At 36.9% G+C, this 243,925-nt stretch overlaps 23 protein-coding genes across 28 annotated transcripts; 12 read left to right on the top strand and 11 right to left on the bottom strand.

Moving 5' to 3' along the window:
• Window positions 1-5,092: 5,092 nt before the first annotated feature.
• On the top strand, window positions 5,093-11,981 carry LOC133849378 (dihydropyrimidine dehydrogenase [NADP(+)]). Its single transcript, XM_062285420.1, has 6 exons — window positions 5,093-5,274; window positions 7,639-7,770; window positions 8,635-9,390; window positions 9,456-11,513; window positions 11,592-11,749; window positions 11,816-11,981. The coding sequence occupies exons 2-6, from the start codon at window positions 7,726-7,728 to the stop codon at window positions 11,904-11,906; spliced, it is 3,108 nt and encodes a 1,035-aa protein (XP_062141404.1). The 5' UTR covers window positions 5,093-5,274; window positions 7,639-7,725; the 3' UTR covers window positions 11,907-11,981.
• Window positions 11,982-12,411: 430 nt separating this feature from the next.
• LOC133849384 (COMM domain-containing protein 3) lies at window positions 12,412-13,361 on the top strand. Its single transcript, XM_062285428.1, has 2 exons — window positions 12,412-12,693; window positions 12,750-13,361. Exons 1-2 carry the CDS (start codon window positions 12,516-12,518, stop codon window positions 13,211-13,213), a joined length of 642 nt encoding a protein of 213 aa, XP_062141412.1. The 5' UTR covers window positions 12,412-12,515; the 3' UTR covers window positions 13,214-13,361.
• On the bottom strand, window positions 13,306-14,900 carry LOC133849381 (cobalamin trafficking protein CblD). Its single transcript, XM_062285424.1, has 4 exons — window positions 14,681-14,900; window positions 14,359-14,594; window positions 13,969-14,297; window positions 13,306-13,897 (listed from the first exon to the last, which is right to left on the bottom strand). The coding sequence occupies exons 2-4, from the start codon at window positions 14,570-14,572 to the stop codon at window positions 13,580-13,582; spliced, it is 861 nt and encodes a 286-aa protein (XP_062141408.1). The 5' UTR covers window positions 14,573-14,594; window positions 14,681-14,900; the 3' UTR covers window positions 13,306-13,579.
• Window positions 14,901-15,226: 326 nt separating this feature from the next.
• Window positions 15,227-16,191, bottom strand: LOC133849382 (neuferricin homolog). Its single transcript, XM_062285426.1, has one exon. The coding sequence runs from the start codon at window positions 16,129-16,131 to the stop codon at window positions 15,307-15,309; it is 825 nt and encodes a 274-aa protein (XP_062141410.1). The 5' UTR covers window positions 16,132-16,191; the 3' UTR covers window positions 15,227-15,306.
• Window positions 16,192-16,471: 280 nt separating this feature from the next.
• On the top strand, window positions 16,472-17,439 carry LOC133849383 (RING finger protein vilya). Its single transcript, XM_062285427.1, has 3 exons — window positions 16,472-16,941; window positions 16,992-17,158; window positions 17,229-17,439. The coding sequence occupies exons 1-3, from the start codon at window positions 16,576-16,578 to the stop codon at window positions 17,413-17,415; spliced, it is 720 nt and encodes a 239-aa protein (XP_062141411.1). The 5' UTR covers window positions 16,472-16,575; the 3' UTR covers window positions 17,416-17,439.
• A 350-nt stretch (window positions 17,440-17,789) lies between these two features.
• On the top strand, window positions 17,790-20,259 carry LOC133849379 (zinc finger protein 19). Its single transcript, XM_062285422.1, has 2 exons — window positions 17,790-18,896; window positions 18,952-20,259. The coding sequence occupies exons 1-2, from the start codon at window positions 18,012-18,014 to the stop codon at window positions 19,945-19,947; spliced, it is 1,881 nt and encodes a 626-aa protein (XP_062141406.1). The 5' UTR covers window positions 17,790-18,011; the 3' UTR covers window positions 19,948-20,259.
• A 575-nt stretch (window positions 20,260-20,834) lies between these two features.
• Window positions 20,835-22,105, bottom strand: LOC133848149 (zinc finger protein draculin). Its single transcript, XM_062283575.1, has 2 exons — window positions 21,357-22,105; window positions 20,835-21,295 (listed from the first exon to the last, which is right to left on the bottom strand). The coding sequence occupies exons 1-2, from the start codon at window positions 21,984-21,986 to the stop codon at window positions 20,855-20,857; spliced, it is 1,071 nt and encodes a 356-aa protein (XP_062139559.1). The 5' UTR covers window positions 21,987-22,105; the 3' UTR covers window positions 20,835-20,854.
• A 218-nt stretch (window positions 22,106-22,323) lies between these two features.
• Window positions 22,324-24,504, top strand: LOC133848148 (mitochondrial import inner membrane translocase subunit TIM50-C). Its single transcript, XM_062283574.1, has 5 exons — window positions 22,324-22,697; window positions 22,769-22,934; window positions 22,999-23,527; window positions 23,587-23,710; window positions 23,774-24,504. The coding sequence occupies exons 1-5, from the start codon at window positions 22,457-22,459 to the stop codon at window positions 23,962-23,964; spliced, it is 1,251 nt and encodes a 416-aa protein (XP_062139558.1). The 5' UTR covers window positions 22,324-22,456; the 3' UTR covers window positions 23,965-24,504.
• Window positions 24,505-24,809: 305 nt separating this feature from the next.
• LOC133849003 (uncharacterized) lies at window positions 24,810-27,395 on the bottom strand. 2 transcript variants are annotated; one of them, XM_062284805.1, is made up of 3 exons: window positions 27,279-27,395; window positions 26,613-27,222; window positions 24,810-25,778 (listed from the first exon to the last, which is right to left on the bottom strand). In XM_062284805.1, the coding sequence occupies exons 2-3, from the start codon at window positions 27,204-27,206 to the stop codon at window positions 24,933-24,935; spliced, it is 1,440 nt and encodes a 479-aa protein (XP_062140789.1). In that variant the 5' UTR covers window positions 27,207-27,222; window positions 27,279-27,395; the 3' UTR covers window positions 24,810-24,932. The 2 variants fall into 2 exon arrangements, with proteins under 2 accessions (XP_062140789.1, XP_062140788.1); XM_062284804.1 differs by having other exon boundaries at window positions 26,613-27,217; window positions 27,276-27,364.
• Window positions 27,396-27,744: 349 nt separating this feature from the next.
• On the top strand, window positions 27,745-29,506 carry LOC133848250 (BLOC-1-related complex subunit 5). The gene has a single exon (XM_062283743.1). It carries the CDS (start codon window positions 28,030-28,032, stop codon window positions 29,104-29,106), a length of 1,077 nt encoding a protein of 358 aa, XP_062139727.1. The 5' UTR covers window positions 27,745-28,029; the 3' UTR covers window positions 29,107-29,506.
• An 876-nt stretch (window positions 29,507-30,382) lies between these two features.
• On the bottom strand, window positions 30,383-32,808 carry LOC133848096 (AH receptor-interacting protein). The gene is made up of 3 exons (XM_062283487.1): window positions 32,217-32,808; window positions 31,903-32,079; window positions 30,383-31,843 (listed from the first exon to the last, which is right to left on the bottom strand). The coding sequence occupies exons 1-3, from the start codon at window positions 32,337-32,339 to the stop codon at window positions 31,151-31,153; spliced, it is 993 nt and encodes a 330-aa protein (XP_062139471.1). The 5' UTR covers window positions 32,340-32,808; the 3' UTR covers window positions 30,383-31,150.
• Window positions 32,809-33,657: 849 nt separating this feature from the next.
• Window positions 33,658-79,028, top strand: LOC133847493 (integrin alpha-PS2). 4 transcript variants are annotated; one of them, XM_062282591.1, is made up of 13 exons: window positions 33,658-33,809; window positions 37,280-37,664; window positions 53,045-53,169; window positions 56,802-56,899; window positions 64,334-64,460; window positions 68,993-69,054; window positions 69,993-70,041; window positions 71,953-72,027; window positions 73,863-74,257; window positions 74,674-75,557; window positions 75,623-75,866; window positions 75,941-77,611; window positions 77,689-79,028. In XM_062282591.1, the coding sequence occupies exons 2-13, from the start codon at window positions 37,489-37,491 to the stop codon at window positions 77,776-77,778; spliced, it is 3,996 nt and encodes a 1,331-aa protein (XP_062138575.1). In that variant the 5' UTR covers window positions 33,658-33,809; window positions 37,280-37,488; the 3' UTR covers window positions 77,779-79,028. The 4 variants fall into 4 exon arrangements, with proteins under 4 accessions (XP_062138575.1, XP_062138573.1, XP_062138574.1 ...); XM_062282589.1 differs by having other exon boundaries at window positions 33,658-33,835; XM_062282590.1 differs by having other exon boundaries at window positions 33,658-33,842.
• A 712-nt stretch (window positions 79,029-79,740) lies between these two features.
• On the top strand, window positions 79,741-115,715 carry LOC133847927 (protein gone early). 2 transcript variants are annotated; one of them, XM_062283228.1, is made up of 11 exons: window positions 79,741-80,182; window positions 88,909-89,324; window positions 90,498-90,833; window positions 90,906-91,070; window positions 112,126-112,389; window positions 112,447-112,598; window positions 113,475-113,602; window positions 113,662-114,234; window positions 114,298-114,420; window positions 114,481-114,984; window positions 115,058-115,715. In XM_062283228.1, exons 2-11 carry the CDS (start codon window positions 89,009-89,011, stop codon window positions 115,143-115,145), a joined length of 2,649 nt encoding a protein of 882 aa, XP_062139212.1. In that variant the 5' UTR covers window positions 79,741-80,182; window positions 88,909-89,008; the 3' UTR covers window positions 115,146-115,715. The 2 variants fall into 2 exon arrangements, with proteins under 2 accessions (XP_062139212.1, XP_062139211.1); XM_062283227.1 differs by having other exon boundaries at window positions 79,742-80,182; window positions 90,483-90,833.
• On the bottom strand, window positions 91,801-93,286 carry LOC133848599 (loricrin). Its single transcript, XM_062284233.1, has 3 exons — window positions 93,202-93,286; window positions 92,273-93,122; window positions 91,801-92,199 (listed from the first exon to the last, which is right to left on the bottom strand). The coding sequence occupies exons 1-3, from the start codon at window positions 93,214-93,216 to the stop codon at window positions 91,886-91,888; spliced, it is 1,179 nt and encodes a 392-aa protein (XP_062140217.1). The 5' UTR covers window positions 93,217-93,286; the 3' UTR covers window positions 91,801-91,885.
• On the bottom strand, window positions 98,192-98,855 carry LOC133847591 (uncharacterized). Its single transcript, XM_062282750.1, has one exon. The coding sequence runs from the start codon at window positions 98,853-98,855 to the stop codon at window positions 98,208-98,210; it is 648 nt and encodes a 215-aa protein (XP_062138734.1). The 3' UTR covers window positions 98,192-98,207.
• LOC133848681 (uncharacterized) lies at window positions 101,917-102,920 on the bottom strand. Its single transcript, XM_062284337.1, is given in 3 exon segments — window positions 101,917-102,551; window positions 102,553-102,610; window positions 102,612-102,920. Coding segments are annotated over 3 exon segments (762 nt in total). The 5' UTR covers window positions 102,773-102,920; the 3' UTR covers window positions 101,917-102,008.
• On the bottom strand, window positions 108,762-110,404 carry LOC133849010 (uncharacterized). The gene is made up of 3 exons (XM_062284812.1): window positions 110,300-110,404; window positions 109,394-110,234; window positions 108,762-109,321 (listed from the first exon to the last, which is right to left on the bottom strand). The coding sequence occupies exons 1-3, from the start codon at window positions 110,312-110,314 to the stop codon at window positions 108,993-108,995; spliced, it is 1,185 nt and encodes a 394-aa protein (XP_062140796.1). The 5' UTR covers window positions 110,315-110,404; the 3' UTR covers window positions 108,762-108,992.
• A 1,237-nt stretch (window positions 115,716-116,952) lies between the features above and the next one.
• Window positions 116,953-125,272, bottom strand: LOC133847471 (uncharacterized). The gene is made up of 3 exons (XM_062282545.1): window positions 124,375-125,272; window positions 117,356-117,979; window positions 116,953-117,289 (listed from the first exon to the last, which is right to left on the bottom strand). The coding sequence occupies exons 1-3, from the start codon at window positions 125,022-125,024 to the stop codon at window positions 117,163-117,165; spliced, it is 1,401 nt and encodes a 466-aa protein (XP_062138529.1). The 5' UTR covers window positions 125,025-125,272; the 3' UTR covers window positions 116,953-117,162.
• A 31-nt stretch (window positions 125,273-125,303) lies between these two features.
• Window positions 125,304-137,611, top strand: LOC133847472 (transforming growth factor beta-1-induced transcript 1 protein). Its single transcript, XM_062282546.1, has 5 exons — window positions 125,304-125,379; window positions 126,489-126,600; window positions 132,935-133,159; window positions 135,830-136,063; window positions 136,851-137,611. The coding sequence occupies exons 2-5, from the start codon at window positions 126,598-126,600 to the stop codon at window positions 136,926-136,928; spliced, it is 540 nt and encodes a 179-aa protein (XP_062138530.1). The 5' UTR covers window positions 125,304-125,379; window positions 126,489-126,597; the 3' UTR covers window positions 136,929-137,611.
• A 986-nt stretch (window positions 137,612-138,597) lies between these two features.
• Window positions 138,598-141,597, bottom strand: LOC133847470 (uncharacterized). Its single transcript, XM_062282544.1, has 2 exons — window positions 141,351-141,597; window positions 138,598-141,277 (listed from the first exon to the last, which is right to left on the bottom strand). The coding sequence occupies exons 1-2, from the start codon at window positions 141,399-141,401 to the stop codon at window positions 138,761-138,763; spliced, it is 2,568 nt and encodes an 855-aa protein (XP_062138528.1). The 5' UTR covers window positions 141,402-141,597; the 3' UTR covers window positions 138,598-138,760.
• A 277-nt stretch (window positions 141,598-141,874) lies between these two features.
• LOC133847923 (dihydroorotate dehydrogenase (quinone), mitochondrial-like) lies at window positions 141,875-143,369 on the top strand. The gene is made up of 2 exons (XM_062283222.1): window positions 141,875-142,089; window positions 142,148-143,369. The coding sequence occupies exons 1-2, from the start codon at window positions 142,066-142,068 to the stop codon at window positions 143,327-143,329; spliced, it is 1,206 nt and encodes a 401-aa protein (XP_062139206.1). The 5' UTR covers window positions 141,875-142,065; the 3' UTR covers window positions 143,330-143,369.
• A 474-nt stretch (window positions 143,370-143,843) lies between these two features.
• LOC133847924 (protein ILRUN) lies at window positions 143,844-146,077 on the top strand. Its single transcript, XM_062283223.1, has 4 exons — window positions 143,844-144,056; window positions 144,208-144,742; window positions 144,825-145,120; window positions 145,181-146,077. Exons 2-4 carry the CDS (start codon window positions 144,276-144,278, stop codon window positions 145,318-145,320), a joined length of 903 nt encoding a protein of 300 aa, XP_062139207.1. The 5' UTR covers window positions 143,844-144,056; window positions 144,208-144,275; the 3' UTR covers window positions 145,321-146,077.
• A 16,676-nt stretch (window positions 146,078-162,753) lies between these two features.
• LOC133848858 (homeobox protein B-H2-like) lies at window positions 162,754-178,169 on the top strand. The gene is made up of 5 exons (XM_062284569.1): window positions 162,754-163,674; window positions 163,822-163,826; window positions 165,880-166,204; window positions 173,847-174,093; window positions 177,425-178,169. The coding sequence occupies exons 1-5, from the start codon at window positions 163,137-163,139 to the stop codon at window positions 178,062-178,064; spliced, it is 1,755 nt and encodes a 584-aa protein (XP_062140553.1). The 5' UTR covers window positions 162,754-163,136; the 3' UTR covers window positions 178,065-178,169.
• Window positions 178,170-243,925: the final 65,756 nt, after the last annotated feature.

Raw genomic sequence — 243,925 nt, 5'->3', positions numbered from 1 at the left:
GTAAATTAAAGACAGAAAAATAAGCACTTAACTAAACAAGAGTTAAGGTTTAAAATACTACTATCGATATTTTGGAAAAGTCAGTTTAAATAAATATACAAATCGTAGCAATGTTTAAATTATTAGTTGTTTTCCATATTTGTTGTTTAACGATAAAAATAGCGTTATTTCTTGAGTTTCCTTTTCAGAGTCAGTAAATGCTTTCAATTTCCACTTTAGTATTCAGATTTTAAAATATTTCTCATTTCTGAATATGAAGAGATTTCATCTTGCGCTATATATGTGCTGATATTCTCATGAGAACATATCAATTGCAGGGCATTTTCTCGTCGATAGTTCGTGAAAAGCGCAGTGTTTTTGCGAAAAAAAATGAGAAATTTTCAAGTTTTCTGAAATTCATTTCTCGCATTTAGATTTTCATTTGATTTGTTAACATTTGTTTTATTTGCCATAAAAAGTTGCAGGCCGTTAAAAAGTTGGCGGCCGCATCTATTTTCGGGTCGCCAGCGACGAGACGCCTGCGGCCAAAGAAGTCGACATCAACGACGACAACGACGACGACGGTGGCGGCCCCCGTTTATAATGCGGTATACTGTACTACTATACTATATTTATAACCCTGTGCATCATACACAATCTGCGGCTAAGCCAACCGACGACAACAACAACAATAATAACACACACGCACACCCACACAAAATACTACACACACACACAGAGTACACTTTGGTTGCAACGTGTAATAAATATTTGTTACGCTGCCTTAAATATTATTTTTGTTTTTAGTTCATCTTGCTCGACTAAATTGCCCATTAAAATGAAATTTCTTTTTGGCGAGAATTAAAATATGGGAATTACACGATTATTTTATGCTAAATCTGGCAGCTTTATGGCTAAATTACTTCGTAATCACATTAAGATCACACACAATATCCTTGAAGAAGATGCAATGATTAAAAGTTCAATAATGGAATGGGATTTCTGAAACGATTAAGATTAATATTGAAACAATAATACATTTAAGTATTACACCACACAAGCACTATAAATAATTAAACACTTTCGTACTTTAATTTTATAAGTTCTTCTTTAGATCACAATATCATGTATTGTGCCGACTTTCTTAACTTTAAAGTCGATAACAGTTCCGATATAACATTAATCAATATTTATATATTAAATGCTTATTACATTAAGGAATTTCCAAAATTAAGATTAAGCAATCAATCGAGTCATAAATTTAAATATAAAGAAGAATGGAACACAGTTTGTGCAGCGATACAAATTGGAATTTTAAAATAATTGAAACAATTAATAAAATTCCTTATTCCTTATTCTTATTGAATCGATGATTGAATGGAATTTTAAATGATGTTTAAGAAGAAAACTCGAAATGTTTAATTGTCTACAATATTGAATTGCAAAAACATTCCAAAGATAAGAGGTAGATAGTACATAAAACACACTATCACACATATAGAAGCGATTATATTTATAGCTCTCTCTTGTTGAACACGACTATTTACAGCCCATTGTAATAGATTTCGCCCTACATTACGCAGTGATAAAATGATAATGTTCGTACTTGAGCTGTCATATCAAAGCTCGTTGTGGATTAGTCTAGGTTAAGCGATGGCTTCTCATTAATCAACTGGCCGAAGAGCAATGTGAACCAATTTGCTCGGCCTTCCCCCTCAACACATTTGCTGTTTAGGCTAAAAGCAATTTGTGATTAGGCAGCATGTGCGACAATGTTGGCGGGCAGAAAACGGAGGACAGAGGACTGAGGACAGACATGCCTTAGAAGATGACGATGATGATCAGAATGTCGGTTGAGTTGTTGGTTGATGATCAAAAAGATTGGCGCGATGCGTGTACTACACACGTTGATAGATATTGTATCTATGAAGAGATCTAGATACATATAGTAATATAGATAGATAGATAGATAGATACACGCACACAATTCTAGATTGTGCAGATCGTCATTCTATATGTGGCATAATTTATTGCAATTTTTATTATAGTTTTATTTACGATTTCGAAGCTCTCAAATTTGTTTGGCGGCTGCTCTGATTTTCGTCCTGTTGTTGTTGATGTTATTGCTTTTGTTATAGCAAATATTTATGGCAGTTTATTGTTTTTTGGTGCCTGCGCAGATTTTGATGTGATTATAAGGCATATATCTCTTCGCATATTTTAATTGCCCACGGCAATATATTATAGTACTTCAAGAACTGTTGACACAATCTTTTCGTTTTTTTTTTTCTCGTTTTTTTTATGCATATTTGAGTCGCCTTTTTATGTGCTCGACTCATCGGCAATCGTATTTTGATTTTCAGCATGTATTTATTTATAAATATACCTACAGATTATAAAGGAACATTCCAATCCCCATCTCGAGACTAATGAAGCAACACAAATTTAGCACAAAATATTACAAATTGCAATGCCACTTTTTGTAAAAAAAAAAACAAAAACTGAGAAGTCTTTAAATTTGTGTACCCGTTACCCATTGGCTAGAAGGGTATTATAACTTTGTGCCTCCAGGAAACAGGCAAAAGGAGTTATCTCCAACACTGTAAAATATATATATTCTTGATCACCGTCCGTCTGACCGTCTGTCTGTCCGTTCGCATGAACAGCCAGATCTCAGAGACTATAGAATATAGAGCTATAATTTTTTTCGACAGCACTTTTTATGCTTGCACGTAAATAAAGTTTGTTTCATACTTTGCCACGCCCACCTTCGCTTGCGCAAATTGCTAAAATCGAGTAACAAGCGTAATTTTGAAGCTTGGAATTTAAGTACATATAATAATAGCTATAGTCCTTATGATTCCTGACAATTGGGTTGTGACCAGATACAAATTGTAGAAGTTAGTTAAGAAATACGCCTACCTACTACGGGCTTTATTGTGGTATATTGTGGACTCTATGATATATTTTGAACACTACGTCAATATACCAAATGCATATGATATATTTTAAGTATTTTTGGGGCATTTCCATTTCAGGTATATTTTTCACTTTATGGTATATTTTAATGTTTAAGTATACCAAAATACCAAGCATAGCTTATGATATATTTTCAGTATTTTTTTAAATTATTATAGTATCTCACAGTCGAGCACACTCGATTGTAGCTTTTTTTTAAACAGGTAATTTAAATAAACTTTTTTTTTTTTAATTAATTAATTTGCACGTCTTCAATCGGTAAACTTAACTGCCGACTACAATTTTAATTTAATAATAATAAATTGCTTGCTTATTTGGACAACGCCTTCCTCGTGAGCCAAAAGTAATGGCATACTTTGACAGCTAATAACGAGAAACAGATGGCGCCACTGAGCAGGTTATATGCTTTATTTAATTATGTGCTAAGCAATTAAAGCACAAATGATAATTAATGTGATGGTCTGCATTGTATAATTGCTGTGACATAGCGATCGATCGATCGATCGATCGACCGGCAAAAGGGGAAACGGAAATCATTGTTGAAATATTCATGAAGCGAAACATTTTGTTTATTATTGTTTGAATTTCTGTTGTAATTTATTTTCGACACGGTTGCATGCTAACTAATCGCAAGCGTTAAGTACGCGTACATATGTACATACATATGTATAATAATGAAATGCGCATTTTACGGTTTGATTTACTTCTCATGGCCGAACCGCATGTAATTTATGCCTTCTTAATGAACATGGCCAATACCAATACCAATACCACCGAGAAAGTGCCCATAAATTTTTGGCATTAGCTGCTGTTGCTGTTGCTGCTGCTGTTGTCGGTGGGTGGGCCACAATTTCACATTCCAGTGCAGTGTACTTAAAAACTGCAACGATCTCTGCATGATCTACATTAAATATGTATGTGTGCATACACATACATACATACATACATTGTTTGTCCTCTAAATTGACATTTGAAATGGGCAATTTTTCACATTAAGCTTTCAGTAGTGCTTCCTTCCGCTGGCATTCGAATTTTGGGTAATTCCGTAAATTATATTGCAAGTACAATTTGATTTTGAAAACGCATCAATAATCGGATTTATCTCAGCCACATTGTAAATGTAATAAAAACAAACTGTTCTTAGAATTTTGTCAAATGCATAATTTACGTTTTCTTTCTTGAAGAATTTGTAAGACTTGATCGTAAAAATTATTTTCTTGTGAAACAAAGTTGTTATGGCTACAATTTCTATAAAGTCACATATACACAATAGTTTTATAATATTTCACTCTCTACTCTGCGATTCTCCAATTGTTAATTTAACGAATTCAATTGAAATTTACTTTTTTTTTTGCTTATTAACAGCTTTAACTGAACAATTTAAATTAACTAGTGAATTGACAGCTCTCTTCTCGGAGATTCTCAAATTGTTGAAGTAAATAAATGACAGATCATTATGGCTGCTGCATTTCAAAATAACAAATGCACATGATATAATTTTCTAATACAATAACAAGTTGAAGACCTTTGCAGCCAGTTCTTTAGTAATAGTGTCAGTCTTAATTTTAAGAATAGCTAACCTTTATAAATAAATAAGACTTTGACTCAAAATATAAATAACTTGCGATCGTTATTGAATCAAATTAAATTTTGATTTGAATTAAACTTTAAATTAAAATCAATGTAAATTCAACAATCTGGTCACACTACTTTTGCAATTAAACGCTGCCAGACCAGCAGAGAATTTCTTCGTTAAATAGAAACAACTTGACGAATCTTTTCAAAATGATCTCTACGCTATTTGAACGAAAGATTGGCGCGCACTGCAAGCTCAAGCAAATGCATAGCAAAAGCTTTGAAGCATTGCAAAGCTTTGCGGCAATATCGATATTGCGATCATTTACGATCACAAATACAAATACTAAGAGTAGAGCAAATATTTTGCTCCGTATTTGTTTGCCTAGGGCTGGCTATGTGTATCTAATGTATGTGCGTGTGTGTGTGTGTGTGTGCATGTGTGCGTAGATAACCGTATATTAAATGCCGACGTCGACGTTGACGACGACGCCCAATCAACATCAACGTTTCCATAGTTTTCAACAAAGCGTTTCTAACGCAAAAATCATTTGGAATTGTGCGTTTCCAGTGTGAAGACCGATTTCTGTTTTCCGTTTGAATTCGTGCAAAATAATCGTAATCAAAACAACGCCACAAAACTAGTTTTTTTCTGTTACAACTACTTTGGATTTTTTTTTTTGGATATTCCGAGTGCACAAGTGCAAACAATTGCTAAAAAAAATCGAATCTAGCATAAAGGTTTGTTCTTTCAACTAATCAATTAAAATTGACCGCAACCCAGAAAAATAAAACGAAATTGTTCAATCAATTAACATGAATCTATTTTATGTTCGTTAAGTGTTCGACCAGAATTGTTGAACATTGTTCAACCGGTGGCCGCAAAAAATAAAAATAAAACGAATATGAATATGAATTTTGAATTCATAATCGTATTATTATCATATTAGCATACTAGTCTGTGATACTTTGTGTGAGGTACGAGAGACTCTCGATGTCGCAACACAACAATCGCATCGCAATCGAGAACTAGCAACGAAAACGAAAATGAAACTTGAAATTCGAATATATATTGATAGAGCTGATGCTGATAATGGGCGTCTTTGCTAAAAGTTTAAATGTTCAGCTGATGTTGATAATGATGCTGCTGCTGCTGTTGTTTTCAATTACAGTGAAGCATTGCGAAAGAGTACACGAAGCTTAAAGCTTGCAAACTATTAAGTGCATAATTTAGTGTCAAAAGCTCTTCTATCGTAAAGCATTCTTTTGAATTAATCCTATCGAAACTTTCGCGATGTTGCCAATCTTCAGTATGTATCAGTTATCTTTTTATTATATTAAATCTAGTATTTAATACTACATTTAATAGAAAAGAGAGTACTGGCTGCTGGGGCCTTCGACTCAATTGTGTATCAGTTGCTGATAAAAGCTCCTCTAAATTAATCCTATTGACACTTTCGCATTGTTGCCACACTTCACTGTAGTTAGTGATGTGAAATGACGTCGCACTAAAGCGCACCTCCGCAATCCCCTTTAATCTATCTATCTAGTCGTAACAAACAAATATGTTTTGATTCATGAGCTACTAAGTCTCTTAATTTATTTATTTTTTTTATTTATGGGGTTGCACGTGGAGCATTACGATTACAAAATCAACAATGAAAGCAAGCAAGTGTCTGTTAATATTCTGATGTGATAATATTCCTGGTACTTGCATTATACACTTCAAATTGCATTCTACTTAAGTGGAAAGGTATCGCACACAAGTCGTCTGTCCATCCACTTAGTGTGTCTTATCAATTGAGGAAGTTTTACTTTTCATGACCTATCCAAAAAGAGAGCACCCATCATATAAAGAAAACAAAGAAAATTCTAAAAGAAATAATAAATGATTCATGCAAACATAAGCAACATTTAGGGGTAAACATCATTAATTGATCTTTATAGAAAACGAGTTATCTATATTCGAAGCTAGATTAAAAAGAGTTTGCAAAACAGTTCTCAGAATAAGAAAGTAATTAAAGATAAGCGCAAATATTTAAATTTTGATAAAGTGTATCACAGTAGCATATAAATTGCTAATGCTTTACTGTTGAGTTTAATGAAATGCTACAAACAAATTGAAGAATCTTAAATAAAGATCATAAGTCAAGGTAAGATATTTAGTTTGGAGTAGAGAAAACAAATAAGAAGTTAATAGATGCATATTTGAAGGAGTTTGATTAAATATAAAATAAGGGAAAAACAGTGAGTTGGAAAATTATATATTAGCAAAACAATAAGAATAAACAAAATAAGGCAAAGTTGTAAAATAATAAGAATAGAAGAAATAAAGTAAACTAACAAAGCAATACGATTAAAATAACCAAAGTAAAAAAGCAAAACAATAAGAACAAAATAAATAAAGTAAAGTAACAGAAAAATAATAATTAAAGAAATAAAATAAATTGGGAAAAGGATAAGAAAAAAAGAATTAAATTTAAATAGCAAAAGTATTTGCGATAAGAGAAGAGTATTCGCAGTTCGTTACGAAGGCAATTGCAGGTGGCGCTATTATTTATGGGGGGTTTGGTGGACACACACATACAGTAGAAGGAGGCATAAAAAGTTTATTAAAAGACGTGGCACACACACACACAGAAAACACACAATCTTTATTAACCTTGACAGTTAAATGATAAGACGACGCTTCAAAAACATATGGGCACAACTAACATATGCGTATGCCTTACCCTCAACCCAAAAAATGAGAAAAAAAAAACAAACTATATACGCAATAAATACATACACACATATTTAGTCTCGTAAACTTATATGTATTAAGTATTTCTGGTGTCTATATATGCACATAGATACAACAAATAATTGGTTGGCAAGCGCCGCCACAGGGCGAACTCTTGAAATGCGTTAATCTTTCAAGTGTTCCGAGCATCGGACCACGCCAGTTCGATGATAACACAACTGAATACATACTGTAAGACCCCTGGCCGCGATTAGATCTGCTCCATATACACATTATATACTACATCGCACATCAGAAACTGTGACGACCAACCAACTATCAGTCGCATTTAATAATCTAAATCTCTTAATACTCGTCAACAGATCGCATTCAAGAAAATAAAATAAGGAAGCCAAGTCCAGTCAATCACCCCAAACAATCCCAAAACAGCCTGAAGTCAATTTTGCAAGATGAGTCCACCGGCCTTGCTGAGCAAAGACACGCCCGACATTGAGGTAGGTCCAATTGCCATTAACTACACTGCGCAAAATGAATGCTATACAAGAACAAACAACATTTTAAAATAAATATAAGAACCGAACTAAACTGACAGAAGAGAATGAAAGATTATTGAAAGTTGTAAATAACTTTGAAGTGGAAACTTTGCTCTATTACCTGACATCCAAATACCAATTACCATTAACTACACTGCGCAAAATGAATGCTATACAAGAACAGACATTTTAAAATAAATATAAGAACCGAACTAAACTGACAGAAAAGAATGAAAGATTATTGAAAGTTGTAAATAACTTCAAAATGGAAATTTTGCTCTATTAGCTGACAATACTTTTTGATTATTATCCAAATACCAATCGCCATACACTGCGCAAAATTAATGTTATACAAGATCAGATATTTAAAAAAAAATATAAAAACTGAACTAAACTGACAGACATGAACTTGATTATTGAAAGTAGCAAATATCATAAAACTACTTTTTGATTACTATGAAAACCCAAACTATATCTAAATATTTACACATATGTTTAGATATTAATACCTCTTAATATTAAATACCTGCACAATTATGAAATACAAGTAATTAGCAGCTGTTTAAACGATCAACTTTTCATGTAATGAATTCTGTAAACATCAAAATAGTTCTACAAACTCCGATTGTGAATTTCTATGAAATATAGTAAACCGATCTCGCTAGAATTCACATATATATCAGCTACATCGAAAAGCGACATCGTCGCAAAGTTTTGCAAATGTAGCTTTAAAATTGAGGAAATATTTGCGAGTGCAATAAGCGGACAGACGGAACGACGGAATTAAATGAATGCAAATTTACCTTTTCGTCTTTCCTTGTGCAGGATCTGTTGGCACTGAATCCGCGCGTGAAGACGCATTGCAGCGTGGTGCCCACGAAGCAGACGAAGGAGAACAAGAAGCACTGGAAGCGCAATGCGGATCATATGGCTGCCCCCTGCACCACGTTGGCCAACAACTTTGAGGACATTAAGCACACAACGTTGTCGGAACGTGGCGCTCTCGAGGAGGCGTCCCGTTGCCTCAAGTGCGCGGACGCACCGTGCCAGAAATCGTGTCCCACGCAGCTGGACATTAAGCACTTCATTTCGTGCATTGCCAACAAGAATTTCTATGGCGCCGCCAAAGCGATCTTCTCGGACAATCCGCTCGGTTTGACCTGCGGCATGGTTTGTCCCACCTCCGATCTGTGCGTGGGCGGATGCAATTTGCAGGCATCCGAGGCGGGACCGATTAATATCGGGGGACTGCAGCAATTTGCCACCGATGTGTTCAAGCAGATGGGCGTCCATCAACGGCGTTCGCCTCATCAGCCAAAGCTCGCGCAGCCCAACAAGAAGATTGCCCTGCTGGGCGGCGGCCCGGCATCGTTGTCCTGCGCCACATTCCTGGCGCGTTTGGGCTACGAGGACATCACGATCTATGAGCGACGCAGCTATTTGGGTGGCCTCAGCGCCGCTGAAATTCCGCAGTATCGTCTGCCCATCGATGTGGTCAACTTTGAGATTGATCTCGTCAAGGATTTGGGTGTGAAGTTCGAACTGAATCGTGCACTCAGCACCAAAGATTTGACCATCAATGTGAGTGACAATCGCGCCACATATTACAAATCGTTTTCTTATAATCAATCATATTCCGTCTTTAGGGTTTACTGTCGTCGGGACATGATGCTGTCTATGTGGGCATTGGTCTGCCCGAACCCAAGCTGGAGCCCATGTTCAATGGCCTAGACATTGCCGCGGGCTTCTACAGCTCCAAGAACTTTTTGCCGCTGGTCTCCGATGGCTCGAAGCCTGGACTTTGCGCCTGCAAGTCCGGCCAGGCTCTGCCCAAGCTCTATGGCAATGTGATTGTCCTGGGTGCCGGTGACACCGCCTTCGATTGCGCCACCTCAGCGCTGCGTTGCGGCGCTCGACGCGTCTTTGTCGTCTTCCGCAAGGGCACAACAGGGGTGCGTGCCGTGCCCGAGGAGGTGGATTTGGCACGCGAAGAACGCTGCGAGCTGATGCCTTACTTGAGTCCGCGCAAGGTGATTGTCAAGGACGGTCAGATAACGGCCATGGAGTTCTGTCGCACCGAGCAGAACGATCAGGACGAATGGGTGGAGGATGAGGAGCAAACGGTGCGCTTGAAGGCCAACTTTGTCATCTCTGCCTTCGGTTCGGGACTGCAGGATATCGAGGTGCGTGATGCCTTGGCTCCTTTGCAATTCCGTTCCGGTTTGCCGGTCGTCGATCGCCAGACCATGCAGAGCAGTGTGCCACAAGTGTTCCTGGGCGGCGATTTGGCTGGCGTAGCCAATACGACCGTCGAGTCGGTGAACGATGGCAAGGTGGCTGCCTGGAGCATTCACTGTCAGCTGCAGGGTTTGCCCCTCGATACGCCAGCGGCTTTGCCCCTGTTCTACACGGACATTGATGCCGTCGATATTTCCGTGGAGATGTGCGGCCTGAAATTCGAGAACCCCTTCGGCTTGGCCTCTGCACCGCCCACCACAAGTGCGGCTATGATTAGACGCGCCTTTGAGCAGGGCTGGGGATTTGTGGTCACCAAGACATTTGGTCTCGACAAGGATCTGGTGACGAATGTCTCGCCGCGTATTGTGCGCGGCACCACGTCCGGTTATCGTTATGGACCACAGCAGGGCTGCTTCCTCAACATTGAGCTCATTTCGGAGAAACGTGCTGAGTACTGGTTGCGTTCCATTGGCGAGCTGAAGCGTGACTTTCCCGAGAAGATCATCATTGCCAGCATCATGTGCAGCTACAACGAGGCTGACTGGACAGAGTTGGCCACCGCAGCGGAGAAATCCGGTGCCGATGCACTCGAGCTGAATTTATCGTGTCCTCATGGCATGGGTGAGAGTGGCATGGGATTGGCTTGCGGCCAGGAGCCGAAGCTTGTCGAGGACATTTCGCGCTGGGTGCGCCGGGCGGTCAAGGTGCCGTTCTTTATCAAACTCACGCCCAACATCACAGACATCACCTCGATTGCGGCGGCCGCTCAACGCGGTGGCGCCGATGGCGGTTCCGCGATCAATACGGTGCAGGGTCTGATGAGTCTGAAGGCAGATGCCACCGCTTGGCCAGCCATTGGCAAGGAGCAACGCACCACATATGGCGGCGTCTCGGGCAACGCCACGCGTCCCATTGGCTTGCGTGCCGTCTCTGAGATCGCGCGCAAGTTGCCAGGATTCGCAATTCTGGGCATTGGCGGCATCGATTCCGGTGAGGTGGCATTGCAATTTTTGCAGGCGGGCGCCACAGTGCTGCAGATCTGTTCGTCGGTGCAGAATCAAGATTTCACCGTCATCGATGACTATTGCAGCAGCCTGCGGGCGCTGCTCTACCTTAAGGCGAATCCGGCACCAGTGAATGGCGCCTTCTGGGATGGCCAATCGCCACCAACACCAGTGCATCAGAAGGGCAAGCCGGTGGTGCATTTGACTGGCGAGGGCAGCAACAAGACATTGGGCTTCTTTGGTCCATATCAGAAGCAGCGCGACATCAAATTGTCGGACTTGCGCAAGAAGCAGGGCGCCTTCTGGGATGCCGAGCAGGCAGCTCAAACAAATGGCGACATCGCTGACAAGCCCAGCAAGGCGGCGCCCAAGGTGGCGGACGTTGTGGGCGCTGCACTGCCACGCATTGGCGCCTATAAGAGTTTGGACAATAAGCAACAGAAAGTGGCGCTCATTAATGACGTGAGTATAGTTGTTGTCTCTTTCTTGTACTCGCTCTTTTAATTCGTGCAACTGTTGTTGTTCTCTTTTCATATGCAGGACATGTGCATCAACTGCGGCAAGTGCTATATGACGTGCGCTGATTCCGGCTATCAGGCCATTGAGTTCGACAAGGACACACATTTGCCACACGTCAACGACGACTGCACCGGCTGCACACTGTGCGTCTCTGTCTGTCCCATCATCGATTGCATACGGTAAAGCAACTTGAAATTGTACCGTTACGTTTTGTTAATGAAAAAAAACATTTTTTTCTTTTGTAGTATGGAGCCCAAGCAAATTCCTCATGTCATCAAGCGCGGATTGGAGCAGAAGACCACATACTACACACATGCCCTTAGCCCAAGTCAATAGATATTGTTGTTTGTACACGTAAAAGCACTCCGAGGTTAATAACTAATAAACAATTTTTAGAAGCATTACAAAATACACATATGCTATTCTTTCTTTCTTGGGTTGATGTTTTTTAAATCACTTTAAACGTCCTCGATTTGATATACGTGAAAAATCAATATTTATGCTGGCAAATAATGAATTTATATAATTTAAAGTACAAATTAATGAATCACTTTTCTTTAACGCGTTTTTCCCGAACGAACTTTTTTAAACTAACTGTTTTTTCTAGCCAGGTGTGACCAAAAACGCTTTATCGCCGATAATATATACTAGCCCCATTGTATGCTGAAATCCAGATCTCATCTAAAACATTTTTTTGTCAATTCAACTATTATGCTCCCATTGATTAAATTTCCATGAAAAAGTAAAAAATTGCGATATTTTACACCATAACTCGAGTGAACCGGTGATTATAATTTTCAAACTATATTTGCCGATAACTTATCGAATCGCACTACTATGTTGATGTGCTTGCGTGCACTGCGAATGACAAATAATCAGCTGTTTGTTATTATTATTTGGAATATTTTCATTTACCGCGGCTGCAAAATTTTGTAATTTGTTCATATGGCTACCGCAACGCAGTCTTCCACATCTAACGCAAACTCAGAAGATGCCAACAACAGTGGCCTGCTCTCCGCCACAGTTGTGGCCGGTCTACAGAATTTGGGCACCACACTAAACGCAGCCATCAGCAAAACACTTATTGCCAATTCAATGAAATTGACACTCCATCCAGATGCAAGTAAGCAACATATACACCCGCTCTGAAACAATGATTGTAATATCTGCTGCTCGTAGTTATTGCACCAGTGCCAGAAATATATGCAACGAACGCTGCCAGCGCCAAACAGAGTGAATATGCTGTAGTTACGCTCTATGCGGTAGCCACCAAACATGGATGGGACAGTGGAACGCTGCGCCAGCAGCTTGAAGCTCATGGGCTACATGCCAGCGCACTGGATGAGCTGACGCGCGTCTATGAGGACAATCGCAAGGAGCTGGTGCTGCGTCAACTGCAGTTGGGTCACAATTTTCCACACATCACCGATGTGCAGTGGCGCATCGTTTGCGATGTGAAATCCTCGACTTCCGGCAGTAGCAGTGGTGCCCCGCATTTCCACATCAATCTGGGGCAGTATCGCCAGAGTAGCGGCGAGCGTGTCACCATTGTGGAGTTCATGTGCAATGCCGAGGAGCTACATTCGCTGATTAATCGGCTAAAGGACATTGAAAGACACTGCAATCAGGTGGCCATCACTTAAATCTCAAATTGACTTGAATAGATCACAAAATTGCATGTTTATATATACAATATTATACATACATACAGATATATATATATATAGTACTACTGTTTACTAGATTAGATCATGTATTATGCATACGCAAAATGTTTCAATTTTAATGTTGTGTGTACACAGTCCAAAAGAAAACAAATAACTTGACAATTAACACAGTTGTCAATCACTAAACGGCTACGGCTACGTCAACGTTTTCGTCTTTCAATTAGTTTATCGTCTCTTGCTGATCATGCTGCTGTTGATTGATGATAATTCTCACTAGGTGTGTTGAATTTGAAATTATACTACTAAAAACTATGTAGTCGCCTTGCTTGTTGCAGTGTCGTGTCATTCGGGATCGGGTGCCACACGCATTTGAAACTCTGTGGGCGCTAGCAGCTCCACCAGCATGGGATAATTGTTGGGCGCTGTGCAAAAGATGGTGCCCGAGAAACATGTCTTGTCATTCTCCTCGGGTGCAATAAGAACGCAGTCATTATAATTGGATAATCGCATATTGACGCCACGAAAGCGTGAGTCTTGTTTGTACAATATGGAGGCATCTCGTGGCAGAAAATATGGTCGTCCGCTGAACGGATTCAAAAAGTCCGACCAGTAGCCCAATGACATTAAGCGATCACTTATTTCTCTAGCGGCCAGCACAAACTGTTAAAACATTAAGAAAGAGGCGTTAATGAGCGAGATAAATAAGCGGGTAAAGATAGTTTTAAATTTGCCTTGGCTGCGCCTTGTTCAATATCGCCCTCGTAGCTGAGTGTGAGCAGTGTGATGGCATAATCGCGCTGTCCAATTGCACGCACTGGAAACAGCTCAAAGATTGAGTCGCGTATCAATGTTGGACACTGACAGCACGAGAACTCTAGGCGTGATCGATCCACATTGTCGTCCTTGAAGAAATTGACTAGTTGGGCTAGTGGCTCCATCAAACCGACGGTCGATGTGTCGCCCTGCCAGGCAGGTCCAATGGCATTTGGTAAATAAAAGCGATTGTGACGCTTCGATGTCAGCTCCCAATTAGGTTCGCCCTCCAAGATGTTCGTGTCATCTGCGTGCCAAATTTGATAGTGTATTACGTCTAACATATATGTAGATACTTGTTTGCCTACCATTATCGACTCTGCGCGACTTAGTGACAGTTTTAAATGACTCGCCCGCATCGGACGGCGGACCGTTGCGCTTTGAGTAGAAGACGATGGAGGAGCAGGCGATTTGTATTGGCTTCACGCTGAGCACGGTGCGCATCGTGTTATCCTGCAGGGGCTTCGCATGTGCATTGCTTATTAAACAGCGTCCAAATAAACGACTCAGTGTACGCGACATTATATCACACAAGGCTTCTCTTCTGTTGGGTAAACGCGCAATAATTTGCATTAGATTGACCTCGGCGCTCTCTGGTCACACTTTGCGTCGTATGTTATCAATACTCACTGTTATTGTTATTGTTGGTTGTTTGTTTTTGGTGCTGGCATCCAAATCAGTCGAATTGTGAGCAGAAGAAGAGAAGAGCGAAAATCTGTATATTACTTTTTACGTTCAATTTTGTTTGCTTGATTTGAAATTCCTTTTGGTTAAGTGTCGAAAATTAAATAATTTGTTTTGGTTTTTGCTCTCGCTCTAGCCTTCAGTCTTTATTGTCGTGTATTTGTTGTTGTTCTGTTAATTGGCAGCGTGACCACAGGTGCGAGTCTTAAATATATCGAAAAATGTGACAAATATACTACTTTCAAATTAATTGCCTGATATATGTACCCTAATATATTTAGCAATTTTTATTCGTTTTTTAACGAATTCCACAATTAAATTTTTAATTAAAAATGAGAATTTGTTATTAAACTAAATTTGCTATTAAGAAAAAGCACTTCTTATCATCATTCCCAGTATTAATATACCAATAAGCTTATTTTCGATTTTAAGTTAGTTAACGTTGCCAGATATTTCAATCACTATTTAAAGCCAAAATATAAATGAATGAGATATTTTTAACTTAATTTTATTGGTCATCATTTACAAAAAAAAAACCTACACTACTACTTTACAATTATTAAGTTAAGGCATTACACACGATAAAAGCATTCGTCAGCATTAGGATCACAGTTGTCGTACGATTTGAACATGGGGTCATCTAACTCCGCTTCAGGGACGCAAGCGCAGTGGAAATTCTTATTGTCGCGGTTATATAGTTTCCTTGGGAATCCGCTCCACTCCCTTGGCTTGCCATCGCCACTCGTTGGTGTGCACCAGACGCGGGTGCCCTTCGCTTCCGACCATTCGATATTACAGCCAGGATATTTGTTGCGCAGCTCATCGATTTCGGCCTTTGCCCGTTCAGCTTGATCCAAGAGTGCCAGATACTTTTGATGATATGTTGTTTTCTTGCCATTCTTGTCATAGAAACGTCCAATCAGCTTGCCCTTGTACTCATAATCCTTCTCATAGAACTGCTGCCATTTTGCCAGCTCAAGAAGACTGCTTCCCTTCAAGCTGAGCACATCATCCGCCGTTTCGGGATCATAATTCTCGAATTCGCCAGTTACAAACGATACGGATGCATCGCGACCAACGAAGAAATTATAGCTACAGCCGGGTCCATAGTGCTTAATGCCGCGTGACACATCAAAGACGGCGCCGAGCAGTGCCAAATAGATGGGACGACCTTGCTCCCCGTTATACGTGGCCAACTCTTCGGGTGTTAGGAGGAGAACGGAGCCGCGTGTTTCTGTAAACTCAACTGCGACACTTTCGCCATCCTTTGTGGTGGCGTAGTCTAAATACCGCGCAGCTGCAATTTCAAATATCTCGACAATTTGTCGCTGGTAAACTTTCGCCAGCACAGCCACAATTATTAATATTAAAGCTAATCGATAACTTAAACCAAACATTTTACTGCAAAAGGCTATTTACAAATGTATACGTCTCTAATACATACTTTACGAACATTAACTGTGCCAAGGCTAGTACGCTGTTCAATTAATGAGCAAGCAAACCACATTTTTTGTGTTAAGCAATTTAAGTTAAATATTGTAAATATATTTTTGGTCATCTATTGTAGTTAAACTTTTATGTTTGTAATTAGATTTAAATAAACCTACTGACTTAATATATGAACAGCATACCAAAAAAAAACTATTTTATGGAGTTATAGGTTGCCACACCGCGTAAAACATGGAATTTGTTTTGTTGTGGGTGACAGACATACCAGCTGTTCTGCAGCAATCGTTACCTTATATCAAAATTGTGAATGGCACTTAAGAACCGTTATGAAGATGGCGGATCTTGGAAAAATACGTTTGTAAACTGATGAAATTGGAAACATAAATGTTAATATGGATAAGGATAAGGAAAATAAACCAGTTGATATGCATAGGGCAATGCGCATGTGGATACACTGCAATTGTTGTTTTGTGCACTTCGTGGATCGCGAGAATATATTATTTTTATTGGCTTGCAATCATTTCATCTGTAATAAATGTGTAACCGCGAAATTGGGACGCACTCCCGCAGATGCTGCTACATACACTTGCCCCATCTGTAAAAGATTGGTGCGAGCACGCGTGGTGAACAATGCGTTGCCTAGAAATATCAAGGACTTATTGCATCCTTCACCATGGAACGATGGGCTGCAGCATGAAGAAATTGATAATTTTCAGAAAGCACATCAAAAAAGTCTCGAACAGCAAATAGCGAGAAAGGTAAAGAAAATATGTGGATTTGTATTATCATTACAACAACCTTTTTGCAGGAAAGGGAAGTTATTAAATTGGATAAGGATTTGGAGTTGGCGCAGAAAATCATTCGTAAGCATTACTTTGATCACCAGCAGCTGCGTATGGAACGCAAGCAGCTCGAGTTCCAGGTACAAAAAGTGCAACGTCAGGCTCAACTTCGCAAAGAAGAGGCAAAGCAGCGGTTCGTTTATCGCCCACATTAATCTATATTTAAATATATATATAATAAAAGTAAATGCTCTTTTTTTTAGCATAATACGTCAAAGAACGACTTCGCCAAATGATAGGTTGGCGGCATCCAGAAGAACAACAACAACAATCAACAGTATGCAGCAAATAAAGCGAAAACGATCAGAATCTGTTGAGCCGCAAAAACATCAAGAATCAAACGGCATTACCAGTTTTGTACATTATAATAATCATTCATTCGAATTGTAATTCTTTATAATACCAATACTATTGCAATTAAGTGTTTGTTAGGTGGTAACTTAAAACACAAAAAAAAAAATTGTTAATTTATGTGGTTTACATTCGCAAATGTTACTGTTGTGCAACACTGTTATTTGGTGCTGCTGTTGCTGTTTATTGGACTCCGCCAAGTGAATCAAAAAAGTGTACTGCTCCATAATTATTTTTGATTGTTTTCAAATTTTTAATTACAATACTCAAATTGTAAATACAGTATAATTTCGAAAGTATTATTTTTGCGTGGGTCACATTTGAAAATATTGCGGTTATGCAACACTGTATGTCATGTGCTGTTGCTGCTTCTTCTTCTTGGTCGCTTGCGACGCCATTTTGAAGCGAGCGCAAGCGACGAGTGTGTGTGACTGACTGTTTTAATACTGCTATACAATTTTGGTGTGTGTGTTTTCAATTTACTCACACAGCACACGTGAATGGCAAATAGCAAAGAAGTTGCGCATTAAAATCGGCGCTTTGGCACAAATTGCACTTGTTATTTTTTGTAAACAAACTTCAAAATCCAAACAAACTTCAAAACCCAAACAAACTTCAAAACATATGCAATCAAGATGAGCGGCAACAAAGCGGGCGTGGTGTTAAATTGCCGCACATGCACCCGGGCATGTAAAGAATACAAATCGCTGCAGGATGAGATCGAGATTGGGCCCGAGGGCAGCACAACGCTGGCGAATATGCTAAACTATTGCTCCAGCTTGTCCTTTGAGCCGCAAGATGGCGCCGCAATGCCACAGCACATTTGCATGCATTGTTTGCAATTGTTGGAGCAAGCGTTCAATTTCAAGCGCATGGTCATCGATTCGGACGAACTTTTGCGTTTGGGCCTCGAGGAGGTGGACAACAACAATGCCAACAGCAGCCACAACTATAATAACAGTAACAGTGCTGCCGCTGCCGCTGCCAATCAAGAATATGTTGTGATCGAGCTGCTGGGCGGCAACGGCGCCAATGAGGCTGAAGCGGTGGCCTCAGCGAAAGGCAGCAACTCGGGTCCACATCATGTGACCGCTCTTATGGAGGCATACAACCAACAGCCGGAGCCGGGACAGAAATACGTGGTCGAGGAGGTCACCGAGACGGAGGTGGATGAGTTGGACACAGAAACCGATGATCCCATTGAGTCTTTGGGAGACTTTCAGCCTGCTGACATTGAGTATGTGACCATTAAAAGTGAATACGATTCTCAGGTGGAGGAGGAAGAGATCGAGGCCGAGGCCGAACCTGAGCAGGACGAAGACGAGCTACTGGAGGCCGAGGAGGACGATGACATTGAGGTAATGGATGAGGCGCCACAGCTAGAAATGGTCAGCGAGCAAATGCAGCTGCAGATGCTCGACGATCAAATGGTCATCATATCGGGCGAAGAACAAATAGATGAGGTAATTGGCGAAGTTGATGCCGATGACATCCTGGACATTGAGCGCGAAGAGCACTTGGTAAGTAAGAACTACTGCCCGCCAATTGAAATTGCTAATAGGTTGCGCTTTTTAGTTGACTGGCGATAGCGAGGAGGGTGAAGATTACCTTGACGGTTGCATGGACGAAACGACCGGCAATGTCGTTGTCTCCGCCTCCCAGCAGCAGCAGGCAACAACTGGTAATGCTGGCGGCGAAGTACTGCCCCATGTGTGTCATGTGTGCAACAAAGCCTTCCGCCAACAGTGTCGCCTCAATCAGCACCTGCGCTCCCACGTCGACGAGAAGCTTTACACGTGTGAAGTGTGCGGCAAGAAGCTCAAACATCTGCGCAACTATAAGGAGCACATGATGACGCACACAAATGTGAAGCCCCATCAGTGCCCCGTCTGTGAACGCTTCTATCGGACCACCTCCAGCCTGGCGGCGCACATGCGCACCCATGCCGAGGACAAGCCGTATAAATGCGATCAATGCGGACGCAGCTATGCGGCCTTCGATCATCTGCGTCGTCACAAACTGACGCACACCGGAGAGCGGCCGTATGCGTGTGATTTGTGCGACAAGGCGTACTACGATTCATCCTCGTTGCGGCAACATAAAATCAGTCATACGGGCGAGAAGGCGTTCACCTGTGAGATCTGCGGCGTTGGCCTATCCCAGAAGTCTGGCTACAAGAAGCACATGCTTGTGCATTCCGGCGAAAAGCCGCACAAATGTCCGATCTGTGGACGCGCCTTTACCTTCACCAGCAATCTGAATGCCCATGTGCGATTGCATTCGGGCGAAAAGCCCTTCAAGTGTGACAAATGCATGAAGGCATTCCCAACAAAGAAGCGCCTCAATAGCCATATGCGTGTCCACAACAAGGAGGCGCCCGTCACTGCCACCATCAGCAGCAGCGTCGGCGATGGCGGCGGCGGCACAACCAATAGCACAGCACAGTCGCAGCAACAGCAGTCGGAACGGGTAACAACGGTCGCTGGACGTCGCACGGTGATGAGCGCAAGCGCAATGCCTGATGTCAGTGATCAGCAGGTGTCCACATCCAAGGTTGTTGTAGTCCTCTAAACACACTCACACACAACACACTCTCCTAGTCACTAAGATTAGTTTTAGAATAAAAAAATACAGACAACAGAAGCGCACACATAACAACATTCTTTTTTGGCAGCAGACAGACAAATAAACATCAAGGTTTCAATTAGATTTGAAATCGTACAAATTACTGCTGACCAATTTCCTTTTTTTTTTTTAATTTCCTCTTGTAATATTGATATTAAAACGGCAATATGCAAGTAAATAGTTTTTTGCTTTTTTTTTAGTATGTTTCAAATTTTAGTATGTATAATTAAACAAAATCAAAGGGCTGTAATTAGTTGTACAATGTAAAAACGCAATAAAAACAACATGTGAAATTCAAAGGCAACATTTTAATTAATCGTTCAATCTTCGGGGTAAGAGTAGAGATAAATTTCAATAATTTACATAAACATTTGGAATATTTATAAATATTCAGGGTGAATTTAAATGTAGCGGAAATAAATGAAATTCTAAGGGAGCTTTTCAATTAAAAAATTATAAATATATTGAAATACTCTTAGAATAATTAACAAGATTTATATTAGTAGCAAATGTCAATTAAAGTACAACTCTTGCAAAATAAAAAGATACGATAATTTCAACAATAATAAGTGAAATTACAAGGAAAACTTTCGCTGCCGAATTGCTATATTTAAAAAATATTAAAGTGTATCTTACTTATTCTATGTTAATATTAAGTTTGCCGCAGGGCATGAATATCCAGACTGGAAATTGCGGTGCCAGCCGAACTTTTAATCTTAATCTCTTAGAACTAAACTTAACAGCAACTTGCCGATCGATGTTTGTTGATTCTTGTACATAAGGTTTTCATAAGGTGGAAGTGTTTTGGCTTCTTGGTGGCTTCTTCTATATGTATATAGTCGTATGTATAGCATTATTCGAGCTGCGCCTTTTGTTGATCGACGGCACTAACTTTGCGGGAATGCGAACGTTTGTGGGCAATCAAATTGCTGGAGTAGCGAAAGCTGCGTCCACAGCTGTCGCAGGTGTGAGGCTTCTCGCCGGTGTGCGTCAGCATGTGCTTTTTGTAGCCGGACTTTTGAGTTAAACCCTTGCCGCATATGTCGCAGGTGAAGGGCTTGACGCCGGTGTGGCTCAAGAGATGGGAACGCAGCGAGGAGGCCTGACGATACGTTTTGCCGCACGTTCGGCATTTGTTGGGATTGTTGGGATTATGGAGCGTTGCATGGCCATCGTAGGCGTTGCGTGTCTTGAATGAATCGCCACAAATGTTACACACATAGGGACGATCCTCGCCATGCAATTGCATGTGATACTTAAAGGAGTTACTCGTGCTCAGCTGCTTGCTGCACATCTAAAAAAAAAAACGAAATTTGAGTTAGATTTACATACAAAAATTGAGCTTAAAGTCTAACCGGACATTGTAGAGCGGGATTATAGGATTTACGTCGATGCTGGGAGCGTTGTTTGATATTGCTTTCCTCTGTCTTCACTGTAGCTATTGAAGTTTCTTCCTCCTCTTGTTCGTGCTGTTCCTCTACATACTTCTCTTCCGGCTCGAAGTCAACCTCAAACAGTTCCACTTTGGGCGACGAGGTATCGAGACGCTGCTCGGACACTATGCTGTCGACCGTCTCTTCCAGCACATACACATATTCATCCGCAGTGGCAGCCGCATCCTCCTCTATTTGCTGCTCTGCCAAACACTTGGACAACTGCGACGCATTCACTTTTCTCTGGGTATGCGCATGACGTTTGCGTAGCTTGAAATCTGTGCGCAATACCATGCGTTGGAAGTCGCAGAACTGCAGTAGTAGCTCCACACATTGCTCGCACATGTGCCTGGGCAGAAAGCGCTCCGATTGTAAAATCTCCAGGTTGGCGCAGTTGCTCAGCAGCGCTGCTAGCGTTGTCAGTTCGCCGGCGTGCGTGTAGGGCTCGTATAGCGATAAGTAGCGGGTGGTTAATACATTGCAGGTTCGACAATTGCGTGGATCCGGTTCGTCGTCATTTATAATGTCCTGATGTGACAAAGTTGTTGACATTGTTTGCAGCAAACCAAATTTTGTCTTGTGTTTACAGACACAGCTCTAAGTGGCAGCGTTGCCATACGATGGCTTTATTAGCGTTGGTCAGCTGACAGCTGATTTGTGATAGCGCTGCCTGACCGCTACACTTGACAGCTGAGACTGTGAATGGCAATGTAGACAGTAAAGCCATAAAGCCATAATGCATTTAGCGTTTATAACAACATCAATTGCACAATTTTAATAGCTTTAGTCAGCTGCTATGTGATAGTGCTGCCAGACCTCTCATAAAAAGCTTGGGTCAGCTGATGACAATTGCAGGGCAGACAGTGTGACCATATTGGCGTAGGTATATTCACAGAATTTTCGCTGCCATGCCGGTTGGATGTTCTTCGAACTGGCAAAGAAAATAGGACGTTTTTTTTTGTTGGAGATTGTTGTGTTTTTTTCAGTGAAAAAGCAAAGGAATTTGTGCAACGGCCGCAAAGATGAGCATGGCGCCAGCAAAGCCAGTGATACAGCTAATGCGTTTAAATGCTCCACGTGCTTCCCTTCACACATTCGCCAACCGCTTTCGGCGCACATTCGCATTGAATAATCAGTCGTCGTCGTCGTTGCCGTCGCCTTCGCCGTTGTTGTTGTCGCAGTCAACGTCTGGCGCAATACACACATACAAGGCGAAGCAGTCCAACAGCTGGTTGAACAGCAGCCGTGCCTACAGCAAGGCAAGTAAGTATAAACACCTCAACTCCTCACTTAACCCCCAATTCGATTACTCAACACACTTTTCGCTTACGCAGAGGATCAAGCTGCAACACCAGAGACCGGAGCAGCGGCACCATTGCTCTCGAAGCTTTTCCCACAAACGGCACCCGATGCAGACGGTGGTGCAGAGCAGGAGCGCAAGAAGCGCGAGGAGGATGAGGCTAAGGAAAATGAACGTGCCTGGAAGCGCATGAAATTGGGGTAAAATTGTGAAATTTAAACAACTCCCGTTATTTAATAATCAGTCTCTCGCTTTTGTTTGTAGTTTTGCCATTTTTGGAGGCGGCGGCTTTGCGGCCGCACTGTGGGGCATCTATGAGTTTGGCAAACCGGAGGTGGATGCAGAGGGCCAGACGATTGAGGATGAGTTCACAAATAAGCCGCTGGTGCAGCAATATTTGCAGCGTATGTGGAAATCATTGCATTACTATCAGAAAATGATACAGGAGCCGTCGCGTGAAAAGCTCTTGCCCGATCCCCTCAAGCATCCGTATGTGCAGCCACGCTACACATTGGTGCTGGAGATGAAGGATGTGCTGGTGCATCCGGATTGGACATACCAGACTGGCTGGCGTTTCAAGAAGCGTCCGGGCGTCGATCACTTTTTGCAGGAGTGTGCCAAAGATTTTGAAATTGTTGTCTTTACCGCCGAACAGGGCATGACCGTGTTTCCCATATTGGATGCCCTCGATCCCAATGGTTTCATCATGTATCGTCTGGTGCGAGATGCAACGCATTTCGTTGATGGACATCACGTCAAGAATTTGGACAACTTGAATCGTGATTTGCGTCGTGTAAGTGAACAAGAATTACAATTCTATAAATGAATTAACGAATTCCTTTTGTCGAAAAGGTTATTGTTGTGGATTGGGATAACAATGCCACCAAGATGCATCCGGATAACACATTCGGCATTGCACGCTGGCATGGCAATGACGACGATGCCCAGCTGCTCGACTTGATTGCCTTCTTAAAGAGTGAGTTTGGATTTTTATGAATGAATTTATGCGACATACTTCAATAATTGCAATGTGTTGCAGTCATTGCCCAAAACGATGTGGATGATGTGCGTGAGGTTCTGCACTATTATCGTCAGTTCGAGGATCCCATCAGTCAGTTCCGGGAGAATCAACGCAAGCTCGCCGAGCAAATGCAGGAGGCTGAGCGCATCGAGCAGACGAAAACCAAGCCGATGGTTAAACAATGGTCACGCAACATCATGGGACGCTGAACGTCGCTAACCAAGCTAATCCCACACACACACAAAAGCCATAGTCTTATAAATATATTATATATACACACACACACACATGCATATATCGACAGTAGACGTCGTAGCCAGTTGTAAACTGCGAAATGCGAAAACTGTCACCTCGCTCCCTCCTCCGATAAGCATTTCATTTAGGAGGGCAAAATGCGTTACGCATCAAAAGGAAAATCAAATACAAAATTCATTCAACTCCGCCACGTACAAAATGATATAACTGATGATAAAAATGATGTAATGAGAATGATTATGATAATGAAATGTTGTTGTGCAAGTACTTGGAAGCAAAGCACGCTTTTCTTTTCTTTTCCTCCTGTTTCTTTTTTTTAAATAGAAGACAATAGACTACGCTTTTCGCAAGCACTCTTCTTTTCGTTTTTCTACACTTTTCTCAAAAGCCAGTTTTGCTTGTTTGTTTCTATCTTCTTTTTTTCTTGTATCTTGGAAATGTAATTATTCTAACGCTTATTGATTAAATAAAAACAAATCAAAACCAAAACAATAGTTGCTGCGTATTTATTTATTTTTGAAAAAACAATGTTATAAAAAATTGTGTTTTTTTTTTATAAGTAATACATGTTTCTTTTTAAGTTTCTCATATTTTTGAAAAAAAAAATGCAAAATGTTATCAAAGATGTTGCTTTTATAGTTTCTCAGTTCATCGAAAACAAAATGTTTTCAAAAATGTTTCTTTGTTTTTTTGGTTTCTCATTTTATCGAAAACTTTTGCATACAAGTTAATCAATCAGACATTGTCTTTAAACAATGTTTAATTGTATACAACATTTATAACGATTTCAAGAGATAATTATATAGTATTGTATTGTTTGGTCTTTTTTATGTTTTGATTTTCGTGTTCTGGGTTTCTTCCTTTCGAAGTATGATTTATAGGCCTGAGTTTGGGTTTTGTTTCATTTTGAAGCTTTATAGTTTTATATAGAAGCTTTGGCTGGCGCTGGAGTTGAAGTTGACTTCACATTCCCTTCTGAACGATTCGGGATGAAGAGCAGCGGCCACTCGCCTTGCTCCTGCTCCGGCAGTCCATTGTTCGGATTGACCTCAGCAGCTGGTGGCATCTTCTCTTCGACTGGCTTGCCATCGAACAAGGACATCACATCGTTGACAGCCTGGTTATTGTTGTTGCTGCGATTGCCCGAGTTGTTGGGTAAAACGGGCGCCACAATGCCAAAGGATTGGGTTAGGCCGCGGCAGCGATTGCGTCTCTGGCGACGTGAACGTGCCGCAGCAGCATTGTTGCCTGGAAACTGCATTGCCTCAAATGCAGCTGTTGTCGCATCCAGCTCCAGTTCATCTAGTTGATTCTGATTCTTCGCTTCTTGCTGCTGCTGCTGGCGCTCTTCTTCCAATCCATTGATGTGCCATTGCTCCTCTGACTCGGTCCAGGGAGTCATGGAGGGACCATGACCATTGACATCGTTGGCATTGATCAAACGATGCAGCGATGGCAGCTGCCAGTGCGATGGCGATGGCGATAGCGATGGCGAAGGGAAGTGCGGCAATCCCGAGGGCGAAGGGAACTGCGGCAATCCCGAGGGCGAAGGGAACTGCGGCAATCCCGAGGGCGAAGGGAACTGCGGCAATCCCGAGGGCGAAGGGAACTGCGGCAATCCTTGGGCCAGTGCTCCCGATGGCGATGGCTTGGTGTACGGCACCGGGCTCGGATGATGTTGGCGATGGTGCCTCGGCTTCTTCGGTATCTTGGGTTCAGTGCTATAGAACGGATTGTGGAAGCACACGCCCTCGATCGGTGGAGTGGTCTGTTATTGGAGGGATTCGAGCAAAGAAATTGATTTCGATTCAAAAATTAGAAACATATCATTCCAAAGAAATATCAATTTTCTTTATAATAAATAAAATTAAACATATCCAAAAGTTGCCAAGGGTTTTTTAGCATTTCAAATATTTATACATATTTAAGAAAAATCAATTTTCTATATACATATAAACATATTTAGAAGTTTCTACATTTTTTAGTTTTAAAATATTTATATTTAAGGAAAATAATAGAAATGAAATGAAAATGTTTACATACATAAAAATATTCAAATTATTTTTTTTATAAAATATATTAAATTCGAATTTTAATTTCGAAAAAAAACTGTAAGCATAAGTTAAGGTTTCTAAAGTTTTTTTTTTTAACTTTTAAGAAAAATAAATAAAATATAAAATAAAATAAATATATCTAAAAGTTTCTAAAGTTTTTTTTTTAGATTTTTAAATTAGTTATATTAAAGAAAAATAAATACAGAAAAAAAAAATATTAACATTTACATAAATTAAAACTTTGCATTACTATTATGTATATTTTTGATATATGTATATTTACTTATATGAACTATGTATATAATAATAAGGTTTAGCGGTTAATACGTATATTTTGAAATATTTTAGTATCAAGATTTGAAATATGTATTTCGCAAATTTTGAAGTAGAAAAAAACTTATTGTAAAAATGTTAACCGATTTGAAATTTACGTAATAATGTAAGAATTTTGAAATATTTCAATATCAGTTTTAAAATTAAGTTTATCAATTCTTAATTGACGTAATTTGAAGTGCCTTAAGAAATAGAACTCAGATTGCTTTACTTACGTCTCGCATATGATCATAATCATCATACCAGTTGTCTGCCATCAGGTAATTGTTGGCCTCCAATTGTGCAGCGTCCAGGAATTCGGGATCATAAAGCAAACCCTCGACGGACTTATTTTTCGGTACCACACAATTCGCAGTTAGCTCCAAGACCAAGTTTCGCTTTGCCTTTGGCGTCGGCATCGGCATCGGCTCTGGCTTTTTCGGTTCCGGCTTCATCTTTGGCATTGACTGCTCAGGCGGCGACGTGGTTGCCTCGTTCTGAAGTCGCAAGTTCATCTGAGCAGCGCTTGGGGCATTATTATTGTGATGAACATGATTGCCGTTGTTGTATGGGAACGAATAGTGGGGCATGTTTTGCATTGCTGGTGGTTGCAGTGGCAGTGGCACCATCACATGTGGCATCAGTACAGGTTGTGGGGCCATGACTATGGCCATATTGGGTGGGATCGGCATGGCCAGCGGTTGGATGAATTGTGGATACGGTGGATGTGGATGCATATTTGCCGGCATCGGTTGATACATATTATACCCGGGATTTAATCCCATTTGCTGTTGCGCATGCGGTGGCATTGGTTGCTGTTCATAACTCATTTTTTTTTTAACTGGCCTAGATTGTGTAAACTTATTAAGAATAGTGTGTGATATTTGCCTAAACTTTACCACTTTACCTTTCTTTTCAATATGGAAGAAGTAATTTTTTACATGAAAGAAAATGTTCAACTGCGTCTTGACACATGCAACGTGCAAAGACTTAAAAGAATAAAAGAAAACAAAATGTCTTGTAACGCTTCCTAAATGTGACATTAGAGAATTTTTGAATCGAAAAGTAATCGAAATCAATGCAACACTGCAATGAATTGCATTCAAAATACTAATATAAAATACTAAATTGAACATTTCAATCAAATAACGGTCTATGTAATAACTAAATCTATAATACGAGTTGGCGTGGCGTATGTTGTAAATTAAGAATATTACAATTACAAAGTGATCACAAAAATAAAAATACTTTCAAATTAACAGCCATTTTGGAAAGCTTTGCGTATAAAATACTAGTTTTCGTTTACAAGCGAATGACACATGCAGTGACGAGAGACCAATTGAAAAATACCAGCTATTTAGCGTTGCCAGTTTTTTATGCGCAGGAACTGTTTTTGTGGCAGCCCCGTTTTTTTTTATCGGTCTATCGATTTAACTGCTATCGTTGAAGAAATATCAAAACAACAATAACAAAAAAAATAACAAAAGCCAGCAGAAAAGCTTAAATTACAGCGAAAGGAAGTGTCGATAAATATACAAGTTAATAGCAACATCCAAAGAGGCAGTGAAGACGCAGCACTGCCGCTGTAGCAGCAACAGCAGCAGTAGCAGAAACGGCTGCTGCAGGCACAAACAAATTAATCAATAATTAATAATGGGCGCCGAGCATTCGCAGCAACGCATCGAGGCTGATGGCCATGAGATCTTCGAGCGTCGTGATGGCGCGCTCGGCGGAGGCGGCAGCAGCACATCGCAAGCAACTGGGATGCATCTCAGCGATGGCAGCGCCATGGCATTAACAGCAGCTGCCGCAGCGGCCACAAACAAACGTCGTGGCGGTGGCATGCAACATCAGCAGCAGCAGCAGCAGCGACAACAGCAGCAACAGCTGGCCAACGGACCCGCCAGCATTGTGATTGCCAGCAAACAAATCATCTCGGAGACAGCATCGCCCACCAGCTCCGAACTAAGTCGCCCCCCATCGCCGCCATTGAGTGTTTGCTCCGATCTGCCGTATGTTTCCTACACGGATCGCCCGATTGGGGATTCACCGAAAATACGCAATCGTCCCGCTCATATGCTGCAACAGAGCAGCGCCAGTCGTGCAGCAGCCCGTAAATCGCACCCAGGCGGCATAACCACAACGATCAAGCCAAAGCGTCCGCAATCGACGGCCTCCAGTCACAACATTGTGATCGTTAAGCCTGGGGCGCGGGATACACACGACGATATCGATCCGGATTTGGCCCGTCTGCGAAATATTCCACAATTTCTGCCCGTGCTTAGGGAATCGATCAGTTCGGCGACCTATACGCGAGATGCCGAGATCTTGGAGCGTTTGCATTCGCAGCATTTGCTCAACATTTGCGGACGCATGCAGACGCATTTGAATCTGTGCGCCAATCATGTGGCCAGCGAACAGAATCATTTGGTGGAGCGCACGAAGGTTGTGAGCAATTCGATCACGACGCTCTTTGCCAAGTTCGTCGACATGCAGAAGACGTATGCTTCGTATGCGGAGCAATTTGCCAAGATTCGCAGCGTCTCGCAGCAGCTGAGTCGCTGCAATTCGCTGTTGCATGAGAATATCGCCAGCTTGGAGGCGATCAACAACTTTCTGGACGATGAGGATCGCCTGGAGCCCTTCGTCTGGCGCACCGATGACAATAAGCTGCGTGGAGAGGCCGAGGGAGCTGCCGGTGGCAATAGCAATCGCTTGTGGCGTCTCTAATGCTGTTAAATCATTCTAATTATTGTATTTATTGTGTATATTAACTTATATCTTATCTATATATATATATACGTATCTGTATAATAATCTTAGCTAAAATTGAGTGTTGAAATTCTGCTGAATGTTGTAGCTAGGAATTGTCCGAGTGATTTTGTTTAATAAATATTTAATGGCTAAGCAGGAATTTGCTATCTGTTAAGTCTCTAGCAGAGATGGCAAATATTTACATAACATTTTTAAGCATCAACTTTATTAACATTAAGTTTTAATGCTTGCAAAGACTTTTGCCGATGAGTTATGCAGAAATCTCACTTAACGGCCTCAACTGGTTATCAAATTAAAGGTCGTCACGCGAAATTTAATATTCGTCAAGTTATTGGCAATTCACACGCATATTCCACTTAGCTTGAAAACACAATTAGTTACAGTCAAATCTCACTTAACGGCCACAGCTGACATTTACATTAAGCAAAATTGAACCAAATTATCATGTTTTCTGTTGATTTACGCAAGCTACTCGCAGGCAAAATATGCCGTTAAGTGAATCTTAGTAATAATGTGCATTATACACTTGTGCCATTAAGTGCAAGTTCAGAAAAAACAGCGACCGTTAAGTGTGTGCTAGGTTGATTTTGAAAATCAAGTGCGGTCATATTTTCGATACGATTTTCAGCCCTTTTGTAAGTTACAGCGAAATCTCACTTAGCGGCCTCAGCTGACATTTAAATTATAGGGTGCTAAGCAAAAATCAACCAAATTGAGTAAAATATGCCGTTAAGTGAATCTTAGTATTAATGAGCTAAATAACCAAAAGTGTTTTTGAAACCTGTTATACTCGAATTTTCAACAATTTGTGTGCAAATACACAGCTAATGCCATGTTAATCTTAACTGCAACAACACACTTAAGATATTCTAAATGTTTCATTAAGATTGGTTAATAAATAGCTATGATAAACAAGGTTAAGCTATCGACTTTGTTGTGACTATTTTCAGTTTCTTTAGGGGATATTTTAATGCTGACTTGAATTCATTTTAATTGCCATAATGCTGCTAAAGCGAAACCTCGATGAATAATGAAAATACTCGTTGGATTTGTTTGTTGCAATATTAAAACCATTTTAATGAACAATTTGCAATGACCCAGATAATTAATATGCTATAAACAGAGAGTTAAATCATACATGCCACAATGTGAGTATAATATATAATAGATGTTCCAGTTTTTGTCTTTTTATTGGATATTGTGTGAATGTTCTTAGCATTATTTCAGCAAATTTTGTTATTGACGACTGAAGAGTTTTGCGACAATAAAACAAAGCACATTAATGCTGGACACAATTCGCTAGAGTCTTACGATTCTACATGCTATATATCTTGATAAATATATATCATCTGTATAGGTAGGTATATGTTGTATATATATGTATATATATATAGTACAATTTGACAAAAACATTTACGATCGATTAATGGAGGAGCTACAAATTGATTACATCTAATATACACATATCTATATAGTATACTATATAAAGGGTGGGAATATACAATACATACATACATTTATCTGACTACACAAAGAAAGAGAGGGAGAGAGAGAGAAGAGTGTTGTGGAAACCGTGAGTGAGAGAGATAGAGATAGGTGGAGGGAGGCTCTTGCTCTAATGCTGTTTTCTTTTACGCCATGTGGCACGTACTCTGCTCCTGCCACGCTGTTGTGGTTGCTGATGATGCTGGTGCTGCTGCTGATGATGTTGCTGATGATGCTGCTGCTGATGTCGCTGCCGCTGGCGTTGCGCCTCAATGATGTGGATGAGCAGACGCTGGCGTTTCGCCACCAACAGCGTCTTGTAGAGCGTCCAGCAGCAGAGGACCTGATTCAAGAGCAAACAGATCATGATGAACACCTTGGAACAGTGGGTGGCCATCGAATAGGCGACGTTATCCTTTAGCCAATAGAGCAGAGCGTTGGTTAACTGCTAACGCTGCGCATAGCTGGTCCAATAGACCAGCAGCATGAGCAACACGTTCGCACAACTTATGTTCTAGAACAGCTTCTGCATGTGGATGCGATCCTGCACGTTGCGCTCATGTTGCTGCTCCTCGATCGCCTTCAATTCCCTGGCCACCGTCGCCCGCAATGTGCTGTCCAAGCCGAGGGCTTCAATGAAATCGCGTCGTGCCTGTGCCGGATTCCAGGCGCCAGCATGCGCCCGAGCACGTCTAAAGAGCGCCTTCACATTGCATGGATCGAGGGTGAGCACTTCGCTGCAATGCTCAATGACCGCATAATAATCGCCAGCAATCAGACGGCACTGGGCATAGTTAAGCAGCAGCGGTGCCTTCACATTCGCCAGCTCCTGCCACTCGGGATCGTGGGGTTTCTCCTTCAGCATTAGCTGCTCAATCATTCCAACTGCCTCGCGATAGCAAACCTCCGCCTGATCGTATTCCTGGGCCTTGTAATGACGATTGCCACGTTCGCGTAACGTGTGCGTGGCCAGCATTTTCTCATCGTCGCTCATTTGCCAGCGCTCCTTTTCGTATTGCTCGGGCAACTCGATGGAGATCAGCTCAATGATGAACTCCAGATCGAGCGGATGTTGGAGCAGCTCATCGAGATCCTCGTAGCCCATGCCTTCGTTCTGTAGCGTCATGCCGCAGCAATGGCGACGTTCCTCGGGCTTTTTGCCAATGTCGCGCAGTGTCTTCGATATGAACGGATATTGTGCGCAAAGCTGGCGAGGATTTGGCATTAATATTGTATAAATGATGGATATATTTCGTAATAACTTACCGATTTGTGGACCGTGAATTTGGCGACCTCGTTAAGCGACATTTGCTGCACAATCAGCTCCCAGACCTCCAGTTTGAATTTCTTGCCCAGCACCAGTTCCATGGGTTTATCCATTTTCCTGCTGTCGTCCACAATTCGCACATCGTTGGCACGTCGTGTTTGGAAATGGAATTTCACCTACACACACACACACACACACACACAACAGGCGCATACATCGTACATACATCAATATTGTCCTTGGCCTAGTTTAGTTTTAGGGGCAACAGCAGCTGCACAACTGTTGCCCACTTTTATATCGCATTTCAACTTACTCTGGTGCCTGGCTTGAGCTCAATGTATTTGTTGCCTGGATTGAGAATCTCTTTGCGTATTGGTTTCACATTGTTATCTGCTGTTGCTTCTGCTGCTGCTGCTGCTGCTATTTGTTCCATCATGTGTGTGTATGTTGAGTTTTTTCTTTATTTGTTTGCTTGCTGCACGAAAAGGACTACAAAATGAATGTATGTGCGTTTATCTGTGTTTATGAGTACTTTAAACAAACGTCTTGGAACAACTGACTAGCGAAAACAGCTGAGTGCTGAATAACACTCACACACACACACACACACAGGCACACACAAACCGACGACAGCAATTAACAGTCTGTCAATTAACAGACAAGAACATTTCTTCTGCTGGAAATGCCTAGAACTTTTTGAAATTTTTTAGTTCAACGCACAATTCAATTTTGGTACTTTTTCTTATTTATTTTGTGTTATCTTAGTTTTGTGCAGTATGAATTTGACACTTGATGATAGCGAAAAATCCAACTGGATTCGAATTCGAATTAAACAGCGGCTAGCATTTAACAGCACCAAACGAGCTTAACAGCATGCGCGAACTGAATCGCAATGAACACGAACAACAACAATGGCGCATGTGTTAATGAAAATTTAAATTAAAACACATATTCAAAAAACGATATTTTCGTCATAAGCAACTAGCACGAGATTTTGTTAGACAAACATTGATGTGTTTTCGAAGCTAAATAATAATTCTAAATTTATTATTTATTGTCGCTGGATGTGACGATAATTAACATTTCTAGTGAAATATAGTTTTGTGCCGAAGGAATATACCAAAATATAAAACGTCCAAGGAATGCAATCTGGTTACACTTGCGTAAAAGTTGCACAAATTTGCCAAAACGTTAGTAGCGTCTTCCGCGGTTTTTACTCAGCTTGTTGTTATCATCGTGTTTTAGGCAAACGTGAAGTGGTGTTAAACAATTTTTTGATATTGTTGAAGTGACTTCCGCGCATTGGTTAAAAGGTTTTCATCAAAAACATTTACGCAAAAAATGAGCAGTCGACAAAAAGAAGTAACGGCACTTTTGCTCAAACGAATGGAGAAAAAGCAAAGATTGGTAAGTGGTAGCAGTTTTATGTTTGAAAAATACCAAAAAGTCCCTTACGGAGCATTTTACATAAAGAAGTATATTCATAATTAGCTGTGATATTTAAATTGTTTTATTTGTATTTGTAAAAAAAAAACGTGAAATTAATTCCGTTGATCGCTGGTCCGTTATCAAGTGGGCAAGTGTGGCAACGCTTGGACGTAGTCTTATCGATTATTTGCTCTAAGTGGCAACGGAGCTGGTGGTGCTGCCAGACCAGTAGATTGTATTGGTGCTGCCGTATGTACGAAATGCAGTGAAATGACAAGCCTGCCAGCTGACCGCGCCAACTATGAACTCAGTCACTTCAGTCAGTTGCCCCTTATTCGGTCGCGTCAAGCGAAACCTAACAGTTGTGTGCGCGCGCTCTGGTTTTTTTTGTTTGTGCTGCGGCGACCGTTCAGCTTCCACTTAACCACATTGACCGTTACGAACAGTTTTTCAAGTTTGTTTTTGAAAAATTCGAAAAGTGTTTTTTGCACAATTGTTTCAATTGTTAGTGGTAATGAAAATGAAGAAAAGCAAATATATATTGTTTTATTTTTTGTTCAGTGTGCGTGTTATGTGTTAAGAATATTATAGATGTTGATAATAAATAACAACAGCGACAGCGAAGGAATAGTGCATCTAAATTACAATCTCAACGACCGCATTACAATCAATTACACATTACATGCAACAGCTGCCGCAAATTTTCATCTACATATTTCTATTATTTTTGCTTTGCAAATTGAACTGTCCAGCGCGAGCCCGTTTGTAGTTAATAAAGATCGCCGATCCAGCCGATTATGCACATTAAAAACATATCGCATTCCTACGCTCCGTTGTGCTATCTCTTTCTCTCTGACTGTCTCTCGCTCTCGCTCTCGATGTCTATGTAAACTATTTGCGAGTGTTTAGAATTGAAGCTGAAGCTGAAGAAGAAGCTGATCGTTTGAATACATTTGAGCTGCACAACGCGACGTATACATAATATTTCAAATTGTTCAATGTAAACTGAACTTGAAATAGAATTCTCAGCGATTTCACCTGAGAAACTGCCTCTCGTTCAACGTCGTGGGCGTTGTTTGCTCTGCTCTATATACACAGAAAAAACCAAAAACGAATATATATAGCTTATATAGGTTGATTCTGCATAATTTTCGACAGCTATGACACATCAAGCAAAGCTAAAGGAAATCAAAACTTTTGCTAACGTAAATTACATACAAATATGTTGGCTGCCTACTCACAGCAACAAACTTATATGCAACCCACACAGATCAAAACCAAAACCAAAACACAACAGCAACAACAACAACAACAATCTACCAATCGGCTAGTTAATAAAATTTTGGCTCTTGCTATCAATGCTGTTTTGCTGTTAGCTTAGAGCTTTCAATACCCGACCTAAATGGCCTTAAGAGGGTAACATGGTTGAAAGTTATTTTAAATTCCATATTTGTGCTTAGTTTTAGTACTTTACAATGTTATAAATGTATATATTTATACATTTGTTATATTTATGCAATTTTCGCATACAAATTTTTCCGTCTTTCTGTCTGTCCGTCGATTCAAGCACATTGATCTCAGAGACTATCAATTCTGAAGTTGTGAAATTTGCTAGACTCTCTTCTCAGTGCTTAATATATGTGAAAAAGTTGTTAGAACTTGGCCAAGTCTGCTAGAGTTTTCTTAATTATTGAATAATTAAAAGTGAATTTCATATTTAATGCTAAACATTGTCTGCAATTGTCTAACGGGTATCTTCAAGTCAAGCACAGTTCGATTGCAGCTTTGCTGCTTGTGTTTTTTCTTCTATCTGTGTTGTGTTTAATTTTGTTTTTTTTTTTCGAGATCGTTTGCTCTCTCAGCGTTTTGTGAGTAGGCGACGACGACGACGACGACGCTGGCAGCGTGAGCGTTCTACAGGTACGAAGTACGGCAAAAAGAAAACTACAGCATTGGCAATACAGCTAGAGATACATAACATCGATAGAGAGATACAGATACATTGAGACGTATCTAATAGATACAATACGATTCGTACTCAAGTTTTCGTGTGTTCACATTTTGTTGCCAAACGAATAACAAATTAACAAAAAAAAAACAAATTAATCAAAATATTAAAAACTATTATAAAAATAAACTAAATTAAACGCAGAACGCGGCGCGCAACATTTTAATTTTTTCTTTTTTTTTTGACGTAACTGCTCTCATTATAGTTTTTTTTTAAAATTATTTTCAATTTAATGAAAATAAAAAAATTGAACAATTTGTGTGAAAAGTGACGTAAAAAATTGCATGAGCGGAAAAATTTGATTAATTGAACAATAAAACATTGACTGAAAATAAAGTTGCTGTCAAGCTTTAACCTTCACACACACACACACATATGTACACACATACACATACATGTAGAGCTGTTAATTATGAGCACGTCGTTGTTGTCTCAGCTGTTCGTTTTGTTGTTGGCTGCTTTTTTGGGGGCTGCTGCACAGCTTGCAATTTTTCTTGCGTTGGCAGCCCAAAGGAAGATGCTGATTTTTTTGTTGTGTTTGTTTTAGTATTTTTTGTCTACTTCTTTTATTTGGTGTGTGTTTTAAAATAGTCTCGCTGACTAATGCATACACACATACACACATACAGAGTGATTTGTATATCTATGGAATATCTTTGGGATCAGCGCGCTTCTAGCATCTGGCATCGACACGAGAGCATACATATGCATGTATTGCACATACGTGTGTGTGTGTATGTGTATGTGTGTGTGTGCTCTCTCGCAGTCACATTTATTTTTAGACAAACGATCGCGTGTATTAACTCTCTCTCCCTACACATGTGTGTGTGTGTGTGTGTGTGTGTTTGTCTACTCTGACTGCTGCACAGTCTTCTTCGTTCGGTTTTCGGCAAAAAGAAAGAACAAGAAGAAAAAGCAGAGGGCAGAATGTACTTGCAATTCTAGCACAGTCGCCAAACCTTCTTCGCATATTAATGTCGCCCACACAAACACACAAACACACACACACACACACACATATGTATATATTAACATGCTCAATTGTATATCGTTTGGCCATATGGCGCATTCACCGCAATTTCATTTTTTTTTTTCACGAAAACTTGTCGCTATTATGACTGTGCACCACGCTCAATGAATGGCAGCCATCAATGAGCTCGTATTTGTAGCGCCCACACACACACACACATTCATACACACATGCAAAATGTGCATGCTGCCCACTTGTCAAATGTTACCTGCACGTAAAAGTTAAAAGTCAACGTCAGCAGCGACGTCGACGCCGACGTCGACGCCTACAATCGATAAGCATGCAATTTCGATCGCTGCTGCTGCTGCAGCTTTGACGGTTCCTGTCTCGGCTAAAGGGCGCGCACATGTCAAAAATGTTTGATTTAGATTTTGGCAACCTGTTTGTGTGTGTGTGTGTGTGTGTGTTGACGTTACGTCAGCACGAAAGAATCGAAATAAAAAACGTACAAAAAAAGAAATCAACAAAATGCTAAGCACTGAAATAAACAAGAAAAAACAGCGACAACCAACAAAATGCCAAAACAAAAAAAACAAATGTCCAAAAAAAAAAACTTGATTTTCATATCTCGCGAGAGTGTCTGTCATGCGTGTGTGTGTGTGTGTGTGCGCATTAGTTCTTGGCGGCTGCTGCTTTTTAATTTCGCTTAGCTGAGCGGTTTTCTCAAAAAATGTGTTGTTGCTTTTTTTCGTTTCGTCGTTTCATTTGTTTTGAAGTCATTTCGGCCAAGGTTGCAGACAGCGACAACTTGAGATCATAAAATAAATAAAAACTTGCCTATTGTGTGTACATGTGAATGCGAGCGAGTGTGTGTGTGTGGGTGTGCGTAAATGTGTGTGTGTGGGTGTCTACTATGTATATTGACCATATGCGAGATTTGCAACGTTTAATCCTCAATCAATTGCAACAGTTTTAATCAAATTCAACGCCAACAATCACAACACCAACGAAAATGCAATAAAAAATAAAAGTGCCAAAGAAACGCAGCAAACAAAATCAAAAGCAAACGACAACAACAACAACAACAGCATTAACAGTTAAACGGCTGTAAAAGAAGCAGCAGCACCAACAACAACAACATCGACGACGAGAGGAAAAGTGACAGCAACAATAACAACAATGAACAGCAGATGGCGCTTTGCGCCACTGGCGCTGCTCCTGATGCTGCTGCAGGTCACGCACGCCTACAACATCGATCTGCCGAGCTACGTGCGCCATCGTCACCCGAGCAACTCGATGTTCGGCTTCAGCATTGCACTGCATACGCAACGAGGCAGCTACGCCAACTTCAATTCGTAAGTTCACCACCCACTTACAAACATACATACATACAAACATACATATACATACATATCCCACCCCATAAACTTCACCTCAGCTCACTTCGTGTGAGCACACACACACACACACACACACATACAATCGAAGGTGGCTACTTATCTATGCACATATTTGTCTATGCGCACTGAGCTTACACTTTAACAGTTGCTATGTTATGTAGTACAGTCTGACTTGGCTATAGCGCCAATGATTACTTTTTTTTATTGAGGAGCTCAATTACAAATTCTTTTCATTCTCTTTTTGTTTTTGTATAGCTTTATTGTCTTATCAAGTTCTCTGTTTTTTCTGTATGCTATTTTTATATGCCAGCATTTCATTTAAATCTTTTTTATATTTTTCATTCATAAATATGCCACTTATCTCAGTTTTGTGCCAATCGTAATATTTCATTCTTATTTTCATCATTTACAAAATGTTTCCTTAAATTTTGTCGCTATTCATTTTGTTTATTTGCTGAATATTGTTTTGTTCATTCGCTAATATTATTTTGACAATCCAGAATGTTGCTTACTTTTTACATAAAATGCTCTATACCGCTTTATATTTCTTGCGAAACATTTGTTTCCTTTAAATAAGAATTTTAATCACAGTTTTGCATTTCTCAAGGTCTCCTCCATTAAAAATGTGCGAATTTCGCGCATTACCAACGAAAGTCTTATCACCTTTGTTTTCAAATTTTCAAACTTGTTGAATTTGAGTTATTTTTGTGACAAAGCGATAGCAAAATTCTTGGGTTGTCAGCAGCCAGTTATCACTGTAGAAAGGCGAAAAAGAGAAAAAAAGAAACGAAACGAAACAAAAGTACTTATGTAAATGAAGCAAACGACCTTCTGACACCCGATACAGACAGCGCCAACGACAGACAGTGACATATGCACACCGACACACACCGACACACACACACACATATACATACGTATATGTACATATATGTATATGTAATGTAGGTATGTTTCAAAGGCAAGTTTCAATGCCACAATGCGCATGCGCGCCGGAAACAATGAGCCATGAAATAAAAAACTATCTTCAAGATGCAGTGAACAAGAACATTTCGAAACCATTTTCCTTCAATATTTTTTTTGGGCTGCGCGAAAGAGAGCGAGCGATTGTGGGGGAGAGAGAGAGAGAGACACAGATAGAGGGAGGGAGGAAGGGAGGTAGAGAGAAAAGAGTCTGCGCCTTGTGATAACAACACTGCAGATGAGTGCTTAAGCGACATTGTGTTTTTATCACTGACTGAGCTAATGATGTGCTGCAAGTGTGGCAGTAACAAAACACACACTCAAACACACACACACGCACACTCACACACAGAAGCTCAGCCGAATCTTGGACTGATAACTGGTCTCCGAAGTTGAATATGGGTTCATGGAGATGGAAAAATAAAGAGCTACAGGCTTAAGTGCATGCCATAAGTTGATATATACATACATATGTTATTATAACTAAATACCACCAATCAGCACAACATTCATTTCAAATATTTATATCAAGAGTTGATGACTACTTCAATGGTTCGGCAGTGACGTTAATTTTGTTTATGCGATGGTTAATATGATTGTGAATGTCATTAAAAATTCGACAGGAACTGAAATTTCAGAACAGTCATGGGATATGAATAACGAAATTAAAGCAGAAAGATGATAATATGTAAAAATACATTTATTTAAATAATGTATAATAAGCTTCAACACATAATGCTGAAGATGAATGAAATAATAATATAAATTAAATTCACTTAGGGAATACATTATTAAAATAATGTCATATAATTTTGAGAAGGAATGGAATAATAATATAACTCAAATTCACTTAAATTCAAATCACATAAGAAAAATGATTTTTTGGTTAATAATCAGTTTAAATTTTAAAGAAAGGGAATTCCATTATTTTAAGAAACAAGAACAAAATTATTTTCTCTTTTTAAGATCGAAAAAATCTTAAATCAAGATTTGCAATCTACTTTTCAATCTAGATTTCTTTCTCAAAACAATTTCTTTTTGTTTTAAGTTTAATTTATTTCTTTTGATATTTTTTATCACGAAAACTTTTATTTCATTCAGTATTTATATTGAGTGTTAAGTATATTCGAATAGTTTAGAACAATCTTTATATAATATTTTCAACTCTCAACTTTCTGCTCGATTATATTTTTGTTAAGAAGCGTTGATGGCATCGATATAAAAATATATATACCATACGATCAAATGTAATTATAAAGTGTTCTAGAGGGGCAACCCTAACAAAGTGATCTAGTTTTACGATTAGAATGCAGTCCGTCCCCCTGTTTTGTACTATATCTGATATTTGTGTATTTGTATGGACTTGTGTGAATGAATGCCATGTTGTTCCATTTAAAGCCATAACTGTCTGGTGTCTTGTGTCAACACCATAAAAACTCCTAAATGCCATTAATTTCAATCAGAGCAGCGACCAATTTCGATTTCCAAGGCAAAAGCAAAACAGAAGACACAAGACTGAAGAGAGAAGAGATCGACTGAGATCGAATGCGAATGCGAGGTGAGGCGCGTGGGGAAGATGCAAAGCCCAATCAAAATTTATGGTCGACAGCGTGTCCTATTGCACTAAATGAACATAAATATGTGTGCATATGAATACACTGAGAGAAAAGAAGGCGAAAGCTTACGCTGAGAGTTTATTTTGATTGCTTGATTATAGAAGAAAATATGATTCATTGTAAAATGTGTAAATTTATAAAATTGCATTTTAAGGGATCTACAAATGTAATTCTCAATAATTATAGAAAAATAGAAAAAGATGGAATAAAATAATATAAAATATAGAAATATAAAATAAAAAATAAAATAAAATATAACATAAAATAAAATATTATAAAATAAAAAAAAACAACATAAAATACAATATAAATAATATAAAAATAAAATAATATAACAGATAAAAGAAAAAAATTAATTAAAATAAAAGCAACTGTCAATATGAAACATTAAATTTAAAGAAACAACACTGAATAAAATATAACAGAAAATAAAATAAAATATAAATAACATAAAATAAATTCAAAATACAAAATAAATAAAAAAAATAAAAATTAATATAAAATTATATAACAGATTGTAAAATTAAATAAGATAAAAGAAAAAATTTATTAAAATAAAAACAAAACAAAATTTCGGACAATATGAAATAAAAGAAATAACACTGAATATATTATAACAGAAAATAAAATAAAATGAAAGAACAAAATAAAATAAAAGTAAAACAAGCTTTGAGACAATATGAAATATTAAATAAGAAATAAAGAAATTACACTGTATATAAAGAATACTATTAAAATCGAATTTATGTGGAATATTTATAAAAAGTGAGAAAATAAGTAAAGTTCTGTGTTTTATGTTGACACTAAAATCCAGTATAATGATTTAAAGTTGTCGCTAGGTGGTTGAAATAAGCTGTGATCCACTGTTTATTAATGATCTGAACTGCAAATTATAAGTGTATTTTTTTCGCTCAGTGTTTTTGCATTTGCTCAATGTGGCGTTGTGTTAAATGTTCCATTTCGAGATTGAACCGCAACCATTATTAGCCGAATGCAGTTGACCCATGGCAAATGGGCTCTGAGATTGAAGACTCCCTCTCCCTCTCCCTCTCTCTGTCTCTGTCTCTGTCTCCTTCTCCACTTCCCTTCTCCACACTTTAGCCCTCTCTCTTTCGCTCTCTGTTTAGCGTAGTTTCGTTACGTTTCCTCTACAAAATTCGCATGCTTCATGCATGTGGCCGATAGCCTATTGAACTTTGAAAGTTCGTCAACGGGAACCATTCGCTTGGACTGAGCGTGTTAATCAGCCACACACTCACACACTCACACACACACTCATACACTCGAGAGTGTTCATAGTTGCATGCAGCATCCAGATGGTAAGATGACTATGCCAGACATTTGACTTTTCGCACGTTCACTCGCCGAAGAATGAAGACCGAGAGCGAGAGATACGAACCATTGATAGAATTGCCGGAGAAGCGTGAGAGAAAATGTGAAAGAGCGTGTGTGAAAGAGATGGAGAAAGACAGTAAAAGAAAGAGAGAGAGAGAGAGAGAGAGAGAGAGAGCGTGTTAGTAGATAGACAGACATTGAGATTGGTAAAGCTGGAGTTATCATCACATTGAACGTGTCTGTGTCTTAAGTCAAGTTTTCTTTATATACCCTATAAACCAGACAAAGAGAGAGGGAGTTTTAAATGCTTGTCAAGTTTTCTTTATATACCCTATAAACCAGAGAAAGAGAGAGAGTCTTAAATGTTAGTCAAGTATTCTTTATATACCCTTTTAAATGTTAGCTTTTATTTCCTTTTATACCCTATAAACCAGAGAAAGAGAGAGAAGAAGAGTTTTAAATGCTCAGCTGTCCGTTATAACAAGCATTTACTGTAGCCAAATCATTTCCTCACCTATGCCTCATTTGCTGCTTTTTTATATTTTTTATCACGTCAGCCTTGAGTCTAAAAATAAAACAAATCGAATTGAAATTTCGCAATGTTCACCCACAAAAAAGCAAAAAAAAAAAATGAAAAAATCAAAATCCCAAGTAAACAATTTTAAAACATTTCTGTTATCGTCTTAAATGTTGACCCAAAAATTGTATTTTGAGAAAGTTTGCAAATAAAATAATGCTAATTGAAGATGCTTTTGTATTGGGAGGTTTAATTTGCTAAAGTTTTCTTCTTTGCTTAAGGTTTCTTTAAATATGATATTATATATGTTTGATTTATTGCAATCTTAAAATAGAATTTCATAATAAAAGATTATAAAAGTGATTCATGTGCGTGTCGAAAGACTTTCATTATAAATCACTGGGTATCTGTGGATGAGCTTAAGTTTACTTTACTTTACGCTGTTTGTGGCTCATTTTATGCTCGTAATTCATGTGCATTTTAGCCGATCGTCTGTGACTTTAAAGTGCACTTAAATGCTACCAATGCTTTCACACCAACAACAACAATAACAACATCGAGAAGAGGAACATTATTTAAATGCAGCGTTAAAATGTTTACAATTCAATAAACAGACGCTGATAAACAGAGAGCACAAAATGCGCATTGCGTGCGTGAACTGCCGAGACCTCCAAGTCTTAAGATGCAGATGCAGATACGGCTACAACAGATACAGATACAATAGTATCTGAGTATCTGGAATCACTGGCCAGCATATACCCTGTAAAGTTACAGCCAGTTACAGCCTTTGATTCCAATGACGAACTGCGGTTTCACATTAAAATATCGCGATTATAACTTTCCTCAACTTGTTCGCTTCATTATAAGCTTTGTTAGAAAATAATCAGTTATTTGTTATTATTTATATATTTGTTTCAGGGTTAATTTATATAAATAATGCTGGTTAACGACATTGTACACACATTTAGCTGTAACAGATTTTTTAAATAATAAGAGAGCATTCTTTCGCAGTTTCTATGAAAGCAAACCATTGCGGTATTATTTTGAAAATATACTGAAAATATGCCATGTACTATATTTATATATATATGCAATAAAAATGCATTCTGCCCTATTTATGTATGTTTGAATCAAGTTTAAATCATATAAATCTCAACTATTATAAAAAAAAACTTTCTCAGTATAAAATATACTGAATAAACACTAAAATATACCAAGAGTTATATTTGGTATATCGATATGTGATAGAAATGCATTCTACCCGATTTATATATGTTTGTTTCATGGCTATAAATATTTTATTTTTGATTTACATAATTAATCTTAAAATATACTAAAATATACCATGAGCTATATTTGGTATACCGATGTGTAATAGAATTCCATTCTACCCTATGGACAGCGAGTAGAAAAAAAATACAGAAACTATGTTATAACAAGAATTGTTCTCTGGAGGCTTTTGGGTTTGTCTTCTAATTAACACATGTGTGTTTGCTTGAGCTTAAGTCTCGGTTTGTTGAGTGATATTCCCCACTTGAGTGCGAGTTTGCTGCCCCCGCAGCAGGCGGCATTAAAGTCAGCCACTAAAAGCCTGAAAATTACCTGTGCTGGATGCTGCTAAAGATGACTGCGAAGTGAGCAAGAAGAATAAGTGAGGCGGCATCATCTTGTGGTTATTGTCTGTGTAACTAGTTGTGGTTATTGTCAATAAGGCAAGCAAGCCATTGACCAATGTGGTTTGCCCTGAAGCAATTAATAAAGATACAAATGTGTATCTGTAGCTCCACAAGTATCTGCGCTGTGACATAGTTAATGCTACGACTTCGACTTCGACTTCAATTGCGACTCCGATTGCGATTGCTGGCGTGTGCTATTTACGGTCAAGTGTTTGGCACAAGGTTGGTCCGCTTCACCCAATTGGCCAAATAAGTCATGAAGCCCGTTAGAGAAGCCCGCTGAATTGCTGCTGCAGGTGGCTACCAGACAGTCAGACTCTCTGACCGATCATCGGACTGCTTCAGGTTTCCTTATAGAAGACACACACGCACACAGCATCAGGTTGATCGTCTGCTCATTAGCCTGGCCTCGTTCACATTGCTGAGCCAAATCTGGGTTATGCTCGCCATGCATATAGGGTCGATCATCCACAATCCACACGGATCACGACTCACAGATCCGTTTTCTCTGAGAAGTGCTTTTAACAGTGATTTACTTTTCACAGTTAAGTTGCAGTCAATTGCAAATAATTAAAAGTGAAACCTTAATAGCATTTAACATTTGGAATTAAACACTTTTAAAATGTTTTTCCAAAGGGAAACAAGTACTTATTTTGAATAAAAGAAAAACAGTGTGGTATTAAGCTTAAAATAGCAATTATTAATAAAAGCAAAATAGTGCGGAAGTATTCTTAAATTACTAAATATACCTCAAAATACTAAAAATATACCATATGCTCTATTTGTTATATCGTCGAAGTACTACATTCAAAATATGTATATTTTTAAATACCAAACAATATACTATAAAAATACTGAAATATAGTAAAGGCCATATTTGGTATATTGCTATAGTTCTACTCAATTTTATTAAAAATCAAAATATTTGCGGAACTATTCTTAAAATACTAAATATACCAAAGACTAAATATACCAAAGACTATATTTGGTATATCGTTAAAGTAAAACATTCGAAATAAAAATAAAATAAATAACATTCACTTCATATATTCAGCTATTTCTATTTTGTTTGAAAGTGTTATTTGACATTCAAATTCAAACATTACTTTTTGCAATTCATATTTTAGCATTTGATGTATAATTTTTATTTAAAATTAAAATTCACTTTATATATTCAGCTATTTCTCTTTTCAATTATTTCAATTATTGTCTAAATTGATTAAAAGTGTTATTTTGACATTAAAATTAAAACAGAACTTTTTGCAGTCCATAAAATGTTAATGATACTTTGGCAAACAGAATTTGAAATGCTATAGAATAGACGAAGTTGATTTGGCAATCAATTTTGAAGTGGGTCAGTTATGCGAGTGGCATACAAAAACGTTTTGATCACTTGAGGAACTGCACAAATTTCCTATCCGCCTGCCCGTCTGTCTGTCCGTCCGTCCGTCTGTCTGTCTGTCTGTCCGTCTGCCCATTAACCTCATTCTCCACGTTGGGCTGTCTGTCCTATAAATGGATGCCCGGTTCCAGCTGCTGCTGGCAAATGATCAATCGATCTCTTCGGTCGGTCGTTTGTCTTTGTTGTGGTTATGAAATTGCAAACAGCAGCAGCAGCAGCAGCAGCAGCAGCAGCAGCAGCAGCAGCAGCAGCAGCAGCAGCAGCAGCAGCAGCAGCAGCAACCGAAGTCGCAGTCGCAGTCGCAGTTGTTGTAGACAATGAAATGTAATTGATTTCAAATATTTACTGTACTTTTCTATACACTTTGGCATTTGGCTGGCTGGCAACTAAAACCTCCCCAGTCTCTCTCTCTCTCTCTTCGCTTTATTTAATTGCCGCTTGATTGCGGAGTCGAGTGGCGGCGATAAAGATAAAGATCGCTTGGGATCAGGCTTAGGCGATCAGATGTGGGCAGGAGAGAGTATTTAATGTTGTTGCTACTTCTACGACTCGACCGCATATCCTGTCTACGGAAGTGTCAATGTGTAAAAAAGGTGTTGGAAAAACACACACACACACACACGCACACAAATGTCTTTCTTTTTTGGGTAAATGACTCAATGAATGGTCGAAAGAAACAATAAAGCCCACGGGGCACGTTGCATGTGGCACGTTGAGCGCCGGCGCAGCGCATCGCATCGCAGCGCAGCGTCACGTGTGAACAGTTAGTTTTTGTTTCCCAGACCCAGACCCGACTCGAAGTTAGAGGCGCACTCACACACACACTCACACACACACACACATGTTTAGCGCCCCGAAAAACGCCCTCGACAGCAGGGATAAACCCACTGTGCCTCATTCCACAAATAAGCGAAAGCAAACACTGTGGACCCTCGAGTAATGACTTTGCGATTTCATTGCTACACAATACCCCTTTTACAGTGCGTGCTAAAAGTCTAGCTAGATAAACAGCAGATGCTGTTTGATAAGCAGATTGCGTGACATTTGTGTATTGCCACATCTTCGTATCTATCTAAAGACAAAGCGATATCTTAACGTTACGTTATTCCACTTACAATCTGCTAAAAATTTCAAGAATTTACGCTACTGATGAATTATGGCTTTAGATAACTAAAAAATGTAAATATTTAATGAACTACTAAATGGTAACTTGCACTTAAATATGCAATGTATTCATTACTAATTGTTTAATTTGATGAAATGAAAAGTTTGCTATGCGAAATACGCTGATAAAAATAGTTCTAAAATTAGTAATCTTTAATGTTGAAATTAAAAGTTTGCTATGTAATGAGAATTAAATTGATAAAAGTTTTTCTAAAATTGGTAATCTTGAATCTTAATGTTTGATTGTTGACACTCTGAAAGAGATAAGTTATAAAATCAAGATTTTGGTCTTAGTACTAAATTTTGGTTTAAAAAAGCGTCAAGAACATGAAAATCTTAAAGTTATAAAACACATTTTGATTTTAAGAACATTTGATACAAGACCAAATTTTAATTAATATACTATTTTAGATCTTATTTTGAGAACTTGGCTTTCTTTAAATTAATTTATAATTTTAGCTGAATTTGAATAATTTGATCTTAAAGTGGTCTTAGATTTTCAAGATGAATATTCATGATGTTAGGAAATCATATTTTGTTTAGTATATCGTAAAGTTAGGTTACTTTCTTATTTTATTTATTTCTTTTTATTATAATACTACGAATAATATTTCTTATTACAATCTTTTTTTTACTATACTTAATAGTTAACATTATTTTGTATTTTATTGTTCTCTTTATTGTAATACAAAGAATAGTTTCTCTATTTTCTAAGTTAAAATCATAAATTTGACGGATTATCTTTAAATGAAATTCTTTCTACAATTCCCATCGAGTGTCTCCAATCAATTTCCTAAGTACTTCCTTTGAATTTATTGCGTTCTATAAAAGATATTGCATTTCTCGAGTCCTTAGAGATCAACAGATGGTGACTTTATTTTTAAATTTCTTCATCATTTCTCTCACTCCCATTCCCACTCTCTCTCTCACTTTCTCTGTATTTATCTCACTTTTAAGTCAATTTCGATTGACAGCTGGTTTGACTGGGGGGTGAGCATACATTTCGTACCCACTGTGCACGTGGTTTTCATTCACAGTTGCATTTGCATGACAAGCAGACGAAATGCCTGACTGACTGACTGACTGTTTGGCTGACTGAGGGCAAAGAGTCAGGCAGGCAGGAAGCATGCGCAGCTTCACACACGCACACACATGCACCCACATAACAACACACACACACATACACGCACACATACAGAGACCCGTGCTATCCTGCGGAACGGATGTTGTGCATGTGTTGCGCACAGTCGAAAGGTAGAAACAGCGAGAGGAAAGACACAGAAAGAGAGATAGAAAGGGAGAGAGAGAGAGAGAGACGACAACAACAACTTGGTTTATTTTTAACATAATTTTTATTGCGGCTGCTGCACGCGACGCACAACAACAACAACAACAACTTCGATTTGGAATTCAATGCGCGATGCGGCAAAAGAAAAAAAAAAGGTACGAGGAGCGTATTGAGGAGTCGTTGTCTTCTGTTTTCGGTCTTCGGTCTCCTTTTGCCCAGTTCCAGTTAAATTGCTTTTCCTTATGGCTTCGCCTTAAATACTTTTCCCCCTCACCCCAAAAAGAATTCTTCAATTTGAAATGCATTGCGAGTTTCGCTTTTCACTTGCGACGGCCTTGCTGAGCATTTTTTTCATTCGTGTTGCTTTTTTTTTTTGTGTGTGCTGGCCATTTGTTAATGTAATTGAGACATTGCCCAAAACGTACAATTGAAACAATTTTCCAATTTCCCATTTTCACGGCGCGCCAGACACGCGCATCTTTCCATCTCTCTCACACCTCTCTTACTGTCTCCTTCTCTAGCTGTCTCTTGTTTTTTTTTGTTATTTGGCGCCTTTCATGATGTTCCGCCATTCATCACGTTGCTTTATTCTAATCAATGCTCGGTGCACATTACAGGGTAAATAACATCATTTATTAGTGAAGAAACTAACTATTTGCTATCTCTAAATATTTTCATCTAACTTCGAAAACAGTTGTAGACGAGTTTAAGCATAAATTCTAAAAACAGTTAAAGCCAAGTTCGTTCTGCAAAGTGTTTAATATATTTCTAAAATATATATTCAACACTTTTTATCAATAATATTGTATCACTGCCTAAAAATTAGTTTCGTATAATTTTACGTTTTACAAACATATTATATTTTACAAATCAATTCCATTCTTTAATTAAAAAAATCACAAATTTGTAAAAATTTTCTTTTGTTTTGGGTATTTTTCACTTTGTAAATATTTTATTTTTATAAGGTTTTAAATATATGTTTCAATACTTATTTTTGTATTTTATAATATTTTCGACACTTTATATTTCATAATATTTTCGATAACAATATTGCAGAATCTTTTCAATTCAATTTGTTTCACAAATTAATTTTACCATTATTCCAAAAGTGTTTTTTGTATTTTTTTGCTAAGTAGATATTTTGTTTTGATAATATTTTAAATATTTGTTTCTATACTTTTTTTGCATTTAATAATATTTTCGACACTTTATATTTCATAATATTTTCTTTGAGATTATTGGAGAATCTTTTCAAAGCGTTTTATTTGTTTCACAAATTTATTTTGCCATTATCCCAAAAATGTTTTTTGCACTTTTTTGCTAATATTTTAAATATTTTTGCTAATATTTTAAATATTTTTGATAATATTTTAAATATTCCTTTCAATACTTATTTAATAATATTTTCGATTATTATTTATTATTAGGTAAACATCAGTTTAGAGCAGAGTTTTTTAACCTAGCTAAATTACAGGGTATTTTGAATGCGTTCACTTTGAAATGCAGCTTTGGTTGGTTTTTCTTTTCTTTTGTTTATGTTTCGTGTGTTGCCCATTTTTAATTGAAGCGCATTGATTTTGATTGCTTGTTGTGCATTCAGCTCTATAATGCTCATTGTGCGTGTGTGTGTGTGTGTGTGTTCTTGTTGTTGTGGCTCTGGTTCAGTGCACACACACACAAACACACACACATACACAACTGACGCGTGCTGCTTTATTTGAAAATTACGCCAGCCTCAGGCGATCTTGTGGCCCCCTAGACGATCTCATTGAAAGTGTTTAACGAGTGCCGAGAATTAAACGAACTGCAATTTTTAGCAACAATTTTGTGCGCTTGTTTAACAAACTATTTAAATATTCTCAGAGCAGTTTGTTGTTAAGCGAATCTGAGTAAATCAACAAAATCAGTTTGAGAATATGAGAACAAAGCTTGTTATTTCTATTCCAACAAAACAGTTTCATTCTTCCTTCCATATTTTGAATATATTTCTTTTCCTAAAAGTTCTTTACAACTCATTTCGCAACTGTGAAAATAGGCTTTTAAAAGCAGCCAATATTCCAGATGGTCTTTTGTAATACACTTTTTGGGGAATTATTCATAAATTTTGTGTATTCAGTTCGCTGTTCGCTGTGTGTTATTGATCACATATTAACGGAATGCCAAAATGATTTGCATGATTAATAAATCAATTGAATCAACTTTCTTTGCAAGTCAAGTGACGCATGCTTTGTTTTTATTTTTTGACACGATAAATTGTCGAATATATATATAAAGTACGATCTATAGAATATATAGATTTCTCTCTCTAGCTCTCTTTCTCAGTCTCTCTCGCCTCATCTCGATGATATGCAAATGAGTTTCGAAATCTGCTTGAGGCATGCAATTGAATTTGTGCTTGTTTCGACCTCAAATTTAAAGGGAAGCGTAGACAGAGAGTGAGAGAGAGAGAGAGAGAGAGATTGAGGAAGGGAGAGGAGAAGTAGTTGAATGGGTGTTGCTTTGGGGTGGGGGAACCTGTTGCGTTCTCTCTGCTCTCTGTGTGTATTCACAAATTGCTATTAATTATATTCGGCGAGAATGATCAAATGGTGATTCAATGGTTTGCCATGATGTCAGCAATAGATCGAAGAGCAAACGAGAGCGACAGAGAGCGAATTATAGAACGAGAGAGAGAGAGAAAGATAAAACAGATACTTGCGTGATAAGAGCTTGTTTTTGTATAATAATTAACCAACTATTTGTTGAGGCTAACATTGAAAATTTGAACTGGTTTTCCTTACCGTTTGTATTAGTTAACAAGCTGCCAAAGCGAGAAACATAAAAAGGGTTTTCAACTCTGAAATTTGGCTAATTTCAAAAAAGTTTACACAGTTGTTGAGCAAAGCTGTAAATATATTTCAGATGATATCATTCAGAGAGGGGAAGAAAATAAAATCAAATATTTTAAGTGTAAATTCTTTTGGACAACACTCAATTAAATATGAAGTATTACAAATAATTTGAAATGAAATGTGCAGGAATCAAAAATTAATGCGAATTGCATTAGAAAATACATTTTTTAGTATTTTAAATACTTTACTATATTATTTGCCAGTTGGAATAGTTCTTCATTATATTAATATTATTATTATATATGAATGTTATTTATAAAACATTTGGAAAGCTTTTTTCAATGTAAGCAAAATCATGCGAATGCGGTATTACCTTTGAAATATACCACAAAATACAAAAATATACCAAAAATGATACTTTGTATGTAAACTTTATCATTTAAAGCAACACTCAAGATATTGTTATGTCATTCCGAGAGTATGTAAGATTGTTTTACTCTATTTTAGATACATTTCTGAAGCATTAATTGAGGTTTTATAATATACAAATGTTCTTTCGAAATAGGTAATACCTTTCAAATATACCACAAAATATGAAAATATACCAAACGTAATACTTAGTATATTTGTATATAAATTTAAACACTTAAAACAAATAGCCAAGATGTTATTATGTCATTCTGAGCGAATTAAAATTGTTCCACTCAATTTGAGTTACATTTCTGAAGTAGAAATTGTGCTCTTTATTATTTTGAAGAGGCCAGCTGAAGCGCAGCAAAAGGTGCCTTAAAATATAGTTGATTGTTTTCAAGGGCTTAATTCAATTTGGAAAAGTGAAGAGTGATCCTTTTACGACTCTGTGGCTTCTTAATATGATATATGCTGGCAGCAGACATGAAGGTGGTTGCCCATGTTGGCCATGGACAATAGAAGCACCCTCGACTATGCAGATGGGGAGAGGAGGAGAGGGAGAGGGGGAGAGGGAGAAAGAGATCTGCCCGTAAGTTGTGAGTACCGAATACCGAATACCGAGTACCGAATACCGAATAGTAGTACATCATGGCACGCACATTGACAGCTGTCATTAGCATTCATTGCGGAAGCGCGGCAAAAACTCATTGAAGGGCCGCTGCCTGGACGGAGACTGCGATAGAGGAGAGGTTGAGACTGGGACTGGGACTGAGACTGAGACTGGGGTGCAGTAAATGGGCCTTCATTAAAATTGAAAATAATAAAACTGAACTCTCTAAATAAATATACGACGCGAGTTGAGTTGAGTTGTGTTCAGTTGGCAACGGCAACGGCAACGGCAAATCAAACACTTGAGAGTTGATTAAAAACGGCCCTCGGCAAAAAGGGTCTGCCCCCAATGCTTGCCGCATGCCACACAGCCGCACTCTACCCACATGCAACAATTTGACGTTTGACTAAAGCGCAGAAAGCATAAGAGAGCGCGAAAAGAGATGAGCCAAAATCCGCACAGATGCGTGCAACAAGCACAAAAGTATTCAATTTCTAAGCGCACATGAATGAATGAATGAATGAGTGAATGAAAGAATGATGTTGCACTCAATCAAAGTGAATGCAAAGTGAATAAAGTCTTGTTAATGGGCATCGAATGGTTCAGCACTTGGTGACTTGGGTTACAAAAGCATTTAGCTATCGACTGTTGTATTTTCAACTAAGGTTTAGAAAACTTTACTTAAAGAGGTTGAGGTAGAGGGGGAGACTATATTGATATTATATGTTAATATTTTTGCAATGAAGCTGTATTTCTATGCTTAAAAATGTACTACTATTTTATTTGCATTTTTGGCCTTACTCATATTTGCATAACTTAGTATTAAAATGTTTAAGAATACTGAATTTCCTTCACATATTTCTATTTGCAACAGCATCTACATATATGTATTTGAAAGTGGTTTTAACTATTAAGACATTGAGAATATATTGATTACTGAAATTAACTTAAATAAACAATAGCTTCACTTAAAGTTTAAGCAATTCAGTATATTTTTAATACTAAATCTAATACTTTTTATGCTATATTTTCTATATTTCATGATTACTGCAATTAACTAAAATACAATCTTGTTGAATTTAACATTTAAACAATTCAGTATATATAAATTCAGTATATATAAATACATATTCAATATATATTATATTTTTCATTTGTTTAATGTTTTATTTACTTTATTTGGTTTATTTTTGTCTTAATAATTCTGCATTTGAAACTTCATAAAATACTTAAATTTCAAATTGAAGGAATTACATAACGAGCTGCATATATTTAGCACATAATTATGTTTAAAAATACCATATATTAGTTTTATTTAGTATTTCATTTAATTTGAAAATACTAAATAAAATACATTTAAAATTTCCAGTACTTTGTTGAAGTAATTGTGTGTAGAAATACTTTTGTCTTATTTAGTATTTCATTTGCTTTCTATGCCTTATATATGTAGTTATATCAATCATATCGTTTTATTGACATTCGGACATGTATCTCATGCACTTTTTCATTTGTATCTTTGCAGCTTGATCGTGGGTGCACCAAAGTACGATACATCGACGTATCAGGAGCATGTGAAGGAGGCTGGCGCCGTCTTCAAGTGCACGATGCAGGACGATGATTGCCAGCTGGTCGCATTCGATTCGAAAGGTGCGTATTTACTTTTGTTTTTTAATGCCTGTGAAGTTAAGAGAATGTAGAAGAAGAAGAAGAACGGGGAGGAACGGGAAACTGGCGCCAGTTTAGGGCGAGTTCTCAATGAACTTTTGCGCTTCAGTCAGTCGACGGCGGCTTTCGCTTTTGGCGCCAGTGACAACAGCAGCGTAAAATGCAATTAGTTATTTATGGCTCACACGCATGCGCAGCGTTTTTTAGTTTTAGTTTTAGTATGCAAAATGCGAAAATGCAAAATAGCATTAAGGAAACAGAGTGCGAAATATAAAGAGATGGAGAGGTAGGAAGGGAGGAAGGGAGGGGAGTTTTGTGCTTGGCTGCCGTTTATGAGTATTATTTTTATTATTTTTAGACGTAGTGTTGCATATTGCCATATTGCCATTTCTTTGGCATCGCAACTTCCTTAAGCGCAAACGGAAATGATAAACAGGCGGCCTCGAAAATAAACAGACGCCCATTTTCAAGGTTCACCCGTCTGGCACCTTCATTAACAAACTCTTCTCGCCTTGCCACCAACTTGTTCCATCCTTTACTCCTTCTCTCTTTCTCTTTAATATGCTGCCTCCCTCTCTCTCACTCTTCTTTGTACACTTCCTCTTTCGCTCCTCCTCTCGACAATTTGCTGCAACGGATGCGCAAATAAAAATTATTCGCTTTGTCGACAATGACGATGACGATGACGATGATGTTGATGTTGATGGCGTTGCAGAGTACAGAGAGTGCTGTGTGCTCTGCTGTGCTGTGCTGTGGTGTGGCATGCTACATTCTGTGCTGTGGCATGTGCTGTGCTCGACTGCACTTCCACTTATGTTACAATGCCAGAGACTGTGATACCCAGCAAAGAGTTGTGCAACAAACTTAGCTTTTGCATTATTTGACTTCACTTGAATTGATTTCTTCTGCATTTCTAGAAATTATTCTATATTTCCATCTATGAAAAATGAAAATATATTTCTCAATTCATAAATATTCTAATATTTCTTAACTTTGTTTTCTTTTGAGTAAAGTTATAATAAATCCTTCAAGTTTTATTATATATTTCGATCCATGAAAAATGAAAATATAGTTGGTAAAGCGAATCCTAATATTCTACAATTTTATTTTCGATAATATTCTCGAATACTCTCAATTTTATTTCCATTTGAATAAAGTTATTATATTAAACTCTTCAATACTCTTAAAAATAGTTTTCTGTTGATTTGCAATAGAAGAAAGTTTTTGAAATTATTATATATTTCGATCTTTGAAAAATGAAAACATTTTTATCAAGCATTTTTCTTGGATGTTTTAATAAATTTTTAAATACTCTTCATCTTTGTTACCATTCGATTTGCGATAGAGAAAAGTTATTCTAATAAATTTTTTAATATTCTTCAAATTTCCATTTGAGTATAGTTATTATAATTAGTTCTCCAATACTTTAAATATACTTTTCTTTTAATTTTCCATATAGAAAAGTAAATTTGTAATCTATTCACAATTATGTTGCCCAACTCTCTCTTAGCATATTATCATAAAATTCTCAGAGTTTCATGAAAATTATTGCTACAATATAATAGTTATGTCACCATTAGTTGAATTCGTTCTTTTCTCAAACAATATGAAAGCTTGAAAGATTATTTAACTTCAAATTTGCTGCTCAGCTTCTGACTTTTTCATTACACTCCCTAAAAATAGTTGTATGCTATCCATAATTCTATTTATTCGCCATGCTATTTATTAAATTCCACAAAATTAAATGTATCTACAATTCCCTTTCTTTGTTATGCTAGTGACTTTTCTCATTCTTCATTTAAAATTGCATTTTACAAGCTAAGAACTTGCTGCTCTGCTCAGCTCGAGTTGAAGCTGTAAATTTGATATTCTGAATATTTCATGAGGCAGTATTTAAAGGATATCTAGCAAGTCCAGCAACGAATGTTGTATAGGGCGCCTTTTTTGCATATGGTTGACTGGCTTGTAACCTGCATCTGAACCAGTCATAAATATGCAATTTCATTTTGTGGCTGCTGCTGTCGTTGCTGTTGTTGTTGCTGTGACTGGCGGCTGAGCTGCCAACACCTCAAAAACTCAAATTGCTGACGCGTGCCGAATGCGGGGTTAGCTGGGGCGAAAGGGGCAGGACAATGATGATGATGATGATGATGATGACGACGATGGTGATGGTGATGGTGATGGGGGCAAGCCCAAAGTGAGATGCATAAATTATGATCGGGGTTCTAAGTGTTTGCTTAGTAATATTACCTTTTAAGCCTTCTCTCTCTCTCTCTTATCAACAATCAAATGTTTCTATCGTATGCTTGCTAAAAACACCACACTTAAATCTTACAATATATATCACACACAAAAGGAGTCAACAGGTGCTTCATTCAGCTCGCAGGTTGGTTCATCATTTAACCCAAAAAAAAAAAACAACGAAAAGATACACTAATCGTTTTGCTAGAATTAGTCAAGCGTATATGCAAATGATCTCAGCACTGATTCATCGCAAATGTATTGATTAGTCATGCGAATTTTTAAATATGAGTGTATTCATCTATTCATTCACATTCACAAATGCACAACTTGAACTCTCACCCACCAGCAACAAAAAAAAAATAAACATCATTCATTCATCAATTCGCTTGAATTCAGTCTTTAATCATTTTGCAGATTTGCAAGATGAACGCAACTCATTCAATCGCAAGATATCTTTTGCAAGTTCTCGGAAATTGTTTATCAATCTGGAGAAGTTTAGTAACTTTTTCTCGGTATTATCTTTGCTAAAAATCATTTCAATTTTATATTATCTTTATTACATTTCAAATATTTTCATAATTGTTGGCAAATTAAGCATAATTTTCGTTTTTAAAATGTGACAATAATTTAAGCAGCAATCGTTGTTTAATTATTGCTGTCCCTCAGCTTTCAATCAATGTCAATCAAAGTATTCAATTAGTGTTTCGTCTGCTTTGCAAATTGTTTTCGCATTTAAAAACCTATTCATAAATGTCCATCTCTAAGTACTCTTCAGTTATTGCAATTCGTTTCATAATATTTTTCTCATATCCATCATATCTCATTAAAAACTCATTTGATCATCCCTTAATCTTACGCGACATTCAATCAAATGCTGTAAGCACTTCAATCAACACCTCACCCTGTACATAGGCAAGTCCACTTATAGCACAGCACTACCCCTAGCATAAATATAGCTGTATATAGCATATACTCGTATATAGTCTCGTCATAAATCATTGCCAAACATGAACGGAAGTGGCCATTATGCCATTATTTGCCCAAGTGCCTTGTTTCTCGACCAACTTAATTAGTTTGCTTTTTATTATTTTTCACATATTATTTTCTTCGCTCTTCGCTCTTCGTTTGTCGTTTTTTCTTATACCCCTCTCTTGGTTTTGACCTCTCCTCCACTTTAGAATAACATATTAATTTCAGCAAAATTTTCATTTCCGTCCAATTTCGTGTTGGTTACTTTGCGTGCGACGCTTTCGAATTTAAAGTCCACATTTCGTTTATATGTGTGCTTCTCTTACTTTTTGTCTTCTGTCTTTTGATAAATGTCATTTGAATTTCTTATACTAATTGCTGTGCTTTCCTTTCCACCATAGGCAACAATCGCAATACCAAAGGCGAAATCATCGATCGCAAGTCATATCAATGGCTTGGCGCAACAGTTTCTACAGGCAGACACAGTGATTTGGTTGTGGTAAGTACTCAAATTAAAACTAGTTTTAAAAATGTGAACAAAAGGTGTAAAATGCTCCGATAGATATAATAATAGTTGACCTGGTTCCGTCATTATATTCATAACATTACTTTTATTGAAGGGTTTAAGTAAAACTCAGAGTTTAGATCAGGTTTTGTTTTACATTTCTTTAAAATTACTTTGGGAAGCGTTAAAAATCTTAGGAGTTAGTCAGAAACAATTTTATACGGCATATTTTGGTATATTTTAAATGAAGTAATATATCAATATACCAAATGTACATTTCAGTATATTCAATATTTGTTCGGTATATAAATTCGGTATATTTGAACGATAATAGCGATATATGGCAATAAAAAGCTGCTGCTTTGACTGCGAAATCGGTATATTTTGAATGTAGGATTATATCAATATACTAAATACACATATCAGTATATATAGTATTTTTCGATATATTTTAACGATAATACTGATATATGACAATAAAAATCGGCTGCTTTGGTTGAGAATTTAGTATATTTTGAATGTGGGAATATATTATTATACTAAATATCAACTTTGGTACATAAGAGGCTGCTGCTTTGGTCGAGAACTTGGTATATTTTTAATGTAGTAGTATATCAATATACCAAATATACATTTCGGTATATTATTTTGATATATTTTCGCGACACTACCACACTGTTTAACTCTTAGGACACACTGAAAATATCTTTTTGTAATATTGTTCTACTTTTTACATATTTGACCCAGTTTACAGCTCTAATATATACCATACCTATAACAAGCCAGCGGGCAGACAAATTAACACATCAATATCTGCTTAGATAAATCGCTTTAGTTCAACACCTACAAGAATTATTTAAAATACCTCAAGATAAGATGTGCCCGCTTAAAGCATACTAAGTAATACGCTCTCTCTCTTTCCCTCACTCTGTCTATCTCCCTCTCTCTTTAGTTAGTCTAGTTTGTTGTGGCATGTCGTTTAGCTTTGAACTAGTTGCGCAGCATACATTGTTAGGAAATTACGACCACAAAGGCAAAAGCCGCAAAATATCCCAATTGAATGGTTACTTTATCGCTGTCCATGTTAATGTGATACCATAATGAGACTCTCGCTTTCAACGACCGCCCAGTCAGCTGACCCACTGACTGACTGACTGCCTAACTGACTGACTGACTGCACCTCCTTTACCTACAGTTTTGTCCAACTTGATTGTTTGATTTTTAATGCTCATTCGATGGCATCATCGAAGAACGCAACGATACCAGAGCTCGTTAAATGACATCGTCTGAGGTTCTCTTTCGCGCTCCCCTGGGATTGAAAGTGCAAGCAGCCAGACAACAGATTGGGAGAGCTGTGTGGGGCAACTGTGAAATGAGAGATGGGAAATGGGGAAATGGGAAATGGGGCTCTGGAGCTCTGGAGCTCACAATACCAAACAGGTGGGCGATGGCGCATAAAAGCTGAAACTGAAAATGAAACTTGGAAAAGAAACACAAATCCGAAATGACATTTTGTTTCTTTTTTTTTATGACAATGTCGTACGCAAGTCTTTTTAGTCTTTTTTTTCTTCTTCTACTGCTCGGTTTTTTTTTCTTCTTTTTTGTGTCAGCTGCGGTGGGTGTGCAATGCCGTTACATGTGTCTGTGCATGTCGTTGTACACGTTGATACCCTGTAATGGAATATAATAAGAAACAGTTGGTATGAATTTGTTTCTTTTTAAAATACGAAGTCTATAGACAATTTCAGTAAACCTCTCAAAAAATGCAATTCTAATGTTAAAGCTTTACAACTTGTTTAATATGTATATTAAAATTTTTCATCAATATTCTGAAAATTTCAACACTATATAAAAGCTCTTAAAATATGCACTTCGGTAGCTAAAGTTTTACAACTTGGCTTACTTAAAGATAACAATTTTAACTAAATATTCTGAAAATTTCAATAGATATCAACGTCATAGACAATTTTTATGAACCTCTCAAAAAGTGCAAACGTTAAGCTAAAGCTTTAATAATTGTTTTAATGGTATCACACAAATTGTACTAAAAATACTGAAAATCTCAACAGATATCAACGTCATAGCTAATTTTTATAAAACTCTTAAAAAGTGCAATTCGGTAGCTACAATTTTACAACTTGGTTCACTTAAAAATAACAAATTTAATTAAATATTCTGAAAATTTGAGCAGCTTCCATAGCAATGAATATAAGTTGTAATGGTTCATAGTTAATTTTCAGCTGTTTCAGGTTTCTAGGGTATTTGCTAGTCACACTTGTTGCTCACACTCAGAGTTCAGCTGTGTTTTGTTGCTGTCTTAGGTTGATTTGTTGTTTGGTGCTGGGCGACAACGAAATATTCTGAATGCGTTTTGATTTTGTTGTCATCTTTTGTGGTCGCATTAAACGTGGTCGTTTCTTTCGATTGCGTCAAGTAAACCACACACACACACAGCGAGTGTATGTGTGTGTGCTCTGTTTAAGGTGCGCCACAGTCGCAACTTTGGTTAATTGCGTTGGCGTCGGTGGCCAAGCCAAAAGCCACAAACCATCAACCCACAGACGAAAGAGAGAGAGCGAGAGGAGCATTTGATTTTCACTTTAGTTCTCAATTAACTTTGATTTGGCCCATTTGATTTGGCAAAAGCACATAGGAAAACCGTTAACATTGATAGCCCAAACAACAACAGCAACAACAGCGACGTCCTTTTGTTGATACCTTCCTTCTTTTCATTTTTTTTTTTTTTTTTGTTGCTTTGTTGACCATCGATGTCCAGGTCACTTCCGCCACGTGCGGCACCCACTGCTGACCTGATCCGCTTCGCTCTGCTCCGTTCCGTTCCACTCTGGTCTAGTCTCCTCTCGCTTGGCCTTCAAATGCCCATTAAGAGGCCATCGATTAATGTGTGCACCAAGTGCGCCCAATTGCCGACTCGAACTACATCATCCACAGCTAACAATGGCAACACAACATGAGCAGTTCTCACAATTATGAAATGGTATAGAGTGCGTTAGAAGTTTCGCTGTTGCTTAAAGCTACACATGCTTATGCTTGTGCTGATATAAAATATGATAAATGGGATCTAATTTGATAAGTTCTAAAACTTTTATTTCTAAAAAGTAGCTAATTTCTAACTTAATTCATAAATTAACTCTTCGCAAAACAGTTTATCTAATCAATAGATATTTTCTTTAAATTGGAAAACAATTTCTCATCAACTTAATAAATAGTAAAGCTTTAGATTCAATTATAAAATATATATATATATGGTACACAGAATGAATTTCGTGCTAAAATCTAGAATAAAATGTTGAATCAATATTGTTTAATGCCAAAATGAAACCAAGAAGGTTTATTCTTAGATCGAAATTCTACATACATACAATTCTAGATTGCCCAATCTTAAAATTCCAGATTACAATCTTGTTTTAAGAATATAAAACTCTCAAAATTGAATCAAGAAGGCAATATCTGAAATCAAATTAATCGACAATGATTTGCGGCATCTCTACTTCTCTACTTACTGGGCAAAAACACCAAACATTCTGTAATTGTAATTTGAAAGGAATTCCAACATTTTAATAATCAAGAAATATTTTTTTAAGATCAAAAAGTTTTGAAATCTAGAATTGCAATATTCTTTTTATTCAATTACTTTGTAATCTATATATTTTTCTATACCAAAGCAGATGTTTATTATTTAAATACAATTTATATTTATATATTTGTTTTATTATTTAGTTACGTAGCTATTTCGAGCTCAGCATCAATAAGATGAACAATCTATAGCAATTTAGTCTTCAAAGCCTTCACACTCTCTTCGAAGGGGAATGCTGGCAAAGTTTTGCTATTTGTAGATTAATTTATTAGATTTTTCTTTAAATGGAAACCATGCGAATGATGAACAAATTAACAGCATTTTTGTTGTGTTTGCTCTGTATTTGTTGCGAACTGAACTAAATGCGAACTGCGATGCCAAGGTGACATCACTTTGAACCCGAGATCGACAATTGCCAATTGTCGGTTTGGTTTGGTGATTGGATTGGATTGTGGTTGGTGCTATTGCTATTCTTATTGCCATTGGTATTGGTATTGGTATTGGTATTGGTATTGGGAGTGGTGCATTCGGACGTTGCCTTGGGCAGCCGTGTTGCAGCTTTGCTGTTGGGGCATGTGCCGCATGTCGTGCGGTCTCGTTTCGCGTTTTGTTTGTTGTTGTTGCTGTTGTTGCTGTTGCTTTTTGCTGCGATTGCGACATGATCATCGACACGATCTCTGTAAAATTGCCAAAGCGCTATTGAACTCAAATATGGACAGGCAGCAACACAACGAAAATAAAAGGCGGAGGGTCCGTTCGCATCCTTGCGCAGAACTTTTAACTTTGCATTCGCAATGGTAACGTCTGCATGTCGGCCATGTCAAGCGTGTTGACTTTTGACTTTTTGCCAGTTTGTTGTTGCTGCAGCGCAACAACAGCGCTACGTTCTCCCCGAAAGTGCAGTTTAATGTCTCAAAAATTTATCGCTGGCATTTCGGTATGCACTCTGCTTGCCCAACATGGGCAATAAACCAACAAACCGCAGAACCAACGAAAAAAAGATACTCATACAAAAATAGGGGGAAAAAAATGAAAAACGATTGAAAATATGTTTGCAAGCACCGTTAATGCCCCTTTGAGAGATCAAACAAGCCAAGTAATAGGCTTTCAAATTGCAGTTTAGCGCATTAATTGAGTGAGTTTCGCTTCAAGGCGCCCAACGTAGGACGACCCTACGGCAAAGCTTCAAAGCACAATTTTATATACATGTACATGTAAGCTAACAAGATGACTTGTGGGTGGCCTAAGCTATGAGTTATGAGTTCATCTATTAGAATTGTGGCTCACACACAAAGAGAGCATTATGTAAATGCGGTAAAGTCAAACTCTGCGTATTCAATGTTGATCTAACCCAGTCTCTAATGAAGATGAAGTTATGGCATGATCTTCACTAACTGGAGTAGCTAATCCAAGCATACAGACTCACATATGCAGTTATGGCTAAAGTTATGAGGAACTGGAAATGGCCAAATGGCGCTCAACGTGGGGCAGCTGGGCACTTCACGGCGACTGCCCGGCCATTTGCATATCTAACTATCTTTACCGCGAACAGCGAAGCAAAAGCAAACAACTTGCAGTCTTTTGGGTCTCTCTACACTCCTCGGACTGATAATAAAGTTTTTAATAGGAAAATGCTATTAACTTATTGGCCGCGCTCGGTGGGCCAAGACCAAGCTGCTGCTGCTGCTGCTGCGGGTCGTTGCTGGACTTGGACCAAAGAAAGATACGACGCTGAAGTCGCATTATGAATTCAATTGAATTGTTCAATGGGTCCCAAACGTGAAGAGACTGGAGGACGGAGACTGCAGACTAAGGACTTCTTTGCCTGCGGCGAACTGATTGTCTTTATTTTGATTTTATGGGTGCATTGAGTGCACCTGAGACGACAGCGATATGAATGCAGACTATGCAGATCTTGAGGCCAGCAGCCAGGGCTGCAATAAATATTTAACAGTCAACAGCGATGAGCAATTTGATTGCTTCACTCCCTGGACGTTGCTGTGATTTGGCAGCGACTTGCCTTGCATAATGCGACTGCATAGATTCATGCCTGATTCAATGGGGGCAGCATTTGAATGAGCTGGGCGTAGCCCAGAGAGAAAAACAGAAAGAGAAATAGAGGGAGAGAGAGAGAGAGAGAGAGAGAGACATCGTCTTGGCAATGTGATGTGATCAGCATGCATTTTTGGCGATAGCGCGTCATTTTGGAGTTTATGTCAGCGACACAGTCACAACACAGGTAGAGGCGGTAAAGCTGGAGAGGCTCAAGATTGCTGGCAAGTCAATAGAGCTGCTGCTGCGACTGCTGTTGGGCTGGCTTTGCAATCCTGCCACTGGCGAATGCCATAAATGGCACAATATGTATAAATTTGTAAAAGTAATTGCAGGCATATGTGCCACAGAGCGGGCATCAAACAATGCCACTACGATTCCGATCCGCAGCCGGACCGAAGCTGCTGTAGCTGCGAGCTTCGAGCTGTAGCTGTAGCTGCATGCCAGCCATATTTGGCATGGGCCATAGGCCCAAGTATTGCGTCCGTCGTTGTCGCTGAGCGTGCGTGTTTTATGTCCAACTGCCAGCCATTTATACATTATAAAACTATATATATATATATATTTGTATATACAGACAAGCGGTAGAGACCGGGAGGCTGAGGGACAAACGGTGAGACGCAACGACAGCTAGGCAGACAGAAGAACAGAGAGACAGGCAAACAGAGAGTCAGTCAGACAGACAGGCGAGCGAACAAGACAGACAAGGCACAGTTGTAGCTGAAGCTTGGAGTTGAAGATGGAGATGGAGGCTCCAGGGTCGCCTCGCCTCGCCTTGCAACGTAGCGTAGCGTACCATAACGTACCTCAGCTTACCTCATCGCACACAGCTCGGCTTACCTCATCTCAACTCAACTCAACTCAACTCGACTTAATTCACCTCCTCCTCCTCGTCTTTGTCTGCTCTTCTCGCCTCGCTTCGTGTCGACTCGGTCCTCATCTTGTAATTCGCCTTGGCCATTTTAGGCTCTGCAGCATTTTCATGATCTGTTTGATGCCATTGTTTCACATTTTCACAACTTCACAACGTGGCATTTGCTGACCGCAAAGCTAAATAATTCTCATGTTGTTTATGTATACCCTGTAAACAATATGCCAAGTGAGTATAATCGATGATCTTGGAATACCTTTGTGCTAAGTTTATGAGTATACGGAAACTTCTTATGTTAAATTTAATTTTATGATTTAGTAGAATTTTTTATAAAGAAAATATAATACTAAATATTAATAAATACCCTATAATTATATTCATATTTTGAAGAAAAGTTAAACCTAAATTAGAATCTAAATTTTTAATCTTAATGAAAAGTCTCTTAAATTCAAAATAAATACTCTATACTTGTATTCATATTTAAAAATTGAATCTTAAAGAACTCGGCTACTACTAAAGCTAGAGCTATCAAATTTGATGCGTGTCAAGTATGCCACATATTCATAATAATTATTGCTAGATTAATAGAATTTGAAATGTGTGCCATATCATATTTGGAGTTATAAGCAATTCTGTTTATCCTTTAAGGGCTGTTCCCAGATGAACGAAATCTTAATTTCCGTGCCAAATTTAGGCACATAAAGGTTGACAAAAACGGTCACTCTAAAATTTGTGGAACTTGCGAAAGCTTTTCGCAGGTTTTTTGTTCATCTGGGAACAGCGCTTGAACTCTAAAACTTTACGACAAATCAAGAAAAGATCACGCTTACTGCAGAGTATCTTTGCTACCAGTTTCCACAGATGTTTTCATTTATAAACTGTATTTGTATTTGTTTTGTTTTTGCAGGCTTGCGCACCGCGCTATGTCTTCCACACGATGACGCCATCGAGGGCGCTGCGCTATGATCCGGTCGGCACCTGCTTCACCTCGCACAACTTCAAGCAGTTCCATGAGATATCGCCGTGTCGCACAAGTAAGTAGGTCGCCCCGAATTAGATCCACGCACCACTCGAAATCAAAGACAGACAGAAACGCAGACTGCATAAACCAAAACGAAACGAAAGGAACGAAAAACGAAACATATTCAACTGCAACTCATGTGATTTGCACTCTATACGTAATTTGAGCTCAGTACGAGCAGGGAATCCCTTTAAACGCAAATTACACAACCAGCAAGCAGCTAAAAAAAAAAATACTTTAAAAATATCCGAGGGAAGCGCAAAAATTGTATTATAAAGCCAAGGCCAGGACTTGAGGCGGAGGTGTCGAAAAGAGAACCACAGACAGAAAGAACCACAGTCAGGCCGTGTGAACTTCAAGTATCAAGTGTCTGTAAGCCATAAGCTGCGGCTAATATTTTGCATTAATCGATAGTACTGAACAATTTGAGAGCCATTTTATTTTTTATTAGCGGGTGTGCTTTTTTAGCCTGGCCTTATCAATAGTACTGGAGTAGTAAATTTATAATTGACAATTATATTTTGAAGGCTTGCAACATTTTATTTACCCTATCTAAACTTGGATTTATCGATAGTATTGATTTTAGGCAATGAAATTGTGCTCCATACTTTTTTGGTTGTACAAAGAGCAAATTATGAATCATTAATAATATTTTGTAGGGCTTCGATTATAAAATATTACTTTTATTAACCCTCGTTTCTAAAGCTGCCTTAATCGATAGTATCAATAGTATTGAGATAATAAATTGTTGTCTACTCTACTTACTCGTAGTTATATAAAGAAATCATTTCTAATTGAATGTTTTAAGGCTTCGATTCTTTGATCACACTTTTATTCAATCTCCTTTCGAACGCTGCCTTTATCGATAGTATTGATCGATATTTGAAATAATTTTCAAAGAGTTTAAGTATTTAATCTTATTTTTTGCATTTCAGTAATATGTTAAGATGAAGGGAAGAATAATTAGCTGTTATACGATTTATTTGTTTGTTAGAAAACTTGATCGATGCTCTGCATGAATTTAAGGCGAGTTATTTATTACTATCGATAGTAACGCTCGATCGATTGAAACGCTGCTCAGCGTTGTTATTCTCCAGCATTTTATAATATGCCTGACAGTTCCTTTTGCTTCCGAAGATAGATTTATAGCACTCAACGGACCGTGACTTGCGACAAATATGCTATTCACACATACGTATATGTATACTAGATGCTCTATTAATGTTGTTTCGTGTCGTGAAAGTAGCAACATAAAATAATATTCTATATAGATATCAGAGAGATATCATTTTGTGCTGCATTAGGGATGATATTTTTGGTTAATGCCCAACTCACTGCCAATTTGTTTGCTTAGTCATCACATTAGATGTGGCTGCTATATACGCATGTTGTATATACACACATATATTTATATATATATATGTATATGTATGTATATATAGTCGCTATATCTCTGTATGTGCTGGACATGAAGACACACATGTGGCACGGTCGCTGGCGTTGTTGCTGCTCTTGATTATTTTTAGCATCGACAGCAGATGCAGAGCATATAGAGACACACATCGTCTTGATTATACACACGATTACGCGTATATATATACAATATAGTATCTCTGCACCTAGCAGACCTCTACTCTCTCCACTTTCCACTCTTCATTTCTAATCTGCCAACCGCTTTATCAGCTGACTTTATTTTATAATTTGCAAGATGATCTCCTCATTTAGTGAACCATTTCTTCTTGACACTGAAAAAGATAATCCCAAATGAAAGTGATTTGGAATTTGGCATTGAGCAGAGACGGAAGTTTTTTATTTTTAAGTTTAAATTTTATTGAGCAATTGGAATTATTGTAGAAGTTATTTATGAATTTTGTTGTATGGCAAAAAACGTCCACTGAAATCGGGTCTTGGTTGCTTTGGTTGACAATCTGGTATATTTTAGTACTCTATGGTATATTTTGAACGTAGTATAATAGCAATATACCAAATATAGGTTTTGGTATATTTTAGTATATAATTTCGGCATATTTTAAGAATAATATTGCAGTGTTTTGCTCTTATTCAAAAAGGACTGAAGCTTTCTTACTTGTTTTACTTATTTATATCAATTCCTTAATTCCTTAAATCTCCCATCGATTATTTGCTTATTTAAATATGTATTTAATACTGAAAAAAGGCAATCAAAATTCGCAGAACTAGTTTAACACTCGCGCAGCGATTGCTCAATTGACTGCAATCGAAGCCCAATTCGAATTCCCATTCTTCGATTGAGGGCCAATTTAATGATTCTAAACGCATTTTCCAGACGCTGCTCGACTCAATGTCCACAATACTCAATACCCAGTGGTGTTGTTGCGTTATTAATGTTGTCGTGTTGTCGCTGTCGATGTCGATGTTGTTGTTGTGAAATGATTAGCAGCGACAACAGCAGCAACAACAGCAGCTACTCATCACATGACAGTTGGGCCAGCACATTCCGACATTACTGAAAGCAATAAATACCAACTTAACGCACAAAATACCAAACTAATAGTTAAGGCGAATAACATACACACACATACAAAAAAAGAAAACAATATAAATAAAATGAAAAGAGCAGAAATCAGAATTAAAGAATGGAGAAAAAAGGGTTAAGAAGAGGGAGCAACAAAAAAAAATAGTAAGAAAGGGACAGTCGAGTGTGCTTGACTGTGAGATACCCGCTAATCATTATAAAAATATACCAAATATTATACCACAAAAATACTAAAAGGTCATATTTGGTATATAGATGAAATAAATTCAAAATATACCAGATTGTCGCATAATACTACAATATACCAAAGGCTATATTTGGTATATTGTTAAAGTTGCACGTTCGAAATAAGCATTGCGGTATTATTCTAAAAATATACCAAATGATATATCGCAAAATACTAAAATATACTGAAGTCCATATTTGGTATATCGTTGAAGTAGTACATTTGAAATATAGCATAAAGGGCAAAATATACCAGATTGTCATATACCGCAAAAATACTAAAATACACCAAAGGTCTTATTTGGTATGTCTAATATACCATAGAGGTCAACCAAAGTAGCTAAGACCAAATTATAGCCATATTTCTTCAAGTTTGTGAGATCTACGAGTTCATACGGACAGACAGGCAGACGGATGGATAGACATGGTTATGTGGTCTCGGCTGATCAAGAACATATATACTTTATAGGAGGTACAAAGTTATAATACCCTTTTACCCTTTGGGTAGCGGGTATAAAATGAAGAAAAACAAAAAAAAAGCTGCCCAAGAGAGCGACAATCGTTGAGAAGGAACCGCCGCCAAGTGGCGCGTCGCTTTAGAGTCTTGTTCAGTCTTGTGGAGTCTCTTCAGTCTTCTTCAGTTCAAGTCCGATTCCGCAGTTGTCCAACTGCTGTTGCTGTCGCTGTCGCTATTGCTGCCCTTGCTAAGACTAATTGTAATTCAAGACGGGGGCGATTTTATTATGGGAATTACTACAACTGCACACACACAACGCACAATGCGCTGTTGTCCGGTGTGTGAGAGAGAGACTCAATGTTGTTGTTGTTGTTGTTGTTGCTTAAAAGTTGACTTATGGCGAGAAGGCAGCCAGCAACAACACGCCAGCAACATGTTGTTGTTGCTGTTGCAACGTTGTTGAACGTTCAAATTGAAACACTTCGGAGACAAATTGTTATCGTTTAATTTGATCAAACGCACGATCTGCCTGTTGATTTTCTGCCCGAGGCAAAAAAGCTGGAAAAAAAAGCGCGACATGTTGCTGCTGCCAGTTGCTGCTGCCAGTGGTTGCTGCTGCCGCAAGCATTGCGTGATTTTTATTTGGTAGCAAAGGCAAACAGCAGGCACAAAAAAGGCACAGCGACAAAAGGATGTGGAGGCTTGCTTTTGTGGTCAACAGTTTTGGATGCGGACGCCAACTCAATGAATGTGGTTGCTGCTGTTGCTGTTGTTGTTGTTGTTGTTGCTGTTGCTGCTGCTAATGTTGTTGCTGCTTGTTGGCCTTTGGGGCTGGGCCTGTCTGCAGCCTTTTGTTCTGGCAATCTGCCGCTGTAGTTTATTGTATTTTCATTTCAATGTCCATTCTCTGGCTGTTCGAAGTTCGCAGTTCTGTTCAATGTTGCTGTTGTGCACATTGTTGTTGCCTTGAGGATCATACTCTCAGACTCTCAAAAGCCAGGCGTGCGCGCTCTCTAATCCTTTTATGTTGTTCGTGTGGTTGTTCTTTTTTGGTTTTTTTGTTCTTCATTTTGCATTGCCTGACAAATCACTGGCTCAATTTATTGCATTGCTCTGGTAATTATTTGCAATTTATTGCCGCTTTCCCTTCGCTTCGTCTTTTAACAACTGCATTTGCTCTTGACGAAATTACAATACAAAAGTAAACAGACACACACACACACATAGAAGATAATAAGCATTTGCTGTAATCTCAATTCGGAAATTGTAACTGACATCCTATCTTCATCGTTTCCTCTTCTCTCTTCTCTCTTTATCATCATTCTCTCTTCTTTTTTTTTTTTTGCAGACCTCTGGGGATATCATCGACAGGGCTCGTGTCAAGCTGGCTTCAGTGCGGCTGTCAACAGTGTAAGTACACATTATAAGCAGGCGAGTCCATCAGTTATGAGTGTCACTTTGGCATTATCTAGAAATATTGAAATTAATTCAAATTATTTAAAAATTCTGTCGAGCTATTTGCATATTTTTTCATTTCTCATTAATAGTGATTTGATATTTCAAAACAGTACTAGAAAATATATGAAAATGGGTTGAAGATATTTCATCACTATAAGTGAAGTTTTCGAAAATTATTGAGTGGGCTTAAATTATTGAAATGAATTTAGAGTATTTTATTTCACTAAAAAATTATTGAGTCTAGAGGCATTTTTTGATGTATGATAGCATAAACGTTTCATCATAAATTATATTTACGAGAAGTAATAACATATATTCAAATATTTAAATTAAATTATTCAAATACATTTAAAATTAGGAGTTTTTAACAAAATATTAAAATACATTTTTGTAGAAGTTATAGAAAACATATATATTTCTAAGAAATCATATAGAAGAAAATAATTCGAAAATGTATTTTCAAATTATAGATCCACAAAAAGAAGAAAAGATGATAATATAAAAAAAAATAATAGTTATCCACCAAAAATGTAGAGTATCTATCAGTCTGGCATGCCGTGCATTTCGTTGGCTTCTTTGAATACTTTCCAGTTATTATGTGCATGCCATTGCCATTGGGGATAGGTTTTGGGCTTGAATTCTTTGGGTTTGGGGAGTTTCTTTGATTTTTGTTTTTTTTTTTTGGGGATTGGTTGCAAGTGTGTTGCATTAGGTGTAAAGCGTGAGGCGTGAGGCATGCGGCATGTGGCGTGGGCACGTTTAGTTGGCACCTTGTTGCAATCGTGGCATAGCATTTGCATAAGCAATCACAATCGCAATCGAAATCAGCATCGAAAAGTGAAAAAGATTTACAAGAGATTCTCTTATTCGTTGGATCTTTTTTTTTGCAGAATGGTTCACGTTTGTTCATTGGCGCACCCGGCAGTTGGTACTGGCAAGGTAAGTGCACGACGTGCTAAATACCCGATAGTTACGCTCTAGTATGAATTAAGCATAGCGAAAAAGAAAAGAAGCAGCTGTCAAGTTGAACATAAATCAAGATTACCTTTGTACTTTGTATGTATTTTGTATTATTTGATATTCGATACTTTCGATATTTGTTGTATTTGTACTATCGTATCGATACCTTCTAAGTACAACGGCTACTGTATCCATTGTATCTAGTTATATAGTTTTTTTTCTAGAACTTTAAGCATCATTACCAACTCAATCCCCCCAACCCAAGCCCAGCTACGAAACCTTTTTTTGAGCCCCTTTCCTATAGATATACACACAAACACACAAATAAACACAGACAAAGTGCCGTAGTCCCGTAGTTTCTGGTTTGATATACACATTTTTATACTTTCCCCCCTTTAAAAGGAACAACTTTCTTTAATTTGTCTTGTTATTTTTGCATTCGAACTTTATGTCCCTCAATTTTCCACTGATTTCCAAGTTAAATTTACGTTTTTTGAACTTTGTGTTAATTTTAGTTTTCAGTTGTGTTTAATTTTTTGAACCCCCAGCATCTTTAGAATTTAGAACGTCCCTAACCTCACAAACACACACACAATACACACTGGGATAATTGCAATTGTTAATGATGAAACTATCGAGTTGACCTATCGATTACCCGATGTATGTCTCTAACCTAGAAATTTAGATTTATTTTCCTCTTTTCCCAAATATTTCCCCCACACACATATCGAATAGTGTAAGATGCCCATTTTTAGTTTAGTTTGTAGTCCTAATTGCGATGCGTTGTCTCGTGCATGTTTGGCTAGAGGAACACAACCTTGGCCAGCTGGACGATAGTATCGTTACTATCGTTTACTATCGCCTGACTGCCACTTAAGTTTGTCATAATGAGTTTTTAAGTGTTGTCGAGTGTTGTTGTCGTCATCCAAAGTTCATTACACAATTGGGCTTAATGTGCGTTCAATGTCGTCGCCGCTAAAAAAAAAAACAGTACAAAGAAATGAAACCTATTTGAAAAAACAACAACAAAAAAAAAAAAAAAAAAAAAAAACGCAGATTAAATAAGCAAAAACCACATTCATAATGCATTTGTGCAGCTCGACAACGCTCGACGCGCCGAGGAACTAACCACATATTAAGTTTATCGTGTAGTCAGCTCCATAAAATTAATGATAATTTGTTAAATTGACTTATTGACTATTGTAATTGTATCGTAACTTAACCCCAAATCGAGTTATAGCTGCATTTCCTTTGACAATGTATACATCTCTCAATCGCTCTCGAATATAATATATATAAATATATATACTGTATATCGATATTATCGTAAATTGTAATCGTATTTTGTAATCGTAATTGTAAACTGTAATCGTAACTTTATAACTTTATAACGATAACTGTAATTGTACGCGTCATGTTTTCTCCTAATTGATGACGTTTTTTTACCTTGTTTTTTTTTTTTGTCTCCATTTGATTAATATTGTATTATGTATTCTCTCTTTTTCTCTCTCTCTCTCTCCTCTCTATTTATATTTCTGTATTTGCTCCTCTATTCACACTCTGTCTGCCTGTCGGCGCAAAATGCATGCACTACAACAACAAAATTTTTCAAATGTTTCGAACAAACCCAAATACGAAATTGAAATGAACTGAAAAATGTGATCATCCTCCTAATCGACCAAATCGATCTAATCGTATGCATTCTGTACCGAACGCCATGACCTGTGTCTGTTGTTCAACCCAACCAACCAACCAAAAACCAATCACCAAACAAAAATAAACCAAAAACCGTATCAAAACTTCTGCTATATTAAAACCAAATAAATCCAACAATATAAAACCCTAAATCTATATCAAATATTAAACCACAAAAACCAAACAAAAAAAAAGGACAAACCTACTCAATACCGCCCGATGCCGAGTTTCCATTTAAGCCGCCTTTTTATCAGCCCTTCGGCACTGGAGGTAATAATAAATAATAAACGCAAATTACGCTTCTCTCACCGCAAAAAGAAATACCTTATGTAGAACATTTATTATTGATCGATCAACATTAACCACACCACACTATGAAATCGATAAAGTGCCTAAACAAACAAAAAAACAAAACAAAACCAAACAAACAATTTAAATAATTCAAATTGTAAAAAAGAAAATATATAAATAATAATTGATGAATGGCCTTAAACCCTTTGCCCGCTTCCCTGCTCCTTCCCTCCCCCTACTACCCCCACATAAACAATGGTGTGTGATAATATTATAATCAAATTCGAATTCGAACTCGAATTCGAACTCGAACTCGAACTCATCATCTATCTCTGCGAGGGGCTGTCAAGTCGGTGCAGAAAACTATCGTTACGAGTGGTCATTCCCCTGTCCACGATTTGACAGCGATCGCTAAATTCGCCTACGCCACGCCCCCACGCTCCACGCCCACTCATCGAACGCTTCGCTAACCCACCAACGAAACGAGTGCGGCAAAGCTCGATAAAGCATCCAAGCACCACACGAGGAATACGCAAAAAAACGCGCCAAAATGTCATGTCTGCCTGTCTCTCGTCTCGTCTCGTCTAGGTGCACATCAACTGCAGCTCTGGTTGTTGTCTCCACTAAGCATCGCTCACACATACATATTTAGTACACCTACACACACACACACACACACATCCATACGTATTACGTATACGTATCATACCATTTAGTATATAATATCAGAGTCTTAATCTGCGCACGCCGCTCAAGCTAGATTTAAGGGCTGCCCACTTGCTACTCTGGTGCTGCCACTTAGTAAGGTATTTAAATTCCTTACAATCTGTTGTGTTCATGTTAACTTTCAGTGTAGCTTATTGGAAAAAGCTGATAAAATATGCTTTTTTTAATTGTAAAAACTTGAATAATCAAAAACAAATTTTCAATATAGTATATAAATAATTTTTTTTTTATTTATTTACAATCTATCTATCTAAAGATAATAAGTAAATTCTATGTATATAAATAATAAAACAAATAAAATATTGAATTTAAGAAAAGTTTCTCATACTATATTTTAAAGACGTAACGTAGAATCTAGTAATTCTCAACCTCGCACTTAGTGCTGCCCACTTGCTAAGAAATTGTCAATTTTCGTTGAATACAATGTTGCACACGAATTTGACACACATTACAACGCAAAAATAAAGTCTCAATTAACGTGATAGTTGACATGAACATGAACCTTATTTGTCTACAATTAAACTATTTAATTGAGAGCAAGCAATATTCGCACTCTCTCGCTTGAGCCGCGTACGTCATTAAGTATACTAAGAAAATAAGTTGTAAGCGAACTTTAAGCTCCTTTAAGCTGTGCGCATGAGCTTTCGTTATGGGTTCGGGTCTTGGCTATTAAGTTGTGTTACTAACCGCGGTCGAGGATCGTAGCGTAATGTGATCCTCAGGGTGTTTTGTTGCATGTATCACCTAGCGCATGCCTCATTTTGGGTCTAAAGACTAATAATATCTTCAATTCGTAGTACAACAAATTGTAGCTCGTAGTTTGTATCGTAGAACTTGTAGTACAATTATTTAGAACTATTGATTGACTTATTTACAATTACTATTGTTGCTGTTGTTGTTGTTATTGTTATTGTTGTCGTTGATATTGTTGATGTTGTTGTTATCATCCAGCATGCCGCAATAATCGTAGCTAAACACAATGGAAACACAAACACATCTCACACCAATAAAACAATCAAAAAACAACAATGTGAATAAATCGCACAACATTTTGGAGCCACTTAATCATTGTACCACAATATTCACAGGTCAAGCGTATTCACAGGATGTGACCAAGCCGGAGAATCAAGTATTCTCTACCGCTGAGTCGACATCGGCTAACGATGATTCGTATTTGGGTTACTCGATGATCACCGGTGATTTTGATGCCGATCGCAGCGAAGATGTTGCCATTGGCATGCCACGTGGTGCCAATTTGTTGGGCAAGATCGTTGTCAATCGCTGGAACATGGCGAACATCTTTAACATCACCGGTCGCCAGATTGGCGAGTACTTTGGTTATGCCTTGGCCACCAGCGATGTGGATGGCGATGGTCTCGACGATCTGATCATTGGTGCACCGATGTACACCGAACCGGGCAACGTTGAGGGCAAGTACGATGTGGGACGTGTCTACATTCTGCTGCAAGGCGGCAACACACCGGTAAGTCTTGCGGAATTATCTAATTTAATTTGAAGTTCTTGAGGAACTTCCCTGTCGTACTGAAAATATTCCTAAATTACTTACTGAGGTACTGAAGAGGATCATTACATATTGTAAAGTCAGTTTTCCAAAAGTCCTCTTTTCCTTGAAACGTACCTTTACTTTCGCTTAAATCTTTATGTGTTTCCTAAATTATTTTTAAGTCCTAGAAGCTGTTTGCCCTTTTGGAAAGTTATTTAACCGCTTTAAGTGTTTCCCAAGTTATTTTTAAATACAAGCCCTGTGGGATTTGTTGATGTTCCCTAAAGCTCTACAGGGATTTCTGGTGACCCTCTGAAGGCCAAAGCGATTTCCTAATATTCCTTCGGGGTTCTCTTAATATCCCCAAACTTATTTAACCGCTTTACACCTTGCAGGCCGAACACTGGACTAGGGAACACATTCGCGATGGCTTCCATACCAAGGGTCGCTTTGGTCTGGCGCTCTCCACGTTGGGTGATGTGAATGGCGATGGCTACGGTGACTTTGCTGTGGGCGCACCCTATGACGGTCCCGAGGGTCGCGGTGTCGTGTACATCTATCATGGTTCAGAGACGGGTCCGCTGGCGAAACCTTCGCAAATCATCCGGGCCGAACAGCTGGTGGAGTCCGCTCCCTATCCGCATACCTTTGGCTTTTCGCTGTCCGGCGGCGTTGACATGGACAACAACACATACCCCGATCTAGCTGTTGGCGCTTATGCCTCCGATCAGGTTTATATCTTCAGGTCGCGTCCCGTGGCCGCTGTCAATGCTGAGACGCTGTTCTCGAGCACCACGAAATTGATCAGTTTGGATGAGCGCACGTGTCAATTGCAACGCGATCACAAGTGGGTGCCCTGCATGCCGCTCAGCACCTGTTGGAGCTATACCGGACGTTATCTGCCCATGCAATTGGACTTTGATGTGTCCTGGCTGCTCGATGCGAAGAAGACACGCAATCCCCGTATGTTCTTCCTCCGCGACGAAGGCAAAAACATACGTAATCAGACCATTCGCCTTAACTATGGCCAGCGGTATTGCCTCAACGAGACCGTCTATCTCATGGATGGTGTGCAGGACAAACTGACGCCATTGGAAGTCGAAGCACGCTACAATCTGCGCAGCAATCGTCCCGCTGAATCGCTGGTGCGACGTCGTCGCGATGTTCTTGAGCCGGTCATCGATCAGAATCGTGAGATTGTGCTACGCGATGCGATCAACATTCAGAAGAATTGCGGTGACGACAACATTTGTGAGCCCGATCTGCATGTGGATGTCAAGTGAGTGCAAGGGATGTCAACTATAGTGTTAAATGCTAATTTGTGTTCCTCTCTAACCCTAACAGAACTATCGACAAATACTACTTTGGCTCACCGGAGCCTTTGACCCTCGAGGTCTTGATCAAGAACAAGTATGAGGATGCCTTCGAAGCGGCCTTCTACATGATGACGCCACGCGATCTGCAGTTCACTAAGCTGCAACAGTTGGGCGACAAAATCGACATGCCCATCACCTGTTCGGCTCCCGATGGCAACAACAACTTTACCATCAAATGCGACATCGGAAATCCGCTGCCAGGCGACCATGTGGTAAGTGCTTGCATTGTGTTTTCCCTATTTTTCATTTCATTCACTTCTAAACTTATTGCTTGAACTTTGCACAGACACACTTTGCCATTAGCTTTGTGCCCGCCGAGAAACACACAAAGGCCAACAGCTACAACTTCTACTGGGAGGCCAACTCCACGAATCCCGACAGGGAAAACTCCAAGCTGGATAACTATGGCAGCAAGAGCATTGTGATCGATGTGAGGACCGATTTAACCATCAAGGGTACATCGTTGCCCGACTATCAGGTGTACAAGGCCGCTGACTACAAGACACCGGAGAATGCCACCACCGAGGAGGATCTCGGACCGCAAGTTGTGCACATCTATGAGCTGCGCAACAATCAGAGTTCGTTCATCAAAGGCGCCGTTGTTGAGATTTATTACCCATACAAGACGCTCGCCGGCGATCATCTGATGTACGTACTCGATCAGCCCGAAACGGGGGGCAAAATCCATTGCGATCACATCGATGCCAACGAACTGAACCTCAAGCTCAACGAGAAACAACGCAGCAAATCGTATCTGCATGCCCAAGGTGCCATCAGTAATTCAGTGACACAGGAGAGTGAAACAAGCGGAGGACATCTGGAGATCTCGCATGGTGTGCAAACCGGCAGCAATGTGGGCGTCGCCGTGGGCAACGAGATACAGCGCAGTCTCACCGACAGACAGAAGGAGGTGCTGGAGCGTGAGGATGCCCAGGATGCGGCCGGCGATGCTTCGTATGTGCACTTGGATCGCGCCAATCAAGCGGACGTCGAACAGGACGCAAACAACAACATTAATCGCACAAGTGCCACTTTCACCCACACAAGCTTCGGTGGTGGTGCACCCAGCGCTGAGTTGATGGGACACAGCACACATGGACACATTCAGATGGCTTCGCCACAAGTGTACACCAGCTCTAGGTCGAGCAGTTCCAGTTCCAACTACCAGATGCCTCCACAGCAGCAGCAGCAACAGCAGCAGCAGAAGATCTACTTGGCTGGCGGTGGCGGAGGTTATGGCGGTGCGTTGGACAAATCCATTTATGGCGGACGCAATGGCAACTTCCGTACAGGCGGACTCGATATGGGCATCAATAGGGGCAACGTGGACAACGAGCTGCACAACAGCCACAACGTGCAGTACGCTCAACAGCAGCAACAGCAACAGCAACAACAGCCGGTGGTGCATCATCGTGTCACCTACAGCTCGAGTGGCAACAGACCGTATTTCGGACGTGAGAACGAGGGCATTTACGATGGCAACAATCAGCAGCAGAATGCTCAGGACTGGAGCACGAGCTCAAGCTCAAGTTCGAGTTCGTCGCATCGCTTTAGACGCGAACTTCCAACGCCAGAGGAACTGCGTCTGGATGAATCGAACAATACGGCACCGTGTCAGGGCATCAATTGTCGTGTACTGCGTTGTTATGTGGAGAATCTCGGCTATGAGGATGCGGATGCTGCTTTTGTGGCCATTCGCGCTCGTATGGTGGCCAAGACCATGGAGAAGGTGGCCTTCAATGCGCCACTGAATGTGTCCACACAGGCCATTGCCAAGGTCACGCAATTGCCGTTCATCGGTCAGCCCAAGCTGGAGATTAAGAAGTCCCACGAGATCTTCTACAAGGCGCAACCGGAACCGTTGCAGGTGCCGGATGTGGTGCCACTTTGGGCTGTCGTATTGTCCGCCTGTGCGGGCGCACTCATCTTCCTGCTGCTCGTGCTGCTACTCTACAAAGTGAGTTAAGCTTTGGCACATCACAAAGTTCTCTGAATTGACATTAACATTTTCATTTAACATTTTGTGTTTTTCAGTGCGGCTTCTTCAAGCGCAATCGGCCCACGGATCATTCGCAGGAGCGTCAACCGTTGCGCAACGGTTACCATGGCGATGAGCATCTGTAAAGCGCTTACGTTACGTAACGGCTGACATGCCCGAGTTACGTAGCGGCCAACACCCGCCTAACATGAATACGAACAATTCTAACATCGCACTAAAAACAATGTACTAAAAAACATGAAACGGTTCTAAAACAATTTCACCTACTAAACAAACCCAATCAACCAACGAACGCTTAGCCAAGTTTCAAACCCATGCGCGCGCGCCTTTTCAAAAAGCGCGCTACGACAAGCTAAACAAAGAATTATTTGAATGAATGAAAAAAAAAGAGAAATCAAAAACAATAGGAATCGATGTTGCGATGAGTTTTTTAGTTTTTTTTTTTTTTTACAAAGAAAGAAAAACACGTAAAACTTGCCTAGTCACGAAATTAAGAACTTTCGAAAGCGAAAAGGTTTATTTCATTTTTGTTTATGTTCTTTTATATAATTATGATTACAATTTTTGTTCGATGGAACTTGCAAATTTGATTGAGCAGTTACAAGTGCTATATTAATCTGTACTAAAGAAGTTAACTATGCTAAGTTGTTGTGAATGCGAGTGCAAATGAGTGTGTGTGAATGATTGAATGCATGAATCGAATGCCTGCTTGTGTGTTAGTTAATATACATACATATATAATTGAAAACGAGAGACCACAAAACAAACAAAATAATTATGAAATGAAATGATGATAATAATAGAAATCAATTATTATTTTTAAACACGAATCTATGCTGCCCGCAGAGAAGCTTTCAATGGAGGTGTCGTCTTTACTGCCACGCCCATGGGCGCCAGCGGCCCAAAGGTAGCATACAAATATATAGCATAAAGCAAATAATAGGTGCTACTTTAGGATGTTTTTTTTTCTATATCATTAATAACTTACCTAATTATTATGATTATTGAGCATGTTCGATTTTTTTTCTTTTTAATTTTGTTTATTATTTTTGATTTCTTTGAAATTGTTTGACAAACTCAAAGTTTGCCAAGTTGCAACGCCAAAATGTGTTAATGCAAAACTATTAATTAATACAATGTGTAATTTTTTTTCGTAATTGTAAAACTATTTGTGTATATACTAAAAAAAAACAAACCAACAAAAAAACATATATAAAAACAATTAAGGCGTTTATTACAATTAATATGCATTTATTTCCAAACTACACCGCAAGAAGCGCAGACCGACTTCTTTTGGTGTACTCTCGAAATAAATTATGGGTAGAAAATGTAGCCATGAACCCATTGTCGTCTCTACCTATTATTTAAACACAACTCGCTATTGTTTAATTTATTAACTGTACTTATAAATGCGTGTGTTTTACTTTTTCGCTAATTTTGTATTAAATTTAATTTTCTTATTATAAAAACTACAAATAAAATGACGGTCGAATTGTAAAAAATAAACGAAGCATACTTTCCTTATTCAAATTCAAGCAGTTGACGCTGCAAGCAGTGCATCTGCATCGACGATGCGCTTACAGCGGTTTGTGTACTGACTAGCAGTGTGACCAACAATATTTCGATTTTCCACTGCACATGTAAATTGCAAGGGGTTTCGAAAATACTCGCACTATTACATTTGCAGTGTAACCAAGCAGGCAATGGGCTCTGGTGTATTTGGTATATACTTCTATATTAAATAGTATTTTTTGGAAATTCCATATGCGGTCACACACTCTTGAGTGCGCGCGCCCACAAACAAACAACAACAACGACAATTTGTAATTCGAAAGTTGTTTTAATTGTTATTTCCATGGTTAAATCGGTGTTTTTAAACTGATAAACTAATTGTAACGTTGACGGTAACATTTTCGGTGTACCCACGCACACATTGGTCGCCTGTGGGCGACGTCAGCAGCGCGTAAACTGCATTCGAAACTGGAATACGACGGCGACGACGACAACGACGTCACACATAGAACGGTAATTGTCGCGTTCAGTTGAGTTGTTGTGTTCTACTTTTCTCTTTCTTTCTCGTTTAGTAGTCATTGAGAAAGCAACGTTGCGCGACGTCGACGATGCCAACGTGTGTTGCGTAGTTTTCATTCGGACGTCGTTTTTGTTGTTGTACGCGTAAAACTGCAATTGTTTTTCTTGTTTGTTTGAAACAAACAAATATTAAAATTGAAAAAATTTGTAATTAATGATTTATTTTTTTTTGCTGTGAGTGTGTTTTTGTTTCATAGAAAGTGCATGAGCCGCAAGTGAGGCTAAAGAGCGAAGAGCTCAGATACAAAAAAAAAGGTGTGCGAAAATTTAACGACGCAACAATAAAAACGAATTTTTAGCGTGTATTTAAGTGCGTTGTCGCGTTAATATGTTAATTAAATGTTGCTAAGTGATCGCTGATATCTTTTTTATAACAATAAATACGATTAAGCAGAGTGCGAGGGAGAGAGAGCAGCAACCAACAACCACGGCAAATAGGTAAAAAGCAAACATTTGTTTAAGCTGCGCTTTCAGGTGCCCGCTTGTGTGTGTGTGTGTGTGTGTGTGTTATGTATGGTGCGAGTGAGACTGTGTGTGTAATGGAATGCAAGACAGACAGCAAGAGCAAGAGATCTCTAAATGTGGAGCGAGTTGAGTACATTGGGAGAGCGAGCGCACTTTAAAGCCGTAGTTAAAAACTTAAAAGTGTCGCAGTATGTGTGTGAGTGTGTGATTTTTTGTGAGAAATGCCGGCACAACCGGTTCGGCAAGTCACCAAACCAAGACAAGCAACAACAATAAGCAGGAGAGGGCGATGGAGAAGAGGAAGAAGAAGCAACAGCAGAGTAAGCGAGAGCCAATGTCAATGCTATGCTGCGCTGTTCTGTTGTTAGGGCAGCAACGTTGTTTTTTTTTTTATTACTTTGCAGAGGATGCTGTGATTTCTGTATTACGCTTTTTCTTCCTTCATTATCGTTCTGTTTTGTTGTTATTCACACCCACAACCACATTTAGTGCACACACATGTGTGTTGTTTCCGAAAAAGAAATTCCCATAATTAATGCACTGCGTCGCAGCTGGCAGCGATGCCAGCGATCAGGGATGAACAATAACCATAAAATTGATATGCGCGCACACACATTCAAAGAGCCGCTATGCGTGCGTGTGTTTGTGTGTGTGTGAGTGCTTTGCACGACATCATCAGTTAGTTTGGCGCATCTCTAACAACGTTTTCGTTTCTTTCGCTCTGCTGCTGGGGCTGCTTTTGCTGCCTTTTGCTTTTGAGCATGTGCAAGTGGTGTTTTGCCTTTTTTGCTTTTGCTGTTGTTCTTGTCTTTTCCGCCTTGCTTTTACTTTTGCATTTGCAATTGCGCATTGTGGCGCTCACGCACGACTTGAACTCGCCGACTCCACGTTTCCCCCGCTTTAGATTTCTCCACCCCCTTCCCTATCACTTTCAATGCAGACACTGTTACCGAGCACTCAGCAACATTTTATTGCCTTACCTTTTTGCCCGCATCATCGCATCACATTGCATTGCATCCTCCGTCCGCTATCGAACTATGTCTCTTTTATTTTTTGTCGTACGCGCATCGATACTTACAAAGGAATTGATGGAAGGGTATAACAAATTTAGTGGCAGGGTCTCATAAGTGTCTCATATTTTAGCTTTTTTATGTCTTTGTTAGATCTCCGTGGCTAGTAAAGATTAGATTTCCAAATTTAATTAATCGCTTTGAAGAACTTAGACAATATGTCTAAGAAAATTTAATAATATTGAGATTAAACATGGAAGTAAAAGACTAAATAAATATGTAGAGCATTTCGTTGTCGAGTTGCCTTTTCGACTTTGGCATTTTTCATGTTATATTTTTTGCCATTGTTCTAAAACGAGCTTCATACGGGGATTAATGCCAGTGTGTGCACACACCCATCAACAACACAAATAAGTGTGTACACACATGTAAAAGCATTATTATTATACAAGGTAACCGCACCTTTTCCGTTAAACGCTTGAACTTCTGATTTACGCTTGAGCTAACAGCGAAAACGCTGTCAACACTGAGTCGCGACTCTCAGCTTACCAAATATATGTATTTGTGTGTGTGTGTGTGTGTGTGTGTGAGAGTGTATATATGGCTAAATCGATTTTGCAGATCAAGAACTTTTATTGAACTTCGGAAATTGACACAGAATTGGCGTAATGCGAATCCAACTGAATCGGTTCATTGGCTGCTTAAATTGGGGGAAATGCAATGCGCAATTTGTAAAGAAGATCAATTTACAAGAGTTTACGTGAGGCAGTTACATTTTGAACTTTGTTGAGTGAAGAAAAAAAGATTTTAGCTTTCTCAAAAGAAAGAAGAAACGTTGGAAATTAGTGTAAGTAAGGAACAATTAACAAATAGTATTTAACATTGTCTGGTTCATCAGAGGCGACACGCACTGTAGTTTATTTCTATGCAGTGTTCAAATTGTGTTTTAAAACAATTTTCGTTGCGCTTCCATTCTTATCACTTTGTGCCGATCAAACATTATTTGCATTGCCTTGTGCACAGCTGAGCGTAAACAGCGCCGCAGTCGCTGTCGCTGTCGCAGTCGCAGTTGACGTCGCTGCTTAGTAACTACAACTAGGCTGACAAATTGTTGACACATTTACTTCAACAACTGCAACAACAACAACAGTGTTTGCTGCCATTGTTGTTAGTGTTTTGGGTTGTGCAAGCACAAGCACCTAGTTGAGACAAGGTTATCAGAGATAGAGAGAGAGCTCTGCCCAATACGATCGATGATACCCTGTAAGCAGTCGATCGCAGTGATCGAAGTTCAGTGTCAAAGCGAATTGTAACAAGGTTAAGGTAAAGGACAAATCTTGTATACAAAATACTTAGGAGATGTGTCAACAAATACATATATACTATATACTTTACAATATTAATGAATTTTACTTTTTATCATTATTATTTGACGGTATTTCTTATGTTAGCATACAGATGAAGTTTGTTTTAAATTTTTGCCCACTTTCGTCTTCGCAAATCGACAAAAGTCGAAGAACAAGCGTAATAACAATCGCTGAGAATCTGGAATATTTGGTTCTCTATGGTATATTTAGAATGTAGTACTAAAAATAGTATTTGGTATATTTTTAGTATTTTGCAGTATATTAATTCGGTACCATATCCATATATGTATTAAACTAAAAATAGTATTTGATATACTTTTAGTATTTTGCGGTATACGAATTTGGTATATTTTAAAATAAATACCACACTTTTTTGCTGTTATTCACAATGGCTAGCAAGTATCTTAAAGTCGAGTACACTCGACTCTTACTTGGGTTTCTATACCCTATAATCAGTTCATATCAATATATGTATTATACTAAAAATAGCATTTGATATACTTTTAGTATTTTGCGGTATACGAATTTGGTATATTTTAAAATAAATACAACACTTTTTTGCTGTTATTCACAATGGCTAGCAAGTATCTCAAAGTCGAGTAAACTCGACTCTTACTTGTGTTTATATACCATATAATCAGTTCAACATATTATTTATATACCCAATAATCTAGATGACTCGCCTTTGCAATTATTGTTAATACTATCATTGAGTGTAAGTGTAGGGTATCTAGTTATCGTCTACTTTTGTTGCTGCAATTTTAGTGCCTGATGCTTGAAGTATCTGGCGACAATTTCTGATAATGGACAACGATGTTTTGGTGCGCCACTAAAGCAAATTAAAAGTCAATAGTACAACACTAACAATAACAATTAGCGGAACAAGCTAATAGTAGAGCAACAAATGAAATGTATATGAAAAAAAAAGCGGAAAATAAAATGTGAGCTCGTCAATTTGTCAATTCGACAGCAGTTTGACAGGTGCGCAAATCCAACAGTTAATTACGCATGCCGTCAAATTGAATTTCCATGCGTTAAATTATTTGAATGTTTACTTTTGAAATTGTTGTTTGTTAATCAATGCGTAGGCAGCAGTATTATTAACTTTAATGTGTGTCAAATTTGGCGTCTCTTTTGACGGTTTATTTTCATTTTTACGATTGTTATGGTGTTTCTCCTTTTGTTTTTTATTGTTGTATTTCATTTTGGTAGTTTGACATAATTAAATGAATTGTGCTCGGTTGCGTATACGTCGTAATCCCATTTTTGGTCTGCAGGCCGCTCGCCTGAGTTCTTCACGAATGTGCGTGAGTCGACGCCATGAAGAAGGTGTTGAAGTTTTTGCCGGGAAATCATATCTAATATTCAGCATGATTAACAAATAAACACGTTCTCTTTAGCAGGTGAAATTGCGCCAGGCCATGAAAAGCTTAAACATGTCATGATTATGATTATTATTTAGTAAACTAACGTGGAATAATTCTTTACTCTATCTAAAAAGTAAAAGATTAAAAATACCAATATACTATTCCATTTATTTTATTTGGCTTTTTACTTATCTCTACTTGATACATTTATGTTTACTTTTTAATTTAAAGAAATTTTGAAAACATTCTCTATATAAAACACATAATTACTTTTTATACTGAGAAAAAGTTCTAAAATCAAGATTTTGTTGTTAGTTCTAATTTTTGTTTAAAAAGTGTGCCAAGAACATGAAAATCATGATGTTAGAAAACTCTGCTTGATTTGAGGAACAGTTTATTTATGAGACAAGTTTTAGTAAGTGGAACAAATATAAAATCTTAAATCTAGATACAAACTTTAAAGGAATTTCGATGGATTGCAAATTGTTGTATCTTAAATCTAGTGTTTTTGGTTTTATTTTGAGAATTTAACATTGTTTAGACCACTTCAAGCACAAATTCTTAAAACTAATAACATTAGGTTTCAATAATAAATTCTTAAAGTTAAGATTAGTCTTAGTTTTAAGAATTTGTTCTTCTTTTAAGAACACAATTTTTAAGACGAGTGTTCCTGATTTTACAAATATTTTATATGAAAGATAATATACTATTTAATTTATTTTATTTAGCTTTTTTAATTATCTTCACTTGATGTATTTATGTTTACGTTTTAATTTGAAATTTTTTTTAAAAACTTTCCCTGAATAAAATTATGCTTTATTCATTCTTTTATTTCATTTAGTTTACTTATCTTCACTTGATATGTTTATTTTTTTTTTAAGAAATATTGAAAACATTCTTTAAATAGATCACGTCATCATCATACTTTTTGCCAATTTTATTTTTAATGTTTAATTTATACAGTTATAAAGATTTCAAACTATTTTTATGAAATTACAACTTATTTTATTAAATGAAAAATTCAAGAATATTCTCAATTGACATGTGCACAACGAAGGTATCGCTTTTTCCCATATGATAGGAATCAATAAATACGAAATGCCAAATCTTGTTTATTAAATTGCAGCATCAAGTCAAACAAACAAAATAGAATCGCTGTAAACAACGTAATTTTTGCTGCATTCAAAAAATCTCCCAACTCAAATTGCGTCTTACAGCAATATTTGTTGTTGTGGCAAGTGTCATCATCATCATCATCAGCTCATCATCATCTCATTCCACTAATCTCAGTTCCACCCTCGTGCAATATGCGCAGCAGCAGCTGAGCTGAAAGTGTGGCAAGTGTGGCCATAAGCGTAACAGGAAATTCGTCTTTGTCTTCGTCTTCGTTGTTGCCCCCTCCCAGTTCCTACGACTATTCCAAATTGGGGGTCTAACCCGTTTGCATAATGCGAATTAAGCGTTTTTGATGAAATGCTTTTTGGTCAGTTTATCATTCCGAGACTTCGATACAAGCCATAAACAATAATGCAGTGGCTTCTTCTCTATTTCCTCATAAACACATGTGCACATATGCATGTGTGTGTGAGTGTGTGTGTGTATTTGTTGTGCGTGTGTGCACTCGTATTGAAGCGTGTGCTCATTTTAAAAAGTGCCGCCGCGGCACAAAGGCTTTGATGAACGACACCGCGTCTCATCGTCATCGTCATCGCCGAACGACCTATTAAAAATCATCTGACATTTGCATTTTTCCTCTTTTATTTTCATTCCATTTCATTTCATTTCATTTCATTTCATTTATATACATTTTTTTCGGTCATACAATAAATGCAAATTTTTTGCCGAAATTTTGCAGTATTTCAAATGAGTTATGATAATTTGTCAGTGATTTGTCAGGCGAGAAGAATTGTAATTAGAAATGATTTATGCAGCGTTGTTTTGTATAGAATTGGTTGCAGTTTTATAGCACATTACTTTTGTGGGTCAGCTGATAAATTATTGCGAATGCGAATACAGAATATAGTTGATAAATATAGGCAAACAAATGGTGTTAAAGATTTGTGTTTTTTTTGTGTTTGCTTTAAGCTGAATTTATGTGAAATAAATCAATAACTTTATTAGCAATCATAATCTATAGCGAATATGCTGATCAAGTTGATTTATAGCATTCAGCTACAATATGCACAGTTTCATAGCAATAAACTGCGTTTCGTAGCAAGCATCTGCACTTCGTAGCAAGCAGCTGAGTTTCGTAGCAGGCAGCTGGAAATCTCAACGTCTCACAATGACTGATAACAAGTGACACATGAGGAAGATCTAACAGTCGACGAAGATGATGATGATCTCATATCCAAAAGGCGAATGTGTGTCTGTGATTTATCTCCATACAGATATGGACATTTGCGTGTGTGTGTGTGTGTGTGTGTGCGTGTTTTTTGATATGCATATTTACTTTAGACTTTTGACTCGAAACTCGAGTTATCTGATTATTGCTCAAGTGCCTCGCGTCTTTCAGGCCAGGGCTCTTGAAGTGGCCCTTGGATCGAGAAATACAGATTGTCAGGGTAGTTTCTGTTTGTTGTCTTTATTGTACTAAATAAATTGCTGAAAAATCGTACGTATGCAATATTTTTAATTAAATAAATACAATAGGCTTAGAAATACCAACTACAAATTTAGCAATCGACTTCTTGTTGTGCACGGTTTAAAGAATTTTTTTTTTTTTCATTTATTTGGCTAGTCCCAAAAAACAAAAAGCAAAGAAGTTATCTCAAATTGTTGCCACACACACATCATATACAATGCTGAGATAGGAGACATTCTTTATTGCTTAGTGCCAATGACTAAAAAGTGGACGTGAATAAGGCAATAATCGCGCTATGCCGATAAGATACGACGACGACGAGCAGCGTTTAAAGCGTTTCCCTTAGGTTATCATTTAAGTAACCTGGGCTAAATTGCCTGTCCCCGTTGCTTGCTTGCCTTCTTGCCTTCTGCATCGCTGGCCTGGCCAGGGACAGTCCGTAATCTGGCCAAACTGACCAACGCATATCATAATCCCGCAGGCTTTCGATGATGTTTTTCTTTTTAAACCTACGATAAATCATCCGAGTCGGTGACAGTCTCAAAGTCATATACAGTCATAGGTCATTTGTAGTCTAAATAGATATGTCCGGCATGTGTAACTATATTGACAGGGGCGTAGGTAAAGATTTTTAGATGGGAACATTTATTTTGGAGTTGCATAAATTTTAAAGATTGTGGAATATAGTTTTATAGTTTTAAATATAGAAAAAAGTACTCGAATCTATAATTTGCGCTCTTATCTTTATAAGCATTTGCTTTAGTTGGCGATAGTCTTTTTTTCGAAAGCTTTGGTGTCGGTATTTCGGTATATTGCAGTTTATATTTAGTATTTTTACCGATTAGATTTTGTATATTTAAATGACGATAGTTTTTTCTTCTTAAGCTTTGTTATCGGTATTTTGGTATATTTAAATATATTTTCGGTATATTAATTTGGTATATTTTCTTCTAAAGCTTTGTTGTCGGTGTTTTGGTATATTTTAATATATTTTCGGTATAGAAATTTGGTATATCTAAATGACGATTAACTTTTTCCTAAATCTTTGTTTATTGTATTTTTGGTGTAATAATTTGGTATATTTAAATAGAGATCGATTTTTTCCTAAAGCTTTATTTTTAGTATTTCGGTATATTAATTTGGTATATTTAACTTTCGATTGTTTTTTCTTCTAAATATATATTTTTTTCGGTATATTAATTTGGTATATTTAAATTGCGAAAGTTTTTTCCCAAAACTATGTTGTTTTTTTTGTATATTTCAATATATTTTCGGTATATTCATTTGGAATATTTAAGTGCTACCGCACTATTTTCTTTTATTGAGAAAGTGTATTCCATAGTCGAGTACTCTTGACTGTAACTTTCTTATGTCTATATTTATGGAACTCTTTCTAGCTGCAAACTATGCAGTTAATGAACTTTTATGGTCTTTTCCACTTAATTAAGCAAATCCTTAGAGCTGCTTAAGAATTTTTCAGCTTATCCGGAAGATTATAAGAATATGTGAAGCTGGCAATAAACTTGCTAATTGCAAAGGCAACGCAACGATGCGTAAGCAAGGAACATGAAGTTGATTAGACATTTGATCAATCAATCAAGCGATCAAGCGAAAGATAGATGAACAAATGATGGAGTCAATCGACTTTGTCGCCAGAGTTGCGTGCACTTTTAATTAGTTGCACTTTAGCATTATCTTTGGCTAATTTCGTCAATTAAAATTTATGCACAATTTGCCACCGAATCGACGATAGATCTTCAGCTCTATATACAGAACATAAGCTGTATACAGACAGACAGTCAGCAAGCATATCAAATTGCAGTTGTGCTGTGGAGACGTTCTTTGCGAGTGGGAATCTCGTCGTGAGTTGGCTTCGCAAATTGGCAGCAATTGTTGTCAATTTAAAATTGAAAAGAAGTCAAATGTTGACAGGAATGCACACACGCTATAGCTACTGTACAAGTTATATATATATGTATATATTTTTAGTGTAGATCTTTATAGCTCATACATTGTGTATACTTATATAGGAGAGCTATCGTTGTGGTGTGTTATCTCGACGCGATTTCAACTTATCTGTGATGCTCCATATACCAAGAAGAGTCTATTGCGCAAGTGTTGTGTTGTGTTGTGTGTGTGTGTGACGACTGACTGTGGGTGACTGTGTCTCAATCGTATATCATGTCTCAAGGTAATCTTTTGTGATAATCAGCACGTTACGTTAGAGCTTCCAACTCATGACTATCAATTGCCTTGTAGTATTCACCCAAGACATTCATGAATTGGCCAGTTTGGCCAATTGACATGCCCGGCTGTGATTTCAAATGATTTATTACCCCGAATTTCCCTTTTTCACTTTTTTTTTTTGCAGTTACGCGACTTAAAATGCGCTTAAATTAGCACACAATCAAGAGGAACATACACACACACACTGTCTCAGGCGAGATCTTTTGATTTAGACAGCAGCAAGCATGGCCCTGAATCAGGGCAAATATAAGCCAACAATTTGTGCCATCGATGAGGTGGACGATCGCAGCTATAAACTGCACACGGGCCAGGATGATGAGCGCATCGGTCACGTGAATAGCAAGCAACAGATCGAGGGAAGCGAAACGGCGCCGTTGACCACAAATCAACAGAAGTTGCACATCGATGATGCGGGTCTCACGCCCAAGGAGTTGGAGGCTGCTCGCAAGGAGGCGCTCAGTGAGGCTCGAGCTGTGGGCGGGGTGACGCCCACTGCAAATACGCCCAACTCGACGCATGCCTCTGCAAATGGACTGAGAGGTAAGCAGGAGGAGGAGGAGGAGGAGGAGAAGTCATTTCGTTATCACTTCAGCCCACATTCATAAAATAGCTACCAACTTGATAGATTATCGTAGAGTATTTCGAGTGTGAATTTCTGTGATAAATTTAGTTCAGACACAAACCATTGCTTGTGTATTTCAACTAGAACATAGCGAAGATACGAACCAATTTAGAGCAGAAACCACATATAATAGCTAATTACACTTTGATTTCATTTTAGAATATTTAATTTCGTAAAATTCAAATTTTATTCGCAACTCCAATATAAGCGGCTACCTTAATCGGTTTTTCCTTAATGTAATTTCTTTGAGAAGTTTAGTTCTAATACTTAGCCAAGACACTAAGCAATTATAAGCGATAACCATTTTACGTTTATTTAATTTCATGTGCATAAGTTCGTTAAAGTTTAAATTTCATTCGTTATTCTAATACAAGCAAGCATTGAGTTTAGTTAGTCGCTAATTTTATTTTCATTCAATCTAATTTCTTTCATAATTTTAGTTGAAATGCATTCCTCAGCTTGTATTTCAAGCAATGCTTAGCAAGGACACTAACTAATTGCAAGTAGTAACCACTTTTTAAGCAACTATAGAAATTGTACATCAATTTAATTTCAGAAAGCACAGATATTTATTAATATTATTAAATAAAATTCATATTTAATTGTATGCACTTAATTGTCGCTAAGTATTAAACTGATAAATATTAAACCACGATAACTTATAAAGTGATAGTAGAACTATTTAATTCACAGTCATAAAGTTTAGTTAGTTAGCAACTTGAGCGAAATATGAATTTCTTCGATAAGTTTAATTGAGATATAAACCACAGCTTGTATTTCAACCAGTGCTTAGCGAAGACATTAACCAATTTAAGCGACTATCACTTATTGACCGATTAAAGCACATTTCTACTTTGATTTGATGTCGTTTATTATTAAATTGAATTGATATTATTATGCAACACTAAACTGTGATAATTGATAAATAGGTAGTTGAAAGTTTTGATTTGTAGTTTTAATATTAAGATAACTGCAAGTTCGCTAATCCATTATCTCATAATCACGCTTTCATTTCATGTTCATCTGTTCATTTCTTGTGATTGTTGCCGTGCTTTGCTGTGTGATGTGTACTATAGCCTTGCTGCTTCCAGGACGTCGCTCGTTCGATGCTTTGATGAGTCTGTCGCGAAAACGTCGCATCCTCTATGTGGCCACCGCCTGCCTGTGCGCCTTGCTGTTGGTGATCATCATCCTGCTGCTGGCTTTTTGGCCCGAGGTGCCCTTCTACATGCGTGCCCCACTCTGCTTGGAACGCGAGTGCGTCGAGAGCAGTCGTCAACTGCTGCTGTGGGCCAACACATCGAAGAGTCCGTGCAAGGAGACTTACGAGTGGGCGTGCGGCAAATTTGCTCGCGAATATGCCGATGGCGATTACTTTGTGATCAAGCGCGGCGAATGGAACTACAAGACTTACAATGAGTATCAGGGTAAGTTTTTCTGAGTGACTTTACCTATTTGCTTGGCATTTATTCATATTCATTATAAATTATTGCTTGCAGAGCTCAATGAACTGAATCGCTTCATATCCATGCTGCCCAATTCCGCCGAAGGCTCGTTTCCCGTTGAGTCCACAATAAGCAGTCTTTATCGCAATTGCCGCGACATCGATGCGCTCGACAAAAGCCAATCGGATTTGTTACTCAGACAGGCCATCAAACCCGTGGGTAAGTGAGCCATTCAAGGCATTTATTTGGGTTTAATAATGGATATAAGATTACTGGGATTGTGTTTAGGAAGAGCGATTTTCATAGGGTGCATTTCTTCGATAAGTTTAGTTGAGTTGTAGTTGAGCTATAAACAATATTGTGTACTTCAACCAGTGCTTAGTGAAGACACTAACTAAGTATCAAGCATCAACGATTTATTGATCGATTATAGCACATTTCCAATTCGTTTTGATGTCGCTTCACATTAAATATAATTGATATTAATATTCAACACTAAACAGTGATAACTGTGTTGTTGAAAATTGTATTTTTTGCAAAGACTTGTTTTAACTTTATAGCTGCACATTTCAACTTTACATTTTTTGTGTCTTTGAACTATTGACTTCAATTTGTTTTAATGTTTTGCTTTTAAATGAAAGCATAGCTGTAGTCTTTTAACAAATTGTAGCATATGTCTTTCAACAAATTGACAAAATTTCTTGATGTAAGAAATGTCTTTTCATTTTGAAAGTGACTTCTCTTTGCTCGAGATTCCTTACTTGCAACTTGCATTCTTCACTGTACAATGTTTTCTCACTTTAACTTTAACAAAAACTGAAAAAAATTGTCGAATTTCATTTGAATTTCCGCATTTCGCAACACTTGTTTCACAGTTTGTGTTTTATTATTCCCGCCGCATTAAGAACAGCATAGTTATATTCGATTTTTAGTCATTTTATTGGGGAGCAATTTGAGTTAGGAGCACACAAAAAAAAATTGGGAATATTGGAGAGAAAAGGTTGTTGTTTGGCTGCTGCTGCAATGCGGCGCATTTACTTGCTGGGAGGCAAGTAAGTGGCGCTCTGAGCAGCGCTGTGACTGCCACCGGAGCTGGTGATGATGTGGCTGCCCGAGCTGCCGCTGCTGCCACCACCGCTAACGATGTTGCCACCGATGCCGCCACCGATGCTGCCACCTGAGGTGCTGATGATGCCGCTGCCAGTGCTGGCCGAGCTGATGATGCCGCCAGCGGAGCCGCTGCTGCTGCCGCTGCTGTGGCCAGCATCCAGAATGCCAACAACAGACTGAGCCGGAGCCACACCGCCATCGGTGTGCTCTGAGGTGCCCTCAATGCGATCGTATTCAGCTGAAGAAAGGAGAGAGAGAGAGAGAGAGAGGATTAGAGAATGGTTTGATTGCTTGCCAGTGACTGGACTCACCCTGAATCTGCTGCTGGGCGTGGCTGGCCTCCGCATCGGTCTTGTACTTGATGAAGAAGACCTCGGGCTTGCTGGGAATAGTTGGTGCGGGCGTTGCAATATCGTTGACCTCCAGCGACGAATCCTTCTTGCTGAGCACATAGATGACGGTCTTCTCCTCCTTGGGGGCATACTCAGCGGACAGCTTGACGTTGGCGCTGCTCGACGATGGCGCCTTGATGAACACCACGCGGTAGTTCTTCTGCGGACGTCCAATCACCAAATGCTTCACACGCTCCAGATTCTCATGCTCATCGGGTGCGGCCACCGTGAAGAATTGCTTGTGCACAATCGCCGACTCGAAGGCAGCGCGTTGCTCCTCCTGCTGCTGTTGCTGATAGGTGGGTGCCTGATAGCCGGCGAGGCCGCCGAAGCCAATGTTGGGCGAGGGACCGAAGCCGGCGAAGCCAGCGCTGCCTGAGTTGCCAAAGTTGCTGCTCGAAGAGGAGGAAGAGGAACCGCTGCTGTAGCTGGGAGCGCTGCTGTAGCTGGGTCCGCTGCTGTAGGTGCTGCCACCTCCTTGGGTGTAGGTGCTGCCGCCGCCCTGAGTGTAGGTGCTGCCTCCTCCCTGAGAGTAGGTGCTGCCACCATGTCCAGAGCCGGAACCGGAACCAGAGCTCAGCAGCGAGCCAACGCTGGCACCTTGGAAGGCGCCCAATGGGCCATAGGTGGCCACGCCCTGCGAGTTGCTTGGCGCAGCAATGAAGGAGGAGCTGCTGCCGCCGCCGCCGGTCAAGGTGCCTGAGACACCGCTGCCATAGTTGTAGCCCTGTGGCTTGGCTTGGGCCAAGACCAGAAGTGAGCACAGAGTCTGTGTGGGGGAGAATTGCAATTGAGAATTGAAGCTGTGTAATCCTTGTTGTTAATCCTTTAGATCCATTGATGCTTACCACAAAGAGACGCATGTTTGATAGGATTTAGGGGAAGTGGAGTTGATTTCAGTTGCCGTTGAACTGTTGCTGCTCCTCGATTGGGTTTGGGCTTTTATAGTCGGATATTTGGGCCCCAGAGCGATCCGGCGATCCATCCTCACAAAAATATATTCACTCAATATTCATATTTGTTTTTTCTCTTCTATAATGTCGTGTTTAATTAATTGCTCAATTATTTGGCTACGCGAAACCTCTGACATTTGACTCGATCGTCATCTCTCTCACTCACTCGCCCTCTCTTGATCACTTTCGATCTCTGTCGCTCGTGTCGAACTCGTAATTCGCATGTTTGGATTTCCTTTTAATGTGACCTGTTGTTTGATTGCTGTTGGCCATAAATCATGCCTTCAAGTGATCACTTTGCAAGTCTTCACCGCTCAGCGATCAACGGTCAAGCGATCAAACGATCAACAGTCAGCGATCAGCATTGACAACGCATGCCGGCAAATCAACAGCAGCGGCGGCGGCAACGGCGGCGGCATTCATTCAATATCAATAACTATTCGATTAGTTTCCGTTGCAACTTCTGAGTTCATTATTCGGCGTTGGCTAATTTGCATTTTTGCAGCTAAATGCAGATACCTTGAGACCGCCAAAAGTGATCGATTGATCAATTAATTTATCTACAAATCGCCGCACTCCAAAGCTGCTGTCGATTCTCGCACAAAAGCGGTGACAATGCTATTAAGGAATGCCACAAAAGAATCGCATTTTTCACACCATTCTGGCAGCTGTCCCGGAGAATCTGCATTTTGAGACTTCTCTATTAAGTGTAACTGTTATTGTCACTGTTAATGCGACGAGTAAAATATGAATTCAAATTTAGCTTTTCAAGTTTGGTACACACAATAATAGTCCTGCAACTGTGGAAGTTGTTGAAGTAATAATTCTTTGTTGTTTTTGAGTTGTTTTTTTTCTGGTATATTATGCGCTCTGTTTTATATCGATATACCAAGAATTGCTTTCGGTATATTTTCGTATTTTTATCGGTATATTAATTGAGTACAAGTTAAGAATAAAAAAACACAATTTTGATTTTATTGCAAATGTCCAGCGGGTATCTCACTGTCGAGCATACTCGACTGAAGCTTTATTATTTGCATTTATGAAGCTACAATCGTATTGTATTTAGAATCAAGTTCTTTTTTAAGAGATCCGTTAATTTAGTGTGCGATCTAGTCTTGTGCTTCTTGTGAATTAAAAATTCTGCTCTCTTTTTTAGTTACATCATTACAAGAATTAAGCATAAAGAAATTCGGCTCTCTTAATTCATTTTTTCTTGGCTTCATTTTTTCTCACTGCTCTTTATCGTTCCCAACTCTCTTCGGAGATTATGTTCTTAAAATATTCATTTGTTTAATTCTTGTTTTCTAATGGATTTTTATTAATGGACACAATTTGTCTGCTGTCTGGCTGCGCTATCAACTTTATCTTTGGATCGCCTCCTCCTGAAAACGTTTCGCGATACTTCCGCAATGGGATTTTTGTTTGACGTATTCTATTGCCATTATTTAATTATGTGTGTGTAAGCCAACGAACGAGAGTTTAACTAATTCTTTTTTGGGATTGATTTTAGCTTGTTTCTTGCCTGTTGGCGCCAAAAATACAATTTTAATGACAATGCCGAGCTCTGATGTAGATAAAGTTGAAATGACTTGAGGTAGTTAGGCATGCGATTTGATTTGAGGCGAATGCTTAGTTGGTTATTAGAAATTAAGGTTCTAAATTGAGAAGACTGCTGAAAATGTTGAGAAATAATGTTATACGACAAAAAACAACTGCTGCAGGTGGTTCTTAGAATATTGATATACATTTAGATATATATATTTTTTTAGCATTTATTTGGTATATAAATTTGAGCATATGTTTAATAAATGCAAAAATTTTAGTATTTTTTCGGTATATAATTTTGGCATTATTATTATTAAGAATAGTTCGATATTTCATATTTATAAAATTAATACTTTTAAGTATTTTTCGGTATATATGTAAATTAAAAATATTTTTTTAAATTGTAGTATTATTTGGTATATTTTACAATACGAGTAGTATTATTTCAAAAATATACCAAATGATACCACACCATTCTTAAATATACCAAATTTGTATACCATTAGTGCGGTATTATTTGGTATATTTTACAGTGGTATTATTCTTAAAGTACATATAAGTAAAGTAAAATAGAATTATAATACTATTCATAAAATATATCACATTTGTATACTGAAAATACTTAAAAGCTGCATTTATTAAAGTTCTATGTAAATTGATATACTAAAAATGTTTGATTTATTAAACGTGGATGGTGTTTAGCTCACTTTCCTTGGTTAAAAGACATGCGTGACAAAGCCTAAATTGTAATAAATGAAAAAATAATTAACAAAATAAAATGAGTAATAACCAGGAGAAACTTGAATCTTGTCAAAGAATCAGTTTACGTTACTTCTTCCACATTTATAGCAAAAGATAATATAGAACTCTTTGCACAACAAACATGTATTCCAATTGAGTCTAGTCCACAGATTAAGTGTCAACTTGTGAGTTGCCTCACTGCAGACACTTGTCGCCAGACTTAAGTCGGATATTACTAAATTCCGCAGGTGGCAACAATTCATAGGCTCTTCTCTCTGATTGTCTTGTCTGTCTATAAATTAAAGCATTTCCATTTGATAAGCGAGATGCTTTGAGTTAAAGTCTTAGTCTCAGACTCAGACTCAGTCTCAGTCGGCATCTAAACAAAAAGATGACTCGATTATGTTGTGTCATTTGTATTTTTGGATAGCGGCTAAAAGCAAAAATTCCACGCCGTGTTGTTTTCTTAATATTTATTTTGTATTTATTTATTTGATATTGTGTGTATTTGAAAAATTTCATTATAATTGGCATAATTTGAATGCGCTTTGGGGCGAGCTTTGTCGGTGGTTCAATTTGTGTGTGGTGTAGGCAGCAGCCGCAGTCGCCGTCGCAGTTAGGTTAAGGTTCAGCCTCCGTTTCGATTTCAGTTTCAGTTTTAGTTTCAGTTTCGGGCCTCTCTTAAGACCACATTTTATTTGGCCGAAAATGTTATGATTTATGCGCACCTTGAAATAAGCCGATTGTAGATTGAAAACCAAGCCAAAAAAAAAATACAAAAAAAAATGTGTGTATATAAAATAAATACTTTGGGAAGTCAGTTCGTAATTTAAATACTTGCTCCAATCGTATCAATCGAATATCGTTGTGGGTCAAGTGCAGGTGCGGACGAATGACTTAGAACACAAACTTGATTGCATCTTTTTGCTAGCCTTGTATTTAGCATCGCGCTTGCAAAACTTCTTTTCCTCTTTTGTGTTTTGCGTTTATTTTTTTTTTCGATTTGGTTTTTGCTTATTGCGAAGATTAATAGCTGCCAAATTGTGTGGTTTGGCTGCCAATCACAAAAAGGTCGCCCAGTTGATATGTCCAGATATGGCTGCTGCTGCTTCCAAATCCCATTAATTAAATGCAAATGAAAATAAATCTACACGAGCTCAAGCCAACAATATATATAAATATATATAAACATACTATAACACTAACAAACATTGGCAAAACAAGATGCATTGCCGTCGCGTTTTGGTTTTCTTTTAGTTGTTTTATTTTTGTTTTTTTGTCAATCCTCATCTTTCTGTGTTTTAACTATTTGCAAAATTTATGTAAATTAAACTAAAGTCGTTTTCGCACAAATCATAGACGAACTGCAAAGCCTCTGAAAATTCAGATTGGCAAATTTTGTTTAATATTTTGTTTTACTTCGGCTGGTTTTAAGAATACAAATTTGTAAATTTTGAAAATGAAAAATTTTGAAATTCGCGCTCAATTTTTAAATAAATTTGTAAAATCGATTTAAAACAAAACAAAAATTTTCATTAAAAGACTTATTTGTAGACAATTGAAAATCGGGCAAATATTATCAAAATAAAATAAAAATACTATATATAATATATAATATTTAAAAGACTAAATTATTTGCTTACATTTTTCGTTCAAAGTGTGGATTTATATTGTAAAAGTTGTAGAACTTTTATATTTTGTTTTTTATTTTGCTATTATTACTGAAAACATTTTAAAATTTAATTTGTAATAAAAATTTGAAGTTATTAAGTAAAAAAAAAAGTTTTTAGCTTGACACTTAATTAATGAAAGAATAGTTCTTGAAAATTTCTTTAAGTTTTACAAATGATCAAGACAAAATATTTAGTTTTTATGTCGTTGTAACAATAATAGGAATTTATTTATATAAAAACAAAGTAAATTTGACAAAACTTAACACTTAAATGATGATAAAATAATGAAGGAATAGCTTGCGAAGTTTTCTATAAATGATTTCGATTTATTCTGCAAAATTTTCTGTATTTTTTTTCTGAATATTGTGTACTTTTTCTATGCTAAACTATGAAATTTTCATTCAGCTAATGTTGCAGTTATTTGCTAATCCCATGCAAAGCTTACTTCTTATCCTTTGCTCTCTTGATTGCGCATATGCTCGCCGTGTTTAGTTTTGTCGTAGTTAATCCGCCTCTCGTTTGGCACAGGGTCAAAGCACTTTGCAAAAAAAAAGGCAGCAACAACATTTTGTTAAATAATAAAAATTGAAATAAAATACATAAAACACAAAACTTTGCAACAAGAAAAAAAATACAAAAAAAATAATGATGAGGAGGTAAAAAAAAACACTGCGCGACGAAGTTTTTTATTTACGCGTTCGCTATCTTTTATGACGACGTTATTGTTGTTACTCTGCTTGCTGTGGATGATGATGATCGTTGGGGGTTTTATTTTTCTACTTTTTTTTTTTTTTTTGGTTATCTACTTGCGTTATCTATATTGTATTCTTCTTGAACGCTTATCAGTTTGTATGCAAATACAGCTACCCGGCAATGTTAATTAGCTGAATGCGCGTGGGTCGAAGATCGTCGATCGTCGATCGTTAAATTGACACACCATTAAAATGGGCGTGCCAACGGTCGCTGATAATCGTAGCCCTCATTCGCTGGCAATGGAGGCGGCATCAATGCTTGCCCCGCTGGTGTTGCATCGAGGGCGCCCACCACCGATTGCACGGGTGCCACAAAGGGTGCCGCATGCTCGGTGTTGCCACCAAGCTCGTCGTATTGCGTCTGAATCTCACGTTGTGCGGCCGCCGCCTCTTCGTTTGTTTTGTAGCGTATGAAGAAGATCTCGGGCTTTGCCGCTTGCTGTGATTGCTGCTTCGCTGGCTGTATGTCCTCTGCCTGCAATTCCTGCGGCTTGCGACTCAGCACATAGATGACGGTGCGTTCCTCTTGTGGCGCCAATTCGGCAGTGTATTTGATCGCATCGCTTTGTGCACTCGGTGCACGAATGAAGATCACTCGATAGTTTCGCGTGGCGCGGCCAATCAGCAAATGTTTGCTGCGCGGCTGTGCGTCCTGTGCATCCTCGGCTGCTGACACGCTGAAGAATTGCTTTGTGATGAGTGGAGGAGGTGGCGTGATGCTTTCTTCGCTTGCCACCGGTGGCAAATAGTAACGCGACGGCGACGAGGCAAACTGAGCCTGAACCGTACCGAGGAGTGCGAAAAGTGCGACAGCGACTGCGACTGAGTTCAACATGTTGTGGATGCCACCGATTGAGTGATGCAGCTACAAATTTGTTTTCCCTTTTTTATATGAACTTTCGAGTGAGAACAGCTCTCTTTTGCACACCCAATTAGTGTGCAAAAACAAAAGACTTAGGCAACGAACTTGCCACAAATTAATTGTGCGTTTAAACGGAAACGCAAAACACAACGCAACTAAGTTACAACATCGCTTTATCGCTTCGCAGATCTTGAGATTAAACATTTTTGTGTCATCAGCAAAGTTCGCGATAAAGCACTTTAATCATTGTTTGTTATACTCGCTAGCTATAAGGTAGAATGGTATTATGAGAGGCAGAAGGAATTTAGTAGAATTTGGATATACCAAGCGTAGGCGATGGTATATTTCAGTAGCTTTGCAGTATATTTTATGTATATTTTTAGTATATAGTTTTATTGCAAATGGGTCTGTACTCTATAGTAATTTAGTACAATATCAATATACCAAATATAAGCTATAGTATATTTTTGGTATGTTTTTAGTTTGTACTCTATATGCTATATTTTGAATGAAATACCAAGTATATGTTTTGGCATATTTTAGTAGTTTTGCAGTATATTTTTGGTATGTCTTTAGAAAATATTTTGTTTGTACTCTATACAGTATATTTTGAATTTAAGACAATATCGATATATCAAGTATATGTTTTGGTATATTTCAGTATTTTTGCAGTATATTTTTGGTATGTTGTTAGAATACGGTTTCGTCTTCTGATAATTTGATAGATTTGTCGCTTCATTAATTACGCATTACTTATGCAACATTTTTCTATATTTGCTGTAATTTTATAGCTGCATTTTATTATGCATCAAATCTCATTAGCTGCGCCACAGAACGAACACCATTATTCGCATTCGTTAATTAGATCTCGTTATGGGCTGAGGCTCATTTTAGTAGGCTCATTTATCATTTATCGCCGTCGTCCACATCTTTTGTCTACATCATTCAACGCCCGCGCTTGGTTTTTAGTATATTTGTTTCTTATTGTTTGCTTCTCTGCTCTTTTTTTTTCTCTTTTTTTTTTTTTTGACTAATGAGTTGCGCTTAACTCTGATCTAATCTGCGCCTTTTGCATTGAATAATGTTTTTTTTTGGCTCTTCAACTTCCATTGTGGCTGGGAGTTGCGTTGCGCAGCCTCGTGGCTGATTAGTAGATTAATTCGTTTAGCTTGGCTTGGCTGCTGCGATGTTGTCAACAAGTCGGCAGACAATTAAAATATCAAGCTCAAGCCAACCAATATCTATTTTTTTTCTTCGTTTTTTTTGTTGAGAATTCAACAGCATCAACATCAGCTTGACATCAATTTTGATTTGGATTTAGATTCGGATTTGGATTTGGATTTCAGGTCGATTCAGGTCTCGCATGCGCGCATCGATTAGCATAAATTGACGCGTAATTCCCACACTTTCATGTCGCATTTGCTCAAAATGGTGCAGCTAATTTGATTTATGTTCACTTTTATTAAGAAAAATTGCTTCCATCGATTGCCCTATGAAGATGTTTGCTCGCTCACAGCGATCGCTCTGCGAAGGTTGCTCGACAGCCGATTTCAGTTGCAGAGTTCACTTCTTCTTCTTTTTTTGTTTGTATATTTTGCTCTACATCACTTTTTTTTTTTTTTTTTATTATAGCTTATTATTTGCTGATTCTGTAATTTACCCTTCGTTTGCTTTTTTATTATTTTGGCATTACTTCTTTCCATTGCAAATAATTTATATTTTACTCCTTTATTATAATTGTATTTTTCTTTATTCTCTATTTTTTAATTAATTTAAATTCGAGCTATTTCGTTTTTATTATTATATACTTTTAATATTATATTATTTTCAGTTTTTTAGACTACATATTTATTTGTTTTTTTTAATTTAACTTTGCCCTCACATAACTCGAATTCATCAAATAATTTATATATTTTCGTTTTTATTACTATTTATTTTTTCTTATTTTTTCATTTTTATATTATTTTAAATTATTATTATTCTTTTCAATTCTCTGTTTTATGTAATATTATTATTTACAATGTGCGTATTCTTTTCAATATTTTTTAAATTTAAATTTGTTCCTCAAACATTTCGAATGTTTTAAATAATTTATGTAAATTTGTATTATATTAAATTTTTGTTTATTCTCTTTAGATTTTTTATTTATTTAGTTATTTAAATTTAAATTTGCTCTTTAAATAATTGATATTTTTCCGTTTGTTATTATTATTTTTTTGTGTATTTTTAATTCTTTAATATTATATATGTTATTTCAATTTTTACTCAACATTTTTTTTTTTCATCTTTTAGTTCCTTATAATCAACCTCCTCAGATTTTTCTCTTCAAATTAATTTTGTATTGAAACCTTAAATTTTGTAGTATTTTTAGTAAAGTCTTAAATCTTGTATTTGAATTCATTATTTATCAGCGCTAATGAATTTCCCAAATCATCTCAATAAATACATAATTATGTATCTCTTCTCTCTATGTGTGTGTTTTTTTATGGTTCCTCCTTTTTGGCTCTTGGTTTTTTGGCATCTCTCTCTCTCTCTTTCTCTCGCTCTTTGGTTCATATTTTGTCATGCAGCGTCAGTTTAACGATCGGCCGAAGAAAAGATGCGCTGTTTGATTCAATTATAATTAAATTTGATGAGCTTATTTTGATTTCTCACTTCATTTAAGCTAATTTTGAGCTATTTCAGGCGCCGGACGCTTTGTTGAGTGTCGAATTTTTGGACACATTTGAATTGATTTGAATTTTAGTATAAGGTTTCTTCTTCGTATGTATGTGTGTAGACCTTTTTTTCTCGTAGTTTGAGTTTTGCTCGCTCTTCTTTATTGGGTTTTCGCTTGATTTGAGCAACATTTCAATTTATTTATGGCATTTTTATTAATTTTTTAAATGGCATTTTATGGCGCGGAAACTACGCGACCTTATAGCCAGAGCCAGAGCCAGAGCCCCCCCAAAAAAAGACGTTGCGTACTTTTTAAATATACAATTTATTTATTAACACAAACAAAAAAAAAAATTCCAAAAAATATATACTTAAAACTAAACAACACAACAAAGTGAGGGGGGGGAGGAAAGGAATGGATTGGTATGGACTGGTATGCAGGAGTTGAAGGGAGAGTCGCGAGGATTTCTAATGCTTGAGTCCACTGGGCAGATACTGAGCACTGGGATGTCCGTTATTGCCGGGACGATTGATCTGACGATAGTTGTAGCTGCCATCGGGATTGAGGCCATCGAGACTGCCAATGACCGAAGTGATGGGAGCATTGTTATCCTCCTGATACTCATTTGTGCCACCGAGCTTATCGTATTGTCCCTGGATCTCCTTCTGTGCCTGATTCGCCTCATCGTCGGTCTTGTACTTGATGAAGAAGACCTCCGGCTTGCTGGGCTGTGTGGGCGCTGGCGTCGCAATATCACCGGCATCGAGATCGTTATCCTTCTTGCTCAGCACATAGATCACGGTCTTCTCCTCTTGCGGGGCAAATTCAGCCGAATACTTCACATTGGCATTATCGCCAGCTGGGGCCTTGATGAAGACGACACGATAGTTCTTTTGCGGCCTGCCCAACACCAGATGCTTCACTTTGCCATCGTTGCTGTGATCCTCGGGTGCTGAGACCAAATAGAATTTCTTATTGATGATCGGTGCCTGGGTGGTGCTTGCTGGGGGGCAGATATTTATCGCCACCGCGATGTGACGACGACAACGATGACGAGGGCAAAAAACTGTAGACCACCGGGATTGCCGCCGCCGCCGCCGAGTCCAACGCCTCCGAGCAGCAAATCGCTGGCCTGCGGCTGCTCGTAGCCATATTGAGGACGTGCCTGGATCATCGTGACCAGCAGCACAGAAGCCATGACGATGGCGAGCAAAAACTGTTGACACTTCATCACGTTAGTTATGTGTTCGATTTTTGTGTTATCCTGAATGCCGATACGAATGTTGCTGCGTCGCGTTTGTCGTTTGTCGAGTGAAGTTGGATTGAATCGCTTTGGGGTAATGGTTGCATTTCTTGTCGCTCCACTTGACTTATATGCGAGATGTTTCCCTCGCGGAGCGCAGTCGACGTCGCAGTTGCCACTCGATTTGTTGTTGTAACTTTATGTAAATCGCATCTGCGAACTCTCAGCTACTATATCTAAAGCTCTTCTCTTCGCGTCGCGCTCTCTTCTTCAACTTTGGACCAACAAAACAAAATCAAACCAAACCAAACCAAACCAAACCAAAAAAGCATTCAACTTTCAAAGATTCAAGATGTTTGAACATTCATGAATCAACACATTCGAGACACAAAGATTCATAGGCGCGCGAGTTCGTCGCGGAGCGCTCAATGTGACCTAAAATTTATTCAAATCTTCGAATGCACAAATGTATCTCGATGCTGCGATGCGTCAACTGATGGGCACTGGACTGCTCTGCATACCCGCTAACAAAATTGGGTGAAAGGGTATAATGAGCTAGTGAGAATGTAGGAAAGATACATTTTCAATAAAGTTAAAAAAGCGATGTATTATGATTAAAATGTACCAAATTAATATACCAAAATTACTAAAATATACCGACGACTATATTCGGTATATTTATATACTACTACAAACGAAATATACCAAATATAAAATGCACCAAACTAATATTCCAAAAATTACTAAAATACACCAACGCCTTTATTTGATATATTGATATACTAATGCATTCAAAATCTACCATAGAATACAAAATAAACCAATGTAACCAAAAATGGTATATTTTCAATGTAATACTATATTGATATGTCAAATATAGACATATTTTAGTATTTTTTGGTCGAGTCGTAGTTGCTTTGATTGGTTTGTTATATTTTGTACACTATGTTATATTTTTAGTATATCAACATACCAAATATAGCCTTTAGTATGTGGTATATTAATTCGATATATTTTAAGAATCATACTGCACTGTTTCCTTATTGACAATGTGGAGCGAATATCACCTCTCAGTAGAACACACTCTACTGGAGTAGAAAAGTAAGAGTTGAAGATAAACAAATAATTTTTTCTTTGGCGGCACTTCCATCCCAATTGAACAGGTATCTCAAAGTCGAGCAGATTCAACTGCAGTTAATGTGCTTGTTGCTATTTCACTTCAGTTTTAGAGTCGGGGCGTGGTTCAGTTCTTGAGTGTTGTGTAGCCATGGTTTACATTTCAACAAAAGCCGCTTATCTCTGTTGCCCTCCTGCCTCTTCTCCCTCCCCCTGGCACCTTACCTCTCTGCTGCTTGATGTCATGTATCTCACAATCGCTTCTTTTGGCAGCTTTGGCATTGAACTTGACTGTTGCTTTGGCCTCAGCAAAAACCAAACACATTATAAATAGATATTCATCGAGCATATCTCTGCCATACCATATAATGCTGTCGCTAATATACTAAAAAAAAAAAAATTGGCAACGTTTTTTTTTTTTTTTTTTTTTTGTAGGCTTGTTGACGGCTCCGCTGTGCATCTCATTAAACGGCACCTTTAGGCCTCCAGTCTCCGAAACAAGTTTGATTTGGGTTTTTCATATGCTGCTTCTGTTGCCTCTCTGATCAAATTTGATCAAAAACTGTTCAAGTTGATCGATTAACTTGCAAATTTGCAAACAGTTAAAAGATGATTTCATACAGCGTCCCCTATATGAGTGACAACATCTCTGATTGAATGCGAATCAAATGTTGACTTACATAAAGCCAAAAGTGTTTATGCTTTTTCATATGCAAAAGAAGTATTTGAGCCTCGAACATTTGATTGATGCTTAGAATGCACAATAACGGATTGTTCAAAGTTATTAAATTCGTAAAGAAAAACTGAGTGATTTATTATTTTCATATTTTTCATTGTTCTTTTATTGGTGCAAACTTCCTTAAGCCATTCATGTATGTATAGCTGTGAACTTTGAAATAGCAGTGCGACAAAAACAAAATGACAACGAATTATTCGCTTTTCGGTTTGTTGATACCTGTATGTATGTCATTTTATGATATAGCTTTATGGAAAATAAACAATTTTAAAGATAGGAAGTAGCATTTTCATAAATTCATTTAGCACAATTTCTTTTAAAAATCTATAATTTCAATTCAGTCTGTTGCTTCTTTGTTTATCCAATTTCTCTTTGATATGTGAGGAGCAATTGTTATTTAATAACTTTAACTACAGTTCAATTGTATTTCAGCATTTTCATTAGCTTCAGCAATTCTTTGACAATCCGGTGAATTTTATTATTAAGTTCTCAAATTGTATTGACTTTGTCTTTATTGGAAAATTGATTTGAGATCTTGGATGGATTTTATATTAAAAAAAAAAACAGTTTAAAATATTTAAGAAGTCAATTCTAAATCAATCAAATCTTATTACTAATAAATTAAAAAGTACATACACCAAGTAAATTTGATGAGGAAACTTATTCAAATACTAATTACTTAAAAATTATACTAAATAAATTTGATGGGTTTCTAATACGAAGAAAAGAACATCAGATAGTTTATGCAAAAATGTGCTTTTTTTTGTTTTTTGCTGACATCTTCCGCATGCCAAAATTTCGTAATATAAATATGATTATAATATTTGTAAACTGTGTTTCCCATGCCAAAAACAATGGCTTCATGAGGTGGCCTCCCAAACCACTCAGCATCAGCAGCAGTAGCAATAAATATATCACTAAAGCTGATGATGAGTCAGTTTTGTGGTCTTAGCGAATGCACAAACCCAAGCGACAAATTGAATTGAGACTGCGACACATTCACCTGAAGATGAGGCGCTTTGGAGTTGAGTTGGAGGTCGCCACAAAAGAGCGCCATATAAACTCATAAAACATAATTTGGCCAAATGTGGAAGCAGTTTTGTATCTATAGATAGATACAGATAGTATATGTGTTATGAATATATATGGTTATAGATTAGCATATGGTGCTGTCATCGGGTGAATCGATTTATGAGCTTACTCATTCAATCGGATCGTTCGTTCGATCGATAGTTTATAATTCCACATGATTCCATTTCGCTAGCTGATTGAATACTTTTATGTAATTGCAGAAATTGTTATATTTTATTATAGCGTATGAAAAAATTGGATATACTGAGAATAGTATATATGTATATTCTCCCACAAAATACTAAATATTCAATATTCGAAATTATAAATTTTAAATGTTCGTCATTAACACATTTAAAGTTTATGTTCGATTTATTCAATTTTATAACTTTTTGAATTTTATTCTAGCGTATGAAGAAATTCCGATATACTGAAAATATACATACTCATTCACAAAATACTAAATGTTGAATATGATAGACACATTAAAATTTGAGTTCTATTTAATCAATTCTATAAATTTTATTTTGTGCGAATGAATAAATAGAAAGATACTAAATATATTCTCTCATAAAATACAAAATATTCAAATTAGTATATTTGAAATGTTTTTCATCACATTTAAAGTTGTAAGCTCGATCCCCGATTAATGACAGCTTTACAAATTGAAACAACCAAACGTTTAGTTGAACAAGCAAAACATTTCACAGATGGAATCAATCATTTATCATTTTATTTTTATTACTTTTGTTAACAAATTTATACTAAAAACGTTGTAGATCAAAATTGATCATTCTATATCGATCATCGTGCATTCAATTGATTTGTCAATTTGGTGGTCGACTATTTGATACAATAATTAAATCAAATCGATCGTCGCCTAATAATTCCCCCCACCCAATGCGTTGATCGTGGTAGTGAGGATCGTTTAACAAAACAGCTGATTGAAAACAGAAAAAAAAGAAGCAACAGCTGATCGCGACTAATTCAGTTATTAGCAGCTCGCTGCTGAATTGAATTGAAAGCGAACAAAACGATAATTATCAATTAGGCATTCCATATCGTATATCCAAATGCATATCTATATCCATATCAATAATTTTCATGTTCCCCTCGAACCCGCCTCCCACAAATCACTGAGCAAGAAACCACACACAATATGAAAATTTATGGAAGTTTTTATGAACGTTGACAGTAAAAACCGAGGGACAAATGTTTTTTTCTTTTTTTTTTTTGCTTTTCTTGTTGCTTTTTTGGGTATCAATTCGATCGATCGATCGACTGAAGCCACACAGAGATCAGAGATCGTATCATTTATTTAGTAGGTGTGATTATCTTTATGCAAAGATCGACAAAAACCATTAATATGCAGATGCAAGAGATACGATATCATCATCATCATCATCGTCATTATCATCCTCAGCAGCAGCAGCATCAGCAGCGGCGAAAAATACCTAACACGAAAATACCAAAAAATAAATACCAAATTGAGGTATCTAAATAATATATTTGTATCTATCGGACACAGCAAAATAGTAATGCATAAATTTGTCGTGCTGCGGGGCGTGGCAACTTGGGCTAGATTTACCCTATCAGATATCAGCTATACAATATAAATATATATGTGTGTTTATTTCTCTATATTTCTCTCTTAATACTTTCTGGTATTTTAATGAGTTGCATTGGCGCGAATTGACCTTGCAGCTAGTCATCTTGCTCTCTGTCTGGTTGTCTGGCTCTCCGATTTGATTTTGATTTTGATTCCAGTTGGTTTTTGGCTTTTGGCTTTTGTTTTCCTACTCTCGACTGCCTTTGCTTGCTTTTTATATGTATTTCTTCTTGTCGTTGTCTTTTATTTTTAAGACGCTAATTTATTTGCCAACGTTTTTCGGTGATCGCGCTTCAATTGTTGTTGCCGCTTCAACAATTATGAAGAGCTTGCCAAATACTTGGCTTGCCCAGGCAGAAGATCAACCAGTTGGATGAGGTGGAGGTGCAGGGAGAGGGGAAGGGAAGCAACAGCTAGATATCTGCTTGTGCAAGGCACCATTTGAAACTTTCCATTTAAATTTCTTTTCGATCTACTTTTATACTATATATGATCGTAGTTCAGGTTAGTACATCTTTTATAAAGAATATCAATCATTTTATTCACAATTGCAGAAGAGATTCATTGCATTGTAGTTGTTTTCTGATTTGATGTCAATTAAGAACTTTAGAAGAAAGTACTGTGTGTGATATATTGCATTTTGTATGCATTTCACTTATGATTTCAGACATCATTTGATTTTTCAATTCCTTACTCGCTACCTATAGGGTAGCAGGACTTCGAATAACAAGCCTAATTTTTTTTTTTCAGATAAATATTGTAGATTTTTAGGAAATGCTTTTGAATGACAAAAAACGCCTACTGCAATCGGGTCTTAGTTGCTTTGACCTAAACTATGGTGTATTTCGCACTTTATGGTATATTTTGAGTGCACTACTATGAAAACATACCAAATATAGTCTTTGGTGTATTTTAGTATTTTCGGCATATTAATTTGGTATATTTTAAGAATAATAACACGATGTTGTGCTCTCTATCTCACAATCAAGCACACTTGACTCAATATTCCAAATATAGCCTTTTTTATTTTTGCGGTATATTAATTTGGTATATTTTAAGATTAATACCGAACTATTTTGCTCTCTATCTTACAGTCGAGCACACACAAATGTAGCTTTCTTCCTTTTTTTTCTTCACTTAAATAAATAAAATTTTAATATGAATATTCGTAGACGTTTTTAAAAATAGTCAATTTTATTATTTAGTTTTGCAATTGATTTGTTTTGTCTTGTCTTTCAATTTGTTTTTTTTTTTTCTTAAAATTCTTGTGTAATTTTATTGAAGTTTGTTATGCAAGCTGTTGCTTAAGTGTAATCTTTCATTTACTTCCAACACACCTTCAATATGATATTCCATATGATATGTGATGAAATTGAAATCATATTTCATCAATCACATAATGCTTTCATTGTCTTATTATCAATCCCATTTGAAACACCTGTTTTGTATTATTTTTTGAATGCCTTAAGAGTTGCTTAATTTTTATTAAAAAAAAATAGTTGAAAAAAAAAAATGAATTAAGAAATATATCGCAAAAGTTACATGAACAAATTCTAGAAGAACGATTCTTCGCGATCGTTCAAGTTAGAAGCAATCGAGTCGAGCACGTAGTTGGTGGTTGGCAGGGATAAAGGGCTGGTTAAAGGACAAGGAAGTGTTGTGTTTGTCTCTCGCGTTTAGTACTTGACCGAACGGATGGGCTTGGCGGGCAGATATGTGGTCTGGATGACATTGTTGCCCACCAGCGAGCCGCTGCTAACGCCGCCTCCGATCTGTGTGGCCGATGACTGAGTGTTGCTGCTGCTGCCGGTGACATCGAGCTGCAGATTGCTGGCACCGGACTCCACGACGGGAACACCGCCAGTGCCGACAATGTTGACGGCGCCATTGGCATCGGAGAGCACACCGGAGGCGCCGTTGTCGCCCAGGCTGTTGATGACTGAGGAGACGGGCACAATACCCTCATCGCTGGTCTGAGAGCTGCCGCCAAGAGCATCATAGTTGGCTACGATCATCAGAAGAGAAAAAGATTAAACCATGAAGTTGAAAGTCGGGAGTAATCGCTGCTAAAACCTACCCTGAATGGTCTGCTGAGCGTGAGCAGCTTCTTCGGGTGTCTTGTACTTGATGAAGTAGACCTCGGGCTTGTTGTTGACGGGACGCTGTGTGACAACCTCGGCGCTGACATCGAGAGCATTCGATTTCTTCGACAGCACATAGACGGCGGTCTTCTCCTCGACGGGCGCAATGTTGGCAATGATCTTGGCCTTGCTGGTGGTCGATGCGGGAGCATTGATGAACACCACACGATAGTTCTTCTGGGGCCTGCCCACATTCACGTAGCGGACAATTTGCTGCTCATCATGATCCTCGGGTGCGGTGTGCAGATAGAAATGCTTTGTCACCTGCGCTGGCTGGAAGTTGGCCAAGTGGCTGATGTACGCCTCCTGTTCCTTGTAGTTGATCTCGGGTCCCGGGTGAATGCCAGTCAGACCGATCACATCGTTGACAACGCCGCCAGTGGAGTAGCTGCCAAAGTTCGAGCTGCCGCCGGTGGTGTAGGTAACGCCAGCGCCGTTGTTGCTGCCACCCGAGGTGTAAGAGACGCCGCCACCGTTGTTGCTGCCACCCGTAGTATAGGAAACACCGCCAACGCCAACGCCACCGCTGTTGCTGCCACCCGAGGTGTAGGCAATGCCATCGGAGCTGCCACCCGAGCTGTAGAAGACGCCGTTGCTGCCGCCACCGCCGCTGCTCAATTGTCCGACCGTGGGGCCCGAGCTGCTGAAGTAGGTGGTGCCCGAGGCGGTGGGCTGATAGGAAGTGGTCACCACATTATCGTTTTGTCCGACTTCATAGCGATACGCCTGACGACTGAGATCAGGACGTGCCGCAGCCACAGCCAGGCAGGCCAAAAACTAAAGAAAAGAAAATACAGGGAATATCAAAAGATTCTCTTAAGTTAAGATCTTAATCCTCTTACCACAAGTTTGTTCATACTGAGAACGTGGACGTGGGGAAAACGACAAAGATGATGCTTTGCTCGGGGAGCTGCTGCACTGGATTGATGCGTCGCTTGGTGGCCGCGTTCAGTTTTTATACCTGGCTCCAAATACCTGGCAGATGCTTTTAATTGAAGTTAATTAAAGTGCTCCGCATTGATTTGCAATAAATTGTTAAAATTGTTCAAATAAAATATAACTATAACACAACACAGCGAACACTAAATCCGGCTAGCTGCCTAGTTTTTTTTGTTTCTTCTCTTTCTCGATTCGCAGGCGCTAATTGTTATCGCAAACACAGCTGACACAATCAATATTCCCCCAAATAAGTTTTACCCATATGTGTCGCCCATCAGCTTGCGGATAACACTTGGCTCCAGTTCACATTCAGTTTCAGTTTCCCCAAAAACACACACTCTTAACTTTATCACGATGTCAAAGTCATCTTCCACTTGGCTGCGATTCGATTTTTAGGGCCATGCAAAGTGCTTCAATTGGGTTACTAATGCTTTAGCTGCTATAAAAACCGAACTAAGCATTTCTTAATTGCATCAAACAATGCGAAAGACCTTGCTGTGATTTTGGGGGAAGCGGCCCATAAGGTTAAGAAGAGTGCTATAAACATCAATAGCTCTTGATTTCTCCCACTATCAGCACCTACTCTTAAGTGTTTCTTATAGATATGATGACTACAATTGCGACATTATTTGTTTTTCTTTTAATGGTTCACATTTTCTCAGATTTTCTTAAGTACTTTCTATGAAGTGATAGGTTTAAAATCATTTTAAAAACAGTGATACAATCATCTTCTTTTATTTATTCATTATATTTTATATCAACTACAATTCTACTAAGTTCCTGCTCAACTTACACAATTTTTTGATTATCGAATATGAAATATGCTTCAGATTGTATTTGTGTAAAGTTTTCTAACCAATTTTAAAAACTATGAAACAATTATATTCTTAAATTTTATTTTATTGTTTTGTATATTTAATCTTTATTTGAAATCTCTACAACATTGTTGTTCATTTGTTGGTTACATAATTCTCTTCAGTTCTTTCTCATATTACACAAATTTTTGTTTATCGATTCTGATTATCTTTGTGTAAAGCTTTCTAAGCAATTTTAAATCCTGTGATATAATAATTCTCTTAATATTTATATTATTAAATCTTACTTTGAAATTTCAACAACATTTTGGTTCATTGGTTGGCTAAATTCTTTTGCTAAGTTATTTTAGAAATCATTAATGCTTATGCTTCCGATTAATGATTTTCTGAACAATTTGGTTTCGCATTCTTTTAGGGCATTCGTAGTGCGGTGCGTTTAGATTACGGTGCTTTTCTTTTCTTGTTTCATTTTTCTTTTTTGGCTTTGTTTATGGCTGCAATACGGTTGTCGCTCCGAAATTTCCGAAGACATTGCAGGCAAACATTTTAGCGCTTTTAATTGGTATAACATAAAATCGGGAGATAGCAAAAAAGGAAAAAAAAATAGACAAAAGCAGAGACATAGACATAGAGAGACATTTATAGATTTATAGTATATGCAGCTCTACTATCTGGTTTTTTTTCTTTGCCAAAAACAATAATAATAATCATAATAATTTCTCATGCCTCTGCTCTTCTGGGGAATTTCATTAGCGCCGCCCGATATTGCGGCTACTAACGAACTGATCGAACGGATCGCCAGTGTCTGGGTCTGCTGGGTCATTCCCCGGCAATCCGGATTATTAGATTACCGCATGATATTTGATTAAGATTTGTTGTTGATTACTTAACCGAATCTCCTTTCTCTCACTCAGGTGACTGGCAGGCAGTTTCGGCCTCGAATCGTTTACAGAATTGGGATTACAAGAATGCCCTAAAATTGTTGCATGCCAAATACGGCATCTTTCCCTATTATCGTGTCAGCGTGGAGAACAGCTATACGATACCCTATGACTACATCATTACCCTCGACGAAGGCGAATTGGGTCTGCCCGACAAGTATTTCTATGGCCCCGATGCGGACATCGATGTTGTCAATGGCTACAAATTGCTCTTACGTGATTTTGCCATCAACATGGGTAAGTCGATGGAATAACTATTAATAAAATCGATTTCAAGAATCTACTTTATTGCAGGAATGGTTGCGCGAGAGGCGAATCTATTTGCCGATGACATTTTCCACTACGAGCAACGCATTGTCAATCACATTGAGTCCGCCAAGGCAACGGGAGAACGACAGCTAAACAAATTGCTGCGTCTGGCGGAGCTCAAAAGTATTGCGCCATCGGTAAGCAAACATGAAACAAAGCGGCAGCGAATGCAGTTAGTGATTGAGAATCCCTGCGAAAACGAGTTGGCAATCAAGTCAGGCAGTCAAATGATCTCTAAACCGAAATTCCAACTGGCTTTAATCACTTCCATAGTCGAAAGTCAGCTCTGAATCAGACCGGAAGAGAAAAAGCTGAGGGACAGTTGATGAAAGAAAGGGATTTAGATTTAATGCGTTTGAGATCAGAAATAGTTACAGCAAAAATCGATGTAATGCAATTAGAGTTTAGCGGATAACAAAGATTCAAATTGTAACTTGAAAACAAAAAATTGAGATATTCAAAGATAGACTGAAACCGATTACGGAACAGTAGAAGAAAAAGCTGAAGGGTAGATCGAAGAAAGCTAAAGAAGGAGAAGTTAAGATTTAATGCGATTGAAAGACTGCTTGGCTTTATTCAAATTGATTTGGACAACAAGCGAAGTTGTTTTAGAAAGCTTTAAATTTAATTTAAAATCATAAATAAAAGCTATACAGAAATAGAAATAGAGCTCAGAATCAAAAAATTGTTTAGCACTTTCATCAACATTGCAAGACAATGTTTAGTATTCAATTTAAGACAGCAACTAAATACGATTACGAAACAGAAAATTATAAAAAAAAGTGTTTAGCACTTTCATCAATAGTAGAATATAAAATAAAAAAGCACATTCATCAACTTTGCAAGGCAGCGTTAAGAACTCAATTTGTTTATTTATTTAAAAAGGTTAGATTTAATTAAAATTTCACCTAACTTATTTCTAAAGCCCTGGCTGCAAAGTTCCTTGGTTAGAACTCAATTTGAAACATCAACAACCAATAACTTCTTCCAACTCCTTCGATTACACGTTATAGCTACCCATTTTGGAGTCCCTTAAGGCCATCTTTCCCAATACACACATCACCGAGGACACCGAAGTGCTGGTGCGCAATGTTGAAGTCTTTCACGAGTTGTCCACGCTAATCTCCACATCGGACAAGAAGTAAGTACCAGTCATGCAACATCTCTTTAAAATGTATTAACAATCCATTTACTTTACAGACCAATTCACAACTTTATCGTGTGGTCGCTAGTGCGCCAAATGCTGCCTCATTTGTCCAAGGAATATCGCACGCTGGCCGAGAACTTTGATCATGGCATCTACGGACGCACGGCGAGCTATCCGCGTTGGCTCTTCTGCAGCAAAGTTGTGCGCGATTGGCTGCCCTTTGCCGTCGATGCACTGCAGCAGAAGCCGCCAAAGCAGCAATTCGAGGCAGCAGACAATAATCGTGTGCGCAACGGCATCGATCCGCATGCTCTGAACAAGACGCTGGGCAATGAAAAGTTCTTGCAATTGATGTTCTACAGTCTGCGCAATCAACTGCAGGAGTCGCTGAGTCAAGCGAGTTGGTTGGAGCCGACGGCACGACAATTTCTGCACAAGAAACTAAACGAGATGCGTTTGCAGTTTGGCATCCCGGGCGAGGTGCTCGATCAGCCGCAATATATTAGCGATTACTACAACGAGCTGTTGCTCAGCAATCTTAACTTTGTGGAGCACCTCGAGTCGATTTGGACATTCCGCCGAGCGCGCATGGAGGATAAATTGAAGACGCTCAATATGCTGGATGTGTGAGTAGAAGAAAGAAGTTTACTTGGGGTCAGTTTAATCAGTTAATTCACTTTACTTTGCAGCATTGTGTCCGAGATGTATACAAGGGATCATCCGCAGCCCATTGCGTACTCCAACAAGCTGAATATGTTGCTCATTTCGCGTGTGCTCGTCAACAACAACTACTACGACTATCGCTACCCGGTGTAAGCTGAAATTTCTTCAATTTATGTTACACTCCCTTTAATAATCCTTCTTTCCTTTAGTGCTATCAATTTTGCTCGCATTGGCACCGACATCCTCGAGACTTTGATCAACAATTTGTCCGTCTTTCTGCTGCAATTCAATGCCCAGGGCACGGACATCAGCGATGCGGTGCCAGAAATCGAATACGCTCAGCCCGATGTGAACTGTTTGGCCGCCGGACAGCCACCGCATTTGGCCTGGGAGTTGCGTCAAATGTCACAGGAGGCTCTGAAGAGTTTCCATGTCACGCTGAGTGCGGCACGCACTGCAGCACGTGCTCTGAGCAGCTTTGTCTCCGCCATCGATGCGGGCAATGCCATCCAAGGAGCGGGCATCGATCAGGTGGTCACCTACGATGCACTCGGACTAACACAGCGATTGCGTGTGCCTGGACTGCGTTCGTACAATGAGAACGAGCTCTTTACGCTCGCCTACATGCAACAGCATTGCAGCACCTCGATTGCGGACAAGGATTATGCGCGCATCAAGCCGCACGTTGAGCGTCAACTGGCCGAACGCTATCTGTGAGTCCGGAGTCAACTTTCACTTTACACCTAACTAACCTCGTATCTTTCTGTCTCTTTCGTTGCGGTGCAGCTTCAATGCCACCTGGCAGCATATACAGTTCCTGCCACGCTCAACGGATTGCGCCGCCTCCGAAGTCAGCTGCTCCAATTTGCTGTGAGGAGGAAGTGGAGGAGGAGGAGGCGAATGGACATGCAACAATTGTACAATTCCTTAGTTCGGCCACACATATTTATTGTACTTTTTTTTAACATCCAAGCACACACACACACAAACTCACAGATATAGATGGAGATATGCCAGACACAACACACAACACACACAAAACAAATCGCGCTAATAAATCTAGTTTGTAAGACTTAAGCTATAATAATTAGTATATGTTGAATAATTTAGCTGTAGTTCTCCGACCACGAATTGCAACAAATTAACAAAACGAAGCCACTGTTGACATCACACACACAATTTTACGATCTTTTGCGACAATTTTGAATGCATTTGTCAAAAATGTACAAGTAAAGTATCGTAATTAATTAACATGCTTAAGTAGAATGCCTGAAATGACCACATAATAATTCCATAGTTCTATAGTGCGTAGTAATCTGTAATCTTAGGTAGCTGCTAAGTTCCTGTATAAATTGAATTTACTGTATCGATGATGCGTTCGTTCTTCACGGCGTAAAATCACCCATTAAAAAGAGAAGACGAATTTTTTTTCACCAGAAACACAGACTACAAAACGTGTACTCTTTTTTTTGCTGTAAATTGGTCATGTGCTTAACGATATGTCTTTTTGTAATAAGGAACAGCTTAGTCATCGAATTGCATTCAAGAATTTCGAGATTTCCAACAAAAATGTTTTTCATAAATTTTACAAGGGGGTACCATGTAAAAATTGTATAAAAATCCAATAATTCGCTGTATCTCAGCTATTTGAAGGACTACGGGGATGTCCTTTGGCACGTAGATAGTCCTTAGTGAGTAATGTCTGAAACTGCAAAGAAAAGGACGAAAGTCCTTCAAACGGTCGAGTTACAAGGACTTTTTTGTTAACATAAAATACTACAAAACTCAGCTATATCCTGACGGATCCTGACAAATCCTGTGGCAACCAACTTGTATTAGTGAGCTCTATCAACTGGCCAAAGGACATGCAAATCGTCCTTGTAGTTTCCGAGATATCCTGGATTTTGCGGTTTCGACCAATTTTTTGCAGGCCTTGAACTGCAATTTTTCAAGTGTTGGATTCCTAGATGATCCCCCAATTTTTTGATGCCGATCGATAGAACTCATCCTTACGAGTTGATTGCACATAGTCCGGACAAAATGTGACAGGATATGGCCAAGTTATGAGCCTTTTTCCATGAAGATAATTCTCTTGCAGGCCCATAAAAGTATGCAATGTTTCAGTAATTTTCGCTTACTTGGCTCATCCTAAAAGTATGCAACATAAATATTATCTATGAAAGATGCATCGTTATTTGACTGACCCTGAAAGTATGCAACGTAATTTTGAGGTGTCAGATGATTTTTTGTGTTTCTGCTTGCTGCTGATTTCTGTTCGCCTGGTATTTCACCTGGTGATTTGAAAATTTTTAGCCGTTCGCGATTCGAGTGGCCAACGACAAAGCCACCAACCAACAACTGCTGAACTAATCCATGAACTACAACAACAAGATTATGCACCACAACAACTACTCGATTTTGTTGCATGCTCTTAGTACAAGCGATATAACTTTTTAAGAAAAAGGTGAAAATTAGAAAATTAGTTATAACTTGAAAACTAAAAGGACACTACGAATGTCCTTTGGCATGCATTGAGACAAGTTAAATAAGGTTTTTCCCAATTTGAGAAGTTGTTTTTTATGTGTGTTAACCGTTGAATTTTATTCATATGTATGTTATATAGAATTATAAGATTGTGAGAGATTTTCCTTATCTGTTCCCAATGTAATTCTCATGTCTGCTTATTTCAAACATTTCGCTTTTTATTTAATTCCGTTTTAAAATTTGTGCTAAGGTCATATCGAAATGAATGTACATTGAATTTGTTCCTACGCTGCATAATAATTTGATGTGCCCTTTGAGGACAGAGGAAGACATATGTTTGTTTAAGGGACAGTCCAAAAAAGAATTGAGAAACATTTAAATCAAGAAAATGGATTGAGACTCCAAGCTTAGCCTTCGCTTTGATTGCCAAAACGCGCTTCGGTTGCCACGAAATCCTTGAGGTAACTTGCAATACTGCGATGCAGTTCGTCATCGGCTTGCGACGTCAGCTGAGCGCTCAGATTGCTGGCAACGCTGTGTGGCAAAAGAAGAAGAAGAAGTTAGTAATGAAGAATAGATAAGAAAAGGTGCATAGAATACTTGGCAAAGAGTTTCCAGGGCGCTGCGCAATTGGGATTGTTGTAGAGATTGCTCTGTTGACACTGCTGCTGGAACTGTTGGCGTTGCAGATACAGTTGCTTGAGCTCCTCCGGCATGGCCAATTGTCCAGCTGTGGGACGTGGCGTCTCCTCTCCATCATCCAGGTGCGCCTCCTCCGGAATGACTTGCAGTTGCCGTTGAACTGGTTTCTGACGCATTTGCTTGGCCAACAACTTATTGGCCTCGATCTTAGCCCTCTTCAGCTCGTGTTGTTGATGACGTCGTCGCCACTCGCTCACCTGTTGCTTCTGCCGATCGAGCTCAGCACGTTCGTCCAGCGCCTGCTGTTGCCTCTCCCGCTGCTCGGGTGTCAACGCCTTCTGTTGACTTTGATACAATTGCGAGTCAATAAAATCCAGCACCTGCTTCTCGTCTTTCAACTCTTCTTCGAGCGTCTGCGAGAGAAAGAATTTACCGTTGGAGGATCGCAAGATTTTCACCTCTTTGTAGCGCATATCGTTCGGGCCAAGTTGTTGATGCAGCTTCTGACGTTCCTTGAGATACCGATGACCTGCCCAGAAGCGTTTGCAATACGGCGAATCTCCGGGCTTTAGCGCTAGCGGACTACAAAGAGAGAGAGAGATAGAGAAGGAGAGAGAGCGAGAAAGAAAGGAAGCAAAGGGAGGAGAGAAAAAATGGGAAGGAGATAGAGAAGGAAAGAGATAAAGGAGAAAAAGAGAAAGGGAAAGAGAGAAGGAGAGAGAGAAAGAACGAAAGAGAGAAGAAGAGAGAGAGAGAGAAGGAGAGACAAAGAAGAAGAGAATGGTTAGGTAAGATTACTTTGGGATAAACATCAAAATTGGCGCTAATAAATCAAAAGCAAAACGTTCCAAGTCGAAGTTGCTGTTTGCCATTTGGATGATTAGCACACACACACACACACACACACAGAGAGAGAGAGAGCGAGAGAGAGAGGAAGGGAAAGAGAGAGAAGTCAGGCCGGCTAATTGCATCAGCCTCGCACGCCGATAGCGTCATAGTATCGCATGGCCGCTCCACCCAACCGCCCCCTTGGGAGTCCCGAAGCGTGTCTCCATTTTGGGGTTTCATATGGCCTGTCGACACGCAATTCCCCACAGCGAAAGACAAAGAGAAAGAGAGAAAGGGAGGGAGAGTAAGAGAGAATGCTCATCAAAACAAAGCGAGGAGAAAAGGCAGAAAAGGCGCAAAGGCGTCTCAAGGCCAATGTCAAAAATAGCTAACTGTTTGTATACCCTGCAAATTCGCGTGGGGTCAGTTCACTTGCCAGCCGAAAAGAATTTCATTAGCTTCAATTTGCAGTGCAATTAAATCATTTGCCACAGTCTCAACTGACTATAAAGTACAAAATGTAAGCTGCTAATCAAGCAAATTTTAGTGAGATATTTGAGTTCTTGCAGTTCTCATCTGACTTTCGATAAATTGTTAAATCTATTTCAGATATTCAGAAGTCAATCGATAAATTATTAATTTTACAGTTTTCAGCTAGCAATCGATGTATGTGTAAGTCTATTTTAGATATTCATCATCATTCATTCATTAATCGATTCAATTTTACATATTCAATTGGCAAACGATAAATTACGGCTCTCATCTAGTAATCGATTCATTGTTAAGTCCTACAATTATCAACTAGCAATCGATAAATTGTTGATTTTAACAGCTTTCAACTGACAATCGATAAATTGTAATTTTTTTGGATATTCAGTTCTCAATCGACAAATTATTATTTCTTGCAGCTCTCATATGGCAATTGATAAATGATATAATCTATTTTGGTTATTCAGTGATCAATCGATAAATAATTATTTCTTAGAACTCTCTTCAAGTAAATGAAAAATGGTTGAATATGTTTTGGATATTCGGCAGACCAAAGATAAACCATTTTTTTACAGCTCTTATACAGTAATCCATAATTTTTAATTCTAGCAGTTCTCATCTAGCAATCGATGAATTGTTAAATTTAAGAGCTTCCATTTAGAAATCGATCAATTGTTAAATCAATTTCTTACAGTTCAACTAGTAATCGATAACTTTTTAAATCTGACAAGACTCAACAATCGATAAATTGTTAAATCTATTTAAGATATTCAGCTGTCAATCGATAAATTGTAAAACTTTCCATCTTTCATCTAGTGATCGATCATATTTTTATTCTTACAGCTTTCATCTAGCAATCGATAATTTATTAAATCTATTTTGGATATTCAGCTTACAATCGATAAATTATTATAGCTTTGAACTATCTTCTAGTATCCAATAAATAGTTAAATCTTGCAGTTCTCAGTGATCGATAACTCGTTAAATCTATTTTGGGATATTCAGCTAGCAAAAGTTAACTAGTGAAAGCTATTTTAGATATTTCTAAAGTTCAATCTGAAATTATCAACACTAATTGCCAAATTTCTGCAGCGAAGTTCGACTGTAAAATGCGGATAAGATATAAACTTAGCACATTTTTAGTTTATCGGTTAATGCAGTCAAAAGTTCACCGAATTCCATGCGATATTTTGTGGACATTCTTTCTCTGAAATGTAGCGAACTCTTTGTAAGTTAGCGTATGTGTTGTCTCTACGTCTCGGGTTCGGGTCTGGGTCATCAGGGTTAAGGTTGCTATGTTAATCGTCATCTATGGACGTCTCTATCCCTTTAGCACTCCAGTTCTTTTTTTTTGCAGCTGAGCAAATAATATGACACAATCAAAGTGGGCAAAATGGAAATGGCAAACGCTAAAGACAAAAAACCAACACACAAAAATAAAAAAGGTGAATGGAAAGAGGAAAACATTGAAATAGCAGTTTCATTAATAAACCGCACCGCGATGAGGCAAGCTCTGACATAGCCAACGATTCTTACATAGCTTAGCAGAGCGGGGAAGGGGGGAACGCGCAAATTTATTGATCAAACAAATAAAGCGCAGCAAACAGCAACAACAACAACAACAAAAACAATAAGTAGAAGGAGCGCTCGATTGAAATATGACAAAGAGCAAAATAGAGTTTAGTCATCGAGACCTCGTTTCTAGCATTCTAAGCTCAAGTTGATTGCGAAAGGAGATGGAAGAGAGAGAGAGAGAGAGAGAGAGAAAGAGAGCTGTCCCTTTACCCCTCCCTCCACTGCACAACTATTTTTCACAGAATGTGCAAATTTTATCTCAAAAGTCAGCGCGAATTTCAATTGCAAACAGTTGTCGATTATTTGGCTTTTGCTCGTAGTATTTGATTACGAGAATTCCTCATATCAGGCGAGCGCAAAAAAAAACTTGCAAAAAATAACACAAAAACAAAAAAAAAAACATAACGAAACAACACAGTTGCCAAATAGCTTTGCTTCAGGTGCTACCGCTGAGAGAGGGAAAAATTAAAGAGAATATAATATTCTACATATCTCTCTCTCCTTTTCCCTCTCTCTCTCTCTCTCTCTCTCTCTCTCTCGCTCACTCGCTTGCAAGTACAAACTAAGTACGAATTTTTTGGAAATACGTAAACTCGTCAGCATAATATCATTTGTATGCATATATAGTGAGTATTCCTATAGATGAGGAGAGTTTAAGCAATGTTCCAGGCGATAAGGGGAATTAGGGGCTGACGGGTTTAATACAGACAGCTTTTAATAACAAGATCTGGATGAGAGAATGTATTCTAAAATAGAGTTCACTTAAAGAATATATACCATTAATCATAGATCTTTTTGCAAGTTTCTGTAACGTAAGAAATGAATGATATCAAATTATTATAATACTCATATTAAATATTCTTATTAATAATCATCTATGTTAACTCCTTCAGCATCGCTTTAAGAAATCTATGAATCTTGATATGTGTGATATAACTAAAATTATTATGATATTAAATGTAATACTAAGACTATACAACACTTTGCTTAAATGCAGGCAAAAGAACAGTTCACTAAACTACAAAAAACAAGTAAATCAGCTACAGTCGAGTGTGCTCAACTATGAGATACCCGCTAACCATTTTAAATAAAGGCAAAATAGTGCGTTAATGTTCTTAAAATATACCAAATTAATATCACAGCATCTAACACCCGTTGTAAGAAGGCATTTTTTATACCAAACAAAAGAATTTATTAAATAACTTATGCAACTTTTATCCCATCGCAACGATATGTCGGATATGCTCCCTTCTACCTGTTACATAGATTTCATGGAGACAAAAAATTATAATACCCTTCTACCTTATGTAGAACAAAAAATAAATATTAATAAGATATCGAAAAATATAATAGCGACTTTGTGTTCTAACTACAATTTTGCCTTTAATCAACTTTGGTGCCAAAAACGGTTAAGCTTTACCACGCATAAAAATTCCCTAAAAGGAATATGCTATAAAAAATAAAACTATGAAATCTTTCTGAAAGAATCTCTACAATCACTTACGTTGTCAATTCAGACATAAAATGAGCTTAAACTAAAATCATATGATCTATGTTAACCTATGAAATATTCGAAATTTTGGTAAAAAAAAACCAGCTTGAACGAAGCCATATATAATAGATCAAGATAAATTTAAATATAACAAAGTTTAATAAAGAAACTTTACAATAAGAAACATTTTAAGCTCTTCATAATGGCAAATTTATCTATAAATAAATGTTCATTTCAATAACAAACAAACAGCATCAAGACTAATGTAAGCAAATTGATCTACAAAGCAAGTCAAATGTTAAAAACAAACTTGGTCTTCATTCAGTAACTGTTGAAAATAGAAACGTGAAGAAAAGATCTGTGAATAACAACACGAATTCTAAGAGTTGAAAACGATGACTTAAAAGTTGCTAATAAATGCATAAGCATAATTTAAATGACAAGTGGAACGAATGTTTGTAACTTGTCACAATGTTAAAGTGACAGGCTGACAGAAGTGTTAACATTGCGATGTTAACACGCCAAGAGCTGTAATTAAAATGTAATGTGAACTGAAGCTGAAGCTGAAGCTTGACCGACTAGCAGATGCCCTAGAAGTATGGAATACATAACTAAACATTATTTGTGGGATCGTTTCTTATCAATTCATTACTCATTTCCTAATGTCTGCACTGCTGTCCGTCGTCTAGTTAACGTTGAACTAGCGAAATGTATGTAAAGCCCATGTTGATGAAGATTGATAGCGGAGTATAGATAGCGCCGAGACATCAATTGTGATTATGAAGTCAACTAGTTTTGAACTAGGAAATGCCATAAGTATCATAATAACAATAGTCGCGAGTTGCGTCTCTTTAGCGGGTCAAGTTCAACTTAAAGGTTCGACACCGAATGACGATGACGCTTGTCAATGGGCGCTGTTGATAAGCCAGGTGAGCAGCAGCACCAAATATGTGTACTCTATTGTGTGTGTGTGTGTGTGTGTGTGTGTGTGTGTGTGTGTGTGTGTGTGTGTGTGTGTAGAGGTAGCAGTCGGTAGTAAATATTTCTAATCACAACGCTGCGCGACAAACAAAAACGAAAATACAACACGTCAACAGCTATAAACTGTTAATGCACAACTATAAGATACCCTTTAAAGACAAAACACTTGGAATATCAACAATTGTGAAACTTTGATTCGAGATAAAGAAAAATTCCAAACCAAATAAAGCAATGTTTAAAATTTGCCATATTTTTTAATCCTTTAAGATTAAAGTAGAATCTTTATTGAAGTTACGGACAAATGGAAGAGATTTCCATATTTTTAATTTTGTACTGCTTTCGAAATAAGTTACGGACATAAAGGAAAAATTCCCATATTTTAAATTCTTCGAGCAAAATTTACAGACAAAATTTTTAATTTGTTATTTTTTTCAGTAAAAGTTACGGACAAAAACGAAAGATTCGCATAACTTTGATTCACTAATTTTTTTTGAATCGACTTAAATTTTAGTCAGTTGGTTGTATTGTAGTTTTACAAATAATATGCATATAAATATGATATTATTACTATATAGCAAATATATAATACTTTGGCAATGCTGAAATGCAGACCCAAAAAATTAAAAAAACATTGACTAAAAGCTGAAGAAAAAAAGTTTAAACAAAAATCAAGATATGATATGATATTCGGTCTTTTTAGTAGCGACAATGTTGTGTTTATGAGTGACTTTGATCCCGAAGGGATTAAAAGAAAACAAAGGAAAACCAGATGTCAAATTTAAAAGGTTTGGTTGTCATAAAGTCAGAGAAAAATACGAACAATTTAAACCAAATGGGAAAAAACTATATTGCAAATTTAAGTATTAAGCTCTCATAGACTTTTGATATTCATATACGAATAGAATTGTTGCTTGTAATAATTTGATTTTAAAATATAAGCATATCTAAGTTTAAGACTCTAGCTATAATAGCTGAAGAGTCTTTTTCTTATTATTAAATTGAATCTAATACGAAATACTGAATTAAATTATCGAGTTAAGCAAAAACTTGTTGCTGTAGTGTTCGACAACAGCCGAGTTGAAAGGCTTTGTTTAGATAGTCAGCAGCAACCTAAAACTGTTGCCTAGCATACCCCATTTTATCACCCTTACTAAAAGAGGTATAACAACAACAGCAACTACAACAAGAGGAGCCGAAAACTTTGGCACTGTTGTTGTTGTTGTTGTTGCTGCTGCTTTATTTGCAAACGTTCGCGCGGAACATTGAAGTCGACTTCGCTGCTCTTGGGTGAGTAACTCCACCAAAGCAGCGACGTCGTCGTCGATGGCGTCAGCTGCGCAACGCGAATGTGTGTGTGTAAGCACACTGACAAAATCAAAGAGAGCAAGAGAGTGTGGAAAGAGAGAGAGGCGCGTTCGCTGCTTCGCGTTGCTCTCTACGAAGGCGAATGGTGGAGACCGATGACATCATTTGCGAACACACGAAATGAACAGCGACGTCAGCTGCGACTGCGAGATGTCGACAGCGCAGCAGAATTTGTTATTGTTATTGTTATTGGGGGGGGGGGGGAAAATTAATATTTAGCATACATATTGTTCAATTGTGTACTTACAGCATCTGCAGCGTGAGGCGCATGGCATCGCGCGATGGATCGCCGGCAACATCAACATCGACGTCGCCGTCGCCATGGCCAGTCGTTGTCAGCATCTGGATGATGTGCTGGTCATGCGGCTGCTCCGTATGCGACAGCAGCTCGAGCAGCGCACGCCGCTGTGCCGGCAACAGCAGCTGCGGGTTGTGTGCGAGCGGCACCACTTGTTGTTGTTGTTGCTGTTGTTGTTGACTGCACTCTGATGGCTGCAGCTCCTTTTGCTTGTAACGGGCGCTGCTCAGCGGCGTTGCATTTGGCACCGGTGGCGGAAGCGCCATCTGGCGGCGCACGGCACGCGCTGGCGGCTTGCGACGTCGCTGCCCTCCCAGCTGACTGGTGTCGTCGCTGTCGCGTTCAATGCGCGTGAGCAGCAGCTCGAGTTGTTCGTGCGCCGCTGCCAAAGGTTTGCCCATTGGCCTGGGCGTGTCCAGATGTGGGCGTGTGCAAGTGTGTCCTGGGGTGACATTGTTGTTGTTGTCGCGATTTTGGCGACTCGCCACTGTTACGCACCTTTGCCTAATGCTGCTAGCGCCACCTGGCGTTCGTGGTGCCGTTGCGCTGCTGCGGCGCCTGCGCGCGTTGCCCTCTGTCAGCAATTTGCTAGCGTCCATCGCTGCTGCTGCCGCTGCCACAGTCGCTGCTTACTGCTGCTGCTGTCGCTGCTTGCTGCTTCGTCGGCGTTTTCGGTTTCGGTTTCAGTTTCTTGGTCGACGCTCGCCGGTTCGGTTCGGTTTACGGTTTCTGCGATTTGCAAACACACGAGTAAAAACGGTTTTCGTTTGTTATTCTTTTTCAGTTGCTGTTGTTGTTGTTGTTGTTAGCGGTTAAACGGCTTAACGGTTTCTTCCTGCTGTCCTCTGCTCTGTTTCCGTTATCTTTTCGAATTCGATTTCTTCTTGTTGATTTCCTCACTTTTTTTTGTATTTGTTGTTGTTGCTGTCCGAAGGAAAATCTCAACTGAAATTTGTACGAAATTTTGTGTTTTTTGATGTTTATTAATTTCATATGAATTTATTTTTCCCCTCATTTATTGTTGTTGTTGTTATTCTCATTTCTGCCTATTTCGTTGCTGCTCTCTGCTGCGACTGTCTGTCTGTGTGTGTGTGTATTTGTGTGTGTGTGTATTTTGTTTTGACTTTGACTTTTGAGCTGCCGCCTCATTTGTTGTCATTGCTGACTGTCTGTCAACCTCTTCACTGTTCACTCGCCCCTTCACTCCCCACCAACCCCCCACGGTGTCAACAGATTGCGCCTAACTAGGTTGCCCTCCAATGCATCGTCGTTCTCACTGTTATGTTGAAAAAAAAAGAAAAAAAAAATCAGTAGCTCAACTCAACAACTCAGCGAGGGCTGCTAGAACAATAATTAACTCTGTGATGAATACATTTATATCTCAGAATATATTTATATTTATAATCAATCACAAGATCGTAGCTGTATAAATGTTGAGCTTAATTTGATCGCCAATTTATTGCCGTACTTTTGCTTTAATGAACAATCAGATTAAGAAAATTGTCATTTATCCCTCAGTCAACCTATTATTAAAGTTTCCATTGTTTGTAGTCAAATCTTCAGAAAGATCAGTGTCATCAAAAAAATAGAATTCTCTCTTCAAATGATCATGTGTTATTATAGTTGAAGTGCAATATTTAATAAATTGCACTTCGATTTATTAATTTCATAAATTTAAACAATCTTCTTAGCTCTGCTTGATTTAAAATCTTGATTTCATTAAATGCTGTTTCACTACTAAATTCATTTGATGCCTCTTTCGAACCTAATGAGATTCAATTATAAGCACATAAATCAATAAAATTTTAGGTTTGCTGTAGCGAAGCTTCACTGCTTTGTCTCATGGCAACAGCGTTGATTTTTTTTTTATTTATTTCTCTCACTATTTTTGCTTTCATTGTTGTTTTTTTATTTATTTAATTTTTGTTTTTGTTGTTTTTTTTTTATCATTTAGAGTTAATTTTTGTTCGTTTCACTCGTTGCGTCAAGCGTCGTCTAATTGTCAATACATTAAATAAACCAAGTTAATTACTTGTATATTTTTTTTTTTGTTGTTGTTAAAGTTTAACACTCGCTGGTGCAAAAAAAAAAAGCGCAACAAAAAAAATAATAAAACAAATTGAAAGTCAAGCGGCTAAAAGCGAAAAACAAACCGAAGAAGAAGCAACAAAAATGGTGAGTAAAAAACTGAAATAAATCTATGCAAATCCCTTTGGGACAATCATAAATAACGCATCAGTCAAAACAAATCATCTAACGAAGGCGAAGGAGATGGAGAGAGGGGCAGGGGCAGGGGAAGGGGAAGGGGAATGCGATCGATGGCGAGTCTCGATGATAATCTCTCGACTCGAATCGTTTGTCATCTGTTTCTCGTTGTTGTTGTTGCCCCAACCACATGCAACACACACACACATACACACTTGGAGAGTTTGGAGATCTCCATTCATAGAGTCTGATTCAAACAGCTGTGTGTGTGTGTGTGTGTGTGCTTGTGGCACGTGGGCGGTCGCTCGCTTCACTTGGCTTGCAAACAGGTTGCCGCATTACGTATACGCCACACATGCCACGTCCGTTTACTGCTGCTGCTTTGAAGTGTCTGTGTCTGTGTGTGTGTCTGTCTGTGTGTGTGTCGCTCGACGCCAAAGTTGGTGTAAGATTCATAGCGTGTGGAATTTTCGAGTGTTACAAACTAAAAAAACAGAAAACAAACTCAAAACTGTCGTTTTCTTGAGCTTTTTACGAGCTGCCTACCCAAAAATCACGCACACAAACAACAGTACCTCCTCCCCCCCCTCTTCCACTCCTCCTCTACATCGTCTCTTCATTTGGCCCCGACTTTGCCATATTAGTATTTATGTTAATTATCAATACTAAACGTAAGAAAAGAGCCACAGCATACAAATAAAAGACGCACACCACACAGCATTGAAAAACAATTCCAAAAAACGAAAAAAAACAATTTCCAATAGTTGAAGTTTTGGGCCTGGGCCACCTTCAGTGGGCGAACACGAAAACTTTCCCAAACAAAAATGAAATACAATAAAATAAAATAACATAATGTTTTGCAAGTGTTGACAACAAACACTTGAGCCAACGTCCCACGTTCGCCAGCTGGGAAAGCCAAAAAGTGACACTCAAAAAAAAAAAAAAAAAATATGAAAACAGTTCCAAGTCGAATCCGAGTCGAATTGAGTTGAGCTAAGAGATCACAGATCCAGATCTAACGATGATCGCATAGAACTCGATAATCGAATTGTTTTTGTTTTTTCCTTTTCTTTTTCTTTTTATTTTTTGGAGCTCTGCTCTCTGACATCATTTTGTAGTCTTCTTCTTTTTCTTACATTCCAATACTTAATTTGGCAATCAATCGATCTGAATGATTCATTTTCACTTTCCTTAACAACAAACCGAAATGAGTTTGCTTTAAATATCACATTGATTAATTTCTCCATTAAGTACGCTCAGTTTCAGGTTCGGTTTCTACGTAAATCTTTAAATACTTCAATTAACTTGTTTCGGTAATGTCTTCATAATAAATTGTTCAAATTTATTTTTTAAACCAGTATCATAAAATTGTAAAAATTTGAATTTCTGAAAACGAGAATCATAAAATGCTGCACCCAAAAAATGCAAAGTTTTCGAATGTTACATTTTCTTATTTCTGAGTATACAATTTTTGTATCATTTAAGTAAAATTTTTGAACGCAGTTTTAATTGTTACTTTTTATATTTCTGAATATAAAATTGTAGTAATTAAGCAAAAGATATAAGAAAGTTTTCTTTACTGTCATAATCCAATTTGAATCTGTCATTTTTTGTGGTCTCAAATTGAAAAGATTTGTGATAGTCATTTTAAGCGAACTTAATACAAAGTGAATAGATTATTACTATTATTGTTTTCGAGTAGTAAAAATACCTTCAAATTAACAATTGTAATCGTTGAGCACACTAAAGAGTAGCAAATATATTTTTAGAAAATAATATTTAAAATCAATTGTGGAGTTTTGCTTCGATTCCTTTCGAATGTTGCACTTTATATTTCTGACTATCTAATTGTATCATTAAAGAAAAAGTTTTGAAGGTTGCTTTTTATATTTCTGAATATAAAATTGTATCATTAAAGTAAAAGTTTTTAAAAAGCTTTCTCAGCTGTCAAAATCTTTTTTAAAGCTGAAATTGTTTCTATCTCTCAAATTCAATTGATTTCTGAAAGTCAATTTATGCAAACTTAATACAAAGTAAATATACAAATAATATTATTTTCAATGCACTGTAAAAGTGCCATAAAAATAAAACTAAATATTGTAATCGTTGCTCTATTAAAATACACTAAAGAGCAGCAAATATATACAAAATAAACTTTTAATATCAGTTTTAAAGACTTCAATTTGCAATCAATTGACTTTCTATTCAGTTGAAAAAGAATTGTCGATCGATCTGCAATCTATTCATAGATTTTCCCCTATCAAATTTCAGCAGTGAAATAAATGAATTATCTATCGATCGATATTGATTCTATGTACAATATGCTGCCCTGATTTTCCTACACTTTCCATCCAATTTTCTTTCTTCTGTTGTATGCCAAATGTTAAGTGATCTTTTTTATGTTTTGGCCAATCCGTTGATTGACAGCTCTGATTGATGGCACTACAACAATTGCCTTTGTTTTTGTTTTTTTATTTTTTATGCCCAACACCTACACACATAGACATAGATTCTGCTTTGAGTATGATTCATTTGTGCAATATTTTAATTATCGCATTTGAATAAGCAACAAATACAAATCGAAATGAATTGTTTTGACTTATTATTGTGGTTTCCTCGCAGCGCCTCATTATGGTTGTTAGTGTTTGCCTGCTTCGTTCGATTGTTGTTGTTGTTATTGTTGGCTTTTCAAGGGGAAAACTATGCCGGCATAAATTGTTTACGCTTATTATTAATTGCTGTTGTTGTTCTATTTGTTGTTGTTGCCGCTTCACTTGGCAACTTGGCAACAGCGCCGTCGGCTCTCTGATTGTTGCAATTAACTGATAACAGCTCGCAGAATTCTATGAAAATATGAACTGCATTGAGAAACTTTTCCTCCAATAACATTTCTGATTGAACTTTTTCGAAATTATTCAAATTGCTTTTCTTTGCTATTAAATGCTGTTTAGTTTTGTAATATTCCAAATGTGCATTTAGTTTCGGTTTATTTATAATTCGCATATCCTGCTTCTTAGCATTTGTTTTTCTATTCGTGTAGAAGGGCTGATAATCTGGTATATTTCGACATCGATGTACCGAATATGACTTTTGGTGTATTTTAGTATTTTTGGGTATATTATTTGGTTGACAATCTAATATATTTCGATCACGATATACCAAATATGACATTGTGTTTATTTTAGTATGTTTGTGGTATATTATTCGGTTGACTATCTGGTATATTTTGATGTTGATATACCAAGTATGACTATCGGTATGTTTTAGTATTTTTGTGGTATACTATTTGGTATATTTTATGAATAATACCGCACTGTTTTAAATGGGTAGCGGGTATTTCAAAGTCGAGCACACTCGACTGCAGTTTTCTTACTTATTATATTTAATTTGCTATACAGAACGGCGTACAGTGAAATTGCAAATTTTAAAAGAGAAATGATGACGACATTCACATTTAACATTATCAAATGTTATGGGCATTTCTAATTAATTTAAATATAATATTCGCATCAAAAAAAACTTGACAGGGTAATTTCACGTCGCCTACGCTCGCTTTGTGAGGCATCGTGCTGAGTAAATGGTTCTTAGAATCATTAGAAGAGTTTATTGCCTTTGTTAATGAATTAGCTTAGCAGGTGAAATCCCGCGAGTTGAACAAATTGAAAACCACTAAAGCATTAAATAAATAAATAGGAAAACTAAAAACAAAAGCTAAGCAATACTAAGAAAGAAAGTGAACAATAATAAAATTAAATGGTTTTTAATTGTACAATAAAATAAGTGTGACCAATGCACTTGCAAATTGGAGCTGCCAACTCTGCGTGGAATTGGAGCTGCCAACTCATTGCGAAAATTAAAAGCAAAAGGTAATTAATACTTTAGAGAGCGAGCAATAATAAAATTAAAGTGTGACCAATGCACTTGTAAATTGGAGCTGTCAACTCTGTGTGGAATTGGAGCTGCCAACTCATTGCGTTTTCGTTGAGATGCTTTCCATCGTTCTTTGTCTAAGCAGCGTATTTGCACTTCGGTGTGTGAAGGTTCAATGTACGTTTATCGTTTGTTGTTTTTTCATGCCTTTAGCTTCTTGTTTTTATTGTGTTTTTTTTTTTTGTGTGTGTGTGTTTTGTTTGCTCGTTTTTAAGCGCCAAATTGTTCATTAAATTTAACGCTGTCGTTTAGCTGCCTGTTGCCTGTTGTTGTGTAGGGCAAACTTCGCTCTCTCACGCGCAATTTGCGGCTCTCTTGGCTGCTGCTGTTTTGAGTGTTTCATTTGTTTAATTCAATTCTAACTCTAGCGATGATCTAAGTGAGACGTCGTCGTCGTCGTCGTCGTCTTTGCTTTTTCTATGCAAAATTTTGATGTTGTTGCTGCTACACATCTGGCATAAAACAACAACTATACCGAGTGCGCTGCCCACAATTTGCCAGTCGAGAAATTAATGTGCGTTTAATTCGTGCAAATTAAATTTGGAGAACACACACACACACACACACTCATAGAATTCCCCCCCGACAAAAGTGCAGTCGACGGGGCAATTGCCTTTAATTTACGAGCTGCTGCGATTTTTCATTTTAATATTCGAAATTGTGCATTTTGATTTCAAATTGCGTTATCATATTCAAAACGGAGAACTCAACAAATTTACACTGTTTGTTGCAACATTGACACCATTTGCCTTAAATCGACGTCGTGGGTGGCCCGAAAGAAAATATAAAATTGGCAGACATTGCGACTTGCGACTTGTAAGGCTTGTTGGCCACGGACAAAAACAAAAAATAAAAATAAAAAAAAAAACACCTCAATTCAATTGAATTCACCTCCATTGTGATGGATCGGCATTGCCAAAATTGTTTATTATTGCCGCTGTTAATGTTTATTGCCTTCTAACTGTAATAACAATAATTCATTCACTTCAACTTTTAAGACTAGCAAACACACAAAACAGAAAAAAACCGATTAAACTTATCGCTGCATATCGATTAACTCGCGTTGCTGGAATTGGGAATGCCCCCCAAATTTGGCATAGGCACAACATTTATTATTGCAATTCAACTGCTGCTGCACTTTTTGGGCCATAATTCATTTTAATATTTATGAATGTTTTCTTTGCACTTAATTGCTGCGAATTTGCAATTTTTCTTTAATTTCGCCATAAATTCACGTTGCCTACTTTTTGGCGTTGCAAACCTTTTGCAAACTTAACTCTGCCGATTAATGTTGTTTTATGCTTTCTTCTCATTTTTGTTTTTGGAGAATGGAATTCAAAATGATTCACAAATGATTTAATCATCCCATTTCGATGACACATGATCATCAGATTAATGTTGCAAAATCTCAGCAGCGTTTTAATCACCCAACTTTAATCTTTGACATAAGGTTACTCGTTTAATTCTTGCAAATAGGAACTCAATTAGATTTGATTCATCATTAAAGCAAGTAACAAAGTGTTCTCGACTGTGACATACCCGCTACCCATTTTAAAACGCTATTAGTTTTAAAATATACCAAATTAATATACCGCAAAAATACTAAAATATATTCCACTGGCTTTATTTGGTATATTGATATAGTACTACATTCAAAATATACCATAGATTACAAAATAAACCAGATATACTAAAATATACCGAATTGATATACCAGCACAAAGTTATAATACCATTCTACCTTATGCGAAGCGGGTATAATAAATACATATACAAATAATGAGTTACTTGCGGTGCTTATACAACAACGATTTCCAGATTAATTGCTAGAAAACACACCTCAAAAACAAATACGAAATCAGGCAAGTTCATCGTATAAACGCGTTGGCAATCTTTTGATATGAACCCCGGACAACAACAACACACATTACTTTATAATGTGCAATAAAAATGATTTAATGCTGATGCTCATCATTTTAGTATTAAATACATATTATATATTATTATTATTATTGTTCTTTGTGTTGCGGTCTGAGTTATGAGCTTTTGAGGGGTCTAGGGGAATCCACATTGGGGTCTCTCGAGTCTGGAATTTGCATTGAGTTACGCAAATCTTTCGGTGTTGTTGCGGTTTATGAACTCAAGGCATGTCAATATCTGTATGAGTGTGTACGTCGAGTCTTTAGATCAGACAAAAACCAAAAAAAAACAGTACTCCCAACATTCACTCACATTCAGGGGGCATTCATTCAGTCATTTAGTTATTCATTTAAGAAGCATTATGAAATATTTGAACGCCTTTCCCACGTGATGTTCATATTAATTACTCCATTTCCATTTCAATGTTTGTTTGTCTCTCTTCCCAAAATCTCAGTCGGAGCCGGCATCGATTTGTCACAAGTGCAATGAGGTCATACAGCAACGCATCATTACGGCCCTGGGCAAGACCTGGCATCCGGAGCACTTTGCCTGCAAGGACTGCAATCGCCCCATCACCGAGGCCACCTTTCACATACAGAGCGACGAGCCCGTCTGCTCCGATTGCTTTGTGAGCAACTATTCGGGCACTTGCTTTGGCTGCAAGCAGCCCATCTTGGAGGTGAGTTCTATACACAAGTCTATTCCTATTTAACACAGCGCAGCTTTTGTCCAGATATTCTGTAAACACTGTGAAATCTTTGCACTAGCCAACTCTACACTTAAGGGCGAGAACCTTACACAACTCTATTACACTCTTCAGTAGCCTACTTTCCAATTCACTACTCTACTCTTCTCTACTCCTACTTTCCACTTGCAAACTCTCCACTTCACTAATTCTCCAATGTCCAAATTCTCCACTACTCAACTATCCATTGCCCAATACTCCGCTAATCCACTACCCAACTCTCCGCTACTCAACTCTCCACTATCAAATGATCTACTACCCAACTCTACACTATCCAACTCTTCATTGTCCAACTCTCCACTAGCAAACTATCTACTGCCCAACTGCTCCGCTACCCAACTCTCCATTAACGCTTGCTCTCAACACATATACTCTCCACTACCACTTTATATTGCTGAATTCTCCACTACCCGAATCTCCACTAGACATTTATTCACTGCCCTTACATCCACAACCATTCTCTACTACCTTGAATTCAATATAACTACACTCTCCATTATCCAAATTCTTCACTTTTCAACTATCCACTACTCAAAACTCCACTACCTCTGCGTAACCGAACTTTAACTTACCGAACTACCATTACCAAACTCTCCACTACCTAACTTTCTACTATCCAAATTCTTGGCTATTGAAATGATCCACTATTCAACTCCTCTACCCAAATCTACACTAGACTGCTAAGCTACCCAACTCTCCATTACATTCCTCTGCCAAATTCTTCACTACCAAAATCTCCACTAGACTGCTCTTACGTCCACTACTATTCTCTACTACCTTGAATTTAATATAACCAAACTCTCCATTATCCAAATTCTTCACTTTTCAAATATCCACAACTCAAATCTCCACTACCTCTGCGTTACTGAACTCTCCACTACCTAACTTTCTGCTATCCAAATTTTTGACTACTGAAATTATCCACTATTCAACTCCTTTACCCAAATCTCCACTAGACTGCTAAGCTACCCAACTCTCCATTACCCCCGACTCTACGTTCCTCGGTCAAATTCTTCACCATCGAAATCTTCACTAGACTACTCTTACGTCCACTACTATTCTCTACTACCTTGAATTCTATATAACGTAACTCTCCAATTTTGTACTCCACTATTCTATATTTATTGGCTCTACACTGCTCTACTTAATAACTACATAACTTCACCGCAATTCACTCTGAGAAATCGTTTCCTTTTATTAAACACTAGCTCTCCAACAGTATAAAGTCTACACCAGCCCAAGCTCTGCCCTCTCCGGATCGAAATACGCAATTGCATGGGGCACAGTCATCAAGATCAACATTGATGACATCGTCTGTCAAGGCGTCGTCTGTTTGCCATAAACTTTGGCGTTTTATGAACAGCAATTGTTATATGGTCAAATTGTCAACATTTCCTCATATGCTTCATCTGCTTCTTCTCTGTGTATATATACACCCAATAAACTTGTAATGCATAGCGTATATGAGAACAGCAAATGATATTATAATAATATCTATTTATATGATGACTCGCACAGCTTGTTTATCCAGCTACAAGCTACAAGCTAGTCAAGCAATCAGTTCTCTATCTCTATCTGAATTTATCTAACTCTCTATCGCTATCTCTATCGCAATCACTGATACAATCAGTTTATTCATTGGGCAATTAGTGAACAGCTGTACATGATTCTAAATTTGTTCGTCGTCTCATGCTGAGCAAAAATTGTACAAGATTCTTAATGATGCTCATTTTATCATGTGAATAATTTTGGGTTAGGTCAGGATTGAACTTGAAGCGTGTGCAATATGATTCACAGATTAAATCTATCTATCTATATTTATATAATTTAACTGCATCTGCTTTCGATCAATGTCAAATAAGTCAAGTTTTCGCATTGCGTATTATTATGCTAATCAATGATCATATATCAATTCAAATTATTGTTTTATAACTCAATTATGAACGCCACTTCAATATTATCTTAACGATAAAGCAGCAAATTGTTTTTCATTTCAAAAGAAATTCATTAATCTATTCTATTCTGAATGCAATTATTGATTCTTATAAAAGAATCATTCAAGATGTCGAATGAACACAATTGCCAGGGCTGCAGCAATGACAGGGAGTCAATAAATGCAAACTCAATTCGTGAGTTGCTCGATTAATAAGAGAATAAAGCACATAATCAATGTTTATATAATATATCAATTGAAATTATTGTTTAATAACTTAATTATAAATGCTTCTTCAATATTATCAAAACGATAATGCAAAGATATATTAATTCATCTATTCTATTATGGATTCTTATAAGAGAATGTCGACTGCATGCAATTGCCAGGGCTGCAGCAATGTCAGGGAGTCAATAAATGAAAACTCAATTCTTGCATTATTCGAATATAAATAGAATAGAGCATTCATAGTGCGATTATCACAACCTAAACATTGACTTGACGCCCACACACAATGCTATATATAAATATATATGCCACAAGGTCGTCGGCTGATTGGATGCGATGGGTGTGTCTGAGTGTGTGTGTGTGTGCGATTGATTGGCTCTGATTAAACGCTTATCGAAAACTGATCAACAAATAATATTCGATATATATTTTAATCATTTCAGCGCACGATCAAGGCGATGGAACAGACGTGGCACGAGGAGTGCTTCGTCTGTGGCGGACCATGCAAGAAGCCCTTGGTGGGCACCTCGTTCTATGAGCGCGAGGGTCGTCCCTACTGTCGCATCGACTTTGAGCAACTGTTTGCGGCACGATGCGCCGGCTGCAGTCAGCCCATTACGGAGAATGCCATTGTTGCATTGAATGCCAAATGGCATCGCGATTGCTTCAAGTGCAAGGTGAGCAAAATCGACACAGAGAACGAGAGAAATGTTGAAGAGGTTATACTTTAAACACAGAGAGAAAAGAATTCCCATATATCGATCACCAATTTTCCGAATTTATGAGCCGACAATATAGAATTATTGAATTTAAATGAACAATTTCAGAATCGAATGTTAATTTAATGCTAATACTATGCAACAATATTGGAAATGTTAAAATGCAGTTGACGAAATTAAAAAAAATATCAAGTAAAAATGAGACAGCTGGACTGTGAGATATAATGAATAAAAAACAATGCGGTTATTATTTCTAAAATATACCAATTAAATATACCATAAACGTATTAAAAATATACTAAATGCTATATTTGGTATATTGTTAGAGTACTACATTGGAAACATAACATACGAGTGAAAAATATACCAGATTGTCAGTTGATAAATATTTCTTAAATAACTTTTACAATTTTTATCCGATCGCAACCAAAATTTCCGCAATCAGAAATACTGTAGTTATTATAGTCTGACCCAAAATTCAAACTTTAAAATTACACTTATTATTTGATTTTTATCGATTTGCGGGGGCACGCAGTCGAAATTTGTACAAAATTTCATAAATTCACCAATCAGCCTAGAAGTAGATTCTGTTCAATGAATAATGAAGCGTATTGCGTTTAGTATAAATTTTAAATGCAATTTGTTTGGTCAAACTTAAATAGTAACCTTGAAATGCTTTTCTCTCTGTGTACATAAAATAATCTCAAACAATTTCTAATATCTTGCTTTCTTATTTCTGTTGCAGAAATGCGCCTCGCCCATTACGGCGAGCACGTTTGCCGTGGAGGATAATTTGCCGCTGTGCACGGCTTGCTCTGGCTAAGGAATGCTCTTACCTCCCACACACACAAACACACACACAAACAAAGAAACACACCCACAAACAAACACGCACACAAGCACACACACACACACATCGATGTATATTATAGATGTTTATGGTATTTTGTAGAATTCGCAAATTGTTGAACAAACTTTAAAAACATAACACAAAATTAAATGAAAAGAAAAGAAATGAACGGAAAGGTCAGGCAAGAATATATATACATATATTCCCTCCTTTCTCTCGCTCTCTCTTTCACTCTCTCCCCTCTCCTCTCCGTCTGGCGGACCACGCACTAAGCTATATATATAATATAATTTATGAAATGCAACAATTTGTACACGAGAAATGCATTTACTGAAGACACCTGCCACACAGAAAACTGTCAGAGTAGAAGAGTAAAAAAAAAGGTGGGATAGAGAGACACAGAGAGGGGAAAGGAGGAAAGAGAGGAGGAGGCCTGTGCATTATTCAAATATTAAACTATATAATTGTATTTAGTTGTTATACACGCATGAACAAGAAACCTTTGACTAGCTCATCACGCCTTTCCTTCTCTTTTCTTACTCTCGATATATCTGTCTCGCTCTATCATGTTATCTCTTTCTAAATCGCATTGTTATTCTCAAAACAATCTTATTAAAATATAATACAAAATATATATTTGACAAATTAATCAATAATGATCACCGGAGTCTTATTTCATTTTGAATGTGAGATCAGTGCTCTGTTGCTCTCTCGCTCTAGTTCGTAGCAATGCTATTGCGCTCTTTTTCTAAAGTGTGTAGAAAAGTGCATTCAAACGATCGATTATAGGAATTAATCACCCGATTGTTTAAATCTCAGATGGTATCAAACGTAATTATGTATTCAGAATTTTCACTAAGCAATTTGGTGGGTCGAGAACGAAGTTGAGAAGAGATTATATTTCCGAAGTGTAGCAACATTCCATTACCCTACTCTCCACTATACTACTCTCTATCCTACTCTCCACTATCCTACTCTCTTCTATCCTACTCTCCACAATTCTACTTTCCACTTTTATACTTTCCTTTTTTAGCCTCCACTTTCCTACTCTGCAACATTCTACTCTCCACTTTCCTGCTCAAGATTCTACGCTCCACTTTTCTCTTCACCATTCTTCTATAGACATATTCTTCACTTCCCTACTCTCCACTATCCTACTCTCTAGTATCCTACTCTCTAGTATCCTACTCTCTAGTATTCTACTCTCCACTATTCTACTCTCTACTATCCTACTCTGCACTATCTTACTCTCCACAATTCTACTTTCTACCTTCATACTCTCCTTTTTTTAGCCTCCACTTTTACTACTCTGCACCATTCTATTCTCCACTTTCCTGCTAAGGATTCTACGCTACACTTTCCTCTTCACCATTATTCTACTCTCCACAGTCCTATTCTTCACTTCCCTACTCTGCACTATCCTACTCTTCACTTTCCTTCTTTCCACTTCCACACTCATCTTCATCTCCCTTATCTTAGCATCCACTTACCTACTCTGTACTATTTTACTCTACACTTTCCTGCACCCCATTTTCCAACTTTCAACTTGCCCATTCTCTTTTTCCCTAGTCTCTATTTCCTTACTCTCTGCTGTTGACAACTTTGATAAAGTCATATCGATTATAGGAATTATAATAATAGATTATTGCTTAAACCGCGAATCAAAGCAAACAAAGTTGTTGTATATTCAATAGTTTCACTAAAAAATTTGGTGGGTCGAAAACAAAGTTGGCCAAATATTTGAGGATTATATCAACGATTGGGAATGGGAAAGGGAATAGTCATTGGTGGTGAAGCGTGCCGCATTAGTGATACTTCTTGTCAAGGATGGCGCCCAGGGAGCGTACAAGTGGATCGAGAACTTCGCGCACCTGCGACTTGGTCACATGCTCCATGGCCTGCAGCAGCTTCTGATGCAGTTCGTGCTTCTCGTAGTGCGGCTGCTGCAACAGCGCCAGAATGTTGGACAACTGCAGCTTTTGCTCCTCGCTGGGCTCGTAGTAATCACTGCTGGCATCACGACAATCACCGCAATGGACGCACTCAATATGCGTTGGCACCTCGACAACATCGCGTTTCATCGATTGCTGCTGCTGCTCATGAGGGGAGTTCGCCTCATTCCCGGACTGAGCATTTGATTGAACTTGGCCATTGGCATGCGACAAGTGCTTGCAATGTCTCCGCAACCAACCGCGCGGACGTCGTTTCTCCGGACTCTTCTCTTTGGGCACCAGACGAGGTTCATACAACTTGAGGTCGTTGAGGAACATCTTGAGATCGTAGCGTTCGTGCATTCCACGTCCACCTGCTGACCGAACTCCAGCACGCTGATGCTTCTGCATGCGGCGATAGGTTTCGCGTGCCAGCTGAAAACGTTCCTGCTGCATGTCCTCGATGAAGGTAATGAAGCTGGTGCAACGCTGTTGCAAGCACTCCACCACCGGATCCTGACGATCGAGCACACCTTTGTCCAAACAGACGTTCGTCAGCGTGTACATCATCTCGATGAGGGCGCTCAACTTTTGCGGCACCTTGTCGAGCAGAAAGTACCGCAACTTGCGCCGATAGCTGCGTATCGAGTTATGCATCAGCGCATAGACGCACACCACACGCTGGCTGGCCTCATTCGAGTTGGCACTGTGGAAACTCCCGACCGGGGTGCAACGCACATCCTCGATCAGGCCGCGCAACGGATACAGAAAGTTACGGGAGAAGCGGACACAGAACTCGAATGCGTTGCGTTCCCGTCGCTGTTTCTCCTGGTTGCTGCACGTCGGCATCTGCAACTGAAGCAGTTTACCCTGCAACCGATCGAGCGCCGTGATGATGCGTTCCTGCATCAACGAGATGCGATTGTAGATGGCCATCTTCTGATACTTGAGATTCTCCAGTGACCGAGTGCAGATCACATTGCGTTGCTTGCGTCGCTTCGGCTGCAGCTGCTGTTGCTGTTGCGGTGGGATTTGCTGTGACAGAGCTGCTGTGCTCGGTAGGATACTAATCGCTGCTGTCGTCGGTTTTTCACGTCCACCCGGCTGACGTCGCACCGTCGTCTGCTGCTCCGTTGCTGTCTTGCGCTTCACCAATGGGCGACGCTTTGATGCCACAGTCTTTCGTTCAGTTTTGGGAACTACTTTGGGTTGCGGATGTTCCTCCGGCACTTCGCACAACGTCAGGGTATCCGTGTCGGATCTCTGCGAGGTATAATGCATCGGCTTCAGACTGCGCTGCAAGCGTATCCAATGCGGATGTGGTTCGAGTTCCACAAAGCACGGCAACTTCTGCAAACTAGGCGCAGCACTAACATTGCTCGCATATGGCAAGCGTTCAATGTACCGCATATATCCCGGACGATCGGCGTACTCTTGCTCCAGATCACTGTCCTCCGCATAGGTCGGCATCTGTGGCGGTTGCGGTGGCGGTGGTGGCTCCGTCATGCCAATGCCATGCTCCTGCATAAAAAGACACGCCAGTGATGGCGTTGTGTCCAATGCGCGACAGAAATGCTCATTCATTGCATCCAATTGCGGACCGTCGGATATAATGTCCATCCATTGGGACATGGGTGCGGTGTAGTTTGCGTAGGAAACTTGTTGCACAGGCGGTGGCGGTGGCGGTGGTTCATTGATGCTCAGCACTTGCTTAAGGCGTGCCATAATCTGCTCATGCTGCGCGTTGTCATCGAACTGTTCCACTTTTGGTAGCAGCTTAGGTTGCAGCTTTGGTTTTTGCTGATACTGTTGCTTTTGGGGTGCCAGCTTTTGGGGTGCCATCTTTTGGGGTGCCAGCTTTTGGGGTGTCTGCTGTTGTGCTGGCTGTTTCCTATTGCGTCGTTGCTTTGCTTTGCTCCTCTTTTCGTTCAGTCTCATTGTGGAAGGCGCAATCGCCTCCAGCTCCGCGCAGAGTTCGCGATGCAGTCCGGCAATATGCGCTCCATACGCATCTTCGAACGTGGACGACTTGCGACTTTGTTTCGGTTTGCGCGGCGAATTGCGGAGCTTCTTGGTGTTCGCCCTGCAACGTGGAGACTTCTCTGCACCGCCCGTTAAACGTTGCAAGAATGGCGCATCACAAGCCAGGTTGTTGCCACAGCAGCTAGAGCTGCTGCTGCTGTTTTTAAGTTGCAGCGACATTTGGGTCTCCACATCGAGATCCCGGGACGTGACCATGCCGAGCACATCGTTGCCACTGCTGCGCATCTTACAGAAACGCATTTTGCTCAACTTGTGCGGCTCCTTGTCCTTTCTGCACTCCTCTCGCTCGGCTGCCCGTTGCATGTTGTAGCGTTTAACGGCATTCTTAATGGAGTCCGGATTCGCAAACTATTTCGAGGGGGGAATGGAATCGGGAAATAGTGTGGGAAAAGTAGAGAACGGAAGCGAGCCTCCCTCTTACCTGAAATTCGTGGGCAAATGTTTGGCCATAAAGGTCGTGAATTTTCAACATTTTCGAAAATGATTGAGTATAATGATTTCTTCTAATTGCTAATGGAATTGAATGTAATGCAAGTAACTTGCAGTTTTTGGGGGCTATAAGACAGTTAGGATCAGATTAAATTTAGTTTTGTATAGAGTTCCAAAAAGAAAAAAAGGAAATTCAGTTGAAATATTGTTTTTGCGTAGGCAAGTAAATTCTGATCTCCTACCTACGACCTACTTTATAAGCAAAGCAAACAAAAAACCGAACTCAAAGTTTACGTTCCTGATATATATTATATATGTAAGTGCTTGTATACATAAAGCTATTGACAATTGCATTTAAAATGGCTGCGAGCTGAAGATTCTGCAGGGTTGCATTGAAAACTGTGTGGCCAGATTTGAAAAATATAAGGTCTTTAAAATAGAATAAATTAAATTTCAACTCAAGTTTGTACACAGAAATCAGCAATAAGTAAAATCAATCAAATAAATAAATATGAGAGTTCATACATCTGATTGTAGACAATAGTTTAGGCATAAAAAAAGCATTTCACAAAAATTTGTCGTTTTTAACATGTAAATTCAAATGGACTAAAACTTCACGACAACCAAAAAAAAAAACCTTCTAAACTAAACAGAACACAATCCGCAACTTTCTTTTTAACCTCTTCATAAACTTGGTTCGAAAAAAAATGGCGCCGCAACCAAAGAGATTTGTGAGTTGTAAAATAAAATGAGATGGGCGGGAAAAAGCTAAACGATTTCCCCATTTAGGCTCCACTGCGAACACTGGGCATATTTGTGGCCAGTGTGACCGCAGTATACATGGGTCTAACGGCCTACGAGAACCAGGATAATCTCATTCGGACATTCATAATGCCGGCAATGCGCCGCCTGCCAGTTGAGATGTCGCACAATCTGGCGTTGCTGGCGTGCAAATATCGGATTAATCCCGTGTCCCAACATCTGGATGATTACAATTTGAAGACCTCGTTCTTCGGACGACTCATTAGCAATCCCATTGGCATTGCGGCCGGTTTCGATCGCAACGCTGAGGCACTGCATGGCCTAAAGGATTTGGGTTTTGGTTTCATCGAGATTGGCAGCGTGACACCAATGGCCCAGAAAGGCAAAGGCCGAACACGTCTCTTTGGCCTGTACGAAGATCGGTTGATCATGGGATCAAGCGATGGCTTCGATAGCCACGGACATTATGTGGTGATGCAACGTTTGAGGCGGGCGCTCGCTCGCAATGATTTCAAGGCGATTGTCGGCGTTAATCTCGGCTCCAATCGGAGCTCAACCACGCCTACTCGAGACTATGCGACAGGTGTCAAGACTTTTGGCCCTGTGGCTGATTTTCTGGTGGTGAATGCAACAAGTGCGTCAACAGCAAGCAGCCAACCTAGCTGGGCGAATAAGAAACAATTGATTGAGGTACTGACGGCAGTGAATAATGCCAGATCGCAACTGCAGCAACGGAAAACTGTGCCGATCCTATTGAAATTATCGCCCGACATGACGCTAGACGAAATGAAAGACACAGCTGCTGTCATATCTATGCGAAAATGCCGAGTCGACGGTCTCATTGTGGCCAATTCGACGGCGACACGCGACAATCTGTCGCCATCTTTGGTGTCGCATGATAGTAACGGTGCTTTAAGCGGTGCTCCACTGCGAGAGCGATCCACAAAGCAAATTGCACGCATGTACGAGCTGACGAAGGGCAGTGTGCCCATCATTGGCGTTGGCGGTATTTCATCGGGCAGGGATGCATTCGAGAAAATTCAAGCTGGCGCCTCGTTTGTGCAGCTTTACACGGCCCTGGTTTACGAAGGCCCCGATTTGGTGGATCGCATCAAGGAGGAACTCTCGATGCTGCTGAAAGAATCAGGCTATGCTAACATACGCGACGCTGTTGGTTCCAACTACAAACAACATCTGCCCCGCAAATAATACTTAGGACGAAATAAAGCTTTTGCATCTTTTAACAATGCAGACTGCTTTTCGCTAAGGGCGGCAAATAGACTTTGTCACTTACCAGCTGTTTGTACGCGTGTAATGCGCATTTCGCCAATTGTACTGGTGCGCTAACTGGTTGACTTGCGTTTTTAATCACTTTTGACGCACTCATTTTGTTAAATCTTATTGGCAAATGCATTTACAAATGCGCTTCACTTCAAAACACAGCACTTTTTTCACTGTTAAACAAACTGTTAAACTGTCCACTCCACACACTTAACATTTTCGCACTCCTCAATTAACATTGCGTGCGGTTGCAAAGCTGTTAACAGCAATAGTGCTCCACACGAAGCATACCATTGCTGAGCGCATCGTTGTGCTTATCGAAAACATATGCTAAAGAGCACTTATTCAAGCAGTCGATAACATTTGACAGCACTTTCAGTATATTACTGTTGGTATTTTCTGTTGTTGTGCTGCGAAGTTGACAAGTTGAGCGTAGAACGGTAACACTGCGTATTTTGTTGCACTGCTGCCTTTTTTTTTTAATGTTTTAGTCTATTTTTATGTAAAACAAAAAGTACATAAACGCCAAGCGCATAAATGTGCGCACAGCAGCTAAACAAATAAGTTTCGAATCGAGTGCCGTCTATTGCAAAAATATACCGTGCTGGATCACAAAGAGAATTTGGTGTGGGGGGAATATATAAAATAATAAAAGGTTTGCTATATACATCGTATGTAGAGACGGTTGTGTTCCATTGTTTCTACTTGACAGTGGAGCAACAACAACAAAAACAACAACAGTACAACAAGTATAAGAACAACAACAAAAACAATATGCTTACAACGCATTTTCCACCCTCTTGCAGATTAAGATTTTAAAAGCGTACGCGAGATATCACAAACAACAAACAAACAAAACAAAACAACACACACCATGGATGTGGAGGAAAATTACGAATCACAAAATGCCACAGAGACTCCGCCACAGCAGCAACAACAATTGCAGCAGCAATCTGGACAAGGACAACAGCAGCAGTTGCAACTGCTGCAGGATATGCAATGCGAACCGCTGTTTGGCAGCACAACCAACACGACAACAACCACAAATCCAATGATGGACACAAACAACATTGCGATACCGCTGCCACCGCCACCAGGAATGGGTTTGGTTGTGTCAGCGACACAGGCGGCGACAACAACGCAGAACAACAAACTGATTTCGCCGTCGCCGTCGTCGTCAACGCTGCCAACGAACGATTATGATATTGATTCGCTGCTGTTGCAACAATTCAGTTGCATGGGCACCACAGATCATGAGGATCTGATCAGTCAGTTCCAGAGTCTCATGAACAATCAAATGAATCGCGAGTCATCTCGTTTCTATCTAGAAATGAGCAATTGGTTAGTTGGAATGTTCTCTTTCCTTCCCCATATAAAGTGCGTTTCATCTTTTATTCGCTTTGTTTTCGTTTTGTGTTTTTAGGAACTTGCAAACTGCCGTTGGTTGCTATCTGGACTTTTGCAGCGCGCAATCGTTTCCATCGATGAAAATCGTTCAGGGGCTGCATGTGAATGCGCAACAGCAGGCATTCCAATTGCAAAACGATGGCACCGAACGTTGGCCCATCGGCTGCTTTCTAACATCGCCCATACAGACGCAACGCATCAATGTGCCGTCCCTGCGTCCTGGCGAAACTTGTGATATATTGGCTGATCTAATGCCCACACAGCCGGCGATTATGTGGCGCCTCTCCACGCCCTCCGGCTGGCACTTTGGCGGCAAGTTATCCATAAGAAACATCAAAAATGTCTTCTTTATTGAGAATATTGTTTTTGCAGATCCCATTTGGATGATACCGCCGGGCACGCAGGCCAGCCAGGATGAGCTGCAGCAGCGCATGGTGCAGCTGATCACATCGGATGCGAAGCCAGAAGTTTATCCACAGATCAAAATCGTGATAACCGCGCATACACAATGAGCTCAGCGCTGCACACACACACCCACACACATGATACACAACACACACACACACACAACAACAATACACTTTTGATTTCTCTTAAATTTCGAAAATGCTTTTGAATGAGATTTTGCACATTTTACTCGCCATCTTTAAATCTTATACCCGCTACCCATAAAGTAAATGTATTCTCGATCAGTCATTTTCGATTTTGTCTGTTTGTCCGTATTTCCGTATATAACAACTACATATATCTTACTTCCCCTTCCACTTCCGTACACCCAAGCAATAAGAACAATCAGATAAAAAATAATTTGTCACAGCTGTTGTACAATTTCGATTCTATAGTTTTTTGGTATATTTCTATAGTATATTTTGAATAGAGTAAGTTGTATAGTGACATTTTTTTTTCAATTTTAATATTTCTTCCGTAGTATATGGATATTTTGTTAAATTTTAGTATTTCGTCTGTGAAAATGGCTACCGGGTATCTCACAGTCGAGCACTCTCGACTGTCGTTCTCTAACTTCTTTTTCTTTTACATATTCCAAACAATTCAATTTGGAATACAAAACAAAAAATGTGCAAAATTCTTTGTCAATTTGTCAAAAGTCATTTTCGTATTCAAATTTCATGTGAAAAGAACAAAATTTTGATTACATATGCTATATTGCTCTTCTCTCTATTGTAGATCTACAATAATTTTGTAATTTGTCTATCGAAGCATTACAATTCGATACGCAAACAAATCCACACACAAACACACACATACACACACATACAATACTACAAAAACAACAACAAGAACAACACACTCAAAAAACCAATTCTAAATTTTTCCAAAAACTAATTATGTGCGCGAAATGGTTTTATGTATAAGCGAAATGGTTTTTTTTTTCTCCCCCTTTTTGTCAAAACAATCCTGTAACAAATGTAGTTTTAAGTGTTTTATTGAACGAAAGAAAGAGGAACGAAGAAATGTTGCAAGTCTTTTCATTATCGTTGCTTTTTAGCATTTATTTTTTTTTTAGCGTCTCAATGATTTAATCTATAACGATTTTGATACTGATGATGTTGGAAAGATGACAAAATGTATATTTTGGATTCTTGGAATCTGATTGTATTATATAATGCCTAATTTGATGCCTGCATATCTTACGATGTCTGATTAATCATTTCTTGGAACTGAACCCGCGATTAAACTATTCGGATGATGCATTAGCATTACTAATATTTCGGAAATAGTTGTAAATCTGGAAGATATATAGTACATATGTATGTTTGTATAAAAGGCTCTGTCGTTAAACATTATTTTTTAAATTTACTAATGTTTTTTATATTATGTGATGCTTATATTTGATATTATATTACATTGATTCCCAACTTCTTTTTTTTTTACTTTTCAGAACTTTTTCTTAAATCTCGTAAAAGTTCGCTGGCTCTTTTACCCCATAAGTAAAGTCATATATTTTCATATATTTTGAGAGGCTTCTTTTTAACGTCACTTTGCAGCTCCACTTTAGTATAATAACCCAATAACGCTACAGCTGTTGCTATATTTTATAGATTTGGCTTACAACGGTTCGCTTATATAGCTTGTAGCTTCGCTTAACGATGGATTTAGCTAAGCTATGTACAACAGTTTAGCACAATTTTACTCTAGAGTTTGTCGCTTCAACTTAACCTTACTTTTGAAAAATGCTTTTTAAATGTTTTATCTTGCATGTAAACGAATAGTTGAGTTCCATATATTTAATGACACTTTAGAAATTGATACCAAATTACGCTTGTAGTTTTCCTTTAGTGTTTTGTCAATTATCGCTTCAACTTAACCTCAATTTACAAAGAATTTCATATTCTGGGCTTACAGCGGTTCGCTTATGTAGTTTATAACTCCGTTTTGCGATGGATTCAGCTATGATATATCAGTTTACCATAGTTTTACCCTAGGGTTTGTCGCTTCAACTTAACCTCACTTTAGGAAAATGAATTCTATATGGTTTTATTTGCATGCAAATAAGTCAAGTCTCTAAAGTCAAGCAAATTATTTTTGAAGCTGCTTCTTTTTAACCTCACTTTGCAGCTACACTTTAGTCTTTGTAACCCAATTACGCTATAGTTATTTATAATAGTTTTATCGCTTTAACTTAACCTCACCTTAATTACAAAGAATTTTATGGAATAAGCGTACAATGGCTCGCTTTTGTAGTTTGTAGCTTCGCTTTGCGGTAGATTCAGAGATGATATACAAGTTTATTACAGTTTAACTCCAGAGCTTAGACAAATATCGCCTCAACTTAACCTCACTTTTGGAAAATTGATTCTATATGCATTCTTCTTGCATACAAAATGAACTGTTGAAGTTCATATTTGTCATATTTTTAATGACTTGCCGCCTCGGGCGTTTTGCCCATTCAACTTAACCTCACTTTTGATGATTGCACTGAAATAATTAAAGATGGAAATAACATATGTATGGATGTATATACGTATGTGTGAGTGTCTCCTGCCAGTTGACTGAATTTTCCAATTTCCCAGAAATTACACATCCGAAATAAGCAAGTAAAAACAGAGTGTGAGTGTTTGTGAGTGTATTCATGGCAAATATGAATACTTGCATGCATTTTAATTTGATCACGTTATGCAATCAGATTACAAGTGCCGTTACTTATGTTGACTGCCAGACCACGCCCCTATCGCCCCCCACTTGCTCTTGCTCTTTTGCATGAAAAATTATAATCGAGTCAAAAATGCAAAACACACACACACACACACATATATAGTACATATATATGTATATACAATATGCTATAGATGTGTGAATTCGTGCGTCGGGCACGGAAATGAAATGCATTGAAACGGAAAAGAAATTATAATCCGTAGAGTCTTCCTCCACAACAGCAACGTTGTTTGGCTTTTGACTTGAATTACAAATGGCGCACATGTCGATGAGGTGCGGATGGAGAAAGGGGACTCTCGTGGGAGGGGGGGTGGAAGGACTCGATGTCATAGACAATCAAATCAAAAGGCGTCAAAGCGTAATCCCCCATATACATACATAGCATACACACACACATATATATATCGCATAATGCATGCCATCTCATTTTCGACGACAACGAAGTCGACGCCATTTCCATTTCCATTCTCCCGTCTCCACTCTCCATTTCCGCTTCCGTTCTTCGTTCGTCCAATGAGAACAAGGCTGTCAAACGTTTCATGTAACAACGTTGTAAAATTGCATTTGCCTATTCGAACAACAACAACAATAACAACAACAACGATGGGAACAACAACAATCGCTGCAACATCAACAAGGATAACAACAAGCGCAGCGTAAACAACACATCAGAAAGCTGCCATCGAATGCACCGACTACGAAATACCCGCTAATCATCAACAAATTAAATTAAGTGTAACCAAATATATTTAGTCAGTGTGGCTACAGCTGATTGGGAAATTATTTAAGACATTTCTTAACTACGTCTTCCGATTTGAGTTATCTCTCGGTTAAATAAAAAGTTAATGAATTCAATACTGAATTGGTACTTTAAAGCAAAACCTGGAAATTTAATTGAATTACCTGAAAGTTAACAGATATTAGAGCCATAATACAAATGTTTTATCTGAAAGAATATAAAAAATTCAAGTAGAATTAATTCAAAAAGTAAATAAATAAATGTATTATTCAATTTGTAAATAATAAACCATTTTTATACGTATAAGTACAAAAAAAGACCAAGTTTCTAAATGAAGAACATTCGTCTTAAAAATTGTGTTCTTACAAATTCTTAAAACTAAGAACATTAGTAAAATTTTCAAAATAAAACCAAAAATTCTAGATTCAGTTTACAAACTTCTGTAATCTATTGAAATTCCTATAAAGTCTTTATCTAGGTTAAAGTATTTTCGCTCATAAGAACTTGGGTCTCATATTAAATGTTTGTGAAGTTAAAATGTGTGTTTTAGCTTTAAGATTTTCATTAGTATCAAGACAAATATCTTGATTTTAGAATTTTTTCTTCTGTGTAGTTCAACTTTTTAGTTCGAAAATAAACATATATTTTGTAAGGTACTAAAATTGGAAAAAAAACATTGTTTCCCATACTCCTTTTGATTGAACAGCAAAATTTTTTTTGTCGCAATATTTGAAATTCGAAACGTTGCTGTAGGATTTTTTAAATGTGAGTCAAGTAATTCAATAAAATGTTAAGTATTATTAATATTGAAATTAGAAAACTAAATAGTAAAAATAATAATAATGAATTATTATTAAAATTATGTTTTCTGAATAAATTTCAAGTTTATTATTATTCAAAATAAACTTTTACTAATGATATGTACCAAACAGTATTTAGACTTTAGCCTTTGTAATTTAAGTTGTTTCTAAGTGGAAAATTCGTTTCAGTTGTGTTGAAACAAGAATTGATAAAAACTGATATTAAGGTGTTCAGACAGACAATTATGGTAGATATGGACACATTATTGTAAGTTTGACTGCTCTTTACTAAAAGTAAGTATCACATGTAGTTTTAGTTGAAATTAACTTAAGCTACCCTTCAACACAGTGTCTACCGGGTATAACAACAGCAACTGCTTGTGCTTTGCTTTAAAATTCAGATTATGATTTGATTTCCCAGCAGCAGCAGCAGCAAACAACAGTCAAGCGCATCTTTTGGCCCCGTTTCCCTTTCCCTCCCACTTTCCCTTCACCCACCTTCTGTGTGTGTGTGTGTTTGTGTGTGTGTGTGTGTGTATTCTCCCCTTCTTGCCCTTTATTCGTTAGTTTGCTTGGGGGCCTGGCGTCGTCGTCAGACGTCTGACGCTCGCCTATTTGTTATTCATAGATTGGGAATTACAAGCAGCAATTGCCAATTGTCAGCATCTTTTACACACACACACACACTTACACACATACACACACACACGCACTAACACACACTTGGAGATTTGTAGGCACGTGTTGATGGCAACTTGTTACATGGCCAATAACTGTTGATTTGTTTGTTCGCTTCGCTTCGCCTCGTCTCGCTCTCTTATCAACATCACTTGGGAGGGGGGCTGTAATAATGTGGGCGTGGCATATGCTGCTGCTGCAGTCCTATTCAAGTCCAATTAGAACAACGAAAACAAGTCGCACTCGTTGTCTAAGCTCAAGAGCAGCGTGATAAGCTATTGATGTGGCATGCAACAGTTGAAAGCGACTTTAAATAGTAATGAAATCTTTATTTATTTAATATTATACTATATAAATATACCAACTGTCTGCCTAACTTTAATACCTTGATCTAGCATTTAAGTCAAACAACACACATTCACAAATTTTAGATAGAAAAGTTCTATAATGCAAATCTTAATCTTTAAAATCTTTCTACCTAAAAGAAAAATTCTCGAAGCAAGAATTACAGACTGAACATCTAAGAAAACTCCAGTGAAGTGTGCTTGACTGTGAGATACCCGCTATCCATTTTGAATAAAAGCTAATTTTAATTAACATACATATACCAATTTAATATACAGAAAAAATAGTAAAAATATGGTACTACATTCAAAATATACCATTTAGTGCAAAATATACCGATTGTCAGCCAAAAAAAACTAAGACTCGTAGTAAGCAGGCGTTTTTGTCCATACAAAAGTATTTTTTAAACATCTCCTAAATTATGTTATATGATCACTACCAAATTTTCATGAATCATAAAAACTATAGGTATTATTGTAATCGCGACATTAGTTTTCAAATTGCGCTTGTTATTCGATTTGTATCAATTTTCAGGTGCGGAAGTGGACGTGGCAAAAATTTTAAATAAACTTGATCTGCCTGTAAGTATTATAAGTTCTGTCGAAATAAATTTATAAGTTGAACTCTATGGTTTTCGGGTATACACAATTAAATAGCAAAAAAATACCTACTGATATCGGGTCTTATTTGCTTCTGCTGGTATATTTTTATACTAGAGATTATAAAAATATACCAAATTTTATACCATAGATTATAAAAGTATATCAAATTGTATGTCATGTATTATAAAAATATACCAGATTGTCAGCAGAATGTAGTACAATATCAATAATACCCTTCTACTCTATGGTTTTCGGGTATACAAAATTAAATAACAAAAAAATACCAACTGCTATCGGGTTTTAGTTGCTTCTGCTAACAATCTGGTATATTTTTATACCATAGATTATAAAAGTATACCAAATTTTATACCGTGGATTTTAAAAGTATACCAAATTGTATGCCATATATTATAAAAATATACCAGATTATCAGCAGAATGTAGTACAATATAAATATACCAATTATTTATAATAAATTCTGACTTTTTAATTGAAGTCAAATACTTTCATATTTTCTTAATCGTAAATGAAATTATTTAACAACAAATATGGAAATAAGTATTATAGTCAATTCGCGATAAACGCTAGTAAACAATTGTGTGTCGCCTCCGCAGCAGGACATTCCATTTTGTGGCATGCAACTGATCTCTTGAATCGAAGCTGGGGCACATTAAATGCATGAAACAATGGCAGACAGTTTGACGCTGTTGCAGGCTTCGAATCTGACTCTGACTCTGACTGTGGCATGCAGCATGTGGCATGTGGCATGTGGCAGTTGTCCAACTGTCCAGCTGTCCATGTCCAGTTCGGTGGTCGATTTTTATGAGCGCCGTCGTTGACAGCTTAAAAGTCTCTTAGCATGAAAAATATTGTCGACTCGCGACTTTTGTTGTTGTTGCTGTTGTTGTTGTTAATGTTATTGTTGTTGCTGTTGTCGTTGCTGTTAAGCAAAAACTTTGACTTTTGATGTGTTCTGGCGATAAGATTTTGATGCGAGTGTCTGCGATTTATGCCCCGTCTTTCCCCTTTCCCCACTTCCCGCCTCTACCAAAAGAGCGAGTTGCGCTTTTAACTTATCTCTCGCATGTGACAATCAACTCATTTTAGTGGGTGGCTAACAAGAGTCTTTGTGTGTGTGTGTGTTTCTTTTGGCCATAATTAGCACCGAACTGACGCGTTTTATGCGCATTTTAAAGTGCAATTCTCGACGCTCTCACGACTTCAATTTCAGCTTCAATTTCAACTTCAACTTCAAGTTTAGCTGTAAATTAATTTCACAAATTGTGCGATTGCTGCGATTGCAGCGCTATTTAATGCTGCGATAAATATAAACTCGATTCAATTTGAATTCGATACGCTTAACAAACTTATCGCTAGACAAAGAGCCACTAAGAGAAAGAGGGAGAGGAAGAGATGAAGGCGGAGGCGGAGAGCGGGCGTGGAGAGATCAAATGTAGATTAACAGAGTTCTGTTATATGCGCTCAGTCTCCATTTGTTGTCTGCTCGCTCATACCCGGTAATTACACTAACAACGAGTGGCTTCGATTGGTGGAAATTGAGAAAAGTGTCGTCTGAATAAGTCTGAATAAGAGTTAATATTATAAAATATCAATTAAATTGTAGAAGTGATTTGAGAAACAATTTTGTATTAAGAAAACGGGCAATCTGGTATGTTTTATACTCTATATCTTATTTGGAATGTATGTAGTTATATATCAATATATCAAATATAGCTTTTGGTATAATTTTTAGTATTTTTTCTGTATATTAATTTGGTATATCTGAGAATATGGTTTTATTGAAAATGAGTTACAAATAGTCTACTTAATTATTTTTCTTTTCGGTATATTTTAGTATTTTTTTGGTATATCAATTTGATATATTTTTATAATTTGGTTTTATCGAATTTGGGCAGCTTTCTTACTCATATTTGGTATATTTTAGTAAAACGGTAGCCGATAGTTTTCTTGTTTTTATATTCGGTATGTTTTAGTATTTTTTTGGTATATTAAATTGGTATCTTTTTATAAGTTGGTTTTTTCCAAATTGGGTAGCATTCTTACTAATTTTTGATATATTTTAGTAAAATGTTAGCGGCTAGTTTTCTCACTTGTTTTTATATTCGGTATGTTTTAGTATATTTTTGGCATTTTAAATTGGTATATTTTTAGAATATGATTTTATTGAAAATGGGCGGCGATTAGCATTCTTTCTTGGGAGAATATCTGACCGTTTGCCCGTCTGTCCATTGGATTGTATAGAAACTGTACTTACAATTTAGCAGTTATGTTTATGAAATTCGGTTGAAAACCTTATTTCTTTAGTAGTTATAACATATGATGAGCACTTGTTCGATTGGAGTACTTTATGATGTATTCGATGTATGTAGTTGACATAGAAACTTTATTTCGACAATTTGTATACAGACTAAACAAAAGTCATCAACTGTTTAGTTGTTATAATTTCAAATAAGCTTTCCAATTTTGATCAAAACTGAATAATTATAACATACAGTTTCCATAAGAGAATTGATTTATTGTAAATATGTATTTATATATTTATAATTCTCTCTTTATTCTTATAGCTCTGAATTAGCACTATTTTTGGAGCTATGATTGATTTAAAGAAGGTTTTTTTAAGGGTTTGTTTTACTCTCCTCAGATTACAAAGAAAACTGGAAAGTACTACCGGGTACTTTGCCGTCGAACCCACTCGATACTCTTCCCCTCCCCAAAGTCAAGTTGTTGTTGTTGCTGTTGTGCGCTGCCTTTTAGTCTTAACATGATTTTGTACTTTTATTTTATGCCATATTTAAATTGATTTAATTTGATTTCTATTTGTTGAGCTTGTCCAACGCATCGATTCACTTTTTATACTAAACAGATACATATAAATGTGCATATATATGTGTATATATATATACTCGTATGTAGTGCTAATGAAATTAGCATACAACTTGCTACATTTATCGCCTGGATTGAAGTTGTCTTCGTTGTTGTTTGTTTGTCGCTGTCATTGGTCACAGCCCATTTGGTTAATAGAGGCGAGAAGAATTAACAAACAAAGAGTTAACTTTGCTTTGCCTTTATTTTTTTTGTCTTTCTGGTCGTTGAAGGTTTGTACGATTTTGTCTTCGCCTTTGTTGGTCGCGCTCTTTGTTTTGTCATCGTGATATATAACTGGCGATAACGCACAATCGAATCGCCCCCAACGTGTGCATAAATAATTTACCCCACAACAAAACAGAAAAGAAAGGAAACCAATCGCTGACATTTTCTTCGATTTTCAACTTCAAATCGCAGTCAAAGTTTGAGCTTGCGGCTATTTAACATGCGTTTTATGTCAGTTATTTAATTAACTGTTATTACAATTATTATGTTACTTAAAGTATTAATTATGTTTCGATTTCTGGATGCAGTTGAGTTTTTTTTTTACTTTTCAATATAATAAAATATGACTACATTACATTATATTATATTTCCAAACTAAAGGAATATTAATAATAAAAATAAATTAATAATTGAATTTCTTAAAATAATAATAATAATAAAATTGAAAATCGAAAATAAACTAAAATAGATGAAAGAATATTTGTTTTGTAGTAAACTTAAATTTAAAAATTTTAAGCTGCTAGCCTAGGTTCGATTATTTTAAGTTGTTCAAATATTTTTTGTTTTCAAATAAATTTCGGTTATATAGAAATTATAAATATATATTTCTTTTGTGTATTCTTTTATATTCATTTCATATATCTAATCTATTAAAAAATCTTTTCGTGTCTCTTGTCAATAATTTTTGTTCTTAAAACTATAAGATTTTTTCCTCATATTAAGAAGAACTTTTTATATCAAATGTTTCTGAAATCAAGATGTGTTTTTCTAGCTTTAAGATTTTCATGTTCTTGACGCATTTTTTAAAGGAAAATTTTAAGTACTAAGACCAAAAACTTTATTAGAGAACTTCTTTTCAGTGGATGTTTGATTATTTTTATATTAGTTTTATATACTTATTTATTCGGTTGAAGTTTTGAAAACATTATATTTAGTTAAATATGCATGGCAATTATTAAATTAATAATTAAATAGTTATGCTTTAGAAACAATTAAATACACATTAAAGTTGTTGGAAAAAAAAAACGTATTTTATAATATAAATCAAGAAAGTATATTTTTGAAACTTTTGCATAATTCAGCAAAATAAAAGCTGGTAAATTTTGAGTTGGATTAAGTTGAATGAAAATAATGAAAAGCAATTGGAATGCAATAAGTTAAATAAAAGAAAAAACGACTCAAAATTATGTGATCGAATAGTTGCAATTCGAAACAATTAAGAGATGGAAACGAAATCGAAAATCAAAAAAATGGGCAACGAAACAATCAGAAATGGTTAAGAAATTCATAAATTTTGATGCGGTGCGTTTGCTTCTAACGAGGGTCAATAATGGGCAAACGTCAATATTATTTAATATAAATTGAATGGAACCGAGTGAGGGAGCGAGAGAGAGAGAGAGATAGAGCGAGGAGTAAGTGAGAGGGAGACACCAACAAAAATAATAATAAGAAAAACAACAGCAGAGAGCTGATGAAAAGAGCCGCGTGAGTGCTTAAAAATATTTTGGACGCGACATTGCGTGATTAACAATTCTCAATGGGTCAAGAGAAGCGGAGAGTGGTGGATGGAGAGGGGAAGGGGGAGCGCGGAGGTGTCTGCGACGAGCCTGGCCGACAAATGAAATGACATGACGTGTTGTTATTAAGCCGAAATCCAAAACAAAAACAGGAAAGCGCAGGGAGCGAGAGCGCGATTTTTATGAATGAAATCACGTAGAAGGCGCTCTAGTGTCAAGGAGAGGAAGGAAGAGCGGGGGACAGAGCTAGAGCTCAGCTAAGCTGAGACGCAGTTCGAGTCCGATTCGGAGTCTGGAGAGAGAGAGAGAGAGAGACACACCCCGATCGTCGTCGTCGTCGGCGGCGGCTTCAAGGCGATTAGCGAAAAGCGGTAAATGTTGTGTTAAACCTCAATTAAGAAGCGAGTTGAGAATCGTGAGGAGAGGCGGAGTGGAGAGCGGAGTGGAGAGAGCGGCGAGCGAAGTGTAGAGATCACCAAACAGAGCCGCCAACAGGATGTTAACGTGGGCAATTTGAATTGGGTTTGACTGACGCCACACGCCACGCCAAAAAATCTGAAGACAACGTCTCGAGAAATTTACGAGCTCAAAGCGATTGCAGCTTCCCAACACTGAGAAGCTGATCGTTGATCGCTGATCGCTGCTCCGCTGCTCGCGGCGTTGACAGAGATCTACATAAATGATGTTTGGGCGAGGCACAGCTCACGCAATCACCAAGACGAACAAGATGACGCTCAGAAGAGCGGCGCCTGGACAAGGTTGTCGATAGTGAGGAAGCTGAGTGGGCTGAGGAATTGATAGAGCAACAGGGTTGGGAGGAAGGGAGATTGGAAGTGAGGGGAAGTAGAAAAGGGAGAGGAGGTAAGGGAAGAAGGAGAAAAGGGAGAGGAGGTTAGGGAAGAATGAAAGCGAAGGAAGAAGAAAAAGGAAAGGAGCTTAGGGAAGAAAGAAGCGAAGGAAGAAGAAAAAGGAGAGGATGGAAGGGAAGAAAGAAGCGAAGCAAAGAGAAAAGGGAAAGGAGGTAAGGAAACAAGAGAAAGAAGGAGAAAAGGGAGAGATTAGGGAAGAAAGAAGCGAAAGAAGGAGAAAAGGGAGAGGAGGTTAGGGAAGAATGAAAGCGAAGGAATGGAGAAAAGAGAAAGGAAGTGAGGAAAGAAGAAAAACAAAGAGGAGGTAAGGGAAGAAAGAAACAAAGAATAAGAAAAGGGTGAGGATGGAAGGGAAGAAAGAAATGAAGCAAGGAGAAAAGAGAGAGGATGGAAGGGAAGAAAGAAGCGAAGGAAGAAGAAAAGGGAAAGGAGGTAAGGAAACAAGAGAAAGAAGGAGAAAAGGGAGAGATTAGGGTAGAAAGAAGCGAAAGAAGGAGAAAAAAGAGAGGAGGTTAGGGAAGAAAGAAGCGAAGAATGGAGAAAAGAGAAAGGAAGTGAGGAAAGAAGAAAAACAAAGAGGAGGTAAGGGAAGAAAGAAACCAAGGAAGAATATGAAGAAAGAAGCGAAGGAAGCAGAAAAGGTTAGGGAAGAAAAAATCGAAGGAGGAAGAAAATAGAGTGGAGGTAAAAGAAAGAAACGAAGGAAGAAGAAAAGGGAGAGGAGGTAAGTGAAGAAAGTAACGAAGGAAGTAGAAAAGGGAGAGGAGGTATGGGAAGAAGCGAAAGAAGGAAGAAAGGGAAAGGAGGTTAGGGAAGAAATAAGCGAAGGAATGGGAAAATAGAGTGGAGGTAAAAGAAAGAAACGAAAGAAGAAGAAAAGGGAGGGAGAGGATGGAGAGGAAGAAAGAAGGGAAGCAAGGAAAAAAGGAAAAGGAGGTAAGGGAAGAAGAGAAAGGAGGAGAAAAGGGAGAGGAGGTTAGGGAAGAAAGAAGCGAAGGAATGAAAAAAAAATGGAGAGGACGTAAGGGAAGAAAGAAGCGAAGAATGGAGAAAAGAGAAAGGAAGTGAGGAAAGAAGAAAAACAAAGAGGAGGTAAGGGAAGGAAGAAACCCAGGAAGAATATGAAGAAAGAAGCGAAGGAAGCAGAAAAGGTTAGGGAAGAAATAAGCGAAGGAGGAAGAAAATAGAGTGGAGGTAAAAGAAAGAAACGAAGGAAGAAGAAAAGGGAGAGGAGGTAAGTGAAGAAAGTAACGAAGGAAGTAGAAAAGGGAGAGGAGGTATGGGAAGAAGCGAAAGAAGGAAGAAAGGGAAAGGAGGTTAGGGAAGAAATAAGCGAAGGAATGGGAAAATAGAGTGGAGGTAAAAGAAAGAAACGAAGGAAGGAGAAATGGGAAAGGAAATAGGGGAAGAATGAAGCAAAGGAAGAAGAAAAGGGAAAGGAGGTTAGGGAAGAAAGAAACGAAAAAGAATTAAAGGTAGAGGATGGAAGGAAAAAAAGAAGCGAAGGAAGTAGAAAAGGGAAAGGAGGTAAGGAAAGAAGAGAAAAAAAGAGAAAAGGGAGAGGAGGATAAGGAAGAACGAAACGAAGGAATGAGAAAAATAGAGAGAGGACGTATGGGAAGAAAGAAGCAAAGAGAAAGGAAGTATGGGAAAAACAAAAATCAAAGAGGAAGTAAGGGAAGAAAGAAACGAAAGAAGAAGAAAAGGGAAAGGAAATAGGGGAAGAATGAAACGAAGGAAAAAGAAAAGGGAGAAGAAGAAAGAAACGAAAGAAGAAGACAAGGAAAAGGAAGTATTGGAAAAAGCGAAGGAAGAAGCAAATTGAGAGAAGGTAAGTAAAGAAAGAAGAGAAGGAAAAGGAAAAAATGGAGATGAGGTAAGTGAAGAAAGAAGCGAAGTTGAGGAAGGATAATGTGAAAGAGAAGTAGACAAAGTAGAACCTGGAGGCAGAACAAAAGGAAGACCCGCTAGGGGGAATAGAAAATGAAGGGGATAAAGAGGAAAAAGAGAAGAGAAAGACAAGTAAATAGTAAAGAAGAAAAGTGAAGAAAAAAGAGAAATTTAAGAAAAGGAATGAACAGGATCAAAAGAAGAAAGACGAGGAAGAAAAAAATGGGTTAAAGTGAGAAACGGAAGAAAAGGGAATGGAAGAAAAAAAGACAAGAAGAAAAGGGAAGGCAATGAAGGAGAGGAATGAAAGAAATGAAAGAATAAGCATGAAGTAGAGGTACTAGAACAGAAGAAGCAAATGAGGAGTCAAGTGTAGAAGTGCAAAAGTAGGATAAAGAGAGAGAAGGAAAACATGCAGTCGTAGATAATGCAGAAAAGGCAAGAAAGTAAGAAAGTTTAAATACATCGTTAAGGACCGATATAAAAAGTGTTGATTTTAACATTTTGTAAGGTCATATTACAAATAACGTAAAAACAAACTTAATACTAAGACTGTATGCCATTTTATTAAACTAAAAAACAAAACTATTAAAAAATGGAAAGAAAATTAAAAAGAGATTGAACAATATAAATTTGTTTCGGTAAAGTTGAACCCAAAACAGTTGAAGAGACAGAAAGGAGGGACAATAGAGGTTAAAGCTGAGGAAATGCGAGAATGTGGAACGGAAGGGGCAAATGAGACAGAGGCAAAGACAGAGAAAGAGTAAAAGCAAAGGAAGAGCTCCTAGAATGAGAATGAGACGATGAACGAAGAAGCTGCTCGATTCGCAACTCAGCTGCTCATCTGTTAAGTGCTTTTTAATTTGTTTGCGTTGAAGCGTTTCCCCTTGACTCCGCTTCTCCGTCTCAATCTCCATCTCCTTCTCCGTCTCCTTCTCCGCCTTCACACTTGTTATCTCTCTGTCTCTCTGGCTTTATCTGGCAAGCATCTGAATGAGCTGAGTGCAATTACGACACCTTCAAAGCGTCATTGCGTCCCTTTTCGCCTTCCTTGCCAAAGCCACTTAAGTGAAGCGCATCCCCGAGGGGTTTGTCAACAGAGATCGCGCGGGAGGCTGGCAAATTGCTCTGTAATGCTTTCACCCAGTCTCTGATACAACCCCCTTCCCCTCCCCCATCTTCCCTCCACCTACACCCCCAGCCAGCCCACACTTAGAGCAAGTGGCTAATTAAAATAAGTTGGCCAACAGAAGTGTGAAATTTACACACAACTAACCAAGCAGCAACCCCCGCCCGCTCTTTCCCCTCTCCTTCCCACACTCTTGCTGTCTCGCTTTGCTAATGAGCACAAGCAATCACTGACCACACACACACACACACACACACACACACACACACACACACACTCTCAACTCATGTGTGTATGTCGCTTTTAATGTCTTTTTCAATAATTTGTGTACATTTTCTTTTTACTCATTCTCACTCAGTTTTTTTTTGTTTTTAATGAATCACACTTGGATGAGAGTAGAAGGGAAGGGGGCAGAGGAGGGGAAGAGCAACCAGCAACTCCCGTTAGCTGCAGATTGACAGAGACAGACACAAAATGGCGGCCACGAAAAAAGAAGAAGAATCTCCGAACATTTTTGGCTTATTTTTTGTGAACAGCAATATTTGAATTGTCATGTAAGTAATTATTTTAAAATACAAAAATAAATTTAAGAAAATGAAAAATTATTCATCTTTATTCAAAATAAAAATATGTTTTGGAATATGTTTAACACTTTAAATATGAGAATTACTTTTATGATTTTAATCAACAAACACTTTCTTTTATTTTCCTTTCTTCTTCTTCTTCTTCTTCAGTCATTTAGATTCCATCAAATAAAGAAACATAAGAAAAAACCTTAAAATTCTTACTAAATAAGTTATTATTACATTTCATTTGTTGAAAATATTTATTAGAATATACAATATTAACATGGGTCACATAGTTAATGTTTTTTCCTTTCTAAGCTCGTTATATATATCTTAATATTTCACTGATTCACAATTCTCAAAAAAAAAAAAAAATAAATAAATAAAACAAAATAAAACAACAATAGATAAAAAGTCTAAATTCAAAAATGATTTTTTTTTTTTTTAATAATTTAAGTATATTATGCCAGAGTCAAAAGATGATATGTTTAATTAATAAAAACGAATCTGTTTTCTGTTCACACATCGACAATATCAAATTTGAATTCCTCTAAGGATGAACCTTTAAGCACATAATAAGAAACGTATTAAAATAAACGTAAATGTAAATGTAAATTCAATATTAATCTTATTTACTCTGCTCAACTAATACAAATTAGCTAATGAAAATAATGAATAACGTAATGAATAATGTAATCAATAATGTATTTTGTATCTAGCATAAATACAAGAAACCATAAATTAGCACTCCAATTACATTTATTTCATCAAATTTCTGACTGACTCGAATTTCAGAGTGTTTTTATTTGTGATCTTTAATTTTTCTGTAAAATGTTTCAATATTGCAAGCAAATGGAACACAAAAAATTATAATAATGTAAACTTTAACTTTACTCGAAAATGTTTTAAAATTGCAAGCATATAGAATAATATATAAAAATAATGTCTAAGATCGCTCTATTCCCGTATATACAAGATATTTACATATATTTCTTATTGGCTGCTTTTGTACACTCATTATTTCCATTCAATTTTGTTTGAGCAGCAGAAACAACAAAAACCTTGCAGACAGCCATTGCTCAGCACACATACACACAGTAAGTACACACACACATATATATACACATATCCAGAGAGCTAAGTATAATAAGATGTAGTGGAGAAGCAACAACAACAACAACGAAGCTAATTGCTGTCATTTGTAATGAAGCCATTTTTAAAAGTATGTAACTACATAAGCACATGTACAAACACATGCGTGTATGTGTGTGTGTGTGTGTGTGTGTGTGTCGACACACAAACAAAGCAGCTGCAACAAACAGGAACAACAACAACAACAACAACGAAAGCAGTCACAGCATCCGCCCCAAGTGTTTCCCTACCTTCCCCCTTCCCCCCACCCCCACCCCTCTCTCACCACCTGCAGTCTACACTATTATATTATGTGCGCGTAGGCAACCCCGCCGCCCCTCCCCCATCACCATCCCCACACTCACCGCTCTCCTCTAGCACGCTGCCAAAGTCATTCACTTGCACATTAGGCAGCAAATTGACATCGATACTAAACAACAACAACAACAACTACAGCTGAAAACTACATACAAATACGTGTACAAATACAAATGCAGGCAAGCAAGCCAGCGAGCGAGAGAGAGAGAGAACGCACGCAACAGCCAACTAGTGTGAGCGAGAGAGAGAGCACGAACGCCTGAGAGAGCGGGCATCATTTAACTGCTGCCAATTTACTGTTTAAATGCCAAACAAAAAGTGTTAACAAGCGCAAAAATAACAAAAGATACTCAGCACACCAACACACATGCATACACACGTACACAGGCGGTGAGAGAACGCGCGCACAAAGCAAAGAGAGCAAAGTGTGCATGGTCTGCGCTTGGCATGCGTTAGAGCGAGCCAGCGCTAGCACAAAGAGAGCGCTCAAGTTTGACTCTCCGCAAAGCAAGTGAGTATGAGCATGTGCATGTGTGTGTGTGTGTGTGTGTGTGCTCCGGTGCTAACCAGTTTCAATGGGCGGAGCTTGCAGATGCTGCGGCTACTGCTGCTGCTGCGGCCCTGCAGGGTTGCAGCATCCGAACGTCGCGACGTCGGCAGCGCCATAAAAACAGCGTGTTGCCATAAAAAATAGGTTTATGGCAAAGCGACGCGTCGCGGCCATTGCTGCGAAACTCACCACACCACACGAGAGAGCGAGCGAGCGAGAGAGAGAGAGAGGGAGAGAGAGGGAGAGAGCAAGTGAGTGAGTGAGTGAGAGCGCTGGCTGATTGAAACCTAATGAATGTCAATTGCTGCCAATTACGACCAATAAATGCAGCCAATAGATGGGGCAGCAACAACAATGAAACTCACCACGCTGCCTGAGAGTTGCGGGTGTGTGTGTGAGCGAGATGACGACAGGTGCGTGGACTTGGCCGTTAACAGTTAGTGAAAAGAGAAGAAGAAGAGGAAGCAGCTAAAGCAGCAGCAGCAGCTTGAAACGTTTTTCGCTGTTCAGTTCAGTTTCGGTTGAAAGCCAAAGGCGAGCGGTTGTCTCACGGCTTTTGTTGAGCTCGGCTCGTCGACTACAACAACAACAACAACAATAATAATAACGATAAACAAGACAACAATAAGAATAAAGCGCGTGTGAACTAGAAGAAGAAGAAGAAGAAGCAGCAGTTGCTGCATTTCAATTTTGCCAATTGCAAACGATTCAATTCGAGAAATTGTTGCTACTCTATTTTTTTTTGTTTTACTGGTCTTTCGTTTCGGTTTTTTTAATTTTTTGTGCCGTCGGCAAACAACCAGCCAAAAAAACAAAAACAGTGCAGTGAGTGTGTGTGAGTGAAAGAGAGAGAGAGAGAGAGAGAGAGAGAGAGAGCGGGAGAGATCTTCAAAGCATTTGGGCAACCACATGACCACAATGCCACCGGAAATGTCCACAACTACGGCCGCCGTTGGGGACACTCCGGGCAGCTTGACGCCATCGCCAACGGCGACGCAGGCGCCGCGCTCCCGCTTCATGATCACCGACATTTTGGCCGGCAGCGCTGCCGCCGCCGCCGCTGCTGCTGCCGCTGCCGCTGCGATGGCCGCTGCGGCTTCGGCTGGACGTCAATCCGCCAGTCCGCCCGAGGATTGTTATGCGCCTTCGCCCACGTCTCGTGATCCTCCATCACAGCATCCACAACAACAACAACAACAGCAGCAGCAACAGCAACAACAGGCACAACAACAACAAGCGGCACTTCAACATTATTTGGCACAGCAACAACAACTGCTTCGCTTTGAGCGTGAGCGAGAAAGAGAACGCGAGCGAGAGCGAGAGCGTGAATATCATCATGTGGCGCCGTTGTTGGCGCACTTTCCGCCTGCCAGCCATTACGCCGTGTTGCAGCAGCAACAACAGCAACAACAACAACAGCAACAACAACATCCACATCATCTGCAACGCTTTGGGCGTCAGGCGTCGAGTCGCGACGCTTCGCCGCCGCCGCCGCCAACGTCGCTGGGCAAGGAGTTGCACGGCGCCGCTGCGTGGAGCACAGTAAGTGTGTTGTCCAACACTGCACAGCTGCAGTGTTGTTAGAAAACACTAGTTGAAGTTTGCTTCCAAGATATCAATCTCTAATCAATATAGAACACTTTACTTAACTCATTTTGAATAGTTCAGAAGAAGTAAAAGATTTTGTCTTTTGCTAAGAAAAATTATTTCATTTTACAACACTGTTAAATCACTTTGGTAATAGCAAAGACTTCACACTTTGTTCTGTAAAGAAATGCATTAAATAAATTTATTAAAGGAAATGCATTGAACTAATTAATAACATTCACTTTAGTTAATTCATTTTGAATAGTTTACATTTCGTCTTTTGGTTAGGAAAATTTGTTCATCAACACTGCTGAACTTCTATGATAATAGCAAAGACCTCAGGTTCTAAATTGTTAACAAATTCATTGAATTAAATGAAATGAATTTGCATTCATATTTTTTCATTAAATACATTTTTGTTGCTCTTGTTCAATTCTACCTTTTGTCTATAAAGTTATGCTCAACAAGAGCATTTTTATGAAACACTTTATTTTAATAATTATGATAAAGATAGACATAGATTTTGCAAGAAGGAAATATTATAATTAAAGCATAAAAATAGAAGTTAACATGCCTTAGACCTTTTCTATAGCAAAAGTCAGAAAAAAGTTGTATTGCATAGCTTAAAGCTGCTTAAAGCTTCTACTATAGCTTAAGATTCCACAATAACTTGTACCAACTTTAATTAAAAGTTTATATGTACTTGCGATGTACGACTTCTTTCTTATTTTTGTTTATCTAGATTTACTGTTAGCTATTTGTATAGACAAAACGAATATTGTTTTAGTTGCCTAGCATTAAAATTAGTGTTAAAAAAAGTTTGCTTCAATTATTTGCAGTTTTATTGTAGAGAAAAGCGGTTTACAAAAAATATTCCATATTACAAATTCATCAAACGTTGCTTTGAATTAAAGATTTTAATTTAAAAAATTGACAAATTTGTACAAATACTAATTTTGGTTTTTTTTAATTCTATAAAAGTGAAAAAGAATTCTTTATTACAATATATAACGTCTAATCAGTTACCTTATTTAATGTTAGAATTTCTTTCAAATAAATAAATTTCAATAAAAGTATGAAGCTGTAGCTTCATTGCTATAAACAAAAACACTTAAATCTGGATTACAAATTTATAGGAATTTCTATGGATAACAAAATGTTGTAGTCTAAATCTAGAATTTGTGATCCTTTTTAAAAAATTTGGCATATTTTACAATGAATTTCTTAGTTTTAAGAATTTGTTCCTAAAGTAACACACTTTTCATGATTTTAGAACTTGGTCTATTTTTCAGTGCAGCTAAACATGTTAATCACTATTAGAGATAGTTTTTTGGTGATAATAATGTGATTCATAAAAATGAAATATTAATTATAAACATTTATATATATAAGACGAGTTCTTATTGATGTATTAAAAGAGGATAGATCAAGATTTTTTTTTTTACGAATTTTGGTTTGAAAAGTGCGTTAAGAACATGAAAATCCTAATGTTATAAAAAAAAATATATCTCGATTTTATGAACGTTTAATATAAAACCCAAACTAAATAATATCCAACAATAAGGCACTTAGCTATACATTTTTCAAGTGTGTGTAATTCAATTAATTAGAGTTGAAATTTATTTGTGTGTAAAGCTGGAATCTAAATGAATTTTTGTAGATTCTTAGGAGATTAGATGAAGGGTTTACATTCTTATTTTGTTTTTATATGTCACAATTTTGAGTAGATCTTAAGAGATTACATAAAGAGTTTACTGATTTATTTTACTCAAAAAAGGTTAGATATAATGAAACTTAAAACTAAGTTGTTTCTAAAACACAGACTGCAAAGCCTTTTGACTTAAAGGGTTTTTTTAAACGAATTTCGATTTTCACAATAACAAATTGTTGCCATTTTTCTTTGCAACAGCAACAACAACAACAACAACAGCAGCAGCAGGCAGCTTTGAATCCGCACACGCATCCGCCGCATCCGCAGCTTGGGCATCACTCGCAGCATCCGCATTCGCATCCGCATCCACATGCGGCGCATCATCATCAGCTGCAGCTGGAGCGGGAGCGGGAGCGGGAACGCATCGAGGCGCTGCATCGACATGGCGGCAACGTGCCACTTGCTGCTGCTGCCGCCGCTGCTGCTGCGGCTGCCGCTGCTGCGGCTGCTGCTGGCCACATGGAGGGGCACGATGATCGATCGCGTTCTCCCCTCGTTCTCCACTCCATGGGCAATAGCAACAACAACAACAATCTGAGTGGCAGCAACAACAACAACAATAATGGTAGCAACAACAACAACAATGGCAGTGCTGGGGGCATGCTACTTGGGGGCACGGGCAGCAGCATCAGCGGCGATCAGGCGAGCACCATCGATGACAGCGACAGCGACGATTGCGGTGAGTTTCAGTTCAACTATTTGTTTTCTTTCTTATTTTTAAGTCAGTTTTTTATTCCTCCAAATTGTAATTCTCACATTTACTGAGCTTTAATCAAGTTCCAGAGCTTTACATAGTTGCAAGTTTTATCAACATGTACTTTAAACTATTGCCAAACTTTTTAAGAAGCTTTCAGTTATCAGCAAGTTATTAAGATTTCAAATGTTCAGATTTCTCTCCGTATTTAAAGTTGTGCTGTGAGCTGTTGAAGAGCTTTTTAAGAGTAAAGTTCAACGAATTTATTCGCTCCAAATTGTAATTGAAGCATTCGCTGAGCTTTGATCAAGTTTAGAAGCTTTACATAGTTTCAAGTTTTATCAACTTACTTGAAGCTGTACTTTAAGCTTTTGCCAAACTTTTTAAGAAGCTTTCAGCTAACAGCAAGTTATTTAGATTTCGAATGTTTAGATTTCTCTTCGTATTTGAAGTTGAGCTGTAAGTTGTTGGAGAGCTTTTTAACGATTTGTAATTGAAGCATTTACTAAGCTTTGATCATTTTTTGAAGCTTTTAAGCTGCAAATTTTCTTGAGAAGCTTTCAAAACAAGTTCTTCAGTTTTATTTGTTGATTTTAATGTGTTGAGTTTCTATACTACAGAATTTTATTAAGCGTGAGCTTTAAAGCAGTTAAGAAGCTTTCAGCTAATAAGAAGTAATTCAGTTTCCAATCCTTCAGTTTTTTTTTGAGGACTTCGACTAGTGTTCTAAACTGTTGCAGAGCTTTTTAATAAGTTTTAAAGCTTTGAATGTTCAGGTTTCTTTTCTTTTCAATCTGTAAGCTGCTGGAGCGCTTTTTAAGAAGCTTTAATCTAGCTTTTAAATGAGCTTTGTAGCGAATTAAGTCGATTAGTTTGAAAGTCGTTTAATTTTGAATAATTTCTAACTTAAACTGTAATAATAAACTGAAACTGTAATAATAAAATGAAGCTAACAACTTTTTAAGATAGTGTTGACTACAAAAAAATACTATACTAGCTAGCATTTTATTTGTCAAAGATTTTAAGGCAGCTTTAAGCAGCTTTTAATCGCCTTTTGTAAATCTTACATATATTTAATTTATGGTAAATATTCAAACTTTGTTTTTCTGTAAGTTCTTCATAGTTAGTAATATGTTTATATATTTTATAAAACAAATTGTTTCTAGGGAACTGCCAAGCGAATGCAGTCATAAACATGAATGAAAACTGTTGAAACACTTTTGTTTTGCTGCTCAGCTGAGCGAGACAGCGCAAGGGGCAGCTGTGTGTGGCAAGTTTGTGTGGCAGCAGCAGCAAAGTGAACTGCAAAAACGAAAAAAATGCTTAAATGAAAATGTTAATTATTTATTTAAGCACACATTTTGCGATCAACGCTCAACGATCAGCGATCAGCGATTTGCACAATTACAACAACAACTACAACTACAACTGCGAGACTCGCTACCCTTGACAGCACGCCCAAGTGCCACATAGCTTGGCTTCTTGCCCCTGCCTCTTGCCACTTGGGACGACTAAAAAGTTGACAGCTTTTAGCATGCAACAATTTTTAATTGATTTTAATGTTTGTTTGTTTCTTTCTTTTATCGTTTGTTGCTGTCTCGTTGTTGTTGTTTTTTTGTTTTTATTATTATTATTTATTTGTTAAGCGCTTTTAAACGTTATGCAAATTATGACAAATTACTATTAAATAGTCGTAAATGTGCGTTGGAAATTGATTTCGATGCCAACAGAGAGTTGTGTATTAAAATTAAGATACAGCGAACACTGGCAAAGAAGATAGAGAGAGCGAGGAGAGTGGGAGAGAGAGGGAATGAGAGAGAGAGAGAGAGAGCAAGTCTGGGAGCAGCTTTGTGCTTATCTGTGTGTGACAAGCGCTGATAGAAGGCGGGAAGTCTAGCCAGATAGGCAAAGCGTTGTGTAAATAGATTGTGAATCAGGTTCAACGACAAGCAAATACCCTGTAGGAAAAGCAACATTCATAAAGGGAAATACACTGTACCACATGCAGTTGTGCTCATTGAAATAGCAGTGCTGACGAGACAATTAAAGTTTTTCTACTTCTACTTCATCTACTTCTTCTATACTATTTCTACTTCTATTTCTGATATTCTACTTCTTAATATTTTCATTTTAATATTTGCTAAGAATTGGAAATTTGTTTAATCAATAAGATTTAAACAATATGGAAGCTATAAATTTTCTTACACTCGTTGAAATATTTTTTTTTTTATATTTTGTTATATTTTCTGTTGAAAATATTAATAATTGTTATATGTTTTTTGCATTTTTTTATTATTTATCATGACAAAGTCCGATTACAAAATGCATATAAATTATAATATTTTTCATTCACGTAGCTTTGCAATACAAACAAGAATTTATTAAAGTTTTATTTTTAAAAATTCGATATCTCTCACTAAATAAAATATCGAAATTGCAAAATTTCTTTCTAAAATTTTTGATAGCATGCAATTTAACTTCATTTCCTTTTACTACAATTTTAATGATTTAATTGAAATATTCAAAAGATGTACTTAGACAATAAATTAGAATTTAGTTTTAGGGCAACAAAATAATTCAAGCTTTTAACAAATATAAATTACATACCCCGTAATCATTCGCTTTCTGAGCAAGCTGTAATAAATGAATTGAAAATATTTAATATTCAGAAATTTGAAAGCATTTTACAAAGTATCACAAAGTCGTCTACACAGTTACTAATTGTTTATTTAGCAGCTTAAGAGTTTCATTTAAGTAAATAATTGCAATATAAGCGGCTTAAGGCGGCATTTAAATAATCCAATAGATGAATTCAACAGCTGATTAATATAAATCACTGAAAGAAAGAAAGAAAGTTTTGTTTTTGTTTTTTTCGTTGATGATTTCGATTCGATTCTCGATAAAAATAAAGCTCAACTTATTATCGATTCGTTGCGTTTAATTTTGAGTTTCAAAATATAAATATGATTTTCGTAGCAATTTCATGGGCATTTTTAATTTCGTTTCGAGACTTGTGCCAAAGTCAATTAAAATTAAGGGAAGAGGGAGGGGAATAAGACGAAGAAAAAGAAGAAGAGAGAAGACTTCCCGCTAGGCTGTCAATTCTAGAAATTTGTTGTTTTGATTTGAGACACAAGCCAAACGCAAAGAAATGTATAAAGCCATAAATGCAGCCCACACAGAGAGCGAAAGAGAGAGCATGAGAGGGAGAGAGAGAGAGAGAGAGAGAGAGAGAGCAAGAGATAGAGACTTGTCTCCGTTTCTCTAGCACAGTTTGAGGCAAGTTTTTGTATTATTATTATTATTTATTTTGAGCCCACGCTGCGACAACGGTTAATTTTCAGCTAAAGTTTTATGATTCGTTTTTTTTGTCGTTCAAAATCAAAACGCCGCTTTTAACGGCTTAATCGAAGCCCAACAACGAAGCGCAGGAATGCGAAACTCGTTGTTGTTGTTGTTCGTTGCTCGTTGCTCATAATTCAAATTTTCGGTTGACACTCGCGCGTCACTTGAGACGCGTGCGAGCGACAGTTGTGCTCCCCTCTCTGTCCCCCTCTCTTCTCCACTCCTTTCGCGAAGGATCAATTGCCGTTGCCGTTGCCGTCGCGTTTGAAATTGAGCCAAATTCGGCTTCGATTCGAGACGCTGCTCAGCTGATGTCGCATTCTACACTCCACGTTCTCTCTCTCTCTCCCTCACTCTTTCTCCCTCTCTCTCTGCTCAGCGTGCAGCTTAGCCGAAGCTGTCAAATGAACTGTGCGCTGATCCGGCGAGACAAGCAGACACTCGCATCACACTTTGCCTCCTCTCTCCCTCTCCCTCTTTCTCTCTCTCTCTCTCGCTTTCGCTCTTAGCGCTTGCTTCCTCTTGTCGTACGCTTTGAGCAGTTTTCGTCACTAATTGAAATTGATATTTTTTGGCCTTTTTTTTGGCTGCGTTCCTTTGCGCGTTCCTTCAACTTCAACTTTAACTTCAACTTTAACTTGAACCTTTCGTTGGCTTCCAAAATCGTAGCGTGTGGCCTCAACAACAACAACAACAAACAACAACAACAACAACAACTACTGCGAATACAACAACTTCTGCTGCAATTGCATTGCTTACAATATAAGCACAATTCACACTTCCAATTGACAAGTGCTTGTAGCAAGTTCGTTGCCTAAGTCTTTTGTTTCACTACTTTGAATTTTTAGTTTTTTTTTCTAGGTTTTGTACGGATTGTTTTTTTGTACGTATAGTGCTACATTTTTAACATTTTATCATTTAATTTCTTCGCAATATTTTTGATGATTTTGTAAAAATAATTTTAATTTAAGTCTTAAGATATTTTTTTGCAATTTCTTTAGGGTAAAAGGGTTATAGAATTTTGTGCCGACAGGAAATCGTATATGGTATATTTTGAATGTAGAATTGTATTAATATACCTAAAAAATCATTCAGTATATTATATTAGTATTTTTTCGGTATATTCAGTTGGTATATTTTAATAATAATATGGCAAATATTTTGCTTTTATTGACTGTAGCTTTCTTACTTGTTATTTATTAATTTTGTTTCATTCCTTTAAACATTTTTAACATATAGTTTGCTATTTTTTGCTCTATTTTATTTCTCTGCCACATTTTCACTCTTCACATTTTCTTCTTCATGTTGTATCAACATTTTTATGCACATTTTTTGTGTTGTTTTTTTGGTTAAATCGCAGACAATGCTTAGTTATATATGATAATGCAGACGCACACACACACACACACACACACAAACACACTCACTAATCGCGTTACCGTTATGCAAGCTTTATTGTAGCATTTGCATTTACAACAACAACTGCAATGAGCTCGAAGCAATCGTTGTTGCTGTTGTTGTTGTTGCTGCTGCTCACTGCATTTAAGCGTGCACATTATCAAAATGCTGATAAACGTTTAACAGCAACAACAACAACGCATGCTTAGAGCTCATTGTAGTTGTTGTTGTTGTTGTTACTGTTGCTTTAATTAAAATGCAAAAAGGCCAATTGCAAATGTGTTGCTGCCATGCGCAATTAAATGCAGACGAACAACAACAACAACAACAACAACTTGGCCAAGAGTCTCTCAGTTGCTCAGTTGTTCAGTTTCTTAGTTTCTTAGTTTCTCAGCTCAGCAGTCAGCCAGGTAGAAGGAAGTTGTTGCTGCAGTTGTTGCTGCTGTTGTTGTTGTTGGCTGCACACTTAAGCATGTTTAATACAGTTTAGCCACAAGCACTTAATTACTAATGCAGCGCGGAGGGGTGCGAGGGGCGCTTCAAGAGTTATGCGCGAGGGTTTCACATATTGCGGAAATGTTTTGCTAACTGACTTTTTGACTAGCCGCAGCCGAAGCAGCTGCCAGCTGACTGGTTTCTTGTTGTTAACACGAATGGATGCGGCAGAGAGAAAGAGAGAGAAAGAGAGAAAGGAATAGAGAGTGAGGGGGAACACGCAGAAAATAGCAAAAAGTAAATAAAACATAAAAACACACAAAAAAAAGAGGCGCATGAGAAGGCAAAAGAATGTGAAGCAAATAGGAAGAAGACAGCGTAAGGCGAGGAAGTGAAATGTGTGGAAAATGTATGAAAAATAAACGGAAAACATGTAAGAAAGCTGCATACCCACAAAGCATTTTCAATAAAAGCACACAAATGTGGTATTATTTGAAAAATATTCAAAGAATATGTCTGAGTCGATATTTGGTATTACAAAATAGTATTAATTTATTCTAAAATATATAAAAATGATATACCAAAAAAATAAAAAAATAAAAAAAAAAATATATACCAAAAGTGATATTTGGTATATCGTTATACTATTACATTTAACTGTTATTTGTTTTGAAAATAAAAAAAAATATACTGAAAACTATAATTGGTATATCGATGTACTATTACATTAAAATCATTTTACAACAAACGTTATTTACTCCTAAAATATAGCAAATATACTGACAAAATACTCAAAAATATAGATGGCTTGGGTATTACATTCAAAATACATCATAAAGTACTAAGACAGAAAAAGTTGGAAAACAAAATCGATAAGTTCAAGAGGTGCTAAGAGAGAGATTATGATAAAGAACAGAGAAAGCTTTAAAATTGATTTAAACAAAGCAGATCATACAAAAAGTATTCGGCCAAGTAACTTAGAAGCCTGCTCATTAATAGTCTGAAATTTTAGAGCGTAAACAAATTGCTTAAAAATTAAGCAACATCTTCAAGTGTAAAAGTAATGTAAGAAATTGAAATATACATATATTAAAGCGTCAATTAGTTTAAATCAAAAGCAAGAAGTGACTGCCAATCAAAATGATATGTGAATAAATATGGGAAACTTTATTGAAAATTTAAAAAGCAAACAAAACAAATTTGATCACAATTTAAAAAACTAAAGACTTTTATGAGAAATTGTCAGCTGTTAACATCTTCTTTTAGTGGTAAAGCATTGAAGTTGGGGGATTAAAAACTAAAAATTCCAGATGAGTTAATGCTCTTTTGAGTGGCGTCATTTATATAGTTCTACTCTTTGGTGTATGCTCCTTAAATTCTTTTTATTACACAATAAGTTGGAATGGAATGAATTCAAGTGGCAGCAATTGTTGTGTATTTGTAGTTGTAGTTGTAGTTATTCTCTTAGTTGTTTGCAATTTGTGCTCATAAAGTGTTTAATTGCAAATTAGCAATGGCATGCCACAAAGTTGCATGCGTTGCAGTCATCAAATTAAACAGCGCGCGCAAATCTGAGCAGCAAAAAAGGCAGACAAGATACAGACGAAAACAAATAAGAACGCTACGTTCGAGTATGCTCGACTGTGAGATACCTGCTACACATATTCAATAAGAGCAAAAGAGTTTGGTATTATTCTTAAAATATACCGTATTAATATACCGCAAAAATATTGCGATTACACGGAAAGCTATATTTGGTATGTTAATATACTTTGAAAATACTTAAAATATACCATATTCATATATCGCAAAGATACTAAAATATACTAAAGGCTGTATATGATTCATTGATATAGTATTAAAATTAAAATATACTTAAAATATAGCATATTAATATACCACAAAAATACTAAAATATACCGTAAGCTATATTTGGTATGTTGATATACTTTTAAAATACACTTCAAAATATACCATATTCATATACCGAAAAAATACTAAGATATACCAAAGGCTGTATATGATGCATTGATATAGTATTACAATTAATATATACTTGAAATATACCGTATTATTATACCACAAAAATACTAAAATATACCATAATCTATATTTGTTATGATGATATACTTTCAAATTATTACCATATTAATATACCGCAAGAATACCGAAATATACCCAAGACTGTATTTAGTATATTGATGTAGAACTACTTTCAAAATATACCATAGAGTAGTAAACATACAAGATGGACAGACAGAGAAATGGCTATATCATCAGCTCTCGCTGATATATATATACTTTATAGAGTTGAAAATGCCTCCTCCTGCCTGTTACATCCAGTTACTTCAAACCCTTTCCTATCATACCCTATTACCATATTCTAAATTTTAAATTAAAGTTTATTTACTAATAAAAGTTTTCATTCCTTTCTTTGACTATTTTGCAGGCGGGAAGGACGACGATGGCGAGGATAGTTTGAAGAATGGCAATGGCGCCAATGGGGATTCGCATTTGGGTTTGTCGCTGAGCAAGAAGCAGCGCAAGGCGCGCACCGCCTTCACCGATCATCAGCTGCAGACGCTGGAGAAATCCTTTGAGCGGCAGAAATATTTGAGCGTTCAGGATCGCATGGAGTTGGCCAACAAGCTGGAGCTGAGCGATTGCCAGGTGAAGACGTGGTATCAGAATCGCAGGTGAGTTTCTCTCCTTCTTCTTATTCTTCTTCTTCTGTGGCGGTTTCTTTGACGCTCGCAATTTAATTGTTTTTGGAGTGTGGTGAAGGGGATGAAGTGGGGAGGAAAAGGAATAGTGTCTTTGCTAATCAGCGCCTTTTATGGAACCGCCCATTTCTTCGCGCACTTTTCCAATAAAAATCACTTTAATGGCTCTCCATCGGCAACGACTTCTCTATTCCCTTTCCTCTTCCCCTCCCCATCCCTCCCCCCAACCCCCTCGGTAACCGGTTGGGAATCAAGTTGGCGCTGTTTATGCGTTTTGTTTTTATGCTGATTGCTTAATTTGCTGCATTTTGCGCAAGAGTCGTAAAATGCCTTTTGCTGTTTATTAAATGAGTTGTTTACTTTTTTCTCTTTTTTCGTTATTTGTTTTTTGCTCCCATCTCGGCGCGCAAGTTTGTTGCCTAAGTCATTCGTTTTCAATATCAGTTTCGACTTCCAGCATCTCTCTCTGTCTCGGTTGCTTCTTGATTCGATTTCTAATATCATTTCTGTGCCTTCTCAGTCGACGCCGCTGTCGACGTCGCTGCCAACGTCGCTGCCAACGACAGCTGCCCCTGTTTAAAAATAGATGGCAAAGCTGCTGCCTTATTACGTTTAATAGCATTTTATTTTCTTTTTTAATTATTGCCCAATGACTTGTCACATTTCGTTTTGGGCATTAACAACGCCAGCAACAGAGCAAAAAACAGAGAGACAAATGGGGAGTGAGAGAGAGACAGATAAAAAGAGAGAGACCTCTTGCTGAGCCAGAGCCGAAAACTCAACCGGATATTAACAACGGTTTTATACATATTTTTTCTTTCGCTTGTTTGCAAATTCATTGGCAACGACTGCCAAATGCGCTACACAAGATTAAATTGATGAAATTAAGAACACTTAAGAAATTAAGAACAATTAAGAAAAATTAAGAAAGAAATTTAGATATAAATACAAACTAATTAAATGAATAAAGACGGAAATAAAGTTGAAATATCGAAAGATGAAAAATTTAGATTTATATTCAGATTGATTACTCTGAATAAGGAAAAAAGGTAATATATAGCAAAAATAGTGGAATTCAGATATAAACACAGATTAATCAAATGAATAACGAAAAATATCTAAATATAGAATTTAGATTTAAGTACAGATTCATCAAATGAGTGAAGAAGGAAACGGAGTTGAAATGTCGAGAGATAAAAAATTGCAGGCTTTAGATATAAATTCAGATTAATCAAATTTAGAAAAAAGGTAAAAGATTTAAAAATTAGTATAAATATATTTTAACTCAATGAATAAAAAAATGAGTTCAGATATAAAATGAAAAAAAGAGTGAAAAATATTTAATATAAATACGGCTTAATAAAATGTATGGAAAAAGAAGTGGAAATATAGAATGAAGAATTTCGACAACAATATTTACACACATAAGAATATAAAGCTCTATTTTCTCTATAAGAATAATATTTTAAATATATGTATGTATAAACGTTAATCAAATATCTGATTGAAAAAATTGCTAGACATAGAGTGACAAATAAATGAAAAAGTAGCGCAGAGATTATTTTAAGACAACAATTAGTTGTGATCTATAATTGCTGTTCAAAAATAGTTTAAAATAAGGAAGTGATGACAAATTCAGTGGCAAAAAAATCAGATAATATTAGGAAAATATTTTGTTTTACACTCAACTCGAAGTAGACTTCTGTTGACTCTTCAAAGATCTCATCCATTAAAGAATCTTTTTGGCAATTTTACAATTTTTTTGCCTTTTTTCTTCTCGCAAGAAGCTGTCAAACATTCGCTACAAATCCGTTGCAAATTGTTTTTTTTTCGTATTTATTTTCTTTACACCGTTTGCTGTTTATGTTTTTTTTTTGTGTGCTTCTTTTTTTGTGTTGTTGCCTGTCAAAGTCAAAATGCTCAGCTGCCGCAGGGCAACAAAAGTCGCCTTTAATTTTCGCTTAAACATTTTCACAGCTGCACACGATGAGTGCGCAGAAAAAGCGATCGAAAAGTGATCCTCGGATCCTCGATCCTGGCGCCTAGAGGCGATTAAAGGATTTGCCAAAAAGAATACGAAGTATTTCATTTCCCTAAATTGTTTTTCCTTCCATTTCTCTCTCTCTCTCTCTCTCTTTCTCTCTCTTTCTGTTTCTCTCTCCGCTGAGTTCTCTCTAGTTGAGTTGGGCGTGCCGTTGCCAATTAGTGCTCATTCCGAGCTGCCGCCCTCGTCTGCCTTTCACTCCAGCTCAATGCTCAATGCTGAATGCGTGGGCGTGCGTTTTGAAGTGCAAGATAAATGACAAAACAATTAAGTGCGAAATATAAACAGCAATAATAGCTAAGTCGACCTCAGTCGAAGTCTCCGAGTCTCGAGTCTCATCCTCGCATCCTTGTCTGGGCCACGCAGCAGGCGGCCAGGACACGCGCAGTCAGCGGCATGATGCAGCACTCTGTGGCATGATTAATGTGGCTTGCCACACAGCTTGCCACAGCCGCCGTTATTACGCTCTTTGCATACACTGCGAGAAAGTGGGCAGTCGACTTGAATAAAAACTTAGATAAATGATCAAATTTGAAATTTTTACAGCTTCCAAATTATTTTCAACTGAATTCAGCTTTGTTTCAATATTAAGTTTTAAGTACCTAAATTCATATACGATATACAAATATTTCATTTCAATCATTTTAATACTTCAATTGCAATTTTGTAATATTTTTACTTCAATCACTTTAAGTATAGCAAAATTGCATATAACTGAAGTAATTTTTTCCAATTTCATATTAATTTAACTTTAAGCATTTTAATACGTTAATATCGCCTGGCCATAGGGTAGAAGAAGAAGGTAACAGGCAGAAGAAGGTGTCCTCGACCCTATAAAATATATATATCCTTGTCTGTCCGTCTGTCTGTCCGTCGGTATGAACACCAAGATCTCAGAGACTATAAGAGATAGAGCTAAAATTCTTTTTCGACAGCTCTTGTTATGTTTGTAGGCAGATCGAGTTTGTTTAAAATTTTGCCACGCCCACTTTCGCCTACTGAGATCGGGTCTTAGTTGATTTGGCTGATAATCTGGCATATTTTGCACTCTATGGTATATTTTGAATTTAGTACTATATCAATATACTTTTCTTTGGTATATTTTAGTATTTTTGGGGTATATTGTATTCCCTATATCGTTTTTGTCAGTGTAGTTGCGCCTTTTCTTCCTAATTTGGTTAATTTTTTATGCATTCGCTGCGCTTTCACCACAAACAACTAATGAACTGTTTTCTTTCCTTCCACTCTACTCTCTCTCAGAACCAAATGGAAGCGCCAGACAGCCGTGGGATTGGAGCTGCTCGCCGAGGCGGGCAACTATGCGGCGTTTCAACGTTTGTACGGCGGTGCCACGCCCTATTTGAGCGCCTGGCCATATGCGGCAGCCGCTGCCGCCCAGACACCACACGGAGCGCCTCCCTCGGCCATTGATATCTACTATCGGCAGGCGGCAGCGGCGGCTGCGCTGCAGAAGCCTGCGCTGCCCGCCAGCTACATGTATCCCAGTCGGATGCCACCGGGCATGGGTCTGCCCGGCATGCCGCCTCCTCCGGGTGCCACGCCCATGCTGGGCGGCTACTATGCGCCGGCGTTGGCGCCACAGCAACAGCAACCGCAGCGCGAACGTTCGCCCGCAACCAGCCAGAGCGCCAACAGCGAGGCGGAATACGAACGCAGCAGCAGCAGCCGACAGCGTCTGCAGACGCCGAGCCCGCCTCTGAATCCGGGCAGTCCGCCACCTCGCAGAGAACAGACAGCGGAGGAGACGGCGCCAACAAAAACACCAACAACATCATCAGCGGGTGCTGGGGAGCAGGAGGAACGCGGCGAATTGGGTTCGTTGCCTGCGGTCGATGTGGACGAGGATGAGGATGACGAGGAGCTGGCGCTGGACGTCTAAGGCGAGCCAGGCATGCGAGCTGGATCTCAGACACAGGCGGTGGAGAGGGCAGAGCGGGGGTAAATGTGGGGATAGGGTCTGGGGGAGTGGCAAGAGACAAGTGAAATGTGGAAGGGAAGTGTGCAAGCGAATGAGTGCGAAGGCAGTTGCAGCATTGGAAATTCAATTGGAAGCTGGAAAGGTTGCATGGAAGTGCAGAGTGGAGCCTGGAACTGGAAGTGTAGACTGGAAACTGGAAGTGCAGACTGGAAAGTGGAAGTGCAGACTGGAAAGTGGAACTGGAACTTAAAACACAATTGATATATTCCAGTGATATTCCAATAAAATGTGAGCGATATTCCAGCGACATTCCAGCAGCATTACAGCAACATTCCAGTCTATACATTGACTTTACAACTGGAAATAGACGCGCGGATCTTTTACTGTAAGTTCAACAGTTCCAACACAATTGACAACTGAATGGTACAATAAAAATGCTGACTGCAAGTGCGAAAACTGGAAACTGGAAGTACAGACTGGCAACTGAAATAAAACACAATTTATATATTCCAGTGATATTCCAACAAATTGTAAGCGATATATTGCAGCTACATACATTCAATAAATATCCTGACTGCAAGTGCGAGGACAACATAAAATAATTGATATATTCCAGTGACATTCCAGTTGCATTTCCATTAACTGGAAATAAGCATGCCGACTTTCTTTGACTTTAGTTTGGCAGTTCGACACAAGCACAAACGAAATATTCAGAAGACATTCCAGTGGCATTTCCATTCAATTTACAACTGGAAATAAACACACATAACTTAATAACGAATACCGTTGAACACCATTGGAAAGTGAATTCTATCTTGATTATCGGCTAAAGCTTGGCCACTTTCCACTTCCAATAGCAACTCATTCGAAAATCCACGCAAAACGTCTCCGCAAACACAAATATACAAAAAAATATGATTAACATTAATATTAATACACATTTTTTTTGTCTAAATAATACTTATATTTAAAACTATTTAAAACGTAGCCTAACGCATAAATTTTGTAAATTTTTGTAAATGTTTTGTACATATATAACGAAAGAAAAAAAAAAACGTGAAATGAACACAACTTTTTTTTTTGATTATTTTTTTTTTGTGAATTTTTTTTGCCTAGTCTTAAGACGTCTATTGTGTGTAGAAAATAAACAAAAAGAACAAAATACAATAAAAAAAAGAAAAAGAAAAAACAAAAGAATCATTCACTTGGCAGAACCTTAAGGATTGAGCTTAATGCAAGCTGACACACACGAGTCCTGTGCCGAATTCCAAGGACCTCTTCAGGCCCTCTGAGCTTGGGCCACTTGAAAAACTGTTGCATTTTTGTGTGGAAGAAGTTGCGAGGCATGGAAGGCCATGGGAAGCGAAGCGAAGCGCGGCATGCCCCTAAACGGCATCACTTACAAAATTGTTAACATTCTCAGCTCTCGAGTGCGACTCTCAATTCGACTTTCGATGCTCGATGCTCGACGCTCTCGATTCGCGATTCTCTCGGCTCTCCAAACTCTCGACGACGCTTGACTCTTGCGCTTCTCAAGTTGAAAGACGGCGCTGGCCTTTTTTGTGTATTATATACATACATATACATATATTTTTTATTGCGCCCTGTCGTCGAGTGGCTCGACGGCAAACGAAACGTTTCTAATTGAGTTGCAACCCTCAAGTGCAGAGGGGGAGGGCGAGAGCAGCAACTACCCCATCCCCAAGTTGTCTGGCTGTTTGTTTTGCCTGTTGCCAGTTTCGCTACTTTTGATACCCGCCACACACGGCCATCAAAGGGGTTATTTAACTTGGTGCCAAAGCGAACAAGTTTGTCCGTCTTTCTGTCTGTCCGCGTCTGTCAACAGCTAGAACTCAGAGACTATCAAAGCTATGCATACCAAATTTACTGAGCATATTCTTAGTTCTGAAATGTTCACGAAATTTAAGAAATCTAAGAATTACAACGTGAACTTTAGCAAACGTTTCAATAATAACATTTGTTATGATTTCTTCGAAGCAGATATTTAGTTTATTGAAGAAGACAAGGTTTTCGAAAGTTTAGGGAGAGAGCATTCAAGATTTTGATGAAATATTTCAAATATTTCAAATTAGTTGAGCAATATCAATAATAAAAATAATGTGATTTCATTACGATCGATTTATTTTTGAATAAAACTCACAATGTTGAAGGGAAGAAGACAAATTTGTGAAGAATTACGAACCGAAACTTTTTTTTTAAGATATAATTATTATTTATTCATTAATATAAAGAATTATATGCGAATTTCATAATACAAATTCTTAATGATTTCTGGCGACAGCATTAAATATTAAAGTTAAGTGATGGAAGCTTAAAGATTTCTTTCGGATACTTAATATATTTCAATATAAGAATATCTAGCGGGTATTTTAAAGTCGTTCTCACACACTTTGTAGACGCTTGCGAACTAGTTTCTATTTCTCCTCGCCCCCGTCTCTCGCCCTTGGTGTCACTTAATTTATGGGGTTGCGCCTAAGCGAATGCAATTTGCGCTGCCTTTCAGCAGCCTCCCCCTCCAAGAATTCTCGCTGCGTTGCGTGAAGTGGCCAAACGCAGCAGCGTTCGCAGCTCGAATCGAAATCGAAACCCAAATCCCAATCCAAATCGAAGTCATAGTTCAAAAGTTTGAAGTGCGAAGGGTTCGCGAGATATTTTGTGCGTAAAGAGCGTAGACCGTGGGTTAGCTTCGGTTTTCCGGACTCGACTTTTGTGCGAATTTCTCTCACTCTCTCACTCACTCACTCACACACACGCAGTCAGTCAGTCAGTCATAACGCCTCTGTAACAAATTGATTATTTGTTGCGGTTTTTCTTGCCAACGATTTGCATTTTTATGAGTGCCACTTATAAATTTATGAGTGCCGCATGCGACCGTGCGAACATTTTGCTCCTTGCCGTAGTTTCTTCTTGTTTCATTTTGTTTTTGTTATGTTTTTTGTCTTTCGAATGGGAATCGAAATTTTGCGACTGCGAATCGATTGAATCGAATCAATGGCACTTGTCGATCACTTCATTGAATAATTCCCCGTTAAGTTGCAAACGGAGCTTGACTTTTTGATTTTAGCTTCACAAATTTAAAGTATCTTGTATATGATTTTCTTTAATTTATCGTCATCCTATTTCTTTCATTAAAATATGAATTAATTTTGAACTATATTTAATATTTAACAAGTCAAAAAGCTACAATCGAGTGTGCTCAACTGTGAGAAACGCGCTACCATTGTCAATTAAATAAAACTGTGCAGTTTTATTTTTAAAATATCACAAAACTACAAAAATATACCATATTGGGTATTATTCCTAAAATATAGCAAATAATGTATCACAAAAATACAAAAATATATCAAAGACAATATTTGGTATTATCAAAAAAATACTAGAACCAATGGTATATTGATGAAGTACTACACTCGAAGTATACCATAAAGGTCAAAATATACCAAATTGTCAGCCAAAGCATCGAAGAATAAACGTTTTTTTCCATACAAAAGTATTTCTTATTTTAGCTCTACAATTTTTATCCGATCGCAACCACATTTTCAGAAATCATATAATATATTGTAGTTATTACTCTATTATGTTTGCAGCATATACTATAATATCTATATCTTATATAATATCCTATCATTTTATAAGTTAATCATCAACTTTATGCAATCAATAATTTGTGGTCAATCAATAATTCGTTTTACGACCTCACATCATTATGAATAGTGGGGCTTAAAAGAGATAATATTATTCTGTAAATCATAATATTCGTTTTATGGCATTTCGATTAATGGCGCATTTTTCCGGTTTTACTTAGTTCAGATCATTCAATCAGCAAACTATTGTAGTTAAAAGTTTGTAGCTCGTTAGCAGCCTATCAAATGAAAAACATAACTTTTTACATAATAAATGTTTAGATACAATTTCAAAATTAATTTTCATAATTTAATTTAATGATATTAATGCATTCGGCATTACATTTTTATTAAAAAATTAAAATTAGAGTTTACCAGAACATTTTTTATGTGTTTATTATGATAAGTCACGATTATGATAATCCTATAACATATTATATTTTTATATATTATAAATTTATTTATGTATTTTTTTCGAAACCCTTATGATATTTTATGCATTTGAAGGGACAGTTATTGGATATATATAATAATATGAGTATAATAATAATAATGTGAGCTGCATTTGAATTCTATTCTAATCATTTGATTCTATTTCTTAATATAATATTGTGCATATATGAAAAAGAAAGATTTGTAATCTCAAGAACAAAAGCTCGTTTTTGATAATTTCTCATTTTTGAATTCGTGCTTTAAGATTCTGTTTTAAAATCGAAGAGTTCTGAACTCAATCTAGATTTTTTCTTGTTCTACATAAAGTTCACGCTTGATTTGCAATAATATTGGATTTCATTTAATGAAATCAATTTGACTTGTGCTCGGAAATTTCCCATAAAAAATTGAAGCTAAAGCAAGGCAAATTTTTTTTGTTGGACGAGTGTAAGAAACATAAATTTGCCGAATTTCCTGTATCAGAAGGACGAAGGACAGTTTCTACCTTCCGGCCATGGACTGAGCGGAGATTGCGGAGTGTGCGGGTGAGCTTGAGAGAGAGAGAGAGAGAGAGAGAGAGAGAGAGAGAGAGAGAGACTCTGCGGCTCGTCTCAGTTGCCGGTTGTCAACTAATTTGATAAACACGCATTTAAGCGCACAAATTTATTGATAACGGAAATGGCGACGCAACGTTGCCGCATTGTGTGCAACAAATTGCCTGTGTAATGAAAGTCGATGTGTGTGTGTGTGTAGCATTAACCCTACAAGGACTCGTGTCATCCTGTGACAAATTCGAATCACAAAAGACAGCGTAAAAAAAGAAGAAAAAAACAACAACAAAAGTTGTCAATTAACAAAGCTGAGACGACGTTGAACGCATTGCGTTTGCTTCCGGCATGAAAGCATTTTGTCAGCTTCAACGGACAAAGAACTCGCCATTAGACTCTTTCTTTCTTCAGAAAAGGAAACGGACAGCCCGAAAAAAAATAAAGAAAACTGGGCCAAGTCCAAGATTGCTCGCTTCGCGCATTATGCTAATGCCCAGATCCGGCGAATTGTGCCAAAAAAAAATAAAAACAAATTATGCAAAGAGTTGTCCAGCACACAAAAGGCGTGTGTGTCCAGTTTTTTGGGTTCTAGTAGATGAAACTATCGATTTGTCTTGGCAAGGCATCCCTCTTCTCTCTCTCTTTCTCTCTCTCTCTCTCTCTCTCTCTCTTTATGAAGCTCTTTCTCATCTGTATGCTAATCGCTTGCTAAATGAACTGCGAAATTAGGACACAATTATGCAATGCTTTGTCGCATTTTGGGGCAGTTAAATGAAGCAAACTAACTAATAGCACGATTTATAGCCAGGAAGTTTGTTCATCTAATTTTATTTCGCAACTGCAAATATATATCGAAAGAATTGAAAGAGATTTCTATGCGTTTACAAAATCGGTTAGCTGAAAAAAAATAAAATAAATAAAATAAGTGAGAACTCATTTTCAATAACAGCAAAAACAATGCAGTATTATTCGAAAAAAAATACCCAATTACCACAAAATACTAATAATACTAAATAAATATTTGGTATAAAAGAGTATGTAGGTAACTTATTTTCAATAGGAGAGGATCAAAATAGTGCGGTATTCGTAAAATATACTAAATTAATATACCAAAAAATACTCAAATAAACCAAATATCGTATATTTAGTATATTAATTTACTACTACATCCAATATACACCGCACAGTACAATAAATTCGAATACTATATTTGGTATATTAATACACTACAGCAAAATATACTAGATTGAATGGCGGATATACACAGATCGGCTCGGCTGTTGACGCTGATTAAGAACAGATAGAGAAAGAGATGCGGTAGAATTCTAAAAGTATACCAAAAAATACTCAAATATGCCGAATGCTATATCAAGCACATACATATATCGATATACTATTACATTCAAAATATACCACAGTGTATAACAACTACTATATTTGGTATATCGAAAACCTACCACATTCAAAATATACCGCAGAGTGCAAAAAATACTAATACTATATTTGGTATATCGATAGACTACTACATTCAAAATATACCACACGCTGATTAAGAATATATATCTTTTAGAGATGCCTCCTTCAGCCGGTTACACACACACATTGCCTCTAAGCAAGTTTACCCTATGGGTAGAGGGTATAAATAGGTCACCAAAAATGTGAATTATATATTAAATATATTAATTGTAGGAATAGCAGACTTACATGTTTTAAAACAACATTTTGAAACTAGAAGATGAAGTAGAAGCATATCTGCAAAAGATAAAAAATAGTTTAAATCGAATTAATATTTAGAAATAATTTGAACAAAAGTTATCAAGCAATATAATTTAATAAATTATAAATCAGAATTTAAAAGCCAGATAAAACCTCTATTGAAAAGTGTTTACTAATTTAATTAGAGTTATTGGCAACTTTTTTGTTTGCTCAAGCGTTCAACTTTGACTTTTGTTGCAAGTGCAGCAGCAGCAGCACCAGCTGTGAGGCTAAGGTTGCTGCAAGGTTAAAGCTAAATCAATATTGAGTCACAGTTTCTGACCCGCCTCGCCGTAAGCTAACTGCATCTGCTTCAGGAGAGAGGAGAGGAGGTGGAGGGGGGATGGTTGCAAGTTGTGCTGCTTGGCGGCTGCCTTTAAATTATTGTAAATGGCATTGTGGCGCCACAAGCAGCAGAAATCGATTTGTCGGTGGCCCTCGTCGCCAGTTAAACGCTGCAAATTACTCAGACTCTGCGGCTGCGGCTTCGCCTGCAACTTGCAACTTACAACTTGCGACGTTGCGACGTTGCAACGGCAACTTGCAACGTCGGCTACTGGTTTTTGAACCTGCGCGGCCCAATTTGCATGCGAGATATTGTATCTGGCAGATACATTCGCATCTGGCATTTTGCGATACTTTTGTGCAGGGCATCCAGCTTGCCCCTCGCCTCATCCCCCTTCACCCCTTCTCCGCCACTCTGTAGCTGCTTCTTCTTGCCGCTTCGATTTGCAATTCGCTGCGCAATTGCATTTGCGGTTTACCAATTTTCAATCAATTCTAACTGTGCTGTGGCCAATCATCAACTGCATGTTGCATGCCACGCATGCGGCATGTGTGGGGTGTGGGGTGTGGGGGAGAGGCAGGGGCAGTCAGTGGAGTCGTTGCCCCGGCACACGCCAATGTCAAAAGGTTCTCACACACACACACACACTCAGTGGCGCCACACACCACAGAGACAAAGTCAGAGAGAGAGAGAGTCAAGTACTTTGAAATTTGTCTTGCAACAAAACAGTCACCAAAATGCCCTTTTGTTGTGTGGCACGTGGCACGTGGCACACCGGAGAGACGTCGACGACAAACAAAATGACAACTGAAGTGTGACTAAATGTTGCCGTAGGCGCTGCTAAAGTTCGCCCCTTGCGCCCAGGGTTGCAACAAACTCAAAATCTCTGCTTCCACAGACCGCAAGCTGTGAGCGAGGCGCCGCCGGCACCAAAAATTCGACTCGACTCGACTCGAATGTTAATGGGCAAACAAAAGCGCTGAATGCAAACAGTTGCACATGGGGATCCAATTACCCCGTGTTGCAACTATGTAGCACATACAATGAATGACTCCCCCCCCGACTCAACTCGCCTCGACTTTGACTTCGACTTCGACTTCAACTTCGATGCCTATTCGCATTCGCATTCGTATTCCGATTCCGTTGCCGGACGCGACAAACTTTGCAGCTCGAGTTGAGCCAATTTTCAATTGTGCCACGGCCAACCAACAAAAAAAGAAAACGAAACGAAACAAAAAAGAAAAAGGCAACAGCAGGCGATGCACGCAGTCTCTTTGACACGCCATGTCCTTGCCACACACCAGCGGGGAGGATGATTGCCGCGAGGGTGGCAACAACAGTTGCTGCTTTTTGCATTCTTTTCTAACAAATTTTCGTATTTAAAAAAAATCCGAATTAACTCATTCAAATAACAATGAATAACTCATTTCATTTCATCAACTTTTCATATTCAAAAAGTCCTTATTAGTGCATTCAAATAATAATAAATAAGACACAACTGATTAATGTATTTGATGGTTACTTCTTTAATTATACATTTAGCAAAACCCTGCTTAAATAATTGGATAAAACTTAGTTTCTCTGTAAATTAATCATTTGAAATCATAAATATAACGATAATAATATCATCACTTATCACTTTATAGAATTAAATTCCAAGTAACAGAGAATACTAAATCAATAATCTATGCTTAACATAGGACATTATTAATATTATATATATAATAAAATTGCTTTAGAAGACAAGCATAAATAATTTGTACTCAAGTATATTATATGTATATGTATTTAGTATATCGATATACCAAACATACTTGTAGAGCTCCGTTAATTTTAGTATTTTTTTTAGGTATATTTATGTTGTACATTTCATAAAAAAAACTATTTTTGACAGAATTTAACACAATGGAATATCATTTGCTTTGGTATATTTATATTTTATACTAAATGTTCATTGCATGATGTATGTATTTAGTATATCGATATACCAAATATATGGTTTGAATAATTGTAGTATTTTTTCGGTATATTTATTTATTTATTTAAAAGGTTAGTTCTAATTAAAATGAATACTAACACTATTGGTAAAGCAATGGTATAGTATTTTTGTGCATGTGAGTATTTTTTGTTTTTATATTTATTTACTTTACTAAATATTCACTTTATATTATATACATATATTGATTTCTTATAATAAATAGATACAATTATCATTGAAAGCTAATCATGGAAATACAAATCACTTCATTACACCTACAAATTATTGTATTTTCCATTTAATTACTTTCAAATCTATACTTTTCAATAATATTTTAAAGTACTTTGCTGTCACAACTTGCTTTGCTGCCCTCGCAGCATGTTGGCAATTTGAATAGAGGCAGCGTCCTTGGCTCGTGCTGTTGCTATTGCTGTCCTTTGAGTATGTAAAATGTAATTCCTTTGGCCTTAATTCCTTTTGTGTGTTTGCCAGCTCGTTGGCTCGCCTGCTTAGTCCTGTTTTGGTCCTTTCGCTAATTTGACAGTTGTTGGCCGCAGCAGCAGCAGAACAAAACGTCAGTTGGCCATCGCCCAAATGCATTTCCATCTCCATTTCGATTTCGATTTTCATTTCCATTACAATTTTCATTTCCATTCATCAAAATTGGCTTTGGGTGCGAGAGAAAGAGAGAGTGAGGGAGCTGAGCTCATAATAATTTGTCATCAATTAGCTGAGGGTGTTGATGTGCGCGGTAAACCAAGTGGAAGAGGGGAGAACGGAGCTGAAGAGACGATGTCGACGTCGACAGCACCCCGTCGTCGTGTAGCATACGCTTTGTGACCAGATCAACCCGCCCAGGATATATATGTATGTATATGTATTTGTATAGTAGATGGATGGACTCTAATGCCGATTTTAGAGCTTCAAGTGCCGTCTGTCATTGTTGTTGTCGTCGTTGTTGGCTATTGTTTGATTGCGAAATTACTTTTGATTATTTATTTTGATGTACATTTCATTTTGGCTGTAGCTGAACTGAATTCCCACTGCGAGCAACTCTTGGGTGCAAAGTGCTGCGGTGTGTTGCAAGTTACCTCCTCCATTTCTCTCTCTCTCTCTCTCTCTCTCTTTCCTGCTCCCGCTGCGAGTGGCGAGTGGAACTTTGTAAGCGTCTCGAATTACCAAAGCTGAAATTGCGGCAATTGTTGCATGCACTTGAATCCTTATACAGATTTGATTACATGGCCTTGATAAAATTGATTTTTTTTTAAGTGTTTTCTTTTCAGTTTTACTTTTTTTTTTTGAAGAGTGTGGGGGGCAATTGGATGACCTACAAGCGCTTAAATACTCAAGGCATTCCGCATTTTTTATTTTTTATTATTTATTTTGATTTTTTTGCTCTTCTTTTGGCATAAACATGAACTCACTTCTCTGTGCTCAGTCAATTTGGAGCATAGTAAAAATATCAAACAAATCAATAATCATAATGCGTTTGGCCAACCGCCAAGTCAATAAAAAACTGAAAACAGAACAAAACAGACAATGAAAAAAGGCAACATTGAGATCACAATATAAATTAGATAAAAACCAGCACAAAAGATAATCGACAAGAAATATATTTTAGCGGGCGCATTAACAAATTCCATAAAAATGCATAAAAAATTTACTCAAAATAAAAACAAAAATATTGAAAAAGTTAAATAAATGTTTTAGAGCGATCATTAAATACACTACAGAAATGAAACTAGAGCTAGAAAAGAGGAATGAACATAGGAATAAGAATTGATATATGTTATTTTACATATATCAAATGGATCTACAAATATAATTCAATACAATCTGGTATATTTTTATGCTATGGTATATTTTAAATGTAGTTGTATATAAATATAGCATATGTATCTTTTGGTACAGTTGCTTTATTTTGAAATCCGGTATATTTTCTATGCGAATATATAAATATAAATATATATAAAGCCTTTGGTATATTGGTTTCATTTTCAGATCTGGTATATTTTCTATACTATTTATGCTAGTATTTCGATGGTAGTAAAGCCTTTGGTATATTTGATTTATTTTGAGATCTGGTGTATTGTTTATTCTATGATAAATTTGTAATGTAGTAGTATATAAATATACCAAACATAGCTCTTGGTATGTTTGCTTTATTTTTAATTGTATAAAAAATAACGCTCAATTGTTTCATTGCCATAATTCTAAATACCTTGCCTTAAATTTCTTTGAATTTAATTTCTTTGTCTAGCCTATAACAAGAAATTGAGTTGGAGCAATGCATGTAAATAAAACTAATTTCTAAAGTCTTTCTATTCTATGGTATATTTGAAATGTTCCAGTATATAAACATACCAAATATAGTATGTTTGTTTTATTACTTTTACTTTTCTTCACTTTTCCATTGCTAAAACTTTAAATAACTTTCCTTAAATATAATATCTTTGAATAAATTTCTTTACCCAGCTTATTTTAATTGAATTACAGTCTTAAAAATTCTATTCCCTATTTAGTATTTAAGCAATTGCAATGCGAGTCGAGAGTCGAAAGGGTATCGAAATAACAAAGTGTCATTAAAAAACGACAAAGGTGTCAACAAAGTGGAAGTGAAGAGGAAGAGAGAAGGAGACAAAGAGTATGAAATCTATTTATAAGATATGCGATGCTCTCGCTTACGTATGCAGTATATAAAGTCGTATATTGAAATTGAAATTGGTAAATAAATAATTTAGCACTTATCTTTAAGCAAAATGTTAACTTAATTAGATAATTACTTAAATGTCATTTTAAACAAAACAACAAATGCGTTTCACTGACAAAGGCTGTCGTCAAATTTGTTGCCGACCGCACGAGTGTGTGAGTGTTTTATTTTTGGTGAATGAATGAAATGAATGTAAGGCACAAATATAATATATACGCCATATATCTGTGTCTGTAAGCTGAAATCGAAACGAATTAAATCGAAGTCGAGTTCGGAATCGAAAACACAAACGTGGAGGGCAACCAAAATTTAATGAATGCACACTCACACTCACTCACACTCACACATTCAGAGAGACAATGTGAGTATGTTGTGAATTGACTTAAATTATTTATTAGCGAATAAAATTAAAAACTTAACGCTATAAAAGTGTTAAAACCACTTAGCAAGCCATTTGCCAGACTCATCCACATCCACATCCACAGATACAACAGCAACAGATACAGATACAGATACATTTACATTTTGCAGATACAGATACAGAGTGCGAATTGTTGTTGTTGTTGTTGCTGTGGAATCAGCCGAACATGGCTTCATATTAATCTATATCTATATACACATTTATACATTTTTTTTTGTTTATATATGTATTTATCTTTTCATAAATTAAAATTATAATTAATTAAAATTCACCTGCTCTTTTGGCCACATTTGCCTTTTGGCCACATTTCAACAGCAAATTTCAAACGTTTGTCGTGCGCTTCGATTTTGTCATTTATTTTGCTGCCTGCTCTCGCCACTTTGATACACTAACTTAAACTTAAAGGGTCTATTGGCTTAGTCAGCAAACGAGAAAGTCTTGTTGGATATTCTTACAACATTCATTCGATATTTTCCAGAACTCACATTAAAAATTTTACGATTCCTTAAAAGAAGTTTAGCTTATTTTTCAAAAATTTATGCGAATTTAAAATTAACGAATAGATTTGCAATTGTATTCAGAAAATTGTATCGTAAATAAATTTATAATTGCATTTATAGCTTATTTGCTAATACAACTTTTTCAGCAAATTTATTGCAATCTATTGCACACTTCCATTTATAACATATTTTAAATCAAAATTTCAGGCATTCATTAATTTTTAAATAAATAAATTTGAAATTGCATTTTATAGCTTCGTTTTTTATCACATATTGACACATTTATTTGTTGAATAAAACAATTATTGAATAAAGAAATTTTCAAAGATATTTTAACTTTCAGAAAATAATTTGCATAAGTGAAATAAGTAAATTTGCAATTGCAATTCAAAGATTATTTTTTGATCCAATTTTCAAGTTCTCATAGAATAAAATTTTGTATTGAATAAAAGTGTATATCGAATTCGTGAGTTCCTTGTTATTTATTTCGTCTTTAGTCTTTTATCACTAGTTTTTTTGTTGTTAGTTGGTCTATGTCTAAACATATGCGACGATTAACATAAAAAAGCAGTTAACAATTTGTACAACATTTATCTAGTTTTTCATTTTAGACTCCTCTCTATCTCTCCCGCTCTCTTTCACTCGCTTTGACACACACTTGCTCTCTCGCTCTGTTGTTGCCTCTAACCCCCGTCTGATTTAATAAGTGTGCCTACAATGTGGCATTCGTATTGCCATCGATTTTAAGTGGTCTTTTGTATGGCAACCAAATCGAGACTGACATAAGTATAGATAAATAGATAAACAGATAAACGGACAGACAGACGGACAGACAGACAGACGGACGAACAGACAGACAGACGGATTATAGAGTAGTGTTTGCATAGTTGTTGGATGAGTAAGTGTTGCGATATTCGCAACAGATTTACATATGACAAAAAATGATCTAATAAATATCCATTCAGTTGAAAATAAATGTTTATTTTCGCATCTGGGTTATTTCCTTGATGTCAGAGCTGCTTGCAGCCCCAAATGTTTGCTGCCAAAATGAAGAATGTGGCCTAAAAAACGGCACCAATCAGTTTCAGTCGTTGTTGTTGTCGATATTATACATACAACATTAATTTTTAGCAAGCTGCTTACAAGTTTGTCTCACCAGAATGTGTGAGATTAAAAATGATCTCACTAAAAAATACCCATTAAAATAATTAAGCAATTAATTTGCTCTGTGTATGATATTTTAATTTCGTACATTAGTAGAGGAGAGGCGAAGTTTAAATAATTGCAAGAAATTAAATGGACTCGACTGATTGTTTATAATTTTATAGTAGCTTAGAATAGGAAATATATCACGGGGTGGCACAGAAATCACTTCCTCTCGAATTTCACTTCAATTTCACCTTTTTACAGTGGTTTCGAATATACCAAAAATGTTGTTAGAACTTTTGATTTCTCATTTACGTAAAAAGTTTTATTGATTCATAAAGAGTGTTGAATTTGCGATTAATTTCTGTTAAAATAAATAATGTGTTCTGTGGAGTAAATTTATAATTTCCCAATTCCCGATTTCTATGTCACTCCTGTATTATTATTTTTAAAAGTAAGAAATGTTTGTACAGTCGAGTGTGCTCGAGCTTAAAATAAACCAAGTGATATATTGGTATATACATTCAAAATATACCATTTACTATAAAATTACATACAATTTATAAACCATAAAAATACTTAAATATACCAAATGCAATATTTGGTCTATTGATTTAGTACTACATTCAAAATATACCATTTCTATTTCCAATAGAACCGTATTCTTAAATAATAATAAGTGAATATACCTTAAAACTACCAAAAATATAATATACCAAATGCTTGATTTGTTTGTTGATTTGTCCAAAACAACTGGAAAGTTGGCGTTTTTCGTATACAACAGCATTTCTTAAATACCTTTGACAATTTTATATGACAGCAACCAAATATGCAGGTTATTATTCAATATACTCTAGCTTTAAGATTATTCTTCTTATTCGACGTGGTTGTGGCAAATATGAAACATACTTGATCTGCGTTCGAACATTACAAGTGTTATCAAATAAAATTATATCTTTATCTCTGAGATTTAGGTGTTCATACAGACGGACAGACAGACGGAAATAACTGTATAGTCTCGGCTGTTTTCGCTGATCAAGAATATATATATATGTCTCTTAATACATTTCCTGCCCTATGAGTAGCGGGTATATAAATAATGATATAATTGTTGTCTAATAGAGATTGCATTGAAAACAAATGAAAATGGCTAATCAAATTGCCATAAAAAAACAAAATTACTGCAACGATTTTCCACACAAGAAGTTTTTCATTTAAGTTAAATCAAATAGAATAAAAGTCAGACAAAAAAAAAAAAAAAATAAAGCAAAATAAACTGCCGACGAAGACAGTTGAGAGTTCTTTGGACTAGAACATAAATCTCTTAAATGACTTTGAATGGTTTGAGTTCGATTTGAATACAGAGTGAATAAATGTGTGTGCCAGAGTATGAGTGTGTGTGTGTATCGGTGTGTGTGTGTGTGTGAGTTATGCTCGTGTGTTTATGTGGCAAGTTTCCGGCTTTTTGGATGTGCTCTGCTTGTGCGCTGCATTCCGCAGTTTGATTTGGAGCGCTTTTAACAGCACATAAATCAAATAGTTGCCCCACAGATTGATGCATTAGCCACGGCAACACAAATGTGTTCCTGTTCAGTATGTGTGTGTGTGTGTGTGAGGCTGCAACACAACGTTGACAACGTGCAACTTTATGACGCCCCAACTTTGGGGCGAGCGATAAGCCCACGCGCCGAGCGAGCCGCATGCAACGTTTGTCCTGCTGCAACGACGACGACGACGACGTGCAACGTGCGTCAAGCTCTGGCCATGAGATGGCACATCAATTAGCACACCTACCTAAAGGCGGAGACAGAGACAGCGAGAGAGACAGAGACAGAGAGAGAGAGAGAGAGAGGAGGGAGGCCAAAAGGGCTGAGAGACTGAGAACTGGTCATTCATTAAAGCGCCTGGCTATCAGCTGCAATGCTGTGTGCTGTGTGCTGTGATGAATATATTTTAGCCAAGACAACAACCCGACGGAGTAGAAGAAGAGCATGAGAGGGCGAGAGGGAGAGAGAGAGAGGGAAGAAGCCGGTCAACAAGAGCGCAGCTTATCGCACAAGATGTATTCAAAGTGCATAATGTAAAAGTTGTACGCGAGTGCTCCAGATACTCCACAAGATGCCAACAATCCAAGCGAGTGTAGTTCTCGTTGTTGTTGTTCTCGTTGTTGTTGTTGTTGTTATCTCAAGTGCTGCGATGCTTATCGACGAGTTGTAAACGTGAGCTAAAAATACTTTCCTCTCTCTCTGTCTTTCTCGCTCTCTCTATCTGCCATAAAAGTTGCATCAATTAGCCAGGCTCTAAAAGCAAGGCTTGTTTTCCTTCTCTGTGTTGTTGTTGCTGCCACTAAACTATAACGATAACGAGAAACAATGTTAAACTTAAACATCAACACCTTTTAAGAGCCAGAGTTGCGTCCCAGACTGAATGTCGACTATCCCCAAAAAAACACCAACAAAAAAAAAAAAATAAACTCAAATCAACAAAAAAGAAACCTAAACTCAATTCCCAATCCCAAACCTTAGCCCATTCCCCTTATTGCTTGTGTGATATATTAAAATGGATGCAGGTTCCAGGTTTGCCAACGAACTGTTTGCTCTGTCTGCGATCCTCATCCTCATCCTCAACCTCAACCTCGTTTGCGTTCGTCGTTTTTTATGGCACAGTTTAGGAGATAACAAATTTTTGTTACAAGCAAATTAAAAGGTTTTTCTTGACGTTTAATGCAATGGCTTTTAAACTGGCCAACGGAGTCGCATCTGCCTCTCTCTCTCCCTCTCTCTCTCTCTCTGTTGCTCTCTCTTTCTCTGTTGCTTGTGACTAAAAGAATTCACTTTTATCGATTGTTTTTGCTTGCATCGTTTAGTCGATAATTTTGGTAATAAATTTTAAAATAAACAGCGCACGGTTTTTGGGCTCGTTTCGGTTTCAGTTCAGTTCGGTTCAGTTTGTTCTCGATCTCGTTCTGAAAACCCTTTAAAGAGTGACAGAGAGAGAGGGAGAGAGAGAGAGAGATGCTTCGCTCGCGTGGCATTTAATGTGGCAAATGCTGCGTTGCGTTGCGTTGTGGCCTTTTGAATCTGGTTTTGGATTCGATTTCGATTCGAAACGGAATCGTTGGCGGAGACGCCGCCTCAGAAAATTCCACGGCCGCACATAAATTCAGAACATCAGATTAAGAAAGTGTTAATGTCGCAGCAATTTCCTTTTATCTCAACATAATTGAGCGATAGAATTTGAATTTAGCTAAAAGCCAAACATAAATTTAACACCCAAAACACAAAACACACTTCAACAAAGAGCGATGCCGACGCCGCTGCTCGACTTAAACTTTAACTTTGGAGTTGGAGTTGAAGTCGAAGTCGAAGTTGATGTTGAGGTTGCGGAGTTGCCGCTGCGTCTCCTCTTGAGGACTAGCCTCAACCTCCGATTTCGACTGCTTGCTGTTATTCCCCCTGCTCCTTGTCCCGCTTGCTAAGTGATCATTCGTGCGGGCTTTTCAATAGCTGCTCCCCTTCCCCTTCCTCTTCTCCTTCTCCATCTCAAAAAAAAAAGATTTCATTGTCACAACACTGACCAAGTGATTTCTGGGATCGCCGTCTCATAAATTTGTCACATTGCCCGTGTGTGTGGAGTCTTCTTTTTTTTTTTCGTTCGTTTTTTGTTATTCTTATTTCTCTCACTCTTCGATTATTTCAGTGCTTTTTTTTTTGGTCGCGGTTCGCTTTGAGTTTTGAGCTGCGCCTGCGCACATTTTAAATCAAAATTATTGACTTCCCTCGATGCTGTGGCATTTGGCATGAAGCAGGCGACTTGCGACATTTTTAAATGCCTTTTAAGTGACTTTTGATTGCATTGAGTTCTAGGGAATTTCAGTCGTAAATTAACTGGCATATGGAATACGCTTTTGAATTTAACTGTTGCAATTTGTAAATTGCTTAATATATTTCAATATTAGTATACTATGTGCCTATATTAATAGTAGTATATTAATACTACCTACCTAAATACTATCTTAGCGGAGTTTTGCGTTATGCATTTTACTATTTAATTAAGTTGTGTTAAAATTTAATTAAATTTATTTTTTTTCTTGTTCATATATATTGCTCTTAATGTTATATTATATTACATAAATTTATTTTAATTTATATATAATATATTTATACCCGAATTATAACTTTATAACAGGCAGAAGGCAGCATCTCCGGCCACTTAAAATATATATATTCTTGATGAGCTGTATCCGTCTGTCTGTCCGTCCGTTGGCATGAACATCTAGATCTCAGATACTATAAAAGATGGAGACATAATTTTTTTTGACAGCACTTGTTATGTTTGCAGGCTGAAAAAATTTGTTTCAAATTTTTGACACGCCCACTTCCGCCCCTACAAATCGATAAAAATCAAATAACACACATAATTTTGAGGCTAATGAGCTTTATTACATAACTAAAGAATTTAAGATTTCTGAAAATTTATTTGCGATCAGACAAAAATTATCAAAGTTATAACAGAAATACTTTTGTACGGAGAAAATTCGCCCACTTATTAGGTATGTTATTTGCTTAGGCTGCGATCTGGCATATTTTGCATTATACGGTATATTTTTGTACTATATCAATATACCAAATATACAATTCGGCGCATTTTTTTGGTATTTTCAGTATATTATTCAGTATATTTTAGGAGTAATACCGCTCTCTTTTGCTTTTATTCAAAAATGGTAGCGGGTATCTCACAGTCGAGCACACTCGTCTGTAGCTGTCTTACTTGTTTATAATTTTAACTTCACTTAAGAGCTAATTTTATTAGATTTTTTTCTATTCTATTATTCTTAGCCTTCTGACATGTTTTTTTGTATATTATTTAAAAAATTTTCTTATACATTTTTTTATTTATTTTTAATACATTTTTTTGTTTTTATCTGTTTTATTTTTTATTTCAGTTTTGTACATATTTAATGCTTTAAATGGTTTTGATACTTTAAAGCGTATTTAATGCTTCGGTGTGTTGCTCGAAGCAATTCATTATTTTGTTGATGGCATAAATAATGTTCAGTGTTTAGGAAGATGATATATGGCAATGTTTAGTTTACGATCTGCCTGCGTGTAATTTGAGCATCTCAGCAGCTTGCCCCCTTTATGTATGTATGTGTGTGTGTGTGTGTGTGTGTGTGTGTCAAGTGAAAGTCAGCGGCAAAGTATGAATTTAGTATGCTTTATATCGTAGGTATTGATATCCATAAGCTGCGTCATCTCGAGTAACCCTTTTGCGACCTACAGCGGAAGTGTCTAACATGACATGACGCCTCTTCTGGGCCCAATTTACAAGTACTCAAAAGGGACAGAGAGAGATGGAGTAGAGAGAGAGAGAGAGGGAGAGCGACGCTTAATGATTAATGAATGAAATCAATTAAGTTTCATTAATGAACAATTTTCGGTAGCTTGCGCACGAAAATGAGTTGAAGACAGGCAGCTGAGTGCGCTCCCTCTCTCGCTCTCTCTCCCTCACTCTTGCTGTCTCTTTCTAGAAATTCCCTTTACTATTTTGCTGCCCTGCCCTTGGGCTCTCGTCTCACCTCAAGTGTCAATAATTTGGATTTGCTTCTCGATTTTATTGTTCCATTCGTTGTTTCATTTTTCAGTTTTATAGTTTTTCTTTTTTTCTTTTTTTTGGCTACTGTGCTGCTGCAGCTTTGAACCCTGTCCTGCCCCTGGGGGCAGACCATCCATCCATCGTTCAGTAGTTGAACAGTTGAATGAACTTCTCGCTAGTTAACCCATTCTCCATACACTTTCCTCTCTTCCCTCTCTCTTCTCTCTCTCTCGCCTCTGGCAATATGCAAAATCATCGCGTTTTATAGCGAAAGCCAGAACAACAAAAGGCCGCTAAATAATATTTATAACAAAATCAAAATATATTTTAAAATGCTCTCATGCCAACCAGTGTGTGGTCCACTTCAGCAGTCAGCCTTATCAGATACCCTGTAGCTAACGTCTAACAATGGGGAGTTTTCGCGAGTTCAGCAAAGAAAGAAAAAACTTCAATTGCGTTCTGATATATTCTATAAAGATATGTAGAACACCAGCATGAAAAGAATAAGATTTTCCAAAATTGAAACGTTTTTTGTTTACTAATAATATGAAGTGAATGAAAAGTCTTTAATATTAATAATAACTATAAATTGAACAGTTAATTTATAACTAAGACCTTTTTTGCTTATCTAGGGATAGGTTTGCTTTAACCAGCAGCCTCTAAAGAGACAGAACATAGACTTATTAAGCTTTGTACTATGTATTATGACTATTAAAAGAATTATTCGTTATATTCCAAAGTGTATTTTGAATAAAGAAAAGAAAATATATATTTTATTAAATAGATAATACGACTGCAGAAACTGTTTGTCAATGTCATAATTTTGTTTCATATTTTAATCGAAAACGAATATAACAAATAATTATATTAATAATTGTATGCATTTATTTGATGTTCCTTAACATAGTAGTAAATTTTGTTGTAAATCTTCTATATTCTGTTCAACAATTTCTTTGTTAAGTAATAAAATAAGTTATTCAATTTATAACTATAACTATAATTTTTATTTAAATTACTTCTATTTACAAGATCAGATGAAAGTCGCTTGAGTCTGTCTGTTTAAGAATATCTTAGAAACATAATATTTTATATATTTTTAATAACTTGGTTAAATTATTTTAAATGCAAATAAATGTAATTTATATTTTTCTTTGTTCCTACCTTCCTGTATTATTCATTATTCACAATTCATATCCGTTGAAACTAAACCAATATATAAGAATAGATTTCATGTCAACTAGATGAATTTCCAGGGTAAATGCAAGTTGATCATTTCAGAGTATTCTTATGTTTCAATATTTCTTTTTTTTGCAGCAGCAGCAGCAGCAGCAGCAGCAGCAGCAGCAGCAGCAACTCATTCATTCATACGCACATTCACATTAACACTCGCACTCACTAGTTGATGGCGATGTGAACGCACTTGGCTCTGGGCTCTGGGCACTGAGTTGGTAATTTAATAACAATTAAAGGCATTCGGTGCATGGCTTTTGAAGCCAATCTCCGTGTTACGCATTAATGAGCACTTAACTTGGTCAAAAAGGCGCTCCACAAAAGTGAAGTAGGAGTAGAAGCAACAACAACAACAGCAACAACAACAACAACAACAACTCATGGGATTCAGTTACACACATCGAAGGCATCTCTCGCATTGATTACATTTTGAACGTTTGCCAATTTGCATTTAATACTACGTGAGTGTGAGTATCGAGTATGAATACTCACAAAGCACTCACAAAGACTTCGGCCATTCACTTGGCCAGTTGGCCACTTGGCTAGCTGTTGATAACTTGGCTTAAATTGCTTCAAACTATTCAATCGTTAAGCGTGCGAAAGTCATTGATACAGAGAGAGAGAGAGGCGCACTCTGCTGAGGGGGCGTGGCACTTTGTAGGACACACTCAAGTTTCCTCGACCTCGACCCCCACGCAATGTGATTGATGATCGTTTGTCACTGCGATGGCCATCAATTTGGTTAAAGGATGCGGCTGCGATTGCCACACTCGACGCGTCAGGACGCAACTTGAGGTGAGTATATTTTGAGGTTATTCAAAAGGTGGACACACACTCTCAAAGGAACTTTAGTAGAGCAAAATGTGTGCACGGTGGAACAATTTGTGGGAGTTAAGATCAGAACAAACCCCGAAAATGTAAGAAATAAATCCTTATTTCACTTTTTTTTTTGAATAATAAATAATATTTATTCGAAAAGAAAATCAAAGAAAAGTATGCAGTATGCTTAAAGAGAGTTGATAAATACTTATTCCAATATAAAATTAAGAGTAATTCCAATAATTATTATATTAAATTTCCCATTTTTAAAAGATTTTCTTCCAGCCTTTCAAATATCCCTTTTTTTGCTTCAATTTATTGAGCATTCAAAATTAATTTTGATTTGAAAATTTGAAAAACATATTAATCACCCAACATCCCTTAAATTGAATTAGTCATCTTTAACGTTTCTAATTTTGCTGTGATTAAGAAAAACAAGTTATTTGTAAGCAAATATAGAATTCGGTATATTTCAGAAATAATTCCGTACTGCTTTGCTTTTATTTATTGACATTGATTCTCTTCATTTTTGCCTGTTTAAAATATCATCTATGTAAATTTGTATTGATCGTTTTCAAACAATTATGAGTAAAAATATTTATAATTTTTTATAATTTTATTTATTCAATTTATTTAACGTCTTTCGCTTACACACATTTTTTTTACCTTTTTTGGTAAATAATAGTACATACTTGTGGTACATTTTCCAAGACCAAATTTTGTATGCATTATTTAGTATTTTGAAATATAATAAAGGTTAAGTTGCGCCATACATTCTTAAATGCATTTTTTTTTTGAGTAATTTTATGAAAGTTCTACTTTTTATTATGAAAAATTTTAATTCAAAATAATGAACATTACTAATATAATCCATATTTCAATCTTGCTTTTTATATACAGTATTTATTGACCTGTTGCTTCAATATTTTAATGATGAATTTGAATTGTTCCAAGTAAGTAAAGCAAAAAATGAAAAAAAGTGATAAATTAATTGACCATTAAATGTTATTTTGAAGATTTAATTATCAATTGCATTTTCAGATCACTTTCTTCTTTCTAGATTCGAGATTAAGGCTAGAAGATAGAGATATATATTTTGTGATGAAGTTGCAGATGAAGTGACATCATTAAGCGGCAATTGCAATTAGTTGTAACTTTTGATTTGACATTTATCGAGAATCGATTGACACTCCCCACTGTGAGGCTGTGAGTTGCCATTTGGCTGGCGGACAGACGGACAGACAGACAGACGGACAGACGGACGGACACGGTCCGGACCGGTCAAGTGTGCATGATTGATGAATTATTTTGTTTTGCGGTGAATCAAAACGACACCATTTTTGTGTGTGTGTGTGTGTGTGTGTGTGTGTGTGTGTGTGTGTGTTGCTCTCCTCTTCATCTCGTTCATTTTTTGATGACATATTTGTGCCCCGTTCCTTGGACATTAACTCGCCCCCGTCTTCAGCTTCCCCCTTCTCACCTCTTCAATTTCTCTCACTTCACATCTCTATACATAGAGCGTAAATTGATACGCGGCAAATGCAATGCGACGCAATGCGACGCGACACGTTGACGACGACGATGATGATGATGAAGATGAAGATGATGAGGAGCGAAGGGAAGAGGAGGAAGCAAGCAGTTCGTCAACAGTTCGGGGCTCGGTGCGGGGACTGAAGGCTTCTCTAATTGTTGAAACGCTTGAAAAAGGTTTGGTCAGCGCTCGGTATCATTAAAAAGGATATCAATGAGGCGATAACACGGCCTCAACAACAACAACAATAGCAACAACAACAACGTCAACAATTTGTGAGTGAGCCGCAGTTGATTGAATTGTTTTGTCGCCGTCTCTTGGCTTTGTTTTTGATACCCTCTGAATTGGGTAAATATGTTGCAGGTAATGCTTAACGCTATAAGTGAGATAATTAAAATATAACTTATATAATAATAAAATATGTATAACATTAATATAAATATAACATTTTATTATTAAAACAATAATTAAGTAAAATTGATTTAATACAAATATTAAATTATATGCATTGAAAAAATATGATGATTATTTAAGTTATTAAACAATGATTAAAGGTAATAAAATCTTGTTTCATGATTTATTTTATGATCGACATGATCTTCAACTCAACATTTTTATTCTAGTTCTTGTAATATAATTTTTCTCTCAGTCTATTAATTTTATGTGTAACTCAAATTTATTAAAATGAAAACAATTTTATTTAAAAATATAATAAATGAATATAACAAAATAGTTTAATAGAAAAACCAGAAAAAAATCGTGCTGAAAAATAGCTTGATTTTAGAAAACGATGATTGAAGACGATGAAATCTTGTATGAATTTTTTTTGCATTCGAAGATTCTTAAGCTCAATATTTTAATAACAGTTTTGGAAGATAATTTTTCCATCGTGTATTTATTCTAGAAATTGTTATCACTTTGAATATTTTCTTAAATAAAACATATTTCAAGAGGTACAATATTTTTAATTTATTTATATTTTTCCAATTCCTAACTCATTTTTTAACAATTTAATCCTCTAAGTACTGCATATTTGCTGGCAACTTTTCTTATATATCTTTTATTCTTAAATTTTTAATTTTCTTCAATTTATTTCTTTAAATTTCAATCACATTTATGTCACGATAGTCTTACAACTTGTCAAACAAAATCCTACAAATTTCAGTGGATATCTACTAGTCGAGCCAGTTCGATGACGTTCATTAATCGTATGTTGTCGCTTGTCGTTTTCCAGCTGTCCAACGAACCAAATTGAATTGTACAACAACGCAGCGAGTAGAAGAAGGGGTAGAGGAGTGGTTGGAGAAGAAGAAGGAGGAGGAGGCAAAGGACACAGCACAACAGCAACAGCAACAGCAAAAGCAACAGCCACTCAATAGAGAAAAAGTAATTAAGATAAATAAGCGACGATAAAAGTAAATAAATATAATTGTTTCTTTTTTTTTGTTTTTTTTTTTTGTTTGCTGTCGCTCTCACTCTCAGTTGACAATCGATTGGCCTGGGCTTGGGCTTGGGCTAATGGTATGTGATTAATGAAGTGATGGAACAACTATCGTGGGAGCGACTCAAACCCCTTTCCCCTCTCACTCGCTCTCTCTCTCTCTCTCTGGCAGGGTCACAGGTGTCACATCACATCGTGTCTCTCAATGCCAATGTTTCGCATGTAATTCGCAACTAGTTAAGACGCAATTTGGTCTAATAAGCCACATCATTTGCCACCATTAACAGCTTCACAATTGCCTCCGAATCTCAAAAACATGGCCACAACAACACAATGGCCACCATATTTTATGGCCACTTATATGCTGGGGATTTGGTCAATGGCATTTACGTGCTCACTCGTAATTGCAGCTAGATGCATTTTTAATGCTCCAAACTCAGCTCGAGTTCAAAATAAATACTTCAGTTACTACTTTACAGAGTACTTGGCATTATTATCGCTGATTACAACAACTTTGATGGAGACAACAACGCAGAGTGTGTGTGTGTTAATGATACACCAGTTGAACTCTTAACACTCAACATGCTTTAGCTGACTTTTGGCTACCACCAAATGTTGGTTAACAAGCCACGAGGGGAGATTACTGTGGCATTGCCTTGGCAGACAATCTTCGGATCCCTTTTGCAACTAAAGAGCAAAAGTATTTTTGATATTTAAACCACTTAAAAAATATATAATCTCCAAGACATATCCGCTATCCATCTTAAATAAAGCAAAACAGTATTATTCATAAAATATACCCAACTTAATATATCGAAAAAATACTTAAATATTCTAAAAGGCTATATTTGGTATATCGACGTATGTATTTATTAAATAGCTTCGAAAAAGAAATAGCATATTAGATAGAAAGCAAAATCATAAAACTTAATAAATTTTTGACGTTGTAAGTTGTCAGCTGTTAAATTGTTTTAAAGTAGATACAAATTATTAAGGTTAATGATCATCATCATAAAATGTGGTCCATAAATATATATTAAAATTAAATTATAAGCTGATATTCGATTGAATTATTTATAAAAAGTTTGAAAGCTTTGTTCCTATTGCAATATCATAAGCGTTATCATTTTTCTGTTCTATTCATTTGAAAATTATTTTGTTCAAAGTTGTGGGTAGGAAATGTGAAATTTACATTAATATGTTTATTCAATTTCAAAATAACATAGTTTAAAATATTTGTACAGCTTTATTCCTTTTAAATATTGTCTACAAAAACGTAAAAAAATAACTTTATTTTTCTATTTCAAATATTTTTATCAAAAACGGTTTTTCACATTGAGAAGTATCTTCCCATGTTATAAGCTAATAATACAATTTGAAACAAAAGGAAAACTTTTTAATTTAAATATATAAAAATTATGTTAAAAGTAAAGAAAACTATTTACTTTACAAATATTTCCGTTTTTTATTCAATTCTTTAACTAAAACATTTTGATAGCCATCATAAAATGTCTCAGTTTATTTTCAAAGTACAATTACACGTCATGATTAATGATTAAATTGTGTAACTAATGAAAAGCACTTTATTAAAAATGTAACATTGAAAAGCTTTTGGTTTTTTTACGTGGGTTGCACAACTTCCTTTTAATAAGTTACGTGTATTTGTATTGTTTATACATATTGTTTTTAGTTGATGTTTGAACTAGATATTAATTAGAACAAAAGAGCGATTTTCCCCCAAAGCGAAGTTTTTCGTAACGCATTTCCGCTGTTGACGCCATTTTGGCAAATGAAAAGCGATTGTTTGACTCGATCTGACTGCCAGATGAGTTTTAATAAAGCCAACTAAAATGTAATTAAAGCTAATTTATGCGTTAATGAAGAAATTTTCAAACAGTAAACAGCAAACGAGGCAAAAATTAACAAATAAACACATGAAACCGCAGAGCAAATGAAATGAATGAAAATGAATAATAACTAGCACTCGGATAGATTGTTGGCATAGGTGACATTATGCTGTAGGCTGTAGAAAGAAAGAGAGAGAGGGAGAGCAAGTGAGAGAGAGAGAAAGGGGCGACCTGTTGTGAGCTGCGCATTCATTAGCATTCTTTTTTTTATATATATTTTTTTTTTCGGGTGACAAAAGTTTCCGGTTCGCCACGGCTATGAACTAATGGTCGACCCGACCACATAAAAATCACATAACAAAAGACATTTTAATTGAAATTTAAGTTAATTAGTGCGCGTTTCTCTCTGACTCTCTCTGTCTCTCTCTCTCGCGCGCGCTCTCTTTTTAGGCTTTTGGGTGAAAATTTACGCATGAAAACTCTGAATTCCCTCGCTGTGGTTTCTGTAATTGACGCATAACAAATTATGACCAACTCAACAGAGAGAGATAGCAAAGAGAGAGAGAGAGGGAGATGGAGAGAAACTATCTCTTGGTTAACGGGTCATTGTAATGTCCTCGCCTTTGCTAATGAGACAACATTTTGATCGTGTTCATTATTATAGTGCTGAAAATGATGATTTAAAACCGCAAGAAGACAATTTATGTATCCAACTAACTATATAGTGTATATATATATTGTATATATCTCGATCTTTCCGGTGTCGAGTGCGTTTTGTGTTCTCTGTGCTTTTTGTTTTGTTTTTGTTTTGTGTATTTTTCATTTTCAATGGCATAAATTGTCATTAGATAAAGTTTATGACTCAATTATCGTTAGAGGTTGACAAGTTTTGTTGCCCCGACGCGTTGCTTTTAATGCTGACATTGAGCTCCGATTCCGATTCCCTTTCCCTCACTCCCTCACTCCCCCGCTCTCCCTTTTCAGCTGCTGTCTGTGGACTATCTCAGTGGCTCACTCACTTTATTATTATTATATATTTGTCGTGCCTTTTGTCTCTGTGTCTCTGGGGCGTGGCAATTTATTGCTCTTGCTATCGTCGTCCATCTATCCATCCATCCATCCATCCAGTCATCCATCCATCTGCTCAATCTCTAGTGTAGGTGTTTTTGGAAAGTTGAATTTTGGACTGACCAACTCGAATCAAGTCGGGGAGAACACAAGGGAGAGGGAGGGGCAGAGGGAGTAGGAGGAGTAGACTTGGTTGTGATTTTAATTAAAATTAATATCGAAATAATGCGCTTAGGTAAGAGTTTGTGCTGCTCAGTTAATGGCCATATTACTTATTGCTTTATGACCTGTTCATTTTTAGTTGTTTTATCTTAGTTTTAATTAACTATTCATTAGCTAGTATTTTGAGGCGAAGATGATGCCTTGAGCTGAATACGGTTTATTGGGTAAGTTGTGCCAAAAATAATTAGCTAACTAAACAAATAATTAATTAATCATTAAATTATGCATTAAAATATGCTTAATTGGGTGAAAACATAAGTAAATTAATTCACACTATGTCGGGGAGTTAATTCATTAGGTTTCTTTACAAACAATTAAGCTGAAAAATATTCAATTAAATCAATTTTGGAAAGAATAATAAAACCAAATCCATCAGATATATAATAGAAACGTTTCCATTTTAAATTGAATTGCGAATTGCAGTTATTGGCTTCTTTTATCGAAATATACCAAAGCTATAATTCATATATCGACATACTACTAAATTGCGGTATTATTTTTGAAATATACTATTCAATATACCGAATCGATCGAATACATACTACATTAACCGATTTTAAAAATACAAAACAGTGCGGTATTTTTTAAATATATATTATATAATATACCGAAAATAATACCAAACTGATATATCGATAGTATTATATCGATTAACCCATTTTACGAGTGGTATTATTTCTAAAATATACTGTTTAATATACCGCAAAAGTAGTCAAATACTCGAAAGCTATTATTAATGAATCGATATAATACTACATTAACACATTAAAAATAAATTAAAACAGTGGGGTATTATTTAAAAAAATATGCTGTTTAATATATCGAAATAATACTAAACTCGAAAGCTATAATTAATATAACGATATATTACTTTATTCACACATTTTCAAAAAAAAAAATCAAGGCATAGCGGTATTATTTTTTTTAATAAGCAATTTAATAGACATACTGAAAAAATACTAAAACATACCGAAAGCTATAATTGGCACATCAATGTACTACATTAACCCATTTAGAGAGTGCTTTTATTTTGAAAATATATCATTTAATATTCCGAAAAAATACAAAAATATATCGAAAGCTTTAATTGATATACTCTTAAATTAAGAATATACCATAAACCGAAGTAATTAAGTTCTTACTGTTTTTCGCCATATGCAATAAATTCTTTAATAACTTCTAACTTCTTTATAGTCTTTAAGATCTGGTGTTCATACTGTCAGATATGACTATATATGGTATAATTACTTGAGAATTTCCAGCAACTTAATTAATCAGAGCATTAAAGTTGAAGTTGATGAGTTCAAATAGATAATAATTCCAACAATATAAATACTACTTTTTTAATTTTGTACATTCGATTACTAGGACACTTCTCTGCCTTGGGGCAAATGCAACTGATAGCATTTGGCAGCCACCTTGCCACACTTGCCACCTTGCCACACTTGCCACACACTTGCAGCTAACACATATGTACATACATGTGTTGTCAGGGAGTGGGATGGCAGTGTGGCTCATTTGTTAAAATTTGTTAAAAGCATCAAAAGCAGACGCGCAATGTGAAATGCGCAAATGGGCAAAACGATGGCGAAAAAAGGCGAGACAAATGCGAAATGACAAATGACGAGAATTTGCGTTGAAATGTGCACGGCAAAAATATGAAACGGAGACAGAGACCGAGGAAGAGAGAACTCGACGCCTGCTCGGCATTAACATATTTTAACAGGCAAACGGCATTTGCATAATTTTGTGATATGCTCAACACTCCTCCACTCCCCCCTCCTTCCTTTGGCTGGGCATTTTGGGTTTTCCTTTGCGTGTATTTTTTTGTTGTTGTTGACAGCTTTTTGTAGGTTCCATTAAAAAGTTCAGAAAACGCTGCAAAATGGCGCGCACTTATGGCAAATTAAACTTTTCCAACATGGCGCAGCATCTCAGCGCACAACGAGACCAAAAGAGAGAAAGAGAGAGGTGTAGAGAGAGAGAGAGAGAGAGAGAGAGAGGGAGAAGTGCGTTGCAAGAGCAAAGCTGGCTGGCTCTCCATTATGTAACAAATTACTTTGGCAAAGTGCTCGTGTATTCGCTTTTTAAATATGCAAAAAGAGCGCAATTTGCATAAATTTGCCCCGGCATTAAAACAATTTTAACTCGCAACACCAACGCGCAACAACAACCACTGCACTGCCACTGTGGGTGGCAAGTGCAACACCAACTTCAACCCCACCTTCCCCCACCCAAAAAAAAAAAAGTTGCCTGTTGCTGGTGCGTGTTTTCCTTTTTGTTGTTGCCTTGTGGGGTGGTTTGTTGCGACTGTCATCGGTGCCAAATTAACAAATTTACGCCAACATCTCCAACAGCTCGCAACCCAAAAGAAAAAAAAACAACCCACCCTCAAAACCTGTGCGGAGTGGTGGAGTAGTGACGGAGTAGTGACAAAGGGAAGTGGAGCGCGGTATTCGCTTCACATTTGACATGTTTTGCGGTATGCTTTTCGCGTCGCCTGATTCATCCACCTGCTCTTGCTGTTTTTCGCTCTTAATGTGCTTTCACCCCCCCCTCTCACTTTTCTTTTTGGGGCGAGAGCCCAACCCTGGTTCTGCTTTTGCCTCCCTTGCTCCGCCCGCGCTTTTGTGTCGTTGGCCAAATTAAATATTCCGGCACCATTAGTGTTAAAAGTGTTCACATTAAAAACATTTTGCATTTTTTTTTTCAGTTTTTCACAGCTTTTCTTTGGCGTCACTTTTTGCCGTCCGTGAAATGCGCAGCACAACTTTGTTTTTAAGCACGGTCAAGTTTTGCTCCTGCTTTGTTCACAGGACACACACAACAACTTTGTCATTAGTCAACTGTGGATTGAAGGAGCGAAGAGCGAAAAGAAAGTGTGGGGGAATTGTGGTGGACCAAAGTGGAGCAGCTTTTTAAAAGTTAAGTCGAGTGGCACTCAGAAGAGGCAAACAACCAATTTAGTTAGCCATTAGTCAAAGCGCAAACAATTGCAATGTTTGCTTATAAAAAGCATTCACTAAGTAAACCCAGTTATCGATAACCGCGCTGTAAATTCAATTATCGATATGTCTAGTAAAGCATCAACGACAATGTGATTAGTTTGCTAGTAAATTAAAGTCTGAATACAACTAAAATATAATTTAAGAACAGCTGAATTAGTTAAATCTATTTTTGTATACTATCGATAACTGATAATTTGTCGTCTTTTATATTCAATTCATTCAAATTGCTAATAATTCGTTAAATGAAAAGAATTAACGCATATTATGCATCAATAATAGTTAGTAGAACATCGAATGAAAACTGTTGATTCATATAATTAAAAGGTGCAGTAATAAAACTATCGATAACTTAACACTAGCAATTGTGCTCATATGTGCAGTGAGAGGCAAGGCAATTACAAAATATAAATCAATGTTATACTTATAAAATCTAGCAAGAGTACTTCGTAGAAATTCTTTAAAATTTATATGCTATCGATAGTCAACAAAGAGTGCTCCTTACTATCGATAGATCGCCAGTTGTTCCTTAATCGATTTAAATGAGGTATGTTATAAAAATGCTGGCAACTTTATCATACTGCTACACTACTATCGATAGTCAAATGACAGTGCTTTTTACTATCGATAGATCATTTAGATAATTATGTGGTTTTTTAATGTATCCGACAAATTTATAACTTAAATATGTACAAACTATTCATCAATTTTATACTAACAAAATATATCAAGAGCAGTTCGTGCAAATACAGCCAAGTTTATTAGATTTATACTCTAATATCGATAGTCAGATGACAGTTTCCCTTACTATCGATTGATCGCTTAGATAAACGAGTTGTTCTTGAATCGATTTAGATGAAGTATTGGTTATGAAAATGCTCTGATATTTATAAATTGCATATACTTCAATCGATGGTGATAGATTGTTTAAATAGTTTGTTAGTTCTGTTTGACTATCGATAGCTGAAATCGATAGTCCAAGTTTGAGTGATTCATCTGATGGCAAATGTAAACGGCGTAAAATCAACTGTCTGCTGTCTGCAAATTGGTGCAACTGCTACAAGTGAAGCAATGGGGGGCGCAACACTTGCTAATGATCAACAGCCACGCCCCGTCGCCTTTCTCCCGTCGCAGCGCCTGCTGGCGCATCTCTCTTGCTGCTCTCATTTGCCACGTTGATCGAATGTTAATTTGAAAATAAATGAACGTTAATTATACGCTTTGACTTCCTTTTTGTCGGCGGTGTGAGAACCAGGCTGCACTTGACGACGATGCAGTTGCTGCTGTTGCTGCTGCTGCTGCCCTTTGACCTCTGACAAATCATGTCTAGCCTTTTGATGTTTATCGCTCAGGCTCATTAATGATGAGCGAAGGCGTTGGCAGCGAACAGCCGAGGGGTGGGGGGCGTGGCCAGCGACGCCAGCTTAGCTGGCAATTGTTGACAGCTGGTAGCACTTGAGTTGAGTTGAGTTGAGTTGGCCTCTAACAAGGCCAAGACGAGTTGTTTGTCGTCGACGTCGTCGTCGTCGCTGTCGATGTTGTTTTCCTTTCGACTTCGGTTGACAGCTGCCTCGCTGCGTCCTGCCACGCACTTAGCCAGGCCAACACACACACACACACTCGCACACACACACGCTGACACCTTTCACACCTTTCTGAGACGCAGACTGTAGGTGTCTCTCAGCTCTCGGCTCTCGTCTCTCGGCGTCTTATCTAAATTGCTTTTCGAGTATCAATATTTTAGCTCAAGTGTAAATTATAACGCCCCGTCTGCAGCATTGCAGCATGCAGCATGTTGCAAGCGAGTTTTCTGCTCTGCGCTGCTCTGCTCTGTTTATTTAGTGCTAGGCCATAGATAAATCTAAAAGCCTTGGCCTCAACCGCACTGCCAACAATTAACTGAGCCATTTTTCAATGGCATAAATTACGCACGCCAACCTGCCCCAAGTTGTTGCAACACTCTTTTTTAGTTAGTTAGCTAGTTTATGCTGCTGCTGCTGTATTCATAATTCTATTTCCGGCACATTAACTCAACCCCCGAAAAAAAATAAAACCGACAAAACCAAATGAAATTCCCATGCCCATGACCAAGGGGTCAATCAGTTGTCCCCTCTTCTTCAACCCCTCTCCACCGCCCTCACTTCAACTGCTGCAAGATTTGTCGCTGACACGCGATCCAAGCGCTCAACGGGATGTGCTTCATTAATTGGCGTCCAACTCGTAAAATCAGACAAAAAAAACAACAAAAATCCAAGAGAGAGACACAAAAATTATATTTCTTTTGGCAGCATCCGAACAAAAAAAAAAGGCGAATCAGGTAAAAGTTGTTAATAAAACGAAAACTAAACTAAATGAAATACAAAATACACCGAGAGTCTAAAACAGAGTCAAACTGAGCGCATTATAATCAGATTATGAGCACTAATGATCCTTTAATGATCGGCGTTTAGGCCCCACAACAAAAAAAAAGAGAGGAAAAAATACAGAAAAACCAGAAAACCAAAAGATTCGTTTTAAATTGAAAGCCATTCATTGCCCCAACTTCAACTGGAAGCTGCGACTTGGCTTAGCTCAGTTGGTAAAACGAAACGAAATCAAATCAATTCGGATTCGGATCGAAATCGAAATCGATGCGCATCAATTCGATATCAATTTTCGAAAGAAAAAAAGCGTAACGCACTTCCCGTGCTCTCTGCCTTTGGGGCATGCCAAAAAACTGACCCCACAAGTCTTGACTAATTGAAATTAACGCAGTTTTAGTTTAAGCCAAAGGAAATGAGCGCAAGTATATAGCTTTGACTATATTTTATGAGTCAAAAGTGATGAAAGACAAAATAACAAGTAAAAAAGTTACTTTAGCTTAGAAAATACCGAAATATACTAAAATATCGAAAATATATCAAAATATAAAAATAGCTGTGCTTAGAAAGTGAAGCGAAAAATATACCAAAAGCTATATTTGGTATATCGATATACCTCATAGTAAATTAAATGACTATAAATTAGCATATACTAAATTTGTTCTCTTTATGTTGTCCAATAGAAAGGAAAATATTTACATTCCGTATAAAAGAACCACATCGAATAACTTCTAGATTAGTTTGAAAGTTGAGCTAAAAATATACCAAATTTATATACCAAAAGCAATATTTGGTATAATGATATAACTCTGTAGTATATATTATATAATTAAAAGTTTCTCTAAAACTTACATACTAAAATGTTTCCTTGCATGTTTTTTAATATTTACATTCCGTTTAAATGAGCCCAACAAATAACACTGAATAATCTAATTAAAAATAAGAAAATCATATCATAAATAAAAAGAATTTCATTTTGCAATTTCCACAACACTCTCTGCGAATATTATTCTATAAAGTAAGCCAAGACTTTAAAAAACATTTTTGATTACGGTCGAAATTAAATTGCGATTAAAAGTTGTTCTAAAATTTTATAAAATGATCAACAATTAACAAAATTTATTTCGTAATTTCCCCAACACTAGCTTTACTAGCTGTAATTTACGATTAATTAATATTTTCAGCTGCATTTACTCCGCTATAATTCAGCTTTAGCTATGCTTGCCACTTCCTTTATCCCAGGTAGCACAATAAACCGCTGATCACAACTCAACACAGAGTTGAGAGCGAGTTTGTGCATTTAAGCCATCACTTTACCCTTTTCTTTGACGTTGCATGCCACAATCTGTCGGACCTCACAGTTTTCATGTTTCATCAATGAAAGAAAATAGCGCAGCGGGGGCATGCAACGCGGTGTTCCAGCGTCATCATCTCGTGGCTACTGTGTAGCAAAACAGTTTCGACTAATTATGAACCAATACAAGTAGGAAAGCTACAGACGAGTCTGCTCGACTGTGAGATACCCGATGCACGGACTCAATAAAAGCAAATTTTAAACATATACCAGAGTCAATATTTATACACTATTACGTTTAAAATATACCAAATAAATCTATTTATAATATTTCTCAAATAAGATTCTGAAAATATACCAAAGCTTAATATTGGTATAACAATATACTACAATAGTATGTTCAAAATATACCATAAAGTACAAAATATGAAAATATACTAAAATTTATATTTGGCACTAATATACAAATACATTAAAATATACCATAGAGTCCAAAGTATACAAAAATATGTGAATACTAGTACGTTCAAAATATACAATAGAGTGCACAATATATATTATAATATTATATGAAAAACCTACCAAAGTCTATATTTGGTATACTAATATACTAATGCGTAAAAATATACCATAGAGTAAAAATTAGCCAAGTATTAAAATATACCGTAGTTTATGGTTGGACATCAATATACTTATAAGTTCAAAATATACTATAGAGTCCAAAATATACCAAATATGTAAATATACCATAGGGTACATTTGGTATATTAAAACACTAGTACATTCAAAATATACCATAGAGTACAAAATATAAAAAAAATCCCAAAGTCTATATTTGGTATTTTAATATACTAATGCGTTTAAAATATGTACTAATGTATTAAAATATACCGTAGTTTATAGTTGGACATCAATATACTTATACGTTCAAAATATACCATAGAGTACAAATTATACCAAATAGCCTTATAAAAGTATTTTTTCAAATAGCATCTACAATTTTTACGCTTTCTATGCAATGATTTTCAATTTTCTGCCGGCACCAAATTAGAATACCCTTCTATCCTATGAATAGCGGGTATAACTAGACGAAGACTGAGACTGAGTTTGAGGCTGAGTTTGAGGCTGAGTTCATAGTCCAAAGCCATTTCCGGTAAGCGCTTTTCGAGAGCTGGCGCGCAGGCGCGTTAATGAACTTTTAAGCGTTGCTACTGTGTGGTCAAAAGCGGCAACAACAACAACAACAACAACAAGAGTAACAGCAGCAGCAAGGACACAAAGCCAAAGCCAAAGAGCGGGGCTAACAGGGACAGGTGTAATTTAATTATGTGCAGCAGGCAGCAGGACGAAGCAAATGAAAACGCAAAAGCAAAAGGCGATTGTCCTGTGGCCGCGTCCAATTTTAATGACACATAAAATTGGTCACTTATGTTCGTCGCAAATGAAAACAAAACTGGCCAGGACATGACAGGACAACACACTCACACACACACACACACACACATGCTTGCATTATGTTTTTAGTATCAGTTGTTGTGCATGGCAGCGTTTTCTCGCTCTCTTGCAGTGCCTCGTTTATTTCTTTTTTCTGTGGCGTCATTGTCCTGAACTAGATAAACACAGCAAACGTGTCCGTGTCCTGGTCCGAGGTCCTTAAAAGCCGCTTAGCGCTAGGGTAATGTGAACCTGTTACCGGTCAGCAGCGTCCCTTGCTCTATTCTATTTCATTCTTTCTTTCATTTCATTCTGTTTGCGTTTCAGGTGTTTCTCTTGCCGCGCTCGCCGTGTCCTGTTTATCCTGTGGTGTGCTACGAGCGGCGGCGGCGGCGACAGGCGTTAAAATCATGTATCGCTGACTCGTTTAATTACAGTTACACGTAACAGCGCGCCTGTCGGGTCACCTCAGCGCTTTGTTTGGTTTTGGGTTTCATTTCGTTCATTTCGGTTTTTCACTTTTTTTTTGGGTTTCTTTTTTTTTTTTGTTTTCTAGGCCACTTCAGGCTGAGGGCCCAAAGTGAATTGTTGACCAACATATTTCCGTTTCCAATTATTAAGTGTAGTGTTTAACTAACTGTTATGGGCAGCTGATTGGCATGAAGCCTCAGCTGAAAACCCATAATCCAACCAACCCTTGGCACTTGTTATAAAAGTATTAGCTTTGATCACTTTGAAAGTTTTCGTGTCATTTCTCATCAGATGCCTCTAACCGCAAGCGATAGAGAACTCATATTTATAATCATCGCGTTGTGTTTGCAGCTTTATCGCTTTACTAGCCTCATTGTTTGATTTGAAAAACCGTTTAATCATGAGCAATTGCTCTGAAATTTTGTGGAATTATGGAATATAGTATTTGAAGAGAGATGGCAATGTTTTACGTTGATAATATATCCAGCTTCTTATTTATATATCTTATCTTACTATACTACTAATATAATTATGCGACTTTGTACGATTGCTCTGAAATTTTCAGGATATGTATTTGACTTCAATGAAAGAGTGATGGTTGTGTTTTATTTCGATAATGTGAAATGCAGACTTAATATCTTTACTAATTCTATAAGATAATCTTATAGTAATGAACGATTGTTCTGAAATTTTAAGCATATAAAGTGAAAAGTGTAAAGAAAATTTCAAATGAATTACAAATCAAATTGCTCTCAAACTTTGTGAAATTATGGAATATAGTATTTAAAGAGCCATGGCAATGTTTTACTTTGATAATATGGCCAGTTTATTAATATATCTCATCATATAATATAATACAATTCTTTAGCTTTGTACGATTACTCTGAAATACTAAGAAAATGTATTTGGCTTTAATAAAAAAGTGATGGCTAAGTGTTCCTTTCGATAATGTGAAAAGTAGCCAGTTTTATCTTAACTTATTATATGATATAATCTTATAGCAATATATGATTGTTCTGAAATTGCAAGCAAATAAAGCAAAAAGCATGGATAACAATTTCAGATGAGTTTTAAGAGAGAACACCATTTTTCCTTTTTTTTTCGGTTTGTAAAGGAATTTACAATTTTTACATTATTTGTTTAGTCATCAAACAAACTCAACAGTTATACAGTAAATACTTTTCATTATTCCTTCTATATTAGCTTATTATACCTTCTTATTTTATACCTTTCTAGTACTATATCAATATACTATATAAAGCCATTGGTATATTTAGGATATGCGGTATATTAACTTGGCATATCTTAAGAATCTGGAACATTCTGTACTCTATGGTATATTCTGAATGTACCAAATATACCATATAAAGCATTTGGTATATTTTCAGTATTTTTGCGGTATATTAGCTTGGTATATTTTTTAGAACCTAGTAGATTATACAATCAATGGTATATTTTGAATGTACCAAATATATAAAATAAAACATTTGGTATATTTTCAGTATTTTTGCGGTATATTAATTGCGAGCATAAACAATTATATCAATTTCATAGTTCGTTCAGCAAAACCTTTCAATACAATTATGTTATAAGCCCATTGCGTTGATAAAGCGGCATAAATAAATCTAAAACCAAACAAACATGAAATGCAATTAAAATAAATAATATTTTGCATTTGTGGCGATTATAAAAAAAATGGATAATATGGGGAATGAAAATGAAATGAAATTATTAAAGCATTAAAGTATAAAAATTAATTAAAATATAATCAACATTACGTGTGCGGCATGGCGTGACAGCAAATTATATTTAATAATAGCGCCATAATATTTATTTGCCCACTCCCAATCCCAATCCCATTCGCATTCGCATTCCCAATCCCATTTACATTCTCATTCCGATTTCCACTCCCGCAATCCACATTGAACTGGGTGAAAAATCAACAAACAATTTGGCAACAAACAATGGCAACAAGCAAGCGCAGAGCCAAGGCTGCATGTGTTGCATGTGTTGCATGGCAGACTCGAAAGCAAAACAAATAAACACACAACTGCAAATTAAATGCACAACAAATGCAACACAAGAATTAATTGCACTTAAATTGTCACTGCCGCCAACAACATTGTTGTTCATATTGTTGTTGTTTGTTTTTATTTTTTATCGACTCTCTGGCCATTTCATTAGTTGTCGTCGTTGTTGGCGTTTTTTTTTAAACGCAACTAATTAATGGTAATGGGTCACTTTGCATGGCCATCGCTTGTTTGTTGATTTTGTAAGCAATTTCATTTTGATTATTATTTTTCATCGTACTCCTCTCTCTCTCTCTCTCTCTCTCTCTCTCTCTCTCTCTCTCTCTCGTTGAATGTTTTAGCTATCGATTTATTTTTTTTGTACTCGCTTGCTTGTTGTGCTGTTCTAGCAGTATTATTAGTACTGTTGTTGTTGCTCTGTTATGATGATGATTATTCACACAACACATGACACATTTGTTAGCCAGCAACAAAGTTGCAAAGTTCCAACAACGAACATGACAATCTTTATTAAGTACCGAGTACTCCACTGTCACTGAACATCTGCTAAACTCTACACTCCAAACTCGTTATGAAACTTTAAATATGTGTTTTACAATTGTTTCAAGATTAATTTATGATTTCGAATCGCATTTATATAAGCAAACTTACATATATCCATTGCATTATCATTATTATTATAATAGTAGTATTTTATTATACTGTTTTGACTCATTACAAAATATGAAGTATATATAAAGCAATAAATATATATTTTAAAATTGTTGCAAAATTAATTGATGATTTTTTTTTTTGTCAAATCAACCAAAAGTATAATATAATATATACTGCAGTGAACTTTGAAATAGCAGTGCTTACGTATACTTATACGTTTAAAATTGAAAATTACTTTTATAAACACAGCATAAACACTAAATTTAGCAATAACTGCTTATTATATTTAATTTTTAATAATTAAACATTTTTACTAACATGGTTTTTGGTTGTTTCTTATCTCTAATTTCACTTCAGCAATAAAATACCATTACAAAATATTTTAGGAAAACATTTCAAAAGGACTTTTTAATACTGAAATCATTTTTAAGTAATTGCAAAATAAAAAAGAACAAAATTTTGAAGCAACAATTATCTGTAGCATTTTTCATAATAGGAATAAATAACTTTATTTAACTTTATCGCAAGATCTTAAGCTAGCTTAGTTTTTAAATTAAGTTAAGTTAATTTTACTTCATTTTAATAAATCACAGAATAAAAAATGGAACTAAATTTCAAGGGACAACTATCTCAACGTTTATTTAACTTTATAGCAAGCAATTAAGCTAGCTTTGCTCTTAACTTAACTTAAGCGTGGGCCATTGAACTCTGCTCAGCTTTAAGTTCGTATTATTTGCAACGATTTGGAACTAACTTAGCCGCAACAACAACAACAATAAAAGAAGAAGAAAAAGAAGAGAGAGGAAAAATTCTAGTGAGAGGCAAAAGCATTCCTCTGGCTTTGCGTCTCATGCTTAATCCTTGCCACGTACTCTCATCTAATTGTATAAAAGCGTTTCCGTTACGTACGCCATTTTCACACACACAGACACACACACACACACACAGACACACGCACACCTACACAGCATGTTGAAGCACATAAAGCAAGAAAAAGTCCTCAGGCAAAGCGTGCGAAAGAGCGAAACAGACGACGAGACTAAGTAAAGTTCTTCGCTTTATGTACGTGAGCAAGTGTGTGTTTGTGTGTGTGTGAGTGCTTGTGTGTGTGTGTGTGTGCAAACTTCAAGTCAAAGTATCTAAACGCACAGTTTTTCTGTATCCAAAACTGCATTAAATGCCATAAAATAACTTTTAAAATGCTTTTTACTTAACATCCTGCCAACGTAGCGAGCAGCTGAGCAGCGACGTCAGCGTCGCAGTCGCCGTCGCCGTCGACGTCGCGACGACACGAGGTGTCAAAATTGTAATGGCAAAGTCAGCCACCCACTGTGAAGCGAATTCCTCTGCACACCCACGCAGAGCGAAAGAGAGAGAGAGAGAGCAAGAGAGAGCGAGAGAGCGGGCGCCATAAAGATTAATTAACAATTTGTGCTGTAAAAAGCAAGTTGTTCTTGTTGTTGCTTCTACTTTACTTTGTTTTTGTATTCTTACAGTGCTTTTGGTTTTTGCTTGTTTGGTTTTTGGCAGTCGCCGCTGCTTATTGGTGCGAAAGTTCAGCTGGCGATTGATGCGTGCGTTAGAGCGAGACGGCTGGTCTGTCGTCAACAGGCGTCGTCGTCAACTGGCGCAACGTGTGCGTGTGTGCGAGTGCGAGAGTGCGAGAGCACGTCATCAAATTGCCCGAGTGCGAGAGCGAGGCTGATGCTGATGCTGAGACTGAGAAACTGAGAAACTGAGAGATTGAGAGTTTGAGTTTCGGAGGCAGCGCTGCTTTGGCTGGACCGAAAATTATCGACAGCGGAAGTTAACACACTTTAAATCAATTAGAAAATAAAAGGCGGAGTTTAAACGCGCCAGCTTAGCGGACAAAGACGCAACCCAAAACCACCACCCAACTGTCCTCCATCCCCTTCCCCCCACCATTACCCCTCCTCCTGCTCTTCAGTTAACCCACCACAGCAAAGCTGAGCGCTGCAGCTGCCAAATGTGCCGGGTTAAGTGACATCCCGATTGTGTTTTATTCGTAGACAATATACAAGTTTTCTTCCAGTTTCGTCATGTGTAGACACAAGATGCGAAAAGACTTTATCACTTCGTTTTGCCGTATATGCGGAACTGATTTTATACAAGACCCGTCGAGTATAAATTCTGGCCGAGGGAAATTTAAATTTCCCTCGGCTGCGCTGGCAGAATTTGTACTCGACGTTTCTTGTAGAAAACGTGCGGTCCAGCTCTTGCCGAAAATCTGTGCTTAGATTCTAGTGCGTAGTTCGGAATATGCAAAATAAAAATACGCTCAAAAATATATGCAGTAAATAAAATGTTTATTGTACTTCAAATTAAATTTATTAAAACTAATACAATGAGTACTTAAATTTATATATAATATTATCTATACAGTTTTACTTAGAACTAAATAATCTATGTTAATAGCTAAAAGAAAAAATGAATTTATTTCGCCGCTTTGTTTATTCTTCGCCCTGGACAATGCCTTGTAGTTTCTACTTTTATTATCCAAAATAGCTCTTTCGTGGTCCTCAAAACTGTAAATATAAGTACAAATACAAATATATTTCTTAATTTAAATCAGATTAGAAAAGTAGTTTAAAAATATTAACAACTTACCTTTTATTGTTTTATAAAAGAAGCGAAAAAATAAACTTTCTTGTTCAGCACTCACAAAACAAATGACAAATGATACACAAAATTGCACATGTTCGAGAAAAGTAGGCGTTAGGGAAATTACGCATTGCGCTAAGAGGGCGCGTACACCAGACTCAATGCAAGAAGCATTCTACAAGACGAGTCATCTAACGATCTACAGAAAAGTCTTGCAGTCTCGGTCTTGGCATGACACGAAACACAATTGGGATGCGTGCGCAGAGTTTTGTTGTCTTTCGATTTGCCTGACAACTGGTTTACCCCCCCTACCTCCCTCCCTCCCCATGGTCACTCACTCACACACACACACGCACTCTCTCTCTCTCCCCACACCACTCTTAGAGCGTGGTGAGTTTCTTGCGTTGTGATTTTTATGGCATGTCTTTTTTTCTCTCTCTCTCTCTCTCCCTCTCTCGTTTAATATTTTGTTTGTGGCGATGCTTCGATCTTCACTAGCTGGTTGATGGGGAATCAGAGGGAGGGAGGGGGGTAGAGGCTGTCAGCTAGACTGTTCAACGGTAGCCAAGTGTTCCCCCTTTCCCCATTCCACCTCTTGTCTGCCTTTCCTAGGTCAGCTGCGTGACAAAACTGTGGGTCAACAAAAACAATGAGATTGCAGTTTGTGTCAATGAATGAACGCATGAATAGACCGAATGAATGAATGAGTGTGAATCAAGTGAGTACTCAATGCGGCTGGCCGACGACCGACGCATGACTGAATGAAAAGCCAACTTACAAATTTTCTATGTTATAATGCTTCTCAATCAAAAGTGCTCGCGTTGAATGCCACCAAAATGTCACATATGGGAATCCCACGCAGTTATCACAACATCACAACAGCAACAGTTACACACACACACACACACACACACACATATCTTATAGAGACAATGGCAATTGGAACAAACTTCTCCCAACGTAACGCGTTGAAGTGTTGCCTTTTAAACATTATATTTATCATTTTTTGTACAGTAGAAAGTCGGAAATTGAAATTCTTTTAATTCGAACTGAAACGTTTAAGTAATTGAAATTAATGAACATCGTTTATATGTATAAAATATATGAAAAATGAATTAATTTTTATATTAATAATTAAAATTTATAGAAATTTGAATTTCAAACATCTTCTAAATATTTCACATTATATTTATCATTTTTAGTACAAACGAAAGTCGGAAATTGAAATTAATTTAATTCGAATTGAAACGTTTAAGTAATTGAAATTAATGAATATAGTTTATATGTATAAAATATTATATATGAAATATAAATTCATTTGTATACTAATAATTAAAATTTAAAAGTCGGAAATTGAAATTTAAGTAATTAAAATTAATGAATATCATTTATTTGTATACAAATATAAGAAAAAGCTATTCTTTTTTATATGTATAATCTAAATTTAAAGAAATTTCAATTCAAGCATCTTCTCAATTTATCATTTTAATAAATAGAGTTTTCACCTACCAATTAAAAATTGTAATTTTTAGTTATACGTATCAGCATTTAAAAGAAATTTTGTTTAGCATTGAAGCAAAATAATTGTATGGGAATTTTTAAATATCCTTTTCCTATTAGATTGTGATTTATGTTTATTAAAAATACAAAAATTCGAGTTAAAACAAATCCTATCCTATACCACAATTAGAACAAAATCTATATTGATTTAAGATTTTACCGTCTTGATACAATTTTGAGATTTTTCCATTATTAAAACAAGATTTTTTTAAGATTGCACAATCTAGAATTTTTGTAGAATATTGATCTTGATTTAAGAATAAATCTTCTTGATTTTTAACATCATATAATAAATCTTGTATTATTTATATAATATAATTATTGACATAATCTTTTATTTTTTTTTTTAGCACGTTTTTCCTTATTGTGTAAGTTTTACTTTTCAAAGTACAAATAAGCAGCAAAGAAAAAAAATAAAATCTGAATGGTTTTTAGATGGTATTTTTATAATCTTGAGACCAACTTAAATTCTGTGCAAAATTCTTAATCTTAAGTGAGTAAATTTATTTTGTGAGCTGCAAACACAAATAGCTTAACTTTTGCAAAGTAGTTATAACAAAATTAAAATCAAGAGTTCTCCAACTTTAAGATAAAGAAAAGAAAAAAATTAAGAGAATAATTTGGAAATTTGTAGCAATTGTTCTAAGTGAAGGAAATACAACCCCGATTCAGCTCTGACTTCGATTCGGATTTCGTTTTTGCTTTCAATTTCAATTCCAACTCGATTTTGAGTTGTTTCACCCCGCTTCTGGTACTCAAGCGACTTCCCCCCTCCCCCTCCCCATCACCATCCCCTTCTTTATCTTGCAACTGCCTCGTCGCGTTGCAATCTGCACATTTTGACAAATTTCTTGTGACATTTGACTGGCGACACGGGCAATGTCAATTCGAATGGGCCGCCAGACAAAAGGGCGTGGCATTATTAACGCTTTGCTGATTTTGCTGATTAAGCGTCAAAATTTTGCGGTCAGAAGAAGTCGAAGCCGCAGTCAAAGATGAACATCAAGATGAAGATGAAGTCGAAGAAGAAGAACAAGAAAAAGAAGCGGAGTAAGGAGTGCGAAAAAGGAAGAAGGAGTTTGAAGAGGTAAAGAACAAACGTCGCCGCAATGTCTCGTCTCGGCAAACTTCTGACGCAATTCTCGCAATATTTATTTATTTGGCTAACGCATTTCCAACTGCGCTGCCACGCCCATAAGTCGCCAAAAGTGGTCAGCTCTTTTAATTAGATTGCCTTTGCTTTGTTTTTTTTTGTGTATTCTGCTGCTGAGTGAGAAGATCCTACGAAAGGATTTCTTTTCCCTATAAATCGTTCTAGCACGCAAATACACATGCAAATAAATAGAAATGTATGTATGTATGTATATGTATGTAAGTATGTGTAGTTACTCACTCTCACTTAAATCCCTTTGAAATTCCCTCGCTGAAGTTGTAAAAATCCCATTGGCATACTAACACAGCACTTACATTTGTAAAAAAAAACAATAATTAAAAAAAAAAAAAACACTCATTCTCATATAAACGCACTCATAATCACCAAAAATAAAAGAAAAAAAACACAAATGCTTTCTTATAATACAAAATCTCACACTTATAATTTCACACATCGAATAACAAGAAAAAAAAATCACCCACTCAAATATAAGACTGACTCTTATACTTACATTTCACTTCTAAGCACGGATGTGTGGAGCAAAGAAGGAATTAGAATGCGCGATTCACTAACACCAACGAAATCACGAACTTGCCACAACAGCTGCGTGTGAAAGAGAAACGAAAAAAAAGCGACGCGCACTTTTTGCACTTTCACAGAAAAAAAATAAGACTGAAAATGCACTTTGACTTTAGCACATACGGAATCAAGCAATATAATTGCAAACTAAACACAATATACAACACTTTAACAAAAACAAAGAAAACAATTGACATTTTTAACGCGTATTTAAATTGAATTAATTGCAATACTGAAGAAGAGCTGCTTTCTCGGTCACTTTGCGTACAAAACTGAGCCGCGAAAATTGCCCCCTCAGCAAAGTCCCTCGTGGGGACATTTTCAAAGGATTTTTTGTTCTCCATCTAACAGCGATCGAATGTTTGTGTGAATGTGTGAGGGAGAAGAAGGAATTGTAAACGCAACGCACTAACACTAACACAATTCCGTCTGCAGGCATGCATATGTATGTACGTACATACATACATATGTACATATGCATGTTGCTTGCAAGTGGAGCAACGCATTTAACACAAGACAAAGCTAAAAACGATTGTTATTGCAGTTATTATATTATAGTATTGTAGTGTTTACGATAAATTGATATTTAAGTTATTAATTGAGCACTTTTTGCGAATTTAAATGCAGCTGCTGCGCATCTTGTTTGCGCTGTGCGTTTGTTTGTCACTTACTGACTCTTCTTCTTCATGACTAAGTAATTTTACATATTTTGGGCAATTATGACCGCAATGTCCCACTATGCGGAGGAGCAAGTGCATTTAGGATTGCAAGGCATGATTTAAGAGTGTGCGAGTGCAAGCGAGTGAGAGATAGTCAATTGCCGAAGTGCAAAGATTTGTTGTATTTGTCTATCACATATTAAGCTAAATGTTTGTCGGTGTATGTGTAATGAAATTTGTTGCGTTGTTGTTGTTCTTCTTCTTCGTTAACTTTGTGACGAAGTAACAGAAGAAACTCAATGAGGGAATTGAGTTAGAAAGAAAAAAATAAGGGAATTAATATTGTAGAAATTAATATTGAATTCTATTATTAATATTTTTGCATAAATATTTAAACAAATTCCGAGCAGGTCTTTTAAAGTCAGCTCGTGACTTAGTTGTTTTTATTTTTTTCGGTAATTTTATTGCTTGATTCGACTATTTTGTTTGTTAGCCACGTTTTTTGGTTTATTATTTTTTAAGGCATTTTTCCATTTGATTTTTTTTGTTTGTTTTTTGGGTCGTCATCGTCGACAAAAAGCTGTTACAGTTGTTGTTGCTATTATTATGGCTTTTTAAAGTATTAAACTAAGTAGCATTTGCTCTCTGTCTAGCGTTCCGTCTCTCTGTCTGTCTGTCTGTCTCTTCGTCTGTTCGTCTTTCCGTCTGTCCATCACTTTTTTCCACTCTCGCCTTACATTTTCTGCGTCTTTTTGGTTAATTGGCTAAAAATTTTCTACCAAATTACTTTAATTATGACAGTTACACAGTCCGCTTTATAAGCGGAGACATATATCTATCATGCCTATATAGACTTGCCTACTATATAGTAGTTGTTGTTGTTGTTGTTTCTGCTTATTTAGCTGCGCTTATTGTTTGTCTGCTCTTCGCTCTTGGCTTTGTCATGCCTCATTCTCCAATCCCCTCAACGCTTCCCTTCACAGTTTTTGATGCGTTGTCAACTCTTAAGTTGCTCTGTTTTTTTTTGTTGTTGTTACAAAATGTGTTAAATAATTGTCGATATGCTATATTTGTTATTTTTAACAGCAGTTTGTTCAGGTGAGAAATAGAAAGAGACAGAGAGATTATGTTGAGGCGATTGAAAAAGGAATACAATTAGAAATGGAAACTAATATCTGAAATAGGACAATTATATAAATCGAATATTCGATTGGTGACTTGAAGTTATTTTGGTTGAGAAAACTACGTATTAAAGATGAATCTATTATTTATACTATGCTACTCCCATCATTTGATATTAGGCAAAAGGATTACAAAATATCAATATTGAAATAAATTGCAATTATATAAAATTAATAGCACAATATTATCTTATTTTAAGATTACATAACAAAGCGCTTAATATTAATATTTAAGTTTTTGAATAGAAAATAAATCATAGACAAATACTGACAAACAACAGCAACAACAGTCCACTGTGCACATTGCAGTGTGATAGACAAGAACAGCTGAAACTTGCGCTTTGACAATCGACTATCGCACACTCGCTTGCACTCCCACACTCCAAAGCAATTCATTGTTCCTAGGACATTGCTGTCATAATTGCCTAATTTGTACCCACTCCGTCCAAAAGGGTATTTTTAGGGAAAAGTACCTTGCAGCTTAGTCATTAAGAAGAGGAGTCAGTAAGTGACAAACAAGCGCACAGCGCAATTAAGATGCGCAGCAGCTGCATTTAAATTCGCGAAAAGTGCTTAGCTAAAAACAAAAATAAATAAAAAATCATCTACAATGTCAATGAAACAAAACATTAGTGCAACGTATTTAGTTTTGTCTTGCGGAGCTCCACTTGCAAGCAACATGCATTCACACATACATGCGCATGTCTGCTGACGGAATTGTGTTGGTATTAGTGCGTTGCATAGAATATTTGGCGTGCGTTTTCAATTCCTTCTTCTGCCACACACATTCACACAAACATTCGATCGCTGCAAAACGGAGAACAAAAAATCCTTTGAAAATGTCCCCACGAGGGACTTTGCTGAGGGGACAATTTTCGCGGCTCAGTTTTGTACGCAAAGTGACCGACAACGCAGCTCTTCTTCAGTATTGCAATTAATTCAATTTAAATACGCGTTAAAAATTGTCAATTGTTTTCTTTGTTTTTGTTAAAGTGTTGTGTGTTGTGTTTAGTTTGCAATTATATTGCTCGATTACATATGTGCTAAAGTCAAAGTGCATTTTCAGTCTTATTTTTTTTCTGTGAAAGTGCAAAAAGTGCGCGTCGCTTTTTTTCGTTTCTCTTTTACACGCAGCTGCTGTGGCAAGTTCGTGATTGTGTTGGTGTTAGTGAATCGCGCATTCTAATTCCTTCTTTGCTCCACACATCCGTGCTTAGAAGTGAAATGTAAATATAAGAGTCAGTCTTATATTCGAGTGGGTGATTTTTTTTTTTCTTGTTATTCGATGTGTGAAAATATATGAGTGAGATTTGTTCTTATAAAAAGTATTTTTTTCCCCCCTTTTTTTTGTGACTATGATTGTCTAAATATAAAAATAATTGAGTCTTTTTTTCATTTTTTTTTTGTGTTTACAAGTTTAACTTTATGTCCGTATGCAATTGGATTATTACTTTTTTTAGCAAAGGCATTTCACATGGATTTAAGTGTGGGTGAGTAAATTTATTTGGACGTTGACGTACTAACGGCAGTACCATCAAGTGGCCCAGCGATACCAAGCACGGGCTTGTTGACGCGCGGACAAAACAAAATAAATTTGTAAACAGCATGCATTAAACGAAAACCGCGAATAAATATTAAAAATTACATGCATTCTTTTATTTAAATTTTTCTGTGCCTTTCAAAGAACACTTATTGTTGGTATATTTTCACGAAATTTACTCGAGACAAAAGCTGTAGGGAAATTTATCTTAGACAAAATTCCTTAGGCAATTTTAAGCTGGCTCTCAAACTGAGTTTTATGTGTCAATTAATTCATTAATTCTTAAGCTATAAAGAAATTTGGCTTTTCTTAAGTTCGTTTTGCATCTCTCATTATTTTACCATTGATAAAAAAAGATCTAAGAATAGTAGTTAAGTATAAGAGAATGAAGAAGAGATCTAAATTGAGCGAAAGTTGATTAGTTAAATGCAATTAAATGTGAATTCAATGGAAATGCATTAAAATCGAGATATAAAATAGCAAGGGCATTTAAAACGTGATTAATCCGCATATGGCAAGATAATTAATTAATTAACTGCAATTAAGTACTTAAATGGTTTAGTGTTTAAGTAACTTAGTCATAGACAAGTTGTCTGTCTCCCCCACACACACACACACACACTCACACACACACACACACACACACAAAGCAGAGTTGCTTAACTCGTATAAACGGCATACTTAAGTGCACTCACACTTTGCTTGCATTTGTGTAAATCGCCGATCGAGCAAGCGTGTTGCATAAGCTGCGGCATTGCATTAATTGCTGGCTCGCCTGCGCCCCATGTTGCATGCCATACGAACGAGGCACTTCCGTGTTGGCAACGAGTAGCGAAATTGAAACGTTTTTTCGCTTGTTTTTGTTTGGTTTTTGGCAGTCAGTGTGGCACGGGAGCAGCAGCAACATTTACAAATTACGCATACGCCGCTTTGTACCAGCAAACATGAAATGAAATCAGCAAAAGCAACGAAAAACAACTGCAACAACTCGACGCATTGCTGTCTGATTGTCTGGCCATGCTTAGCCGAGCGCAAAACATTAATAAATACCTGCGGTTTAATTCGAAATAATTTGTTTAAACATTTCCTTTTGTTTAACGCTGCTGCTGATGTTGTTGTTGCTATTGCTGCTGCCCGTTTGCCAATTATCCAATGCGTCGCCACTGCTGCCACACAACATTCTCAGACTCCGCTCTTGCCCCCTCACTCCTTGTTTTAATTGCTGCCTATAGATACATTTGTATCTGTATCTGTAGCTGCATCTATTTGTGTGTTTGCAGTGGGAAGCTGTGCGGCATTGTTTGCAAAAAGGGAATGCCATACATAAATTGCAAATTGCATTCACAAATCGCAGAGAGTGTGTGATACACATCACCAAATCGTATTGCAAATTGCTTAAAACTCACTAAGGGGATAATTGCAAATGAAAAACTAAACAAAAAAACAATATTCAGTAGACACGTGTCCGCTTCAAGGTCAGCTGACTGACAAATCGACGAAACGCAGAGCTTCATTTTAAAGTAGAAGCTCAGCTATGTTTAAAATTAAACTAGAAAACAGCGAGGAAAAAGCTTTGCATCTGCAGCGTATTGAAACTCAAAAGCTTGCAGAAAACTCCATTTCAGAAACATGGCTTTAGACTTCATTCAAAGCTGTTTTTATTTCAATTTAAATTTACAGCAATATTCAAGGAAACTTAAAATTAATCTGCTAAAATTAATGCTGCTTAAGTCTTAGCCCATATTTATAAAAGATCTTTCTATTTGAATCCAAAAGCTTTGATTTAGCTCGAGTAAATAAGCTTGTCGCTCGACTTAATTGCAATTCAGTTTCCACCAACATCAAACACTCTAATCAGATGCTGCTTAAATCAAAACTCGAAGTACATAAAGCTTCTGCACTGTTCTGAAGCACAAAAGCTTGAAGATTTCAGAAACTTGGCTATTCAATTTATTGAAAGTTCTTTCTATATAAATTAACTTTGAATCAACATATAAGAAAACTTACAATTAAACTGCGAATCACCTTAAGCCATAGCTTAAGCTAAAAATTAATCAACTTTGCTGTTGACTTAATTAAAAGCACTTATATAAATTTATTCTACATCAATATTCAAGCAATCCTAAAATTAAACTTTGAATCATCTGCTGCTCAAGTCAAAGTTCAATTATTAAAAGTTTAATATAAGTATGTTCCCAAAAGCTCGACTTAATAAACTTGCGATTTGACTTACTTGAAAGCTCTTCTTATGGAAATTGAAATGTACAGCAACATTCAATCAATCTGAAATTCGCATTCTAGCTTAATTCTTTTCATCTTTTCATCTCGCTTCTAAAGCTTCAATCAGTTTTCTTAGCTTTCACATTGATGCATCTCCGTTTGAATTAAGCTAAAGCTCTTTTACAAACACACACACACACACAAACACACAAACAAACACAGCATCTTACAGCGATTCAGACATTTAGGCTAATCTATTGCGTTGAGTCAGCTGTGGCTGCAACTTGGTTGCATTTAATGTCATTTAGAGTGAAATAATGTTAATCGCATGTCCAATTTAATGACTTTTAGCACACCGCTCACAGATCGCAAACAATTTGCATGCATTTGGCTCGAGATCAGCAAATCAAACAAACAACAACCGCGACAACAAAACAAATACGCAACCAAACACGACTAGATAATACACTACAAAACATTTTTGAAAGTGATTTGGCTTAAGAGTTGATTAAAACGAAGAAGCTTTTACACGAGATTTAAAAGTTCCATTAAATATTAAAAATAATATGAATAAAAAAAGGCTTAGGATGGAATTTACAAATGAAACTTGTTTATTCATTTTTGTTTAATAATAGGAATGTTTCCCATAGAAAAGAATTCATAGGGATTTTGCATAGTAAGAAATATTACCAAACAATTTATATATGTGTTTATAGATGCAAATTTGCAATATTTAATACGTTAAAATAGGATTCGAATTTTCAACTTTAATTGTGAGAAAAATAATATTTATATATTTTAAGATTGGAAATGTAAATTATGCCAGGACTAAAAGTAAATATGTTAAGCAAATATTTAAATTACATTAAATAAATTTAAAGAAATTTGAGTACAACTTTGAATTTTCTTTATATATTTTATTTGGTATAGAATTTGAAACACTTAAAATTTTAGAAAAGGATTTAGCGCAGAGCTTGTAATTTTATTTATGCATTAAATTTTATTTGTTAATTTAACATTTAAAATTTCACTTTATACATTTTTAAAGATTTTGCGCAAAATGTTGATTATCATTTTTATATATTTTTATCTTATATTGAATTTTACATAAAATTGTTCAACTAAATGCGATATGAGCTAAACAATTTGATATGCCCGCAGTTAAAGAGTATAAGAAGTGGTCGGAGGGGAGGAGTGGGTAAGAAAAAACTTTAATTAAATTGCCGCGCGCATTGAAATTGAATTGAAAATCGGTTTTGTTGCGCTTTTTTATGTCATGATTACGACAACGAGGCGGGGGCAAAGCGAGGCAGCGGCAGCTGAGGGGCAAAGCTGAGAGGCAAAGCTGAAACTGAATCCGAAGCTGAAGTTGGAGCTGAAGCTGAAGCTAGAGCGGGGCAACAAGATCTGTTTTGACTTTGGCCAAATAAGCATTAAATCTCACAGTTTTGGGCCAACGATCGCCGCCTTTTTATGTATGTATATTTTTTTTCTTGAGTTGTTTTTTTGTTTTTCGCGACAAGGCGAGACAAAGGCGAAAAGGCGAAAACGTAAACGAAACCGACCCCGAAATGTGACACACAGAAAGCGATACAGAAACCGAAAAAAAAAAAAAACTGAAATTGAAACTGAATCTTTGAAAAACAAAACCCACAAATGGAGATGAAGCTTGGAATTGCAGTTTGGAGTTGCGAGTTGAAGTTGCTTTTCGAATTGGAGTTTGTTGCGCTTTGATGTTCGATGTTGTTGTTGTTGTTGTTGCTGTGGCGGGTTCTGATTTGAATTTTTATGCATTTTGACAAGGCTCGAAGCGAAGTCAACAGTTTGAAGCGGCGTGTGGCCAAAATGTTGTTGTTGTTGCTGTTGTCGTTGTTGTCTCTGCTTGATGTCGTTAGTTTTGTTGTACTCGTTGTTGTTGATGTTGTTGTTATTTTGCCAGTTTAAAGAACGTTTCATTTGTCTCAATCAGTAATCAAAATGAATGTTTCTCTGTGTCGCTTTGTGTGTCGCCGTATGTTTTTTTTGTTTTTGTTTTTTTTTTCTTTTCCTTGTGCCTTTGATCTTTGCTTTAACATGGTTTTTCAATTTTCGAGCATAACTTTTTTATGACTCTATTCATTTCACTCCGCCGCCAAACTCTTTTACACTCAACACCGCTTTGCTCTGATTTAGATCGAGTTGAGCTCAATAATTAAGTTGCCAATTGGCATTTGACTGGTTTCAATTGCAAAACGATGACAACAAATAAATACTGAGGTAAATACTGAAATACATACTGGAATAAATACTGAAATAAATATTTAATTGAATAATAAAATAAATACAGAAAGAAATACTAAAAATACTGAAATAAATACTGAAACAAATACTGAAATACATACTGAAATAAATATTTAATGAAATAATGAATAAATACAGAAGGAAACACTAAAAATACGGAAACAAATACTGATTTAAATACTATAAAAATTAGGAATTAAAAACTCAAATATATACCGAAATAAATACGTGAGTAAATACTGAAATATATGTTTATAGAAATAGGTACTATATAGTAAATACTGAAATAAATACTGAAGTATATACATCATAAAGTAAATGCTGAATTAAATACTGAAATAAATAATGAACTAAATACTGAAGTAAATACTGAAAATATATATGATATAAAATTATTTTAAAAACTGAAAAAAATACTGAAATAAATGCTTAAATAAAAACTGAAATAAACACTAAAGTAAATACTGAATGCTGAAAAAATACTAAAAGATATTCTAAAACTGAATATACTGAAATAAATACTCAAGTAAAAACTGAAATAAACACCAAAGTAAATACTGAATTAAATGCTGAAAAATACTAAAATATATACTAAAACTCATAATGAACTAAATACTAAGAAACTGAATACTGAAAGAAATATTGAAGTAAATACTTAATTACATACTGAAATTAAATACTGAATACTGATAAATAAATAAGTAAATTCTGAGGTAAATACTGAAAATATATTGAGAATATACTGAAGTAAATACTGAATTAAATAATTTATGATGAATTTCTAGCTAAATTCAATATTCGTTCGAGTATTTAACACTTTGTGCATTTCGCAATTTGCGTCTTTCCCACGAATGCGAAACGCGTCCACTTCGCCAATCCAATCAAAATCAAAATGCGAGTGTCACATTTAACTTGAGGCTCAAACATTCAAGATGACAAAAAGCCAACAAGTTCGCTTTGCACTTAAGAAATCTGATAAAGAGCAAACCAACAACAACACAGACCGAGAGCGGGAGAGAATGAGAGAGTGAGGGAGACAGAGAGTGAGAAAAGTATAGCATTAAAGGGAGCATCTTTTCATCCGCTTCCTTCCCCCCTTGTACTGCTCCCCCAGAGTCGTCGCCTTCATTTGTTTTCGATTCGTCCTTCTCGCTGCACTCGTCACGTGAGTTTTAGCGCAAAACGCTTTGAACGATTGAATGCATCTCCGATCTAAAGCTGCAACAAACACACAACACGAACTAGAGATGACATCGATTGTGCGATAGTTCTTTACGAATATTGAGGTTGGACTCAATTCGAAGAGGAATCAAATGGTTTCATTATTAATATAAATAAGATATAAATATATAATATCAAAGAATTTTTTTAAGGCAAAATAATTTGATTTTTTTTATGCGTATTTATTTATTTAATTATATTGATACTTGTACTTGAATTCTATACAACACTCATATATTTAGACTCTCAGACTGATATTATTATTACATAAAGCATTACTAAAAAAAAGAAAAACTAATTTTAATTACATCAAATTAAAAGAATATTTGGAAAAATTATACATGGAAATATGTTCAAAGCAAGTTTTTACAAAATGCATAAAGAACTATACTATAAAAATATAATATTCTATTCGATCTGCAATGCAAAACACTTTATAAATATATATTATAAAGTTTAAAATAAAATTGGACTAAATTTATTAAATATTTAAAAATATAATTAAAACGAAATGAAAATAAATTTATTAAAGAAAAATATATAAATATATATGTCGTAAATAGAATATTGGCTAAATAAAATACGAATCTTTTATAAAATTTAAAATAAAATGAGACCAAGTAAATTTAAAAAAAATAAACATTCGCCCAATTAAATGTAAAAATTATTGTAAATAAAGATTAAAATAAAGTTAAATAAAATGATGTGTAAATGAGGAACAATATTCTTAAGTGTAAAAAGTGTTACAAATGTAGTTTAAACCTTGGACTATTCATATTAAATGAGTACTTCAGAAAGCACGCGTCGTGTCACGACACGAACTCAACTCCCCTCTATGCAAAAAGCAACAGGCAGCAGGAGTGAAGTTGCGTTAAGTCGCCTCGAGAACGCGCGACTGTTTGTAGAAGAGGAGACGCGGGGCATGTGGCATGAGACATGAGGCAAGATGTGCTGGGATCCTCCTCAACTGCGACCACTCAAAAGAAGTGTCACACACAATCCGCTTGCATTTTGGCATTTGTCAACTTTCATGCGCTGCACTGCGCATGCGCAGCAGCCACAAGATAGCGAAAGAGAGAGAGGGAGAGAGAGAGAGGGAGATCTAGAAAGAGAGAGAGAGAGAGAGTAAGGAGTGGCACGAAAACAGTGGCGGCATCGAGTGCATAAGCCGCTTGTGGCTGCCTCTCGCAGCGGGCGCTGCTCACTTTTTTGTGTCCTTTATCTAAAATGCTTTTTGCGTAAATTGCGTATTGAGTTTAAATTAAATTTGCCAAGATTAAGATAAGGAATTGCAGCAACGGTTGCGACTCCAACTTCAACTTCAACTTCAACTTTGGCTGCCTCGTTTTTCTTTTTCTTTTTCTCTTTTTTTGTTGTTGTCTTTCTTTAGTTGCATTGCTGCGCATTGGCGCGTAACCAAAAAGGTGTCTTAAACGTTTTCTTCCAACGGTGGCGAGCAGGTGACACAAGGGGAGAGGGGAAGGGGCAGGGGCTGGCAGCTAAGTAGCAGCTGAGATAGAGATAGAGAGACTGAGAAGCGAATTCGCTTAGAAAAAGATCGATGGGAATGTTGCATGCATGTTAAATGAGTGTGAATAAGTCGCCAGTGAAGTGAGTGGAGTGGAGTGAGTGCAACCAGCTCATGGCAGCAAGTGAATTAGCTTAACAGCTTGTTGGCTCACCATCAATATATAACTGTAACTCAACGCGACTTTCAATCAAACGTGAATCACTTTTAATGCGCGAGACTCATTAAATTTACACTTTGCAAGTCTGTTCAAAGCGTATCATCCATAAGTAATTGAATAACTTATGATTGTCTTTAACATTGCTTGCTTGTAGTGTATGGTATATTTTGAATTTAGTGGTATATCGATATACCAAATATATGCGGTACATTTTCTGTATTTATTAAGTATATTTTGTAGCGTATGGCATATTTTAAATTTATAAGTCTATCGCTATATCAAATATAGCCGGTATATTTTAGTATATATGAAGTATATTTTAGTATTTCTGATGTATATTTTATAGTGTATAGTACATTTTAAATTTAGTAGTATATCCCTATAATTTAGTATCTCTTAAGTATATTTTGTAGCGTACGGTATATTTTAAATTTAGTAGTATATCGATCTACGAGATATAGTCGGTATATTTTAGTATATACGTAGTATAATTTGTAGCGTGTGGTATATTTTGAACATACGATATATTTTAGTATCTCTTAAGTATATTTTTTACGTACTAGTATATCGCCATACCAAATATAGCAAGTATATTTAACTATTTTTAAAGTATATTTCGCACTTATCGATGAATTCTACAATATATAAATAAATATTAATAGAATTTGAATTTAATATGATTATTTCATTAAATTTCCTGCACTTTTATTGAATTATTAAATTAAGTATTTAATTATCATTGTTTCATTTATTTCGGTTAAATAATTTTGTTAAATTCGCGAGTACATTAAATAATTAAAGTTGCGTAGCAATTTACGTTATTCACTCATTCTCTGACAATGCATTCGTTTCAACCTGCTGCAGCAGCTACCGCAACTACGCAACATTCAACAATCGAATGCTCACGCACTCATATACAAAAGCAGCTCTAATTGGCGTGTCGCTGTGGCGAGGTTCCACTGTGGCTACTTGAGTTTTGTGCGCATTCATTGGATACATTTTTGATACCCGCTAGCCAAAAGGGTAGAAGGGTATAATACGAAATAATTTAATATGGTATATTTGATAACATGAATGTACTGGAATATTGTCTGTATCTTTTAGTATATCTTGGCTATATTTTGTACTGTATTGTGTGCTAGTATATTGATATACCACATTTGACAGGTATATTTTAGGATATCCGACGTATATTTTGTACTGTATGGTATATTTGGAATATAGTAGTATAATAATATACCAAAGACTATAGGAATACTTTAGCGTTTCTTAAATATACTGAAATAAATCGTTTTATATGGTATATTTTGTACTCTATGGTATACTTTGAATTCCACATATGTCCGGTATGTTTAAGTATTTCATAAGTATATTTTATGTTTGAAATTTATTAGTATATTAACATATGTATCGATATACGAAATATAGTAGATGTATTTTTAGTATATGTTGTATTGTATTGTACATTTTGAATGCTTTAGTATATTAATATATGTATCAAGTATAGATATTATATTTTGATATTTGTAAAGTTTATTTTGTAGTCTATGGAATATTTTTAAATTTTTAGTATGTCGACATACAAAATATAGTAGGCATATTTCAGTATATTTTAGTATTTGTTTGATGTATTAATTAGCGGGTATCTCATAGTCGAGAACTCTCCACGGTCGCTTTCTTACTTGCTTTTTCTTAAGCGGCGCAACGCACTTCCTTTCTGTGGCATTCAATAGGGCAGTTGCCACTCGCCTTGTTTACTTGCCTCGCTCTCAGTATGTGTGTGTGTTCGTTTGTGTGTGTGTGCGTGCAACGCTAACGTGTCAAATGTCTCAAAACACTAATCCCCTAAGCAGCTTAAAGATCGCGATGCGTTGCGTTGCGTTGCGTTGCCTCGAAGAGCCAAAGAGGGGAAGCAGATCAAGATCGACTTGAAGATCGCGATGAGGAAGAGAGGGGGGCAGACAGGGTATTAGATGATAGGCAAGGGAAGCCAGTAAGTGGAGGGAGGGAGGAAGGCAGAGCTACTGCTGCTGCCTGGCTGTCTGCTTGACCGTGGCACAAAGATCGAGTGCGATCGTCTGATCGTCACTACTTTGGCAGTTTTCGAACAACAATTTCTTACACATTCATTCATCAGTCTGGCTTTGCTTTTCGTTCGAGTATTTGTTTTTTTTCTTCTCTCTGGTTGTTGTTGTTGTTGCTTTGCTTTCTCTTAACTGTTTTACACGACGGCTCGTTGATCTCTTTATTGATATCACTTTTGATTTTCTGTCGTTCGATTTGATAAGTTGTCAGAAATCATAACAGGCCATAAGTAAGCCGGGGACAAGTAAGTAGCCCCCGGATTGCGATTTAAGACGTGAGATGGTGAGCACGCGGGGGGAAAAAATATACAGTTTGGTAATTGAAAAATGATTTCTAATATGCACGAAATTAATCACATTTTGGATTTGTTGCCGCGTTGCGTTGCGTTGCGTTGTGTCGCCTCGCTCGGCATTGATCGCCACTTTGAGCGACAGCGACAACACAGTAGCTGCCTACCTAGGAGTGGACAGAGGGGAGGAGAGTGGAGGGGAGCAATTCAAAGTCCGAGTGTCGAGTGCTTTTTTGCAGCCACTGTCGCGCTGTGTGTGGAAAATTAACTCGCTCATTGGTGTCTGTCAATTGAAATGTCAGAAACGATTTATAATTTCTGTTTCTCTGCCCGCTGCTCGGCCAACAAGTTTATTAAGATGCACTCCAACTGCACCGCGCTGTGACGGGTGGGGAGGGGGAAGGGGCACAGCAATTTGCCAGGGGGTGGCTGGTGGTGGTTAAAGCGAGGTGGAGGGGAGGCAGGGGTGTGCTTGCAACGCAACTTTATCGAAAACATAATGCTGATAATTGCAAAGGAGAAAAAAAGCGTCAACTTGATTTCGCGTTTATGATTTATTTACGCTTCGAATACACTCGAAAAAATTTTCAAATGAAAAAGCAATTATAATTCAAATAGTTTCAACAAATTGAATTCATTGTACAAAAAAAAAGGTTCGTCATGGCTTTCAAAGTTTTTCTGTCTAAAGAAAAATGCTAAGATGATACGGTATATATCGTTTAACTATCATTATTTTAGTTATCTCTTTATTATTTTAAATAATTTTTTTAAATATTACAAGTTAATATTTATTATTTTTAAAATTATTTTTAAATTAATTTCTATTCTATTTATGATTAAAAAATATTTGTTTTTTCAAATATGTATATTTGATATTGATTATTTGGAATAAATATGAATTTACTTTTTTATTTTTGCCTGTTTAATATTATATATTCTGATGCTCTATGGTATATTTTCAATCCATTAAAAATATACCAACGATATATATAACGATATACCAAATAAAAACTCTAACATATTTTGAATTTATCAAATATAGACTTCAGGACATTCTAGTATTTTTTTAGTGTATTGCCAAATGGTATATTTTGAATTTAGTGGTATACCGATATACCAAATATAAATTTCTAAATATTTTTGTAATTGTTAGTCTATTTCCTACTATTTGTAGTGATATATCGGTATACCAAATATAAACTTCGACATATTTAAGTATATGTCAGTATATTTTGATTGTAGTAGTATTTTGATATACCAAAATATATATAATATTAATTTGTATATAAAAATAAATAAGCAGTTAACTTTAAATAAAATCACTGTGTAGCTGTAACTGCAAAAGCAAAAGCAAGAGTAATAGTATGTGAACGAAAGAGATAGCTACAGTGCAAGAAAGAGAGATCATTAAGCAAAAGTCGCGACTGTTGTCAGGTTTGACACTTTAGCATACAAACGACATATGAAATGGCTTAACGAATATTGACAGCACGCCTAAAAGTGGCCATTTGAAGAGACGCAGTCACAGCTACAACTACAGCTACAGATACACATATATATATAGAAAAAAACAGCATATGTACATATATAGCTGGAGATACAAATATGCAGATACAGATGCAAATTGCAGATATCGATGCCTCGGTGTTGGATGCGGATTTCAGATTTGAGATTCAGCTTCGGATTGCGGATGCAGCACGCTGCAAAAACAACGAGAATTACAATCAGGCAGCAGCAGCAGCAGCAACGAGGCACGGCGTGAGGCGCAAAATGTGTTACGGTGTTAATGCCACAGCGCTCAATTATGGCCAGCGATAAAATCGATTGGTTCATTTAAATTTTTGGCTGCCTTTCGATGCAAGCAAAACAAAACACGTTGCAACGCGATGCGACGTGAAGTATGCAACACTTTTCAGTCAGCATTTTAATTGAGGATTAGCGAAATGCACAGAAAATTTGATTGAGACATAGAGGGAGGAAAATCTAGGAAAACAACAAAGAACTGATTAAGTATTTTAAGCTTAATAAATTAAGGAAAAATAAGCTAAGTATTGGAATTAAAATATAAGTCACAAGAAATTATGGAAACATGACAAAAAGCTAATTATTATTCAAACTTAATATCAGCTAATGATTATTATAATAAGCTTAAATGGAAATGAGCATTAGAAATACGCAGATTCGAGATAAAAAATGTATTTAAGAGTTACATTGAAAATATTAAGAAAAATAAAATGTAATAAAAGTGCAAAATGATGAGAGCTGAAGTGCCTTTGACAGAGAGTGAAATAAGAGCCTAAAAAAACCAAATTTAACAAATAATTGGAATTAAAATAACAGTCACAACAAATCAAAGAAAAATTAGGAAATGTTCAATTAAAGTGGATACTTCATAAAAAAGGCAATAACAAACAACAAACTTGAAAAATATATAAGAAATACAGAAATTGTGACATCTGATCGACTGTGAGATACCGCTACCTACTTTCAATAAAACCATATACAAATTTATATACCGAAACAATTCAAAAATATACTGAAGGTGTATCTATAGAGAGATATAGAGATCAAATGTGCTACACTATGAGATACCCGCTAGCCATTTGCAATAAAGTCATATTCATATAATATACCAAATGAATTCATAAAATATACCGAAAGAATTCAAAAATATACCATAGGTGGTATATCTATATAGATCTATATCTCCAATTTGAGATACCCGCTACTCATTTCAAATAAAAGCAAATCAGTGCGGTATTATTCCTGAAACATACCAAATTAATATACCGCAAAAATATTGATATACTGCAATTCAAGTTCAAAATATACTAGATTGTCTGCAAAAGCAATTAAAGCCGGAACTAAAAAGGCGTAGACAAATTTTCAGTAATCAGAATAGAAATCGAATTGACAAAAACTTTAATATAGAAAATAATAGTAAATTATTATTTTTATCAAAAAACTAAAGTATTTTCAAGAGCGTACAATAAAGTAAGCTTGTGAATAATTGAGTTATCTTGAAGAGATGTGAAGAAAAGCGAAGCATTCAACACATCAACTAGATTTCTCTAAGTACTGTGTGAGTTATTTGCTTTTGTGGAGGATTGATTACATCAGCGATAGATACAACAGGTACAGTTGGTAACGCATTAAATAAGTAGTAAGTAATACAACAAGTTGAGCTATGCTAACCACAGCAGCAACAACAGCAATAAAAACAGCAGCAAGTGAGTCGTAATTATGAGTTGCGGTGTAAAAAAGTATCTCATAGATGCGCAGCTCCAACTCGGTAAATAAACTGGTGTAAAATGTTATGCAAACAATTTACAAACAATTGCAAGGCATACGGAAAGAGGGAGGCGGGGAAAAGCTGCAAATGCAACTGCAACTGCAACATTTGCATTTTTCATTTTGCATTTGAATTTGCAGTTCGCATCAGCGATTGATGCAAAAGCCGCAAGCTGCAAAATTAACAGCAAATTAAGCGTTTTCCTTTGGGGGCCACACCACTCGAAGCTTAATTAGTTACAATAGATTAAATTTCAAAGGAACATTTTCAACCGCAACAAGCTAAGAATAATGCACTCGAGTGTGCTCGACTCTCGAGATACTCATTGGGGATTAGGTCAAATGAAGTGAAAGTAAAAGTAAACTAATAATAAACAATTTTTGAAAAAATTACCAAAATTTCACAAGTTTAATCTAAATTAAACTAATTATGAGACAATAAAATTAATTTATATACTAAGTATTTAAAACAAAAAATAATAATAATGATTAGAAATTCAATAATGATACCAAAATTAAAAATTAAAAATTAAATAGTGTCGATAATTAAACACGTAAATAAATAAATAATAAAAATTAAATATAAAGATGTACGGTATTATTTTTTAAATATACCAAAATAACATCCCGACAAATACTAAAATATATAGCAAAGTCTATATTTGGTATATTGATATGGAATGTAATGACATTCAAAATATACTGTTGTTTAGCAAAATATACCAGATTGCCAGTCAAGGCAATGGAGACCCGAATATGAGCGTTGTTTTTGCCCATACAAAAGTATTCATTATATAACTTCCTCGGGAATCATAAAAGCTATACAAAAGTAGGCTAATTAGATAATTCAGTCAGAGATGTCTTCTTCTGCCTGTCACGTACGTTTTAAGCCGTTATAATACCCTTCTACCCATGAGTACCGGGTATAAAAATGATGAAATATAGATATGCTTAATTCATTTTAGTTAAATTACAAATCAAATACATAAAACTAATTGTCAAAATTAAAATGAATATAGAATATGATATTAATGCCAGCTAATGCTATACATAAACTAATTTAAAAATTAGTATAGAAGAAATATAGAAATACAGCTAGAAATTCTTAAAGACTGATGCTTTTGGAACAAATATAGAAATAAATTTATAAATGTAAAATAATACTGAATATAATATAAGACTGATGCTTCAAAATGTTCCACTTACAAGAGCAAATATAAACAAATATAGAAATAAATTTATAAATGTAAAATAATACTGAATATAATATTATATAAGACTGATGGTTTAAAATGTTCTACTTACAAGAGCAAATATAAACAAATATAGAAATAAATTTATAAATGTAAAATAATACTGAATATAATATAAGACTGATAGTTTAAAATGTTCTACTTACAAGAGCAAATATAAATAAATAAATTTATATATATAAGATAATGTAATACATTGCAAAGAGTTCCGCAAAGTGATGATGCTCGTCTGGGCTTTGTTTGGCGAGTGTAAAGAATTGCAGCAAGGCCGTCTGTCCGTCTTCTGGGCGAGACTCACAAAGTATGACTATGACTAATTAAGAGCGCTCTCGCATTCACTCCAAGGGAAGCAGCGCAACACACAGCACACAACACACAACACACTCTTGTCCGCTCATTAGCGGTGCATACAGTTTTGCACCGCTGCAGAGAGACTGACTGAGTGACTAACTGACTGAGTGACTAACTGACCATGGGCCAAACTCGATGTCAGAGTCCCAGTCCGAGTCTCTGGGTCGCTAAGGGTCCACAAGTTGCTGCAGTTGCAAGTGTCTTGAGCTGTGTAGCGTAGTGTAATGTGTTGTGTTTGACTGTGTTGTGTTGCGGACTGAATTAAATTGCGGTGGCGTCAGTTCATTACAGGTGGTTGACTTTAATGCTGCTTCTCGTTGATCGCCATCGCCGCTCGCTTCTAGCGAACTCTGTGCAACATCTCAGCAGCAGTTTGCGTTTTGCGCCTCGCTCTTTGCCTTGTTAAATGTCTTGACTCAGTTTTTCCTTTCGCCTCGCCTCGTCTCTTCCCCATCTTGTTTTTTGCTCGCTTTTGTTTTTTGTGAAAAATTTACGAAGCGTTAACGAAGCATTAAAGCGCGCATTTAACAAATTTACTTAAAACTGCATAAATTTTCAGTCTAGAGCGGAAGTTGGCGGCGTCGCCAACGTTTCGCGCATGCGCAGCAGCTGAAGTCAAAGCTGAAGTAGTCAAATAAGAAGAAGAAGAAGTAGAAGACGAAGAAGAAGAAGTTGAACAACAACTCTAGAAGTTGAAAAGCAGCGTGTAGTCAGCTCAACGAGCTCAGCGAGCCGCCCCATCGTCATTTTCACGTTGCGCTAATTTTATTTTCATCGGTTTTGTGGCCTCAGGTGGACTGTGCAAAAAAAAAAAAAAAAACACATTGCCAACATGACAACTTTGCAACTTTGCAGATCATTTTGTCATTTAATCGCCAGCAATTTAATAATCTAACGCTCTATTAGCGCTGCCATCAATGCGGTCTCACAATTTCGATAATTCCAAAATAAGTATTCCGCATGTGAAACTTCATATTAATCTTAATGTCAATGGCAATGATAATTCTAATGCATTGAATCAATGCTTTTGCACATGCTCACAATAAAACTGATATCGTTAATGTGTAAATCGAAGCTGGCTGCATTAATTACGAATTTCGAGAGTATAAGAGTAGTAAAATAATGTCTATATTGCTGATATTGTGATAGAACAATGAAAATTCTAATAATAAAACTAATATTCATTTAAATTTTTATACTTACTCTCTCTTACATCTCAATTTTTCCCATTACTGTGTAATGCAATGATATGGTGCACATTAAGGCGAATTAATGAAGAAGTAATGAATATTCTAATGATTCAAATAATTTTCATTTTCATTCTTTTATTTATATTATTTATTTAAATCTGATATCGTTAATGTGTAAATCGAAGCTGGCTGCATTAATTACGAATTTCGATAGTATAAGAGTAGTAAAATAATGACTATATTGCTGATGTTGTGATAAAACAATGAAAATTCTAATGATAAAACTAATATTCATTTAAATTCTTATACTTACTCTGTCTTACATCTCAATTTTCCCATTAATGTATAATGCAATGATATGGTGCACATTAAGGTGAATTAATGAAGAAGTAATGAATATTCTAATGATATAAATAATTTTCATTTTATTTACTTTGTCAAATCAACTGTTATTGATTTGTAATGCAATATTAAACGTGTAATAATATCAACATTGTTGCAATTATGAAGTAAACTTTAATAGTAATTAAAATGCTAATGATGAAATTAAATTTAATTACAATTTTTATTCTTACTCTCTTATATTAACAGTTCTTATTAATGTGTAATGCAATAATGAGTGTATATTAATACATTTAATAGTAATAAAAATGCAAATATTAAACATCATTTTAATATTAATTCTAATAGTCACTATAGAACTTATAACATTTAAGTCCATGAAAATTGTATCAAAATAACTGAAAACATGAAGAAATTAGTTATACTTATGATATATAGACTTATTTTGATGAAAATAATTTCAGTTCTAATGTTTGTTCTTTTGTTTATTCAACTTAACTGTCATAATAAATTCAATACTAAAATTGTTGGCCACAGAAATTATTTTGAGTCTACTCACAAAAAGAAAGTAATATACTTTTAGTATATGAAATGTACTGAATATACTAAATGTACTATATAGTACATTTTATAAATCGTTTTAGTGTATTGCTTAATGTATGGACAAAATCTTTTTGAATTCATTATTCATAATTCGAATACCTGTAATTAACACTCATAACATACATGAAATTATTAGATGCTTTTAATGAAGTGCCAATCATGATCATTTGCTTCTAACGAAGGCGCATCAACACAAAACATTCGGGTTCCTGAATAAATTAGCATAAAACAAGTAGGTTTTACTTCTGAGCAAAAGTTGTGCACACAGATCGCTGAGAGATACGCATAATTATGGTCAGCGATCTCAGATTGCGAGCAGAAGCAACTATTAGTTAGCTGCTTAGCTAAGTACAAATGTTAATATGCATACTAAATGAGAGTGTGTGTGTGTCTTTATAATTTGGCTATGTGATTAATTGTCTTGAAGATAGATCTTCGTTGGCGAGGGAGGAATTGTGTGGAACTGTTCGCTGAGGCGGAAAAAATGAACAGCGAGCAAAAATAGTCGTAAAGTAGAATGGAAATTTTCAAATGCGGTTCGTTAGACGTTAAATGCTTGTTGCTAAAAAGTAGAAGAAAACTAATTTATAGGGTCGAAAGCCGAATGAAGGAAGAACAAGTGTTCTTCCCCCCTCATCCTCTTCACATCCATCGACTTACTCATTACATTAACTGAAGCGCGTCTATTATTAGCACATTATTCAAATGCTGCTCACTCTGAGCTCACTCTGAAGAAGAATTACTCCCAAAAGATATCTTTAGGTAGTAGGTGAAAAGTGGAATGTGTTTTCTGAATGATTTATTGTAATTTGCTTTAAGAGTTATGTTCACACCAACCCTGTTTTTCGTCTTTAATCTAATCTTAAACTTGTCTTGTTGTTGCTCAAAACAGAGAGAGATAGAGAGAGTGAGAGAGAGAAGCCTCACTCCATTGGGGGTGGATCGTCTTTGGGTCTTCTCTGGTCTTCTCTGACCACTGACCATATGCAAATTAATGACAAATTAAGGTGTGTGTTTTGCAGCGGCCTCCGCGGCGCGTTAATGAGCCAAGCTCAAGCCCGAGAATCCGGAGGAGAGTCTCAGCGAGAGACTCGCTCTCCCCCTCTTAACTCTCAAATTGGGTGTGAGAATAAATTTCTCAGTTTTTTATGAGTCGCTCTCGAGGCTTTGGCGTTAATAATGGGCACTCAATTGGATTCTTTTTTTTTAAAGCCTAGACTCGAGACTTGGCGTTGTTGTTGTTGTTGTTGTATGGCTTCGAGTTTGGCCGTTAGATTTTTTATTCGAGATTAAT

This window comes from Drosophila sulfurigaster, chromosome X (assembly GCF_023558435.1).
Source record: "Drosophila sulfurigaster albostrigata strain 15112-1811.04 chromosome X, ASM2355843v2, whole genome shotgun sequence".
NCBI lineage: Eukaryota > Metazoa > Arthropoda > Insecta > Diptera > Drosophilidae > Drosophila > Drosophila sulfurigaster.
The sequence above is the reverse complement of the archived record's forward strand: the minus strand, read 5'-3'. Positions and strand labels throughout refer to the sequence as shown.

Coding starts and splice junctions, on each gene's coding strand:
- LOC133849381 (XM_062285424.1), bottom strand. CDS start 14,572: ATGTCGCGTACACTGAGTCGTTTATTTGGACGCTGTTTAATAAGCAAT. Junction 14,298..14,358: donor GTCGCGCAGAGTCGATAATG/GTAGGCAAACAA, acceptor TTTGGCACGCAG/ATGACACGAACATCTTGGAG. Junction 13,898..13,968: donor TTGAACAAGGCGCAGCCAAG/GCAAATTTAAAA, acceptor ATGTTTTAACAG/TTTGTGCTGGCCGCTAGAGA.
- LOC133848149 (XM_062283575.1), bottom strand. CDS start 21,986: ATGTCAACAACTTTGTCACATCAGGACATTATAAATGACGACGAACCG. Junction 21,296..21,356: donor ATCCCGCTCTACAATGTCCG/GTTAGACTTTAA, acceptor TTTTTTTTTTAG/ATGTGCAGCAAGCAGCTGAG.
- LOC133848858 (XM_062284569.1), top strand. CDS start 163,137: ATGACCACAATGCCACCGGAAATGTCCACAACTACGGCCGCCGTTGGG. Junction 166,205..173,846: donor CAGCGACAGCGACGATTGCG/GTGAGTTTCAGT, acceptor ACTATTTTGCAG/GCGGGAAGGACGACGATGGC. Junction 174,094..177,424: donor ACGTGGTATCAGAATCGCAG/GTGAGTTTCTCT, acceptor ACTCTCTCTCAG/AACCAAATGGAAGCGCCAGA.
- LOC133847493 (XM_062282591.1), top strand. CDS start 37,489: ATGAACAGCAGATGGCGCTTTGCGCCACTGGCGCTGCTCCTGATGCTG. Junction 69,055..69,992: donor TCAGTGCGGCTGTCAACAGT/GTAAGTACACAT, acceptor TTTTTTTTGCAG/AATGGTTCACGTTTGTTCAT. Junction 72,028..73,862: donor TCAGCCCTTCGGCACTGGAG/GTAATAATAAAT, acceptor CAATATTCACAG/GTCAAGCGTATTCACAGGAT.
- LOC133847470 (XM_062282544.1), bottom strand. CDS start 141,401: ATGTTGAAAATTCACGACCTTTATGGCCAAACATTTGCCCACGAATTT. Junction 141,278..141,350: donor CATTTGCCCACGAATTTCAG/GTAAGAGGGAGG, acceptor CCCTCGAAATAG/TTTGCGAATCCGGACTCCAT.
- LOC133848148 (XM_062283574.1), top strand. CDS start 22,457: ATGAGCATGGCGCCAGCAAAGCCAGTGATACAGCTAATGCGTTTAAAT. Junction 22,698..22,768: donor CCGTGCCTACAGCAAGGCAA/GTAAGTATAAAC, acceptor TCGCTTACGCAG/AGGATCAAGCTGCAACACCA. Junction 23,711..23,773: donor CTTGATTGCCTTCTTAAAGA/GTGAGTTTGGAT, acceptor AATGTGTTGCAG/TCATTGCCCAAAACGATGTG.
- LOC133848096 (XM_062283487.1), bottom strand. CDS start 32,339: ATGATGGAACAAATAGCAGCAGCAGCAGCAGCAGAAGCAACAGCAGAT. Junction 32,080..32,216: donor AGCTCAAGCCAGGCACCAGA/GTAAGTTGAAAT, acceptor GTGTGTGTGTAG/GTGAAATTCCATTTCCAAAC. Junction 31,844..31,902: donor AATTCACGGTCCACAAATCG/GTAAGTTATTAC, acceptor AATCCTCGCCAG/CTTTGCGCACAATATCCGTT.
- LOC133849384 (XM_062285428.1), top strand. CDS start 12,516: ATGGCTACCGCAACGCAGTCTTCCACATCTAACGCAAACTCAGAAGAT. Junction 12,694..12,749: donor GACACTCCATCCAGATGCAA/GTAAGCAACATA, acceptor TGCTGCTCGTAG/TTATTGCACCAGTGCCAGAA.
- LOC133848250 (XM_062283743.1), top strand. CDS start 28,030: ATGGGCGCCGAGCATTCGCAGCAACGCATCGAGGCTGATGGCCATGAG.
- LOC133849383 (XM_062285427.1), top strand. CDS start 16,576: ATGGATAAGGATAAGGAAAATAAACCAGTTGATATGCATAGGGCAATG. Junction 16,942..16,991: donor AACAGCAAATAGCGAGAAAG/GTAAAGAAAATA, acceptor ACCTTTTTGCAG/GAAAGGGAAGTTATTAAATT. Junction 17,159..17,228: donor AAAGAAGAGGCAAAGCAGCG/GTTCGTTTATCG, acceptor TCTTTTTTTTAG/CATAATACGTCAAAGAACGA.
- LOC133847591 (XM_062282750.1), bottom strand. CDS start 98,855: ATGTTGAACTCAGTCGCAGTCGCTGTCGCACTTTTCGCACTCCTCGGT.
- LOC133847924 (XM_062283223.1), top strand. CDS start 144,276: ATGGATGTGGAGGAAAATTACGAATCACAAAATGCCACAGAGACTCCG. Junction 144,743..144,824: donor TATCTAGAAATGAGCAATTG/GTTAGTTGGAAT, acceptor TTGTGTTTTTAG/GAACTTGCAAACTGCCGTTG. Junction 145,121..145,180: donor CTCCGGCTGGCACTTTGGCG/GCAAGTTATCCA, acceptor TTGTTTTTGCAG/ATCCCATTTGGATGATACCG.
- LOC133849382 (XM_062285426.1), bottom strand. CDS start 16,131: ATGTTTGGTTTAAGTTATCGATTAGCTTTAATATTAATAATTGTGGCT.
- LOC133847471 (XM_062282545.1), bottom strand. CDS start 125,024: ATGGACGCTAGCAAATTGCTGACAGAGGGCAACGCGCGCAGGCGCCGC. Junction 117,980..124,374: donor CGCCTCACGCTGCAGATGCT/GTAAGTACACAA, acceptor CTCTCTTTGTAG/TCCGCTAGCGCTAAAGCCCG. Junction 117,290..117,355: donor CCCTGGAAACTCTTTGCCAA/GTATTCTATGCA, acceptor TTTGCCACACAG/CGTTGCCAGCAATCTGAGCG.
- LOC133849378 (XM_062285420.1), top strand. CDS start 7,726: ATGAGTCCACCGGCCTTGCTGAGCAAAGACACGCCCGACATTGAG. Junction 11,514..11,591: donor AAGTGGCGCTCATTAATGAC/GTGAGTATAGTT, acceptor TTTCATATGCAG/GACATGTGCATCAACTGCGG. Junction 11,750..11,815: donor CCCATCATCGATTGCATACG/GTAAAGCAACTT, acceptor TTTCTTTTGTAG/TATGGAGCCCAAGCAAATTC.
- LOC133848599 (XM_062284233.1), bottom strand. Junction 92,200..92,272: donor CGCCCAGCAGCAGATTCAGG/GTGAGTCCAGTC, acceptor TCCTTTCTTCAG/CTGAATACGATCGCATTGAG.
- LOC133849003 (XM_062284805.1), bottom strand. CDS start 27,206: ATGAGTTATGAACAGCAACCAATGCCACCGCATGCGCAACAGCAAATG. Junction 25,779..26,612: donor ATTATGATCATATGCGAGAC/GTAAGTAAAGCA, acceptor CTCCAATAACAG/ACCACTCCACCGATCGAGGG.
- LOC133847927 (XM_062283227.1), top strand. CDS start 89,009: ATGGCCCTGAATCAGGGCAAATATAAGCCAACAATTTGTGCCATCGAT. Junction 112,390..112,446: donor TGATTTTGCCATCAACATGG/GTAAGTCGATGG, acceptor ACTTTATTGCAG/GAATGGTTGCGCGAGAGGCG. Junction 112,599..113,474: donor TCAAAAGTATTGCGCCATCG/GTAAGCAAACAT, acceptor TACACGTTATAG/CTACCCATTTTGGAGTCCCT.
- LOC133849010 (XM_062284812.1), bottom strand. Junction 109,322..109,393: donor CGCTCAGCAGACCATTCAGG/GTAGGTTTTAGC, acceptor TGATGATCGTAG/CCAACTATGATGCTCTTGGC.
- LOC133849379 (XM_062285422.1), top strand. CDS start 18,012: ATGAGCGGCAACAAAGCGGGCGTGGTGTTAAATTGCCGCACATGCACC. Junction 18,897..18,951: donor TTGAGCGCGAAGAGCACTTG/GTAAGTAAGAAC, acceptor TGCGCTTTTTAG/TTGACTGGCGATAGCGAGGA.
- LOC133847923 (XM_062283222.1), top strand. CDS start 142,066: ATGGCGCCGCAACCAAAGAGATTT. Junction 142,090..142,147: donor CGCCGCAACCAAAGAGATTT/GTGAGTTGTAAA, acceptor TTCCCCATTTAG/GCTCCACTGCGAACACTGGG.
- LOC133847472 (XM_062282546.1), top strand. Junction 133,160..135,829: donor GCAAGCAGCCCATCTTGGAG/GTGAGTTCTATA, acceptor TAATCATTTCAG/CGCACGATCAAGGCGATGGA. Junction 136,064..136,850: donor GCGATTGCTTCAAGTGCAAG/GTGAGCAAAATC, acceptor TTTCTGTTGCAG/AAATGCGCCTCGCCCATTAC.